This window comes from Bos mutus, chromosome 11 (genome assembly GCF_027580195.1).
Source record: "Bos mutus isolate GX-2022 chromosome 11, NWIPB_WYAK_1.1, whole genome shotgun sequence".
NCBI lineage: Eukaryota > Metazoa > Chordata > Mammalia > Artiodactyla > Bovidae > Bos > Bos mutus.
In genome coordinates, this window is record NC_091627.1 from 96757879 (window position 1) to 97046236 (window position 288358).

Here is a 288358-nt window from a genome sequence, read left to right on the forward strand (position 1 = left end):
TATAATTCATGGGGTCGCAAAGAGTCGGACACGACTGAGTGACTGAACTGAACTGACAGAGTGTCATACTGAGTGAAGTAAGTCAGACAGAGAAGAAGTATCATATGACATCCCTTATATATGGAATCTAAAAATAAATGGTTTCAGTGAGCCTAGACTTTTGCATCTTTCCATACATAGAAAAGTGCTACATTCCTTAACTTGAGAGGTCTGATTTTAAGTAACAGTAATCTTTTGATGTTCCAACTACCTGGTCTTTTTGCAAAAACTCCTATATAGCGAAACAAGGTTAGTCCCTCCATTTAGACCATATTTGGGTACATGGGACTCAAAATTTCTTGCTTAAATGCTCCAGCCTCTTCGAGAGCTGCATAAGCCTCATCCTCCATCTGTCTTGCCTATGGTGAGCTCACCTACATCTTAGGCATAGCCAAAGGCAGAGGGCTTTTGGGTAGGATTTAGACTTGCGGGCTGAGGTGTGCTTCAGTGCCTGCTGGGTGGGCTTGGGAGTGGCAAGAGAAGGTGGGAGTGTGGGCCAGCTGTCTCCATGTTTATACTTTCAAAGTTAGTGGCAGGTGTGGGTCCAGGGTCCCTTTGGGAAAGGAAAAATACTATTCCTTCCTTCCTACGAGTCACCCCTTTCCACCCTTTCTCTTCCTCTAGGGTGGATTAAAAGACTTCTTGCAGAAAAACACATCAACCAACATATGAACAAAAAACAAGACCTCAGATTATACCTACATTGCACATGAGTGCAACCCACGCACCCAGACATTGAGCATTCAGTGGACCACCCACCAACATGCCTTTGAAGGGTCACCGTTAAGAGGTTTGGGGGAGGGTTAGCCTCTGAAGGGGATAAACAGGGACTGATACCTGCCTAAGGCTGGTAGGGAGAGAGGACGTCTCAGAGGGGAAGATCATTGGAAGTCAGCCTTGTTGGCATCTTGGTGCTGGCATTTGGAAGGCTCTCCCTCTAGGAGAAGGGTCTACCACCTACTATTCCCTGTACAACCTCATCTTCAAAAGTAAACTGACTTGGAAACCAAATGTGATAAATAAATGCTGTGGAGCTATTCTGGCTGAAACAGGGTTGGAGAGCAGAGTGACTGTCCTGCTTGGTGACCCTCCCACCTGCTCCTGAGGAACAAGTTGGAAACTTCCAGATCTAGAGAAATACGCTCGATGAGAGAAGCACAGATCAGGCTGCACCAGGCCGTTCTAGGCCCTGAGGGCAGGAGCTCAGGGACAAAGTGGGGGCGAAGCAGACCAGTGCTGGGCCCAGGACAGCCTCCCACTTTCCTCAGGGCCAGAACACATAGGCAGCTTCTCCATGTTACCATCATCTGCCTTTAAATAAGACAATGTAAGAAGGTCTCTGTGATGTGCAAAGAACTAAGTAAACACGGGTGACGTCCACCAGTGAAAGAGAAGATGCGGATACTTGTGGCCTGGGTATTCTATCTTGTCATCTACCCTGATCCTTGTGTTCAGACTCCTGTGCTGGTTACGAAACCAACGTCTCTCAGCTTACACCCACCCATGTATACTCCATTCTGGGGCCCTGGGGCTACGACTCTACAAACTGCAATTCTCTGTGGCCAACTGACTCCAGGTTAGGCTCTGTCAGCAAGGCTGGAGGAAGGAGCAGGGACTCTCTCCTTCCTCACTGAGCATAACTCAGCAATGACAGCTCTTTCGAATAAGCAGTGTCTTCCTGTTTTTTCCTACACTCCCAGCACCAGCCTCAGAGATACAAGGCAGTTGCCTCTCATTGGAGGTCTGGGTTCCAGCTCTGCTGGGCTCCTCTGCCAAGCTTCTGATTAATTAGGATCCCAGTCTCTTCCTTTTGCCCTCTAGTCCCAGCTGCCTGCTGCAGTTACTGCCTCTGTGCTTATCTTGACATTTCTCGTTTGCCTTTTCAGCCTCTAGTACTTGCCTGGGTTAAATTCTTTCTGTCAGAATGACCGGTGTGGTTTCTGTTTTCCTATTGAGATCTGATTGGTAGACACCCCTGGGAAGCATCACTTAGGGAACAGATGAGGGTGTAGCCTTGCCTGGCTGGGCTGCTTTGAGAAGCCCAACTGCAAAAACTCTGCCAGGAGCCCCAACTAGCCAACCTCTCTGGTAAAGAAACTCTCTTATCACCGGAAAACCCCCTAATCTAATGCAACATTTATAAACAAACTCACTCCAGGAGGGAAGGTTTAATTTAAGAAAGCCAGTAGGAACCCTAAGTCTTTTCATTTCAATCAAAACTGCCAGTCAGTTAGCTTCGAAGCTAGTCCGGTGGTCCCAAAGCTGCCATCTGCCCAGCAGCTGTCCTGTCACCAAGGAAACCACAAGTCCGGGTGGGAAGCAATGAACAGGGCCCCCAGGAACCAGCCTGAAACTCGATCATCTGGCAAGTTTGTCATGATCAACTAGGCCAAAGTGCAGCATCTCTTTCAAGAATGATTCCCTGAAATTCTGCCTCAATCCACCTGACTTCTGTTTCCCAAAGTGGGAATATGCCCACCTCTGAGAAAGATGTGCATGAGATAACAAAGGGAGTCACTTGCTTCCTCAATAACAGATGAGGCAGACAGTCTGCTGCATTGACAACAGGGCTAGTGTCTTTGGGACTCCCTCTCTACTTTCCCAGGCCCCAGTGACTTCCACCCCTGAGTGGTGGCCATCAAGTCTCCCCATCCTCCTCATGCAGCAGCACCAGAAGAGCAGCTCTGTAAAGCCCCTTTCCTCTGTCTGAATGGATGTTTGATGTCACCACCCTGCAAATAATTAAATAAGCTTTTATCTTATTAATGACTGGTAACTTCAAATATGACAAGAGGATTCACTCATTTAATTGCTCATTCCAGAAATATTCCCTGAGCACCTCCTGTGTACCAAGCACTAGGTGGGGCATTAATAATAATGATTGATCATGTATTAGTGCTGGATGGAACCAGTAGACACTTAAATAGGACAGTCAGGGAAGGCAGTTCTGAGAAGGGGACATCTCAGCTGTATTCCAGACATCTACTGCTATGCAACAAACCACCCCAAAACTTAGTGGCTTAAAACAATGGTAGCAGTTGTTTTGCTTACAAATCTGTCATTTAGTGGGGGTTGGTAAAGCATGTCTCTGCTCTACCTAGCATCAACTGGAGCAGCTTGGAGGATGGGGACTGGACTTATCTGAAGTCTTCCTTATTTACATGTCTAGTGATTGATGTTGGCTGTTGCCAGGGACTGGAACTGGGGCAGTCAGCAAAAATACCTTCCTGTAGCCTCTCCATGAGGCTTCTTGAATGATGCCTGGATTCCAAGGATAAGCCTCCCAAGAGGGAGAATGAAGTTGGAAGCTTTATCACCTTTTTCAAGCTAGTTGTAGCAAGTTATACAGAGTTACTTCTGCAGCATTTTATTCATTGGAAGCAAGAGGAGGGAAAATGAGATTCCACTTTTTAAGAGATTAAAGGCTAAGAATTTGTAGATGTGTTTAAAACCATCACCTAAAGAAGAAATCAGTAGGAGAGCATTCCTGGAAGAGGTCTTAGTATGTGAAGGCCCTGAGGGTGGGAAAACCTTGGTGTGTTCAAGGAAATGAAAGAATAGCAATGCTGGAGCATGGTGAGCAAGAGGGCATATATGAGATGAGGTCAGAGGTGACCAAGCCATATGAAGCAGTTATATGAGTTTGAAATTTATTCTGGGTACAGGGGAGCCATTGAATGATTTAAGATTCAACTTCACACCTTGGAATAATCCTTCAGTTGCTAAACAGAGCATAGATTGAGCCAATGTTAGAATAGGGAAAACCAGTTAGGACACTATAGGAATGGTCCAGAGGAGAGATGATGATGACTTGGGTAAGAATGTTGTCACTGGAGATGAAAAGAAGTAGAGGCATTTGAAAAAAGGTGAGCAAAATAGAAGGAATTTATTAATAGAGTGGACATGAGGCTGAAGGAAAAGAAGGTAGGTAAGAAAAAGGATTCTTGGGTTTAAGGCTCTGGCATCTGTATGGATAGCAGAACCATTTGCTTGGAATGCTAGGAGCGGGGGACTCACTGATATGTGTGAAAGGTAAAATCTAGAGTCTATTTTTAAGCATTTCAAGTTTGAGACATTTGAGAGATATACTAGTGGCAAGGAACAATGATAGCTGGATACACAATCCTGAAACACAGTGGAGAGTGTGGGGCTGGAATTATAAATTTGGGAATCTTTAGCCTATAGATGGTATTTAAAGCCATGGGCCTGGATGAGCTCATTTAGGGATCTAGAGTGAGAAAAATAGTATGAAGGTTTAGCCCTGGGAAAAGTAACCTACAAAGGAGACTGAGAAAGAGTGACTAGAAAGAGGAGGTGGGAAACTAGGGTATTGGACGTCATAGAAACCAAGAGAGGAGGTTTAGAAAGAGGGAATTCAGAAATAAAGAATTGATCTAAACGACCTTAAAGCTCGCTCATATCTGGATGTCTATGATTTTATGAACATCTCAAATCCCTTCTAGATTGGAGATTCTGTGACTCAACTGCATCTTTGAAAAAACAAACTTCCTGATGAATCATTGTGTATCTCCAAAGACTATAAAAATTAATTCTTGGCAATGAGGAATTTTTTATCTTGTCCTTAAAGTGAACACAGGTAACATCAAGTCTAGAATGAAAATAAGGATCCTTGGAGAGAAGCTTAGGCAACAGTACAAGTGGAAAAAATATAAGTGGGGTTATCTGATCTCTTTCCAGTAGGGCTTATTTAGACACAGTAGACCCAGAGGTTGGGCACAGGTGACAGCCCCGGTCTTTAGACAGGGACATGTGTGAGCCCAATCCTTGTTTTCTGCCCCTAGGGGCACTCTCCCAACCTTTACTCCACGTGTAGGGTGAACCTATTGCCTTGAGGAACCCCAAGATTTGTGCCCACAGGGTCCTCTGAGGGCTGGGCCCTGGTCTGGGAGGGCAGCCTGACAACTGGATTGCTCCTACTGGCTGATGTGATTTTGTGTGAGATTGGGTCACCAGAATGGCACTAACACACTGATTTGGGGTGACTCTCACATCGGACACTGGGCCCTGGGCTACTGATGATGCAGTGCCAACATTTTGACCTGAGCTGCATATGTGTGCACACCTCAGCTCTTAGCCATCTGTGTTCCAAGCATAGTGTCACCTCTGATTTATACTCAAAGGTATGGACAGTGGCAGGCATCCTTTACCCTGCATACCCCCTTGCCACTGGGAGCTTTCATCCCACGCCCTCCTCAGGCTTCACATCACACATGAGTCCTCCAGGGTGACTGTGCATAACTCCTCTGAGGGCTTTTAAGACTATTGTTTTGCAATGACAGCAGGCTCTTCCAACTAATGTCCTCTCTTGCCTCCAGATGATATGGTGATAGTATACTTTCCCAGGTCAGTCTTCAATTATGCCTAAGGAGTGGACATTTCTTGTGTTACTGGGACTATTTTTCTTGCTCCATTCATGTCTCCTTACCTCTCTTCCCTTTTGATGGTTGTGTGTTTGGAAGCAGGACTGCAGACAACACTAAAATGATCATAGTCTAAAAATGCAGTGATTATAGCCTAAAGAATTCAAGAGAAAACGTGATTTGAAGATGTGTTGTTATATGTTAATACTATAAAATTCCAAACAGAAAATTTAATATAATCAGAAATTGGATTATCATTCACACTTTCATGTACATAAGGCTTGGAGAGGCTTGCATTTTTTGGTCATCATCAATGAAGCACAGAGACACTCTCTGAGAGAGTATGCATGGGTGCCACAATCTGTGTTGCAGCGTCATGAGTAATGATGCAACCAGCATTAAATAAATGGTATTAGAGGACTGCAGAGGCACAAACAGCGGACAAAAACCCCAAACCCAAAGCCATATTGTTTCAATACAAACAGGTTTCAGCGAGCTCTGACATTTTGAGCAATTGTTTTTCCTATTGTGTTGCTGCCTTTTTCTCATTGCGAGAGTTATATTAGCCTAGACAGCATAAATAGATGTCTCCTCGCACCTCAACAGGAATAATTGGTGCCTGGACTCTATGAAAAGTCTTCATGTGCATTCTTAATACAAAAACAAATCCTCTATTGATGATCCTAAATCTTCACTTATTTAGAATACTAGAACTTCACAAGGGTCCATAACCTTTGAAAGACATTTTAAGATCAAATTGTTTCGATAGACAAAAGCCCTGAAAAAATATCTTTCCAAGTTCCTGTACTTGGAAAGATACAAGTACTGTACTGTACAAGATACTCCTGTATCTTTCCAAGGCCCTGGTCATTGATGATCTTGAAAATGCAATCTCAGTGGATGGTGGTATTAAATACTTCACTGGAGTAAGTGCAAGAGGGAGCAAAAAAAGAGAAATTGGAGATAATGAATATAGGTAAGTTTGCAAAAGGCTTTTTTTTCCCCCCCCCAAATAAGAGCAAAGAAATGAGGCAGAAGTTGGAGGGGGTGTGTGGGTCAAGAGCAAATTTTTTAGTAAAGATGTACGGTAATAGGAGGGCTTTCTAGGTTGTGCTAGTGGTAAAGAACCTGCCTGCCTGCCTGCCAAAGCAGGAGACATGAGACACGGGTTTGATCCCTGGGTTGGGAAGATCCCCTGGAGTAGGAAATGGCAACCCACCCCAGTATTCTTGTCTGGAGAACCCCATGGACAGAGGAGTCTGTTGGGCTACAGTTTCTAGGGTCGCAAAGAGTTGAACATGACTGAAGCGACTTAGCACACACTTACTAACCGGAATGGTTCAGCAGAAGAAGGAAAAGTAGATGCTGTAGGAGAGGGAAAGAAAGAGAGAGTGAGAGGAAGAGAGAGAAGAGATGCCACAGGGACTTCCTTGAGAAAGCAAGAAGGGTTGGAAATCTGATGGACAAAGGTGGAGGGAATGGCCTTGGAGAGAAGCACTGACATTTCAGTCTAGTAGCAGCTGGGAAGGCAGAGTACCCAGCTGTAGGTACTGTTTGACTTCCCTGGTGGCTCAGATGGGAAACCGTCTGTCTACAATGCGGGAGACCCAGGTTCAATCCCTGGGGTGGGAAGATCCCTTGGAGAAGGAAATGGCAATCCATTCCAGTACTATTGCCTGGAAAATCCCATGGACAGAGGAGCCTGGTAGGCTACAGTCCATGGGGTCACAAAGAGTCGGACACGACTGAGCGACTTCACGTTTGTTCACTGTTTGCTGAGTAGGTGTGGTGATGAGAGTGGGCAGAAGCTCCAACCTCAGTGCTTCTATTTTCTCTGTGAAATAGCAACCGAGGTCATCAGCAGAGAGAGTCAAGGGATTGAGAAGGGGTGATATGTTTGAGGAGTAAAGAGAAGGTGTCAAATACTCATCTGGTGAGTAGGCAAGTGAGCAGAATGTGGTGGGATTGCTGGCTGCTCTGATTTTCACTTAAGACTGACCATAAGACTTGTATGACCAGTCAGTTTTTGTTGTTGATGTTGTTGTTCTCTCAATCTGCGCACAGCTGCATCAGTGTCAGTGCAGAATAGACATAAGATTCTATTTAACTCGGGTTGGTGTGTCATATACAGATGTGGGAACTGGATCATAAATAAGACAGAGCGCCCAAGAATTGATGCTTTTAAACTGTGGTGTTGGAGAAGACTCTTAAGAGTCCCTTGGACTGCAAGGAGATCCAACCAGTCCATTCTGAAGGAAATCAGTCCTGAATATTCATTGGAGGGACTGATGCTGAAAATGAAGCTCCAATACTTTGGCCACCTGATGCAAAGAAGTGACTCATAGGAACAGACCCTGCTGCTGGGAAAGACTGAAGGCAGGAGGAGAAGGGGAGGACAGAGGATCAGATGGTTGGATGGCATCACTGACTCGATGGACATGAATTTGAGCAAGCTCTGGGAGCTGGTGATGGACAGGGAGGCCTGGCATGCTGCAGTACATGGGGTCACCAAGAGTCGGACATGACTGTGTGACTGAACTAGTGTGCCATTATCAACCGATTGCTTCTTAGTACCAGATCCACCTTCATTGCTTGCCAGCGATGTCGGAAGGTTTCTCTTCAGCCACATGATTATGATTTTATGCTATATCAGTAGCGTGCATTGGAGGACAAAAGGGGATATTTCTTGGTCCCAGTGTGCTTTTTTGAGAACAGGTTTTTGTAGTGCACAGTGGCCAGCAATGAGCAGCACCTCTCCTTAGGCATGTTTCCGAAGCACCCCAGAAGGTGAATTGCCCATGAATCCAGTCACGGGGCACTTAAGTGACTTTGTGGCTCAGGGAGTCATGGCTGCGTCCTCCGCAACAAGACCTTGATCGCAGCTCTGGTGGGATGGGGTGCTCTTTCATGTTCATTTCATCCTTGGGTTTTCTACCTCGGCTTGGAAGCATACATGTAATGCCTCTGTTCTTTACAGTTCTCTTTGCACCTTAATAGTCAATCCCCTATTATAGTTACGAATTTTTAAACTTTACTGTTCAAATTCTGTGTGGTTTCTTTCTCCTAATTGGACTCATACAGATGACGTTTTATCACAGAAAGTGGGAAGAATTGTTAAAATACCGTCCATCACTTTTCCCTCCCACATTTTTATTGCTTCTATTTTAGTCTCCTCCAGTAGCATATAAACTTGTTCAAGTTTCTCCTATATATTTTTATTACTGCTGTATTTACTTTTACAATCAAGTTTCTCAGAGGAGGCAAGATGGCGCGTGAGTGTCATCAGACACAGTAAGAGAGAGCCCCAGACCTCAGAAGATGTGACTTGTGCAGTAAGACAGGTGTCTAGAACTCGCTGCAGCGCTCGGCCGCGTGAGGGGCGGAGTCACGCGTCCGTAGAGGGTGTGGCTTCCAGCGCGCGCGGGAAAGGGGCCGGCGCCGCCCGCGCGCACACAGTTGGCGGCCGCGCGCAGGACGCTCCGAGCCGGGATGGCGGCGGCGGCGCCTGGAAGCGGGGCTTCCCGGGAGGAGGAGGGCACCGGTGGGGACGCAGCCACTCCGCAGCCCCCAGCCCCGACGAGTGCGCCCGGAGCTCGTCTCTCGAGGCTGCCTCTGGCGCGAGTCAAGGCCTTGGTGAAGGCGGACCCCGACGTGACTCTCGCGGGACAGGAAGCCATCTTCATTCTGGCACGCGCCGCGGTGCGGCTTGGGCACAATGGGGCGGGGATGGGGTGGGGGGGCCAGCGGTGCGTGGCGGCGGGTGGGGCTCGGGGCTCTTCCGAAGGGCGGGGCTTAGCAATCCTTTGGTCCTGGTTTGGGGAGCACCAGGAGCGTAGGGCGGGGTGTTCTGAGGCCCGGGAGGTGAGAAAGGTGCTAGGGCGGATTCTGAGATGGTGAGTATAGGAAGGGAAGACAGAAAAAGGATCACATACAGATACGGTAGTTGTACTGGTTTGCTACCACACCTACCTCTTCAAGAGGGCCTAACTTGCATCTCTAGTCTAACAGAACTTGTAGGAGTCTCGAGTGAGTGGGGTGGATGCATCTTGAGCAATTGCGGGAGGGGGAAGGGGAGTAGACCTTCATCAAGTCCAGGAAAACCTTCGGCTTCCCTGAGAACCTCCCTTTCACCCCCGCCCCCACCCCCACCAAAGAAGCACGCACACGAATCGTACTGGAACTCATGGATACAGTTCTCTGTTTTCTTTGTTTTGTTTTCAAATTTTCGTTTATTATAACTTTTTCAGTTTTTTTTCCTGCTTATTTTCTTTACAGGAACTGTTTGTGGAAACCATTGCAAAAGATGCCTACTGTTGTGCTCAACAAGGGAAGAGGAAAACTCTTCAGCGGAGAGATTTGGGTAGAGTGTCACTGTTGTATCTTGGATCTGGAGGCAGACAAGGGAGGGCTGGGCTGGGCCCGTCGAGGCTTTCCCTTATGCCAGTCGAGATGGCATCATTATAGGATGAGAGGTGCCCCGAGTCTTTTCCCATGATGTTTTCCGTTGGGCTGCCACAGTGCCAGAAAACCCTCCTTTTTTAATTGGCTGGAGAGGTGCTGGGACAGAGAACCAAAGGAGTCTGCTGCTGCTGCTTCTATGTCGCGTCAGTCGTGTCCGACTCTGTGCGACCCCATAGACTGCAGCCCACCAGGTTCCTCCGTCCCTGGGATTCTCCAGGCAAGAACACTAGAGTGGGTTGCCATTTCCTTCTCCAGTGCATGAAAGTCTTAGCGACCCCATGGACTGCAGCCTACCAGGCTCCTCCGTCCATGGGATTTTCCAGGCAAGAGTACTGGAGTGGGTCGCCAGTGCCTTCTCTGAAGGAGTCTAGGTATTGCCAAAGCTGACTAGATCCCTTTATACCTTCTGCCATGTTGTACCAGGCATGACTTTTTTTTTTCACGTAGATGTTCGATTTTTTACTCTGCCTTGTAGCTAGTAACACTAGAAACGTGTGTAAACTCATATACCATAATCTCACTTGCCCTGCTACATAGCCAAACTCTTCTCTGATAACTTTCAGAGCAAAGATGTTTCCCTCCATGAACAGTATTTACCCAGGCTTTTCTTATTTTCTTACTCTCTTTTTTAAAAAATTTTAGTTCCCTCACTGGGGATCAAACCCTTGCCCCTTGCATTGGGGCCCAGAGTCTTAATTAACCACTGGATGGCCAGGGAAGTCCCTTTTCTTACTCTTGTAGAGAGATAGCTGATGTGTAGGATTTGATGGTGAAGTAGATTCGGATTTCAAGGTAGCAAGGGGCAAATTTTATAAATTCCCTCCTTGCATAAAGCCTCATGCTGGTCTCTGTGTGGGTTGTGCTTTTGTAAGAGATTGATGCCCAAATGACCGAAGTCAGTCAGATGTCCCTTTACTTTGTGTTTCAGATAATGCAATAGAAGCTGTGGATGAATTTGCTTTTCTGGAAGGTGAGTTCTCCATCAGTAGGTAATCATTTCCATCTGTCTTTCCTGTGCTAACGATCTGAGTTCAAAACCTTATAAAACGAATGGCCTGGTTCTTCTTTCTTCATGTAGAAATACTTTTTCTCCCTGTTTCCTATTTAGGATAGGAAAAACAAATTCTAATTCAAATTCCCTTGAATAATTAGAATTTCCTCCTGAAAACTGCTTAACCATAGAAAATGGGAGGGACTGTGAAGAACCCAGTGGAGTTAGGTAGATTCAGAAGTTTGATTCTTACTTTGATTGCCCTCCTTAGATATAAATCTTACCCCTCATCATAATGCTGGAGATCAGAAATGATTGCCAAGATTTAAAGGGTTATTTCTTGTTCTTGTTTCTTCTTCAGCAATCTGTGTAATTATTTTGTTGCTGTGAGATACTGTTCTGGCCTGTGTTATTTTTTCCTTAGGAATTTCAGGTTAACTCCTGTTTTCTGACTAAATCTCACAGAAATAGAAAATATTTGAAATTCCTCATTTTAGCTAACTTTTCTTAGAGCTCTCACTCCTACTTAATTCCTGAATTTGATCAACTCACTATTTCCTGCATGTGTTCTGATTGAAGAGCTTTGTGAAAGCTGTGTACCTTCAGTTCATTCGCACCTTTACCATTCGAGGATGTTCTGTCTACCTCCCTGAAGCCTTATCACTTTCAGAAATCCTTTTTTGAATTATTTCAGTGTTTTTTTTTGTTTTGTTTTTTTACACCCCTTCGTTCTGCAACTGTAATCAGCCTAGTCTCTGGCCCTTTTGGTTGTCGTCATTACTAAGTCACTAAGTCATGTCTACCTCTTTGCGACCCCACGTACTATAGCATGTCAGGCTCCTCTGTCCTCCACTTCTGGAGTTTGCTCAAATTCATGTCCATTGAATTGGTGATGCTATCTAACCATCTCATCCTCTGTCTCCCCCTTCTCATGTTGGCTTCAATCTTTCCAGCCTCAGGATCTTTTCCAGTGAGTTGGCTTTTCGCTTCAGATGGCCAGAGTATCGGAGCTTCAGCATTAGTGCTTCCGATGAGTATTCAGGGTTGATTTTCTTTAAGATTAACTGATTTGATCTCCTTGCTGTCCAAGGGACTCTCAAGAGTCTTCTCCAGCACCACAATTTGAAGGCATCAATTCATCGGTACTCAGCCTTCTTTATGGGCCAACTCTCTCATCTGTACATGACTACTGCAAAAACTGTAGCTTTCAATGTATGGATATATTATTTTAAATGTCTTTTAAGATACATTCCTATGGCTAGCTTTAAGCCTAGATTATTGAGTATTCTCTTAATTTGTAGATCTTTTTTAAGCCTCTTTTCTGGATACTCATCTCAAAAATAACTTGTTGGCTGTCTACCTAAGGTGGGCACCTGCTTGTGATTGACATCCTGTCAGTTCCTCAGTCAAAAATGTTTGGAGCCTAACTAGCTGTTTGTTTTTATTTTTAAATATGGAATGCGTCATGAATTTGTGTGTCGTCCTTGCTCAGGGGCCACGCTAATCTTCCCTGTATTGTTAAATTTTAGTAAATGTGCTGCTGAAGTGAGCACTTCTGTTTAATTACCATCTTTTCAAAGAGATGAGCAATTTATTTAAGTTTTTGCCTTAAAGACATAAGAGTACCAGCCTGTGGTGCCAGGATGATAAATTGGAGGGTACTAGGAGTAGGAATGTAGAAAACTTAGGAAGTTTTCCACTTTAGCCTTTACCGTGGATGATGCTTGGCTTGGATTTTTATTAAATGGCCATTTAATACGTAGTGGATATGTTCATTTTCATCTTTGGATTCAGTAATCTCAGTAATTGAATCCCTTTGGCTGGTCATTTTAGCCCCCTAGGATTTAGTCAGTATTATGTTATTTTGTACTTGGAAAAGTGAGTGTTCTTATGTCCTTAGATGTGTATGTTCTAAGTGGAATTCTTTTTTTAATTGAGTCAGTATATATTCATGATTAAAAGTCAGATAGTTACCTTATGACTTACAATGCAATGTAGCTGCTGCCCCTCATCTTGTCATTATTTCTGTTTTTAGCTTTTCAGATGGTTTCTTATATTTTTGAATAGTATGCTTTGTTGTTGGTTTATCAACTCTAGATGTTGTCTTTTGACTTCCAGCAATGATAAATGAAGTTTTGGTAAACCTATACTACCCCCTCAATCCTTTTGCTCTTTTTTGTTTTTGGCAGTTTTATCATTATTTTTAGTTCCTCTGTTACCTTTACAATTTATGTAACATACTAAAATATGTATTTTTTGTTGACAACTCACTTTGTAAGGTAGGAATGTTAGTGCACTTATACCTTCCTTTCCCATTATTAGCTCACTTCTAGTTATAACTTTGTGTCAAGGCTGAAAACATACTTCCTTATCATAATTAAATCTTCCGTGCTTAATAGGTTGAGTTTAGAAGTTGAAAAATAGTATTATGAACAGTCTTCCTTTAACCTCTCTGTCCTTTAATCTCTTATATAGGTCCCCTCCTTTCAGGCCACTGTTTTTCATCTCTTTTGTAATCTTCTGGGTATTTTATGCAAATATGTTTGTGTGTGTCTGTGTGTATGTATTCTTTTCTAAGAACCTTCCCTTATGAAAGAATATAGCATTGAATATGTATCTTTTTCTTGTGTGGATTCTGTCAAACATCCTGTATACCTGATTCACATTTCTACCAGGAGTGTATGACAGTTCTCGTTGCTCCCCATTCTCACCAATACTTGGTATTATCAGAGTTTTATTTTTGCAAGTTTGGTATGAACAACATTGGTGAGACTTTTTATCATAAAAGAGTGTTGGATTTTGTTAAATGCGTTTCCTGCATCTATTAAAATGATCATGTGGTTTTTAATCTTTTCTTTTGTTAATGTGAATATTGAACTGTCCTTGTATCCTGGAATAAAGTCCACTTGATCATGGCATATGATTCTTTTTAATATATTGTTGGATTTGGTTTTCTAATATTTTTTGAGAATATTTGTGTTGATATTCATCAGTGATATTGGGCTGTAATTTTTTTTTTTTTTTTAGTTTCTCTCATTTTGGTATCAGGGTAATAATGGTGGTCTTACTGTAGAATGAATTTGGGAGTATTTCCTTCTTCAGGTTTTTGGAATAGTTTGAGAAGGATGGGTATTAAGCTCTTGCTGTATGTTTGGTAGAATTTCTCTGAAGCTGTCTGGTCCTGGATTTTGTTTGCTGCATATTTTTTGATTACTGGTTCAGTTTTACTACTGGTGGTCCAGCTATTCAGATTATTTTTTTCTTCCTCATTCAGTCTTGGAATGTTGTCTGTAATGTATCCATGTTAAAATTTTCACGGTTCATCTATTCTTTTCCCTAGTTCAGTTAGCATTCTTATTACTAATGCTTTGAACTCTTTATCTGGTAAATTATTTATTTTTGTTTCATTAGTTGTTCCTTCAGGGTTTTTTTCCTTGTTCTTTCATTTTTAAAGAAATTCCTCTTTTCATTTTGCTTAAGATTTCTCTGTCTCTGTGAAATTAGGTGAAACAGTTACCCATCCTGGTCTTGAAGTGGAGTTCTTATTTGGGGGCATCTCTATAGTCTGTGTGTGCTCAGTGACTTGGATGGGTTGTATTTTAAGTGAACACAAGTCACATGTTACCTCAGTGTCCTGGCAGCTATCACCTTAGTAGAAGGTGGGGCTGGACATGGAGGGGCCAGAGCCAAAGGGAGGTGTGACCTGGGTCTTCTTCACTCATCAGTTGCCAACACTGCCCTGTCATGAGTGATGTCAGGTCCCAAATTGCTGGAGCAGAATCCCTTAGAGGAAGGTCCAGCTTGGTTCTGTTCACATTGAGTGCGTGTTTTCTTCCTCTAGGCATCAGCACTGTTGCTCCAAAGGAGTGCAGTGCTAGAACCAGAAGTGCTAAACTGGGCACCTCGCGGAGGCTGGGGCCTGTGGTTGGGTGGTCCTGGCATCAGTCAGAGCTATAGGCTGCTTGTGAGCTCCTGCTGCTGTGAACGCTACAAATGGGTGCCCTTTCCTTGTTGGGATGCTGTGCTGGGCTTGAGCCTGCCCTGGCCTCTACAGTTGTGCACGTTCCTCAGCAATGGCAGCCTTTGCCCTAGTGGAGAGCTGTCCTGTGGGGCGAGAGGACCAGAATGGGGGCTTGACATGAACTAGGGTGTGTGCACTGGTCCCAGCACCAGTCAGAACTCCAGATCACTCCTGATTTGCCACTCTGTGACCAGCAATTGGCTCCCTTGTTCTCCTCAGATGCCCTGCCAGATCCAAGCTGGCTTTGTCGCTCATGGCCGAGTGTTTTGCTCAGCTGTGGCAGCCTTTGCTCTAGCGTGGAACTGCATTCTGGAGCAAGTTGGGCTGGAGGAGGCACTTGGCGTGGGCTGGGGCCCGCACTGGGTAGTCACGGTTCCAGTCTGCTGCTTCTGCCTTGTTTTAGGAGTAAGCAAGTGTATGTGTACTTCATTGTGAGTGGAGTCTCGGTTTTTTTACAACCACATTGTCAGTCCCCATAGATTTCAAACCAGCTAAGAAGGACTCATCCTCCCTGTGTTAGGCCCCAGAACTGGGGTGCCCTTGTTGTGATTCAAACTGCTGAGTACCCAGGGAGACGCTCCAAACCGTGTGATCTGCCTTATCTTCTGTATCTACTTCTGGGGTACAGGTCCTGACCTGACCTCTTCCCTTCCCTTCCTAACTCTTTGGGGATCTTTCTTACAGCTTTGATTGTATAGGAATTTTTCTGCCAATCTCCAGTTAGTTTTCAGGGAGAATTTCTCTACATGTGGATGTATTTTTGGTGTGTATGATATGAATTGTTTAAAAAATACTCAGGCTTATAGTCTTTGTCTTTGAGTGGAGCATTTAATTTACTGTAATTAATGATATATATGGGTTAAATGTACCATCTTATTTTGTGCTTTCTATTTGTCCTTATTTTATGTTTTTTCTGTTTTTTGCCTTTTAAGTATAATTTATTCAGCATTCTCTCTATTATTTTGGGAGTTATAATCTCTTTTTTGTTATCCTATCAGTTACTACATACATCCTTAATTTATCAGAGCCCCCACTTACAAATAGCTGTGAAAAGAAGAGAAGCAAAAAGCAAAGGAGAAAAGGAAACATATAAACATCTGAATGCAGAGTTCCAAAGAATAGCAAGAAGAGATAAGAAAGCCTTCTTCAGCGATCAATGCAAAGAAATAGAGGAAAACAACAGAATGGGAAAGACTAGAGATCTCTTCAAGAAAATTAAAGATACCAAAGGAACATTTCATGCAAAGATGGGCTCGACTAAGGACAGAAATGGTATGGACCTAACAGAAGCAGAAGATATTAAGAAGAGATGGCAAGAATACACAGAAGAACTGTACAAAAAAGATCTTCATGACCCAGATAATCACGATGGTGTGATCAATAACCTAGAGCCAGACATCCTGGAATGTGGAGTTAAGTGGGCCTTAGAAAGCATCACTACGAACAAAGCTAGTGGAGGTGATGGAATTCCAGTTGAGCTATTCCAAATCCTGAAAGACGATGCTGTGAAAGTGGTGCACTCAATATGCCAGCAAATTTGGAAAACTCAGCAGTGGCCACAGGACTGGAAAAGGTCAGTTTTCATTCCAATCCCAAAGAAAGGCAATGCCAAAGAATGCTCAAACTACTGCACAATTGCACTCATCTCACATGCTAGTAAAATAATGCTCAAAATTCTCCAAGCCAGGCTTCAGCAATATGTGAACCGTGAACTTCCTGATGTTCAAGCTGGTTTTAGAAAAGGCAGAGGAACCAAAGATCAAATTGCCAACATCTGCTGGATCATGGAAAAAGCAAGAGAGTTGCAGAAAAACATCTGCTTTATTGACTATGCCAAAGCCTTTGACTGTGTGGATCACAATAAACTGTGGAAAATTCTGAAAGAGCTGGGAATACCAGACCACCTGATCTGCCTCTTGAGAAATTTGTATGCAGGTCAGGAAGCAACAGTTAGAACTAGACATGGAACAACAGACTGGTTCCAAATAGGAAAAGGAGTACGTCAAGGCTGTATATTGTCACCCTGTTTATTTAACTTCTATGCAGAGTACATCATGAGAAACGCTGGACTGGAAGAAACACAAGCTGGAATCAAGATTGCCGGGAGAAACCTCAGATATGCAGATGATACCACCCTTATGGCAGAAAGTGAAGAGGAACGAAAAAGCCTCTTGATGAAAGTGAAAGTGGAGAGTGAAAAAGTTGGCTTAAAGCTCAACATTCAGAAAACGAAGATCATGGCATCTGGTCCCATCACTTCATGGGAAATAGATGGGGAAACAGTGGAAACAGTGTCAGACTTTATTTTTTGGGGCTCCAAAATCACTGCAGATGGTGACTGCAGCCATGAAATTAAAAGATGCTTACTCCTTGGAAGGAAAGCTATGACCAACCTAGATAGCATATTCAAAAGCAGAGACATTACTTTGCCAACAAAGGTCCGTCTAGTCAAGGCTTTGGTTTTTCCAGTGGTCATGTATGGATGTGAGAGTTGGACTGCGAAGAAGGCTGAGCACCAAAGAATTGATGCTTTTCAACTATGGTGTTGGCAAAGACTCTTGAGAGTCCCTTGGATTGCAAGGAGATCCAACCAGTCCATTCTGAAGGAGATCAGCCCTGGGATTTCTTTGGAAGGAATGATGCTAAAGCTGGAACTCCAGTACTTTGGCTACCTCATGCGAAGAGCTGACTCATTGGAAAAGACTCTGATGCTGGGAGGGATTGGGGGCAGGAGGAGAAGGGGACGACAGGATGAGATGGCTTGATGGCATCACTGACTCGATGGACGTGAGTCTGAGTGAACTCCAGGAGTTGGTGATGGACAGGGAGGCCTGGTGTGCTGTGATTCATGGGGTTGCAAAGAGTCAGACACGACTGAGCAACTGATCTGATCTGAATGTTAATACTTTTCCCTTTATCCTAAAAAAATTAGGATCTTAGAATCCATTAGCTCAGTGTACAAGTCCCACATCCCGCACTCATGCTGTTGTTGTCACCTGTTTTGTCTTTGTCACTTCACATAAGGCATTATAATTGCTATGTTATACCAGCAGTGATACATGAATTTATCCATGTATTTATACTGTCTTTGCTCATTATATTTCTTCTCCATTTGTGATCATTTTCTCTCTGAAGTAAATCATAAAGGGTCTGGTGATAGCAAACTCTGCTTTTGCTTTTTTGTTTTTGTATTTTGGGGGGTCTAAAAGTACCTTTTTAAAAGTTTTTTTTTCATACCTGCCCTGGCTATTGAAAGATATTTTGCTGAATATAGAATTCTAGGTGAAACTTTGTTTTAGCACGCTGACGTGCTCATTCTTGTCTTTTGGGGCTTCTGTTGCTTCTTTTGAAGCTAATTTGCCCTCTTTTTCTGGTTTTGAAGATGTTCTCTGTCTTTGATTTTTCTGTAGTTTCACTCCAATGTATCCAGGAATAATTTCCTAAGTTTGCTTAGGCTTTTTAAATCTATGGATTGAGGTCTTTCATCTCTCCTGGAGAAGTCTCTTCTCTTTCCTTTCTCTTGTTCTTTCTGTTTTCTCTCTGGGATTTGCATTAAGCATATGCTAAAAGTTAACCATAATTTTGCCTCTCCATGATGTATTCTGTGTAATTTTCCTGACTTTACAGTTTATAATTCTCTCTTCAGTGGTCTTGTCTTCTTTAAATTTTTTCCCTTGAGTTATTAGTTTCAGTTCTTGTTTTTGTAGTTTTTAGTTTTTATGAATTCTGTTCCATTGCTTTTCAAATCTCTTTTGTCATTTTTTGTTTGTATTTGCTGCAGGTGTTTTGAAGCTTGTCTTTCATTTCCTTACCCACAGTATGTACACTTGTTTATATCCAAGCTAATATTCAAAGCCCTTTAAGGCTGGTTTGCTTGCTTTTCTGGTTTTATTGTTTCTGTTGCTGCTGTATCATGGTCTTTTTTCCCTATATGCCTAGTTATCTTGGTATATTTGGTCATGATATTTGAAAAAGCTATTTGTTGGATAATCACTTGAGGCCTTTATAATGAAACCTTTCTCCAAAGATTTTTATTTGCTTCTTCTGCAAGGCACCTAGAGGCAGGTATCGGTGCAGGACCTTTTTCTTGAATCCAGGACTTGAGGATTTCTTGATCACTGTGTTGGTATAATCTGTGATGTCAGGTCTGTGATGGGACTGATTTAATTCCAGTTCAGCCTCACTCTGAGGGTGTAACCTTTTGGGAATCCAGCTTTTAAAGAGGGGGCAATTATCAAACCTTTCCACTTGGGCACATTCTCATATTTGACTCTTCATTGCCTCAGTCAAATCACAGCACAGTTTCTCGGCTCTCTTTTGGATTGGCAGATTCCCCTGAGGTAAAAGCAGTTTTGGAGGCCAGGTTTTCTTTGTGTTCTTGCCTTCTCTAGGTTTTGGATTTGCCTTTTCATGAGGCCTGTTTAATGCCTGAAGGATTTTCTTTTTAAAAATGTTTTAAGTCCTCTGTATCAGTTTGATCTCAGCAGGAACTTGCCATTATCAAAAGCAGAGGCTATTAAAAAAATTTGAGGTATTTCTTCTTTGTTTTGTTGTTTCCTTACATGTTCTTTCCCCAAGTTATTCTTTTTACTTTCCTTTTACTAGATAGGCATTCTTCAAATGCCTTGTAATTTTTATTCTATTTTAGAATGTGGGAATAAGAAGGCTCTTTGGAACTTGTGTATGTATCTGTATGGAGGATGGTTTTTGCCTTGCAATTTTATATTAGTGTGGGTAGAGGTGGAGCCAGATGTTATGTTGGGGGCCTCCAGAGGCCAGAATTGCAGAAAGCTTGACTGTGGGAAGCTAGAATTTTTCAGAAGCTACGCTAGTTCCCCAGATAATTCATTTAGTTCTTTAGAAGAGAGCCTGCTGACTTTGTTTATCATCTTTCTCAAAAGATTATAAACTCTACTTAGAGAACTTACTTATTTTGTATCACTCCCCCCTTGTGTAGTCTCCACAGATGCTCGTTAAGTAACACAACTTCTTAGCCCTTTTCCCACCACTAATTTGAATTGTCTAGACTCAACTGCCCACCCTCATAATGACATGTTTTTCCCCAAGGATCTTTTGGATGGGTATTTCTCAAGATTAATATTTTGGTCTTAGAAGAACTGCTAGTACCAAAGCACCTGTCACTTGGCCCGTGTTGCTACATTCATCCAGTTCTCAAGTACCTTGGTTTAAACATTGCTCTTTGTGTTTTTAGGTACTTTGGATTGATTGCTGAGCTGGACAGTTTTGTGAGCCTGTACCTGCATCCTTCAGCTAGACCCTCTGCAGGCCTCAGCTTTGACGAAGAGTCTTTGAAATGTTGAACTTACACATTTTTTCTGTTCTACGTTCACCTAAGCCTGAACAAGCCTGTTAGCTTTAATCTACAAGGTCTTCCACTACTTGGGTCTTCCATTTCTGGCCTGGATGCAGCTGCTGGTGGTAGAAATACAGAAAATGGTTTGTGTAGGTTGGTTAATATATGAGAAGGACCAAATAAAGGTTTCTGATCAACTTTAGCCTTTTGTGTTTTATAATCTTGTCTGTATTCTTGCCTCATGACTGGAGAGCCACCATGCCTAGCCACAGATCTTTCTGATCTTCCCTGGTAGCCATTGTAAACCTCAGTCTTTCATTTATTTGCTCGTTGTTTTGGTTTTTTTTTTAGCACATCAGCAAAACGTGACTCCAGAATTTACAGGATGTCACTTAAGTTCTTCAGAGGTCAAATAAATGTGATCCTAGAAGAAGCACAAGCTGGAATCAAGATTGCCGAGAGAAATATCAATAACCTCAGGTATGCAGATGACACCACTCTTATGGCAGAAAGTGCAGAAGAACTAAAGAGCCTCTTGATGAAAGTGGAAGAAGAGAGTAAAAAAGTTGGCTTAAACTCAACACTCAGAAAACGAAGATCGTGGTGTCTGGTCCCATCACTTCATGGCAAACAGTTGGGGAAACAGTGTCAGACTATTTTTTGGGCCTCCAAAATCACTGCAGATGGTGACTGCAGCCATGAAATTAAAAGATGCTTACTCCTTGGAAAGTTATGACCAACCTAGATAGCATATTCAAAAGCAGAGACATTACTTTGCCAACAAAGGTTCGTCTAGTCAAGGCTATGGTTTTTCCAGTGGTCATGTATGGATGTGAGAGTTGGACTGTGAAGAAAGCTGAGTGATGAAGAATTGATGCTTTTGAACTGTGGTGTTGGAGAAGACTCTTGAGAGTCCCTTGGACTGCAAGGAGATCCAACCAGTCCATCCTAAAAGATCAGTCCTGGGTGTTCTTTGGAAGGAATGATGCTAAAGCTGAAACTCCAGTACTTTGGCCACCTCATGCGAAGAGTTGACTCATTGGAAAAGACTCTGATGCTGGGATGGGTTGGGGGCAGGAGGAGAAGGGGACGACAGAGGATGAGATGGCTGGATGGCATCACTGACTCGATGGACGTGAGTCTGAGTGAACTCTGGGAGTTGGTGATGGACAGGGAGGCCTGGTGTGCTGAAATTCATGGGGTCGCAAAGAGTCGGACATGACTGAGCAACTGAACTGAACTGAGATATAAAATCAGTTAAAATATTTTAATAGCTTTTGTTGTTGTTTAGTTGCTAAGGCATGTACAACTCCAGCCCACCAGTCTCCTCTGTCCGTGGGATTTCTCAGGTAAGAATATTGGAGTGGGTTGCCATTTCCTTCTCCAGGGGCTCTTCCTCACCCAGGGATTGAACTTGTCTCCTGCATTGGCAGGTTCATTCTTTACCATCATTGAGCCACCAGATGCAGGCTATAGTCCCTAGAGTTGCGAAAGAGTCGAACATGACTTAGCGACTAAACAACCACTATACAATTTACCCATTTAAAGTGTACATTTAAGTAGATTTTAGTTTATTCACAGATACATACAACTGTTGCTATAGTCAATTTTAGAACATTGTTAAGGGAATTAGAGGTGGTATTTTATGTCTGGCTTCTTTCACTTAAGATAATCTTTGTAATGTTTTATAGCATGTATCAGTACACATTCCTTTATTTTTAAAAATTGTAAAATATACAGAACATAAAATGTGTCCTTTAGTGATTTTTAAGTATATACTTCTGTGGTATTAAGTATATTCCCATTGTAATCACCATTATCCATCTCTAGAGCATTTTTCATCTTCCCATACTGAAACTGAACCCATTAAAAAATAATCCCCTGTTCTTTGCTTCCCCAGGCCCTGGGTAAATTTTGTGTTTTGATGTAAGGTGTGGGTGTCATAGGAGGAAGGAGGCAGAGTACTTAGAAAGTAGTGGTTAAGAAAAGCAGGAAGCTTTGAACAGTGGAGCTTAAGTATTTTTGGATCATGAATGACAGGTACAAAGTCTAAATCTCCCTAGAAAATGTACAGATGCTTAATCCTGTAATGTTACAGAAAAGCTGCATAGGTAGTAGAGAGTTCTTGTATACTCAGCTAGTTCCCCATTTCTAACATCTTACACTGCCAGGTACATTTGTCAAAACTAAGAAACTGACATATCACTATTAACTGAAGTCCAGACTTTTTGGATTTCTTTAATTTTCCCATTAATATCCTTTTCCTATTCTAATATCCAATCCAGTACATTGCATTTACTTGTCCTGTCCCCCAGTCTCCTGGTCCATGACAGTTTCTCAGTCTGTTCTCTCTTCATGACTGTGATAGCTTTCAGTAGCACTGGGGAGGTATCTTGTAGACTATTCCCATCATGGGTTTGTCTGTTTTTGTTATGATTGGTTCCAGAGCTTTGCATGTAATTTTAGGGGTTGCACAGGCCCCTGAGGCCCTTACATGGGCCTTCTATTTTATTACTATAGATAGGAATTTAAAAGGGAATGCAGGGCCCCTATGTTTGAGGGGGAAGTCCCCGCAGAGTTAGATCATTTTCTTATTTCTCTCGGGACCTGGACTCCGAGCCAGAGTCTATAGGTCGGCCTCGGGCCCCTCCGCCCTTTGGGTCCCACCCCTGGGACCTCCATCCCGGTGGCCTTCGTCCATTGCTGGGCACAGCCCAGCGGTCAGCGAGGCCTAGGCCTCCAAGTCATCCCAGGAGGCCACCTTCCCCTCCCCAACCCGGTTGACGCCACCTCGAGCTCTCCTCCATGCCTTCTCAATCACATTCTGTGCAGCAGAGCCTATGAGTTGAAGATCATTGTAATAAATATTTTCCAAAAACTTGTCACACAGGATGGCTGTGAAAACACCAGGACCACCACTGTGCATGTAACAAGTGGATAAGTACCTGCAGATGAATGTTCAAGTCCTTAGCAGTGGTGCTTAAAAACTTGTCATATACCTCAAATACCTCAAAGGTGTGGTGTATAACGTTTTCCAGGGAAAAATGAAGAGTTGTTCAAGAAGACATGCATTAAAGCAAGTGATATCTCACAAATTATGAAAAAGGGAATGCAGGCCTTTTTTCAACATAAACAGAAGTTGCAGCCCATTAATTGGACATGACATCAATGTAGTATGTTGCCATTGTTATTAAAAACACCAGAGTGTTCACCTGAATGACAGGTTAGTATTTTTGTCTCATTTATATGCATGTACTAGGTCACTGTGTAAAATCTATACGGTGGGCACAGTTTTGGCCCCTGTGGCCTTTGCCCCTGGTGTCATGCTTGTGAGCATGTTACATGGCAAGAAGGATGTCGCAGTTGTAGTTAAGGTTACTAATCAGCAGACTTCCCTGGTGGCTCAGATGGTAAAGCGACTGTCTACAATGTGGGAGACCCAGGTTTGATCCCTGGGTTGGGAAGATCCTCTGGAGAAGGAAATGGGAACCCATTCCAGTACTCTTGCCTGGAAAATCCCATGGATGGAGGAGCATGGTAGGCTACAGTCCATGGGGTCACTAAGACTCAGACACGACTGAGCAACTTCACTTCACTTCACTCATCAGCAGACTTTAAAGTAGATTATCCTGAATTATCTGGCCAGCCAAATGCAATCACAAACTTTTAAAAACAAAGCTTTGTCCTAGGTAAGGGTAAAAGTTAGAGATGTGGCAGGAGAGGGTGTCAGAAAGAGTGAAAGCATGAAAAGTACATGGTCTGTTGCTGCTGGCTTTGAAGGTGGAGAGCGTCATGAGCCAAGGAATGCGGCAGCCTTCAGAAGCCAAGAACGATCTCTGGCTGACAGCAGGGACATGACCTCAGTCCCACAACTGTGTTGAACTGAATTCTGCCAGTAACTTGTCTGGTCTTGGACATGGATAGTCCCTTAGAGCCTCCAGATAAAGCCCAGTCCAGCCTGGTGAGACCCTGAACAGATAATCTGGTCACGGTGTGCTGGACTTCTAAACTGCAGAACTGTGAGATAATAAGTAAATATTGGTTTAAGCTGCCAAATTTGTGGTAATGATGTATTTCTTACTAAGGATTAAAGTAAAACAACATTGGAAAATATTGCTATAGTGGAAAGGATCCTAGACAGGTCAGGAGAGTTTGGTCCTCACCTCACTATTCCTACTACCTTAGATAAAACTGTTAATCACTTCCCCTTCCTGAGTTTTCCCTCTTATCAGTTGAGTGGGCTATTCTAAAGTTTCTTCCATATGACATATTTTTCTTTTATGAACTGCCTTTCTGTTTCTGCAAAATTCACCCCTCTTAGTGTATAGTTTTATGAGTTTTGATAAAGGCATGTAATTACCATCTCAAGGATTAGAAAAGTTACATCACTACAAAAACTCCCTCATGCTGTCTCTTAAGGTCCTCTCCCACCCAAACAGTGCTCCAGCTGCTGGCAACCACGGATCTATTTATTGCCCCTGCAGTTTGCCTTCATAAATGAAATCATACAGTAGGTAGATTCTGAGTCTGGCTTCCTTAATTTGGGCTTCCCTTGTGGCTCAGCTGGTAGAGAATCTGCCTGCAATGGGGGAGACCTGGGTTCAAGCCTGGGGTTGGAAAGATCCCCTGGAGAAGGGAAAGGCTACACTCTAGTATTCTGGCCTGGAGAACTCTGTGGACTGTATAGTCCCTGGGGTCGCAAAGAGTCAGACATGACTGAGTGACACTTTCATAAATTTAGCATAATACACTTGACTTTTGTTTGTTTTGCATTTATCAGTAGTTTTTTTTTTTAAACTGTAACATTCCATTGTATGGGATATATGTACCACGTTTTGTTTACCCTTCCCCTGTTGAAGGATACTTGCCAGTTTTTGGTGATTATGAATAAAGGTTGCTGTAAATATTTGCATGCAGGTTTTTCACGTCTCTCCGGTAAATACATAGGAGTGGGAATGCAGGATCCTCCTGTAAACATATGTTTACTTTCTGAAGAAACTGCTCAACTATTTTCTAAAGTTTGTGTGTATGTGTGTCTGTGTGTGCTCCGTCACTTAGTCACGTCTGACTCTTTGTGGCTCCATGGTTTGTAGCCCACCAGGCTCCACCATCCATGGAATTTTTCAGGCAAGGCTACTGGAGCTTGTTGCTATTTCCTACTCCAGGGAATTTTCCCAGCCCAGGGATCAAATCCGTGTTTCCTGTGTCTATTACATTGGCAGGGAGATTCTTTACCACTAGTACCACTTGGGAAGAAACTGCTCAACTGTTTTCCATGGTACCAGTACCACTGTGCATTTATCCCAACAGTGTTTGAGAATTTCCGTTGTTCTGCATCCTTGTTGGGCTACCCGGGTGGCGCTAGTGGTAAAGAACCTGCCTGCCAATGCAGGAGTCCTAAGAGACAGGGTTTGATCCCTAGGTCGGGAAGATCCCCAGAAGGAAACGGCAACCCACTCCAGTATTTGGACAGAGGAGCCTGTACAGTCCATGGGGTTGCACAGAGTAGGACACGACTGAAGTGACTTACATGCATGCAACCTTGTTAGTGCTTGGGTTGCTATAAACTTCCCTGTTAGAATTGGTTTTGCTGTGTCTCATGGGTTTTGGATAGCTGTGTTTTTCTTTCTGTTCTTCTCTAGGTATTTTCTATTTGCTCTTTGATTTCTTCAGTGACCCACTGGTTGTTTAGTAGCATATTGTTGGCTTCCCAGGTGTGCTAGTGGTCAAGGACCTGTTAGCCAATTCGGGAGACATAAGAAATGCAGGTTTGATCCCTTGGTTGGGAGGATCCCCTGGAGGAGCGCATGGCAACCCATTCCAGTATTCTTACATGCAGAATCCCATGAACAGAGGAGCCTAGCAGGCTATAGTCCACAGGGTTTTAAAGAGTTAGAGGCAACTGAATCGACTTGGCACATCTGGCACACACCGCATACAGTTTTTTTCCTGTTGATTTCTAAACTGATAGTGTTAAGATCAGAAAAGATGCTTGATAGGATTTCAGTTCTCTTAAATTTACTGAGGCTTGATTTGTGACCCAAGATGTGATCTATCCTGGAAAACGTTCTATGTGCATTTGAGAAGAAATGTATTCTGCTGCTTTTGGATTGAATGCTCTATAAATATAGCTTCATCTATTCTAGTGTGTCATTTAAGGGCTTTGTTTCCCTATTAATTTTCTGTTTGGATGCTCTGTTCATTGAAGAAAGTAGATTGTTAAAGCCCCCATTATTATTGTGTTACTGTTGATTTCTCCCTTTATGGCTGTTAGCATTTACATTTTATATTAAGGTGCTCCTATGTTGGGTATATATATATTTGTAATCGTTATATCTTCTTCTTGGATTGAACCCTTAATCATTATGCATGTCCTTCTTTCTCTATTGTAACACTGTTTTAAAATCTATTTTGTATGATATGCTATTTTGTCTGATATTGCTACTCTAGCTTTCTTTTGATTTCCATTTGCATGGAATATCTTTTTCCATTCCATCACAGTCTAGATCTGAAGTGGCTCTCTTGTAGACAGCATATATTCAGGTCTTGTTTTTGTATCCATTCAGCCAATCTGTGTCTTTTGGGTGGAGCATTTAATCCATTTACATTTAAGGTAATTAGCAATGTATTACCAATATGTGTGTTCTTATTACCATTTTGTTAATTGTTTTAAGTTTGTTTTTGTAGGTCTTTTTCCTTCCCTTCCTCTTTTGTTCTCTTTTGTGGTTTGATGACCTTCTTTAGTGTTGTGTTTTGATTCCTTTTTCTTTTTTGTGGGTATATCTATTGTGGATTTTTTATTTGCAGTTTCCATGAGGTTTTGATATAGCAGTCTACATATATACATATATATATATATATATATATATACATACACACACAAAGACTGTTTAAGTTGCTGGTCTCTTATTTCCTATACATTTCCAATACCCTGCATGTGTACTCTCCTCATGATTGGTTTTGATATAGTATTTGTGTGCAGATGATTTTTCTATCTTTACTGTATGTTTGCCTTTACTGATGAGCTTTTCTATTTGTAATTTCCCTGTTTCTAGTTTTGGTCTTTTCTTTTCCATCTAGAAAATTTCCTGTAGAATTTGTTGTAAAGCTGGTTTGGTAGTGCTGAATTCTCTTAGCTTTTCTAGTCTGTAAAGCTTTTGATTTCTCTATCAAATCTGGAGGAGAGCTATGCTGGGTAGAACATTCTTGGTTGTAGGTTTTTCCCTTTCATCACTTTAAATATACCTGCCACTCCTTTCTGGTCTGTAGAATTTCTGCTGAAAAATTAGCTGATAACCTTATGGAGACTCCCTTTGATGTTATGTATTGCTTTCCCTTGTTGCTTTTAATATTTTTCTCTTTGTCTTTAATTTTTGTCAATTTGATTAATATTTGTCTTGGTGTGTTCTTTCTTGGGTGTATCCTATATGGGGCTCTGCACTTCCTAAACTTCAGTGACTGTTTTCTCTCCCCAACTAGGGAAATTTTCAGCTATTATCTCTTCAAATATTTGCTCATTCTCTTTCTCAGACCCCTATAATGCAAATGTTGGTGCATTTGACCTTGTCAAAATGGTGGCCTCATCATTTTAAGTATGTCTTGCCATTCCCTCCTGGCTTGAAGAGTTTCTATTGAAAGATCAGCTGTTATCCTTATGGGAATTCCCTTGTGTGTTATTTGTTGTTTTTCCCTTGCTGCTTTTAATATTTGTTCTTTGTGTTTGATCTTTGTTAATTTGATTAATATGTGTCTTGGGGTGTTTCTCCTTGGGTTTATCCTGTTTGGGACTCTCTGGGTTTCTTGGACTTGGGTGATTATTTCCTTCCTCATTTTAGGGAAGTTTTCCACTATTATCTCCTCAAGTATTTTCTCATGGTCTTTCTTTTTGTCTTCTTCTTCTGGAACCCTATTATTCAATGTTGTAGCGTTTAATATTGTCCTGGAGGTCTCTGAGATTGTCCTCATTTCTTTTAATTACTTTTTCTTTTATCCTCTCTGATTCATTTATTTCTACCATTCTATCTTCTAATTCACTAATCCTATCTTCTGCCTCTGTTTTTCTACTATTTGTTGCCTCCAGAGTGTTTTTAATTTCATTTATTGCATTATTCATTATATATTGACTCTTTTTTATTTCTTCTAGGTCCTTGTTAAACCTTTCTTGCATCTTCTCAATCCGTGTCTCCAGGCTATTTATCTGTGATTCCATTTTAGTTTCAAGATTTTGGATCAATTTCACTATCATTATTCGGAATTCTTTATCAGGTAGATTCCCTATCTCTTCCTCTTTTGTTTGGTTTGGTGGGCATTTATCCTGTTCCTTTATCTGCTGAGTATTCCTCTGTCTCTTCATCTTGTTTAAATTGCTGCGTTTGGGGTGTCCTTTATGTATTCTGGCAGTTTGTGGAGTTCTCTTTATTGTGGCGTTTCCTCGCTGTGTGTGGGTTTGTACAGGGTTTGTCAAGGTTTGTACAGTGGTACATATACACAATGGAGTATTACTCAGCCATTAAAAAGAATACATTTGAATCAGTTCTAATGAGGTGGATGAAACTGGAGCCTATTATACAGAGTGAAGTAAGCCAGAAGGAAAAACAGTATACTAACATATACTAACATATATTTATATATTTATTTATTGTTTTATATATATTTGTTTTTATTTATATTTATATTTATTTATATATATTTATTTATATATTATATATATATATATTTATATATATATATATTTATATATTATATTTATATATATATTTATATATATATATAATATATAAATTTATATATAAATATAACATTTATAACTAAGTATAAATACAGTATACTAACGCATATATATGGGATTTAGAAAGATGGTAACAATAACTCTGCGTTTGAGATAGCAAAAGAGACACTGATGTATAGAACAGTCTTATGGACTCTGTGGGAGAGGGAGAGGGTGGGAAGATTTGGGAGAGTGACATTGAAACATGTAGAATATCATGTAAGAAACGAGTTGCCAGTGCAGGTTCGATGCACGATACTGGATGCTTGGGGCTGGTGCACTGGGACGACCCAGAGGGATGGTGTGGGGAGGGAGGAGGGAGGAGGGTTCAGGATGGGGAACACATGTATGCCTGTGGCAGATTCATTTTGATATTTGGCAAAACTAGTGCAATTATGTAAAGTTTAAAAATAAAATAAAATTAAAAAAAAAAAATGGTGGCCTCCAGGACAGCTTATGCCAATGAGCACTCCCCAGCGCCCCTGCCACCAATGTCCTTGTCTCCACAGTGAGCCATAGCTGCCCCTTGCCCCTGCTTCCCAGGTGACCCTCCAAGACCAGCAACTAGGTTTGGCCCAGGCCCCTGTGAAGTCACAACTTTTCCCCCTGGATCCCAGTGGGCACTGAACCTTATGTGTGCCCTCCAAGAGTGGCATTTATGTTTCCCTCAGTCCAGTGGCATTCTTTTGATAAAGTCCTGCTGGTCGTCAAAGCCAAATGCTCTGGGGGCTCCTCTTCCCAAGGCCAAATCTCAGACTGGGAGCCTAATGTGTGGCTCATAACTCTCACTCCTGTGGGAGAAACTGCAATGTAATTATTTTCCAGTTTGTGGGTCACCCACCTGGGGGGTATAGGATTTATTTGTATCATGATAAAAAACAGAGATGAAAGCTTTAAAAATTTTTCCACCATCTAGAAATAACCATCATTAATATTAGGTAGAGAATCACACCAGTCATATTTCCATGAGAAAGTGGGTAGGATGAAGTCATCTCCCAGACCTTGAGGATTTCTACCCTGGAAACTTTCATTGCCTCCAGAGGAGGTGACTGATACTATGTCTTCAAAACCCACTGTGGAACAGCTGTTCTCAGTTATGATATAGATGTGTTGATAGATCATTCACAAATGACTTGTTTCTAATACCAGTTGACTGTAAAATAAATGTATTAGAGTCAATTTGAGGTTCTTCCTAGGTAAGGCCCTTTTCATGTACACTGTAGTGCATTCTCTCACTTGGAGCTTATGGGTATAGTTAGTGCTGGTGTGAAAAGACTTAAACATAACCACGGCTGTATCCTTAAGTGTGTCACAAGAGTGAACAGCCCCTGCTCTGTACTTCTTGATGGAAATTCAGTTTGGAAATTACTGATCTGAATGTTAGTTCCATAACCTGACTATGTATCAAATTCATCTGTGGCCTTTGTTAAAAGTATTGGTTTCTGGATCATATCACCCCCTGGACCTAATGAATCAGAATCTCAATGTTGGAGCTCCAAGAACCTCTCTTTTTGAAAAACAAATTCCCCAAGTAATTTTTTTCCCTGGCACTGATTCACAGACTTCTGGTCTACAGGAAAATATAAATCCTAAGGGCAGGGCATGGGTCCATCATCATGTCTATTGAACTGATTCATCATTAATAAAGCAGCCATTGTCATGGTAAGTGGTCCTGAAATGCTGGCATAAATCTGGCAGGTGGCCTATGAATTTAGAGGCTCCTACATTCCTGGGCCATAACCAGCAGAGGGAGACTGGCTCCCCAAGCCTTTGGTGAAGGCAACCCCCCTTTATACCATCTCTTGGTGGACACACTTTCTTCTGCCAAGTCAGGTTTAAAGCTGTGACAATTTTAGGAATTTCCCTTGAGTTTTCTCAGAAGTGACAATCATACTTTTTCTATATTCTTGCCCAGAAGCCTTCTGAACTCTTTCCAAGCAATAAATTGAGTACACTATTCAGAGTTCTTACTTCTCTTTCACTGCAGGCTATCTGAACCTCAGAAATGCATTGTTCCTATTATTAAGATGTTATACAGTTGAGAGGAAACAAGTGTGAGGCTCTTATCAGAATCCCATAATCAAAGAAAGCCCTTTGCTTATAATAATATGCTTCAGTATATGAGCTATGGTGTACTTTTCTCAAGAATTTGGAAGTATGGGATAGGAAGATTGCTTTTGAAAAAGCAGAAACTCAAAGTCAAGCTGAATTCAGAGGCTGAGTTTCTCCCAGATTCAACTAGACCTGATCAAATATATCTAGAAGAATGTATCAATTGGTGGGGAGCACTGTTAAGTCATGAGAATGAGGAAGGAGTCCCAGGGACATGTTGGTGGGGCCCATCCTCTACCAGGTAGGGTGGCTTGAGCCAGTGCCTCTGAGTGTGTGGTCCTATTGACCAGACATGATAGCCTTTCCTATTTGGGTGCCTTCAACCACTGGAATTGTATTATGGTCTCCATTTGTTCTGAGCTCACATTCCCCAAGCACTGATTTTTTGCTGACTTGGCTTCCCAGGTAGCTCTGCCCCAGGGAGAAAAGGCGCTAATCATGGGAATTTGGTCTGTTTCCATTCATAAAGTGATTTCTCTTTATGAATGAATAGGGCCATTTCCAGCTATATGAGTTGTCTGTCCGTTGCATCATTATAGGGAAACAAGAGGATGTGGTAGCCTTATGCATAGGGAGTATTTCACTCCTTGAAATACTAGAGAATTCCAGAACAACATCTACTTCTGCTTCACTGACTACACTAAAGCCTGACTATATGCTGCTGCTGCTGCTAAGTCGCTTCAGTCGTGTCCAACTTTCTTCGACCCCATAGATGGCAGCCCACCAGGCTCCCCCGTCCCTGGGATTCTCCAGGCAAGAACACTGGAGTGGCTTGCCATTTCCTTCTCCAATGCATGAAAGTGAAAAGTGAAAGTGAAGTCGCTCAGTCGTATCTGACTCTCAGCGACCCAATGGACTACAGCCCACCAGGCTCCTCCGTCCATGGGATTTTCCAGGCAAGAGTACTGGAGTGGGGTGCCATTGCCTTCTCCACTTTGACTGTATAGATCACAACAAACTGTGAGAGTTGGACAATAAAAAAGGCTGAGCGTTGAAGAACTGATGCCTTTGAATTGTGGTGCTGGAGAAGACTCTTGAGAGTCCCTTGGACAGCAAGGAGATCAAACCAGTCAATTCTAAAGGAAATCAACCCTGAATATTCATTGGAAGGACTGAAACTGAAGCTCCAATATTTTGGCCATCTGATGTGAAGAGTAATCATTGGAAAAGACCCTGATTCTGGGAAAGATTGAAGGCAGGAAGAGGAGGGGATGACAGAGGATGAGATGCTTGGATGGAATCACTGACTCGATGGACACGAGTTTAAGCAAGCTCCCAGAGATGGTGAAGGACAAGGAGGCCTGGCATGCTGCAGTCAATGGGGTCACAAAGAGTCAGACATGACCGAGTGACTGAACAACAACAATACTCCTTGAAAGAGTTATTCCACATTGTAGATTACTGATGTATTCCAAAATTACATACAACCAGAACACATACACACACATTAGAAGTAAATTTCCTATAGGAAATGATACAGGAGAGAACTGAGGAGTTTTGGTCATATTTGGAACAATTCACAGGCTGCATTATGCCCATATTTATAGAGTTCTATTTCTGCTTTATTGACTATGCCAAAGCCTTTGACTGTGTGGATCACAATAAACTGTGGAAAATTCTGAAAGAGATGGGAATACCAGACCACCTGATCTGCCTCTTGAGAAATTTGTATGCAGGTCAGGAAGCAACAGTTAGAACTAGACATGGAACAACAGACTGGTTCCAAATAGGAAAAGGAGTACGTCAAGGCTGTATATTGTCACCCTGCTTATTTAACTTCTATGCAGAGTACATCATGAGAAACGCTGGACTGGAAGAAACACAAGCTGGAATCAAGATTGCCGGGAGAAATATCAATAACCTCAGATATGCAGATGACACCATCCTTATGGCAGAAAGTGAAGAGGAACGAAAAAGCCTCTTGATGAAAGTGAAAGTGGAGAGTGAAAAAGTTGGCTGAAAGCTCAACATTCAGAAAACGAAGATCATGGCATCCGGTCCCATCACTTCATGGGAAATAGATGGGGAATCAGTGGAAACAGTGTCAGACTTTATTTTTTTGAGCTCCAAAATCACCGCAGATGGTGACTGCAGCCATGAAATTAAAAGACGCTTACTCCTTGGAAGGAAAGTTATGACCAACCTAGATAGCATATTCAAAAGCAGAGACATTACTTTGCCAACAAAGGTTCGTCTAGTCAAGGCTATGGTTTTTCCAGTGGTCATGTATGGATGTGAGAGTTGGACTGTGAAGAAGGCTGAGCACCGAAGAATTGATGCTTTTGAACTGTGGTGTTGGAGAAGATTCTTGAGAGTCCCTTGGACTGCAAGGAGATCCAACCAGTCCATTCTAAAGGAGATCAGCCCTGGGTGTTCTTTGAAAGGAATGATGCTAAAGCTGAAACTCCAGTACTTTGGCCACCTCATGCGAAGAGTTGACTCATTGGAAAAGACTCTGATACTCGGAGGGATTGGGGGCAAGAGGAGAAGGGGATGACAGAGGATGAGATGGCTGGATGGTATCACTGACTCAATGGATGTGAGTCTGAGTGAACTCTGGGAGTTGGTGATGGACAGGGAGGCCTGGTGTGCTGCGATTCATGGGGTCACAAAGAGTCGGACACGACTGAGCGACTGATCTGATCTGATGAATATTCAGTATTTCAGTGTATCAGATAGTGACAACATCCAACAGGTGGAGGAAGAGAGAGAGATATTTTAGAAGGAGGAGAAGGTGATTTGCACAGGTGAAGGATGTGGGGCATAATGAACCAGATCTAAAATAATCCAAACACAAATGTCCAGTCTCTAGCAGTGGAAAAGTGAAAAAGTGAAAGTGAAAGTCTCAGTTGTGTCTGACTCTTTGTAACCCCATGAACTATACAGTCCATGGAATTCTCCAGGCTAGGATACTGGAGCGGGCAGCTATTCCCTTCTCCAGGGGATCTTCCCAACCCAGGGATCAAACCCAGGTATCCTGCATTGTGAGCGGATTCTTTACCAGCTGAGCCACAAGGGAAGCCCAAGAATACTGGAGTGGGTAGCCTATCCCTTTCCAGCGGATCTTCCTGACCCAAGAACTGAACAGGGGCCTCCTGCATTGAAGGTGGATTCTTTACCAACTGAGCTATCAGGGAAGCCCCAGGCATTAGAGACCATGGGGCAAGTAAGAAAGACCCGTCACTCACTGGTTGTTGTGCTGAATTGCCTGGCAGTGACACCCTTAGTTTTCTGTATTAGGGGAAAAGCTAATTTGCTATAACAAATATCCTCCCAAATATACTAGCTTAAGTCAAGCAGAAGTTTATTTCTCCTCCAACAATTCAACTGGTGTAGACTAGCATGGAAGCTCTATTCTAAGGGGTCATTTGGAATCCAAGATCCTGCCATCTTATTTCTTTGTGGTCACCAGCTGTATATTACTGTCCAGTAGAACTTTCCATGATGATGGAAATGTGCTACATGTGTGGTGTACAATATGACAGTCAACAGCCACATGTGGCTAGCAGTTGAAATGTGGCTGAGGAACTAAATGTTTAATTTAGTTAATTTAAGTTTAAATAGTCATAGATGTCTAGTGATTACTTTGTTTGACAGAACAACTCTAGATCAAAGCTGGGTGGTCTCCAAGACCAGTTCCTGTTCACAGAAGGGAAAGAGAGTGTTAGTAGGATAAAGGGCTCATCTTTTAAGCTGGAGAGGACTCCGAAGGTGTATATATTACTTCAATTCAAATCTCATTTATCCATTCTTAGTCAACTAGCCACATCTAGGTATAAGGACAGAGAGGAAATTGTTTCTGTCTAGAGGACCGTGTGCAGCTCTATTGTTATGCTCAAGTGATGAACAGACTTTGGTGGATATCTAGAAGTCTCAGCCACAGCATCTCATTTTTGTAATCTTAACTCTAGGACTGTGGGTGCATTAACATTTCTAAGCCTTGGTGATAATGAGCATCATCACCACTCCATAAGGTTATTGTGAGGGTCATGATGAGCTAATGCTATACAGCCTTCACTTTAATGTCATAAAGTACCATGCTGGGTACACAGTATTGAATTAATATTGGGCATTGCTACTATACCTTTTGTCAACTCCAGTCATGTTTACCGAGCACTGAAGCCCTTTCTGTTTTGAACATGGCTCAGCATGCCTGCATCACCTATGATAATAAAGTTCTAAATAAGAAATGAGGGCTCTGCCAAACCACACAAGGGAAGCAGCATAGATGGAGACATGTCTGCACACCAGACACCTGGCTCGGTTAATGAGTTTGCTTCTGAGAAAAATGTTCATTTGATGTGCTGGCGGTCCCAGGTTTCTTAGCCTGCGACGTACTCACTGAAATGATCAATGTTACTGTGAAGGACCTCTTTGGAGATGCTCAAGAGCTTTTACCCAAGAAAGACAGCATGTTTCTTTCACTCCTTACTGCCAAATAGAGTCTAGTACAGTGAACAGAGAAAGATATGCTTTTAAAAAGATGACTATGCCTGTCAGTTCACAGTGTTTTCTTGATGAACTGATAATTAGCACATCTCTATCTTGAAGAAGATAGAGACTGACCATTTACCTGCTGAATGAAGCAACTTGGGTTCCTTCTATATCCTGACAATTGTAAGTAGTGCTGCTAAGAATGTTGGGGCACATGTGTCTTTTTTTACTCAGTGATTATGTTTTTAAGAAGAGTTTAGTGTATATTTTATAGCAGACCTACTTTAAGATATGTACACAGCACTAAAGGGAAAGCCTCAATGTAAACAATCATTTATTATCAATTTCTAGTGAATCTTTGGATGCATGTTGATGTATGGCAAATCCAATACAATATTGTAAAGTAAAAATAATAATAATAATTTTTTAAGTAAAAAAAAAAAAAAAAAAAACAGTATTACAGTCTCAGAAGGGTGGCTTGAGGATCCACTGCTGCAGGCAAGACTGGGTTTTCTTCCTGACCTCACTCTTAGGCATGACCTGAGTCTCTCGCTGTCTTGAGCTCCAAGGAAGAGAGGTTAATGAAGTTCTTTTTGGTTGTAGCATTCTGGGTCAAATCAGGTGATATAAACTATACAGTGAGTTAAATAGAAGTTTAATATAAGAATCACTAGCTATGCTATAAGGAAACTATAGGGTACCTTAAGATCAAGGAGGAGTACACAAAAAAGGCTAAACTTGGAAGGACTTCGGACCTCATTAAAGAGAATGTGATTCAGCCCAAAAGACAGTAGAAAAGTTTGCTGCTTTGTCCGGTCCGAAGCTGGTCTGGAGCTGCTACCCTCTCAAGTGCCGGTGTGGGAGCAGGCAATCAGCAAGTGGTAACACAGGCAAGCAGTGGGATCTGGAGACCAACAGGGGTAGGAAGCTCTCAGAGCGTGTGGACTGCATGGGAATCTGCAGAAGGAGCAGCAGCTCCATGTGGATATAGATGCAGAACTCTTAATTACAATATCAACAAATTTAATTTAGTCAGAAATTCAGAAGCAGCCAAACCAGACGATTTTGGTGTAGGATCTTTCCTGTAGTTGCAGTCGGGATGTTGGCAGAGGTTGCAGTTATCTGAAGTCTTGACTGGAGCTGGACGATCAACCTTCAAGATGGCTCACTCACATGGTTGTGGCAAGAGGCCTCAGTTTCTCACAGGATTGTGGTAGGAAAATTCACTTCTTTGCCACACGAATCTCTCCATAGGCTCTTGAGTGTCCTCTCAGCATGGTGGCTACCTCCCTCCCTAAGAAGAAACCCAAGAGATTGCCCAAGCCACAGTCTCTTTTGTGACCTGATTTTAGAAGTGACACATCACTTTATTTATTCTATTAGTTAGAAGTGAGTCACTAAATCAATTTCATACACAAGGGGAGAAGAATAAGGCTCCATGTTATCTAAGGAGTACCAAAGAGTTTCTGAACATATTTTGAAATCCCCATAGGAAAGATTTGTGAATTTTTCATTGGTCAAGGCCACCTCATGGACATTATCTGGTCTTGCATTATCTAGCAAGTATTGTACCTAAGATACTGCTATTATTATAACAGGTGTTTCAGTAGCAAGATACCAGGGTATCTTGGTGGTGGGAGATATCCTTGGTGGTGGGAGATGAAACAGGAAGGAAGAGTTCAGATCTCCCTCATCAGGGTACCAAGTGGCGATATCCTTCAGGGCTCTCTGGAGAACCTGCACTAACCTCATGTTGACACTGACATTTAAACACCTGCTGCTCTAAAGGCTTCTATGGCCATGGTTAGCCAGAGGAATGATGACAGCCAGCAGATAGAGAACTCCAACCATTGCCAAGATGCAGTTAAGAAATGGGGAGGGGCATGGTTGAAGGAAATAATGGGAAAACAAGTGGTCCCTTAAGAAAATGGTTACAAAATATTGATAGATATGAATACATGCCTATTTATGAATGAATTACAAGCCAAAGGACAAATTAAGAAAGCATTTACAACATATATGTTAGAAAACAAGTTAGTTTTTATAATATCTTAATTTCTTCAGAAGCAAAAGATAATTATCGCCAATAGAAAAGCGGACAAAGGATATGTTTGGGGAAGACTTAGAAGGGGGCACTTAGATGGGATTGGGTCGATTTATAATCACTCAGAATAAGGAGCAGGGATTTTCAGAGATTTCCCTTGGTCAAGATTCAGGACAGTACTTTAGCAGCTGTGCATGCTCAGTTGCTCAGTCATATCCAACTCTTGGTGGCTTTAAGGACTGCAGCCTGTCAGGCTCCTCTGTTCACGGGATTCTCCAAGCGAGAATACTGGAATGGGGTGCCATGGCCTCCTCTAGGGGATCTTCCTCACACAGGGATCAAACCCGCATCTCTTATGTCTCTTGCTTGGCAGGCGGGCTCTTTACCACTAGTGCCACCTGGGAAGCGGCCTGAAGCTTGTAGCACCTGGCAGCTTGTAACACCTTACATCTCCTTATTTATTGAGGAAATACGGTCTGTGGCTTGGGACATTTGTAAGAATAGAATTTTCTTTTATCTTTCCCCTATGAAATATTTGGCACTTATGAAATTGTTCCTTATCTGTGATATTTTATGATAAAAAAGTGATAGTGAAGAATCTTCAACTGTTCATGAATGAGGTACATGTTGCAAGGAGTCAGTAAGACCTGCAGTGGAGAAGATCTGTTCATAAGAGGGTATTCCAAGGATCAACACTTCCAAATGGAACGGGACATGGGAATCCTATTTTTTACATCTTTCCTTTCTGCTCTTCTGACAGTGCTCCTCTTGTTTATTACACAGTTGTTAAGTGATAGAAAGAGGGTAGACTTGGAGGGGGCTGTACTCTGAACAAAGGCACAACCATGTGAATTTAAATAAAAGTAAACGTAACTCTGGGTGCCCATACTGCAGGATGAGAAGGAAATTGAACCTCATCAACATTAGGGCTTTTTCTTCATGCCTTCTCTGCCGTGGAACAACGTAAAGGCTCCAGGGCTTTACGAGAAATCAAATACTTAAGGGGGCCTCCAGGTCTTTGGCTCCTATTGAGTGCTGCCTTCTGCCTCCCTCCCTCCTCTCCTACCTCCTTTCTTCCATCCCGTCTCTCTTTTCCTTTTTATGAAGAAGATAAATGGGTAAGGCAAAACTACTAAGAAACAGTAGAACACTTCATAGTTGTTTTGCTGGTGTCTTTCATAGTCTGCTCTTTGTAGAAAGCAGAGCTCAAGGGTAAAGTTTATGGCCTAATACTTTGTTTCAGAGTGCAGACCAGTGGTATGTTGGAGTCTCACAAGAACTGTTGTTTTTTAGTTGCTCAGTCATGTTTGACTCTTTTGAGACCCCATGGACTGTAGCCCACCAGGTTTCTCTGTCCATGGGATTTTCCAGGCAAGAAAGAATATTGGAGTGGGTTGCCATTTCCTTCTCCAGGGGATCTTCCCAACCCAGGGATCGAACCTGTGGCTCCTGCCACATCTCCTGCATTGCAAGGCAGATTCTTTACCACTGAGCCAATGGGGACTCAGTCTCACAAGAGCTACTTGTTTAATTTTCGGGTATTTTTGTAAAACGCCATAAATTTTGTAAAATGCCATAAATTAAACAAATGAACCAAATTAAACCAATGAAAGAAATTATATGAAAAACAAAGGTAATAAATACCCAAACATTACTTCTTGATTATTTGATTATATTTTCCTACCATCTATGGTCTTGAGGTTATTTGTGTTTTGAATGTGGTAGAAATAACAAATAACAGTTCTTCCCAGACATCTCTTTCCAACTCCACTTGCAGTAACAGTATGTTAGCAGCTTGAAAGCAGCCAGGGTGGGAGTATTTACACCACAGACTTGTTGACTGAACAAGTGAACAATAGGTGTGGGAAGTCGCCTCAGTCATGTCCAACTTTTTGCAACCCTATGGACTGTAGCCCACCAGGCTCCTCTGTCCATGGGATTCTCCAGGCAAGAGTACTGGGGTGGGTTGCCATTTCCTTCTCCAGAGGATCTTCCCTACCCAGGGATGGAACCTGTATCTCTTGTGTCTTCTACATTGACAGGTGAGTTCTTTACCACTGATGCCACCAGGGAAGCCCTAGCAATAGGTAAATGATACAAATGAGGGCTTGACTTGTTATTCTTTGTAGTTTCACTTTCTTTTTATTCATTCTAAATGAAAATGTCAGACAATTTTACATTGGGACTATCCTAGGAGAGCCATTGTTGAACATTGACTAGCACACCACTGGGCAAACCCAGAGAACCAGGAGTGAGGAAAACAGGGAGTGAAGCAGGGAACGAGGCAACTCAGATACAAGGAGGTGTAGGTACAGTCCCCAGATAATTGAAACAGGGTCTTCAACAGCTATTTGCACACCTATGTTCACTGTAGCAGCATTCACAATATCCAAGAGATGGAAGTAACTAATGTCTATTGACATGATGGATAAAGAAACTATGATATATGCATACGATGGGATATTATTCAGCCTTAAAAAGAGGAATTCCCATCCTATGCTGTAGTGTGGATGAACTGTAAGGACATTATGCTGAGTGAAATAAGTCTACCACTGTGAAAGGAAAATAAAAATGGATTCTGTATTGCTAAGAGAGCTCCTTAAAATGGAGTCAAGAGGCCATTGAGGAAGCATGTCTCTGCCTGGATGGAATATGACCTTTTAACCACTTATTGTCTTAATGTAGGCATCCAGAATATCCACCAGAAACTCAAGTTGCCTGCTGGACCCTCACCCTAAAATAAATTGTAATTCCTTAAGGACAAATATTTCCTGACTTGCCTTGGAGTCTATCACAGTTCTCTTCAGAAAACTATTAACTACCTTGTGGCTTTTGTCTCTGTAAGCCCCTGATTCTTTGTCTTCCTCTGAACACATGGTTTTACTGGAATCTGTGTCTCCTTGATTGAAATTCTGTGTGTGAGTGTTACTTGCTCAGTTGTGTCTGACTCTTTGCAACCCCATAGACTGTAGCCCACCAGGCCCCTCCGTCCATGGGATTCTCCAGGCAAGAACACTGAAGTGGGCAATTCTGAGGAATGCCAAATAAAGCTCTTTGTTCTTTGCAGCCTCAATACTGATCATTGTTCAACATTGCACCATTCCGCTTATATGAGGTATCTAAAATTGTCACTCTTAGAAACAGTGGGGGCTTCCCAGGTGGTCCAGATGATAAAGAATCTGCCTGCAGTGTGGGAGACCCAGGTTCAATCCCTGAGTCGGGAAGATGCCTTGGAGAAGGGAATGGCAACCCACTCCAGTATTCTTGCCTGGAGAATTCCGTGGGCAGAGGAGCCTGGCAGTCTACCATTCATGGGGTTGCAAAGAGGTGCACACGATTGAGTGACTAATAAGCACACACAGAAATAGTGGTGGCCAGGGCTAGGGAGGTGGGGAAAGGGGTAGAGTGTGTCAGTTTCCAAGATGAAAAAATTCTAGTGCTCTGTTGTATAACAATGTGTATATAGTTAACACTACTGTACTGCACACTTAAATATAGTGGACATAGTAAATTTTATGTTACACACACACACATATATAAATATAATGGTAAAGAATCCACTAGCAATGCAGGAGACCCAGGTTCAATCCTTGGGTCAGGAAGATCCCCTGGAGGAGGTCATGGCAACCCACTCCAGTATTCTTGCGTGGAGAATCACCGTGGACAGAGGAGCCTGGCGGGCTACAGTCCATGGGGTTGCAAAGAGTCAAACATGACTAAGCAGCTAAGGACACACATATCACATATTAAAAAGAGAGAAAAATGGTTACTTAGCTAGTCTCAGGGTCTAACACGCACATCTAATTGATTGGTTTCATAGGATATCTTCAGGGTTTCCAAATAGTCCATATGTGAGAAAAAGAGGAAAGGAGTTCTCTCCCAGGTCCAGCTATCTCCCAGGTCCAGTGGACTGGCCAGGTCCACTCTGTCTTCCACTGGTCAGTCACCCTTAGGGTGTAACTCCACCGTGCTTTCAGCTCCTGTCACCTGGCCTCTCCAAGTAGTTGTCTGGTTTTCAGGGACAGTGGTCTCTCTTTGTCTACGCTGAGTGGGGGGCTTCTTGATCTGCACCAGTGGTAGCAGCAGCAGTGACTGGCTCCACAATCACAAGCTGTCTCTAGATCCAGGAAGCAAGGTACATGGGCTGATTGGAGTGACACAGAAACTGAGCCTGTACAATGTCCCCGTGCTCTCTAAATTCAAGCTGAAATCAGGAAGGAGTTGTGTGGGAACACAGTCATCAGAAATGATGAGGAAAAGGAAGAACTGCAAATTAGTGTGTAAGGGCTTTAGTTGAGAAAGCCACTCCTCAAAAAAGCAAACAGGTGATGATGACCTAGGTCAAATATTTTCTGCAGAGGAAAAGCATCTTGATAGTACCTACTCAGAGTTTCACAAGCAAAGTATTGATACATAAAGGCCAGTATTATTGGTTACTATTCTACTGTGACTGTAGTAAGTAGCTTATAAAATTCAACTAATGAATGAAAGAGAGCTATATTTATGAAAAGGGCGTTGTATTGATGGAAACATATTGTAGTTTTCAAAATATCACTTTGGAGAGTAAATTCATCAGTGTAAAAGAGATAGTTGGAAGCTAGATTTTATTATTCTCCACTCTTGGGAAATTGGCAAGAAAAATAGGGTCAGATCCCTTTTGCTTATACTGCATTTGCATTGTGCTTTCGAGAATGGATTGCCACATTAATTAAGCTGAGTAAATTCTTCTGAGAACTACTTGCTTTTATTAGCAAATGCTAATCAAAAGGCTTCCCTACATTTAATCAGTTGTTACCACTACTCCCTGGGTGTAGCAGTTTTTGTTTCTTTCCCTACTCAGAGGTGAAATTGACTTAAGACCCTCTAGATTGAACTAGAGCTAGGAGAGGTGATTTTTTTTTTTTTTTTCTTAACGATGGTTTAGGTTCTTTAAATATTGGGAGTCCCTAGAATAGTAAAGTAATTATTAAGACAATAAAATTGTCACGAAGGTGCAAATTAAGTCCTTTGCTTTTTAAACTTCTTTGACAACCTCAGTCCCCTGAAGTTTGAATCACTTTAGCAGTAACTCCACAGACGTCTCTGTGTCCTAACTTTGAAGAGCCATCCTGGCTCCCATGCAGCTTTTCCGCTTCTGGACAGCATCCGTGGGCTCAGTCTTTGTACTTTCTTGGATGCATTTCCAGACAATGCTTCTCTGATATTGAGACTATAGTAGGTCGTAGTCTCACTTGGACTATAAACAAACCCCTTTTAAAGTTTCATGTCTCCCAGAAAACAAATTAGCCCCAAAGTAACTCCAGACACTGATTCTCAAGCCTGAGTGAGAAATTTAGGGTTTGTCGAATGGAAAGAAATCCAATGCCCCTATGACAGCTGTCAGGACAGTCCTTATACCCCCACTCTTTACCCCCGTCACATCCCCTCACCTTTTCATGTAATGCTTGTGGTCTGATTTCTGACTGCCAGCATCCGAATAGCCTTTCCTACGGGCTTTTCTCGGGCAAGCTGCAGGCCAGTAGTGGTCCTTATGTTTAGCAGCCTTCTGCCAACTGATGGAGCTGGTGTGTAGATAACTACATCAGCTCCCTCGCCTCTGGGGTGACAGTCTGACACCCAAGCTGCACACTGACCCCCAAGGTTCTGGAGCAGAATCAAGCTCCAGTGGCCCATAGTAGGAACTTGCACGACAACACTTCCTTTATTATCTTCTTTCCTTCCTTGGCTCACTTCCCCACTCCCCTAGTGCTGTTTCTGGGGATGGCTTCCAAAATAAACCATTTAGTTGAGAATTTTTGCCTCAGGATTGGCTTCTGGAGGAACCCAAATGAAGACAGCCTCTAAAATCATAAGACAAATTTGAGCTGAATATAATGCCACTTTTTATTTCCAAAAGAGCCCTTGAAAATGGTGTATTCATTTTAGCTGAGTTCTTCGCCTGTCAGATAACTTTGATTTGCCCATAGCTGAAAGGATGTTTGAGTTCTTCATACCTCACTATTTTTCAAAGTTGTTTCCAGAAGCCGTCAGTTTTTATTCTTATCTAAAGTAGCTTTTCAGATATAAAGTTTAATTAGTATATTGCAGTCTATGAAAGAAACAATAAGCTTGAAATTTAACCAGTATATCTCCCCCTCCTCTCACTCCTTTATTTCCCCTTCCCTATCCCTCGATTTAACATTTGGTTAATATCCATACATTTTGATAAGTAGTTGAAAATATGAAAATAAATGAACTAAGGACCTGAATCAGAAAAAAATGATGGCAAAGTCATTCAAGGAAAGCAAGAGGAAAATGTGGGAAAAGATAACGGCAGAAATTGATGAATTAAAACCCACAGAGAGATAGAATTAATAAAGCAAACATAAGATTCTTTTTAAAAATAAACCTCTGACAAGTCTATTCAAGAAATAAAGAGAGCATAAATGAGCAGAGTTAACTGTTATGATATAACATTTAATAATTTGAAGATGCTTTTTCAACATTGTTCAGAAATTGTTGTCTAGAATTATCCTAACTTCATTTTTTAAATACAGGTATTACAAGAAGTGGTGACTGTAGAATTTCTAAGTAGGAAAGGTTAGGAGGATACATGCTTGTGGGATGGAGATATTTGAGACTGGGCCTGCCCTCAACACTGAAAGGTAAGTTGTGAGCCTGTAAGGGGAAAATAAAGTACCCAGCATTTTCCAAATTCATGGGTCGCTAGAGTTCTGCAGACCATAGATTGGACAACACTGTTGTAGGGAATTCAATGGACAAGAACTAAAAAGGAAAGTCAAAAGGTAGAGCTATACGTTTATTTGCAAAATAATTATTTTTAGATGACATGAGAGTTTGTTTCTCTAGAAAATTTAAGAAAATCCCAGTTGAAAAACTGTATGACCAGTTACAATGTTAATAACTTCATATTAGCAAAACTAGTTAAAAATGGAATATGAAGTTTATCATATTTAAATACTATAAAAATATAAAATACCTAGGAATGAAATTAATAATATATTGCTTCTATATGAAGAGAATGAGAAAGTGTTCCTGAAGATTTGATGGAGAAATCAAAAGCTTTTCAGACAAGCAAAGGTTAAGAGAATTCAGCACTACTAAACCAGCTTTACAATGAATGCTAAAGGAACTTCTTTAGGCAGGAAACACAAGAGAAGGAAAAGATCTTCCCAAAAAACAAACCCAAAACAATGAACAAAATACTAATAGGATCATACATATCAATAATTACCTCAAATGTAAATAGATTAAAAGCACCAATCAAAAGACATAGACTGGCTGGGTGGATGAAAACCTGTGCATGTACATAATTTTGCTTACCACATCACTCTGCTTGAGCCCTCAAAATTGTATGCAATCATTTTATTTTTTTAATTTATATTTTATTTTTTAAAATAAATTTCTTTTGATTGGAGGATAATTACTTTACAATATTATGATGGTTTAGGTCATACATTAATATGAATTTGCCATAGGTATGCATGTATCCCTCCATCCTGAATCCCCCCACCCTATCCCTCTGGGTTGTCCCAGAGCACCGGCTTTCGGTGCCCTGCTTCATGCATAGAACTTGCACTGGTCATCTATTTTACAAATGTTAGTATATCTGTTTCAATGCTATTCTCTCAAATCATCCCACCTTCGCCTTCTCCCACTGAGTCCAAATGTCTAGTCTTTACATCTGCATCTCCTTTGCTACCCTACGTGTAGGATCTTTGTATATTTTGGAGATTAATTCTTTGTCAGTTGTTTCATTTGCTTTTACTTTGTCCCATTCTGAGAGCTGTCATCTCACCTTGCTTATAGTTTCCTTCATTGTGCAAAAGCTTTTAGGTTTACTTAGGTCCTATTTGTTTATTTTTGTACTTAGGTCCCATTTATTTATTTTTGTCTTTATTTCCATTACTCGGGGAGGTGGATCATGGAGGATCTTGCTGTGATTTATATCAGAGAGTGTTCTTCCGATGTTTTCCTCTAAAAGTTTTATAGTTTCTGGTCCTATGTTTTGATCTTCAATCTATTTTGAGTTTATTTTTGTGTATGTATAAACTAGCAAGTGTTCTAGTTTCAATCTTTTACATGTAGTTGACAATTTTTCCCAGCACCACTGGTTGAAGAGACTGTCTTTTGTCCATTGTGTGTTTTTGCCTCCTTTGTCAAAGATAAGATGTCCATAGGTGTGGGGATTTATCTCTGGGTTTTCTATTTTGTTCCATTGACCTATATTTCTGTCTTTGTGTCAATACCATAGTGTCTTGATGACTATAGCTTTATAGTACAGTCTGAAATCAGGAAAGTTGATTCCTCCAGTTCTATTCTTTCTCAAGATTGCTTTGGTTATTTGGGGTCTTTTGTGTTTCCATACAAATTGCTTAATTGTTTGTTCTGCTGCCGCTGCTAAGTCGCTTCAGTCGTGTCCGACTCTGTGTGACCCCAGAGACGGCAGCGCACCAGGCTCCACCGTCCCTGGGATTCTCCAGGCAAGAACACTGGAGTGGGTTGCCATTTCCTTCTCCAGTGCATGAAAGTGAAAAGTGAAAGTGAAGTCGCTCAGTCGTGTCTGACTCTAGCGACCCCGTGGACTGCAGCCTACCAGGCTCCTCTGTCCATGGGATTTTCCAGGCAAGAGTACTGGAGTGGGGTGCCATTGCCTTCTCCAAATTGTTTGTTCTAGTTCTGTAAAAAATACCTTTGGTAGTTTCATAGGGATTGCATTGAATATATAGACTGCTTTGGGTAGTATAGTTATTTTCACTATATTGATTCTTCCAACCCATGAACATGATATATTTCTCCATCTATTTGTGTCATCTTTGATTTCTTTCCTCAGTGTTTTATAGTTTTCTGTACACAGGTGTTTTATTTTTTTTAGGTAAATTTACTTTTAAGCATTTTATTCTTTTCATTGCAATGGTGAATAGGATTGTTTTTTTAATTTCTCTTTCTGGTTTTACATTATTAGTGTATAGGAATGCAAAGGATTTCTATGTATTAATTTTGTATCCTGTGATTTTAGTATCTTCATTGATTAGCTCCAGTAATTTTCTTTTAAAACCCTGGCATCTTTAGGGTTTTCTATACAGAGTATCATGTCATCTGTAAACAGTGGAGTTTTACTTCTTCTTTTCCAATCTGGATTCCTTTCATTTCTTTTTCTTCTCTGATTGCCATAACTAGGACTTTGAAAACTATGTTGAATAATAGTGGTGAGAGTGGGCACGTTTGTCTTGTTCCTGATTTTAGAGGAAATGCTTTCAATTTTTTGCCATTGAGGAAATGTATGCTGTGGGTTTGTCATATATAGCTTTTATTATGTTTAGGTATGTTCCTTCTATGCCTACTTTCTGGAGAGTTTTTATCATAAATGGGTGTTGAATTTTGCCAAAGGCTTTCTCTGCATCTATTGAAATAATTGTATGTTTTAAATCTTTTGATTTGTTAATATGGTGTATCAGATTGATTGATCTGTGAATACTGAAGAATCCTTGCATCCCTGGAATAAAGCCCACTTGATCATGATGTATGATCTTTTTAATATGTTGTTAGATTATGTTCGCTAGAATTTTGTTGAGGATTTTTGCATCTATGTTCATCAGTGATATTGGTCTGTAGTTTTCCTTTTTTTGTGGCATCTTGGTTTTGCAATCAGGGTGATGGTGGCCTCATGGAATGAGTTTGGGAGTTTTCCTTCCTCTGCAGTTTTCTGGAAGAGTTTGAGTAAGACAGGTGTTAGCTCTTCTCTAAATTTTTGGTAAAATTCACCTGTGAAGGTATGTGGTCCTGGGCTTTTGTTTGTTGGAGGATTTTTGATTACAGTTTTGATTACCATGCTTGTGATTGGTCTGTTTTCTATTTCATATCCAGTGCTCCCACCTCATCTAGTTTATGTTTTCCAGTTTCTCCATCTCTTCTATTTTTGATGTTCTTTCTCAAATCTTTATCAAGTGTAGTAGAAAAGCTTTTGTATACACATATATAAATAGTATGTATAATATACATATTTTAGAAACCATGAATTTTTGCCTAACTGCAAAGTTTATGACATTTTGATTCCACTTGTTTGTCTTAGTATGAATAGAAGACTATATTTCTAATTAAAAATGTGCAGCAAGCAACAAAAGCTTACTGTATATCACAGTGATCTATAGTCAGTACCTTGTAATAACCTATAATGGAAAATAGTCTGAAAGATAATATATGTATATATGCATACCTGAATCACCTTGCAATGCACCTGAATTGTAAGTCAACTCTAATTCAATAAAATAGACAAATTAAGAAAAAATTAAATGAGTAAATAGAAAAAAGAAATATTTAGAAAAGAAGTTATATAAGAAGGACTTATCTTACCAAATGTATAAATAATATATAAAATATATAAATATATAATTTATAATAATAAAGTGTTTACAATTTAATTTCATGGTATTGATTCAAAATATAGACATCCATATTCTAGAACACAAAATAGATTAAAATACAGTAAATGAAGCATCAAAAATCAATAAGAAAGAGATGAATTATTTAATAACTGATGTTGAGACATTGGTTATTTTCAAAAGTAATAATCTTAGAACCTCCTTTTGCAAATAGATGAGGAAAGAAAAGAAGCAAAAGGCAAGGGAGAAAGGGAAAGATATATTCAACTGAATGCAGAGTTCCAGAGAATAGCAAGGAGAGATAAGAAGGCCTTCTTTAATGAACAAAGTAAAGAAATAGAGGAAAACACTAGAATGGGAGAGACTAGCGATCTTTTCAAGAAAATTGGAGATATCAAGGGGACATTTTATGTAAGGGTGGGCAAAATAATGGACAGAAATGGTAAGGACCTAAAAGAAGTAGAAGAGATAAAGAAGAGGTGACAAGAATAGACAGAAGAACTATACAAAAAAGGTCTTAATGATCTGGATAACTATGATGGTGTGGTCACTCACCTAGAATCAGACATCCTGGAGTGTGTATAGTCAAGTGGGCCTTAGGAAGCATTACTATGAAAAAGCTGTGGAGGTGATGGAATTCCACCTGAGCTATTTCAAATCCTAGAAGATGATTCTGTTAAGCTGCTGCAGTTAATATGTTAGCAAATTTGGAAAACTCAACCGTGGTCACAGGACTGGAAAAGTTACATTTTCATTCTAATCCCAAAGTAGACAATACCAAAGAATGTTCAAACTACTGAACAACTGTGCTCTTTTTACATGCTAGCAGGATTATGCTCAAAATCCTTCAAACTAGGCTTCAGCAGTACACGAATCTAGAACTTCCAGATGTACAAGCTGGTTTTCAAAGAGGCAGAGTAACCAGAGATCAAATTGCCAACATTCATTGGATCATGGAGCAAGCAAGGGAGTTCCATAAAAACATCTACTTTTGATTCATTGATTATACTAAAGCCTTTGCCAACAAAGATCTGTATAGTCAAAGCTATGGCTTTTCCAATAGTCATGTACTGATGTGTGAGTTGGATCATAAAGAAGGCTGAGTGCCGAAGAATTGATGCTTTCAAATTGTGTTGCTAGAGAAGACTCTTGAGAGTCCATTAGACTGCAAGTAGATCAAACTAGTCAATCCTAAAGGAAATTAACCCTGAATATTCATTGGAAGGACTGATACTGAAGCTGAAGCTCCAATACTTTGGTCATCTGATGTGAAAAGCTGATTCATTGAAAATGACCCAGATGCTAGAAAAGATTGAAGACAGAATGAGAAGGGGGTGGCAGAGGATTAGGTGATTAGATAGCATCACTGAATCAATGGACATGAGTTTGAGCAAACTCTGCAGGATAGTAGAGGACATTGGAGCCTGATGTACTGCAATCCATGTGGTGGTAGAGAGTTGAACATGACTTAGTGACTGAACAATAATAAAAGTACTGAGAATGTCACTTAAAAGTGCATGTAAATCCTTTCATAAATTTGGTGAAAACAAATGAATATGTATTTAATCCCTGAACAGGTAAGGGATCTCCATGTAGAAAACAATGGAAAGAATTATAAAGGAAGAAACGCAGATTTGAACAGAAGCAAGAAGAACAACATCCCTGAATCCTGTGGAATGGAAACCACACTCATAGAAAGTTAGACAAAACGAAACAGCTGAGTAATATATCCCAGATGAAGGATCAAGATTACACCCAAAAAGAACTACATGGAGTGATTTTAGGCAATTTATTGGAAAAAGAATTTAGAATTATTACAGTGAAGGTGATCTAAGATCTTGGGAAAAAATGGAGGTAAGATTGAGAAAATGCAAAAAATGCTTAACAAAGACTTAGGAGAAATAAGAATAAACAAACAGAGATGAACAATACAGTAAGTAAATGAAAAATGCACTAGAAGGAATCACTAGCAGAATAACTGAGGGAGAAAAACGAATAAGTGGCCCGGGAGACAGAGCAGTAGAAATCACTGCCACAGAACAGAATAAGGAAAAGAGAAATAAGAAATGAAGAAACCTTTAGAGAACTCTTAGATGATATTAAACGCACCAACATTCACAAAATAGGGTTCCCATAAGGAGAAGATAAATAGGATCTCAGAAAATATTTGAAGAGATAATTGCTGAAGACTTCCCTAATATTGGAAAAGAAACATTCATCAAAGTCCAGGAAGCACAGAGAGTACCAGACAGGATAAACCCAAGAAGGAAAGTGCTGAGACACATAGCAATCAAACTGACAAAAATTAAAGACCAAGATAAAATATTAAAAGTAATCAGGAGAAAGTGACAATATACAAGGGAACTCCCATAAAGTTATCAACTGATTTCTCAGCTCAGACTCTGCAGGCCAGTTGGGAGTGGCATGATATATTCAAAGTGATGAAAGGGAAGAACCTACAACCAAGATTACTCTACCCACCAAGGCTCTCATTCAGATTTAATGGAGAAATCAAAAGGTTTACAGACACACAATACCTAAGAGAATTCAGCACCAATAGGCCACTTTGGAACAAATGCTAAATGAACTTCTCTAGAGGGGAAAGAGATCAGCAACTTAAAATAATCTGTACATATATAGACTGCTATAGCAAAACCTTATGAAAATAGCAAATCCCGAAACTACAACACACACACACACACAAGCAGCCCAAACACAACACTAAAGATGGTCATCTCACCTCAAGTGGAGAGAACAAGAGAGGAAGGAGAGAAAAAAGACCTAGGAAAACAAACCCAAAACAGTTAAGAAAATGGCAGTAAGAACATAATCGTTACCTTAAATGCATTAAGAAATGGATTAAATGCTCCAACCGAAAGACAAAGACTGGCTGACTGGATAGAAAACAAGACCCACTTCAGTCCTAGGGACACATACAAACTGAAAGTGAGGGGATGGAAAAAGGTACAGTAAGTCCCCCACATAAGAACCTTCAAGCTGCAAGCTTTCAAAGGTGCACATGTACACTTGCTTGTGCAATCGTGTAAGTTAGTTAGCATGTCTGGTGTACATTGTCATATGCATACGTCCTCTACAAGTGGTTGTGCTTTTGCGTACAGTGCTGGGTAGAGTACAGTAGTACAGTATCTTTATTTCAGGCCCAGGATGTCCAAAAGCAAGTATAAAAAGGTGAGGTGATGTAGCTGGTACTGCTCAGAGATGCCAAGTACCAAGAAAGGATGAAGACAGAGAAAGAAATAACAGAAGCACCAAGGAGATTCATGATGCAGGAAATGGCAAGGAGATTTCTTTATTTGAGGAGGCACCGTTAGTTTGTGAGGCACAGGATCCATTGTAGAATGGTACATGAAAGTTGCTGCAGCTGTTGAGAATGTAATCCAGTGCTACTGTGTCATTTGTGATGAGGAAAAAGGAGCTACTACCTAGACATCACTGGATCATTTTTTCAAGAAAGTGGATAGAACTGACTCCAGCAAGCAACAGGAACCTGTGCCGTCAAGGTCAGGTGTGAGTGAAATTGCAGCTTACTGTCCACGTCCCCCACTCTGCTTATCCCTGGTAGTGGGCATAGCTCTCTATTCCCACTGTGAAAACTCCTAATGGAATATTGGGATCAATGCAGAGATATTGAGGACTTGGCAGAATGCCTGCCATAGTTAGTGATGTGGGATCTTCAAATCAGAGAGGACAGAAGGATAATGATGTGAGGAGTCAATGGGGGAGCCTCATGATTACCTCCCCCAATCAGATCAGGAGTTCTCCTGGTGGGAACAGAAGCAGAAGTGATTGTATGTATGATGAGTACAGTTATATGAGAACTCCCCATTTCCGGATTGGCATTTTCTTCAAATCTATAACCCAAGCAACATCTAGGCCTAGGAAAGTTATGTTCTTGGCACTGGCTCCTGGGATACTTTAAAGTGATGTCCCCACCTGCTGGTAGAGGGCATTTGGCTTTAGTGTTGGATACTGCTTTCATTTGAATCCATAACCTGCATATTTTAATAGAGACCTTCAGAGGGCACCCAAGACCAGTCCTGTGGCCCAAAGATGGAGCCTGGAGAGGGGTGAGAGTAGAGGCAGTGGTGGTCAGATTCTACTGGGACTGTCTTTTGATTTGGGAGGATTTAAATCACTTCATGGGAAATAGATGGGGAAACAGTGGAAACAGTGTCAGACTTTATTTTTGGGGGCTCCAAAATCACTGCAGATTGTGACTGCAGCCATGAAATTAAAAGACACTTACTCCTTGCAAGGAAAGTTATGACCAACCTAGATAGTATATTCAAAAGCAGAGACATTACTTTGCCAACAAAGGTCCGTCTAGTCAAGGCTATGGTTTTTCCAGTGGTCATGTATGGATGTGAGAGTTGGACTGCGAAGAAGGCTGAGTGCCGAAGAATTGATGCTTTTGAACTGTGGTGTTGGAGAAGACTCTTGAGAGTCCCTTGGACTGCAAGGAGATCCAACCAGTCCATTCTGAAGGAGATCAGCCCTGGGATTTCTTTGGAAGGAATGATGCTGATGCTGAAACTCCAGTACTTTGGCCACCTCATGCGAAGAGTTGACTCATTGGAAAAGACTCTGATGCTGGGAGGGATTGGGGGCAGGAGGAGAAGGGGATGACAGAGGATGAGATGGCTGGATGGTATCACTGACTCGATGGACGTGAGTCTGAGTGAACTCCGGGAGTTGGTGATGGACAGGGACGCCTGGCGTGCTGCGATTCATGGGGTCACAAAGAGTCGGACACGACTGAGAGACTGAACTGAACTGAACTGAACTGAAAGTCAACAATAAACCCAATTGAAAAATCAACAACTGAAAGAGGGTTAAAGCAAGTGTGTCCATCTGATACGAGAAAACTTAGAAGTTTGTGGAAATAAATCAATATAAATAAGTATAAATAAATAAAATAAATATAAATATAAATAAATCAATGGGAAAACATTTCTGTGAGTGACTATATGTGCATTGCCATTGAGGAAAACATTGGACTTAAGATTTTGTTATCTTTTTACAACATTTTGTGTGGTGAGACATCAAGAATTCTTTCTAGCATCTCTGTTTTTACATTCCTCCCCCTGGACTATGATGAACATCTGTCTACCCCTCTGGACTGTGAATTTATTGAGGGTGGACACCATGTGCTATTGAAATTTACGTTTCCAACCCTCCTCTCCCTCACAGAGTGCCTGCTATATCATGACAAATCTCCAGTGGATGAAGTTGAATCATCTGCTATCAAATCCTTTTTTTTTTTAAACTTTTTATTTTGTATAGTGGTATAGTTGGTTAACAATGTTGGGATAGTTTCAGGTGAACAGCAAAGGGACTCAGCCATACATGCACATATATCCATTCTCCCCTAAATGCCTCTCCCATGCTGCCACATAACATTTGAGCAAAATTCCATGTTCTAAACAATAGACCTTATTGGCTATTCATTTTAAATATAGCAGTGTGTACATGTCCATCCCAAACTCCTGACTATTCTTTCCTCTCATCCTTCCCCCATCAGCTGTCAAATTCTTGTAGGTATAAAATTAGCAGAAAAGTTCTACCTCTCTTTGTGAGATAGTGTTTGGCTTGTCCCCAAATTCTTGAGGTCAACACAGAATCATGTTCATAATCACCCATAAGAGAATCTTTTTTTTTTTTTTTTTTTGACTGTCTGGACCAGCCCAGGTGGCTGCCATCTTGGAGGAATAGTTGCTGTCCCATAGGACACTTCTGCCAAAACAGGTACTTCTCCAGGTGGGTATGGGTCAGTGAGTCCCTTTTCAATGAGGAAATGGGCAGAGGAGCACGACCAGATCCAGAAAGAGCTTTGTGAGCAGTGAGCACGCACTGCCTTACCTTACTTCCTCCACTCTGTCCCATGGCCTCTTCATGTGCTAACATTGTTCTTTAAATTTATATACTGGCATGGTTAGGAGATGACAGTACTGGATCCTGGAGTCCCTCTGGAGCCTGCTATTCTCTCAGCCCAATCTAGTGTCTGGATTTCTTGCTGCAGCTGTTTCTTTTGCGTTTTCGCACTAACTCAGGAGCCCTGCTCTGAAAGTCCTCTTAGTTTCGGAAAATGGGTGAGTGGGCAGTGAAGTTGGGAAGGGGATTAAAGAAAAGAGTGGATGAGCAGGTACATGAGGGAGCAAGAGTGAACTTGAGATGGGAAAGGAAATTTGTTAGGGATGGTGGGGTTTCACTATTATGCCTCACTCTCTTTATTAAAGGGTGTACTAAGAAGGCATCCAGAGTAGTGGGATTAAAACTTAGAGATTTCAGCAGGGTGTGTGTTAGGAGGAGAGAGTTTCTAGGGATAAAAATAATGTTGGAATAAAGAATGGAGAACAAAAGGAAACTGGACATAAAAAGAAGAGGAAAGAGACAAAGGACACATGCACAGAATGCAGAGGACTTGGCTTAGAATCTGTCAGTGTGAAAATCTCTGAAGCTAGTGGAATAGATGCTGCTAACGTGCCAGCAGAGAAAGGCAGGGTCAGGGCAGCAACCACAGTGGGGCTCATGTCATTGCTATTGCTGATACAGGAGGTCACATTTCTAATTAGCAGCCTTTTTTCCTAACTGCACTGCTTGAGAAAGAACCAAAGATCACAATCACTTTGTATTGATCCCAGGTGGTGCTAGTGGTAAAGAATCCATCTGCCAGTTCAGGAAACGTAAGAGACATGGGTTAGATCCCTGGGTTGGGAAGATCTCCTGGAGGAGGAAATCTTCCTCTTTGAGAGTCACACATGAATGAAGCAACTTAGCACGCACGTACATGGCCTCATTTCTCTTCCTCCCTGTTTTCCTAACTGCTGCTTAATGAGGGCATTTCAGAGCATTGCCTATGGGATTCAGGAAAGCAGTTTCTGCAGTCAGATTCTCCCTTCACTTTTTAACTTATTTTTGTCCCTGCGGGGTCTCTGCTGCTTCTTGGGCTTCTCTCTAGTTCAGGTGCGCAGCTTCTCATTGTGGTGGCTTCTGTTGTTGCAGACTTCAGAAGTTGCAGCATGTGGGATCTTCCCAGACCAGGGATCAAACCTGTGTCTCTTGCATTGGCAGGTGGATTCTTTTCTGTGGAGCCAGCAGGGAAGCCCCTTCCCTTCACCTTTGAAGATGGAGAAGAACATTTTTGATGTGTCTCCACCTTGCCTGCCTCTGTTTGAGGACTTGACTGAAACCCCTTCTTGGGTTTCAGAGCTGGGAAGATCCATTTACTCATGAAAAGGATCTGATGCAGCTATGCAGGGAGAATTACCAAAGCCAGAATGGCTCTTAAGTCACCTTCATGGTGTATGAGGCCACGTGCCTACACAGGACTAAATGAAAATGTCTTTGAATTTCTGCAAGAATGTCCATACTCCACAGCTGATATTATTTCTTGACCTATAATTAAGCTTAGTATTTTCTTCAGCTAACAAATATTCATCTCTCCAATGAAGAGTGAGCCCAGCCCTTAATCCTGAATTGGGTGCTTTTACTGTCACAAACATCTTTAAAGATGTTCTACAACTTTAACTCATCTGGGTGCCTGAAGTGAATTATGGTTTTGTTCCAAAGTTGTTTCAAGTTTCCTGGCAGCCATTCTGGTTCTCCCGGGGCTCCCCTACCTCTCACTGTGTTCTGAAGGCCTCAGGGCTCCTGTTCCCTCTCTTGTAAACAGTTTATTTTCTCTCTTTCTCTGGAGAGAAGAGGGAGAATGATTTCTTCTGAGACGATTCAGGTTTTGCACCCTTTATTATACACACACACACACACACAATGTTTTACATATGATTTGTGGGGAACTTGAAGGGAACTTGTGGATTCCTTGAAGCTTATCCAGGCGCCTCAATTTAAGTCATCTTAGTTTTAACATGAACATCCTTATTATTTATTTGTTTCTGATACTCACCATGTTGCATAGGTGTCTAGATTTTCCTCAAAATTCACTCTCTTAAAGCCTTACAGTCTCTGTCACTGCAAGTCTTCCACCAGCTGCTCATCACTCTTTTGAGGGGGCATGCCTGAGGGATGAGGCAGTACAGGGTGGCCTCTGCTTCCTGGGCTCTCTTCCAGGTTGCCAGGGCTCACAGAGATTAACCACTGATGTTTCTAATACTGCCAAGGGCTTCCTGACATGTTTTCAAACACAGAGGGCTGGACCAAAGCTCTGGTGGTGGCTGTGGGAGTGATGGCACAGATCTCTCTTCAGGAGAGAGCTGGCCGTGGGAGTGTAGTCAGCTGCCTGCCTTTAGCTGCAGTACCTTCAGGACCCGCCATAGTGTTCAAGCCCAGACTACTCTCTCCCCAGATAGCTCCCAGTCAGTGAGAGTCTGTTGGGGGTTCGAGGCCTGGCCATTTCTGCTAGTGTGGGGCACCCTTTGCATGCAAGCTGGTGGGCCAGCTGAGACTTTCCCAGGGCTGTACCTCATATGGAAGCTCCTCCTGCTCAATCTCCCTCCATCTTTTTCCCAGGCATCAGATTTCCACAGAGTCTCAAGGCCCCCCCAACCTGTCCTCCTCACCCCTTATCTTTCCCAAGTGTTCCCTAACAAGTCTCTTGCACTTCCAACTCTGTCCTGGTGTCTGCTTCTGGAAGGACCTGAACTGACACAATTCTACTCATAGGCGACTCTGTTGGTCACTTCACACAATCCCATACTACCTTCCCAGATCCCCACCCAGAAATCGTTCCCACATCTTGCCAACCCATTTTGTCACAAAGGTAGGGTTTGCTGGGCGTTAGGCTCCGTTCTTTTGTCTATGCAATTTGTTAGGGTTCATAGGACCACCCCATTCAGTATCTTATAGGGTGCTTAGTTTTCCTAGAGATGAGACAGAGGCAAGAAGTAGTCAAAAACATACTTTATTTCTGTATGGAGATTTTTCCAGGATCCCAGGTTGGAAAGTATAGAAACCTTAAGAACTACCTGTCTTTGCTTACATGATTCTTCCTGAAAGCCAGGTCAATAAGTTTAGCTCCCAAGTCCCCTTTTCCCAGGGTTCCACCTAGTCTTTCCAAGAAAAAGGAAATTCCACTATGTCTTAGCACTTTAGTGGGAGGTGAGGAAGATATAAACTCCTGTCTTTTAGTTCTTCCCATTTAGTCTTCCTCCCCATCCCTCAGTTGCTATGGTTCTACTGTGTGTCTATGATATACATTAATTTCTGTCTGTGAAAGAACAAGGAGGAATTGGCACAGTATAAATAGCTCACAGACAGCAATTGGATCCCACATTTTGGAAGTAACATAACAAAGATGGCCCAATGATGCCTTCTATTTTATCCCTACTGAACAGAATATCAAGGAAAACCACTTAGGAGATAAACGCAGGGTGACACATTTCTATAAGAGTGAGACCCATGCACAGTACAAATCATGGTGTTCCTCACAGGGGAGAAGACAGCACTTTTATCAGGTAAGTGGGTGTTGGAGGGTGGGTCAGGGGAAGGCTTGATGGGCTCTCTCTCTCAGAGGAAACGTTCTGCCATATTTGACCCTGCCCCCTCCTACAATGTGCAGCGATGATGCTGTCCAACCACATCCCTTCAGTTCCTCTAGATTGGCTGATGCTCTCTTTGGAATTATCTCAAAGAATGTCCATTGCAAAAGGCTATCTTAAGGGCTTTGACTTTGACCCCATTATATATGTTGAGTGTGGGTCTTTAGAATCCTGTGGAGAATCTGCTTCTCAACTGCCTCCATGCCTGCTGGGCAGCCTAGACCAACTAAGACTGGTGAGTTAGCAATGGCCTGTCTGATAGGCTTTCTCAAGAACAGAAGAAGCTGTGTGTCCCCAGCTCAGGGCCAAGTCCAGATCAAGTGTTCAACAGTCCTTGTTAAATTCAACTCTAACCTCTTCCATAGAGAGAAAGTCCCCCTACTCCTTAGCATTTTCTTCTTGGGTACTTCTCATAATCATGCCAGTTCTTTACATCCCTCTGACGTGAATAATCCATAAATGGCCTGATTCTTTATTAGAAGTATGACTAAAATGTTTTGGGCACTGACTTTTGTTGCCCCTAAATTAAGTATTCCATCCACATGTTTACACTGAGCTGGCTTCCTTAGTTTAATCCTTCTTGTTCTGCTTTGGCGAACATGGCTGTCAGGTCCTTCTGGCTTCTACTATTGCTATACAGCTTCTTTCTGGCCTGCCAATGCCCTAGCAAGGGCTAGGGCCAGCACAGCTGGTAAGGGCTGTAAACCTGATGTGCACGACTGTTCTCCTTCAACACGATGGACGCAGGACTTGTGCATGCATTCTTCAAACCATGAGGAAGGCATTTATATGGTTACATGTTGTCTCTGCTTTCAGCCACATCTGGTCAAAGCACAGATCTGGAGACAGAAATTGCATGCTCACCTGCTGTGACCCCAAAACTGTGTTAGGACATGAAGTTCTCCTGATTCATGACTCTTTGTTGACCGACTCTTCTTCTTTAGGGTTTATTGATCATTCTACCTCTTGTAGGCAGGAGGTCAGCAAAGCCAGTGGCAGGAAGGGGAGATTCAGAGTCTAAAGAGAGATATAAGGTGGCCTCTTCCCTCAAATGTGGTTGCAGGGCACAGCCTCCTCAGTCATTGAGCATCTGAGCACATGCCTAATGCTAGTATAAAGAAAAATCTGCATGAGTGCCCCTGCCTTAAGATAACCAAAAGGCCAGGGCAGGGAGCCCACGTGTTTGTCTTTCCCAGTGGTATTCTCTAACTGTGAGACCTAGCCTGCTAAAGCCTGATAGAGAGATGCAAGTCTTGACACAAAGTCCTCTGCTCTGTCAAAGGCAAAAATCTTTCAGGAGAAGGAAAGTACTCACAGTTCCAGGACAAATCAGAGAATGTCATATGTGGATATTAATACATGGTCTTAGCAGTTGCTACATCTCAAAGAGCTGGGCATTAAGTCACTAGACTTACTGCTCCTATTATTCCATTTTGGGTTTAACAAACAAAAAACACATACAATCATTGAACCGATGAATGTTAAAATTTGAAGGGACAACTAGATGATGTCATTCAGCCTCTTAGTTTAACAAATAAGGAAAGAGAGGATCAGATTAAGTGTTGCACAGTTCTCCTGAGTCTTGGTTCATAACAGACATTAACTAGTATCAGTGGACATATTCTATTTGCATTGGTGGCTCAGGAGAGTCAATGGGGACATAATACAGATGAATCTGAAACTCTCAATCCCATGATACATTGATTTACTGAGATGCCAAAAGGGGCTTCAGAAGTATACCTTATTTTCATTGGTGCTTAGAAGAGAAGGTTAAATCTTTCATTCAGATTTTAGCTGGTTTCTCTTTTTGTTTACATTATCAAGCAGAGGCTGATGCAGTGTGAGCCACCAGCTAAAGGAAAATAATCTAAGCAAGACTGAGAACACCTTTACTGAAGTAAGACAGGGTCTTACTTCAGATCAGTTTGATTTGTTTCTGCACTGCAGGAATCACCCTGAAATGAGCACATGCAATTGAAATTAATTCTAGAATCTTGGAATGGATTGTAGAGAAAATCAAGTTTAACCTTCTCATTGTACAGGCTCAGAGAAGTCAATGATTTTTTGGGGTCACGCAGTGTGTGTGTGACAAAGATATAGAGGAATGTAGGTTTTTAACTCCAGAATGGAATGTTTTACTCAAACTATTCTCAGACTTTCACAAGCCCCAAGGGTGTTTCTTATGGATTTTATACTAAAGATTTATCCATGCATGAAGTGAAACAAGACAAAGATAGAGGTGGCCGTGCCTGCTGAAAGCCCTGGGGTCTAGGAGAGCATGTTGGAGTAGAAGCTGAAGCTCTCCATTGTGGTCTTAGAGTCGCTGTGAGAGGGGTCATTGGAGATCTGGTCCAGGCACGAGGGCACGGCCTTGGGGCCTTCCTCCAGGTCTTCATCATGGGCCCCCACCACTGTGGAGACAGTGGTCTCCAGGCGGCTGACTTTATAGATGCTGCCTTGGGTCTGGAGGTACCTAGTGGATTTCATTTCGAACCCTTCATGGTCACCAGTACTGATGAAAGGGCAGCACCGAAAGGCATGCTTGAAGCCCAGACGGAACCTGGAAAGAGAGTGGATGGACAAGTAACGCTTGCGTATGGCCTGCTATCAGGGGTGTTCCCACCATTGCAGAAGCTGTTTAATATGAGGGTATACCCAAATGAGACTCTGTCTTCTTATTTTTTTTAATTAATTGATAACTGGAGATGCTAAGGGCAAAAGATTCAAAGGTCAGTCATCAAGGTCAACTCCAGGATTAGAACCCAAGTTCATGTGAAACGCAAGTCTGTACTGAGGGTGGCAGTTGAAATATGCTGCCTCCACCGGCTCTGGGTCAGCTCGGCATCAGTAAAAACATTCACCGAGCGTTCATCACATGCACAATACAGTGTCAAGACCCAGTCCTTTCCCTCAAGTAGCCCACTGACTTTCTACCAATCGTGTCCCTTCAGTGTGCCTCAGTTTCCCTGTGTTTTGAGCAGGAAGAATCAGCTTTTACTTAAAAGATGTGCTGAGAGATTTAACCTAGAAATGTTTAGGCAGGTTGTGAGGCTCTTAGAAGAAACATACATCTGTGAGTTAAACAAAGACCATTTGGACAAGTCCCAGGGAATATCTGTCTTCAAAGTCCCCTGGGTGTCTCATTCATGGGAGGCTCCTTATCGGCTGATAACTGTTGGCTATAAATGTAACAAATGTTTTATCCCTCCCCCTTCTTCTCCTGTCTCCCTTCTGTGGTGGTGCTCCAGATAACTGAACTGCCAACCACAGCTTCCCACAGCTCTCCCTTTTGGAGACTCTGCACTCTGTGGTGGATTCCTTATTGCTGATCACCATTCCTGAGGGTTCTTTCTTTTCTTACTTGTCTGAAGTTGACTTCCACTTCAGGGGAGGCTCTCCTGGCCCCTGTGGCCAAACAAAGGCAGAATCAGGCCTTTGAGGCTCTGACTTCTTTTTGCTTACCCTGTCCTGCTAGAAGTGCTGGAAGAAACTGGACAAAGCTACCTAAAAAAATTTTTTTAAGATTTTTTTTTTGATGTGGACAATTTTTAAAGTCTATTGAATTTGTTACAATATTGATTTTGTTTTGGTTTTCCGACTGCAAGGCATGTAGGATCTTAGCTCCCCGACCTGGAATTGAATCCACCCCACCCCTGCTGCATTGGAAAGTGAGGTCTTAACCACTGGACTGCCAGGGAAGTCCCTGCCCAGATGGGCTGGGAAGAGGAAAATGAGAGATCAGAGAAGGGAAAAAAATGCCATGTGGTAGATAACATTCAAATGGCATCAATCTCTCTCTCTTGTTCTCTCTCACTTTCTGACTCATTCATTCTCTCTCTTTCTCTCTCTGATTCTTTGTCTCTTTCTGCATGCACAACTCTCTGTGAATGGAATCCTTAGAGCAGATTGAACAAATTTGTGAACTTGATCCAGCTGGCAACCTGATTTATGTATATTAATCACAGAGAGTTTTTATCTGCCCTGCACCCGACCCTCCAATGCTGGGTAACTAGTGCTTAAAAGTCTGAAGATTTCAAATATGGGTATGTGTTTCTGGCTCCCCTTGGAAAGGAAAAAAAAATCTTCTCGTGGCTCCTATTCCTGCATGCTGACAAGACCATTTGTCTTTGTAGTCCCCAAGCAGCCAACCTAATTGAGCAGAGCCAGCTGTGAGAGACGAGTGAGTGGTGCAGACTATAGAAAACTAATCATCACGTGGTTCAGTCAGCAGGGATTCAACAGAGGGATTAGTAGGGTCTTGTCCTGGAGAGAGTATGGGGGATGAGGTCTTACCTGTCATTGAGACAGCAGTAGATGATGGGGTTGTACATGGTAGAGCTCATGGCCAGCCACATGATGGCCAGGTAAACCTGCTGAATAAACTTCTCCAGGTAGAGATCAGGGTTGATGTAAGGCAAGAGGAAGAAGATGTGGAAGGGCAACCAGCAGATGGCAAAGGTGCATACAACAACGATCATCATCTTAACCACCTGGCAAGAGAGTGAGACAGGTAAGACTAGCAGCACATCTTCCCTTTATAATGGTTATTTTCTCTCTTATCCTGCCCACTTACTATGCACAGTGTGCTATGTGATATAAAGTAACTAATGATATAGTAACACCTTTCAAGGTGGAGGAAGGACCACTTATATGTGGCACCAAAGGACTTTGGTTGTATCAGTGATTCCCAAGAGTGTCCCCAGGACAAGGAACATAAATATCACTTGAGAAGTTGTCAGGAATGCAAAAGTCCTTAGACTGCATTCCAGTCTATCTGAATCAGAAACTTTGAATGTGGAACTCAGAATTCAGTGTTCGAGAAGCCCTTCTGATTATTCTCATGTGCGTTCATGTTTGAGAATATCATATCATACTTCTGGGAAATGGCTGGAGAAGCCAAGGGAGACCAGATTAATGAGCAAAGGGTGTTCAGGAGGAAAAGATCCCGGAATGGGGAGAAAGCAGCAGAAGGAAAAGGGCCATGAGTCAGAGTAGGCTGCTAGACTTGAAGACTCTGGGGGAAGGAAAGAGAATGGGTAGGATTTGGATAGCTGCAGCAAGGGACTGTCAGATGTTTAAAGGGAATATTCATAAAATGGCTTTATGAATATAGGGTGATATAATCCATTCCTTTTCATTCCCAAGACATCTTAAGAGAAAGAATGACCTAGAAGATGTGTGGCCAACATAGTAGAATAGGAAGGCAGTGAGTTCATCCCCTCACATGGGCACAGCAGAATTACAACTAGGTACAAAGCGACTACATATGGGAGAAGCTGAAGACTAGCAGGAAAGATTTTCTACAACTAAAGATATACAGAAGGAATCACAATGAGATGGGTAGGAGGAATAGAGATGCAATGTAGTGAAGATCCATACCCTGGGGAAGGTAAACCACAAACGGAAGGATAATCACAATTGCACAGTTCCCCCCGAGGAACAAGAGGCCTGAGCCCCACGCTGGGTTCCTGGTGGGTCCTGGACTGGGAAGACAACACCCAAGACTCTCTGACTTTGAAAGCCACCAGGGCTTATACACAGGAGTGCGAGAAGATCGTAGGAAACAGAGATTGTGTTCCTAAGAGAGCCTGAGTCAGACCTACCTGCTGACCTTGAAGAGTTTCCGGGAGAGGCAGCAGGCAATTGGGACCACCTCTGGGATGAAAATACTGGTCGCAGCCATTTTAGGGAGTTCATTCTACATTGAGGACATTGGTTTTGGCAAATGTCATTTTGGAGTTCTCCTTTTAACTTATCAGATCTGGGAGCTTACCCACACACCAGTGGGCTGATGCCGGCCCCAGAGGCCTCATTGGCCCGTAGCCACATGCCCTAGAACCTATCCCTGTGCACTAGTGGCCAACAGCCACCACACAAGGCAGGTCTGGCAGTGAACTGGGCTGGGAGCCTCACCTACAGGCATGCCCACAGTAGTCAGATCCACCGCAGCAGGAGGGCACACAGAGCACACACAGGGGGCACCCTTAGAGCATAGAGCTGACCAGACAGGAGTGTGCTGCTGGGTCCCGCCAGACAGCTCCAACATAAAGCCACTTCTCCAAGGTCAGAACATGTAATCAGTTTACCTGATATATAGAAATAGGCACAGAGAAATAAACACGCAACATTTAAGCTGGCTTAAAACTCGACATTCAAAAAATGAAGATCATGGCATCTGGTCCCATCACTTCATGGCAAATAGATGGGGAAACAGTGGAAACAGTGGCGGACTTTATTTTTTGGGGGGGCCCCAAAATCACTGCAGATGGTGACTGCAGCCATGAAATTAAAAGATGCTTACTCCTTGGAAGGGAAGTTATGACCAAACTAGATGGCATATTCAAAAACAGACATTACTTTGCCAACAAAGGTCCATCTAGTCAAGGCTATGGTTTTTCCAGTAGTCATGTATGGATATGAGAGTTGGACTATAAGGGAAGCTGAGTGCCAAAGAATTGATGCTTTTGAACTGTGGTGTTGGAGAAGACTCTTGAGAGTCTCTTGGACTGCTAGGAGATCAAACCAATCAATCCTAAAGGAATTGAATATTCATTGGAAGGACTGATGCTGAAGCTGAAACTCCAAGACTTTGGCCACCTGATGTGAAGAGCTGACTCATTTGAAAAGACCCTGATGTTGGGAAAGATTGAAGGCAGGAGGAGAAGGGGATGACAGAGAGTGAGATGGTTGGATGGCATCACTGACTCAATGGACATGAGTTTGGGTAAACTCCAGGAGTTGGTGATGGACAGGGAGGCCTGGCATGCTGCAGTCCATGGGGTCGCAAAGAGTCAGACGTGACTGAGCAACTAAACTGAACTGAACTGAACCGAAGGAATTCCATACCGTTCTCCATAGTGGCTGTACCAATTTACATTCAAAACAACATTGTAGGAGGGTTCCTTTCTCTCCACACTCTTTCCAGCATTTATTGTTTGTGGATTTTTTTTTTGATGATAGCCGTTCTAGTTGGTGTGAAGTGATATCTCATTGTAGTTTTGATTTACAGGAGATCAGCCCTGGGATTTCTTTGGAGGGAATAATGCTGAAGCTGAAACTCCAGTACTTTGGCCACCTCATGTGAAGAGTTGACTCATTGGAAAAGACTCTGATGCTGGGAGGGATTGGGGGCAGGAGGAGAAGGGGACAACAGAGGATGAGATGGCTGGATGGCATCACTGACTCGATGGACGTGAGTCTGAGTGAACTCCCAGAGTTGGTGATGGACAGGGAGGCCTGGAGTGCTGTGATTCACCGGGTTGCAGAGAGTCGGACACGACTGAGTGACTGAACTGAACTGAACTGAATACTTAGCAATGTTGAACATCTTTTCATGTGTCTCTTGGCCATCTATATGTCTTGTTTGGAGAAATGTCTATTCAGGTCTTCTGCCCATTTTTTGATTGGGTTGCTAGTTTTGATGCTGTTAAGCATTATGAGTTGTTTGTAAATATTGAAGACTAATCCCTTGTTGGTCACATCACTGGCAAATATTTTCTCCTAATCTGTGGTTTGTCTTTTTGTTTTGCTTATTGTTTCCTTTGCTGTGCAGAAGCTTTTGAATTTAAGTTAGTCCCATTTGTTTATTTTTGTTTTTGTTTCCATTATTTTGGGAGATGGATTGAAAAAGATATTGCTGTGATTTATATCAGAGAGTGTTCTGCCTGTTTTCCTCTAGGAGTTTTATAGTGCCTAGTCTAACATTTAGGTCTTTTTTTGTGTGTGTGTGGTATTTTTTAAATTTATTTTTTAATTGGAGAATAATTGTTTTACAGAATTGTTGCTTTCTGCCAAATATCAGCATGAATCAGCCATAGTTATCCATAAGTCCCCACTCTCTTGAACCTCCCTCCTGTCTCTCTCCCCATCCCACCCCTCTAGGTTGTTACACAGCCCCTGTTTGAGTTCCCTGAGTCATTCAGCAAATTCCCATTGGCTATCTATTTTGCATATGTTAGCGTATGTCGGAGAAGGCAATGGCACCCCACTCCAGTACTCTTGCTTGGAAAATCCCATGGACGGAGGAGCCTGTTAGGCTGCAGTCCATGGGGTCGCTAAGAGTCGGACACGACTGAGCAAATTCACTTTGACTTTTCACTTTCATGCATTGGAGAAGGAAATGGCAAGCCACTCCAGTGTTCTTGCCTGAAGAATCCCAGGGACGGGGGAGCCTGGTGGGCTGCCGTCTATGGGGTCGCACAGAGTTGGACACAACTGAAGCGACTTAGCAGCAGCAGCAGCAGAATAAAGTTGCTTGAAGTCTGAGTGAGGTCCTGGAGTACATATGCATAGCGTATGTATTTCCATGCTACTCTCTCCATACATCTCACTCTCCCCTTCCACATGCCCCCTACACTGTGTCCATAAGTCTGTTCTCTATGTCTGTCTCTCTACTGCTGCCCTGCATATAAATTCATCAATACCATCTTTTTAGATTCCATATATATGTGTTAGTGTACAATATTTATCTTTCTCTTTCTGACTTAGTTCCCTGTGTATAAATAGGATCTAGTTTCATCTACCTATTAGAACTGACTTAAATGAGTTCTTTTTTATGGCTGAGTAATATTCCATTGTATATGTGTATATATATATATATATATATATATATATATATATAAAAAAAGTTGTGGTACAACTTTATAAAACTTCTTTATCCATTCATCTGTTGATGGACATCTAGGTTGCTTCCATGTTTTAGCTATTGTAAATAGTGCTGCAATGAGCATTGGGGTTTGTGTATCTTTTTTGGTTTTGGTTTCCTCAGGGGTATATGCCTAGGAGTGGGATTGCTGAGTCATAGGTTTTATGTTTTATGTTTTCTAGTTTTTTAAAGAAATCTCCATACTGTTTTCCATAGTGGCTGTATCAGTCTACAGTGCAAGAGGGTTCCCTTCTTTCCACACCTTCTCCAGCATTTATTGTTTGTAGACTTTTTGACGATGGCCATTCTGACTGGAGTGAGGTGATATCTCATTGTAGTTTTGATACGAAGTTCCCTAAGAATGTGTGATGTTGAGCATCTTTTCATGTGTTTGTTAGCCATTTGTATGTCTTCTTTGGAGAAATTTCTGTTTAGGTCTTTCCCCCTTGTTTTGATTGGGTTTTTTGTTTTTCTGGTATTGACTTGTATGAGCTGCTTGTATATTTTGGAGAATAATCCATTGTAAGTTGTTTCATTTGCTATTATTTTCTCCCACTCTGAGGGTTGCCTTTTCACCTTGTTTATAGTTTCCTTTGCTGTGCAAAAGCTTTTAAGCCTAATTAGGTCCCACTTTTTTCTTTTATTTCCATTACCCTAGGAGATGGGTCATAAAGGATCTTGCTTTGATTTATGTCAATGAGTGTTGTGCTATGTTTTGCCTATGAGTGTTCTGCCTATGTTTTCCTCTAAGAGTTTTATAGTTTCTGGTCTTACATTTAGGTCTTTAATCCATTTTGAGTTTATCTTTGTGTATGTTGTTAGGAAGTGTTCTAATTTCATTCTTTTACATGTAGCTATCCAGTTTTCACAGCACCACTTATTGAAGAGGTTATCTTTGCCCCATTGTATATTCTTGCCTCCTTTGTCAGAAATAAGGTACCCATAGGTGCATGGATTTATCTCGGGGCTCTCTGTCTTGTTCCTTTGGTCTATATTTCTGTTTTTGTGCCAGTACCATAGTGTCTTGAGGACTGTAGCTTTGTAGTATAATCTGAAGTTAGGAAAGTTGATTCCTCCAGCTCCATTCTTCTTTCTCAAGACTGCTTTGGCTATTTGGGCTCTTTTGTGTTTCCATACAGATTGCTTAATTATTTGTTGTAGTTCTGTGAAAAATACCCTTGGTAGTTTCATAGGAAGTGTATTGAATATATTCAAATCTTTGTGTAGTGTTCTTTCTTATCTCTTGTAATATTCGTTATTTTAATGTCTATTTTGTCTTATATGATGGTTGTTACTCCAGCTTTCTTTTGATTTCCATTTGCAAGGAATATATTTTTCCATCCTCTCACTTTCAGGCTATATGTATCTTTAGGTCTGAAGTGGGTTGCTTGTAGACAGCATATATGTGGGTCTCTTTTTTGTATCCATTCATCCAGCCTGTGTCATTTGGCTGGAACATTTAATTGATTTACATTTAAAGTAATTATTGATATATATGTTCCTATTGCCATTTTATTAATTGTTTGGGGTTTGTTTTTGTCACTGCAGATGGTGATCACAACCATGAAATTGAAAGACACTTGATCTTTGGAAGAAAAGCTATGACAAACCTAGACAGCATATTAAAAAGCAGAGACGTTACTTTGCCAACAGGTCTGTAAAGTCAAAGCTATGACTTTTTCAGTAGTCATGTATGGATGTGAGAGTTGGACCATAAAGAAGGCTGAGTGCTGAAGAATGGATGCTTTTAACTGTGGTGTTGGAGAAGACTCTTGAGAGTCCCTTGGACTGCAAGGAGATCAAATCAATCAATCCTAAAGGAGATCAATCTTGGATATTCATTGGAAGGACTGATGCTAAAGCTGAAACTGCAATACGTTGGCCACCTGATGTGAAGAGACAACTCATTGGAAAAGACCCTGATGCTGGGAAGAATTGAAGGCAGAAGGAGAAGGAGACAACAGAGAGTGAGATGGTTGGATGGCATCACTGACTCAATGGACACAACTTTCAGCAAGCTCTGGGAAATGATGAAGGACAGGGAAGCCTGGTGTGCTGTAGTCCATGGGATTACAGAGTTGGACATGGCTGAGCAACTGAACAACAAATTGCCATTTTCTTAATTGCTTTTGGTTTGTTTTTGTAGATCTTTTTCTTCTCTTATATTTCCTGACTATATAAGTCCCTTTAACATTTGTTGTAAAGCTGATTTGGTGGTAGTAAATTCTCTTAACTTTTGCTTGTCTGTAAACCTTTTGATTTCTCTATCAATTTTGAATGAGATCCTTGCTTAGAGTAATTTTGGTTGTAGATTTTTCACTTTCAGTATTTAAAATATATCCTGTCATTCCCTTCTGGCCTACAGAGTTTCTTCTGAAAGATTAACTGTTAAATGTATGGAGTTTCCTTTGTATGTTACTTGTTGCTTTTCCCTTGCTGCTTTTAATATTCTTTCTTTGTCTTTAATCTTTGTTAGATTGATTAGTATATGTCTTTGGCATGTTTCTCTTTGGGTTTATCCTGTATGGGACTCTGTGCTTCTGGGACTTGATTGACTATTTCTTTTCCCATGCTGGGGAAATTTTCAATTCTAATCTGTTCAAAAATTTTCTCATACTCTTTCTTTTCTCTTCTTTTTTTTTCGAATATTGGTGCATTTAATATTGTCCCAGAGGTCCCTGAGACTATCCTTAGTTCTTTTCATTCTTTTTCCTTTATTCTGCTCTTTAGCAGTTATTTTACACCATTCTATCTTCCAGCTCACTTATCCGTTCTTCTGTCTCAGATATTCTGCTATTGATTCCTTCTAGAGTATTGTTAATTCCAGTAATTGTGTTATTTGTCTCCGTATGTTTATTCTTTATTTCTTCTATATGTTTGTTAATTGATTCTTGCATCCTCTACATTCTGTTTTTGAAGTTTTGGATCATCTTTCCTATCATTATTCTGAATTCTTTTCTGATAGTTTGCCTATTTCCTCTTCATTTATTTGGACTTGTGTGTTTCTAGGTTGTTCCTTCATTTGTGCAGTATTTCTCTGCCTTTTTTCTTCTTTTTTTTTAACTTGTTGTGTTTGAGGTCTCCTTTTCCCAGGCTTTGAGGCTGAATTCTTCCTTCCTTTGGTTTCTGCCCTTGTAAAGTTGGTCCAGGGGTTTGTGTAAGCTTCATGTAGGGTGTGACTTGTGCTTGCATTCGTTTGGAAGGGGGTGAGTTTTTTTTATCCTTCTGATGGGCAGGGCTGAGTGAGGTGGTAATTCTGTCTGCTGATGATTGGGTTTGTATTTTTGTCTTGTTTGTTGTTTGGATGAGGCATCTTGCCCAGGGTGCTACTGGCAGTTGGGTGATGCTGGGTCCTATATACAAGTGGTTGCTTTTGTGGTAGTTCTCACTATCTGATACTCCCTAGGGTGAGGAGTTCACTGATAGTCTAGTGTCTTGGAGTCAGTGCTCCCACTCCAAAGGCTCAGGGTTTGGAGATTCTCCAGGGAATAGAGATTCCAGAGGTGGTTTGGTATGGTATTAAATGGGATTAAAATGAATATACAGAAATGAGAAACAAAAGATGCACCCCAGACCAATAGCAATTACAAAATAAGGCAAATAATAACTAAAATAATAGAATATACACACATACGTATACACTCACAAACAAATCCAAAACAATAATTAAAAAAATGTACAATAGATAGACCCACTGAACAAAGGAAACCAGAAATGATATCCACCAGTTAAGAACAAAGCTCACTAAAGCACGAACTGGAAAACAGACTAAAACAAGGTGCCAACTGGGAAAAAACAACGAAGACAGAACAAACCAACCATATGGTGAGAAAAAGAAAGAAAAGAACAACAGAATAGAGTGTAAAGTTAAATAGAGGTAGATAAAGAACACACAGATTTGTTGCATTTCTATATACTACTAATGAACTATCAGAGGAGAAATTAAGAAAAGAATCCCATTTACAATTGCATCAAAAAGACTTAAATATTTAAGGATAAACTGAACCAAGGATCTAGAATAATTGTACATGGAAAACTATAAAACACTGATGAAATAAGTTGAAGAAGACACAAACAAAAATCAATATAGACCAATATATAGCATACTTACAGATTGGAAGAATTAATATTGTTAAAATGACCATACTACTCAAGGCAACATACAGACTCAATGTAACTTATCAAAATATCAAAGACAATCTCACAGAACTAGAACTAATAATTCTAAAATTTATATGGGCACACAAAAGACTCCAAATAGATATAACAATCTTAAGAAAGAAGAACAAAGCTAAGGGTATTATGCTCCTAATTTCAAAAAGCTATGCTAAAATCTACAGTGATCAAAACAGTATGGTACTGGCACAAAGCAGACACAGAGCTCAGTAGAATAGAATAGAGATCCCAGAAATAAACCCACACTCATATGGTCAATTAATCTATGACAACAGAGGCGAGAATCTACAACTGGGAAAAGAAAGCCTCTTCAACAAAATATGTTGGGAAAGTTGACTGCTGCATACAAAATAATCAAACTGGATCACATTGTCACATAATGATTGGACATAAAATCAAAGTGGATGGAATAAATAAATTCAAAGTAGACGAAAAACTTAAATGAAAAAGACCCAAAACCATAAAACGTCTAAAAGAAACCATAAGTACCACCCTTTTTGACACTGGTCTTAGCTGGTTTTTTATTTGTCTCCTCAGGCAAGGGAAACAAAAGCAAAAATAAGCAAGTGGGACTACATCAAAGTGAAAAGCTTTTGCACAGTGAGGGAAACCACAAACAAAGCAAAAAGGCAGCCTACTGAATTGAAGAAGATATTTGCAAACAATATATCTGTTAGGAGATTAATATCCAAAATATGCAAAGAACTCATATAACTCAACATCAAGAAAACCGTACAACTGCATTAAAAAATAAGCAGGGACTTGTATAGATTTTTTTCCCCAAGAAGATATACAGGTGGCCAAATGGCACATGTAAAGATTCCCAACATCACTAATCAATAGGGAACTGCAAACCAAACCACAATGAGATATCACTCACATGTATCATAAGGCTATATCACAAAGACAACAACAAGTGCTGGCAAGGAGAAGCTGTTAGTGGAAACAGAAGCTCGTGCAGCCGCGCTGGAAACCAGTATGAAGATTCCTTAACAAATTGAAAATAGAACATAGCATCCAGCGACTCCACTCCTGGGTATTTATCCAAAGGAAACAAAGACACTTTGAAAAGATTCATGCACCCTAATGTTTATAGCAACATTACAATGGCGAAGATATGAAAGCAACCTAAGTGTCCCCTGATAGAGGAATGGGTATAAAATACATACAGAAGTAATGCTCAAAATTCTCCAAGCCAGGCTTCAGCAATACATGAACTGTGAACTTCCAGATGTTCAAGCTGGTTTTAGAAAAGACAGAGGAACCAGAGTTCAAATTGCCAACATCCGCTGGATCATAGAAAAAGCAAGAGAGTTCCAGAAAAACATCTATTTCTGCTTTATTGACTATGCCAAAGCCTTTGACTTTGTGGATCACAATAAACTGTGGAAAATTCTGAAAGAGATGGGAATACCAGACCACCTGACCTGCCTCTTGAGAAACCTATATGCAGGTCAGGAAGCAACAGTTAGAATGGGACATGGAACAACAGACTGGTTCCAAATAGGAAAAGGAGTACGTCAAGGCTGTATATTGTCACCCTGCTTATTTAACTTCTATGCAGAGTACATCATGAGAAACGCTGGACTGGAAGAAGCACAAGCTGGAATCAAGACTGCCGGGAGAAATATCAATAACCTCATATATGCATGTGACACCACCCTTATGGCAGAAAGTGAAGAGGAACGAAAAAGCCTCTTGATGAAAGTGAAAGTGGAGAGTGAAAAAGTTGGCTGAAAGCTCAACATTCAGAAAACGAAGATCATGGCATTCGGTCCCATCACTTCATGGGAAATAGATGGGGAAACAGTGGAAACAGTGTCAGACTTTATTTTTTTGGGCTCCAAAATCACTGCAGATGGTGACTGCAGCCATGAAATTAAAAGACGCTTACTCCTTGGAAGGAAAGTTATGACCAATCTAGATAGCATATTGAAAAGCAGAGACCTTACTTTGCCAACAAAGGTCCGTCTAGTCAAGGCTATGGTTTTTCCAGTGGTCATGTATGGATGTGTGAGTTGGACTGTGAAGAAGGCTGAGCGCCGAAGAATTGATGCTTTTGAACTGTGGTGTTGGAGAAGACTCTTGAGAGTCCCTTGGACTGCAAGGAGGTCCAACCAGTCCATTCTAAAGGAGATCAGCCCTGGGTGTTCTTTGGAAGGAATGCTGCTAAAGCTGAAACTCCAGTACTTTGGCCACCTCATGCGAAGAGTTGACTCATTGGAAAAGACTCTGATGCTGGGAGGGATTGGGGGCAGGAGGAAAAGGGGACGACAGAGGATGATTGGCTGGATGGCATCACTGACTTGATGGACTAAGTTTGAGTGAACTCCGGGAGTTGGTGATGGACAGGCAGGCCTGGCGTGCTGCGATTCAAGGGGTCGAAAAAAGTCGGACACGACTGAGCGACTGAACTGAACTGAACTGAGGGACAGAGGGTTACTGGAATTATTGTGGTGATAATGGATGCAAATGTCCAATCATTATGCAATACACCTGAAACTAAATACTATTGTAAGTCGACTATATTTCAGTAAAACAAAGGTATCTAGCATCTGCACAATGAAACACTATGCAAGGTGGTACTAAAAGAGGGGAAAAAAAGAATGAGAAAGCTGTTTCTATATTGAGTTTTGAAGATTTTGTGGATACTGTTAAGTTTAAGAATGAGGGGAAGAAAAGTGCATATTTACTATTTATGTAAAAAAGAAAAGAACATATGTTTATTTGGCTTATAAATACATTACAATATCTGAAAGGATTAATAACAAATAACGGTGGTTACCATGGTGAGTGTGTGTGTGTGTGTGTGTGTGTGTGTGTGCGTGCACACATGCGCATAAGTGCATAAACATTTGGGAACTCAATAGAGGACCTAGAAAGGAGTGAATCTTTTCATGGTAAGACTCAATATATTTTTTGACTTTTAATTTTCAAGCAATTGAAGACTTGCAGGAAGTTGCAAAAATCGGACAGAGAATTCTCAGATACCCATGACAAAGCTTCTCCCAGTGATACCACCTTACATAGCTATGCCACACCATCAAAATCAAGAAACCGATGCTAGTACAGTACTATTAACTAATCTACAGGCTGTACTTGGAATTTGCCAGCTTTTACATGCACTTTTTTGGTGTATAGTTCTATGAAATTTTATCATATGCAGAGATAAGTAAAAAAATCCACAGTAATCAGGATACAGAACTGCTCCGTTATCGCAAGGAAATTCACTCATGCAATCGCTTTGTAGGCAGATTCTTCCCCCAGTACTGATCCTGGCAATTCCCAGTTTGTTCCCAATCACCATAGTTTTGTTTCTTTTAGTGCTGTTTAACGTTTGAATGAAATGAAAGTATTATTTTGTCAAATCGTAATAACTAAAGAGAGCTGAATAGCTCTTCATGCTTCTGTGGGTAAATCTGTGTGCTTGTGTTTTATGAACTGACAGTTTTCTGTTAGCTTTAGGGTGAGAATGAGGAGGCTTTTGCCTGTATAGGCAGGCCTAGGTTACAACACATTGAAGGAAGATTTCTTCCTCCCCTCCCCTTTCCTCCCCTCCTTTCTACAGTTCTGGGGACCCAGGGACTGCCTCCGGGACTCCTGAGGCTCTGGGGCTCACATGCTTACCAGTCTGTCACCTGTGCCGGGGAGGGGGGGGGTTAAGTGCTGCTAGCCCTTTGCTCACCTTGCGCTTGGCAGAGACTTGCTCGTGGTAGCGGTCAGAGGAGTCCCCAGGGATCTCACTGGCCCACAGTGTGATGCCCACGACAGTGTAAGCATAACCTATCACCAGCAGGGGGAGGAAGTAGATCAGCACAGTCACGCAGATATGGTACCTGCAAGAAGATGAGTGAGAGTAGTCAGTTCAAGAAGTAACAGGGCTGGTCAAGCCTTGACGGTTACCTGTCTCAGACTAGTTACTTGCATGAATAAGTAGGTGATCTATTAGTGGATAAAGTAGAGAAAGCAAATCTTTTTGATATGTTTTTCTTGTGGATTTTTCCATAATGGAGATTCCTGTTCAGAAGGAAAAGAACATAATGAAAGGGAACTGAATTTGTTGAACATGTATGGCAATTTTAGTTCAGTATTGCTTACTGCTCCCTCCAAAGAAAAATACAAACTTGGGCTGAATTAATAGGAGTATATTTTCTAGAATAAAGAAGGTGATTGTACCACTCAATAGTACTTGTCAGATTTAAAAACTTAGGCTTAGTTTTGATGCAGGGACATGGATCAATAGAACAACTAGTACATTCATGTGAGAACAGTTGTGATGGTTAATAAGACTTGTTTAGTTGCTAACTTTTGTCTTAATTTTTTGCAGTTCCATGGAGTGTAGCCAGCCAGGCTCCTCTGTCCATGGGATTTCCTAGGCAAGAATACTGGAGTAGATTGCCATTACTTTTTCCAACTGGATCTTCCTGACCCAAAGATCAAACTCATGTGTCGTGCATTGGCAAGTGAACTCTTTACTACTGAGTTAAGCTATTCTAAATGACAAATGGATTCACAGATGTAAGTATAATTATCTCGGAGAGAGACAAAACTTATCCCAGAATTAGGATCAGTAGGTGAGAGCTACAAAGGTTAAGCTACTTCTAAGCATAGTTCTTAAATACATATCTCTTGATGGAAGCTGTCTGGGTCTCTGAGTTACTGCTTGAAAGACAGTTACCAAAGGATTTGAGTCTGACTGGAACATGAACAAGAAACAAACCTTCGCAGTGTTAGCCCACAGATTCTGAGATTTCCTACAACGGCACAACTTGAGGGTCATTGTAAGTTGGACGTTTAAATGTTATTTGAATTTTGAGAAAGAATATTTTTTCTCAGAGGGTCCTTGGGAGATGTGGCTAGTTATAAGGCTTTCCCTCTGATGTGCGTGTAATGCAAAAGCTCAGAATTTCTAATATAATAACATGAGAACAGCTAATAATTGGGGAGGTTTACTGTAGGTCACTGTATTAATAATTACATTAATGATAGTGTTAATAGCAGAACTGGAAGTTAGATTTTATTTAGAGAAGAACACAATGCCAAGGACTTTACTGGCAGTATTTTCTTTAACCCTCAAAACAAGGGTAGTGAGAAATGGAATATTTCCTGCCATATCAACAAACAAGTATGTCACAGTCATCAGCAATTCCATCCCTCCAAATGTGAATTTCTGAGCCTGCAGGCCACCCAGAAAGAACAATACCTACTATCCAGCAGCCTCAGCCACTCCCCATGGTGAGCACTGAGAGCTGGAGTGTGTGTGTGTGAAAAGCATTAGAAACTGGCCCCAGATAGCTGAGATATATATGAAAGAAATGACTTCAGTGAGCCCAGGCTCTTGTATCTGCTCACATAAAAAAAGGCACTAAATTACTTGAGATATCTGGTTTTCTTTAATTAACAATAGTCTTTTGATGTTCGGACTACTTGCCCCTTGTTGCAAACTTCTATATAACTTGACTCCTCCTCCTGCCTCCTGAGAGCAGTTCTCTCAGGGTTACTTGCGATGCTGTTTCCTGGACTTGAAGTCCTAAAGTAAAAGTGAAGTCGCTCAGTCGTGTCCGACTCTTTGCGACCCCATGGACTGTAGCCCACCAGGCTCCTCCGCCCATGGGATTCTCCAGGCAAGAGTACTGGAGTGGGTTGCCATTTCCTTCTCCAGGGGATCTTCCTGATCCAGGGATCGAACCCAGGTCTCCCGCATTGCAGGCAGATGCTTTAACCTCTGAGCCACCAGGGAAGCCTCAAAGTCCTAAAAATTCCCATCAAATAAAACATAACTTGCAACTTCCAGGTTGTGATTATTTTTTAAATGGACAGTTTTGGCAACCAACAAAGGGATCCAGAATGGATTCCTATCCTTGACCTGAACTCTACGAGAATCTGGAGCCTTGGTACCAGCAGAGGCCTCTTGTGTCCATCTGCCTCCTTGAAATCCAGACAGATTTGAGTGAATCTTCCTGGATCTCAGATGTCCTGTATTGGTTGATGACCTTGAGTTTTATTTGGGGGAAAATGTTATCTTTGAAACTTGGTTTCAAGAAGAGGTACCTGGGTTTCTCAGTTTAGACATTGGGTGGGACACCCTCAAAGTACTGGGAGGACTTTTCTCAATTTAGGTGCTGAGTAGGATATCCTCAGTGTTAAGGCACTGGGAAGATTTTGCTCAAGCAGGAGATCCTCAGTGTTAAAGCCCTGGGAAGACTCATTTTGGATACTGAGTGGTTAGCCTCAGTTTAGAGACTGAGAAGACTGCTCAAACACTGGGCAAGGTGGATTAGCGGGGAAGACTGGCTTGTTGTTTTTCCTTGACTTGGTTACCTTAATAGAGTTTGTCAAAATAAAACGGAAATCTTCTGAGAGCTTCTGAGCTCCAAAAAGGGACTCTCTTCCTGGCTGGCAATGGCCTTCTCAGATGACTGAGAAATTTGCAGGAACAAGATCTCATGCCATGCAGCTTGTTCCTACAGGAAAACCCACTCATGTAATTAACAAACTGCTCAACAGGGGACACACATAAGAACTGGCTATCCCACAATCTGAGCATCCATGGAAGTCTTATACTCCACTGGGAAACCCAAGACACATAAGATGGGGCTTAAACAACTCTGGGGCAAAACCAGAGAACTTAAGCTCCCAAAAAGCACACAGTGGCCCATCACATGCAATTTTATCTCAACAGACTGACTTCAAAATGGAAAATAAAAGTTTCAAAATAAAAATGAATGAGAAATTGCCAATAGCCATACAAAACTTACAGGTATTTACTTGATTGGAAATTGGAGAAAACCTCACCATGGAAATTGAGTGGGCTCTTTCATTGCCTATGCAATTAAGTTTCATTAAGGTGAAAAGCTGGCTTAGTAAAAAAATATATTTTCAGCCTTTAAACAAAGACTTTCTAGAGGGAAACTTGCATTTCTCTGTGTCTTTGAGATGTAAATGTTCTGCCCTATCTTCCCAGGTCGACCTGTACTTGTTTGATTTGTTTGTTTGTGTTTTTGAAAACTTGGTCTTGAGAGTAAAACTCTGTGGGTTTAGATTACATCCTCTTCCATTCTCTTATGGGGAGGCCTTTTGCATCTTAATGGTTTGAATTTCTATTGAGATATATTTTATTGGTGGCCAATTGATGGATCATTTAAAATTGGAAAAACTAACTGGTAAATCTAAAGTATGCTCATCACAGCCAGTGGTCTTGCTGGTACCTATAAACAAAAATCAAACTAAAGGTGAAATTATGTATCTAATAATTAAACTAAGGACTTCCATAGTTTATTTAAAATAAGTTAAAAAAACTGGCTTGAGAAGCTTCATTTGTGGTCTGTGCTTCTTCTCAATGGGTTTTACAATGTCTAAAAAGAGTATTAAAATAATTATAATATAAGCATGAAAAACCTGTAAGGAAAGTCTGACTATAATTCCCAACAAGTTAGAATTTCTTTAAGGTGTTATCTCAAATGAATAAAGAAATATTTGGATGATTACTTAAAATGGGACCAATGAAATGTGGTTAAAACAAGATTTGATATTACTACATTACCTAAAGCTAAATGGTCCAAAACGGACACCTACTGGTTCCCAACATTAAAAGCCAAACAAGCCCATCCTATTTACCTCAGGTTTTATAATATATATTAAAGAGGCTGAATGAATCACAAGGTGGAATCAAGATTGCTGGGAGAAATATCAACAAGCTCAGATATGCAGACGACACCAACCTAATGGTAGAAAGTAAAAGAGGAACTAAAGAGCCTCTTGATGAAGGTGAAAGAGGAGAGTGAAAAAGCTGGCTTAAAACTCAACATTCAAAAAACTAAGATCATGGCGTCTGGTCCCATCACTTCATGGCAAATTGATGGGAAAACAAGATAAAAGAAATTAAAACAAAAATAAACAAATGGAAAAAAATAAAAATAAATAAATAAACAGGATCTAATTAAACTTAAAAGTTTTTGTATTGCACAGGGAACTGTTGGGTAGTTAGAATAGGAAAAAGGAGTCCAGAATGGCGGTGGCTAAAAGACGAGGAAGGGAAAAGCCCACGAAAATAGAATAAAGGAAGATATGAGGACCGGAGTGAGGACCTCAGGTAGAAGAAACAGCATTCCGGCTAGCCCAGTTTACACGGGGCAGGCCCAGGGGGAGGGAAAAACATATAAAAAGAGGAGCCAAAAGGCTGGGGCTCTCTCTCTCTCTCGCGCTCTCTCTCTCTCTCTCTTCTCTTTGCATCTTTTGGGTTGGCATGCCCTCATGCCTCAAGGATGTATTTTCCTTTATTTTCTAAATAAAACTGAGCTGTAACACGGAGCTGTAACACTCTGTACAGATCTGTCTGAGAGCCGTAACACTGATCTGTCCAAGAGCTGTGACACAGTCTGTCCAAGAGCTATGACACACTGAAGGCTTTAACGTCCGTCACTTCAAATTTTTGCTGTGATGGGACAGAACTGAGGAAATGACACACTCCCCTGACAGAACCATGGACAAAATGAAAATACAAACTGCTGAATGGGGGAAAATACTTATAAATGATATAACTGATAATGGTTCAATATTCAAAATATATAAACAGTTCATACAACTCAATATCAAGAAATAACCCAATTAAAAAATATACAGAAGAAGACCTGAATAGACATATTTCAAGGAAGACATAGATAGCTAACAGGCACATGAAAACATGCTTAACATCACTAATTATGAGAAAAACACGTCGAAACCGTAGTGAGATATCATCTCACCACTATCAGAATGGCTATCATCAAAGAGGAACTAAAGAGCATTTTGATAAAGGTGAAAGAGGAGAGTCAAAATGGTAGCTTAAAACTCAACATTTAAAAGAAACTAAGATCATGGCTTCCGGTCTCATCACTTCATGGCAAATAGATGGGGAAACAATGGGAACAGTGAGAGACTTTATTTTCTTGGGTTCCAAAATCACTGCAGATCGTGACTGCAGCCATGAAACTAAAAGACACTTGCTCCTTAGAAGAAAAGCTATGACAAACCTCTACAGTATATTAAAAAGCAGAGACATTACTTTGTCAACAAAGGTCCATCTAGTCAAAGTTATGGTTTTTGCAGCAGTCATGTATGGATGTGAGAGTTGGACCATAAAGAAGGCTGAGCGCCAAAGAATTGATGCTTTTGAACTGTGGTGTTGGAGAAGACTTTTGAGAGTCCCTTGGACTTCTAGGAGATCAAACCAGTCAATTCTAAAGGAAATCAGTCCTGAATATTCAATGGAGTGGCTGTTGCTGAAGCTCCAATACTTTGGCCACCTGATGTGAAGAGCTGACTCATTGGAAAAGACCCTGATGCTGGGAAAGATTGAAGGCAGGAGGAGAAGGGGATGACAGAGGATGAAATGGTTGGATGGTATCACTGACTCAATGGACATGAGTTTGAGCAAATTCCAGGAGATGGTGAAGGACAGGGAAGCCTGGTGTGCTGCAGTCCATGGGGTTGCAAAGAGTCAGACACGACTGAGTAACTAAACAAAAATCATCAAAAAATCTACAGATAACAAATGTTGGTGAGAATGTGGAGAAAAGGGAATGCTCCTACACTGTTGGTAGGAATGTAAATCAGTGAAGCCACTATAGAAAACAGAAAGGAGGTTCCTCAAAAAACTAAAAGTAGAACTATATATGACCTAGCAATTTTCCTCCTGAATGTATGTCAAAAAAAAAAAAAAAACTAATTCAAAAGAATACATGCATCCCAATGTTCATGGCAGCATTATTGACCATAGCCAAGCTATGGAAACCACCTAAGTATTCATCAACAGATGAATGAATAAAGAAAATGTGGTATATAAATATGAAATACTACTTAGCCATAAAAATAATTAAATTTTGCCACTTGCAACAACATGGATGGACTTGGAGGGTACTTAGTGAAATAAGTCAGACAGAAAGAAAAATACTGTATGTTATCCCTTATACGTGGAATCTAAAAAATAAAACAAATTAATGAATGTAACAACAAAGAAAATACTCATAGGTATAGCAACAACCTAGTGCTTACCAGTGGTGAGAGGCAAGGGTGGAGGGGCAAGATAGAAGTATAGGATTCAGTTCAGTTCAATCGCTCAGTCATGTCCGACTCTTTGCGACCCCATGAACCGCAGCACGCTAGGCCTCCCTGTCCATCACCAACTCTCGGAGTTCACCCAGACTCACGTACAGGATTAAGAGGTACAAATTACTATATATAAAATAAATAAGCTACAAGGATATATTGCAAAGTATAGGGGATATAGCCAATATTATATAATAACTATAAATGGAGGATAACTTCTAAAATTGTGAATCACTATGCTGCACTATGGAGAAGGCAATGGCACCCCACTCCAGTACTCTTGCCTGGAAAAATCCCATGGATGGAGGAGCCTGGTAGGGTTGCTAAGAGTTGGACACAACTGAGTGACTTCACTTTCACTTTTCACTTTCATGTGTTGGAGAAGGAAATGGCAACCCACTCCAGTGTTCTTGCCTGGAGAATCCCAGGGATGGGGGAGTCTGGTGGCCTGCCATCTATGGGGTCACACAGAGTCGGACACGACTGAAGCAACTTAGCAGCATCAGCAGCATGCTATACTAAAATATATAATATTATTAATCAACTGTACTACAATCTTTTAAAAAGACCAAATAAAAACACAAAAATTCAATGCATAAATCTCATGTCTCTCATCATGTGGGAACCAAAGCAGTCCCTTCTGTCACAGACTATTGTAGTCACTCTCGATTTATTCTCTGGCTCACTTTGGCGCATCCCTGATCCCTGATCTCTGAGCTCTTCTTCCAAGGCCGATATTAATTCTGAGAGCTGACTATCAGATTTGAGAGCCAAAAAAATCCCCCATGAAGCTGTACAAAAATAACTTTATACTAGGTTCTATTGATCAATTCTCTAAAATAGTGATTTTGGCAAAATATTAAAATGTAAGTTTATCTCCAATGAACTGCAAGAATGTGGTAAAACTTCTCCAAGATGTCAAGATGGAAGAAATGTTTATTTTCATCTTTTCTAATGATTAAATTTCAATCATTTGACCTACATTCATTTAAATTTGGATATTGGATTGAGCATTTGCAGTTTCTATGTGAAAGGGGTTTGTCTGAGCTAGATTTTCTGTCTCTTTGAATTTGTCTATTCTAAGTATTTTAGATAAGTGGAATCATACAATATTTGCCTTTTCTGTCTGGCTTATTCACTTAGCATTATGTTTGCAAGGTTCATCCATGTTATAGCATGTATCAGAACTTCATTCTTTTTTAAGGCTAAATAATATTCCACATATATATTTATAACATTTTGAATATCCGTTCATCTAATGAGAAGCATCTGAGTTGTTTCCACTTTTTGGCTATTGTGAATAAACTTTGTACTCTTTGGTGTACAAGTATTTGTTAGAGGCCCTGCATTCAATTCTGAGTATATATCTAGAAGTGAAATTGCTGGGTCTTATTATTAAGAATAATTTAATAATAATTAAGTTATTAATTATCCACGTTTGAGTATGAACCTGTCTATAATTCTTTTTAGTTGAAATTAAATCTATACTTTTTATTGCTCACAAATGAATAACAAAATAACTTTTCCTTCTTAAAAAAGAGACTGATAAACTAGGGTGACTGATTCAGCTTAGGATTTTCCTAATGGTCTGATCTGTGATTTTCCAAAGAGCACGTTGTTTTAAAATATAGATTTTACTTTTTTAAATTCAGGAGTAGTGAGGCCTATGTTCTGTGACGTTCGGCGTCAGCTATGAGTTCATAGTCTTCAAAGGAAAGAACTCTCTCCAGGACCAAAGGAATACAGTCTCTCATGTGTTTGCAGCAGTGTAACAATTTTATTAAAAGTCAGGAAGTAATAGGGACAGCTTCTGGCACAGATACCAGATGGGTTAGGAAGAGAGCCACATACAGCTTTTAGGATATCTTATTATATATACCTTTTGACCTGTTACTAAAAATAGTTTTGGCATGGTATTAGGTCAGTTTGTTTCCCTTAGATCTTGTAACAAAGGTTGGTCTCCTGACAACGCCAAGGAACCTGTTCCTATGGCTCTGATGTTATCGATTAACCAGCTCCCTAGCTCCCATGTGGGTGAATGGCCATAAATTCCAAATGGCCATAAATTCCAGGACATGGATGACTACATAACTGGGTCCATGGACTCCTTATCCACCTGCCTAAGAAATGCTGTCACTAACAGATCAAGACAAGTTTTCCATTGAAAAGATAGTTTATTAGTCATATTTCCCAAGAGAAAGGAGCATACCGTCTCACAGACGGTTACAGGCAGAGAGCATGGAGAAAATGTAGGAAAGTCTTCTACTATGTTTTTTGAGGGAAAGAATCAGTGAGGCAAGATAAACAGGCCTAGGATGGTCTTGTTTGAATCGTTTCAGTGGGGCCCAGTGTAGGGACTGCCCATAGATGTCAGACGTGGCCCTGGGGTGATTATGGCGGAGGACAGTGTCTTGCAGTATAAGAGCCCCGAAAAAGCAGATAGGTGATAGGTAGGGGCTTTGGGTTGTTTAGTTTGCATATGAAAGCACACTAGCAGGAGTTATCCCTAGGACTTATCTAGCCCTGGACAGGCAGTCCCTCTTAGATCATCAACAAGACCCAAGGTATCAAAGCATCAGATACAGAAACTAGAAAAAATTGTTAATACACACTTTAGTGATGTCATTAAATCTCAAACAACAATGTAGTTCCAGGGACTACCCTGGTGGCTCAGTGGTGAAGAATCCGCCTGCCAGTGCAGGAGACATGGGTTTGATCACCGATCGAGAAAGATCCCACGCACGTGCTGCAGAGCAACTACGCATGTGTGCCGCAACTATTGAGCCTGCGCTCTAGAGCCCAGGAGCCACAACCGCTAAGCTCGTGTGCCACAACTATTAAAGCCTGCATGCCCTAGAGCCAGAAGCCTGAGCACTGCAACTAGGGAGTAGGCCCCACTCACCACAACTAGAGAAAAGCCTGCTGTGCGACAGTGAAGGCCCAGCATGGCCAAAAATACATAAATGAAACCATTACAGACAATAATGTAGTTCCAACAGGCTTGTAGGCCTTGGATCTGAAATGGCAGTTCTCAAGGCTAGCCATATTCCAGAATAGCTTGAAGAATTTTCTAAACTGTGGTTTTGTGCTTCCACACTCACAACCAATTACATGAGTATCTCTGGACACTGATTATTTCAAAATCTCCCCCAATTATTCTCATGTGATTCTGAGCTTGAGAAAGACTTATCTAAGACAGTGTTTTGCAAAGTCTGAAACAGAACCAATAGCAGTTATCACCTTGGAACTTGTTATAAACGCAGATTCTCAGTCTCGCTAAGTTGGAAACTGGGTGGGGCCCAGCCCTCCATATTTGCATAAGCCCTATACATGATTCTGAGGCTGGTTTAAGTTTAAGAACCACTGGTCCAAGGTAAGGAGCATCTGTGGCTTTGGTCAGAGAGCTGACTTTGATGTGAACGCAAGTCACATCTTCCTCAGGGTGTGTGGGCAGCTATCACCTTAAAAGGAAGTGGAGCTGGAGCTTGGGAGACTGGGGCCAGAGTCAAGTGTGAGGCAGGGCTTCCCCTATGCTTAATGGATGTTGATGCCCCTCGGTGCTGGGCCAGACCTCAAGCCACTGGAGCAGAAGTCCTGGACTTTTTGGGTCTGAACTGGCTCTGTTTCCTTTAAGTGTGTGCTCTTCTCCTTCCCAGCTCCTGCACCCAGCTGTGCTGGAGCAAGAAGGGCTCTTGTGGGTAGTTAGCAAGGTTTGGGGCTGGGTTGTGGCCGTTTGGCTACTGTCAGAGATCCAGACTGCCTCTGGTGTGTCGCCTGTACAGTTGCAAATAATAGCTGCCCTTTCCCTGCTGAGACACCACTTGGGGTTTGAGCTACTTCAGATCTCACAGTCCAGCTTTTTGGCTGGTTGTACCAGTCCTTGCTCCAGTGTGGAGCTGTGATGCCAGGCAAGTGGTGTTGGAATGTTCACTCAGTTCAGGCTGGGTGGCAAGCCTAGGAGGTTGCAGGAAACCAGTCAGCCATGGGTGCAGTTTCCATTTGTCCCCTTTGCCCTACTTCAGGGGCAAGCAAATCGTTATGCAGGCCTCATGAGCAGAGTCCTGGCTTTCTTCTGCCCTTCTGGAGCTGCCCACCAGCCCTCCAACCAGCCAACGAGGCTCATCTTCCTGGCGTTGGAACCCAGGGTTGGGGTGGCTAGTATGTGACTCAAACTGCTCACTTCCCAGGAAGGATCCCTGTGTAATTGCTCTTTTTCTCTGATTCTCTTCCCATAGGGACTGACCTGGTTAATTTTCTTCCCTTCCAACTCAATCTTTGTCGATCTTCCTTATAGCTTTGGTTACACATGACTTCTGCCACTTTCCAGTTAGTTTTAAGTGAGGATTGCTCCATATGAAGACATTATTTTTGATCTGTTTGTGGGAGGAACTAAGCTCTGTGTCTCCCTGCTATGCAATCTTGATCTCCCTCCTTATCTGCTTGATTACATGACATGGTTCTTAGAGGCAGAGCCTAGTTGTTGTTCAGTTGCTAAGTAATGTCTGACTCTTTGTGACTCCATCGATTGCAGCCAGATAGGCTCTCTTGTCTTTCACTCTCTCTCAGAGTTTTTTCAAACTCATGTCCATTGAGTCAGTGATGCCATCCAACCATCTTATCCTCTGTCTCCTCCTGCCCCCAATCTTTCCGAGCATCAAGGTCTTTTCCAATGAGTCAACTCTTCCTATGGATGGCCAAAGTATTGGAGCTTCAGCTTCAGCATCAGTCCTTCCAAGGAATATTCAGGGTTGATTTTCCTTAGAATTGACTGGCTTGATCTCCTCGAGTCCAAGGAACTCTCAAGAGTCTTCTCCAGCACCACAATTCAAAGCAGCAACTCATTGGGCTCAGCCTTCTTTATTGTCCAAGTCTCATATCCATACATGACTACTGGAAAAACCATAGCTTTGACTAGACAGACTTTTGTCAGCAAAGTGATATCTCTACTTTTTAGTACACTGTTTTGGTTGGTCATAGTTTTCCTTCCAAGGAGCAAGCGTCTTTTAATTTCATGGCTGCAGTCATCATCTGCAATGATTTTGGGGCCCAAGAAAATAAAGTCTGTCACTGTTTCCATTGTTTCCCCATCTATTGGCCATGAAGTGATGGGACTGGATGCCATGATCTTAGTTTTTTGAATGTTGAGTTTGCTGTAATCGACAGAGTCAAAATCTTTAACACAGTCAATGGAGCAGAAATAGATGTTTCCTGGTATTCCCTTGCTTTGCCTATGATCTAACAGATGTTGGCAGTTTGATCTCTGGTTCCTCCACCTTTTCTAAACCCAGCTTGTATATCTGAAAGTTCTAGGTTCACATACAACTGAAACCCAGTTTGAAGGATTTTGAACATAACTTTACAAGCATGTGAAATAAGCAAAAGTGTACAGTAGTTTGAACATTCTTTGGTATTGCCTTTCTTTGGGATTGGAATGAAAACTGACCTTTTCCAGGCTTGTGGCCACTGATGAGTTTTCCAAATTTGCTAACATATTTAGTGCATCACTTTAACAGCATCATCTTTTATGATTTGAAATAGCTCAATTGGAATTCCAACATCTCCACTAACTTTGTTCATAGTAATGCTTCCTAAGGCCCACTGACTTCACACTTCAGGATGTCTGGCTCTAGGTGAGTGACTATAGCATCTTGGTTTTCTGGGTCATTAAGACTTTTTTTGTATATTTTGTATATATTTTGTGTATTCTTGCCACCTATTCTCAATCTCTTCTGCTTCTATTAGGTCCTTACCATTTCTGTCCCTTAGTGTGCCCATCCTTGCATGAAATGTTCTCTTAATTCTCCAATTTGAAGAGATCTCTAGTCTTTTCCATTCTATTGTTTTCTTCCATTTCTTTGCATTGTTCACTTAAGAAGGGTTTCTATCTCTTCTTGCTATTCTTTGTAATTCTGCATTCAGTTGGGTGTATCTTTCCCTTTCTCCCTTGCCTTTTGCTTCTCACTTCAGTCGTGTGTGACTCTGTGCGACCCCAGAGACGGCAGCCTACCAGGCTCCTCCGTCTCTGGGATTCTCCAGGCAAGAACACTGGAGTGGGTTGCCATTTCCTTCTCCAGAGCATGAAAGTGAAAAGTGAAAGTGAAGTCGCTCAGTCGTGTCCAACTCTTCGTGACCCCATGGACTGCAGCCTGCCAGGCCCCTCCACCCATGGGAGTTTCCAGGCAAGAGTACTGGAGTGGGTTGCCATTGCCTTCTCCGCTTCTTTCCTTAGCTATTTGTAAATTCTCCTCAGACAACCACTTTGTCTTCTTTTGTTTCTTTTTCTTTGGGTTGGTTTTGGTCACTGCCTCCTGTACAATGTTACAAACTTGTGTCCATAGTGTTTTAGGCATTCTATCTCTCAGATCTAATCCCTTCAATCTATTCATCACTTTCACTGTATAATCATAAAGGATTTGATTTAGGTTATACCTGAATGGCCTAGTAATTTTCCTGACTTTCTTCAATTTAAGCCTGAGTTTTGCAATAAGGAGCTCATGATCTGAGCCACAGTCTGCTCCAGGTCTTATTTTTGTTGACTGTATAGTGCTTCTCCTATGCAGCTGTAAAGAGTATAATTAATCTGATTTCAGTATTGACCATCTGGTGATATCCATGTGTAGTAGCGTCATCTCTTGTGTTGTTGGTAGAGGGTGTTTGCTATGACCAGTGAGTTCTCTTTGCAAAACTTTGTTAGCCTTTGCCCTGCTTCATTTTGTACTCCAAGGCTAAACTTGATTGTTATTCCATGTATCTCTTGATCTCTTGCCTTCCTATGTTTGCATTCCAATCCCCTATGATGAAAAGGACTTTTTGTTTTGTTTTGTTTTGTTGGCTTTAGTTCTGAAAGGTCTCATTGGTCTTCATGGGACTGGTCAACTTTAGCTTCTTCAGCATTAGTGCCTGGGGCATAGACTTGGATTAGTATGATATTGAATGGTTTGCCTTGGAAATGAACCAAGATCATTCTGTTGTTTTTGTGATTGTACCCAAGTACTGCATTTCGGACTCTTTTGTTGACTATGAGGGCTACCCCATTTCTTCTAAGGGATTCTTGCCCTCAGTAGTAGATATAGCCATTCCTATCCATTTTAGTTCACTGATTTCAAATTGTTGATGTCTTCTCTTTCCATCTCCTGCTTGACCACATCCAATTTACCTTGATTCATGGACCTAATATCCTAATTCCAATATTGTTCTTTACAGCATTGAACTTTACTTTCACTACCAGACAAGTCAGCAACTGTGTATCGTTTCTGCTTTGGCCCAGCCAAAGCTATTTCTCCACTCTTTCCTAGTAGCATATTGGACAACTTCTGACCCAGGGGGCTTATCTTCTGGTGTCATATCTTTTTTTCAAACTGTTCATGAGGTTCTCAAGGCAAGTACACTGGAGGGATTTGCCATTTTCTCCTCTAGGAGACCACATTTTGTCAGATCTTTCCACTATAACCTGTCCATCTTGGGTTGCCCTTCATGCCATGGCTCATAGCTTCATTGAGTTACACAAGCCCCTTTGCCATGACAAAGCTATGATTCATGAAGCGATTTTCATGAAGGTACATGGTCATTAAATCAGTATTCTAATGTGAACATTTGAGTCATTTATAATGTCTTGATATATACCTGATACTATAATTAACACCTTCAGATAAATGTCTTGCTCTATTTCTTATTTCCCAAGAATTAGTCAGGATTAAGTTACAGTGTTTTTAAGGATTTGGTGTATATTTATACTCTTCAGAAAATATATGCCAATTTATACAACCAGCAACAATTTATGAGATTTCTTTTTCCTCTTCATGCCTGTACTGGGTATTAGTAAGTCTTTTGTCTTTGACAACATAATAGTTTATACACGATTCCTTACTTTACTTACTTTAGTATTCTTGATTCATTGTGAATTGAAATATTATAATTTTTCTATTTATTAATTGTCATTTCTTTTGTGAATTGATTGCCTGCTTAATTTACTCAATTTTACATTGAGGTGTTCATATTATCTTTACTATTTTCTAAGAAGTCTCTATGGATTCTATCATATTATGATTAAAATGTCTCTTCCATATAAACATCATGAAAACACTCACTTATGCTTTCTCCTGGTTTATTTATTTATTTGCATTTAACTGATTAGGCTATCAAGGCTATACTTTGATATTATGAGAAAAGGCTCCAAATTTCTTTCTCCAACAATTGTTTATAGTTTCCCAAGCAGCACTATTGGATATTCCATCCTTTCCCTGATGCTTTAAAATTGCACATATGTCTGTACACTCTTATAGCTCTATTTCCTGGCTTTTGCTCTGTTTCCTGGACCTATCCCTCCTTTATGGTATCAGCTCCACACAATCTAAATTTTTGTGGCTTTGTAGTATATTTTTTTTAATGTCATGGCAGTTCAAATCTCTTATTATTTTACTTAGTTCCAAAAAATAAAGGATGTCTGTTATAATACACATTTCTTAAAAGAGCATCAGGGGATGGTTTCAGTTATTTGTAGCCAGGCCTGCAGCCTCCCAGAAGATATCAGATGGTTGAGTTCCCTGGCCCATCTCAACATTGATTCTCATGATAAAGTTTAGCAGGTGCTGTTGATCTGCTCAGTCTCTTATGTCCTTATTTCAGGTTCTTTTTTTTGGTCAGCTCTTTCAGGCAAAGAGAAAAGATGTGCTGCCAGGAATGGCTCCAGAGTTTGGAAATGTTCTAATAAGAAATACTTAAGCATTAGACTCCAGCAGAAAGAAACTCACTTACTCTACCCTTCCTCTTTCCTGTCTTCTTAGGGTCAGGGCAAGGATTTGGGTGGAGGCAGGTGGCTAATAATCCTACCTGAAAATTTTATTTAGTGTGTGTGTGTGTGTGTGTGTGTGTGTGTGTGTGTGTTACTCACTCAGCTGTGTCTGACTGGGTGCCATTCTATGGACTGAAGCCTTCAAGGCTTCTCTGTCCTTGAAATTCTCCAGGCAAGAATACTGGGGTGGGGTGCCATCCCCTTCTCCAGGGGATCTTCCTGACCCAGGGATTGTACCCAGGCCTCCTGCATGGCAGGCAGATTCTTGACTGTGTGAGACATCAGAGAAGCCCTTTATTTAGTGGATATGTTAAATAAAAAGAAACCATAAGTTACAAATCTTCTATATGCTTCATATATCCGAGAGAGGAGAACAAATTAGATGGTGGTTGGTTTGGCTGGGGATATCAACATGTTTTGTGATAAGAAAAGATAGGTCATGTTGAAATGGGATGAAAACTGCAAATTGGTGTCTGTGTGGTAGAAGAATGTCAAGAATACAGGTAACAAGGAGAGGAAAATGAGAGAGAGAGATTGAAACCCCTTGGTTGGCAGCAGGGACTTACAAAAGGACACAGCTAGCAAGAAATTTACTTTGGCAAGGATTGTGCTATATATTGTAGGAACACTGGTATCTGGGAGTAAATTCAAGAAAGTACAATCCTGTCCTATGCTATAAATCTCTGATTTCTCTAACCACTCCCAAAATCTTCAGTAAAATATACCTCACCCAACAACTCCATGTCAGTGGGACTTTGAGGAAACAAATGAAGAGAATTGGTTTCCAGAGTGAAGCCAAGAGGGCTGGCTAGAGATGGTGTTGTCCACAAAGTTCCCACTACCTTGTTTGGGGTAGAAGATGTGGTGGAGATGAAGTCTCTGCCTCAGGAAGCAGGGAGACAACACAGATTTCCTGAATCTGTACTATGCTCCCTGGTCAAACTTCCCAGTCTGGCAGATGACATTGTTACAGAGAAGAGTCAATTTTGACTCCATATTGGATCCATTTCATTGAGTTTAACCTTTGCTTTTCATCGCTTTTGTTATTATAATTCTACATAATGGCCTGTCTCTGGGAACCCTGCCCCTCTACCTGAATGTTAAACCAAAGTTCAGGACCCTGTCCACCCATGAATGGCTATAGGAAAGAAAAAATTAACACATTCCTTCCCTGAGGCTGGACATTCCAGGAGATAGTTGCAAGACATCTTTCCTCACCTCCTTTCCCTCTCTGTTCTGTAAAAGAATCTGGCATTCAGACCCCAATGAGACAGTTATTTTAAGATATTAGTCTGCCATCTTCTCAATCTGCTGGGTTTCCAAATAAGTTCATATTCCTTGCCTTAACACCTCATCTCTCAGATTACTGGCCTGTCATGTGGTGAGTAGAGTGAACTCTAACTCAGTAACAACATCAGATCACATAGATAGATATCCTTGAATTTCTATGGTAGTTCTAGAAACCCCATTCAGCCACAGTTCAGTTCAGTTCAGTGGCTCAGTCGTGTTTGACTCTTTGCGACCCCATGGACTGCAGCACACCAGGCTTCCCTATCCATTACCAACTCCTGGAGCTTACTCAAACTCATGTCCACCAAGTCAGTGATGCCATCCAGCCATCTCATCCTCTGTCATCCCCTTCTCCTCCCGCCTTCAATCTTTCCCAACATCAGAGTCTTTTCCAATGAGTCAGTTCTTCCCATCAGGTGGCCAAAGTATTGGAGTTTCAGCTTCAACATCAGTCCTTCCAATGAATATTCAGGACTGATTTCCTTTAGGATTTACTGGTTGGATCTCCTTGCAGTCCAAGGGACTCTCAAAAGTCTTCTCCAGTACCACAGTTCAAAAGCATCAATTCTTTGCTGCTCAGCTTTCTTTATAGTCCAACTCTCACATCTGTACATGACTACTGGAAAAATGATAGCTTTGACTAGATGGATCTTTGTTGGAAAAGTAATATCTTTGCTTTTTAATATGCTGTCTAGATTGGTCATAACTTTTCTTCCAAAGAGCAAGTCTTTTAATTTGATGGCTGCCATCACCATCTGCAGTGATTTTGGAGCCCAAAAAAATAAAGTTTGTCACTGTTTCCATTGTTTCCCCAACTATTTGCCATGAAGTGAAAGGACCAGATACTATGATCTTAGTTTTCTGAATGTTGAGCTTTAAGCCGATTTTTTCACTCTCTTCTTTCACTTTCATCAAGAGGCTCTTTAGTTCTTCTTTGCTTTCTGCCATAAGTGTGGTGTCATCTGCATATATGAGGTAATTGATATTTCTCCCAGCAATCTTAATTCCAGCTTGTGCTTCATCCAACCTGGCATTTTGCATGATGTACTCTGCATATAAGTTAAATAAGCAGGGTGACAATATACAGCCTTGATGTACTCCTTTCCCGATTTGGAACCAGTCTGTTGTTCCATGTCCAGTTCTAACTGTTGCTTCTTGACCTGCATACAGAGTCAGGGGTCTGGTATCCCCACCTCTTGAATAATTTTTCACAGTTTGTTGTGATCCACACAGTCAAAGGCTTTGGCATAGTCAATAAAGCAGAAATAGATGTTTTTCTGGAACTCTTTTGCTTTTTCGATGATCCAACAGATGGTGGCAATTTGATCTCTGGTTCCTCTGCCTTTTCTAAATCCACCTTAAACATCTGGAAGTTCACGGTTCATAAACTGTTGAAGTCTGGCTTGGAGAATTTTGAACATTACTTTGCTAGTGTATGAGATGAGTGCAGTTGTGTGGTAGTCTGAGCATTCTTTGGAATTGCCTTTCTTTGGGATTGGAATGAAAACTGACCTTTTCCAGTCCTGTGGCCACTGCTGAGTTTTCCAAATTTGCTGGCATATTGAGTGCAGCACTTTCACAGCATCGTCTTTTAGGATTTGAAATAGCTCAACTAGAATTCTATCACTTCCACTAGCTTTGTTCCTAGTGATGCTTCCCAAGGTTTCCTAAGGCCGACTGACTTCGCATTCCAGGATGTCTGGCTCTAGGTGAGTCATCATGCCATCATGGTTATCTGGGTCATGAAGTTCTTTTTTTGTATAGTTCTTCTGTATTCTTACCACTTCTTCTTAATAGCTTCTGCTTCTGTTAGGTCCATACCATTTCTATCCTTTACTGAGCCCTTCTTTACATGAAATGTTCCCCTGGTATCTCTAATTTTCTTGAAGAGACCTCTAGTCTTTCCCATTCTATTGTTTTCCTCTATTTCTTTGCATTGATCACTGAGGAAGGCTTTCTTATCTCTCCTTGCTATTCTTTGAAACTCTGCATTCAATGGGTATATCTTTCTTTTTCTCCTTTGCCTTTGCCTGCTCTTCTTTTCTCAGCTATTTTTAAGGCCTCAGCCACAGGGCACAGATAATTGACGTCTGAATAGATATTGCCACCAGGTGGCCCCAAACTTCAGCTGGGACCTGGAGCATTCAGTATTTCATTTAGGCAACTGGTATTTCAATAACTCATTAATAAAACAACATGCATTTTTATGTGTTTGAATTAATTGTACACTGCACACCCCACCTCCTAGTTCCTTTCATTTCCGTTTAGTCGCTCAGTCGTGTCCGACTCTTTGTGACCCCATGAATTGCAGCACGCCAGGCCTCCCTGTCCATCACCAACTCCCGGAATTCACTCAGACTCACGTCCATCGAGTCAGTGATGCCATCCAGCCATCTCATCAGTTCCTTACCATGTCATGATGTCATTTTCTGGTGTTTACCTTGGTCCAGTCTTTACCACCATGGCATGGGCTTTGCAAACTTCCTCAGATAATTATAATCCCATCAAGAACAAGATTGCATTTTATCCAAGATTTGCTTTTTTCTGAGTATCAGTGGACATTGATAAATGTTTTGTTTATATAACTTACTTTTGTTTCTATAACTTCAACCTCTCTAGATAGTTCTTAATTCTACATGTTTTGGTCACCTCGAGGTTAGCTTAACTGACTATCACTGCAGTGGAATATTCCTTGCTGTATTAACAATCAGGGACAGATCTGGGCTGAGCTTCTGCCGTGGCTGCTGGAGCTTGTGATGAACACTGAGTCAAGGGGCACTATACATGCAGCAGAAATGAAGCTTGTACTTCTCCATTCTGTTGAGCATTTAAAATGCTGCTATTTTTGGTGGGGCACTGTTTAAAATTACTTTGATTGATGCTTACTGGTATTAGTAAACATTTCTTTATAAAGTAAGTTGCTTATAAATGTGGGTGTTTTTGTACTGTAGCCTCTGGCACCTGAAAAGCACTTAAAATAACCAAAGTAATCCTAATCACAATATTTGGTGACTAATAACCATTCACGTCCTCAAGTTTGGATGAAGTGCCCAGACTCTTGGCCCTCATGCTGAGTGCCCTCTTTCCTGACTGTGCCCTGATAGTATTTTCTCTCTACAAAGAAAATCTTGGCATAGTAACCACTAGCAGATGGCCAGGTAGTGGCCATTTTTCTTTTCTTGTGATAAAGTCTAACGAAATTTAGTTTATCAAGTGTGGAACAACATGAACAGTCATTGGCTTGCAGAAGGTGCATAAATGTCACATTTTCTATGTGCAGTAGTTTCATTGTAAAGGTGTTTCTGAAAAGTGGATTTGACTTCATCTCATTACTTCTAGGGGACTTGAGGTACGGGACAGATATTGCTAACTCCATTTTAAATTGAAAAAATGAAGTACAGGGAAGGTGATTGCTTCGTTAAAGTCACTCAGGGTTGAAATGGGAATGGAAAACAGATCTGTTCTTATTCCAGCCCTTTACATTTCTATCATTTCTGTTTAAATAAGCTCTGAAGAAAAATGGATACTTTTCTCTTACAGCAGGGAAAACACAGTTTTCAAGAGTAAGCTCATATGTTAAGTACAAAAATTTTCACAGCATTTGATAATACAGGTAATTCACTGAAAAGTAGCATAGCTTAAAACATCAGACACATTGTAAAGTAATTAGCCACCAATTAAAATAAATAAATTAAAAAAAAAAAAAACTCAGACACAGAATTTAATTGTGTCTACATCGGTGACTTGGAATGTGGTCATACCTTGTTTTCCAGCTTACATCTGGATTCATTTTTGTATTTCCACAGCTTTTTCCTATCTTGAACCCTGAACCCAAAGACTCTCGGTTGGCTGAAATATTTGGGAAAGACAAATGCTTTACTTTTTGTACCTCAACCAGAATTTCTCAGCATAGAGAATAGACCATTATGACATGACCCACACAGGCTGCTAGTCTATAGTTTTCATTAACAAATTGAGCAATGCAATTTGTGTGTTCACAAGAAATTATCAAGGAGACTACAATACTCAGTTTAAAGCCTATTGTGAGTCATATGTGAGAGGACAGACATTTTTAATGAGGGAGTGTTGAAGATTATCATACCTCCTTAAATTGGCCAAAGAGAATCTAGTTAGTAGCTGCTTCCCCCTTCTGCTGAGGGGAATAGTTGTGACAGAGACCATAGGGACTACAAAGCCTAAAATATTTATTACCTGGCCTCTTAAACTTTGCCTACTCTGCTTTACTGTACTGCATAGAGAAGAGGCTGAGCTACGATTACAGAAGTAAGACTAATACTGTACCTTCACTTATATTATTAATGCTATTGTGATTCTCTCCCTTCTTCTGGCATCAATCCAACACCTACCCTTCTTCAAAGTCCATCTCCTGATACTAGGAGCTTCTCTAGACCATTCTAGTCCTCATAATTCCTCCTCTTCCTTTAATCTCCTTTACCACTTAAGATCTACTTAGTTCAGTTCAGTCATTCAGTCATGTCCAACTCTTTGCCACCCCACAGGCTTCAGCACCCCAGCCTTCCCTGTCCATCACCATCTCCCCAGGCTTGCTCAAACTCATGTCCACTGAGTCGATAATGCCATCCAACCATCTCATCCTCTGTCATCCCCTTTTCCTCCTGCCTTCAATCTTTCCCAGCATCAGGGTCTTTTCAAATGAGTCAGTTCTTCACATCAGGTGGCCAAAGTATTGGAGCTTCAGCTTCAGCATCAGTCCTCTCAATGAATGTTCAAGACTGATTTCCTTTATGATTGACTGGTTTGAACATCTTCTTAGTTTTTGATTACTTGATGCCTCATACAGTTCTTCATTTCAGGCACCTTAGCTTTGTCTTCCAAGTTATCTATAAGCTCCATGAAAGCAGGGACCATGGATATCTTTCTTCTCCCTATATTATCAACCATGGATTAAGTTTTCTGCTACTTAGCTGTGATCTCTGATACAAATGACCTCCCTGTTTAGGCTTCCAATTGCCTACCAGATTAAGCATGGACTTCTTACCACAACATTTAAAACTTTAAACCCCTAATCTTACCACCTAACTAGTCCCCAGATTAGTGCTTAGGAAATAGTGGCTGCTCGGGAAATGGTATTTTCTGTCTTCCTTCACTTTACTTTCTATTATGCTCTTACAACATTGGAAGAGTTCTGGATTTGACGGTGATGAGGTCAGTAATGAGCAATTTCAGTGTCATGTTGGGAACAAAGCCAGAAAGCAAGAACAAAGAAGTATATCAATGAAAAAAATAACTGTAACAAGCATAGTACAGATGTTTGTGGTGAGAAGGAGAAGCTGGGGAGGCAGTCAGAAGGCCAGTTTTTAGTTTGTGGTGAGCACTGCATGATCTGTGGGTGAATGACTGGAGTCAATTTCAGTATGACGAGGAGGTTAGCTAGGAAGAGTTCAGAAGGAGCAGAAACAGGGCTCAATTGCAGAGGCGGAGAGAGAAGAGAAGGAAGTTTCAGCTTTTGTTTTCTTGGTGTGGTTGACATGAGCCATCTACTGAGTCAAGGATGGAGGTGGGGCAGAATTAGAGATCTGAGAAGACTGGCCACAGGAAAGCAGTTGATGACATCAATAAGAGAAGTGCTAAAACAAGCAGCATGGAGAAGGAAATGGCAACCCACTCCAGTATTCTTGCCTGGAGAATCCCAGGGACAGAGGAGGCTAGTGGGCTGCGGTCTATGGGGTCGCACAGAGTCGGACACGACTGAAGTGACTTAGCAGCAGCAGCAAAACAAGCAGCATAAATTAATATGACCACAATTAGCCTGGTTTCCTAGAATTCCTTGAAGAGCTGGGCTTGAGAGGGGAGAAAATATCAGGAGAAAACATAAGGTGGGAGAATTGAGGTTGAAGATGGCCATGGAAACCACGGGAAACCTTGGGAACAAGGGCTGGGTGAATACATTGGTTCGAGCTACCTTGATTTGGCACCAACTGCAATCCAAAAAATTACCATGTGTTACTCTGTTTAAACAATTCTGTTAAGATTGGGCTTTATCACCCCAATTTTGCAATTTAATTTGAGGTTCAAATATGTTCTTTGACTAATGTGGTTTGAGCTAGGGTTTTAATTCAGGTGTTTATTTCTTTTTCCACTCTATCACTGTACTTTCATACTATAGAAATAGTGTCCCAGGAAGCCCCAGGGTACCACAGATTGGAGGGATAAGTGAAACCTTGAAAGGTTAAGATTCTTTAGCATCCTCATTTCTATCGAATCACATATCCTTTGTCATTGTGACACTATTTATCTAACCCCTCCTGGTCCACCCAGTCACATGAGTTGTGCTTGTTTTGTGCTGAATTTGTCTGAAAAGTGGAGCCCTGAGGGTACCAGTGTCCACCTGGGGAAACCATGGGTAGTGCAGGTCACTCCTTACTTTCCCCTCTCCCTAGGACAAGAAAATCAGGAGTGGGAAGGGGACAAGCAAGGGTTCAACCTCGAGACCCCTTTGCTCTTCACTATGACTCCCAAGAAAGACCTCTGTTATGAACTGAATGTTTGTGTTCCCCCAAAGGGCTGTTGAAACTCTAACCCTCAGTGGGCTGGTTTTAGAAGACAGGAGTCTTTGGGAGGTAACTGGATCATGAGGGTGGAGCCCTCATCATGAGAGTAGTGCTCTTAAAACAAGACAGAAATGATCTCTCTCTGCCATGAAGGATGCAGCAAGAAGGTGTCCCTCCACAAACCAGGAGGAAGGTTCTCACAGGAACAGAATGGGCTAGCACCTTGATCTTGGACTTAACCAGCCTTCAAAACTGTGAGAAAGAAATGTTTTTTAAGCCACTTAGCCTATGGTAATTTGTTACAGCAGCCCAAATTAAGGTAACCCCTGTTTATTTCAGACTCTCTCTGAGTACAATTCGCTGGTGAAAACCTGTTTTGGTTGCTGAAAAATTGTTTTGGTACCACCCTGACAATAGCAACAAAAACGTTTCTTAAGATAAGGAGGTGATTTCCTGGGTTAGAAGCAGAAAGACAAGAGATATTCCCATCATATTTAACCCCGTTTCTTCCATCTTCATGGCAAATAGTCTCAGAACGTGTAAAAAAAAAAAAAAATCACTGTGAGTCAGCTTTAAAAATGCTGATTTCTTTGCCCTACCCTAGAAATTCTGAGGGAAAGCCTGGGAACATGAATTTTAGTAAGTCCCTCAGCGATTCTGAGGCGGGTGACTCCTACATGTGAAAAGACGATACTCTGAGAGGGAACCCCAATTCACCAGTTTTAAATAGTTTAAATCCTCAGTGGCATCTAGTTTAGGGCAGTTACCCAAATTCCTCCTTAGAGACAGACTCACTAGTGCACTTTGCTGCATTTTGGAAGAAAATGTGTTTCTGTGGTACACAAATGTGTCTCAGGGGATGGCTGACTGGCCAGGCACCAAGAGACTCCCAAGGGCATTTTCCTTAATAAGTTTGGAAAAGGCCAGTGTAGGGGCTGGCCTCAGTCTCTGAGCCCCAGAACCCTCCTTTTGTCAGCACACATAGCTTCACAGGTATGCACATACTAACCACCCTCTCAGGAATCTGATACATAAACCATTTTAGGGGGAGATACGACCACTAAATAAACTGAGTATTGGGGCTGGTCTAATCAAAAGGCTGCTGCTGCTACTGCTGCTACTGCTGCTAAGTTGCTTCAGTCGTGTCCGACTCTCTGTCACCCCATAGACGGCAGCCCACCAGGCTCCCCCATCCTTGGGATTCTCCAGGCAAGAACACTGGAGTGGGTTGCCATTTCCTTCTCCAATGCATGAAAGTGAAAAGTGAAAGTGAAGTCGCTCAGTTGTGTCCGACCGTAGCGACCCCATGGACTGCAGCCCACCAGGCTCCTCTGTCCATGGGATTTTCCAGGCAAGAGTACTGGAGGCTCAAAAGGCTATAGATCATTAAACAGATTCAGCACCAGGCGGATTCGCTGGCTCAATCCAGGGCCTCCCTGACATCAGACTTTTAGAGCTTAAAAGGCCGGTGCACCCCCTTCCACAGTAGGATCTATTTGTCAGGGGGATGGACACACTTGTTCTTGAGGGGATACCTGCCCTTCACTAGTGCATAGCACACAATTAGTGTCCTAAAGATGGCTTAGCGTGGTGAGGCCAACTTTAGGACTCCTTTGCTTAAAACCTCAAGATCTATAAGACTTCCATATTTCATGTAAAAATTTTAAATAAAATTTGAGAACTGATATAGGTTTTTTTTCAGTGTCTTACAGAGTCAAGTAAGGATATTGAAAATTAACCTAAGCTAAACTAAACTAAACTAAGCTACTGCTGATTGTCATTGTCACTACATCTGGCAAAGTATATGTGTATTTTTTAAATTAACTTATTTTTCATTGAAGGATAATTGCTTTACAGAATTTTGTTGTTTTCTATAAAACCTCAACATGAATCAGCCATAGGTATACATATATCCTCTCCCTTTTGAATTTCCCTCCCATCTCCCTCCCCTTCCCACCCCTCTGGGTTGATACAGAGCCCCTGTTTGAGTTTCCTTAGCCATACAGCATTTTCCCGTTGGCTATCTATTTTACATGTGGTAGTAAAGTAATGCTCAAAATTCTCCAAGCCAGGCTTCAGCAATACTTGAACCGTGAACTTCCAGATGTTCAAGTTGGTTTTAGAAAAGGCAGAGGAACCGGAAATCAAATTACCGACATCCACTGGATCATCAAACAAACAAGAGAGTTCCAGAAAAACATCTGTTTCTGCTTTATTGACTATGCCAAAGCCTTTGACTGTGTGGATCACAATAAACTGTGGAAAATTCTGAAAGAGATGGGAATACCAGACCACCTGACCTGCCTCTTGAGAAACCTATATGCAGGTCAGGAAGCAACAGTTAGAACTGGACATGGAACAACAGACTGGTTCCAAATAGGAAAAGGAGTACGTCAAGGCTGTATATTGTCACCCTGCTTATTTAACTTCTATGCAGAGTACACCATGAGAAATGCTGGTCTGGAAGAAGCACAAGCTGGAATCAAGATTTCCAGGAGAAATATCAATAATCTCAGATATGCAGATGACACCACCCTTATGGCAGAAAGTGAAGAGGAACTCAAAAGCCTCTTGATGAGGGTGAAAGAGGAGAGTGAAAAAGTTGGCTTAAAGCTCAACATTCAGAAAACGAAGATCATGGCATCTGGTCCCATCACTTCATGGGAAATAGATGGGAAACAGTGGAAACAGTGTCAGACTTTATTTTTGGGGGCTCCAAAATCCCTGCAGATGGTGACTGCAGCCATGAAATGAAAAGATGCTTACTCCTTGGAAGAAAAGTTATGATCAACCTAGATAGCATATTGAAAAGCAGAGACCTTACTTTGCCAACAAAGGTCCGTCTAGTCAAGGCTATGGTTTTTCCTGTGGTCATGTATGGATGTGAGAGTTGGACTGTGAAGAAAGCTGAGTGACGAAGAATTGATGCTTTTGAATTGTGGTGTTGGAGAAGACTCTTGAGAGTGCCTTGGACTGCAAGGAGATCCAACCAGTCCATTCTAAGGGAGATCAGCCCTGGATTTCTTTGGAAGGAATGATGCTAAAGCTGAAACTCCAGTACTTTGGCCACCTCATGCAAAGAGTTGACTCATTGGAAAATACTCTGATGCTGGGAGGGATTGGGGGCAGGAGGAGAAGGGGACGACAGAGGATGAGATGGCTGGATGGCATCACTGACTGGATGGACGTGAGTTTGAGTGAACTCCGGGAGTTGGTGATGGACAGGGAGGCCTGGTGTGCTGCAATTCATGGGGTTGCAAAGAGTCGGACACGACTGAGCGACTGAACTGAACTGAACTGAACTGAATGTAAGTTTCCATGTTACTCTTTCCATACATCTCACCCTCTCCTCCCATTTCCCCACATCAACAAGTCTGTTCTCTATGTCTGTTTCTCCACTGCTGCCCCGTAATTAAATTCTTCAGTACCGTTTTTCTAGATTCCGTATATATGCTTTAGAATATGATATTTATCTTTCCTTTCTGACTTACTTCACTCTGTATAATAGGTTCTAGGTTCATCCACCTCATCAGAACTGACTCAAATGCATTCCTTTTTATGGTTGAGTAATACTCCATTGTGTATACGTACCACAACTTTTTTATCCATTCATCTGTCAATGGACATCTGGGTTGCTTCATGTTCTAGCCATTGTAAATAGTGCTGCAATGAGCAATGTAATACATGTGTCTTTTTCAGTTTTGGTTTCCTCAGGATATATGCCTAGGAGTGGAATTGCTGGGTCATATGGTGGCTTTATTCCTAGTGTTTTTTAGAAGAATCTCCCTACCGTTCCATAGTGGCTGTATCAATTTACATTCCCATCAACAGTGCAGAGTGTTCCCTTTTCTCCACACCCTCTCCAGTATTTATTGTTTGTAGACTTTTTGATGATGCCCATTCTGACTGCTGTGAGGTGATATCTTATGGTGGTTTTGATTTGCATTTCTCTAATAATAAGCGATGTTGAACATCTTTTCATGTGTTTGCTAGCCATCTGTATGTCTTCTTTGGAGAAATGTCTGTTTAGGTCTTTTCCCCATTTTTTGATTGGATTGTTTGTTTTTCTGGTGTTGACTTGTATGAGCTGCTTGTATATTTTGGAAATTAATCCTTTGTCACTTGTTTCATTTCTTACTATTTTCTCCCATTCTGAGGGTTGTCTTTTCACCTTGCTTATAGTTTCCTTTGATGTGCAAAAGCTTTTAAGTTTAATCAGGTCCCACTTGTTTACTTTTGCTTTTATTTCCATTACTCTAGGAGGTGGGTCATAGAGGATCTTGCTTTGATTTATGTAACTGAGTGTTCTGCTTATGTTTTCCTCTAAGAGTTTTATAGTTTCTGGTCTTATATTTAGATCTTTAATCTATTTCGAGTTTATCTTTGTGTATGATGTTAGGAAATGTTCTAATTTAATTCTTTCACGTATAGTTGTGAGTTTGAGTGAACTCTGGGAGATGGTGATGGACAGGGAGGCCTGGCGTGCTGCGATTCATGAGGTCACAAAGAGTCGGACATGACTGACTGACTGAACTGAACTGTCCAGTTTTCCCAACACCATTTATTGAAAAGTCTGTTTTTGCCCCACTGTATTTCTTGACTCCTTTGTCAAAAATAAGGTACCCATAGGTGCATGGGTTTACTTCTGGGCTTTCTGTCTTGTTCCATTGGTCTATATTTCCATTTTTGTGCCAGTACCATACTGTCTTGATGACTGCAGCTTTGAAGTATAATCTGAGGTCAGGAAGGTTGATTTCTCCAGCTCCATTCTTCTTTCTCAACACTGCTTTTACTATTTGGTGTCTTTTGTGTCTCCATATGAATTGTGAAATTTTTTATTCTAGTTCTGTGAAAAATGTCACTGGTAATTTGATAGGGATCACATTGAATCTGTAGATTGCATTTAATATTATAGTCATTTTAACAGTATTGATTCTTCCTACCCAGGAACATGGAATATCTCTCCATCTGTTTATGTCATCTTTGATTTCTTTCATTAGTGTCTTATAATTTTCTGTGTACAGTTCTTTTGTCTCCTAAGGTAAGTTCATTTCTAGATATTTAATTCTTTTTGTTGCAATGGTAAATGGGATTGATTCCTTAATTTCTCTTTCTGATTTTTCATTGTTAGTATATAGAAATGCAAGTGATTTCTGTGTATTGATTTTGTATCTTGCAACTTTGCTAAATTCACTGATTAGTTACAGTAATTTTCTGACACAATCTTTAGGGTTTTCTATGTACAGTGTCGTGTCATCTGCAAACAGTGAGAGCTTTACTTCTTTTCTGATCTGGATTCCTTTTATTTCTTTTTTTTCTCTGATACTTGTAGCTAGGACTTCCAGAACTATGTTGAATAATAGCAGGGAAAGTGGACACCCTTGTCTTGTTCCTGATCTTAAGGGGAATGCTTTCAGTTTTTCACCATTGAGAGTAATGTTTGCTGTAAGCTTATCATATATGGTACATTTGTCAAAGAATATTTTACTAATAGAAAAGAAGAGTGGGCATAATTTAAGCATAAAAAGCAAACGTTTAAATGAAGAGTTCCAGAGAATAGCAAGGAGAGATAAGAAGGCCTTCTTCAATGAACAATAAAAAGAAACAGAGGAAAACAATAGAATGGGAAAGACTAAAGATGACTTCAAGAAAATTGGAGATATCAAGGGAACATTTCACACAAAGGCAGGCATGATAAAGGACAGAAACAATAAAGACCTAAACAGAAGCAGAAGAGATTAAGAAGGGGTGGCAAGAATATACAGGAAAAAAAGTCTTAATAACCCAGATAACCACAAGGGTTTGGTCACTTACCTAGAGCTGGACATCCTGGAATGTGAAGTCTAGTGGGCCTTAGGAAGCATTACTACTAGCAAAACTTGTGGAGGTGATGAAATTTTTCTGAGCTGTTTGAAGTCCTGAAAGATGATGCTGTTAAAGTGCTGCACTCATTAATATGTCAGCAAATTTGGAAAACTCAGCAATGGCCACAGGACTGGAAAAGATCAGTTTTTGTTCTAATTCCAAAGAAGGGCATTGCCAAAGAATGTTCAAACTACCATACATTTGTGCTCATTTCACATGCTATTAAAGTGAAAGTGAATTCACTCAGTCGTGTCCGACTCTTTGCAACCCCATAGACTGTAGACTACCAGGATCCTCTGTCCAAGGGATTTTTCCAGGCAAGAGTACTGGAGTGGGTTGCCATTTCCTTCTCCAGGGGATCTTCCCGACCCAGGAATCAAACCTGGATCTCCTGCATTGTAGGCAGACACTTTACCGTCTGAGCCACCATGGAAGTCCCACATGCTATTAAGGTTATACTCAAAATCCTTCAAGCTAGGCTTCAGCAATACATGAATTGAGAACTTCCAGATGTACAAGCTGGGGTTTTAAAGAGGCAGAGGAACCAGAAATCAAATTGCCAATGTCCATTGGATCATAAGCCATGCCATGTGGGGCCACCCAGGACAGATGGGTTATGGTGGAGAGATCTAACAGAATGTGGTCCACTGGAGAAGGGAATGACAAACCACTTCAGTATTCTGGCCTTGAGAACCCCATGAACAGTATGAAAAGTCAAAATGATAGGATACTGAAAGGGGAACTCCACAGGTCAGTAGGTGCTCAATATGCTACCAGAGATCAGTGGAGAAATAATTCCAGAAAGAATGAAGGGATGGAGCCAAAGCAAAAACAATACCCAGTTGTGGATGCGACTGGTGATAGAAGCAAGGTCCAATGCTGTAAAGAGCAATATTGCATAGGAACCTGGAATGTCAGGTCCATGAATCAAGGCAAATTGGAAGTGCTCAAACAGGAGATGGCAAGAGTGAACGTCGACATTCTAGGAATCAGCGAACTGAAATGGACTGGAATGGGTGAATTTAACTCAGATGACCATTATATGTACTACTGTGGGCAGGAATCCCTTGGAAGAAATGGAGTAGCCATCATGGTCAACAAAAGTCTGAAATGCAGTACTTGGATGCAATCTCAAAAATGACAGTATGATCTCTGTTCGTTTCCAAGGCAAACCATTCAATATCATGGTAATCCAAGTCTATGCCCCAACCAGTAACGCTGAAGAAGCTGAAGTTGAATGGTTCTATGAAGACCTATAAGACCTTTTAGAACTAACACCCAAAAAAGATGTCCTTTTTATTATAGGGGACTGGAATGCAAAAGTAGGAATGCAAGAAACACCTGGAGTAACAGGCAAATTTGGCCTTGGAGTACAGAATGAAGCAGGGCAAAGGCTAATAGAGTTTTGCCAAGAGAATGCACTGGTCATAACAAACACCCTCTTCCAACACACAAGAGAAGACTCTACACATGGATATCACCAGATGGTAAACACCAAAATCAGATTGATTATATTCTTTGCAGCCAAAGATGGAGAAGCTCTATACAGTCAGCAAAAACAAGACTGGGAGCTGACTGTGACTCAGATCATGAACTCCTTATTGCCAAATTCAGACGTATATTGAAGAAAGTAAGAAAAACCACTGACCATTCAGGTATGACCCAAATCAAATCCCTTATGATTATACACTGGAAGTGAGAAATAGATTTAAGGGACTAGAGCTGATAGACAGAGTGCCTGATGGACTATGGATGGAGGTTCATGACATTGTACAGGGGGCAGGGATCAAGACCATCCCCATGGAAAAGAAATGCAAAAAAGCAAAATGACTGTCTGAGGAGGCCTTACAAATAGCTGTGAAAAGAAGAGAAGCAAAAAGCAAAGGAGAAAAAGAAAGATATAAGCATCTGAATGCAGAGTTCCAAAGAATAGCAAGGAGAGATAAGAAAGCCTTCCTCAGTGATCAATGCAAAGAAATAGAGGAAAACAACAGAATGGGAAAGACTAGAGATCTCTTCAAGAAAATTAGAGATACCAAGGGAACATTTCATGCAAAGATGGGCTCGATAAAGGACAGAAATGATATGGACCTAACAGAAGCAGAAGATATTAAGAAGAGGTGGCAATAATACACAGAACTGTATAACAAAGAGCTTCGTGACCCAGATAATCACGATGGTGTGATCACTGACCTAGAGCCAGACATCCTGGAAGGTGAAGTCAAGTGGGCCTTAGAAGGCATCACTAGGAAGAAAGCTAGTGGAGGTGATGGAATTCTAGTGGAGCTATTTCAAATCCTGAAAGATGATGCTGTGAAAGTGCTGCACTCAATATGCCAGCAAATTTGGAAGACTCAGCAGTGGCCACAGGACTGGAAAAGGTCAGTTTTCATTCCAATCCCAAAGAAAGGCAATGCCAAAGAATGCTCAAACTATCGCACAATTGCACTCATCTCACACGCTAGTGAAGTAATGCTCAAAATTCTCCAAGCCAGGCTTCAGCAACACGTGAACTGTGAATTTCCAGATGTTCAAGTTGGATTTAGAAAAGGCAGACGAACCAGAGATCAAATTGCCAACATCCGCTGGATCATAGAAAAAGCAAGAGAGTTCCAGAAAAACATCTATTTCTGCTTTATTGACTATGCCACAGCCTTTGACTTTGTGGATCACAACAAAGTGTGGAAAATTCTGAAAGAGATGGGAATACCAGACCACCTGACCTGCCTCTTGAGAAATTTGTATGCAGGTCAGGAAGCAACAGTTAGAACTGGACATGGAACAACAGACTGGTTCCAAATAGGAAAAGGAGTATGTCAAGGCCTGCTTATTTAACTTATATACAAAATACATCATGAGAAACGCTGGGCTGGAAGAAGCACAAGCTGGAATCAAGATTGCCAGAAGAAATATCAATAACCTCAGATATGCAGATGACACAACCTTTATGGCAGAAAGTGAAGAGGAACTAAAAAGCCTCTTGATGAGGGTGAAAGAGGAGGGTGAAAGAGGAGAGTGAAAAAGTTGGCTTAAAGCTCAACATTCAGAAAACGAAGATCACGGCATCTGGTCCCATCACTTCGTGGGAAATAGATGGGAAACAGTGGAAACAGTGTCAGACTTTATTTTTTTGGGGTCCAAAATCACTGCAGATGGTGACTGCAGCCATTAAATTAAAAGATCCTTACTCCTTGGAAGAAAAGTTATGATCAACCTAGATAGCATATTGAAAGCAGAGACCTTACTTTGCCAACAAAGTCTGTCTAGTCAAGGCTATGGTTTTTCCAGTGGTCATGTATGGATGTGAGAGTTGGACTGTGAAGAAAGCTGAGTGCCAAAGAATTGATGCTTTTGAACTGTGGTGTTGGAGAAGACTCTTGAGAGTCCCTTGGATTGCAAGGAGGTCTAACCAGTCCATCCTAAAGGAGATTGGTTCTGGGTGTTTTGGAAGGACTGATGCTGAAGCTGAAACTCCAATACTTTGGCCACTTCATGGGAAGAGTTGACTCATTGGAAAAGACCCTGATGCTGGGAGGGATTGGGGGCAGGAGGAGAAGGGGACAACAGAGGATATGATGGCTTGATGGCATCACTGACTCAATAGACATGAGTTTGAGTAAACTCTAGGAGTTGGTGATAGACAGGGAGGCCTGGCGTGCTGTAATTCTTGGGGTCACAAAGAGTTGGACAAGACTGAGCGACTGAAGTGACTGAACTGATTGGATCATAGAAAAAACAAGAGAATTTCAGAAAAACATCTACTTCTACTTCATTAACTATGCTAAAGCCTTTGTGTGGATCACAACAAACTGTGGAAAATTCTTAAAGAGATGGGAACACCAGACCATCTTACCTGTCTCCTGAGAAACCTGTATGTAGGTCTAGAAGCACTAGTTAGAACCATACATGGAACAATTGACTGGTTCCAAATTGGGAAAGGAGTACAATAAGGCTATAAATTGTCACTGTTATTTATCTTATATGCAGAGTGGGTGTCTATGTACTCAGTCATGTCCCACTCTTTGTGACCCCATGGACTGCAGCCGGCCAGGATCCTCTGTCAATGGAATTTTACTGGTTGGAATACTTTTGAATACAGGAGTCGGTTGCCATTTCCTACTCTAAGGGATTTTCCTGACCAGAAATCAAACCTGCATCTCCTGCACTGGGAGGGGGATTCTTTAACACTGAGTCACCAGGGAAGCCCTTTATGCTGATTACATCATGTGAAATGCCAGGATGGATGAATCACAAGCTGGAATCAAGATTGCCGGGAGAAACATCAACAACCTCAACCTTCATGAAGAAGGCTGATGGCCAAAGAATTGATTCCACCAGGGCTTGGAATCTGCATGTGAAAGTCCTCTTCACATTCTAAGGCAGAATGTGAAGAGGAACTAAAGAGACTCTTGGTGAAGATGCAAGAGGAGAGTGAAAAGTTGGCTTGAAGCTCAACATTAAAACAATTAAGATAATGGCATTTGTTCCCATCACTTCATGGCAAATAGAAGGGGAAAAGGTGGAAGCAGTGGCAGATTTTATTCTCTTGAGCTGCAAAATCATTGTGGACTGTGACTGCAGCCATGAAATTAAAAGACCCTTGCTGCTTGGAATGAACATTATGACAAACCTCGGCAGAGTATTAAAAAGCAGAGACATGCTGATTCATGTTGATATATGGCAAAAACCACCATAATGTTGTAAAGTAATTATCCTCCAATTAAAATAAATAAATGGCATTGAAACATGTATAATATCATATATGAAATGAGTCGCCAGTCCAGGTTCGATGCACGATACTGGATGCTTGGGGCTGGTGCACTGGAATGACCCAGAGGGATGGTATGGGGAGGGAGGAGGGAGGAGGGTTCAGGATGGGGAACACATGTATACCTGTGGTGGATTCATTTCGATATATGGCAAAACAAATACAATATTGTAAAGTTAAAAAATAAAATAAAATTTAAAATAAAATAAAATAAACAAATTAAAAAAAAAAAAGAGACATCATTTTGCTGACAAAGATCCGTATAGTCAAAGTTGTTTTTCCAGTAGTCATGTATGGACGTGAGAGTTGGATCATAAAGGAGGCTGAGTGCCAAAGAATTAATGCTTTTGAAAATGTGGTGGTGCTGGAGAAGACCCTTGACAGTCCCTTAGATTGCAAAGAGATCAAACTAGTTAATCCTAAAGGAAATCAACCTTGAATATTCATTGGAAGGACTGATGCTGAAGCTGAAACTCCAATACTTTGGCCACCTGATGGAAAGAGCTGACTCATTGGAAAAGACCCTGGGAGAGATTCAACACAAAAGAAGGGGGTGGCAGAGGATGAGATGATTAGATAGTATCACTGACTCAGTGGACATGAATTTGAGCAAACTGGGAGATAGTGGAGGACAGCGGAGCCTGGTGTGGTACAGTCCGTGAGGTCCCAAAGAGTCAGACGTGACTTAGCAACTGAATGACAACAACATATGAAAATAAACCTCACTACTCACAAACACAGACCTGGTTTTTTGAAACACCTGGGAATCTGGGCAATCATTCTCTTTCTTTGCCTGCAGTCACACTCCAGACAAGCTACAATCAGAGTGATTTCATTTCCATCTACTCACAATTACAGTCCAGTCCCGCCTCTGTGATCACTCTGATTAAGGTTTTGTGTGTGTTCTCATTTGCTCAGTTGTGTCTGACTCTTTGGACTGCATGGACTGTAGCCTGCCAGGCTCCTTTGTCTATGGAATTTTCCAGGCCAGAATATTGGTGTGAGTTACCATTTCCTACTCCAGGGGAACGTCCCAACCTAGGGATCAAACTGGAGTCTCTTGTGTCTCCGGCATTGGCAGGCAGATTCTTTACCACTAGAACACTTGGGAAGCCCTAGGCATTCTCAGACTGGGTAGTGTCACGTTTACAGACAAGCTCCTGATGTAAAGACAGCTCCAGCATCCTCTTTACTCTTTACTGTGGAAGCTCCCAGTGGAAGTCTCAAAGGGTAACTTTATTTTCAAGAGGAAGAAGGATGATGACTGGCTGGTACTGATCACCAGGACTTGGAATCTGCATCTTTACTCTGTGGAAGGGTGTGTGACGAGGGGGCCACACATGATGTTGGTGTTGGCTAGTAAGGCAGTAACTGTTTTGAGTCCAGTTACTAAGTGTGACTAAGGCAGAAGAAATAAAGAAACTAGAGGATATAAAGGATACAGACATGGTGTTTGCTTACAAGTGACAGTGTGCTATGGGTCTTTCCCTGTCTGGAGTTAGGTGAGCACCCACTGAGGCTGGTCTGGGAGGAGGGAGCAATCTGTGAGTAGACCAGGGTGACATAAGGCTTCTCTATCTGGAGACTAGTCAATGGAGGAAATGGGACAGAGAAAGAAATCCTCTGACATTTTCCTTTAACAGAATTTTTTCACAGCCTTACATGTGAATGACCACCTCTTTCCAAAAGATCTATTTCCAAATAAAGCAAGAGTCCCCAACCCACCTAGAGGACAATTTCTGCTGGGCAGGATGAGGCATTTACAGAATAGGCTTTTCTTTTTTTTTTTCATATAAAATAGGTTTTATTTCTATATGTGGTTTCTAGTAAACTTCTTTTTTAAAAAATATAACTTTATTTATTTTAATTGGAGGTTAATTACTTTACAATATTGTATTGGTTTTGCCATACATCAACATGAATCCACCATGCGTGTACATGTGTTCCCCATCCCGAAACCCCCTCCCACCTCCCTCCCCGTACCATCCCTCTGGGTCGTCCCAGTGCACCAGCCCCGAGCATCCAGTATCATGCATTGAACCTGGACTGGCGACTCGTTTCATATATGATATTCATGTTTCAATGCCATTCTCCCAAATTATCCCACCCTCGGCCTCTCCCACAGAGTCCAAAAGACTGTTCTAGACATCTGTGTCTCTTTTGCTGTCTCGCATACAGGGTTATAATTACCATCTTTCTAAATTCCATATATATGCGTTGCTGCTGCTAAGTCGCTTCAGTCGTGTCTGACTCTGTGCGACCCCCCATAGACGGCAGCCCACCAGGCTCCACCATCCCTGGGATTCTCCAGGCAAGAACACTGGAGTGGGTTGCCATTTCCTTCTCCAATGCGTGAAAGTGAAAAGTGAAAGTGAAGTCGCTCAGTCGTGTCTGACTCTTCGTGACCCCATGGACTGCAGCCTACCAGGCTCCTCCGTCCATGGGATTTTCCAGGCAAGAGAATACTGTATTGGTGTTTCTTTCTGACTTACTTCACTCTGTATAATAGGCTCCAGTTTCATCCACCTCATTAGAACTGATTCAAATGTATTCTGTGTAATGGCTGAGTAATACTCCATTGTGTATATGTACCACAGCTTTCTTATCCATTCGTCTGCTGATGGACATCTAGGTTGCTTCCATGTCCTGGCTATTATAAACAGTGCTGCGATGAACATTGGGGTACACGTGTCTCTTTCAATTCTGGTTTCCTTGATGTGTATGCCCAGCAGTGGGATTGCTGGGTCATAAGGCAGTTCTATTTCCAGTTTTTTAAGGAATCTCCACACTGTTCTCCAGAGTGGCTGTACTAGTTTGCATTCCCACCAACAGTGTAAGAGGGTTCCCTTTTCTCCACACCCTCTCCAGCATTTATTGCTTGTAGACTTTTGGATCACAGCCATTCTGACTGGTGTGAAATGGTACCTCATAGTGGTTTTGATTTGCATTTCTCTGATAATGAATGATGTTGAGCATCTTTTCATGTGTTTGTTAGCCATCTGTATGTCTTCTTTGGAGAAATGTCTATTTAGTTCTTTGTCCCATTTTTTGATTGGGTCGTTTATTTTTCTGGAATTGAGCTGTAGGAGTTGCTTGTATATTTTTGACATTAGTCAACAGTTGCTTCATTTGCTATTATTTTCTCCCATTCTGAAGGCTGTCTTTTCACCTTGCTTATAGTTTCCTTTGTTGTGCAGAAGCTTTTAATTTTAATTAGATCCCATTTGTTTATTTTTGCTTTTATTTCCAATATTCTGGGAGGTGGGTCATAGAGGATCCTGCTGTGATGTATGTTGGAGAGTGTTTTGCTTATGTTCCCCTCTAGGAGTTTTATAGTTTCTGGTCTTATGTTTAGATCTTTAATCCATTTTGAGTTTATCTCAGCTCAGCTTTGAGGCCCTTTCCCACTCAAGGGCTTTGAACCTGAAGGCATTTTCACTCACCCTGAAATAAAGGACACCTTCACTTTTTTTGCCTAAAACAGTTCTTGGAATTATATGGCATGTATAGTGTCTGAGATAAACCACACATTTTAAGTTTATATTATTAAGTAGCTTAAAAAAAAAAAAACAACACCTACTGTGTTTGCACGCATGCATGTTAAGTCTCTTCAGTAATCTCCATCTATTTGTGACCCTATGGACCGTAGCCCACCAGGCTTCTCTGTCCGTGGGATTCTCCAGGCAAGAATACTGGAGTGGGTTGCCATTTCCTCCTCCAGGGGATCTTTCCAACCCAAGAATCGAAACTGCATCTCCTGAGTCTCCTGCATCAGCATGCAGATTCTTTACCACTAAAGAATTCTTACCACGCAGATTCTTTCCCAGGGCCACCTGGGAAGCCCAGGTGTTATACTATCTTCTAAATGAAAGAAAGTGTCAAAATATTTTAACAATCCATGCCGCTATTGCCTGTGTGCTTCTGCTGAATGCCAGTCCAGCTCACAAGGAGCACCCAGCTTACTTGCAAGATGAGAAACCACCAACACAAGTGTTGCCAGGTGCTGTCATAAAGTGTTGTTACTAGGAAAAAACTGACAATGAGGTTCTTTTGTCATTTTTGTTTCCTGAAGCTCCAGGCTCTAGCAAGAACCCTGTTAAGTCTCTTAACTCTTCTCTGCTTTTTAATAAGCTGTCTAGGTTGGCCATAACTTTTCTTCCAAAGAGCAAGTGTCTTTTAATTTCATGGCTGCAGTCACCATCTACGGTGATTTTGGAGCCCAAAAAATAAAGTCTGTCACTGTTTCCACTATTTCCCCATCTATTTGCCATGAAGTGATGGGACCAGATGCCATGATCTTAGTTTTCTGATTGTTGAGTTTTAAGCCGACTTTTTCACTCTCCTCTTTCACTTCCATCAAGAGGCACTTCAGTTCTTCTTCTCTTTCTGCCATAAGGGTGGTGTCATCTGCATATCTTAGGATATTGATATTCCTCCCAGCAATCTTAATTCCAGCTTGTGCTTCATCCAGTCCAGCATTTCTCATGATGTACTCTGCATATAAATTAAATAAGCAGGGTGACAATATACAGCCTTGATGTACTCCTTTCCCAATTTGGAACCAGTCTGTTGTTCCATGTCCAGTTCTAACTGTTGCTTCTTGACCTGCATACAGATTTCTCAGGAGGCGGGTCAGGTGGTCTGGTATCCCCATCTCTTGAAGAATTTTTCAGTTTGTTGTGATCCACACAGTCAAAGGCTTTGGCATAGTCAATAAAGCAGAAATAGATGATTTTCTGGAACTCTCTTGCTTTTTTGATGATGCCAGATGCTGGCAATTTGATCTCTGGTTCCTCTGCCTTTTCTAAATCCACCTTAAACATTTGGAAGTTCAAATTCATGTACTGTTGAAGTCTGGCTCGGAGAATTTTGAACATTACTTTGCTAGTGTGTGAGATGAGTGCAATTGTGTGGTAGTCTGAGCATTCTTTGGAATTGACTTTCTTTGGATTTGGAATGAAAACTGACCTTTTCCAGTCCTGTGGCCACTGCTGATTTTTCCAAATTTGCTGGCATATTGAGTACAGTACTTTCACAGCATCATCCTTTAGGATTTGAAATAGCTCAACTAGAGTTCCATCACCTCCACTAGCTTTGTTCCTAGTGATGCTTCCTAAGGCTTACTAAGGCCCACTTGACTTTGCATTCCAGGATGTCTGGCTCTAGGTGAGTGATCACACCATAGTGATTATCTGCATTGAGAAGATCTTTTTTGTACAGTTCTTCTGTGTATTCTTGCCACCTCTTCTTAATATCTTCTGCTTCTGTTAGGTCCATACCATTTCTGTCCTTTATTGTGCCCATCTTTGCATGAAATATTCCCTTGGTATCTCTAATTTTCTTGAAGAGATCTCTAGTCTTTCCCATTCTATTGTTTTCCTCTATTTCTTTGTATTGATTGCTAAGGAGGGCTTTCTTATCTCTCCTTGCTATTCTTTGGAACTCTGCATTCAGATGCTTATATCTTTCTTTTTCTCCTTTGCCTTTTGCTTCTCTTCTTTTCATAGCTGTTTGTAAGGCCTCCTCAGACAGCCATTTTGCCTTTTTGGATTTCTTTTTCTTGGGGGATGGTCTTGATTCCTGCCTCCTGTACAGTGTCATGAACCTCCATCCATCATTCTTCAGGCACTCTGTCTATCAGATCTAATCCCCTGAATCTATCTGTCACTTCCACTGTATAATCATAAGGGATTTGATTTAGGTCATACCTGAATGGTCTAGTGGTTTTTCCCACTTTCTTCAATTTAAATCTGAATTTGGCAATAAGGAGTACATGATCTGAGCCACAGTCAGCTCCCAGTCTTGTTTTTGCTGACTTTATAGAGCTTCTCCATCTTTGGCTGCAAAGAATATAATCAATCTGATTTTGGTGTTGACCATCTGGTGATGTCCATGTGTAGAGTCTTCTCTTGTGTTGTTGGAAGAGGGTGTTTGCTATGACCAGTTCGTTCTCTTGGCAAAACTCTATTAGCCTTTGCCCTGCTTCATTCTGTACTCCAAGGCCAAATTTGCCCTGCTTCATTCTGTACTCCAAGGCCAAATTTGCCCATTACTCCAGGTATTTCTGACTCCCTGCTTTGGATTCTAGACCCCTATGATGAAAAGCACATCTTTTTGGGGTGTTAGTTCTAGAAGGTCTTGTAGGTCTTCATAGAGCCATTCAACTTCAGCTTCTCCAGCATTATTGGTCAGGGCATAGACTTGGATTACTGTGATATTGAATGGTTTGCCTTGGAAATGAACAGAGATCATTCTGTCATTTTTGAGACTGCATCCAACTACTGCATTTTGGACTCTTTTGTTGACCATGATGGCTATTCCATTTCTTCTAAGGCATTCTTGCCCACAGTAATAGATATAATGGTCATCTGAGTTAAATTCACCCATTCCAGTCCATTTTAGTTCACTGATTCCCAAAATGTCAATGTTCACTCTTGCCATCTCCTCTTTGACCACTTCCAATTTGTCTTGTTTCATGGACCTAACATTCCAGGTTCCTGTGCTATATTGATCTTTACAGCATTGGACTTTACTTCCATCACCAGTCACATCTACAACTGGGTGCTGTTTTTGCTTTGACTCCATCCCTTCATTCTTTTTGGAGTTATTTCTCCACTGATTTCCAGTAGCATATTGGGCACCTATCACCTGGGGTCTTTCAGTGTACTATCTTTTTGCCTGTTCATACTGTTCATGGGGTTCTCAAGGCAAGAATAGTGGAGTGGTTTGCCATTCCCTTCTCCAATGGACCACGTTTTGTCAGAACTCTCCACCATGACCCGTCTGTCTTGGGTAGCCCTACATGGCATGGCTTATAGTTTCATTGGGTTAGAGAAGGCTGTGGTCCATGTGATCAGATTGGTTAGTTTTCTGTGACTATGGTTTTCAATCTGTCTGCCCTCTGATGGAGAAGGATATGAGGCTTATGGAAGCTTCCTGATGGGAGAGACTGACTGAGGGGGAAACGGTCTTGTTCTCATGGGCAGGGCCATAATCAGTAAATCTTTAATCCAATTTTCTTTTGAAGGGCAGGGCTGTGTCCCCTCCCTGTTATTTGACCTGAGGCCAAAGTACAGTGGAGGTAGTGAAGATAATGATGACCTCCTTCAAAAGGTCCCATGCAGGCACTGCTACACTAAGTGTCCCCCACCCTGCAGCAGGCCACCACTGACCCACGCCTCCACCAGAGACACCTGGACACTCCCCGGCAAGTCTGGGTGAGGTTCTTGTGGGGTCACTGCTCCTTTCTCCTGGGTCCCGGTGTGCACAATGTTCTGTTTGTGCCCTCCCAGAGTCTGTTTCCCCAGTCCTGTGTAAAAGTGAAGTAGCTCAGTCATGTCCGACTTTTTGAGACCCCATGGACTGTAACCTACCAGACTCTTCTGTCCATGGGATTTTCCAGGCAAGAGTACTGGAGTAGGTTGCCATTTCCTTCTCCAGGGGATCTTCCTGACCCCGGGATTGAACCTGGGTCTCCCACATCACAGGCAGACACTTTACCATCTGAGCCACCCTTCCATGCTTCTTAACTCTGAAGTCCTGTTAACAGTCCATCAGGATCTCTTAGGAATTCTCTACCTTGTGGGGGAGACTGAACACAAACTCCATGATTCTATAGAATGTAACATAACTCTATAGAATGTAACTTTATAGAAAGTAACATGACTTTGTAGAGTGTGGCTGATTTTTCCCAGGGAGACTGGCCCTGGAACCTGTATCAATTTGAGATGTTTCCCCCCAGTATGGGGAGATAGGAATTTTTTTAAAAATAGCTATTGGGGAATGCACTGATATAAATGCAATATGACCCAGATTTCTCTTTAAATTCCTCCCCCCAGATTTCTGTTTTAAAGTGAGAAATAACATTATTTCATTCACCTTATTCATTAATAACAAACAATATTTTCAGGCAAGATGGTAGCTTCAAATTGTAGTCTCTATGCTGCTGTCCGCCGTACAGAGGCCAGGCTGATTTGGAGTGTGTGTGCAGGATGAGTCTTTCTGCATGGAATAAAATGCTTTAGTACTAATAAGGCTGGAGAGCATCTATGTGTGTACTGTAAGTAGATGACCAACTTGGCTTGGCTTGCCTGGAATTTTCCTGATTTTAAAATAAAAAGTCCTACATTCAGGGAAGCCCCCCCATTTGTTCTAGACAAATGAGTATGGTTGTTCACCCTAGATTTAGGGTTGCTATGAGCTTGTTTCTCTTCCCAGCTGTCCCCTCTTTCATCGGCTATAATAGGGCTGATTGTACATGATTTCAAATCCATTCCTTTGAGTCAAAACTTTGTCCCATATTAAAATGTAAGCATCTTTGAGAAAGGTGACCCATTAAACTACTAAAGCTGGAAGCAGCATTCTACACAGCTAATCACTCCCTCCTCTTGAAACAATTGTCTTCTTCCTCATGGAAATGCAAATTAAGATGATGACAAGATAGCATTTTATGTTTACTAAATGTAAAAAATAAAGAAGGCAAAAAATAAAGAAGTCTGACAATACCAAGTGTTGACAAGGACATGGAACACTAGGAATTTTATTTACTGCTGGTGGGTAAGTAGGTTGGTACACCTACTTTGAAAAATAATTATATAAACATTATCTTATAAAGTTGAACATGTGCAAACTGAAGTTAGTTTCATTTTAAGATGCCCTAGAGAAACTCTTCTATACTTGGGCCTCAGGAATCATTCACAATAATTTCAGAGTAAAAAAATACCGTCTGTGGGAGAGGGAGAGGGTGGGAAGATTTGTGAGAATGACATTGAAACATGTAAAATATCATGTAAGAAACGAGTTGCCAGTCCAGGTTCGATGCACGATACTGGATACTTGGGGCTAGTGCACTGGGATGACCCAGAAGGATGGTATGGGGAGGGAGGAGGGAGGAGGGTTCAGGATGGGGAACACATGTATACCTGTGGCAGATTCATTTTGATATTTGGCAAAACTAATACAATTATGTAAAGTTTAAAAATAAAATAAAATTAAAAAAAATACTGGAAACCACAAGTGATAACAATTAGGAGAAAGGATAAATGAATTAATGGACTGTTAATGGATTATGTTCCTGGAAGCTTTTCCTGAGCTCTCCATATTGTCTCCTGTGTGTGTGCTCAGTGGCTTCAGCTATGTCTGGCTCTTTGCGACCCCATGTAGCCCACCAGGCTCCTCTGTCCATGGGGATTCTCCAGGCAAGAATACTGGAGTGGGTTGCCATGCTCTCCTTCAGGGGCTCTTCCCAACCCAGCAATGGAACCTAGGCCTCCCGCATTGCAGGTGGATTCTTTACCAGCTGAGCTACCCAGGAGACCCTGTCTCCTACCAGGAGCTGACTGTGGCTCAGATCATGAACTCCTTATTGCCAAATTCAGACTTAAATTGAAGAAAGTAGGGAAAACCACTAGACCATTCAGGTATGACCTAAATCAAATCCCTATTATACAGTGGAAGTGGGAAATAGATTTAAGGGACTAGATCTGATAGAATGCCTGATGAACTATGGATGGAGGTTCATGACATTATACAGGAGACAGGGATCAAGACTATCTCCAAGAAAAAGAAATGCAAAAAAGCAAAATGGTCTGAGGTCTGAGGAGGCCTTACAAATAGCTGTGAAAAGAAGAGAAGCAAAAAACAAAGGAGAGGAGACAGGGCTTCCTGGGTAGCTCAGCTGGTAAAGAATCCATCTGCAACGCAGGAGACCTGGGTTCCATTGCTGGGTTGGGAAGAGCCTCTGGAGGAGGGCATGGAAACCCACTCCAGTATTCTTGCCTGGAGAATCCCCATGGACAGAGGAGCCTGGTGGGCTACATGGGGTTGCAAAGAGCCAGACATAGCTGAAGCCACTGAGCACACACACAGGAGACAATATGGAGAGTTCAGGAAAAGCTTCCAGGAACATAATCCATTAACAGTCCATCCTCTTTTCTTTCTCATTATTATGTCCATTTTTTTTTTTTTTTTTGATCTCAGCTCTATGTTCATCTCTCTTTCCTCCAATAATCAAACTCATATCAACCAACTCAGATTGGAAAGCTCATCCACATCTACTGCATTGCCCCTTCTGGAAAGTCTGAATTTTAACCTGGGCCTCCTGATAGCAAGTGAACCACTGCTCTATTGGTGAGACTACTATTATTAGAGCAGGGAAATGTTCCCAACTAGGAGTGAGAAGGGCTCCTTAGATCAGCCAAGGAAGGCCCCTGACCACCACCAAGGAGGAAAGAACCGAGATTATTCGTTTAAAGTGCTTAGCATAATGCCTGGCTCATATAAGAACTCGACAAAAACTTAATGTCATTCAAATTAATATGATTTTCATTTCTCTTAGTTTCCCTTTACCTTCACTTTATTATTTTCCTCTCTATGAAGACTCTTTTTCTAGGCAAAATGTCCAAAGACATCTTGGTTTGCTTTTCTATGTTCTGCTCCAATTGGTTTGCTTTCCCACGTTCTGCTCCAATATGTTCCAATTACACCATCTATGCCACCTCCCAAATCATGGAGGTAGCACAGAGATGCAACCAGCGCCCTAGTCGGGATGTATTCAGGGGAACTGAGGGTCCTCTTTGAGCATCAAAAAAGCAAATAGTCACTCTATATGCTTTTCAAACCATAAATATTCTTTGGCTTCAGTCTGATACTCATATTGTGTGCAAAATGTTTAGCACCATGACTTGTCTCCTATAGCTTCTTAGTGAGAGTTCTTTTTTTCTTTTTTTGTAGTTCTTACACTACCTACCATATTTTTAATCTATTTAGTAACAAATCCTGAAGATTCTCAGGATTATTATGGGGAAAAGAAGGCAAAATAATTCTAATGTTCATGTAAAGTGAACATAAACATTGAATCATACGCCCACGAACTCTCTAACAAATGCATTAAAGCATCAAAATCCTGTCTTTGCTTGAGGCCTTACCAAACAAGATAAAATACTTACAAATCATATACCCATCAAGGGGTTAATATCAAAAATATATAAGGAGCACTCAGTGTAAAAAATGTGATTTAAAAATGGCCAGAGGACCTAAATAGACATTTTTTTCAAGGAAGACATACAGCTGGCCAACAGCCATACGAAACGATGCTCAGCATCAATAATCATCAGGGAAATGCAAGTCAAAACCACAGTGAGATAACACCTAATGCCCATTAGAGTAACTGGCATCAAAAAGGCAGGAAATAGCAAGTGTTGGAGAGGATGTGGAGAAAAACTCCTGTGCACCATTGGTGGGAATGCATATTGGTGCAGCCACTGTGGAAAACAGTATGGAGCTTTCTCAAATGAAATACAAGTAGCAATCCACTTCTGGGTATATATCCAAAGAGTATGAAATTTTTACATTTCCTAAGCAGTTGTGTCACCTCAGGCAGGTTATTACAATACAAAGTGCAGAGCAGGTCGTGAGAAGTTGGTGTCCTTCTCTATTTATCAATCTACTTATTAAAGTAGTGTTGATTTACGATATTATACTAGCTTCAGGGGTAGAGCATAATGATTCAGTAGCTTTAGAATATTTTATACTCCATTATAAATTATTACCATAGATAATGGCCATAGTCCCTGCTCTATACAATAGATCCTTGTTGCTTATCTATTATATATATATATAGTAGTTTGTACATATAGTAATTCATATCTGTTAGCCCCATACTTCTAATTTATCCTTTCCCCCTTCCCTCTCCCCTTTGGTAACCATTAGTTTGTTTTCTATATTTGTGACGGAAGTTGGTTTTGAAGTAGTTAAGCCGATCTGTCCGCAGATCACAGCACTAGAGAAAGTAATTACTCCTCAACCTATTACTCACGTTTCAGGATTGAGACAAAGATAATCCTTACTGAATTTAGAAATCAAAATGGGATTATTTCTTTCTAATAGCATAAATATTTATAGGAGCATAAGGCATATTTCAAATGGCTAAAACACTGAATGTCTTTTTGTATGAGATGAGGAAGAAAAATGCAGTAGTTGGTAACTCTATCTTGAGAAAACAGCTAAATTCCCCAAAGGCACACAGAGCACATGCATAAAAACACACTCATATACACATACACTATCATCTTTTCCTCTGAGCACTCATCATTGATATACTCAGAAATAGCTATTCGCTTGGACTTTCAAAAATTACTCATCCGTTGGGCCAGTTATGACTACACTTTACAATATTTCTAACTCAGAACTTTAGAAATTATTGAATTACCCATCATACAATAGCATTTTTACCTGGCTCAGGAAGATGATGAGCTGTCTAGAGTCATCTCTTGGTTTAGGGAGGAAAACTTTTAACTCTAGAGGACAGAAGACCAGACCTTCAATTTTGGCTCTTCTATTCACTAACCTGGAGAAGGCACTGGCGACCCACTCCAGTGCTCTTGCCTGGAAAATCCAGTGGACGGAGGAGCCTGGTAGGCTGCAGTCCATGGGGTCACTAAGAGTCAGACATGACTGAGCGACTTCACTTTCACTTTTCACTTTCATGGATTGGAGAAGGAAATGGCAATCCACTCCAGTGTTCTTGCCTGGAGAATCCCAGGGACGGGGGAGCTTGGTGGGCTGCTGTCTATGGGGTCGCACAGAGTCGGACACGACTGACACGACTTAGCAGCAGCAGCAGCATTCACTAACCTGTGAGTTTGAATAAGTGTTTCATTGTTTCATACTTCTAGACAAAAATAATAGGAGTATTCGTTACCTCTTAGGATTGTTGTAAGGATATATGGAAGTTACCAATGTCACCAACCAGACCACCTTACTTGCCTCCTTGAAACCTGTATACAGGTCAAGAAGCAACAGTTAGAACCAGACATGGAACAAGGGACTGGTTCCAAATTGGGAAAGGAGTACATCAAGGCTGTATATTGTTACCCTGCTTATTTAACTTATATGCACAGTACATCATTCGAAATGCCAGGCTGGATGAAGCAGAAGCTGAAAGTAAGATTGTTAGGAGAAATAGCAATAACCTTAGATATGCAGATGACACCACCTTAACAGCAGAAAGTGAAGAGGGACTAAAGAACCTCTTGATGAAGGTGAAAGAGAAGAATGAAAAAGCTGGCTTAAAATTCAACGTTCAAAAAATGAAGACATCTGGTCCCATCACTTCATGGTAGATAGATGGGGAAACAATGGAAACAGTGAGAGACTTTATTTTGGGGGGCTCCAAAATCACCACAGATGGTGACTGCAGCCATGAAATTAAAAGATATTTGCTCCTTAGAAGAAAAGCTATGACAAACCTAGACAGCATATTAAAAAGCAGAGATATTATTTTGCTGATAAAAATCCATGTAGTCAAAGCTATGGTTTTTCCAGTAGTCATGTTTGGATGTGAGAATTGGACCATAAAGAAGGATGAGCACCGAAGAATTGATGCTTCTGAACCTTGGTGTTGGACAAGACTCTTGAGAGTCCCTTGGACTGCAAGGAAATCCAACCAGTCCATCCTAAAGGAAATCAGTCCTGAATATTCATTGGAAGGACTGATGCTGAAGCTGAAGCTCCAATACTTTGGGCACCTGATGTGAAGAGCCGACTCATTGGAAAAGACCCTGATGCTTCGAAAGACTGAGGACAGGAGGAGAAGGGGGTGACAGAGGATGAGATGGCTGGATGACATCATTGATTCAATCGACATGAGTTTGAGCAAACTCCAGCAGACAGGGAAGGACAGGGAGGACTGGCGTGCTACAGTCCGTGGAGTCACAAAGAGTTGGACATGACTGAGGGACTGAACAACAACAAAAGTCTAAAATCCGATGATTTTTAAATTTTCTTCATAGAATATCTATTTCTTAATTTTCTGAGTTTTGTCTTTGTTATAAAGAAGAAGTGTTATTCACTTTAATTTTCTCAAAGATTATTGCTGAGATAAGCTATTTTTCTTTAATAAATATTATTTTTGTCATTTATTGAGGCAAATATATAATACTTCCCTTTGACCAATTAATTGATAAAATAAAATAACAATTTCCTGATAACTTACTAACCTTATTTGCTGGAAAAGTCATGCTCAGAAAATAAAACATTGCTATTTTAACACAATTTTGAATTTTTGGTGTGAATCTTATATCTATAGTTTGTAATGAAATTAAGCTGACTGTTTATTTTTGGATCTTACATTTTACATTTAGATCATAGAAATTAACAAGTTGTCCATATGGTTCTGAACTCATTAAGAGCTTACGAGGTATTTAAAAGAAACTGCACAGATTTTGATTCTATTGCCTTTTATCAATGTAACTTTTTAGCAGTATTTTCATTCCTCTTTTCTCAAGCTGCAGCAGTGTGATTATTTACAGGTTTGCAGAAAATAGTGCATTTTATCTTACACTCTAATATGCATTTAGGCCTGGTTTTGCTTTCTCTTTCCCAGTAAGTTCAGCAGCCTCTGAAACTTATTGTGACAGCACCAAAGAATCCCAGACTAGCTGGTCCCATCTTTCTCAGGGGCGCTTTCACCTCCTGATCAGGGATTGCCACATGGATTGCCCCTGACTGTCCGTGGTGGCTGCTGCGTCCTCTTTGTCTCTATCTGTGCACTGTCTACCAATAGTGAAATTTGTGGCAGTTTTATGACAGCCTTTCTAGTTTCTACATTAATGTAGGCTTCTTTTTCTCCTCCTTCTGTAGCTTTTTTTTTCTGGGAGTCAGAGTTAAAGGCTTGTTTTCATGCAACTCTTTCCCCCTAAAATGTCAATGCACTATTCATTATTGAATTAACTGCTTTCCATCAACATTGGTGACAACACCAGGAATGCTGGGCTGTATGGCTGTATAAATGTAGTGGGTGTCAGGGAGGAGATTAATCATAGCAGCTAGAATAAACAATCCTGGAAGCACAAATATGCTGACACCCTTTTGGCTGAGAACTTGAGTAGCTTGGCAAAGAAGCTATTTTTTTTTTTTTTCACATTATTTCACAAGAATGTGGAAAATCAGGGAGTAACACCACAGGTACTTTTTCCAGTATTCTTTCTTTCCTTTTTATTCTCTATCAATTAGTTGATTTTTAATTTTCAATATTGTTAATGAAAGTAAAGAATACGTATAAAAATAAAAATGTCAGGTAAGATGATGAGTCATGACATACAAAAGACCAAATGCTATAAGTGAAGACAGTCTTCTGTTATCATTGGTTCTAACAGAGAATTATATTAGAGTTAATATATCCACATTCATATACATTTCCACAAAATCTTCAGGGAATTAGAGTCATTGAGTGATGCTGTTTTCTGACATAGCTTCCCTTTCCAGAACTATTGATGATATTTGGAATCCGGAATAGCCACATCTTACTTCATGCTAAAGCTTTACCACAAAGTTATGTGTTAAGAAATTTAATTAACAGAAAATGACATATAACCAATATTATAAATGATTCAGGGAAGCTGAAATTCCCCGGGCTATCTAAATCTCATTCTGTGGGGGTATATTTCTCATTTGTCATCCTTATTTCTTGGCTATGTTGCTGACCCTCTGATGAAGAGTCCTCATTCATCTTCCTTGTCCTCAGGAGTATTGCCTGTAACCCTACAGGACCACGGCAACTCGACAGTCTGTATAGCATCCTCAAGAGTGTGCTTGGGTCCAAATAACTTTGAAAATTACTGAATCTGCATTTTGCAAAGCCAAATATCTCATCTTTATACTTTCTTTTCTTTTTAATATGCTTTTTTTCTCCACCAAGAAGAATCACTTTTGGTTACCCATGCAATTCTTCTTCCTCACCAATCACTCCATCATTATAGAAGTTCCTACATAGTATCACAGTTTCACTAGAGGGGCCACAGCTACCAACTTGCTAAAATTATGGCAGGAATCAATTGTAAACTATGACAATATTGCATTAATAATAAGCCCAAGTCTTCACTTTCATGAATGTTAGAATGTTTGAATAGCAGTCTGTAGTTGCAGATTGTAGACATAAACAGTGATGGCAGAGGACATTAAACCTGTCCCTGCAGGTATCTAAGGATATAGCTAGAAGCAGCATACTTATGAAGTTTGATGTTTTATCTTACTAGTCAGCTACGAGAAGCCACTGGAGTAATCAATTTTCATAGCAGTTTAGCTAACAAAACTATTATTTACAAATGCACACACACATATATTCACATCAAATTGTAGAAACATGTTTAATGACACATGAAAATAATAGGAAATTTTTTATGATATGGTAAATGAATTAAGCAGAATATAAGATAAATATAAAAATTATGAAAAAATTCAACCCCACTCCTAATAAGAAACATGCATTTTTAACTTTCAGTTCAGTTCAGTCACTCAGTCATGTCCGACTCTTTGCAACCCCATGAACTGCAGCATGCCAGGCCTCCCTGTCCTTCACCAAGTCAGTGATTCCATCCAACCATCTCATCCTCCTCTGTCATCCCCTTCTCCTCCTGCCTTCAATCTTTCCCAGCATCAAGGTCTTTTCAAATGAGTCAGTTCTTCGCATCAGGTGGCCAAAGTATTGGAGCTTCAGCTTCAGCATCAGTCCTTCCAGTAAATATTCAGGATTGATTTCCTTTAAGATTGACTTTTTTGGTCTCCCTGCTGTCCAAGGGGCTCTCAAGAGTCTTCTCCAACACCACAGTTCAAAAGCATCAATTCTTTGGTGCTCAGCCATCTTTATGGTCCAACTCTCACATTGATATATGACTACTGGAAAAACCACAGCTTTGACAATATGGACCTCTGTCAGCAAAAAAAAAAAAATCTCTGGTTTTTAATACACTGTCTAGGTTTGCCATAGCTTTTCTTCCAAGAAGCAAGCATCTTTTAATTTCATGGCTGTAGGCACTGCCTGCAGTGATTTTGGAGCCCAAGAAAATAAAGTGTATCACTGTTTCCATTGTTTCCCCATCTATTTGCCAGGAAGTGAGGAGACTGGATGCCATGATCTTTGTTTTGTGAATGTTGAGTTTTAAGCCAGCTTTTTCACACTCTTCTTTTACCTTCATAGAGAGGATTTTTAGTTCCAGGAAATAACAACCCACTCCAGTATTCTTGCCTGGAAAATCCCATGGACGGGGGAACCTGGTAGGCTACAGTCCATGGGGTAGCAAAGAGTCAGACACGACTGAGCGACTTCACTTTCACTTTCATTTTTCTCTTTCTGCCATTAAAGAGGTGTCATCTGCATGTCTGAGGTTATTGATATTTTCCCAGCAATCTTGATTCCAGCTTGTGCTCCATCCAGCCCAGAATGTCACATGATGTATTTTGTATATAAGGTAAATAAGCAGGGTGACAATATGCAGCCTTGACATACCCCTTTCCCAATTTGGAACCAGTTCCTGTCATGTTGTAACTATTGCTTCTTGACCTGCATACAGGTTTCTCAGGAAGCAGGTGAGGTAGTCTGAGATTCCCATCTCTTGAAGAATTTTCCACAGTTTGTTGTGATCCACACAGTCAAAGGCTTTAGCATAGTCAATGAAGCAGAAGTAGTTTTTCTGGAACTCTCTTGCTTTTCCTATGATCCTATGGATATTGGCCATTTAGAAGCTCTTTATGAACTCTTATGGAAAGATGTCTAAGATGTATTAAGTTAAATAAAAAGGTACAGAACAATACACATAATAATCTTAATTTGTGTTACAAAAATGGCAACAATCTTTATTTGTGTTGACCGGTATGTACACAAGACACTTCAAAAGAAACTAAGAGCAATAATTCCCTGGATGGAAATTCATCAAAATGTTTGAGCCTTTATAAACGATGGGAATACGGGTGATTAAAGAAATTGTTAGAATTTTCACCATACTCTGTAATTTACTCTTAAAGTTTTAAATGATTTCCAAAGAAGATTAACCAAGTTTATGTGCAACATTTTGTAATCCAGATGTATGTACTTATGAATAATAGCAGCAGGGGATGAGTACTATGGACAGCCTATGGGCTTGTTCTCTTATTAACATTGTCACATCCCTCCGAGCTCAATAATTTGTCTTAAAACCCTTAGACCAATTGGAAAAATTCCAAGTCTCTGCAACATAGGAGTCAGCAAGGCAAAATGCAAGTAAACATGAGAATGAGGTAGGCCCATTGACACTTTGGCTTATCCAGAGATGAGTACCTATGATTATCACTCCCAGGAAAAGCCCCACACCTTAGAAGAAATTTCTTATGGAGGACATTTTGGGATTATCCCCATCGAAGCAGTTTCTTGAGAGTTTGTAAAAGCAACCGCCTTTGAATAGCATTCAATTTTAAGTTAAATAAAAATGAAGCATACTTCCATAGGACTTCCTTTGTGTTCCAATGGCTGAGACTCCTATGATTCCAGTGCAGGGGGCCCAGGTTCAATCCTGGTCAGGGAACTAGATCTCACATGCTGCAACTAAGAGTTTGCATGCTGCAACTAAAGATCCCGCATGCTGCAACTAAAGATCCTGCATGCTGCAACTAAAGATTTATGCTGCCAAATGAATAAATATTTTTAAAAATGAAACATACCTCCAGAAAAAGTGCATAAACCAAACTTCCTGGTATTATGAGTAATTTTAAAGCAAACACTCATGCTACTACCTATCACTGAACTGAAGAAATATGCCATTTCCTCAGAAGCACTTCCATGTGTCCCTTCTTGATCACATTCCTTTCCTTCCCTTGAGAGATAATCATAGTCTTCATTTTCATGGTGACTACTTCTTTGCTTGACGTTGTAGTATTACTACCTATTTATGGAATTAATAGTTTCTTCTTTTCCAAATACCACAAAATGTTTTCCAATGTGGTTTTATCAATGTATGCTTGTGCTGCTCCTGCTGCTAAGTCGCTTCAGTCATATCCGACTCTGTGCAGCCCATCAGGCTCCTCCATCCCTGGAATTCAACAGGCAAGAATACTGGAGTGGGTTGCCATTTCCTTCTCCAATGCATTCATGCACACTCAGTCGCCTCAGTCATGTCCAACTCCGTGCAACCCTATGGACAGCAGCCTACCAGACTCCTCCGTCCACAGGATTCTCTAGGCAAGAATACTGGAGTGGGTTGCCATACGCTTCTAGCAGTCTACAATAGGTTCTTCACCAAAAGTTCTAAATGCTTAGCTTAGTCAGACTTCTGAACATTTGTGAGTCTAATGAGTAGGCAGGAAGGTTTCATTATGGTTTTAATTTGCATTTCACTGGTAACAATTGAAGTTTTGTGCCTCCTTATAAATTAATTGGTCATTTAGATATCTCTTTTTGTGAGGCACATGTTCAACACTTTTGCCTATTCTTTTATTGGGTTATTTTTCTTTAAAAGTGTTTAATGTAATCCATGTATTAATAAGAGTCTAAATGATAAATGATCAGGGTTAGAGGTTAACCATGCAGCCAGAAGGCAAATGTAGCAAACTAAGATTTTCACAAAATCTTTTAGTATAATTATCTGGCAGAAGTTATTCATCAGACAAATGGGCCTAAACATTTGCCCACCACACTGTCTGCTGCCAGTCTGCCCACCATCTGCCAATGACATGTACTCAGATCAATGAGTGATGCTAACTGCAGTAGATAACATTCACTAGACTCTTCGCAATGTGCGTGGCACTAGCTAAGCACGTATCTTAATTAGTTCTGTCAACACCTCTATATGGACTATTCTATTAGTCTTAGAAGCTTGAATAACTTGATCATTATGACTCAGTTTGAGAGTTATGTAGCTGGGAGTTGATCCCTCATTTAACTGGAGCCTATGCTATTACCCTAATTATTACTTTGTCTCAAAGCAAAGTTTCCTTCAGGTTTCAGATTTGGAATTATCATGTATTGTGGAAATTGCAATCATTAGTTTTAACAGAAGAAAAGAATATAACTATGTGCTTAGTTTAGAACTGGTAAAATTTAAGTTGCCTAAAATATATCATAATGCATTATGGCAGATACTGACAAAAACAAAATAGGTTGGCATAAAGCTTACACTTATGTTTGTAAGACAATATGTGCATGGTAAATATGGACTCTTTCAACTTGTTACTGCATCTGTAAACATTTTTATACATCTTGAATAGATAAAATCAGATTCTCTTAATCTAGCCTCATATTTTAGGTTAAAATTATAAAACAAACAATAGCAGCAAACCTAACCATAAGTCCAATAGCAGTTACCCTAAATTCTTGAAAGGTAACTTGAAAAGACAGCCTAAAACGTTGAGTCTCAGAGGGACTTCATATTCATTCAGTTCAGTTCAGTTCAGTCACTCAGTCGTGTCCAACTCTTTGTGACCCCATGAATCGCAGCATTAGTAAGCATAAAACAGCAAAGTGTTTAAAGGTGAAACACTAAACACTACCGTTTCTTGGATGAGGTCATAGACATCTATGAGAAAAGAAACCTTTATTTCTAAGTTAAAATTTGAATTTGTTAGAAGACAGAAGAACTGTGCTTATTTGAAACAAAAAGCTGAAGAAAGGTGTGATCAGACTTTGAAAAGATCACAAGAGCTAAGAACTGAACTCCAGTTCATGAAGTTGATGGCAATTTCTGAAGCAGTTTATATAAAGAGCTTTATTTCAGAGGGCCACCCCACCTTTGAGGGAACCTTCTGGCTTGAACATGTTCATGGGTCCTGAACAGCTTGTAAAGCTATGCTCTTTCTCCTGCTGTGACTCTGCTCAGGCTTGTAGTTTCACTTGAAAGAAAAATGTTCACTACCTCCTAGGCTGAGTGTTAATCCTCCCACCGCTTGATCAGTTAAATCCCACTGTCTGTGTCTGGAAGGCAAAGTCTGAGCCTTACATATTGCTTTCTGGTAAGCCACATTGCAGTGTTCCATGGAACAGGTGCAGCAGTGTGACTCTATGCAACAGGCTTTTGGACCCTCAATATAGGGGGCCAACAGGTACAGTGTTTCATTTTACCACTTAAGAAGTTCAAAGGTCTATAATGATTATACTATCTAATGAATTTGTTTCAATAAAAATATCTTTCATATGGCACTGAATAGCTTACAAAGTGAGAATATATTCTCTTGTTTGCTGTTCAAAATGATTGTTTACTGGAAGGAGTGCCTTATTATGCTCCATTTAACAACCAGGGAAGACTGTGATCTTGCCCAGGGTCACATAGCTAGTTAACTGGCAATCTTGTAATTAAATCCAGATCTTCTGGATCCTAACCAGTGGTCTTTTACAATTCCCTTAATAAACCCAAGGTTGGAAAATTATAGAGGTCTTTCAAAAGGAATCACATTATCAATGTGCTTTGAGTTCAGAAAACTGGTGTAATATAAATGTCATATTGCTGCTCACTTGGAACAAAACAAAGAAAAGACCATTTTAATGTTGCCTCTAAGATAAGAACTCTCAGAAAAATATGCCAGAATAGCTTCAAAAAACCCTAAATGTGGCCAGTCAAGTCCCTGGAAGAGAAGTAGGTCTGCCTGTTGGGGACCTGTAACTCGTATGGTCTCAATGTGCTAGCCTTGCCTTCCATGCATTTCACATGCATGGGTATTTTTTCCAGCTGAAAAATCCTGGAAGGTAGGTGTTTTGGTTTAGTTTTCCCCAGATACAGATCTTGAGATAAATATTCAAGTGCAAATGACTTATTTGGAAGGAGAAACGACAGTAGGGAAATCAAAGGCTGTGTCACTGAGCCAGCTATCACCAGGGTGACTGGAGCTTAATTGTAAGAGGAAACCCTGAACACAGTAAACACACACCCCACAGAGACATCCCACCTGAAGGGTGAGGGAGCTGGCGTGTTCATATGCCAACTCCCGTCAGTCATTTTTTGAGAACTGCTGGGAGTAAGGGTTGGTGTTAATTCCCTCACTCTCTGGCATGCTGTGCAAGAAGGCAAAGTGGCATTCTATAGGTGAAGAAGAGACTTCAAGGTAAAGGAATGCAGACATTGGCAGGGCAAAGTAACTGGTTTTTTAGCATTCATTTGTTTCATTGGCAGGAAGAATATGGAAGTGCACCCAAATGACCCAGGTCTTATACTATAAAACTTTTCATTCAAAGTCCAGAATAGTATTGGGGACATAATAGTTCCCTCATAACTATGGACATACCAACCTGAAATCAGAGTGGTTGTGAGAAATACTTACAGATACAAATTAAATCCTCATCAACAAAAGAACATGGAAAGAAAGAAGGAACAAGAGAAGGCAAAGAAGGCGCTGGGAGTCATCTCTACTCACACTTTCTCATAAATCTTGTTGGGATGCTCTGGCCATTCGATCATGCACACCACTCTGTTGGGCATGGTCTCTGTGGTTGAATAGTAGCCCTGGGGGAAGGCCAGGAGGAGAGCCAGGATCCAGATGACACAGATGACCACCTTGGTGGCTGTGGCCGACAACCTGGGCTGGAGGGGGTGGATGATGGCCATGTACCTGGAATGGAGAAGAAAGGACAAAATTCCAGTTTGGTCACCAAAATCTGCATTAGGGATTATGCATTGTTCCTGCCCAGTGAAAAATTCCTTAGAAACCCTTTGAGTCCTGGTGATTTTTATGACTGTTCTAACCTTAAGCTATGTGATTTTTATGACATGAATGCAAAAACCTGTAAGAAAAATCAGCCAGGTGTTTTAATATTTTAGAACCCATCTGGCACTTTCCAAGGAGAGACATTCTCACCCTTGTAACTCTTATGCTAGGCGCACGATGCCCCAGTATAGGTTGGTGGCTTACAGCAAAATCAGAAAAATAAGAACAATTTGTGAATTTATTCAACACAAAGTCTATATCTTTTTTAGATTAAGGAATAATCGTGATAGAAATAGTAGTTTTTAAAGTCCCCGTATGACGGTTTAAAAGGCTAGCAATCCTGTACAGGTCCATACAATTTGAAGGCAAGTGAATGTGTATGAATGAGAAAGCAGTGACCTAAAGCCAACACAAAGCAATGGTTCCTGGAGAAAACTTCACCAATTCAGTGTGGTTAAAATAAAAAGTATGCTTCATGAAAAGAAAGAGACTCCACCTTCTGAGACAGACACACTTTTGCATATTAAAGGCCAGGGTGGATGAAACCTTTTGCAGGAAGAGTGAAGGAAAATGAAGGATGACTTCAGGCCTGGAGCCATTTCTCCATCTCTTGCTTGGTATTGAACAACAAATGGTGTCATCTGAATGAGTGCCCACATCCAGATTTGTGTGTTGCTTTTCAAATTCAGCAGAGAGTTTAGAAATAACAAATATTCCAATCAGCATTTCATATCAGTTATAATCATATCAATTCTGCCTATTGCATTTAAAAAGTCAAATACCTTTTAAAGAATAGGTTTAGCCCAGTCCCATAAGACTACTACCCTGAGCTACTGAGGTGCACGGTGGGCAGGAACCAAGCAGCCTGGGGTGGAACATAGCCCATGCCCCTTCTGGGGTGCTGCTCCCTTCCCCCAGGTTGTAAGGACTCCTGACTGGAAGTCAGGAAGCTTGTTCTTGAGAGGGTGCTGGACTCAAAGTGGCCACTGTCAAGTACTCCTACCTCACTGGCCTAGATACAGAGTCCTGGCAGGGGGAAAAGGAGCCATGCCTCACATCCTTTCCCATCCCTTTGTTACTATTTTGCACTCTTAATACCTGCCAATAACTACTGTCTACACTGAAAAACAATTTCCTTTCTTGCAAAGTTCATAGATCCATCCCTTTGAATTATGTCTTATACTGCCTTTGGGATTTAGGTATCCAAGAAAATCTCAGAATCATGCATTTAATTCTCTGACATGCAGGTGTTTCTGACTTCCATGGGACTGAAAAGTCAATGGAGACAGAAATGAGCAGACAAATAGAATAGCTGCCAGCTGTCTCCATGTAATTCTCTTTTACAGTGTTCAGAATCTAGCATCTCTAGGCTGATCCAATTCCTCCTTCCCCCCAAATCCCAACCTCTGATAACCATAAATCTGATCATTTTTTTCCATGAGTTTGTTTTTGTTTGTTTTTGAAGTATAATTGGCCTACAACACTATGTTCATTCTTGGTATACAACACTGTGATTGGATATTTGTGTGCAGTTTAAAATGATAACCTTAAGAAATCTAGTTACAACGTGTCACATACAAATATATTACATAATTATTGACTCCCCACACCGTATATTTCATACCCCTGTCTCTACTCTTGTTTAAATATTACAGTCATTGTGCCCCTCCTTTGCCAAACACAGTGTCAGCATGACCCTGAAAACTTTATCACCTATTTGGGAAATAAAATTATGCCTTAACAAAAAGACACTAAAGGGAAGTAGACTTGAAGTCAGGAGAGGGTTGAATCAGAAAGAGACTTGCAAAAGATATTGTGGTGGAGGTGAGTAATAATCTATAAATCTCTTGGTTGAGTTGGCGGCTATAAAGTTTGTCACTCAGCTGCCAACTACAGAGCATCAAAAGGGCAAAAACAACTCTCAACATGCAGTGAATCAAACATTGTCTGGCTACTTCCAAGGGAGGTTCAGTGTACTGCAGACCTGATGACCTTCCATACTTGCGGTGGTATTCTAAAAAGAATCTTGAGAAGTCTTGAATTCTCTCCTGGTTCTGCCTCTTTTTTTGCTGCCTGACAGCAATAAAGTATTGGTTTCCTCTTAGGTCATGGAATGGTTGTGGCAACCCTAGAATCAGAGCCAAAAGAGGTGGATTTGTGCAACTACTATTGTCTTGGTGGCTGCACGGGTGCAGGAGGGCCTAGAGGAGCTATCCCACATTGAAGGTGAGGAAGGGCAGCGGTGAGGAGATACCCCTCATCCAAGGTAAGAGAAACCCAAGCAAGACAGTAGGTGTTGCAAGAGGGCATCAGAGGGCAAACACACTGAAACCATACTCATGGAAAACTAGTCAACCTAATCACACTAGGACCACAGCCTTGTCTAACTCAATGAAACTAAGCCATGCCCGTGGGGCAACCCAAGATGGGCAGGTCATGGTGGAGAGATCTGACAGAATGTGGTCCACTGGAGAAGGGAATGACAAACCACTTCAGTATTCTTGCCTTGAGAATCCCATGAACAGTATGAAAAGGCAAAATGATAGGATACAGAAAGAGGAACTCCCCAGGTCAGTAGGTACCCAATATGCTACTGGAGATCAGTGGAGAAATAACTAGAGAAAGAATGAAGGGATGGAGCCAAAGCAAAAACAATACCCAGCTGTGGATGCAACTGGTGATAGAAGCAAGGTCCGATGCTGTAAAGAGCAATATTGCATAGGAACCTGGAATGTCAGGTCCATGAATCAAGGCAAATTGGAAGTGGTCAAACAAGAGATGGCAAGAGTGAATGTCGACATTCTAGGAATCAGCCAACTGAAATGGACTGGAATGGGTGAATTTAACTCAGATGACCATTATATCTACTACTGTGGGCAGGAATCCCTTAGAAGAAATGGAGTAGCCATCATGGTCAACAAAAGTCTGAAATGCAGTACTTGGATGCAATCTCAAAAATGGCAGAATGATCTCTGTTCGTTTCCAAGGCAAACCATTCAATATCACAGTAATCTAAGTCTATGCCCAACCAGTAACACTGAAGAAGCTGAAGTTGAATGGTTCTATGAAGACCTACAAGACCTTTTAGAACTAACACCCCAAAAAGATGTCCTTTTCATTATAGGGGACTGGAATGCAAAAGTAAAAAGTCAAGAAACACTTGGAGTAACAGGCAAATTTGGCCTTGGAATACAGAATGAAGCAGGGCAAAGACTAATAGAGTTTTGCCAAGAAAATGCACTGGTCATAACAAACACCCTCTTCCAACAACACAAGAGAAGACTCTATACATGACATCACCAGATGGTCAACACCGAAATCAGATTGATTATATTCTTTGCAGCCAAAGATGGAGAAGCTCTATACAGTCAGCAAAAACAAAACCGGGAGCTGACTGTGGCTCAGACCATGAACTCCTTATTGCCAAATTCAGACTTAAATTGAAGAAATTAGGGGAAACCACTAGACCATTCAGGTATGACCTAAATCAAATCCTTTATGATTATACAGTGGAAGTGAGAAATAGATTTAAGGGCCTAGATCTGATAGATAGAGTGCCTGATGAACTATGAAATGAGGTTCGTGACATTGTACAAGAGACGGGGATCAAGACCATCCCCATGGAAAAGAAATGCAAAAAAGCAAAATGGCTGTCTGGGGAGGCCTTACAAATAGCTGTGAAGAGAAGAGAAGTGAAAAGCAAAGGAGAAAAGGAAAGATATAAGCATCTGAATGCAGAGTTCCAAAGAATAGCAAGAAGAGATAAGAAAGCTTTCCTCAGTGATCAATGCAAAGAAATAGAGGAAAACAACAGAATGGGAAAGACTAGAGATCTCTTCAAGAAAATCAGAGATACCAAAGGAACATTTCATGCAAAGATGGGCTCGATAAAGGACAGAAATGGTATGGACCTAACAGAAGCAGAAGATATTAAGAAGAGATGGCAAGAATACACAGAAGAACTGTACAAAAAAGAGCTTCATGACCCAGATAATCACGATGGCGTGATCACTGACCTAGAGCCAGACATCCTGGAAGGTGAAGTCAAGTGGACCTTAGAAAGCATCACTACGAACAAAGCTAGTGGAGGTGATGGAATTCCAGTTGAGCTATTCCAAATCCTGAAAGATGATGCTGTGAAAGTGCTGCACTCAATATGCCAGCAAATTTGGAAAACTCAGCAGTGGCCACAGGACTGGAAAAGGTCAGTTTTCATTCCAATCCCAAAGAAAGGCAATGCCAAAGAATGCTCAAACTACCGCACAATTGCATTCATCTCACACACTAGTAAAGTAATGCTCAAAATTCTCCAAGCCAGGCTTCAGCAATGTGAACCGTGAACTTCCTGATGTTCAAGCTGGTTTTAGAAAAGGCAGAGGAAGCAGAGATCAAATTGCCAACATACACTGGATCATGGAAAAAGCAAGAGAGTTCCAAAAAAACATCTATTTCTGCTTTATTGACTATGCCAAAGCCTTTGACTGTGTGGATCACAACAAAGTGTGGAAAATTCTGAAAGAGATGGGAATACCAGACCACCTGACCTGCCTCTTGAGAAATTTGTATGCAGGTCAGGAAGCAACAGTTAGAACTGGACATGGAACAACAGACTGGTTCCAAATAGGAAAAGGAGTACAGCAAGGCTGTATATTGTCACCCTGCTTATTTAACTTATACACAGAGTACATCAAGAGAAATGCTGGGCTGGAAGAAACACAAGCTGGAATCAAGATTGCCGGGAGAAATATCAATAACCTCAGATATGCAGATGACATCACCTTTATGGCAGAAAGTGAAGAGGAACTAAAAAGCCTCTTGATGAGGGTGAAAGTGGAGAGTGAGAAAGTTGGCTTGAAGCTCAATATTCAGAAAACGAAGATCATGGCATCCGGTCCCATCACTTCATGGGAAATAAATGGGGAAACAGTGGAAATAGTGTCAGACTTTATTTTTTGGGGCTCCAAAATCACTGCAGATGGTGACTGTAGCCATGAAATTAAAAGATGCTTACTCCTTGAAAGGAAAGTTATGACCAACCTAGATAGCATATTCAAAAGCAGAGACATTATTTTGCCAACAAAGGTTCGTCTAGTCAAGGCTATGGTTTTTCCTGTGGTCATGTATGGATGTGAGAGTTGGACTGTGAAGAAGGCTGAGCGCCAAAGAATTGATGCTTTTGAACTGTGGTGTTGGAGAAGACTCTTGAGAGTCCCTTGGACTGCAAGGAGATCCAACCAGTCCATTCTGAAGGAGATCAGACCTGGGATTTCTTTGGAAGGAATGATGCTAAAGCTGAAACTCCAGTACTTTGGCCACCTCATGTGAAGAGTTGACCCTTTAGAAAAGACTCTGATGCTGGGAGGGATTGGGGGCAGGAGGAGAAGGGGACGACAGAGGATGGGATGGCTGGATAGCATCACTGACTCGATGGACGTGAGTCTGGGTGAACTCTGGGAGTTGGTGATGGACAGGGAGGCCTGGTGTGCTGTGATTCATGGGGTCGCAAATAGTCAGACACGACTGCGCGACTGATCTGATCTGATCTTTTGAATTTGGCCAATGACTGAACCTGGATGGTCATGGCTAGTGTCTTTTTGAGTGTTTGCATTACTGTTGCAGACTTGTTTACTGAAGCATTTCCCAGAGAAAAAATCTTTCATCTCCAATGCTGGACCTGCAGCCATGAAGATGCCTGTCTCAGCTTCAGCATCTCCCAGGCTCCTGCTTTCACTGTAGCTGTGCATTCTCAGACTTCACAGGAGCTTAAGGAGAATGCATAAGGGAGAACATAGTAATTACACTGTCCCTTTTGGATGTTATCTCAAATACAAAGTTTTAATTTACTTTTCAGTTCAGTTCAGTCACTCAGTCATGTCCAACTCTTTGCAACCCCATGAATCGCAGCATGCCAGGCCTCCCTGTCCATCACCAACTCCCGGAGTTCACTCAGACTCACGTCCATCCAGTTGGTGATGCCATCCAGCCATCTCATCCTCTGTCATCCCCTTCTCCTCCTGCCCCCAAGCCCTCCCAGCATCAGGGTCTTTTCCAATGAGTCAACTCTTTGCATGAGTTGGCCAAAGTACTGGAGTTTCAGCTTCAGCATGAGTCCATCCAATGAACACCCAAGACTGATCTCCTTTAGAATGGACTGGTTGGATGTCCTTGCAGTCCAGGGGACTCTCAAGAGTCTTCTCCAACACCACAGTTCAAAAGCATCAATTCTTTGGTGCTCAGCTTTCTTCACAGTCCAACTCTCACATCCATACATGACCACTGGAAAAACCATAGCCTTGACAAGATGGACCTTTGTTGGCAAAGTAATGTCTCTGCTTTTGAATATGCTGTCTAGGTTGATCATAACTGTCCTTCCAAGGAGTAAGCGTCTTTTAATTTCATGGCTGCAATCACCATCTGCAGTGATTTTGAAACCCCCCAAAAAATAAAGTCTGACACTGTTTCCACTGTTCCCCATCTATTTCCCATGAAGTGATGGGACCAAAGGCCATGATCTTCATTTTCTGAATGTTGAGCTTTAAGCCAACTTTTTCACTCTCCTTTTTCACTTTCATCAAGAGGCTTTTTAGTTCCTCTTCAGTTTCTGTCATAACTGTGGTGTCATCTGCATATCTGAGTTTGTTGATATTTCTCTTGGCAATCTTGATTCCAGCTTGTGCTTCTTCCAGCCCAGCATTTCTCTTGATGTACTCTGCATATAAGTTAAATAAGCAGGGTGACAATATGCAGCTTTGACATGCTCCTTTTCCTATTTGGAACCAGTTTGTTTTCCATGTCCAGTTCTAACTGCTGTTTCCTGGCCTGCATATAGATTTCTCAAGAGGCAGGTCAGGTGGTCTGGTATTCCCATCTCTTTCAGAATTTTCCACACTTTGTTGTGATCCACACAGTCAAAGGCTTTGACATAGTCAATAAAGCAGAAATAGATGTTTTTCTGAAACTCTCTTGCTTTTTCAATGATCCAGTGTATGTTGGCAATTTGATCTCTGCTTCCTCTGCCTTTTCTAACTCAGAACAAATGTTAAAACATAAGTAAATGTAATCTAATACTCATCCTCATGCCCAACCTGGTGATATACCACTTAGAATGTAATGTGACTGGGGCTTAACAGGGATTGCATCAGCATATTGGTGCTGTAGTTCCAAATAGGTGGCAGAAAGCCATATTTTATTTTTATTGCAAAAACTGCAATTTGGAAGCCCATTTCAGTTAACTCTGCCATTTCTTAAGTGTAGGAGATATTTCAGTGACAGATGAAAGTATTGTACATAGAAAGCCAGAGGAAATAAAAAAGATTAACTTCTAAAGTCAAACATGTATATTTTCATTTGTATGAAATAGAGCTATTTATAAATCTCTCTCCTCTTCTTTCTTTCCCCCTTTCTTCTTTCTCTTTCAATTCTCACTTCTGGGGCTTATGTGACACACTTCTTTCTTAATTACCTCAAGTCTAGTACCACTTGAATGACTTGTCTGTAGATGGGTGCACATTTTCTTTCTAGCAGTCCATTTGTAGTTTGGATTCCATTAACATATACTTATATATTTATTTGTAACCACCCTGAATAATTCTTGCTTATTCAGTTGCAAGTTATCACAGAGTAAGTGCTGCAAGCCCCAGGAAATTACATTCAATAAATATTTATTGACTGCATTGTGCTCATGAGACTACAAGGCAGTCAATGAAATGTCTTTCCAGTTTATGCATTAATCATCAGGCTGTCAGAGACTGTCCAGAGGCTGTGTGGGAGGTGGGGTATGTTCTCCACTTCAGGCTGTTTCAGTCCCATGAGGGCCATCGGCTCTGATTTGAATTGTATGTGGCCTCTCAGATGAAAACTTGAGGTTCTATCTTCCTTTTGCATGATTTTGCTTATAAAAAGAGCTCTCCATCTAGCCCCTTAAATCTGGCAAAATACAAGTTTGCATATCTTAAAAATCACAGAGTGAAACAACCTTATTATGAGAAAGGATTCTTCTGACAAGCTGCAGTATCATCATAACTGTCTCCTATGCTAGCCCTTAGTCATTTGGCAAAGAGAATGTTATTCCTTTGCTAGGAGATCTGTCTTACCAGGTCCTTCTTCTACACTATCACCTCCAATTCTGGTCCTTGCCCTCCTTATTCCCACTCACATCTTCCTGTGATGGTACAAGGTTTGTTTGTTTGTTTTTTTTATGGACTGAATCTCCCTGGGTTCAAATGACCAGGAGGAGTGACAGTTGAGAGCATGGCTACCTGAGGAAGGTAGTTGCATGTTAATATCTTTGGCTTTCTCAGTGCCTAGAATATAGTAAACACTCACTGAACACTTAATTGAATAAATGAATGTGTAAATTTCATGACACATAGCAGGGACTCCATAAAGGTTGTTGAATAATAACACATGCAGCAAGAAAACCACATGGACATTATACCTTTGTTTCTCACAGTATGAACATATGTGAGAATAATGTGTTTCTGTCATACAGACATTTGAGATCATCCTTGCAGGAATGATCTCACTGGATCCAGGTCTTTCAGAATCTCCTAGCTCTTAACATTTAACTCTTAAATTCTCAGTAAGTATTTGTCAAATAATGTTTGCATTGACCACTTTGTTGGAAACTGTACAAAATTCAGTCTTTCTACATGGTATCTCCCCTTGGCTCTTCCTCCCAAAAAGAGGTCACGTCATCCTTTCTCCTAGTCCCCTCCATTCCATTATAAGGACCACCATTCCACTGTAAGGAACACACAGTTTTATACCCAAGGCCACTAAGGCTTTGTCAGTTTGGGTTTTTTCTAGGACATTTCTTTAATTACAAAATTCAGGGACCTCATTTAGCCAGATCACTTGACCAGAAACTTTGTCTATTTAACTAAGACCAAGCTCACAACCTATAAATGAAGAGGTCTTTGAGCAGCCAATAGAGATGACCAGAGTTCACACGCCTACTAAAGCACTGTGGTAATGGCAGAGGCCCTCACATTCTCACTGCCATGCTATGCATAACTCCAAATAGCTTGAGTTTTTTGCCTCCAAGCCCCAGTAGATTTGTAACACTGTTAGTGAACTCATTTCAAAAAGTAGCAAATGACAAGATTGCATAAAATTTCAAGAGGTGTGCAGTATGCATGCTTAATCATGTTCAGCTCTTGAGACCCCATGGACTGTAGCATGTCAGGCTCCTTCGTCCATGGGATTTTCCAGGCAAGAATACTGGAGTGGGTTGCCATTTCCTTCTCCAGGGAATCTTCCCGACTCATGAATTGAACCCAAGTCTCTGGAATTTCTTGCATTGGCAGGTGGATTCTTTAACACTGAGCTACCTGGGAAGCCTGGGAAGATTTCAAAGACAAGATGGCATCAAGAGCCTGTGACAATTTAGAGTGAACTGAAGGAAGGGATGTGGCTGATTCTTGTCCAAGCTCTCCTGTTCAGGTGTGATCAAAGAAGGACCAATGTAGTTCAAAGATGATTCAAATATAAAGTTTTCAACCAGGGCTACCATAAAAGTACACATGACTAAGGCCTGAAATGAACTATGGGTAAAATGCAGTAAATATCTAAACCAAATATAACACCCTGAGTGTTTTCAGGAGCAGCTAAGATGATAGAGTAGGAAGACCCTGAGCTCAACTCCTCCCATGGGCACACAAAAATTAGAACTATTTGTCTGTGATAATGGCATGATTTCCCATAACTAAGTATATAAAGAAGCAGGAGACACCATCTTCTCCTCCTGGTCACCTCTATTTCCCTTCTCCCTTCTTCTCTTCTCTATATAACTCCATGAACCTCTTTGGGTGTTCCAGACTGTGGAGAGCACACAGGGAATTGATTACTGGCTAGCTTGCTCTCTCCTCTTTTGACTCCCCCTCTTCTCCTCCTGGTCACCTCTATCTCTCTCTTCCTTCTTCTCTTCTCCATGTAACTCTGTGAACCTCTCTGGATGTCCCTCACTGTGAATAAGTTTTTCACCATTAACTTAGATGTTTTATCATCTGTGCTGTATGGATGGAGAAGTTTTGAGGCTAATGTAAGAATAAGACTGAAAGCCGTAGGCAGGAGGCTTAAATCCATAACTTGAGAACACCAGAAAACTCTTGATTCCAGAGAACAAGAGCTTATCCAAAAGCCTCCATATCTACACTGAAACCAAGCTCCACCCAAGAGCCTACAAGTTCCAGAGCAAGACATACCACACTAATTCTCCAGCAACACAAGAACACAGCCCCAAGAACTAAAATACAGGCTGCCCAAAGCCATGCCAAACCCACAGACACCGAAAAACTCACTACTGGACACTTCATTGCATTCTAGAGAGAAGAGATCCAGCTCCACCCACCAGAACACAAACGAAAGCTCCCCTAGCCAGGCAACCTTGACAAGCCACTAATCTAACCCCACCCAAAGGGAGCAAGCTCCACAATAAAGTGGAACTACAAACTTCCAGCCTACAGAAAGACCACCCCAAACACAGCAATCTAAACAAAATGAAAAGGCAAATAAATATTCAATATTTATGATAAATGCCCACCATTATGATAAATGATAAATGATAAATGCCCACCAAACCAAACCAAAGAGGAGGAGATTGGGAGTCTACCTGAAAAAGAATTCAGAACAATGATAGTAAAGACGATCCAACATCTTAAAAACAAAATGGACTTACAGATAAATAGACCAGAGACAAGGATTGAGAAGATGCAAGAAATGTTTAACAAGGATCTAGAAGAAATAGAAAAGAGTCGATCAATAATGAATAATACATTTCCCCTAAAGTCAGGAACAAGACAAGGTGCCCACTCTCACCACTACTACTCAATATAGTTTTGGAAGTTTTAGCCACGGCAATCAGAGAAGAAAATGAAATAAAAGGAATCCAGATTAGAAAAGAAGAAGTAAAACTCTCACTGTTTGCAGATGACATGATCCTCTACAAAGAAAACCCTAAAGACTCCACCAGAAAATTACTAGAACTAATCAATGAATATAGTAAAGTTGCAGGATATAAAATTAATACACAGAAATCCCTTGCATTCCTATACACTAATAATGAGAAAATAGAAAGAGAAATTAAGGAAACAATTCCATTCACCATTGCAACCAAAAGAATAAAATACTTAGGAATATATCTACCTAAAGAAACAAAAGACCTATGTATAGAAAACTATAAAACACTGATGAAGGAAATCAAAGTGGACACTAATAGGTGGAGAAATACACCATGTTCATGGATCAGAAGAATCAATATAGTGAAAATGAGTATACTACCCAAAGCAATCTATAGATTCAATGCAATCCCTATCATGCTACCAATGGTATTTTTCAGAGAACTAGAACAAATAATTTCACAATTTGTATGTAAATACCAAAAACCTTGAATAGCCAAAGCAATCTTGAGAAAGGAGAACGGAACTGGAGGAATCAACCTGCCTGACTTCAGGCTCTACTACAAAGCCACAGTCATCAAGACAGTATGGTACTGGCACAAAGACAGAAATATAGATCAATGGAACAAAATAGAAAGCCCAGAGATAAACCCACGCATCTATGGACACCATATCTTTGACAAAGGAGGCAAGAATATACAATGGAGAAAAGACAATCTCTTTAACAAGTGGTGCTGGGAAAACTGATCAACCACCTGTAAAAGAATGAAACTAGAACACTTTCTAACACCATACACAAAAATAAACTCAAAATGGGTTAAAGATCTAAACATAAGACCAGAAACTGTAAAACTCCTAGAGGAAAACATAGGCAAAACACTCTGTGACATAAATCACAGAAGGATCCTCTATGACCCACTTCCCAGAGTAATGGAAGTAAAAACAAAAATAAACAGATGGGACCTGATTAAACTTAGAAGCTTTTGCACAACAAAGGAAACTATAAGCAAGGCGAAAAGACAGCCTTCAGAATGGGAGAAAATAATAGCAAATGGCTATTTACTACTGAAGCAACTGACAAAGAATTAATCTCAAAGATATACAAGCAGCTCATGCAGCTCAAGACCAGAAAAATAAATGACCCAATCAAAAAATGGGCCAGGGAACTAAAGAGACGTTTCTCCAAAGAAGACATACAGATGGCTAACAAACACATGAAAAGATGTTCAACATCACTCATTATCGAGAAATGAAAATCAAAACCACAATGAGGTACCATCTCACACCAGTTAGAATGGCTTCTATCAAAAAGTCTACAAACAATAAATGCTGGAAAAGGTATGGAGAAAAAGGAATCCTCTTATACTGCTAGTGGGAATGCAAACTGGTGCAGCCACTATGGAGAACAGAAATAGAACTGCCTTATGATCCAGCAATCCCACTGCTGGGCATACACACCGAGGAAACCAGAATTGAAAGAGACATATGTACCCCAATGTTCATCGCAGCACTGTTTACAATAGCTAGGACATGGAAGCAACCTAGATGTCCATCACCAGATGAATGGATAAGAAAGCTGTGGTACATATACACAATGGAATATTACTCAGCTATCAAAAAGAACACATTTGAATCAGTTCTAATGAGGTGGGTGAAACTGGAGTCTATTATACAGAGTGAAGTAAGTCAGAAAGAAAAACACCAATACAGTATATTAACACATATATATGGAATTTGGAAAGATGAGAATGATGACTGTATATGAGAGACATCAAAAGAGACACAGATATAAAGAACAGACTTTTGGACTCTGTGGGAGAAGACGAGGGTGGGATGATTTGAAAGAATAGCATATAACATGTTAATATATAACATGTATATTACCATATGTGAAATAGATCACCAGTCCAAGTTTGATGCATGAAACGGGGCACTCAAAGCCAATGCCCTGGGACAACCCTGAGGGATGGGATGGGGAGGGAGGTGGGGGGTGTTCAGGATGGGGGACACATGTTCACCCATGGCTGATTCATGTCAATGTGTGGCCAAAACCACTACAATATTGTAAAGTAATTAGGCTCCAATTAAAATTAATTATTTTTTTTTAAAAAAGAAGAAGACATGTGGCGGGTGGGCAAGACATGATATAGTCAAGACCCACAACACTGGGGAAGTAACCAACAAACAGGAGGATAATCACAATAGTAGAGGTTCTTCCCAAAAAGTGAGGAGTCCAAGTGCCACACAGAGCTCCCAAACTCTATGTGGATTGTGGTCTTTACCAGAAAGGTGAGTCCCCAAACACTGGGCTTTAAAGGCTATCCAAGTTTGCATATGGAAGAGCTAGAGGGCTTGAGGAAACAGACTCTGTCTGGCCTTAAAGGGTGCATGCAAAATTTCACACTCCCAGACCACATACAGAAGCAGTAATTTGAAAGGAACCTGGATCAGATCCAATTTCTGATCTTGGAAAGCCTTTCAGAGAGGCAGAAGGGAATTAGGATTCCTGTTGGAAACACAGACTGTCAAGGCAGCCATTTAAAAAGAAAAATGAACAATGATGTTTATTCCATATTAAAAGCAAACAAATAAAAAGCAACCAAACAAGTTAAAACCACACACCACCTGATGTCAGTAAGGACACTGATATTTTAATCTACCAAGCTGTTTGTAATGAGGGCTTTTAAGCAATCCTACTTTCTATAATGAAAGCTTTAAAAGGGGCCAGGATAGCTGATGTCAGCAGATTTTTAAAAATTTTTAACTGGAGGATAATTGCTTTACAATGTTGATTGCCTGGAGAATCCCAGGGATGGGGGAACCTGGTGGGCTAGGTTCCCCCGTACAGAAAACTGTACGGTTTCTGCTGTACAACAACATGAACCAGCCATTAATATACATATATCCCTGCCTTCTTGAGCCTTTTATTCCACCCATCTAGGTCATTACTGAGCACCAGGCTGAGCTCCCTGTGTTATACAGCAACTTCCAACTAGCTATCTATTTCACACATGGTAATGTTTATATGTCAATGCTACTCTCTCAATTTGTCCCACCCTCTATGGGTGGGACATGACTATAGGTGGTATAATCATTTTGACAATATTGATTCTTCCAGTCAAAGAACATGGCATATCTTTCCATCTGTTTGTGTAACCTCTGATCTCTTTCATGAGCATCTAATAGTTTTCAGAATACAGGTCTTTGGTCTTCTTAGATAGGTATACTTCTCTTTCCGATCTTTTGTTGTTAATGTATAGATATACAACCAATTTATGTGTATTAAATTTGTATCCTGTGACTTTACAAAAATCATTGATGAGCTCTACTAGTTTTCTGGTAGCATCTTTAGGATTTTCTATGTATAGTATCATGGCATCTACAAACTGTGACCACTTAACATCTTCGTTTCCAGTTTGCATTCCTTTTATTTCCTTTTGTTCTCTAATTGCCATGGCTAGGACTTCCAAAACTATGCTGAATAAAACTGTCAAGAGTGGACATCTTTGTCTCGTTTCTTATCTTAGAGGAAATGCTTTCACCTTTTCACCATTATGATGTTGGCTGTAGGTTTGACATGCATGGCCTTTATTGTGTTGAGGTATGTTCCCTCTGTGACCTCTTTCTGAAGAGTTTTTTTTTATCATAAGGGGGTATTGAGTTTTGTCAAAAGATTTTTGCAACTATTAAGATGATCATATGGCTTAAATTCTTCAATTTTTGAGGTAGTATATCACACTGATTGATTTACAGATGTTGAAAAATCCTGTATCCCTGAGATAAATCTCCCTTGATCATGGTGTATGATTCTTTTAATGTATTGTTGGATTTGCATTGCTAGTATTTTGTTGAGGATTTCCTGCGTTTATGTTCATCAGTGATATTGGCCTGTAATTTTTTGTGTGTGTTATCTTTGATTTTGGTATCAGAATAATGGTGGCCTCATAGAATGAGTTTGCAAATATTTCTTCCTTTGCAGTTTTTTGGAACAGTTTCAAAAGAATATATATTAACTCATCTCTAATGCTTGATAAAATTTGCCTGTGAAGCCATTTGGTCCTGTACTTTTGTTTCTTGGGAGTTTTTGCATTACAGTTTCAATTTTAGTACTTGTGATTGACCTGTTCATATTTTCTATTTCTTCCTGGTTCATTCTTGGGAGATTATATCTTTCTAAGAATTTGTCCATTTCTTCCAGGTCATGCATTTTATTGGCGTAGAGTTGTTTCTAATAGCCTCTTACAATCCTTTGTATTTCTGTGATGTCCATTGTAACTTCCTCCTTTTTCATTTTTAATTTCATTGATTTTTCTTGATAAGTCTAGCTAAAAAAAGATTTGTCAGTTTTATTTTTTTTCAAAACACCAGCTTTTGATCTTTTGACCAAAAGTTTAAATTGATCTTTTCTTTTGTTTTCTTCATTTCTATTTATTTCTTATCTTTATAATTGCTTTCCACCTACTAACTTTGGATTTTGTTTGTTCTTCCTCTAGTTGCTTCAGGCGTAAGGTTAGGTTGTTTATTTGTGAGTTTTCTAAGCTTCCTTCCTAGAACTGCTTTTGCCATGTTCCATAGGTTTTGGATTATTGTCTTTTCATCTTCTTTTGTCTCTAGATACTTTTTTATTTCCTTAGTCATCCATTGTTTAGTAGCATAATGTCTGGCTACCATGTGTTTGTGTTGGTTTTTTGTTTGTTTGTTTGCATTTTTTTTTTTGTAGTTGATTTCTAATCTCACAGAGTTGTGGTTGGAAAAAATCAATATGATTTCAATCTTCTTAAATTTACCAAGACTCATTTTGTGGCTCAGCATGTGGTCAATCCTGGAGAATATTCCATGTGCCACTGAGAAGGATATGTATTCTTCTGATTTGGGATCAAAGGCTCCATAATCATGGCTTGCTTGCTGAGTTGCTTCTGTCGTATCCGACTCCTTGTGATCCTCTGGATGTAGCCTGCCGGACTCCTCTATCCATGGGATTCTCCAGGTAAGCATACTGGATGGGTGGCATACATGGGTGGCCATGCCCTTCTCCAGGGGATCTAACCAACCCAGGGATCAAACCTGTACCTCTTATGTCTCCTGCATTGGCAAGCAGCTTCTTCACCACTAGTGCCACCTGGGAGAGTCTATCTAATCTAATGTATCATTTAAGGTCTGTGTTTCCTTATGGATTTTCTGTCTTTATGACTTGTCCATTGATGAAAGTGGGGTGTTAAATTCCCCCGCTGTTATTGTGTTAATGTAAATCTCTCCATTTACAACTGTTTGTGATTGCTTTATATATTGAACTGCTTCTATGTTGGGTGCATATATATTAATATTTACAATTGTTATATCTTCTTCTTAGATGGATCCCATGATCATTATGTAGTATACTTCTTTGTCACTTGTTAGTCTTTATTTGAAAATCTATTTTGTCTGATATGAGTATTGCTACTCCAGCTTTCTTTTAATTTCCATTTGTATGGACTAATTGTTTCCATCCTGCTATTTTCAGTCAGTATGTGTCCATATATCTGAAGTGGGTCTTTTGTGGACTTAAATGGGTCTTCTATGGGTCTTGTTTTTGTATTCATTCAGGTAAACTTTAGGTTGGAACACTTAATCCATTTACATTTAATGTAATTATTGATATTCATGCTCTTATTTCACATTTGCAAAAGCTTGCTTAAAACTCAATATTCAAAAAGCAAAGATCGTGGCATCTGGTCCCATCACTTCATGGCAAATAGATGGAAAAAAATGGATACAGTGACAGACTTTATTTTCTTGGGCTCCAAAAATCACTACAGATGGTGACTACACCCATGAAATTAAAATATGCTTGCTTCTTGGAAGAAAAGCTATGGCAAATCTAGAAAGCATATTAAAAAGCAGAGACGTGACTTTGCCGAAAAAGGTCCATATAGTCAAAGCCATAGTTTTTCCAGTAGTCATGTACCAATGTGAGAGTTGGACCATAAAGAAGGCTGAGAGCCAAAGAATTAATGCTTTTGAACTGTGGTGTTGGAGAAGACTCTTGAGAGCCCCTTGGACTGCAAGGAGATCAAACCAGTCAATCCTAAAGGAAATCAATCCTGAATATTCATTGGAAGGACTGATGCTGAAGCTGAAGCTCCAATACTTTGGCCACCTGATGTGAAGAGCCAGCTCACTGGAAAAGACCATGGTGCTTGGAAATATTGAAGGCAGGAAGAGAAGGGGACAACAGAAGATGAAACGGTTGGATGGCATCACTGACTCAATGGACATAAGTTTGAGCAAGATTTGGGAGATGGTGAAGGACAAGGAAGCCTGGCATGCTGCAGTCCATGGTGTTGCAAAGAGTTGGACATGACTGAGCAACTGGACAATAATCCTCTTATTGCCAAAAAATATTCAAAGTACCATACAATTGCACACTTTTCACATGCTAGCAAAGTCATACTCAAAATCCTTCAAGTTAGGCTCCAGCAATACTTGAACCGAGAACTTTCAGATGTACAAGCTGAGTTTAGGAAAGGCAGAGGAAGCAGAGATCAAATTGCCAACATTCGTTGGATTATGGAGAAAGCAAGGGAATTCAAGAAAAACTGCTTTATTGACTTTGATAAAGCCTTAGACTGTGTGGATCACAATAAACTGGAAAATTCTTCAAGAAGTGGGAGTACCAGACCACTTTACCTGTCTCCTGAGAAGTCTGTATGCAAGTTAAGAAGCAACATTTAGAACCTGACATTAAACAATGAACTGGTTCAAAATTGGGAAAAGAGTATGTCAAGGCTGTGTATTGTCACCCTGCTTATTTAACTTATATGCAGAGTACATCATGTGAAATGCCAGGCTAGATGAATCATAAGCTGGAATCAAGATTGCCAGGAGAAGTATCAACAACCTCAGATATGCAGACGATATCACTCTAATGGCAGAGAGAAGAGGAACTAAAGAGCCTCTTGATGAGGGTGAAAGAGGAGAGTGAAAAAGCTAGCTTGGTCAACTCAGCATTACAAAAACTAAGATCATGGTATCCAGTCCCATCACTTCATGGCAAATAAAAGAGGAAAATGTGGAAGCGGTAGATTTTACTTTCTGGGGCTCCAAAATAACTGTGGATGTTGACTGCAGCCATGAAAATAAAGACACTTGCTCCTTTAAAGGAAAGCTATGACAAACCTAGGCAGTGTGTCAAAAAGCAGAGACATTGCTCTGCTGACAAAGGTTTATATAGTCAAAGCTATGATTTTTCCAGTAGTCATGTATGGATGTGAGACTAGGACCATAAACAAAGCTGAGCACTGAAGAATTGATGCTTTTGAACTGTGATGTTGAAGAAGACTCTTGAGAGTTCCTTGGACTGCAAGGAGATCAAACCAGTCAATCCTAAAGGAAATCAATCCTGAATATTCATTGGAAGGACTGATGCTGAAGCTGAAGCTCCAATACTTTGGCCACCTGATGTGAAGAGCCAGCTCACTGGAAAAGACCATGGTGCTTGGAAATATTGAAGGCAGGAAGAGAAGGGGACAACAGAAGATGAAACGGTTGGATGGCATCACTGACTCAATGGACATAAGTTTGAGCAAGATTTGGGAGATGGTGAAGGACAAGGAAGCCTGGCATGCTGCAGTCCATGGTGTTGCAAAGAGTTGGACATGACTGAGCAACTGGACAATAATCCTCTTATTGCCAAAAAATATTCAAAGTACCATACAATTGCACGCTTTTCACATGCTAGCAAAGTCATACTCAAAATCCTTCAAGTTAGGCTCCAGCAATACTTGAACCGAGAACTTTCAGATGTACAAGCTGAGTTTAGGAAAGGCAGAGGAAGCAGAGATCAAATTGCCAACATTCGTTGGATTATGGAGAAAGCAAGGGAATTCAAGAAAAACTGCTTTATTGACTTTGATAAAGCCTTAGACTGTGTGGATCACAATAAACTGGAAAATTCTTCAAGAAGTGGGAGTACCAGACCACTTTACCTGTCTCATGAGAAGTCTGTATGCAAGTTAAGAAGCAACATTTAGAACCTGACATTAAACAATGAACTGGTTCAAAATTGGGAAAAGAGTATGTCAAGGCTGTGTATTGTCACCCTGCTTATTTAACTTATATGCAGAGTACATCATGTGAAATGCCAGGCTAGATGAATCATAAGCTGGAATCAAGATTGCCAGGAGAAGTATCAACAACCTCAGATATGCAGACGATATCACTCTAATGGCAGAGAGAAGAGGAACTAAAGAGCCTCTTGATGAGGGTGAAAGAGGAGAGTGAAAAAACTAGCTTGGTCAACTCAGCATTACAAAAACTAAGATCATGGTATCCAGTCCCATCACTTCATGGCAAATAAAAGAGGAAAACGTGGAAGCGGTAGATTTTACTTTCTGGGGCTCCAAAATAACTGTGGATGTTGACTGCAACCATGAAAATAAAGACACTTGCTCCTTTAAAGGAAAGCTATGACAAACCTAGGCAGTGTGTCAAAAAGCAGAGACATTGCTCTGCTGACAAAGGTTTATATAGTCAAAGCTATGATTTTTCCAGTAGTCATGTATGGATGTGAGACTAGGACCATAAACAAAGCTGAGCACTGAAGAATTGATGCTTTTGAACTGTGATGTTGAAGAAGACTCTTGAGAGTTCCTTGGACTGCAAGGAGATCAAACCAGTCAATCCTAAAGGAAATCAACTCTGAATGTTCATTTGGAAGAACTGATGCTAAAGCTGAATCTGGCCACTTGGTGCAAAGAGGAGCTCGCAATTTTTCCCAGATGCTGGGAAAAACTGAAGTCAAAAGGAGAAGGGGATAGAGGAGGTTGAGCTGGTTAGATAGCACCACAGACTCAATATACATGAATTTGAACAAATTCTAGGAGATAGTGCAGGACAGAAGAGCCTGGCATGCTGCAGTCATAGGACTACAAAGAGCTGGCCACAACTTACTGACAACAATAACAACAACAATGCTCCTATTGCCATTTTGTTATTTTTTAAAATTTTTTAGATCTTTTTCTTCCTTTCCTCTTTTGTTTCCTTCTCTTGTGATTTGATGACTAACTTTAATGACGTGTTTTGACTCATGTTTCTTTTTTCTGCCTGTTGTAGATTTTCAGTTTGTAGTTCCGTAGAGGATTTGATTTAACAGTCTCTATATAAACAAGATCATTTTCAGTTGCTGGCCTCTTACTTTTGGATGCATTCTGAATATCCTGCATTTGTACTCTTGTCACAATTGCTGGTTTTGATATCCTATTTGTGTGCAGATGATTTCCTACATTTACTTCTTTTGCCTTTACCAGTGAGTTTTCTAATAATAATTTTGTTGTTTTTAGTAGTTGTCTTTTATTTTGCTTAGAGAAGTTCCTTGGAGAAGGCAATGGCAACCCACTCCAGTACTCTTGCCTGGAAAATCCCATGGATAGAGGAGCCTAGTAGGCTGCAGTCCATGGGGTTGCTAAGAGTCGGACATAACTGAGCGACTTCACTTTCACTTTTCACTTTCATACATTGGAGAAGGAAATGGCAACCCACTCCAGGGTTCTTGCCTGGAGAATCCCAGGGATGGGGGAGCCTGGTGGGCTGCCGTCTATGGGGTTGCACAGAGTTGGACACGACTGAAGTGACTTAGCATCAGCAGCATCAGCAGCAGAGAAGTTCCTTTAGCATTTGTTGCAAATCTCATCTGGTGGTGCTGAATTCTCTTAGCTTTTTCTTGTCTGTAAATGTTTTGATTTATCTATCTAATCTAAAAAGAGCTTTCCTGGGTAGAGTATTCTGTTGTAGCTTTTCCCCATTGACCAGTTTAAATATATTATGTCCTTCCTTTCTGATCTGCAGAGTTTCTCCTGATAAAGCAGGGGATAACCTTATGGGATTCCCTTGTATCTTATTTGTTGATAGTCCCTTGTTGCTTTTAAAATTTTTTCTTTGTCTTTAATTTTTGTCAGTTTGATTACTATATGTCTCAGAGTGTTCCTCCTTGGGCATTCTGCCTGGGACTCTGTGCATCCTGGATTTTGATGACTGTTTCATTTCCCATGTTAGGGAAACTATCAGCTATTATCTTCAAATATCTTCTCAGGTCCTTTCTCTCTCTCTTCTCCTTCTGGGAGCCCTATAATGTGAATATTGGTGCATTTAATGTTGTCCCATAAGTCTCTTCCCCAGAGGAGGGCATGGAAACCCACTGTAGCATTGTTGCCTGGAGAATCCTCAAGGACAGAGGAGCCTTGTGGGCTGCAGTCCATGGGGTCACAAAGAGTCAAACATAACTGAACAACTAAGCACAGCACAGCACAGCATAAGTCTCTTAGATTGTTCTCCTTTCATCTTTTTCAAATTTTTTCCCATGATATTGACGTCCACCATTCTATTTTTCAGGTCAGTTATTTGCTCTTCTTCCTCAGTTACTCTGCCATTGATATCTTCTAGTGTATTTTTCATTTTGATTACTGTATTTTTCACTTCTGCTTGCTTGTTCTTTAGTTCTTTCAGGTCTTCATTAACATTTCTTGTATCTCCTCCAACTGTGCCTCCATCTTTTTCTGAGATCTTGGATCATCTTTACTATCATTACTCTGAATTCTTTTTTGAGTAGATTGCCTATCTCCATTTCACTTAGTTGTTGTTCTATGGTTTTATATCATTGTTCACCTGAGACGTATTCCTCTACCATCTCATCTTCTCTATCTTTCTGATTGTTATTTCCTTAACACAGCCTGCAGAGTTGTAGTTTTTCTTGCTTCTGGCATCTGCCGTCTGGTGGATAAAGCTGTCAAAGAGCCTTGTACTGGCTTACTAGTGGGAGGGACTGGTTCCTGCCTGCTGGTGTGTGGAGCTGGATCTTATCCCTCTGGTGGCAGAGCCATGCTTGGGAAGACTTTATGTGGCCTGACTCTGGATGGGTTGGGCTGTCTTCCTGCCCTGTTGGTTGTTTGGCCTGAGGTGTCCCAGCACTGGTGCCTACAGACTATCGGGTAGGGATAGGTCTTGGTGGGAAATGGAAGTCTCTAGGAGGGCTCATGCCAATGACTACTCACCACAGCTGCTGCTGCCACTATTGTTGTCCCTGCAGTGAGCCATAGCCACCTCTTGCCTCTGCAGGAGACCCTCCAGGACTAGCAGGTAGGTCTGGCCCTGTCTCTGATGAGATCACTCTTTTTCTCCTGGTCCTGGTGCACACTAGACCTTGTGTGCACCCTCCAAGAATAGAGTTTCTCTTTCCCTCAATCTTGTGGAATTCTTGCAATCCAACCCCACTGACCTTAAAAGCCAGGTTCTCTGGTAGCTCTTCCTCCCATTGCCAGATCCCTAGGCTGAGAAGCCTAATGTGGGGCTCAGGACTTTCACTCTTCTGGGATAACTTCTGTGGTATAATTACTTTCCAGTTTATAGGTCACCTACCTGGCAGGTATGGGATTTGCTTTTATCACAGTTGTATCCCTCTTACCATCTCTTTGTGACTTTGTCTTTGTCTTTAGATATAAGATATCTTTTTGGTAGGTTCCAGCATTCTTTTTGTTGATGATGGTTGTTTAGCAGTAGCTGTGATTTGGTGTTTTTGTAAAAGGGGTGAGTTGACATCCTTCTACTCCATCTTCTTGCTGGCAAGTCTTCAAAGCAGCTATATTTGAGAGCTCACTCTACCACAAGAACACTGGTGCTGTCTACCACGATTTGGCATCTTCCTTCTAGCCTGTTAACCCTGGGGCAAGGCCCCTTGCACCAGAAGTCCAAGATCATCCCTGAGACTTATGAAGTCAACTATACCAGGATCCAACAGTACCCACCAGTAAGATGGGATCAGCCCAGGGACACCTTGGGCCACATAACCAGCCATTCCTAGGCCCTGCTGCTGCTAAGTCGCTTCAGTCGTGTCCGACTCTGTGCGACCCCATAGACGGCAGCCTACCAGGCTTCCTCGTCCCTGGGATTCTCCATGCAAGAACACTGGAATGGGTTGCCATTTCCTTCTCCAGTGTATGAAAGTGAAAAGTGAAAGTGAAGTCACTCAGTCGTGTCCGACTCTAGCGATGTTATGGACTGCAGCCTACCAGGCTCCTCCATCCATGGGATTTTCTAGGCAAAAGTACTGGAGTGGGGTGCCATTGCCTTCTCCTCCTAGGCCCTGCACCACCCATTTGTATACTAGAAACAGCCCCATGACCTCCTGAGACACACAGCCATTCAGAACTACCCCGCAGGCCTGCACCAGCCCCAGGACAGCCAAGGCCCTAGTCCTATTCAATAGTGGGCCAGCATCAGGACTGGCACAGTCCAGCACAGGTAGGCAGCCATCCTGAGATCAGGAGTCACTCAACATTGACTGGTAGCCTAATCATTAGACAGGATTGGCCGGAAAACAGCCCTGCCAACCAGTGCATTCATAGTGGTTGGTCCCACCACAACAGATAGGCCCATTCAGCCCACATAGAGGACATACCAAGATATTAAAGTTCTGGCACCCAGATGGGAGTATGTTGCTGGGACACACTGAAATCTGCTATAAAAGTTCATTTCTCTAAAATTGGGAAAAGTAACTGACCTTACAAATATATACAAATAAACATAGAGTCTTAGGCAAAGGAAGACAACAAAGAAATATGTTCCAAATGATGGAACAAGTTAAAACTCCAGAAAAAGAAATAGGTGTAGTGGAGAACATCAAAGCACTGAATGCATGGTTCAAATTTTTGATACTAATACAATAATATCAGGGAATTTTAAAACCCCGCTTATATTAATGGACAGATCTTCGAGACAGAAATCAACAAGAAAACACTGACAACAACACATTAGAGAAACAATACATTAGATCAGATGACTCTAATAAATGTATATATATAACATTCCATCCAAAAGCAGAATACAAATTCAAGTATGCATGGAACACTCTCTAAAAATCAATGGCATACTGAGCCACAAATCAAGTCTCAATAAATTTAAAAAGATTGAAATCATACCATGCATCTCTTCTGACCACAGTGGTATGAGAGTAGAAACAAACTACAAGAAAACAATACTGTAAAAACACAAACACATGGAGGCTAAACAATATGCTAGAAAATAACCGATGGGTCCCTGAAGAAATCCAAGAGGAAATAAAAAATATCCGGAGAGGAACTTAAAATGCAAATATGGAGATCCAAAATCCATGAGATACAGCAAAATCATTTATAAGAGGGAAGTATATAGAAAGCTAAGCAGGGAAACAAGAAAAATTTTGAGTTAAAATTCACACTTAAAGGAGCTAGAAAAAGAAAATAAATAAAATCCAAAGTTGGTAAGAGAGAAGAAATAAAAAAAAATATTAAAGCAGAAATAAATGAAATAGAGATTGAAAAACAATGAAACTAAGATCTGGTTCTCTGAAAATTTTAAAACTCCCAGCTAACCAAAGTGCATATCCAGGTGGCTTCATATATGAACTTTACAAAACCTTTAAAGAAGAGTTAATACCTATCCTTTTCAAATTATTCCAAAATATTGAAGAGGAAGAAACAATTCCAAATTCATATATGAGGTTAACATCATCATGATACCAAAGATACCACAGAAAATCATATTTAGGGTCAAAATTACTGATGAACATAGATATAAAATCCCCCAAAATTAGCCAACCTAATAGGACAAAACATTAATAGGATCATTCACTATAGTCTAGTGGAATTTGTCACAGGGATACAAAATGATTCAAGACCAACAAATCAGTCAATGTGACACCTGTGTTAACAAAAGAAGAATAGAAATGATCAGATCATTTCCATAGATGCAGAAAGATCTTTTGCAAAATTAAGCATCTATTTATGATTAAAAAAAAAACAAACCTCCAACAACTGTGTATAGAGGGAATATACTGCAGTACAGTAAAGGCCATATATGACAAGCCCACCATTAACATCATACTTCATGGTAAAATGCTGGAAGCATTCCCTCTGAGATCAGGAATAAGGCAAGGATGTTCACCTTTGCCCTTTATATTCAAAGTAGCATTGTAAGTCCTAGACATAGCAATCAAACAAGAAAAACAAATCAAAGAAATAAAAATTGGAAAGGAACAAATGAAGTTGTCACTGTTTGCTGATGGCATGATACTATATAGAAAATCCTAAAAACACCACCAATAAATATTCAAATTATTAAATAAATTCAGTAGAGGAGAAAGCCCTAAATTAATACAGGTATCTGCTGTGTTTCTATATTATAACAATGAACTATCAGAAAGAGAAATTAAGAAAACAATCTCACTTAAAATAACATCAAAAAGAATAAAATAGCTAAGAATAAACCTCACTAAGGGAGGTTTCAGCTCCAAAAACTACAAAACTCTGATGGAGTAAATTGAAGGTGACACAGATGGAAAAATATACCATGTTCACAAATTGGAAAAGATAATATTGTTAAAATGATCATATTATCCAAGGAAATCTGCAGATTCAATGCAATTTCTTCCAAAACACAAATGGCATTTTTCATAGAACTAGAGCAAGGAATTTTCAAATTTCTGTGGAAACACATCAGATCCCAAGTAACCCAAACAATCTTGAGAAAGAAGAACAAAGTTGAACGTATAATGCTCTCTGATTTCAAGCTATACTAGAAAGATACGGTAAACAAAACTGTATGGCACTGAGGTAAAAGTAAACATTGATCGATAGACCGGAATAGAGAGCCCTAATTTATTTCACAATTATATGATCAATTAATCAGAGAAAAAGAAATGCAAGAAGGTAAAGTGGTTGTCTGAGGAGGCTTTACAAATAGATGAGGAAAGAAGAGAAGTGGAAAGCAAAGGAGAAAGGGAAGATATGTCCAACTGAACGGAGAAGTCCAGAGAATAGCAAGGAGAGATAAGAAGGCCTTCTTAAATGAACAATGCAAAGAAACAGAGGAAAACAATAGAATGGAAAAGACTAAAGATCTCTTCAAGAAAAGTGGAGATACCAAGGAAGCATTTCATGAAAAGATGGGCACAAAAAAAGGACTATTGACTGAGCACCAAGGTTGGGATGAGCAAATTTCCTTGAAGTCCCTGACAGGGTAGACATTTCTAGCTCTTTTAAACACTTGAGAGTGTTTCCCTTTGCTTCCCAACTTTAAGATAAGGTATCCTATTAGACAATCCATCTTGGGCAAGTCCAAGGCTTCCTGTCTTGTCCCCACACCCTGTAAGCCAAACAAGGTCAAATGCCCTGGAGACCAAAGGTAGCTTTGCTGCTCTGTCCAATACTTAGAAATATTGTCTTCATTTAAATTTGACCTGAGTAGTCCTCACTTTCTTAGCAGATAATTATTGCATATAAGAAGATTTTTTTAAATTTTTTTTTAAAAAGAAAACAACCCAGAAATTAACGTAGTATTATAAAACAACCATGTAGTTGTTTAGTCACCACATTGCGTCTGCTTTGCAACCCCATGGACTTTAGCCTGCCAGGCTCCTCTGCATGCCAATAAAAACTAACTTTAAAAAAGGAGAGGGTTTTTTAATGATGGTGGTATCTCCTACAGAATTTTTTGGTTAATTTCAAGAACATAAATCAGAATATCTAGTCTGCCATTTTGCTGGAAACAGAAGTTCTGTTATCTTGGTTTTCTTTTTCTTGTCTAAATATTTGAAGTGAAAATTCAAATACTATAGGAAAACATAAAGAGAAAAGCCTTTTTCTTACTTCCATTTCCTAACACAAATATCTAGCTAACACACTAACATGCTTGGGAACTGATATGATTTATTGTATGTGTTTTCTGTTTATTAACTCATTTTATCTTTTACTATCTCTTTGATAGTCTACTTTTATGACTCCCTTTTTTCATATGAAGAAATCAAGGCTCAGAGAATTTAAATGACTCATCCATCAAGTGATGGGGCTGGGTTTGAATTTGGCAGTGTGGCTTCAGAACCTTTGTCTTCCTTCTCTTCACCGCATTTGCTTTGCTTTTAATCATAGCACTATCCGGGACTCTCACATTCACTGTCAACAATGAGTGAAATCTTTCTTTCTTTGCACATTCAAACCTATATACACATACATTTCCTAATTTAGTTTTTACTCATTTATTCAAGAAGCATTATTTTACCTCTTCTGTGTGTCAGATCAGAGCTCAGTATATTCATTTTTGAAGGATCTTGTGGGAGAGGCACACACTTTTGTGATAGTGAAGATACAACGGTGCTGTGTGCTGCAGTAGAGTTGCAATGCATAGGAGGCATAGAGCAGACAGAAGGCCGTTTCAGTCTGGGCAGGAAAATCACATCTTAATGGAGCTGGTATTCGAATTTGACCTTGAAGGATGAGTCGTTATGTATGTCTCTGGAGAACGCTATGCTTTCTAGGAGGAAGCCTCAGAATATACAAAGCTCTAGGGACCTGAAAAGTAAGGGCTTGTTTATAATAATTTCTAACATGCTATTAAATGCTTATCAGGAATAAACAAGTGCTGTTTCTTTTGTGTTCCCATGACACCTGGCCAGATAAACATGGCCCCATAGTGACTACCATCTAATTAATTTAATGATTTCATCTATTAAACATGCAGATGTTGGCCTCTTCCAGATGTTGATGGGAAAACAAGGATAGAAAGTTGGATGAAGAAGGACATGGTCTTTGAATCTCTGCTGGGGAAAGTGCCTAGGGAGACTGTTACCCTCTAAGGAAACGTATGAAGGATGCTGGGACCAGGCCTGTCAAACACAGAGTAAGAGCTCAAGAGAGGAAAACATGCTTTCCAGAAAGTAAACTCTACGCAGGCTTGTGTTCATAGGTCATCCTGTGGCTGGCCCATCTGCTGGTGATCTACGGCTTCCTTGGTCTGCATTCCTGGGCACTAGAGCCCTTGTTGTCAGAGTAATAGCTTTCCTCCTCCCATGGGGCTCACAGCACAGAACACACCTCTTTCTCTCTCCCTCTCTCACTTTTCATTTTTCCTGCTACCTAATCTCACTTGAAGTGGTTTCTCATGCCACATACTATTCACTGGGTAATGATGGTTGACTGAGATAACATGTGATAAGAGAAAAGGACAGAGCCTGGTGTGCAGTAGGCACATGATACAGGTTCATTTTTTTCCCTAGCATCTTTGTAAGGCTCATGACCAGAGGCAGCATGATACCTTCTCAGAGGCTCAGTGTCTAGCTTAACCCCGGGTACCTAGAGCATGAGACGCTTAAACTATGTAAATCGTATGTGACTGGCTGAATCCGGGACTAGGCACCCAAAGGATGCTCAAATAGCAAAAGGACAGTGAAGCAGTGGCATCAGTTTCATAGCTGCTGTCAAATTTGGAAGTACTCAATTTACAACTTAAATCATATTTCATAGTTAAAAAAAAATTGGAGTAGTATTATTCATCCCCCAGTCCCCACATGTGGATTCCACTGAGACATTCAAGCATGACAGTTGCTGAAACATGCTGTCATAGACTGGTAAAGGGGCACTAAAATGTAGACACCTACACATCATACCTCCTTTAGGGTTTGCTGGAATAAACTGTACTCCTCTCAGGAGGACAACAAGATCAGGTTCCCCTATGAAGGAGGAATCTGATTCACCTTCTCCCTCCTTCCCTGCATAGCCAATCCTCCTCCTTTATTCAGCATCCTGCCTCACGGCCTTCTTGTAGATCTCATTTCTTTGTTAGAGGCTCACGAGAGAGCTATTGTGACACCAGGAACAAATGGAGGCGTTGTCAGAGGGCTAAACACGTAGACTGTGCATGTGCGAGACTGCCCGAGAGAAGAAAAGCACATGGACAGGGAAGAAGACAGTGCACAGGGAGGGCAGGGGTTGGGAGAGGGCCCAGGCATGTCATCGGACAGGGCACAGCTCAGCCTCCTCGCGCTTCTGCAGTCCTCTGTACAGCTATCTCTCTGGCCATTCTTTCTGCCCTGGGCAGAAAGGGCAGTGGGTGCTCCTTTGACAGATAGATCCAAGCTCCAAGAGGCTTGGCACTCACTTCTTCATTCAACAACCCACTGCAGAAGAAATGCGGAATTTGCACTTACCACTGTAGTGTAACAATGCTGCACTACTTCTCTGACAACAAGTCAGAAAGGACTGAATTGTAGTCTTTTCTTTTTCTGCCACTGACTAGTGAGAGCTTCTGGAAAGTCATCTCTTCTTGAGTCTTGGTTCCCTTATTGGTGAACAATTTTTGTAGATGTTCTGTAAAGTCCAAGTACTAGTTTAGCTGTGAGTCTTGGCCCTGGCGGTGGAGCTGGGCTGCTTCTCTTAGCCACTGGGAGGTTTGTTCCTTCCCTCATCTTTGTCACATTTTATAGGACCTCTTAGCCACTGTCTCTCAAAATTTCCTTACTCCAATCAGAAATGGCCAATTCCTAACTAGCAGTTTAATTTTTCCATTTCATGTAAATATTGTGAGGACCAAATAAGACAAAAATTTGGGATTTTTGATTGTCATTTATGCATTGTTAGGGAATACTTACCAAACAGATATTCAGGCCCAGGAAAGACAGGAAGAAGTTTGTCAAGGTGAGCTATGTCACATCCAGAGCTTTAAAAAGATCACAGATATCTGGGATGGATGACAGCAGAGCAGGTCTCAACAGATACGGATGTCCTAACCATTAATTTATAATGACCCCTCAGCCTGGACTTCAAGGAAAAATTGTTAGGTCAACGGTATTTCACTATCCTTGAAATAGATGGACCTTACTGACAAAGATCCATCTAGTCAAAGCTATGGTTTTTCCAGGAGTCATGTATGGATGTGAGAGTTGGACCATAAAGAAGGCTAAGTGCTAAAGAATTGATGCTTTTGAACTGTGGTGTTGGAGAAGACTCTTGAGAGTCCTTTGGACAGCAAAGAGAACAAACCAATCAATCCTAAAGGAAATCAGCCCTGAATGTTCATTGGAAGGACTGATGTAAAGCTGAAGCTCCAATATGTTGACTGCCTGTTGTGAAGAACTACTCATTTAGAAAAAACCCTGGTGCTGGAAAAGACTGAAGGCAGGAGGAGAAGGGGACAAAGGATGAGATGGTTGGATGGCATCACTGACTCGATGGACATGAGTTTGAGCAAGCTCCGGGAGTTGGTGATGGACAGGGAAGACTGGTGTGCTGCAGTCCATGGCGTTACAAAGAGTTGGACATGACTGAACTGAGCGACTGAAAGGAATGACTGAACTGAACTGAGAAGCAGCTTGACCCAGGCATCAGGTTGAGTGTATCTGTGTTCCTTGCATACTGATGACACACAGGACCGCAGTGACTAGGCAGGCTGTTAGGATGAGAAGAAGGATTACAGGTTGTGTAATCCAGTCCCTCCACTAGACACATGAGGACACTGGGGCCCAGAGAGTAGCATTAATAATCAAGGTCCAATTTGAGGTCAAGTTGTACTTAAAGCCAGTGGTGGCTCCAGAATTTTTGTATTGGAAGGGCTAGAGGACAAAATCAGGCTTAGGGAATGGGAGAAGGCTGTCTTGAAGCTGCTTTTGTGTAAGACTTTACATACGATTGAAAAACTGCCAAAGTTTATTATAAAAAAATATAAGGGAAGAGCTCATGAAGATGGGAGAGAACTAAAGCCAATCTTTGGTACCAACACAGCTTGATGCCCAAGAACTCTTTTCTCATGCCCTTCTCCACTATATGTGGCCATATGAACATTTTTAGATGAAGGGAGAAGAAGGCAGATCCACACAGCAATGAGCCCACCCTCTGGAAGAGGCAGGTCAGGACATGTCCTGCCCAGGGTTCGGGGAAGCAATGGTGAGGACCAGAGTTGGTTCCAGCCTTGGCAATAGATGTTCGCTACAGAGACATGCAGGTATCTACATCTTATGCCAAGATTTAGGAGACTGGGGAAGTGATTTCTAGCAATAGACTCATTAGTACCAACCTCTATGACCAAAAATTTGGAAGGCTGAAAGAATTCATTAAAATGGGACTTTACTGATAGTAATAATTATAAACAGAAAAGATTATGATTTATGCCCAGATTTACAATGCCCTTGTGGAGAGAAATGGTGGAAGGATTCTTGCTCCCACTGTTTATTGACCTTTCAGGGCCTTTTCTATTCCTAAGGCAGATGTCATAAGCAAATTAAAGACATTTGTTTGAACATCCTCAATGGCCTTTTTTGTTTCATGGCTACCCAGCCAAATTTGAGGCTTTGCCTCCCAACTTTCTCTTTCTTTTCTTTTTTTGACTATTGATTCTGCCTGATTGCAAGTCTCCTGGGTGACTAGACAACTGTTAAAGACAAGTTTAGTTCAGTCCCTCATTCATGTCTGACTCTTTGCAACCCCACGGACTGCAGCATGCCGGGCTTCCCTGTCCATCATCAAATCCCCGAGCTTGCTCAAACTCATGTCCATCGAGTTGGTGATGCCATCCAACCATGTCATCCTCTGTCATTCCCTTCTCCTCCTGCCTTCAGTCTTTCCCAGCATCAGGGTCTTTTCCAATGAGTAGTTCCTCCCATTAGGTTCAGCTTCAGCATCAGTCCTTCCAATGAATATTCAGGGTTGATTTCCTCTAGGATTGACTGACTGGATATACTTGCAGTCCAAGGGACTCTCAAGGGTCTTCTCCAACAACACAGTTCAAAAGCATCAATTCTTTGGTGCTCAGTTTTCTTTAGGCCCAACTCTCACATCCCTACATGACTCCTGGAAAAACCATAGCTTTGACTAGACAGACCTTTGTTGGCAAAGTAACATCTCTGCTTTTTAATATGCTCTCTAGGTTTGTCATAGCTTTTCTTCCAAGGAGCAAGCATCTTTTAATTTCATGGCTGCCATCACCATCTGCAGTGGTTTTGGAGCCCAAGAAAATAAAGTCTGTCACTCTTTCCATTGTTTCCCCATCTATTTGCCATGAAGTGATGGGACCAGAGGCCTTGATCTTCGTTTTGTGAATGTTGAGTTTTAAGCCAGCTTTTTCACTCTCACTTTCATCAAGAGGCTCTTTAGTTTCTCTTCACTTTCTGCCAGAAGGGTGGTGTCATCTGCATATCTGAGGTTATTGCATATCTGCATATCTGACGTCTTAAATGGAACTGGATGGTTTACAGTACAAGTGGCTCCTGAAATTTCACTGAAGTCCTGTCATCGAGCTTGTACCTCACCTAAATGAAGCAGGACAGTTTGATTCAACAGATTTATATGACTTCTTTAACATGGTGGGGTCACCATGTAGAAATGATTTTCTAATATCAAGTAATGTGCAGAAAATTACTCCTTCATATCCAAGCAAGTCCCTCTCCATTACCCCTACATGTCTCAGGCTTTAAGGGAGGTTTGGTGATGATGTGGGGAGGATAGATGGGATGGGGTCCAGGAAGGGGGTAAAGAAGCCTATTAAAACACCTGGATAAATAATGGCTTGATTTCAAGTAATATCAACATGTCTTTGTTGTCAAGTTTTATCCATTTATAATTGTTTACTCCTAGATATCTAATGGGTAATCCACCACCCACTTCTCCTCTGGGAAAGAGTGCTTCCCTCAGATTCTCTGAGAATGGTGGCTGTTATATCAGATATCTAATTCACCATCCTCTGGGATATAATTAATAGCTAATCACTGTCTGGAGTACAGCCAGCTAGCTGATGACTCGCTCATATCTCTATTCTCCCTTTCTTCTTCAGTTATAAAACTCTAATTTGAGTAAGGCAAGTTCTGACTTTTGTGTTGCTGTTCAGTTACTCAGTTGTATCTGACTCTTTGTGACCCCATGGACTGCGGTACACCAGGCTTCCCTGTCCTTCATTGTCTCCTGGAGCTTGCTCAAACTCAAGTCCATTGAGTCGGTGATGCCATCGAACCGTCTCATCCTCTGTTATTCCCTTCTGCTCCTGCTTTCAATCTTTCCCAGCATCAGAGTCTTTTCCAATTAGTCAGCTCTTTGCATCAGGTGGCCCAAGTATTGGAGTATCAGATTCAGCATCAGTCCTTCCAATGACTATTCAGGACTGATTTCCTTTAGGATTGACTGGTTTGATCTCCTTGCTGTCCAAGGGACTCTTAAGAGTCTTCTCCAATACCACAGTTCAAAAGCATCAATTCATTGGTGCTTAGTCTTCTTTATGGTTCAACTATCAAATCTGTACATGATTACTGGAAAAACCAAAGCTTTGACTATATGGATCTTTGTTGGCAAGTGATGTCTCTGTCTAGGTTTGACATAGCTTTCCTTCCAAGGGGTAAGTGTCTTTTAATTTCACGGCTGCAGTCACTGTTTGCAATGATTTTGGAGCCCAAGAAAACAAAGTCTGTCACTGTTTCAACTGTTTCCTCATCTATTTGCCATGGAGTGATGGGATCGGATGCCATAATCTTAGTTTTTGGAATGTTGAGTTTTAAGCCAACTTTTTCACTCTCCTCTTTCACATTCATCAAGAGGCTCTTTAGTTCCTCTTTTATTTCTGTCATTAGGGTGGTATCATCTGCATATCTGGGGTTATTGATGTTTCTGCTGGCAATCTTGATTCCAGCTTATGATTCATCCAGCCCAGCATTTCTCATGATGTACTCTGCTGCAGGGGTTAATACTCAGCCACCTGTTGCTCTGGCTAAGCCATGAGAAAATCACCATGGGAAAAAAATAAAAGCAAAATATAGCAATACAGCATAGCCCAAATAAATGTACACCAGGTTGATTAGTTGGGGTCAGTGTACCCTGCTAAGCTAAGGAAAAACAGTGTGGACCTTGGAACGCTGGATCAGCACAAGTTCAGAACGCTGCTTGTGCACACACACTAAAACGTTTTCCCAAGGCATATGTGGGTCTGTGACCTCCAGGCAGGTGATAGCCCTTGTACAAGAAAATAATAAAGATAGTTTAAAGTAATCAGTAAAATGGGAGATGTGACTGGGGACACAGGAGGCTAACTTTATTATAGCACAACAGATACTTCCTGCTTGCCAAGATATTAAATAAAAGTGATGTGGCTCCGAGGAACAGGGCTCTTGATCCAAGAGGTCTTGAGTCCCCCCGGTCCCATCTTTAAAACTTTAATTCTGTCTCTAGTTTCTTTTCCCCAAACTGTGTGTTGACCACTTTCGATCCCTACCTACTGTGCTGGCTGCAGCAAGTGGTGCCCATCGTGGGGCTCACAAGTGACGGATCGCTGAGAGCAAAGCTAAAGTTAAAATATCCACGCACAGTCCTGAAGAAGAGTGGGGTGCTGCTGCTGCTGCTAAGTCACTTCAGTCGTGTCTGACTCTGTGAGACCCCACAGACAGCAGCCCACCAGGCTCCCCCATCCGTGGGATTCTCCAGGCAAGAACACTGGAGTGGGTTGCCATTTCCTTCTCCAAGAGTGGGGTGAGGCCTTTAAAAATCCTCCTTTGTGGCAAGTAATACTCTCGCAGACACTGAAACAGGGTTAAGCATGGGAAATTTAGAAAGCTCAGAACAACACCGGCCACATATATGCCTCTTAAGGCAGCTTTTGAAAGCAGGGGGAACAAAAACAAGCGAGGGTTGGCTATTGGAGCTTTCACAAACCACTGAGAAATATTGCTCATGATTCCCTTCTCTTGGTTCTTTAGGTTTAGGAACATGGGAGAAGGTAGGTAGTGAATTAAAGAAACTTCTTTACAAGGAAGTGCCCTTGCCTGTATCTATCTGGTCAATTTGGACACTAACAAAGTCCATTTTGGAACCTCTACAGACCCCTGAAAGCTCAAAAGGGAGTAAACGTCAAATGTAAAACCCCATTAGAGGGAGGACCTGAATATGCAGAGCCCAAGAGGTAAAACAAAAAACTCAGGAGGCTCTTAAAGCTGCAGTTCCCTTTGCGCCTTTGTTTGGGGAAAGAATTTCCCCAAACGAATTTCCTATGCCTCCTCTTCCTCCCTCTCCTGGCTTGACCGCTGCAGAGGCTCGGGCTCTTCCTTCCTTACAGCAGACAGCAGTTCTGTCACCCCTCCAGAAAGGCATTTGTCAGACTCGACAGGAGGGTGACTTGGAAGCTATGACTATGGCATTTCCAGTGACAACAATACGTGGACGGATAGCTCCTGGGACAGATCCTAATAATCCTAATGGGGTATATGAGGCTGTGCCAAACAGATTCCCTTCAAAATACTAAAGGAACTTAAGCAAGCTGTTCAGAATTATGGAGTAAATTCTCCTTTTACCTTGGGACTAGTACAGGGACTAGCTGAGGGTTCCCATTTGATTATGATGGCTCATGACCAAGCCAGGAAGATCCCCATCTCTTTAGATCAATTAATAGACAGTGGAAATTGGGGGAGAACTCAAGATCAAGTGCTTATGGAAGATCAGGCTATAGAACAAGTCAGGTGATACTACATAAGAGCTTGGGAGAAAATAGAGGTTAAAGGACAGGTTTTCTTTACTTTAAGAGAAGTCACGTCCCCAGAGAGACAATCCCTGCCCGGACAACATCTTATCAGTCAGGCTACCTCTGTAAGTGGAGAGTGAAAAAGTTGGCTTAAAGCTCAACATTCAGAAAATGAAGATCATGGCATCTGGTCCCATCACTTCATGGGAAATAGATGGGGAAACAGTGGAAACAGTGTCAGACTTTATTTTTTTGGGCTCCAAAATCACTGCAGATGGTGACTGCAGCCATGAAATTAAAAGACCCTTACTCCTTAGAAGGAAAGTTATGACCAACCTAGATAGCATATTCAAAAGCAGAGACATTACTTTGCCAACAAAGGTACATCTAGTCAAGGCTATGGTTTTTTCCTGTGGTCATGTATGGATGTGAGAGTTGGACTGTGAAGAAAACTGAGCGCTGAAGAATTGATGCTTTTGAACTGTGGTGTTGGAGAAGACTCTTGAGAGTCCCTTGGACTGCAAGGAGATCCAACCAGTCCATTCTGAAGGAGATCAGCCCTGGGGTTTCTTTGGAAGGAATGATGCTAAAGCTGAAACTCCAGTACTTTGGCCACTTCATGTGAAGAGTTGACTCACTGGAAAAGACTCTGATGCTGGGAGGGATTGGGGGCAGGAAGAGAAGGGGATGACAGAGGATGAGATGGCTGGATGGCATCACTGACTCGATGGATGTGAGTCTGACTGAACTCCGGGAGTTGGTGATGGACAGGGAGGCCTGGGGTGCTGCGATTCATGGAGTCGCAAAGAGTCAGACACAACTGAGCGACTGAACTGAACTGAATCCCTGTTATCAGAGCCAATTTGAGCATTATCTGGTTTAATATTTAGTTATAAAACTATGACTACAAAAAAGAGAGATGACATTTTTGACACTGAATGGCCATGATATTCTTTAGACTCAGGAGAAAACTGGTTAAAATCTTTTTTGAAATTGCAAAACCGATTCCTTTTGCATGTGCAATTAAGAAAAGAAAATACTTTTTTGGAGCTCCAATTCTGGCTGAGAAACAAAAAACAGGCCTGGGAAAAAACCTGAAGTTAACTCTTATCATGTCCTTGGGATACATAGCCCACTCTATCTGGGACTCCAGCCATGAACAAATTGGTAGAATTCAAACCAAGAAAAGAAAGAAGGGACAAAGAGACATTTTAAATTTCAAGTGGAAAACTATGAGACCTCTGTCTGTCTAAATTTATCTGTGTCTCAGTGTGTGCCTTTGCTTTTGGATAATATGAGGTTAATTTGTAAATGAGCTCTATTTAAATTCAGGTTCACATGAACTGAAAAATATTCAATATTAAATATCTAACATTAATGTTTGTTTGCTAATCTAATTAAAACATGTCTTAAGTCATCAACATTGTGTAATACTTTTATTGTGCCTAGGTTTAAGGTAAACTAAATTTTTCAACAAAGACAGTGACTTTTTATATATATAAATGAGATGAAAATTTTTAGATAAACTTTATTAAAAATAATTATATTTTAGAAATGTCTATCTAAAATAATCTCTGAGGATTGGGGTAACAAATTTCTAGAACTGTATTAAACTAAATGACAAAGTTGATTAAATAGCCAGGTCATTTCCAAATAAAATAAGATTTTGCAACATTAATTACTGAACACTAACAGAGAAACTAAAGAGATTTTGGACTGTTAATAAATATATTTGGTGCCATCTTGAACTAGTCTCTAAATAGATAAATGAAGTGATGACTACAAAAAATGTAAAAAAAAAGGTTTATGACAAGTGAAAAAAGAGTTTTGTGCATGGTACAAATTTCTTAAGACATTAAACTGCCTTTAAAGTCTTATTGTTACTTTGAGTAAGTAAATAATTATTGTTTCACAGTGAATATAAGCTGGTACCCATCTGGAATTTGGTTTTCTCTTCTTGTTAAAAACAAAGTTTTCTTGAAATACGGCTTTTGGTAACAGACTATGCAAATTTGTCTTTAAGTAATTCATACTTGCTTTTAAAATCTTTTGTTACTTTGATAAAATAAATGAGTGCTATTTCACCATGATCTATGGAAACTATGGCACACATAGACAAAGCTCATTCTGCTTCTACAAAATTAACCCCTCATCAGAAAATTTAAAATGGATACGCAACGGCTATAAACCAAAGAGTCAGGGCTATGGGAAGTCCAAGATGGTCACTTTGCTTTTCCCGGCTCCCTGACGAGCCTCACTTCTATTTGATAAGATAAAGCCTTTCCTGGCTGCAGGGTTAATAGCTCACAATGGAAAAAATGGTTAAAATGCATTTTCTGCAATCTCCAGTGGCCGGGGCACCCACTTTGCTAAATAGGTCGTACAGACACAGACACTGGCAAAAGTCTCTTGAGCTTCTTGGAGACCGTCACTTTCACTGACGTCCTTTGTCATCACACAAGGACCACAGAACAAAGGAACTGGTTACATGAGATTGAACAAACTGCTGAATATGAATACAATTTTCACGACTTTTTGTCTGACACATTACTGGCTTCAGATATTAAAAACTCTTCTCCTCAAGTCACTGATGACTTAAAACAATTTAGTGATTTACGCCTATGGGTAAAATTAAAATATTTTTCTTTTCTCTCTGCCTCGTCCCTCCAGAAATTGGATACATTTGAGTTCTGAACAGCCTCATCAAGGTAAAAAACTGTCTCCAGACATTCACAAAAATCACTGGGGAGCCCAAACTCATATAGATGAAGAGATTAACAACAGGTTGGTGGATTTAGAAAATGCAGTGCTACTCTTAGGAAAAGAAGTACAAAATCTTAAATTACGAATACATTTAAAGTGTGACTGTAACATTACTACTTTCTGTGTAACCCCCCAGAAATTTAGCCAATCTGAACACACCTGGAAAAATGTTAGATGGCACTTGCAGGGCCATATGGCTGACGACCTTACTCTAGATGTTAAAAAGCTACAAACAAGAACCATTGACAAGTGGCATGCTTCTCTTAGACTATTACCAGATACAGATACACTTCAAGGGATAACAGGGGGCCTTAACTCATTGAGTCCTCTCAAGTGGATCAAAGGTATCAGAGGTGGTCTCATTAAAATACTAACTATGCTTTGCTGTTTCACTATAATCTTCTCTTTAGTCCTCAGATGCACACAAAAAGCCCTCTGAAAACTAATAAAGAAAGAAGTTGCGAGATCAACACATCTTCTGCTACAAAAACAAAAAGTGGGTTATTCCAGGGTTAGTAGTCAGCTGCCTGTTGCTCTGGCTAAGCCATGAGAAAATCACCATGGGAAAAGGATAAAAGCAAAATATAGCAATACAGCGTAACCCAAATGAAAGTACACTGGGTTGATTAGTTGTTAGGCTAAGAAAAACATAGTGTGGACCTTGGAACGCCAGGTCAGCGCAAGTTCAGAATGCTACTTGTGCACACACTGAGATGTTTTCCCAAGGCATATGTGGGTCTGTGACCTCCAGGCAGGTGATAGCCCTTGTACAAGAAAATAACAAAGATAGTTTAAAGTAATCAGTAAAATGGGAGATATGATTGGGACACAGGAGGCTGACTTCATCTTAGCACAACAGATACTTCCTGCTTGCCAAGACACTAAGTAAAAGTGATGTGGCTCCGAGGAATAGGGCTCTCGATCCAAGAGGTCTGGAGTCCCCCGGGTCCCATCTTTAAAACTTTAATTCTGTCTCTAGTTTCTTTTTCCCAAACTGTGCGTTGACCACTTTCGATCCCTACCTGCTGCGCTGGCTGCAGTACACTGCACAGAAGTTAATTAAACATGGTGACGATATACAGCCTTGATGCACTCCTTTCCCAATTTGGAACCAGTCTGTTGTTCCATGTCTGGTTTTAACTGTTGCTTCTTGACCTTCATTCAGGCTTCTCAAGAGGCAGGTAAGGTGGTCTGGTATTCCCATCTCTTTATGAATTTCCCACAGTTGTTGTTATCTATGCAGTCAAAGGCTTTAGCATAGTTAATGAAGCAGAAGTAGATTTTTTTTTTTTTTCTGGAATTCTCTTGCTTTTTCTGTGATCCACTGGATGTTGGCAATTTGATCTCTGGTTCCTCTGCCTTTTCTAAATCCAACTTATACATTTGAAAGTTCTCGGTTCACATACTGTTGAAGCCTAGCTTGAAGAATATTGAGCATTACCTTGCTAGTATGTGAAATGAGTGCAGTTGTACAGTAGTTGGAACATTTTTTGGCATTGCCCTTCTTCGGGATTACAATGAAAACTGAACTTTTCCAGTCCTGTGGCCACTGCTGAGTTTTCCAAATTTGCTGGCATATTGAGTGTATCACTTTAACAGCATCATCTTTTAAAGAGACATAAGTGGAAGTTTCTATAAGAATTCCATGAGGAGGCACCTTTCTCCCTTTTTCCTTCATCCCTTTTACTGCTTAGAATGTGGATGCAGTGTCTGAAATATCAGCATTCACTTTTGACCAACAGATGACTTGAGAATGGAAGACACGTGAGAGGGAGCAAAAAGATAGAAGGATCCCAGGTGTCTGATGGTTTCACCAAACCACCATACCTGTCCTACTCTGGCCATGGCTTTAGGTAAGTCTAGCACTGGCAAGTCTCTAGCATCCTTAGAATGTTGACCTGCCTCCTGCTAAGGTTGTTTTAAACCTTTTTGTGTTTAAGACACAGCAGTCAGGTCTCAGTTACTCTCATCTGATTTGAATTCTGACAGCAATCTTTAGCACTTATGAATGGCTACTGTACATACATGTGTGCATGGTCAGTCGCTCTGTAATGTCTGAATCTTTGTGACCACATAGAATGTAGCTCCTCAGTTTCCTTTGTCCATGGGATTTTCCTGGCAATTATACTGGAGTGGGTTGCCATTGCCTCCTTTAGGGGATCTTCCTGATCCAAGAACTGAATCTGCCTCTCTTGCAGCTCCTACATTGGCAGGAAGATTCTTTACCACTGAGCCACCCAGGAAGCCCCTGGATATTGCAAATAATAGAACCTAAAATAAGACAGCTGATTGTTAGAGAAAGGGAAAGCAGATATTAAGGACTCAGTCATTGCAGGTTGAAAACTTGGTGACTCTCATTATGCAGCAGAAACATATTTGGTCAATACATGGCACATTTCTACAACCTGAGGCATTAGGCATTCATGGGTTCTTGCTGTTTTTGTAAAGTCCTATGAGAAAAATGAACTCAGGCAAGAGCCAGAGAAGCTACACACAGAACTAAGATGGAACTCAGCTTTGCTATGAGAGGTTTGTAATTTGAAATATTGCTGGGCTGAAAATCATTGTTCTTGGACTCAAGTTAATTAATTACAAGTGGTGGGTGTACAACTGCATCCTTGGAAAGTGGTAAGATTGTTGTCCTGCCATACTTACGTGGAAAGCCCAAGTCTTAACCTAGATGCCAGTTCCCATGGACCAGCTTGGTGTTTTGAGGAGACAATAGGTGTCCCCAGAATTTTCATCCCTGACATCCTTAGGATGTCAAACAACTCACCCCAGGGCTTTACAGAGCTTAAAAGCAAGGCCAAATTTTCCAGTAGGAAGAACTGCTTATTTTAGTCCATCTCTACACATTATTTAAAATTAGTATCTACAAAACAGTTTCTATAAACAAAATCTTAGCTATGTAGGTAGAGTGGCCACGCATGTTGCTACCTCTAATTCCCTTTCTCCTCTAGGTTTAAAAGGAGAATATTCCTTAGAGATTCAGTTGCTTATGGAAAACTTTGGCTCAAAATATCTTCCAATGATTGATATGTTAGTGTGTCTTTGTCTTTCCTGTACATATCCACTTGCTCCACACTGCTAGATCTTTAATGTGTCTGTTCATAATGGGATCTTTGACATTAAACATTGTAGAGTATTAAATATACAATGCCGAGTTTCACCAGTGCTGCAGGAGATTCACACATCTGAGACAACTTAATAGCTTTGAATAAAGTGGCTCCAAACACCAGTATTGGGAAAGATGGATGTACTTACGATTACACTATCCTTTGACAGTATGTGAGAAAACTGGAGTTCACAGATACACAGAAGTTAAATAGTAAAGATAAGGCCCCTGCCCATTAGTTCTGTCCCATTTCAAAACCTAAGCTTTGTAAGAGAAATGCAGAGTCCTCCCCAGTTCAAAGATCCCGTAAAAAATAAACAGGACTGGAAATGACACAGTCACAAATTTTAGCACTGGCAGATATTTATTTGAGCTACATGCCAGGTACTGTGTGTGCCCTGAGAGAGATCTGCTTTGGGTAGAGCAGTAAGTGAACAAGTTCGCCGCAGACTTTGCTTTTCATCCACAGCTGAAGCTACCTACCTTGAACTTTTGCTTTCTTCCCAAGGAAGGTGATTGCTACTCAAGTAGGAATAGATTTCAGGGCTGAAATGATCTCTCACCCACGAAGGGTTGATCCATTTCACTGACCCAAAACTGAGGGGGGGCAGTGGGTGTTTTAAGACATCCATTGAAGACATCCCATGTAGCCTTGGCCTGTACTGCATGACTACACGCTATGGCAAACAAACTCAGGCAGGACTAGAGTACTGTCAAAGGGTCTCATATCTGCCTCTCCCCACTGGCTACTTTTGAGGTCCTTTCCCATCACTGGTTGGCAGCCTGGATGCTTTTATTCAGGTAATTACTGAATGCTTATTAGAGAGAGGTACTATGGAAGGGGCTAGGGATGTAAAGGCAGAGATCATGACTACCACCCATGATCTCAGGGAGCTCTAGTTGTATGACAGAAATGGATGATAATCAACTAAACCTACAAATAATTGGAGCTGTGTTAAATTCTATGAAGAAGAAAAGTCAGAAGTTCATGTAAGAAAGGGCTTGCACAGCCAGGGAAGTCAGAGAAAGAATCTCTGAGGAAGTGGCATTTGAGCTGAAATCTTTAAGACGAGTTGGCTCTGGTAGGGGAGGAATGACACGCAGGTGGAGTCATTCCAGAGAGGAAGAGGGAACTGTACATTCCAAGCCCCTGTGATAGAGGACAAACTGGAATGTAGGGAGCGAGAGGGAGAATGGTGCAGGGTAACGATTGCAGCTCACACCACTGGGTTCTTACTCTATGAAAATAGAAGTTGCTCAGTCGTGTCTGACTCTTTGCAGCCCCATGGACTAAAGACCATGGAATTCTCCAGGCCAGAATACTGGAGTGGGCACCCTTTCCCTTCTCCAGGGGATCTTCCCAACCCAAGGATCAAACCCAGGTCTCCCACATACCAGGTGTTTTTCGAAAAGTTTTATATATATGAATTCACTTAATCCTTATAAAGACCCAAAGAGATAAATGCTATTATGACCTACATTTCACATATGAGAGAACAGTCACAGAAAGATTAAGTAATGTACCCAAAGTCATACATTTGAATCTTCAGATAGCCTAACTCCTGAGTAGTGAGCAGAATGGAGAGGTATCTATCCAGATGGGAATGGGAAATCATTGTATTTTCTTCCATCAGTGAGGTGGCCAGGTTTGTATCCTGAACAGTCTATTCTGGCTCAATGAACTCTGCTTGGTGAATGACAGCTTTGAGTTCATCTTAGACCCTCTGCCTCTAGTCTACATGCCCTCCCAGGACATGTACACATGAGGTAAGAATTACGCTCTGTTATAAAACTGCAGTCTCCCAAATCCTTTGGACTCAGGGTTCTGGAGTTTAGGGCTTTAACAAGAACTACAGAAGGTACAGATCCTAAGGGTCTGAATGAAGTCTCTGCAGGCATTAAGAAGTCCATTCACCATGTCTTTTCACTATAATGGGAGGGACAAACAGAGGGGACATCTGCATTCTCCACACCTCTGACCACCTCTGACCCAGGGACTCGGTTCCTTGGAGACTGCAATAACTTTGTATTTGCTGACTGGCTTCCCCACCTGGTCAACAATGATACAAAGAACTGTAAACAAAAGATAAACACCATCCTCTCTACTCAGACCTACCATAATTAGAATTTCTGGGAAGAGTTTCAGAAATTGATACTTTTGAAGAGTCTCAAGAATGAAGCAGATTACTTCTAAGATCTTGATTCGAAATTATGATTTTTATCTTTCCTTACATTTATCCATTAAAAGAAATATAAGAAGAACCAGAGTTTTTTCAAAATGCTGAGACACCTTATACATTTTATATTGCTTAATGCCAACTCAGCCCTTTGAAGCTGGTAGTATTATTATCACTTGACAGATAAGAAAACTTTGGCTCAGTAAGATTTCTGCCCCCTTCAATGTGCATGCATGTGTGCTAAGTCGCTTTGGTCGTGTCTGACTCTTTGTGACCCTATGTAATGTAGCCCCTCAGGCACCTCTGTCCATGGGCTTCTCCAGGCAAGAATACTGGAGTGGGTTGCTATGTCCTCCTGCAGGGGATCTTCCCAATCCAGGGATTGGAACCTGGGTCTCCTACGTCTCTTGCATTGGCAGGCAGGTTCTTTACCACTAACACCACCTGGTAAGCCAATACCTCACACTTAATACTGGAGTGAAAACTTGAGTCTGTTTTTCTAAACTCAGTCTCCTTCTGCTAACCCAGATGTGGGCAAAAAGGCTAAACAGTAAATATTTTTGACTTTTGTAGGTCTTAGATCTTTTTTAGTTTCAGACATCCGCTTATCAGTGAAGCTCTCTGCCGTGAAACTTCCTTTGTTTGTAATAACTTTCTTAGTTTCAACAGTTTGGGGGGATTCTGACTTGGCATAAATGTTCCTAACTTTGAGTAGCAGGCCCAGGACTCTATGGGGCCATGACTGGGACAGGAACTACAGTGGGAGCTGATAGAATTCTTCCAGCCTTGAGAGGTATGATAATTGTATGGGCACAGTCTATGGGGCTCCGAGATAACCATGGACTTCACTATGGCCTGGAAGAATTTATTTATCACAACAAGAGGTTCTCTTTTGTGCAGATGTTTCTAGGTGTAACCTTTTCCCAATCTTCACAGACAACTGTAGTCCTACAAAACTAAAGCTGCAGACTTCTCCTTTTCTCTTTTTCTAAACTTAAGATTGGAATAAGTATCCCCATGATTTCTGACAGAAACCATTGTAACTCACAAATATAAAAGGACTTCCTCAGGAAAGCTGGGCAAGCACAGAAAAACCAGATACATGAAATGACTCAAAAGTCTGAATGAAGAAAATACATCTGAACAATCAGAAATGTTCTCTGAAGGAAGTTTACTCCAAAAAGTAAGTTATGATAAGAAACAAAACAAAATTGATTCATATTCTCAATAAACTTGGATTTAAGCACCCACTCCATCTAAAAGCAGTAATCAGAGGTCAGGAAATATTGTTTTTAAACATTTAAAATTTTAAACTAATTTAATTTTTTAATGTACATTTATGTTTCTGAATTCAAGTTTTAAATTTCAAGTTTTATTTGCCAATGACAGTAGTGAGTAACAGATTAGACATTATAGAAAATCACATCAGTGATTCAAAAGTTCAGCTTGAGAAAATTTCCCAAAACCCAGAAGTAAAAGATAAAACAAATATAATACATAAAAATGTAAGAGATACGAGACATGGGTTTAGGAAATAAAACATAGCATAAAAGGAATTCTAGAAGGTTAGTATAATAAGAATTCTAGAAAGGGAAGCAATAATTAGTAAATTTAGAATGTAGTCCCTGAACTAAATAAAATTTTGTTTTTAAATTAAATGGGGACTTTTCTAGAAAAAAATTACTAAAAAGAAAATTCAATATCAGAAATTCTATTAATATCATCTATCATATGACTAAATCAAAGGAGAAAAATATTTTTTATTTGGATAATTAAAAGGCACATATGAAAAATTAACATCACTTACTAATGTAAAATGGGCACAGATTGATATTCTATCAATAAAATATCTACATAGATTTTATTTAGTGGTGAAAAGCTATTAAGTTTTATGACGAGAAACTGAAGTCACCTAATGATGACTATTGGTGGTGGTAATATTGTTCTAGGCCAACCAATGCAATTAAGATGAGAAAAGGAATGAGAGACTTAAGTAGTGTAAGATAAGAGAAAATTGTCATTATTTTAAGGTAACAGTGTATCTACAAAACCAAAAAGAATCAACTGAAAAACAGATAAAACTAATTTGACATTTCAGAAGATGGTTTCAAAACAAATGTGTAAAATCACACATTCACATTTTAGCATAGCCATTTATAAACATATGGAAGTAAAGTCATATCACAATGGCCATGATATATAATACTTAGAAGTAAATTGAGTTATGTAAAATCTATATGAAGACAACTACTTAATATTCCTTTACTCAGTTGTGTCTGACTCTTTGAGATCCCATGGACTGTAGCCTGTCAGGATCCCCTGTCCATGGAATTCTCCAGGCAAGAATACTGGAGTGGGTTGCCATTTCCTTCTCCAGGGCATCTTCCTGACCCAGGGATCGAACTTTGGTCTCCTGCATTGCAGGCAAAATCTATAATGTCATGCCAAATGATTTTCCTATAGACAAGATCATATCACAATGGTCATGAAAGTATATAATACTTCAAAGAAAATTGAGTTATGTAAAATCTATATGAAGAAAACTGCTTAATATTCCTTTACTGAAAGAAATAATAAAAAGTTGAATAAGTGAAGCTCAACAGTCACATCAAATCCTGTTAGGTTAGAACAAGCTAGAGTGCAGGATCTGCACATCTAGGTGGGGAGATGCAGAAATCACGTTGGTTATATAACTTGAATTAAGATAAGAGATCTGGCAACAGAAATTTAGGAATTACCACTGTGAAGTTAATGGTTATAACCATGAACACAAATGAGATCATCTAGGAAAGCGTGGGTTGCAAAGAGAAAAGGGCCAAAGACCAAATCATAGAAAAGAACAACAAATTTGAGATAAGGACTTCCCTGGTAGCTCAGTGGCAAAGAATCCTCCTGTCAAGTGGGAGATGTGGGTTCACTCCCTAAGTCAGGAAGATCCCCTGGAGAAAAAAGTGGCAACCCACTCCAGTATTCTGGCCTGGGAAATCACATGGACAGGGGAGCCTGGCAGGTTAGAGTTCATAGGGTTGCAAAACAGTCAGGCACAACTTGGAGACTAACTAACAAACACAGAAGTCGAGATAAGGATACTGGAATTTTTTGTGATGCTAATAACCGTGGGAAGTGAAGCGAAGTGTTAGTCACTCAGTTGTGTCCGACTCTTTGCGACCCCACGAACTGTAGCCTGCCAGACTTCTCGTCCATGGGTTTCTCCAGGCAAGAATACTGGAGTGGGTTGCTATGTCCACTCCAGGGAGTCTTCCCAACCCTGGAATCAAGCCCGGGTCTCCTGTATAGCAGGCAGATTCTTTACTGTTTGAACTACAGGAAAGTCCCTAGTATACATGGAATCTACCAGTTATTGTGTGAAGTCAATGAATCCTGCTGCTGCTGCTGCTGCTGCTGCTGCTAAGTGGCTTCAGTTGTGTCTGAGTCTGTGAGACCCCATAGACAACAAATCCTAACGAGTCTCAATTTCTTTTTCTATAAAGTGGACTTGCAGTTACCAGGAAAAAAAAAAAAGAAGTGTAATAATGACTGTGAAATTTTTTTTTTAATATAAACTGTAAACCATTATACAACAGATGATGTTATTTTTAGTTGTGGCCAACTTCCAGGCAATGTTTTAATGTGAAATGTGTTACCTGATGGCTCTGAAAAAAATTTCCCATCACTTCCTCTGTAGTTACAGTTTTTCCACCCAAGGCCGGTTCTGCAGGCTTGTTAACACAGACACATGATCTGCTCTGTGCTTCTGCAGTGACGCAAACTAAGCTGCCAGGGAAACCAACTGATCTGAAATGTTTTACAATGCCCTGCATTGTTTCAGTCATCAAATGGAGACCAGAATTCCAGTTCCAGGCAAGTGAAGTAGTGGAGCACTTTCTTTTTGTGTAAACAGATGCCCGCCCTTATATAAATACTGTGTTCCTTCCCAGAACTTAGCTGGAAAGCATCCCCACCAAACACCTCCTAGGATGTTTGGCACATGGCCCAAACCAGATGACATTTCAATTGTCCTTCCCATCTATTGTGATTTCAAATATTCATAACACGGACATTTCTCCAAACCCTTAATTTCAATGACAAGTGTCAAGTAGTAATAACATAATGGGCTTAGTCCCACATCCATCATTCTTTCATCCATTCCTACAAAATGTATTCATTAATCATCTATTAAATACCAGGCACTTTGTAGGAATAAGGTTCACAGAGATGAATGACAACTGAGTTGCTCTTGAAGAGCTTGAAGTCTAGTCAGGAAAAAAAAAGAAAGAAAGAGAGAAACATGGTAGCACTGAATTGCAATACAGTGGGATCAGATCAGATCACATCAGATCAGTCGCTCAGTCATGTCCGACTCTTTGCAACCCCATGAATCTCAGCACACCAGGCCTCCCTGTCCATCACCAACTCCCAGAGTTCACTCAGACTCACATCCATCGAGTCAGTGATGCCATCCAGCCATCTCATCCTCTGTCGTCCCCTTCTCCTCTTGCCCCCAATCCCTCCCAGCATCAGAGTCTTTTCCAATGAGTCAACTCTTCGCGTGAGGTGGCCAAAGTACTGGAGTTTCAGCTTTAGCATCATTCCTTCCAAAGAAATCCCAGGGCTGATCTCCTTCAGAATGGACTGGTTGGATCTCCTTGCAGTCCAAGGGACTCTCAAGAGTCTTCTCCAACACCACAGTTCAAAAGCATCAAATGTATGTTGACTCTTTGTTGTTGTGGTTGTTGTTCAGTCGCTAAGTCCTGTCCAACTCTGCAGTCCATGGGACTGCATCAGGCTCCTCTATCCTACCTACACTATCTCCCAGTTCAGTTCAGTTCAGTCACTCAGTCGTGTCCAACTCTTTGTGACCCCATGGACTGCAGCACACCAGGCTTCTCTGTCCATCACCAACTCCCAGAGCTTACTCAAACTCATGTCCATTGAGTCAATAAGTGATGCCATCCACCCATCTCATCCTCTGTCCTCCCCTTCTCCTCCCACCTTCAATCTTTCCCAGCATCAGGGTCTTTTCAAATGAGTCAGTTTCCAGCATCAGTGGCCAAGGTATTGGAGTTTCAGCTTCAGCATCAGTCCTTCCAATGAATATTCAGGACTGATTTCCTTTAGGCTGGACTGGTTGGATCTCCTTGCTGTCCAAGGGACTCTTAAGAGTCTTCTCCAACATTGCAATTTGAAAGAATTAATTCTTCAGTGCTCAGCGTTCTTTACGGTCCAACTCTCACATGACTACTGGAAAAACTATAGCTTTGACTTATACAGACTCTTGTTGGCAAAATGTGTCTGCTTTTTAATACACTGTCTAGGTTTGTCATAGCTTTCCTTCCAAGGAGCAAGCATCTTTTAATTTCATGGCTGCAGTCACCATCCACAATGACTTTGGAGCCTAAGAAAATAAAACCTGTCACTGCTTCCACTTTTCCCCCTTTATTTGAGTGATTCTTGAGAGTCCCTTGGAATGCAAGGAGATCAAACCAGACAATCCTAAAGGAAATCTGTCCTGGATATTCATTGGAAGGACTGACACTGGAGCTGAAACTTCAATACTTTGGCCACTTGATGCAAAGAACTGACTCATTGGAAAAGACCTTGATGCTAGGAAAGATTGAAGGCAGGAGGAGAAGGGGATGACAAAGGATGAGATTGTTGGATAGCATCACCAGCTCAATGGATATGAGATTGAGTAAGTTCCAGGGGTTGGTGATGGACAGGGAAGCCTGGCGTGCTACAGTCCATAGGGTTGCAAAGAGTTGGACAAGACTGAGCTACTGAACTGAACTGAACCATCATGGTTATGGCTGGGTCATTAAGACCTTTTTTGTGTAGTTCTTCTGTGTATTCTTGCCATCTCTTAATCTCTTCTGCTTCTTTTCCCCTTCTATTTCCCCTTCCCATGGGTGGAGTGATGGGACCAGATGCCATGATCTTAGTTTTTTGAATGCTGTGTCTCAGGCCAACTTTTACACTGTCCTCTTTCACCTGCACCAAAAGGCTCTTTAGTTCCTCTTTGTTTTCTGCCATTAGGCATCTGCATGTCTGAAGTTGTTGATCTCTCTCCCAGCAATCTTGATTCCAGCTTGTGATTCATCCAGCCCAGCATTTTGCACAAGATACTCTGCATATAAGTTAAATAAGCAGTGTGACAATATACATCCTTGTCTCACTCCTTTCCCAATTTAGAACCAGTCAGTTGTTCCATGTCTGGTTGCTTCTAGACCTGCATACAGGTTTCTCAGCAGATAGGTAAGGTGGTCTGGTATCCCCATCTGTTGAAGAATTTTCCACAGTTCATTGTGATCACACAGTCAAAGGCTGTAGTACAGTCAATGAAGCTGAAGTAGATGTTTTTCTGAAATTCTCTTGCTTTCTCCATGATCCAACAAATGTTGGCAATTTGAGGGTTCCTCAAAAAAACCAGAGGGTTCCTCTGCCTTTTATAAACCCAGCTTGTACATCTGGAAGTTCTCAGTTCACATTCTGCTAAAGCCCAGCTTGAAGGATTTTGAGCATAATCTTGCTAGTATGTGAAATGAGCAAAATTGTACAGTAGTTTGAATATTCTTTGGCATTGCCCTTCTTTGAGATTGGAATGAAAACTAACCTACTGCTGAGTTTTCCAAATTTGCTGACATATTAAGTGTAGCACTTTAATAGTATTGTATTTTAGGATTTTAAATAGTTCAGCTGGAATTCTGTCACTTCCACTATCTTTGTTTGTAGTAATGCTTCCTAAGGCCCACTTGACTTCATGCTCCAGAATGTCCAGCTCTAGGTGAGTGACCATACCATTATGGGTATCTGTGTCATTAAGACATTTTTCATATAGTTTTTCTGTGTATTCTTACCATCTCTTCTTAATCTCTTCTGCTTCTGTTAAGTCCTTACCATTTCTGTCCTTTATCATGCCCATCCTTGCATGAAATCTTCCCTTGATATCTCCCAGAGGACTATGGAAACCCTGGAAATGGCCATCCAGACTCTCAGTTCAGCCAAAAGTCCAAGAGTTGAAGTGTCAGAAGTCTGACTCCTTCTGATTCTAAAAATAGAGTATAATTGATAAATACCACTAAACATGACTTTAGATGGCAGCTTTCCTCATCACTGAACTCTTTCTCATTGGTATAATCCATTTCTAAGAGGATAGTGACATCCTCCCTAGGAGAGCAGACTACATAACACACAGTCTGCCATCCTCAAAAGGAGAGAGGAGGCCAAAACCTCTTGAAAGAGTTGTTTTAAGCAGAAGTTCAGTAGGATTGCAGGCTGGGAATGATGCAAATACACAGTCACTTTGACTGAATCTAAGGAGATATTGTCATGTGGCATGAAAGCATAGCGGGCAGGAATCTTCTGACTTCACTTATACCTCAGTGGGACATCATGAAATATTGCCCAAAAGGAAGACAGTCCTGGCATTGAAATGAGGTTACTCCCTTCTGAGAATCACTGATCCTATCTATCACATATGAATGTTGGCTGGATGTGCTCTGGGATCTCTACTAAATCTTTGAACCTAGGATTTATTTTAGAATCAGAACAAAGACTATTACAACAAATCTCTTAATTCTTAGAGTAGGTGTATATAACTGGGGAAGAAGCAGGAGCAAGATTCTTAAAATTCACCTAATGCATCCTTCATTTCCTTTCACGTGGCTGCTAATCCTTTTAACTTATGAGGGCAGAAGATCCAGGCAGGAAAACCTAGGGAGCAAAATAGAGACAGTTTCATCTCCTATATGACTCCTTGCACATTCTTTATCCTACTCGTGCTGATTATAGGTCATCAGTATCATGTAAATACTCTATCCAGGCTCATTAAACTTTCTACTGAAGCTTCTGACTGTGTACAGTACTATTCAGCTTTTTTCAGGGTGTTGTGCAGAGAAAACTAGGGTGGTCCTTGCTATAGAAGGACATCATGAGCCTTGGTAAAGGGCTAGCCTGGCTGGATGATTTCAATAAAGGCTAAGCTTGCTGGTTAACTGAAAGATGGAGATTAAGTGAAGTGTGGAGGTTGGGAGCTGACTGTGCAGAATGCTATTTCTCTTGGGTGCCCCTGCTGCTAAGTCACTTTAGTCGTGTCCGACTCTGTGTGACCCCTATGGGTCGAAGCCCATTAGGCTCCTCTGTCCCTGGGATTCTCCAGGCAAGAATACTGGAGTGGGTTGCCATTTCCTTCTCCAATGCATGCAAGTAAAAAGTGAAAGTGAAGTCGCTCCATTGTGTCTGACTCTTAGCGACCCCATGGACTGCAGCCTACCAGGTTCCTCCGTCCATGGATTTTCCAGGCAAGAGTACTGGAGTGGGGTGCCATTGCCTTCTCCATGGGTGCCCCTAGTAATGTCCAAAACAGTGCTTGGCCCATAGGAATGCTGAGCCTGATACTGCCTTCATCCCAGGCTCCTGGCTTTCCTTAGGATTCCAACAGTCAGGATCACACTATTGCTGCTGAGCTATGAATGTATTTTTCCTGAAAACCCCCAAACAACACCACTTCTGAGGAGCCCACTGGGGAGTAGTTAGACTCTCCAGACTAAGCGTGTCATGAGGGAAGGGCTGCATTGCTGAAGCCAGCTACTCTGGGAGATTTCTAATTGGGAAGTTTGGCCCCATGGAGATAATCAGTCGAGCAAAAACCACTGGGGATTCAGGACGAAAGCCAGAATAGCTGAGTGAAAATGCCAGCCTGTTAGCCACCCAGCCATGCTCCCTCTTTGAGAAGGGTTTCCCATCTTCTCCCTTTCATCACGTGTGAATCAGGCCCTTAAGGTTTCCTGCCTGAACTATAGGGAAGCAAAACTTGCTGCCCCAAATATCTCTGACATGCAGATTATTTCAAACTGAAAACATTCAAATCTCAAAAGAATCAGTAAGAAATTTTGACCTTCCCCCTAACTGCCTAAACAAATGTAGACAGAGGACCTGTTCTAGGAAAAGAGCTAATAGATAATTATATTAACAGAACGAACTAGATGTGTAGACAGGGAGGAAACCAGCAAAGTCCATTTAAGACTCTTCCCTGTGTCCCATTATCTCTGCCTGGCCCAGCAAACATTTTTATTTTATTTTATTTTTTATCAAACATTGTCTTTTACCTCTCCATATGAATGGCCTTCTTCCCCTTTGAAGTCCCAAACCCCTACCCCCAATATCCTTTTTTATCTTTAGCTGAAGATGGTATTTAAGGTAAGAATTGTGGCCATTCTGGGGAGTTACTCAGTTCTCCTGGATCTCTTCCATGTATACCTGTTATTACACTTTTCTTTGATTTTCTCTTGTTAATCTGTCTCATATCAATTTAACTCTTAGACCAGCCGGGAGAAACTAGAAGAGCTGAAGAAAACTTCTTCCTCCCCGCACTCCTAATTGTCGTGTGTTCTCTGATCTGCCTATGTTCTCTGCATCAGACTCTCCTTGTCCATCCACCCTTCATCCTTGCTGTCAGAGAACGCCCTGAACTGTCTGCAAAGCACTGCTCAGCTCCTGTTGTGACCCCACCACCTCTTCTGGCCCACTCTGGCCTGCGGCCTGCAGAGGCCATGTCCGGTCCACTCCCACCTCAGTCACAGTAGCCTAAAGAAGCACCCCTTTCCCCAGAAATCTATGTTCTCCCCAGTCTTTTGCTCATGGAAATTTATACCAAGCACTATCCTCCTGGACCCTACCTCTCCATATCAAAGGAAAGGGCTACTAAATATAATTGACTTTGTTAATTTTGGAGAGGTGCTTTACACCTTGTCTGCTATTTAAAAACTAATGAAAACAAATGTCCAAACAGTCAGGAACAGACCAATGTTCTTGTGCACTCTGCCCTTGGCCTTTAAGGATGTTCTCTTCATTCTTGAGATTTCAGCTCCTAAAATGTCTTAATTCTCTTCAGCGCTAAGATGTTTCTAATTGCCTTCTCTCCTGTGATGATCTAATAAGTTTCAAGCTACCTTAGCATCATTTGAACTTAACTTCCTCTTCTGCCTCTAGCAACCTCGCTTTATCTCTCCCTTTTTTTCCCATCTCCCTTTCCCTGTTTACATGCCGTTCTTTCCCCTTTTCCTCCTCTCTCTGTCTGTCTTTCTCTAATGTCATTAACTCCATTCATCTTCCACCCACCATGGTACATCTGGCCAACTCATTTGAGGAAGGTTCTATTCCTTCCATAGCAGTCACCATATCCTGTTCTTAGGGGTCACAAGCTCAGCTACATATAAACGAGGTCAGGACCATCACCTTCCTGCCTTCAAAAGTCACCGTGTACCCTCCATGATCATATTTCTTGTGAAGCCACTCTTATGCTTCATCATATCCACGTGACTAGAGGAAGGATTTTGAAAAGGAGAGCAACCACAAAGTGTGTCAAAAGACATGGAAACTTTTAGAATAATGAAGATACAGAACAGAGAGTTGGCTTCATTTGAAGGTTAATGGAAGCCTTCAAAAAAGAAATAAAGGTGATTTGAAATATATTCTGTAATTCCAACCCAAGATCAACAAATTACAGACTATGGGCCAAATCTGACCTGCTGCCTGTTTCTGTATGGTCTATGGACAAAAAATAGTTTTTATATTTTTTAATGGCTGATAAACAATAAAAAGAAAAATATTTCATAAAGTGTGAAAATCTGTGGAATTTGAATCTCAGTGTTCATAAATTAAATTTTCCTGGACTATAGCTAAACATTTATTTATAGACTGTTTATGTCGGCCTTTGTGCTGCAATTGCAGAGTCAGGTAGCTGGGACATAAAGTAGTTGTGACATTTGTGTCCCATAAAGCCTAACATACTTACTATCTGTCTGTAACAGGTTGAATGGTAGCCTCTCAAAAGACACGTTCACACTCTGGTATCCAGTCACTGCAAATGTCACCTAATTTCTAAAAAAGTCTTTGCAGATGGAATTAAGGATCTTAAAATGAGAGCATCCTAGATTTATCCAGGTGGGCCTCAAATCCAGTAACAAATTTTCTAATAAGAGATAGGGGTGAGGATGCACATGGCCAGAGAGAAGGCCATATGACAATGGAGGCTGAAACTGAAATTCAGTTCAGTCGCTCAGTCGTGTCCGACTCTTTGCAACCCCATGAATCGCAGCACGCCAGGCCTCCCTTTCCATCACCACCTCCAGGAGTTCACTCAGACTCACGTCCACTGAGTCAGTGACGCCATCCAGCCATCTCATCCTCTGTCGTCCCCTTCTCCTCCTGCCCCCAATCCCTCCCAGCATCAGAGTCTTTTCCAACGAGTCAACTCTTCACATGAGGTGGCCAAAGTACTGGAGTTTCAGCTTTAGCATCATTCCTTCCAAAGAAATCCCAGGGCTGATCTCCTTCAGAATGGACTGGTTGCATCTCCTTGCAGTCCAAGGGACTCTCAAGAGTCTTCTCCAACACTACAGTTCAAAAGAATCAACTCTTCGGCGCTCAGCCTTCTTCACAGTCCAACTCTCACATCCATACATGACCAATGGAAAAACCATAGCCTTGACTAGACGAACCTTTGTTGGCAGAGTAGTGTCTCTGCTTTTGAATATGCTATCTAGGTTGGTCATAACTTTCCTTCCAAGGAGTAAGGGTCTTTTAATTTCATGGCTGCAGTCATCATCTGCAGTGATTTGGGAGCCCAAAAAAATAAAGTCTGATGCTGTTTCCACTGTTTCCCCATCTATTTCCCATGAAGTGATGGGACCAGATGCCATGATCTTCGTTTTCTGAATGTTGAGCTTTAAGCCAACTTTTTCACTCTCCACTTTCACTTTTATCAAGAGGCTTTTTAGTTCCTCTTCACTTTCTGCCATAAGGGTGGTGTCATCTGCATATCTGAGGTTATTGATATTTCTCCCGGCAATCTTGATTCCAGCTTGTGCTTCTTCCAGCCCAGCATTTCTCATGATGTACTCTGCATATAAGTTAAATAAGCAGGGTGACAATATACAGCCTTGATGTACTCCTTTTCCTATTTGGAACCAGTCTGTTGTTCCATGTCCAGTTCTAACTGTTGCTTCCTGACGTGTATACAGATTTCTCAAGAGGCAGGTCAGGTGGTCTGGTATTCCCATCTCTTTCAGAATTTTCCACAGTTTATTGTGATCCACACAGTCAAAGGCTTTGGCATAGTCAATAAAGCAGAAATAGATGTTTTTCTGGAACTCTCTTGCTTTTTCCATGATCCAGCGGATGTTGGCAATTTGATCTCTGGTTCCTCTGCCTTTTCTAAAACCAGCTTGAAGTTCACAGTTCACATTAGGAAGTTCACGGTTCACATATTGCTGAAGCCTGGCTTGGAGAATTTTGAGCATTAATTTACTAGCATGTGAGATGAGTGCAACTGTGCGGTAGTTTGAGCATTCTTTGGCATTGCCTTTCTTTGGGATTGGAATGAAAACTGACCTTTTCCAATCCTGTGGCCACTGCTGTTTTCCAAATTTGCTGGCATATTGAGTGCAGCACTTTCACTGCATCATTTTTCAGGATTTGAAATAGCTCAAGTGGAATACATATCTACAAATCAAGAAATTCCTGGAACCGTCAGAAGCTGGAAGAGGCAGTTAAGGACTTCTCTCCTAGACCTGTGGTGTGCTGGAAATGCACACCTGCTAACACTTTGATTTTATACTTCTGATTCCCAGAACTGTATTGCTGTTGTTCAGTCACACAGTTGTGTCCCACTCTTTGTGACCCCATGGACTGCAGCACACCAGGCTTCCCTGTCCATCACCAACTCCCGGAGCTTGCTCAAACTCATGTGCGTCGAGTCGGTGATGCCGTCCAAATATCTTGTCCTCTGTCATCCCTTTCTCCTCCTGCCTTCAATCTTTCCCAGCATCAGGGTCTTTTCTAATGAGTTGGCTCTTCACATCAGTGGCCAAAGTATCGGAGCTCCAGCTTCAGCATCAGTCCTTCCAATGTATATTCAAGACTGATTTCTTTTAGGATTGACTGGTTTGATCTTGCTATCCAAGGGACTCTTAAGAGTCTTCTCCAGCACCACAGTTCGAAGGCATCAGTTCTTCAGTATTCAGCCTTTTTTATTGTCCAGCTCTCAGAGCCATACATGACTACTGGAAAAGCCAGGCTTTGACTAGATGGACATTTGTAGACAAAGTAATATCTCTGCTTTTTAATATACTATCTAGGTTTGCCATAGCTTTTCTTCCAAGGAGTAAGCATTTTTTAAATTTCATGGCTGTAGTCACAGTCTGCAGTGATTTTGAAGCCCAGGAAAATAAAGTCTGGCACTGTTCCCATTGTTTCCCCATCTATTTGCCATGAAGTGATGGGACCAGATGCCATGATCTTCATTTTTTTGAAAGTTGAATTTTAAGGTAACTTTTTCACTCTCCCCTTTCACCTTCATCAAGAGGCTCTTTAACTCCTCTTCACTTTCTGCCATTAGGATGGTGTCATCTGCATATCTGAGGTTATTGATATTTCTCCTGGAAATCTTGATTTCAGCTTGTGCTTCATCCACCCCGGCATTTCTCATGATGTACTCTGGATATAAGTTGAATAAGCAGCATGACAATATACAGCCTTGATGTAATTCCTTTCCCAATTTGGAACCAGTCCCTTGTTCCATGTCCAGTTCTAACTGTTGTTTATTGACCTGCATATAGGTTTCACAGGAGGTAAGGTGGTCTGATATTCCCATCTCTTAAAGAATTTTCTGCAGTGTGTTGTAATCCACACACTCAAAAGTTTTAACACAGTCATTAAAGCAGAAGTAGATGTTTTTCTGGAATTCTCTTGTTTTTTCTATGATCCAACGGAAGTTGGTAATTTGATGTCTGGTTCCTCTGTCTTTTCTAAATCCAGCTTGTACATCTGTAAATTCTTGGTTCACATACTGTTGAAGTCTAGCTTGAAAGATTTTGACCTTTACTTTGCTAGCTTGTGAAATGACTGCAATTGTGCAGTAGTTTGAACATTCTTTGTCATTGCCTTTCTTTGAGATTGAAATGAAAATTGACCTTTTCCAGTCCTGTGGCCATTGCTGAATTGTCCAAATTTGCTGGCATAATGAGTGCAGCACTTTCACAGCATCATCTTTTAGGATTTGAAATAGCTCAAATGGAATTCTATCACCTCCACTAGCTTTGTTTGTAGTGATGTTTTCTAAGGCCTAGTTGACTTTACAGTCCAGGATGTCTGACTCTAGGTGAGTGATCACATCATCATGGTTATCTGGGTCATGAAGATATTTTTTTGTATAGTTCTTCTGTGTATTCTTGCCATGTCTTCTTAATATCTTCTACTTCTGTTAGGTCCCTACCATTTCTGTCCTTTATTGTGCCCATCTTTGCATGAAATAGTCTCTTGATATCTCTAAACTTCTTGAAGAGATCTCTAGTCTTTCCCATTCTATTGTTTTCCTCTGTATCTTTGCATTGTTCATTTAAAAAGACTTTCTTATCTCTCCTTGCTATTCTTTGGAACTCTGTATTCAGATGGCTATATCTTCCTTTTCTCCTTTACTTTTTACTTCTCTTCTATTTTCAGCTTCTCCCAAACTGTGAGAAACTAGTATCTGTTGTTTTAAGCCACTCAGCTGGTGGTAAAATCTAGGAAACTAATACACTGACCTTTGTCAGAAATATTGCCAACCCTTGCTTCAATTTGTATTTTTATATAGTATTTTGTTATGTTCATTCAAATTTAGTTTTCTCCTAAATGGAGTACAGGTAACACAGTGCAAGGATACATTGCATTTCTATTAATTTGATTAAAAAAATGAGAAACCCTTTGTATGTCCACAGGGTGATGCTGATGCCTTTCTTTCCTTGTTGTGGGAATGGGAGTGGGCGCTGAGGGCTTCATCCATCTCTCCAAAGAACTCATCTCTCCAACGCGTCTCAGCCACTGCCTGGGATCAGTGGTGACTGGAACAGAAGCTGGAAGGGATTTTCTCCCGAGATTTTATTCAGCTTTGCACTAGTGGTAGAATGGGGCTTGGGAAAGTATTGAGGAGGAAAATGAATGAAGAAGGATGCTGACTTGGAAAGACTGGTAGCTGAGACTTGGAGGAAGACTAGACCCCCACTCCACCAAGGCTGAACAAATCATCTTTCCTTCCATTTTCCTTTGTACCATCCGCCCACTGTAGTTTCCTCACCCACTTATGGAAGTCAATGCCACCTGGCTACTTGATTAGGTGCCCACATTTCTCTCCTTTACACTCCCACGAGAGAGTCAGACGGCATAAGGACCTGCAAAGACAAGCGTTTGACTTAGTGGGCTCGGAGAAGGTATGGGTAAGAGCTGAGGAAGAAGCTTACACTCCCCTGGTTCCCCACTTGTTCACGTATGATGTACCATACAAGGGAAGAAGAGTAGACCAGGTAGCTCCCAAATAGCCCTGTGCCAGGACCATGGCAGATGACATCAGTCGGAACCCCAAGGCAGAGGCTAGGCACAGGGAGGCACTGCCTTCACTCCCAGGGGAACTGTCCTTCCAAAACAGAAGGCGAGACAGAAAAATGCACAACTGTGTGTTATTCAGGAAGAGATAAGCAATTTAAGAAGTGAGTAATTTAAATATTTTATTCTGTTCTTTCAGTTCTGGTTACTGACCATCATCAGAAAGATGTGGGAAGGAGACCGAATGAAAATTGTCTTACTATTGAGAGAGAATTCACAACAGTGGAGCAACTTATGGTGTTTCTACCTGGAGACAGGGAAATAGGAGCTTTCTGAGTCCAAGTTCCCATGGAAATACGCTGTAGTTCAAAACTGATTTCTCAGAGAACTTGGACAGACACACAGACATACGTTAGGTCTAAACTTTATTTTATGTATGAGAAAATGGAGGCCTAGCTATGCGAATTTATCTAAGATCACAGAGATAGTTGAGGACAGAGAAAATAAGAGGTTCTATGACCCAAGTTGGTTCTTCAATACTCCTCACTGTTTGGGGATCTAATTCACTTCAGGTTAATGTCTCAGAGATCTTCAAGTAGGTGAAGACCTAGGCATTTGCGGGGAAAACCATTATTCCAGTTAATTACCTATCAGCATAATTTTGATTAGAAATAGTGGACGATGAAAGATTTCCAAGGTTTCCTAACTTTCCTTTATTCTCTGCCTTTTTCCTGGGTAGAGCAGACATATTGTGTATTTTTAAGGTCTGACTTAATAAAAGGGATTACTATAAGGGGCAGCATTAACACAGCTATTATCCAAGATAAAATACATATTTAAATAGATAAATGGAAATGTTCTTAGAGTGGGTCTCTATCCCAAGCTTCAAATAAAGTCCTAACCTTAGAATCTGTTAGTTTTTATCAGCAGGGGTAAAAGTTGTTTCTGTCAGCTTTGGGTGATTGTCATATCTTTTCATCAATTAATTTTTGTTGAAATGCCTGCTGAGTGTGTGCTGTAGCACAGGCAGACAGCTGACTGTTTGCAACATAATCTAATTTGGCAGCTGAGCCCTGAAAGCTGAGTATTCCTTAAATTAACATGCTAGAGGATGGCAGAACTAAAAAAAGGAACCGGTGCTCTGGGAGATGCTTGCTGGCTATTCAGTGAGATTTGAGCCTCTGCTCTGAATTCAGATGGTCCCATGTCCAAGCCCAGGCTCTGCCTCTGACCAGCTTTGTGGCTTGCAGCAAGTTGTCAATCTCTGAGCATCTGTTACTGCATTTGTAGAAGAGAGATAGCACCTCTAAGGGTGTTGTACTAAGTGCTTTAGACATATTTTCTCATACAGGTTTTAAAAGAGCTGATAAAAAGACTTTTTATTGGTACTTTTTTCTTCCCCCTGAGGGATAAGTAAAGCAGCTAATTTGGAGGAAAGGCCAAGGAATAGGAGACATGATTTCTAGTCCAGTTTGGCTATTAACTAATTCTAGCCCTGTAAGGTTTCAGAAAGCAGATCCCAACAATACGCCTTCCCAAGTCACACCACTGAAAGAATTAAGTACTTGGACCAGCTAAGACACAAATCAAAGTAAAGAATTCAAATGGGGAAGTTGTGTTATGAAAGTATAGAAATAATAGAACTCAGTTAAATCTAAATAATTATTAATTTTTGTGTCATCTTTTAAATCTAATAAATTATGGGGTTTTTTCCTCCTCCAACTTCAACTCCAAGAAACTAGTTTTATTAAAGCTGGAAACTATTAATATTCCTTGAGTATATGCCAGGAAACAAAGAATTTCCATTAACCAAAGTTCTGAGAAAACTTACAGGCCTGAAAAAGGAAAATGGTGGCAGGACATTTGTCATACCTACAGATTTGGAATATAGCCACGAAATTAAAAGTTTACAAAATCAGATTTATACAGATCAGAGTCATCCCCAAGTCACGTTTTCATGTCCCAGTCTAACCATATCTTTAAGAAAAATGACAGCATTTTACAAAAATGTGGTAGCGCACGCAGTGCAGCATGCTTTAACTAATTCAGGTCAGCGGCCAGCAGTTCTGGATCTACTAACAATAGCAAAAGACCACGCTCAATACCAAGACCCACCTCGATCAAACCGCCTGGAAACTCCACTGCGAGAACCCGAAGGCCAAACAGCTAGTAAGACAGGACACAGTCCCACTCAACAAAAAACAAAAACCAAAACAAAAAAGAAGAAAAAGAAAGAAAGAAATGATAGCAAATATGTTACAAAGGAGCAATGTAACAACCTACAAGACCAAATAAATGAAGAGGAAATAGGAAACATACCTGAAAAAGAATTTAAAGTAATGATAACAAAGACATTTCAAGATATGAAAAACAGATGGAGAAAATACAAGAAACATTTAACCTAGAAGAAATAAAGAATAAACAAGCAGTGATGAACAGCACAATTACTGAAATTAAAAATACTCTGCTGCTGCTACTGCTAAGTCACTTAAATCGTGTCTGACTCTGTGCGACCCCATAGACGGCAGCCCATCAGGCTCCCCCGTCCCTGGGATTCTCCAGGCAAGAACACTGGAGTGGGTTGCCATTTCCTTCTCCAATGCAAAAATACTCTAGAAGAAATCAATAGCAAAATAACTAAGGCAGAAGAACAGATAAGTGAACTGGAAGATAGAAATAACTGCTGAGGAGCAGAAGAAAGAAAAAAGAATGAAAAAAGTGAAGACAGTCTCAGAGACCTCTTGGACAATATTAAATGCACCAACATTCAAATTATAGGAGTCGCAGAAGAAGAAGAGAAAAAGAAAGCGTGTGAAAAAATACTTGAAGAGATTGCAGTTGAAAAGTTCCTAAACATGGGAAAAGAAGTCTCCACCTATGTTCAGGAAGCCCAGAGAAAAACCCAAAATAAATACATACAGGAAAAACCTAAGCAAACAACAGATAATGGAAGGGGTGTGGAGAAAAGGAGACTGATTCACACTTTTGATGGTAATGTAAACTGATATAGCGACTATGGAGAATAGTATGGACATTGCTTAAAAGACTAGAGCTAAAACTACCATGCTGCTGCTAAGTCGCTTCAGTCATGTCCGACTCTGTGCGACCCCATAGATGGCAGCCCACCAGGCTCCCCCGTCCCTGGGATTCTCCAGGCAAGAACACTGGAGTGGGTTGCCATTTCCTTCTCCAATGCATGAAAGTGAAAAGTGAAAGTGAAGTCGCTCAGTCCTGTCCGACTCTTAGCGACCCCATGGACTGCAGCCTACCAGGTTCCTCCGTCCATGGGATTTTCCAGGCAAGAGTACTGGAGTAGGGTGCCATTGCCTTCTACCACATGACCTAGCAATGAGGAGCTCATTATTTGACCCACAGTCAGTTCCAGGTCTTGTTTTTGCTGACTGATTAGAGCTTCTCCATCTTTGTCTGCAAAGAATATAATTAATCTGATTTCAATATTGACCATCTGAGGATATCCAAGTGTAGAGTAGTCTCTTGGGTTGTTGGAAGAGAGTGTTTGCTATGACCAGTGCGTTCTCTTGGCAAAACTCTGTTAGCCTTTGCCCTACTTCATTTTGTACTCCAGGGCCAAACTTGCCTGTTACTCCAGGTGTATCTTGACTTCCTACTTTTGTGTTTCAGTGCCCCGTGATGAAAAGGACATCTTTTTTTGGTGTTAGTTCTAAAAGGTCTTGTAGGTCTTCATAGAACCACTTAACTTCATCTTCAGGATTAGTGATTGGGGCATAGACTTGGATTACTGTGATATTGAATGGTTTGCCTTGGAAACAAACTGAGATCATTCTGTCGTTTTTGAGATTGCACCCAAGTATTGCATTTTGGACTCTTTTGTGAAATGCAAAACTATGAGGGTTACTTCATTTTTTCAAATGAATTTTTGCCCAGAATAGTAGTAATAATATATAATGATCATCTGAATTAAATTCCTCCATTCCCATCCATTTTAGTTCACTGATTCCTAAAATGTCAATGTTCACTCTTGCCATCTCCTGTTTGACCACATTCAATTTATCTTGATTCATGGACTTAATACATTAGATCAACAAACAAACATTAATATCATATATCAACTTAATATTGAATATTTTTCCAGTTCACATAAACCTAAAAGTCATCTTGACCAGAAGAAGGTATGATAAACGGAATTACATTTTACTGAGCAAAAAGAAGGAATGAACTGGTTAATCTTATTTGGATGGAAAATGAAAGATAGGTTGCATATGGAAAGTAATAAGAGATTGTGGAAAAGGAACCCTAAAGAGTGAGAAATGTAATGCATAGTCAGGATTAACTAAATTTAGATTGAAGTTAATTAAATGGATTGTATTAAATAAGCTAGTGCAAGACTGAAATTTAATTTCTCTTTCTGTTAAAAGTTTTTGATAACAAAACTTCTTTTTGATAACAAATTGTGTGTTTCTGTGGCCTTCAGTTCAGTCAGTTCAGTTGCTCAGTCGTGTCCGGCTCTTTGCGACCCCATAAATTGCAGCACGCCAGGCCTCCCTGTCCATCACCAACTCCCGGAGTTCACTCAGACTCACGTCCATTGACTCAGTGATGCCATCCAGCCATCTCATCCTCTGTCGTCCCCTTCTCCTCCTGCCCCCAATCCCTTCCAGCATCAGAGTCTTTTCCAATGAGTCAACTCTTTGTATGAGGTGGCCAAAGTACTGGAGTTTCAGCTTTAGCATCATTCCTTCCAAAGAAATCCCAGGGTGGATCTCCTTCAGAATGGACTGGTTGGATCTCCTTGCAATCCAAGGGACTCTCAAGAGTCATCTCCAACACCACAGTTCAAAAGCATCAATTCTTCGGCACTCAGCTTTATTCACAGTCCAACTCTCACATCCATACATGACCACTGGAAAAACCATAGCCCTGACTAGACGGACCTTTGTTGGCAAAGTAATGTCTCTGCTTTTCAATATGCCATCTAGGTTGGACATAACTTTCCTTCCAAGGAGTAAGCGTCTTTTAATTTCCTGGCTGCAGTCACCATCTGCAGTGATTTTGGAGCCCCCAAAAATAAAGTCTGACACTGTTTCCACTGTTTCCCCATCTATTTCCCATGAAGTGATGGGACCAGATGCCATGATCTTCATTTTCTGAATGTTGAAGTTTAAGCCAACTTTTTCACTCTCCACTTTCACTTTCATCAAGAGGCTTTTTAGTTCCTCTTCACTTTCTGCCATAAGGGTGATGTCGTCTGCATATCTGAGGTTATTGATATTTCTCCTGGAAATCTTGGTTCCAGCCTGTGTTTCTTCCAGTCCAGCGTTTCTCATGATGTACTCTGCATATAAGTTAAATAAGCAGGGTGACAATATACAGCCTTGACGTACTCCTTTTCCTATTTGGAACCAGTCTGTTGTTCCATGTCCAGTTCTAACTGTTGCTTCCCAACCTGCATATAGGTTTCTCAAGAGGCAGGTCAGGTGGTCTGGTATTCCCATCTCTTTCAGAATTTCCCACAGTTTATTGTGATCCACACAGTCAAAGGCTTTGGCATAGTCAATAAAGCAGAAATAGATGTTTTTCTGGAACTCTCTTGCTTTTTCCATGATCCAGCGGATGTTGGCAATTTGATCTCTGGTTCCTCTGCCTTTTCTAAAACCAGCTTGAACATCAGGAAGTTCACGGTTCACATATTGCTGAAGCCTGGCTTGGAGAATTTTGAACATTACTTTACTAGCATGTGAGATGAGTGCAGTTGTGCTGTAGTTTGAGCATTCTTTGGCATTTCCTTTCTTTGGGATTGGAATGAAAACTGATCTTTTCCAATCCTGTGGCCACTGCTGAGTTTTCCAAATTTGCTGGCATATTGAGTGCGGCACTTTCACAGCATCATCTTGTAGGATTTGCAAGAGCTCAACTGGAATTCCATCACCTCCACTAGCTTTGTTCATAGTGATGCTTTCTAAGGCCCACTTGACTTCACATTCCAGGATGTCTGGCTCTACGTGAGTGATCACACCATCGTGATTATCTGGGTCGTGAAGATTTCTTTTGTACAGTTTTTCTTGTATTCTTGCCACCTCTTCTTAATATCTTCTGCTTCTGTTAGGTCCATACCATTTCTGTCCTTTATCAAGCCCATCTTTGCATGAAATGTTCCCTTGGTATCTCAATTTTCTTGAAGAGATCTCTAGTCTTTCCCATTCTGTTGTTTTCCTCTATTTCTTTGCATTGATCACTGAGGAAAGCTTTCTTATCTCTTCTTGCTATTCTTTGGAACTCTGCATTCAGATGCTTATATCTTTCCTTTTCTCCTTTGCTTTTTGTTTCTCTTCTTTTCACAGCTATTTGTAAGGCCTCCCCAGACAGCCATTTTGCTTTTTTGCATTTCTTTTCCACAGGCATGGTCTTGATCCCTGTCTCCTGTACAATGTCACGAACCTCATTCCATAGTTCATCAGGCACCCTATCTATCAGATCTAGGCCCTTAAATCTATTTCTCACTTCCACTGTATAATCATAAGGGATTTGATTTAGGTCATACCTGAATGGTCTAGTGGTTTTCCCTACTTTCTTCAATTTAAGTCTGAATTTGGCAATAAGGGGTTCATGATCTGAGCCACAGTCAGCTCCTGGTCTTGTTTTTGTTGACTGTATAAAGCTTCTCCATCTTTGGCTGCAAAGAATATCATCAATCTGATTTTGGTGTTGACCATCTGATGAAGTCCATGTGTAGAGTCTTCTCTTGTGTTGTTGGAAGAGAGTGTTTGCTATGACCAGTGCATTTTCTTGGCAAAACTCTATTAGTCTTTGCCCTGCTTCATTCTGTATTCCAAGGCCAAATTTGCCTGTTACTCCAGGTGTTTCTTGACTTCCTACTTTTGCATTCCAGTCCCCTATAATGAAAAGGACATCTTTTTGGGTGTTAGTTTAAAAGGTCTTGTAGGTTTTCATAGAAGCATTCAACTTCAGCTTCTTCAGCATTACTGGTTGGGGCATAGACTTGGATTACTGTGATATTGAATGGTTTGCCTTGGAAACAAACAGAGGTCATTCTGTCGTTTTTGAGATTGCGTCCAAGTACTGCATTTTGGACTCTTTTGTTGACCGTGATGGCTACTTCATTTCTTCTGAGGGATTCCTGCCCACAGTAGTAGATATAATGGTCATCTGAGTTAAATTCACCCATTCCAGTCCATTTCAGTTCGCTGATTCCTAGAATGTCGACATTCACTCTTGCCATCTCTTGTTTGACCACTTACAATTTGCCTTGATTCATGGACCTGACATTCCAGGTTCCTATGCAATATTGCTTTTTACAGCATCGGACCTTGCTTCTATCACCAGTCACATCCACAGCTGGGTATTCTTTTTGCTTTGGCTCCATCCCTTCATTCTTTCTGGAGTTACTTCTCCACTGATCTCCAGTAGCATATTGGGCACCTACTGACCTGGGGAGTTCCTCTTTCAGTATCCTATCATTTTGCCTTTTCATACTGTTCATGGGATTCTCAAGGCAAGGATACTGAAGTGGTTTGCCATTCCCTTCTCCAGTGGACCACATTCTGTCAGATCTCTCCACCATGACCCTCCCATCTTGGGTTGCCCCACGGGCATGGCTTAGTTTCATTGAGTTAGACAAGGCAGTGGTCCTAGTGTGATTAGATTGACTAGTTTTCCATGAGTATGGTTTCAGTGTGTTTGCCCTCTGATGCCCTCTTGCAACACCTACTGTCTTACTTGGGTTTCTCTCACCTTGGGCGGGGTATCTCTTCACGGCTGCTCCAGCAAAGCATAGCCGTTGCTCCTTACCTTGGACGAGGAACTTAAGTGTTCTGTATTTGTTTTCTTTTAATTATTTTGTGACTTTGGTTGAACAAGTATTGTTTCGGTGACCTATGATTCTGTTGTGTTTTCAAACCTTTTTTGATATTTCTAACAAACTTTTAAAATATCAAAATCTAAACTCTTTTAGCCTCCAGATGACTCTGGGACAGATGCTAAGAAGAAACACCCCTGAGACATCTCAGAGAGGAATGTTAAACTAAGTTTTGTTGATATTTTCAATCAGAAATTTTGGCAAATGATTAGAAGTAGACTTTAGGTAGTAATGTATGGATTGATGTCATTAATACTGATATCCCCAAATTTCATAAGGAATCCCTATAATCCAATATGTCCTGATTTAATTTTATAGTGTTATCAGTCATAATTCTAGTGATTATACTAAAATGTTACATGTTACAGAAATATCCAAGTTTTCTAATTGCATTTTACTCAAATCTTTAACCATGCTACTTTAAATTTTGCCCTCTATAGATTATCATAATTTTACAGTGACTTTAAAAAAATTAAAGTTTTCAAGAAAACTCATAAAAAGTACTTTTAAACAGATATGTTTCTGATAGCCTTTTGGTAAAGGCCACTGAGTGAATTGAAGTGAAAGTCACTGAGTTGCGTCTGACACTTTGCGACCCCATGGACTATACAGTCCATGGAACTCTCCAGGCCAGAATACTGGAGTGGGTAGACTTTCCGTTCTCCAGGGGCTCTTCCCAACCCAGAGATAGAACCCAGGTCTCCAACATTGCAGGCAGATTCTTTACCAGCTGAGCCACCAGGGAAGCCCAGAGGCCACTGAACTGGGCAACAAATGACAAGCTGTAATGGAAAACCTGATTACTTCATGTGGATAAACAAGAATCAGTTATATGGGACTGAATGAACTGATAAATACGATTTATAATTTTGACTCTAGAAAACATGCTAGAAACTTGAAACTGTTTCCTGGGTAACAATTTTTTCTCTTATGCTGTGACCTCCAAGTTGATAAAGTATGCCTTTGTAAACAAAGATGAAGCATTTGTCTTTTCTCTCTACTTGATCCTGCCAAAATTTGGCTTCTCCAGCTGGCTCCTCTATGGACTTGATGGTTTACTGCAACTGGATTACAACTAGCTATAATAATAGCTGTTTTAATTTGTTCTTTGTTTCCAAGTTCTTTATGCCTTTGTCTCTCTGCTACAGTATAACTTTGTCATGTAATGTTACTAACTCCATCATTTATATCTATTTAATAAGTTTGTTGGCTCTTAAACAATGTGTAACCAGGCCTCAATAAATGTAATGCTGACTAGGGAACTTAAAGAAATTGATCAGATATATAGTTCTGTATACAACTAATAATTCCAATAGTGTGATTCTAGGTATGAGAAGAAGCAACACAGGAAATACTTCCTGGATCATAATAGGTTAGAAGATAGAGGATCCAGGGAATCTTTTATTATCTGTCAATGGGCCTAATCAAGAAATTAACACCTGGAGTGACATATCAACAAAAATTTTTGCCTGATCAGGAATGAGACTCCCAGCACCAGGGGACAAAAAAATGGTCTTGAAATGTCTCCAAAATATTGTTTGAATTTCTTACCATGCAGAAGGATTGTGAAATGGCATATTTACTGCCATAACAGTAAACAAAGATGTCACAGTCATCAGGGATTCTGGCCCTCCAAATGTAAATTTCTGAGCCCAGGAAGAACAATGCCTGTTATCTTTCACTCACCAAGCTGCTGCCCCAGTCTTCTCCCAGCTGCCACTCTCTACGGTGGGCAAGGAACTAAGTACATGAATAATCAAATTGCAGGATGCTGGCCCCAGATAGCTGAAATGCACATGAAAAAAAAAAAAAAAAAAGTTTCCCTGAGCCTAGACGCTTACATCTTCCCATACATAAAAAAGCACTAAATTCCTTAACTTGAGGTATCTGATTTTCCTTAATTCTTCATAATCTTTTGATGTTTAGACTAACTTCACCTTGTTGCAAGCTTCTATATAACCTGACTCCTTCCCTTGCCTCCTCAGAACAGTTCCCTTAGGGTCACTTGAAATTTTGTTTCCTGGGCTTGAAGTTCTAAAAATTCCCACCAAATAAAACATAAATCTTAACTTCTAGATTGTGACTATTTTTAAAGTCAACAGTAGTATGGATAAAAACAATGTTTTCTGTCATTTCAGTAAACAATAAATGTTGCCCCACCATCAAGGCATCAACCCCCGTAACTCCTCCCAATGTTGCATTTTGTGGGAAATTCAGAATAAAGGAAAACAAGAAACTGGCCCTAGATAGTTACGATGTGTATCAAAGAAATAATTTCATTGCACCCAGACTTTTGCCTCTTCCCGTATAGAGAAACGGAGAAGGCAATGGCACCTCACTCCAATACTCTTGCCTGGAAAATCCCATGGAAGGAGGAGCCTGGTAGGCTGCAGTCCATGGGGTCACTAAGAGTCAGACATGACTGAGCTACTTACTTTCACTTTTCACCTTCCTGCATTGGAGAAGGAAATGGCAACCCACTCCAGTGTTCTTGCCTGGAGAATCCCAGGGATGGGGAAGCCTGGTGGGCTGCCGTCTATGGGGTCGCATAGAGTCGGACACGACTGAAGCGACCTAGCAACAGCAGCAGCAGTATATAGAAAAGCACTAAAATAATTTACTTGAGATGTCTACTTTTTGTGATCATCATTAATCTTTTGATGTTCAGCTATGTGTGTTTCTTTTTAAGTAAAAACTCCTGTGTATTCTGACTCCTCCCTTTTCTCTTTAGAACAGTTCCACAGAGTTATCTGAGAGGCTGTATATTGGACACTAGACCTCAATGAAAGTGAAAGTGAAAGTCACTCAGTCGACCCCATGGACCATATAAACATACTAGAGTGGGTAGACATGCCCTCCTCCAGGGGATCATCCTGACCCAGGAATCAAACCCCTGTCTCAGGCATCTCCTGAATTGGTAGGTGGGGTTTGTTTTGTTTTGTTTTGTTTGTTTGTTTTTTTACCACTAGCACCACCTGGGAAGCCCTTTTGTTTTTTAGCTGTTCATACAAAAAAATAATAATAATTTTGATATGTCAAGAGAAACCCAATTTGGCTATTTTTAAGACAAGATTTCCTTTAATTCCTTATTAAGCAAGTATTTGCAAATGTAAATTCTGTATATAGATAATAAAATTTCTCAATGTCTTTCCAATGAGAATAACCCCAATACCTCTTCTTGAAGCTGTTCAAAGGAAAACTTACTCCTTCAGAGAGAGGAGCTCAACACCACTGAATCAAACTTAGAATCATCTGACAATAGGAGAAGATCCAAGACCCAGGAAAGACTTACACAAATTCATCTAGACTCTCCAAGTAAGCAGACACAAGAGGCCTGTGCTAGTTCCAGGGCCTGGTTCCTCATAGAGTTCAGGTGAAGGAGAAAAGTCTGCTATGGTTTTCGCCATTGATTCCAAAACTATTGACTGAAAAATATTCATAACCTAAAAGCTGAGAATTATGGTTTATTTAGTGACCTATTGAGGTCTGTGACTTCCCTTATAGCTCAGTTGGTAAAGAATCTGCCTGCAATTCAGGAGACCTGGGTTCGATCCCTGGGTTGGGAGGACCTGCTGGAGAAGGGAATGGCTACCCACTCCAGTATCCTGGCCTGGAGAATTCCATGGATAGAGGAGCCTGGTGGTCTACAGTCCATAGGCTCACAAACAGCTGGACAAGATTAAAGTGACTTTGCACACATGCAACTAAAAAACATTGCTTAATAAACTGGGAATTCTGACCTTAAAGGAAAAGAAGCCCTTCTAGGAGGAACTGGTGTTTTCTCCCCCTGTCTTTGAAGTGTAAATGTTCTACTTGAACTTCATAGGCTTTTTCCCCCTTTGTTTTCAGAGCTCAGTTTCTGCCATCCAGAAGGTACATAAACGGTGTACATTTGGCAGCCAATCAAATAGAGTGGAATTCCCAACAATCTTTTGTCGGGTTGAGCCAACTCTTGGGAGCCTTTGTCATCTTAACCTTCATTGTGTCCACCCTGTGCAATGAAGGCCCTTCACTTTCTTAGACTGTTTTTAGGAATAAACTTTCTGAATATTGTGAAGGCTCTATCTTTGCATTCTGTCATGAGGATTCTCTTTGAGTCTTACTGGTTTAAATCGTCGTTAAGCTATATCTCATCTTAACTGAAGGATGAATGTTGAAGGATGAATCTTTTAAATTGGAGAAACTTCTAAGTTGGTAAATTTTTACACAATTTTCATTACAAACAACTTTTATTAGAACCTATGAAAAAAAAACTAGAAGATGGATTGTTGTTGTTTAGTCACGAAGTAGTGTAGGGAAGACCACTAGACCATTCAGGTATGACCTAAATCAAATCCCTTATGACTATACAGTGGAAGTGAGAAATAGATTTAAGGGCCTAGATCTGATAGATAGAGTGCCTGATGAACTATGGAATGAGGTTCGTGACATTGTACAGGAGACAGGGATCAAGACCATCCCGTGGAAAAGAAATGCAAAAAAGCAAAATATCTGTCTGAGGAGGGCTTACAAACAGCTGTGAAAAGAAGAGAAGTGAAAAGCAAAGGAGAAAAGGAAAGATATAAGCATCTGAATGCAGAGTTCCAAAGAATAGCAAGAAGAGATAAGAAAGCCTTCCTCAGCGATCAATGCAAAGAAATAGAGGAAAACAACAGAATGGGAAAAACTAGAGATCTCTTCAAGAAAATTGAGATACCAAGGGAACATTTCATGCAAAGATGGGCTCGATAAAGGACAGAAATGATATGGACCTAACAGAAGCAGAAGATATTAAGAAGAGGAGGCAGGAATACACAGAAGAACTGTACAAAAGAGATCTTCACAACCAAGATAATCACAATGGTGTGATCACTCACCTAGAGCCAGACATCTTGGAATGTGAAGTCAAGTGGGCCTTAGAAAGCATCACTATGAACAAAGCTAGTGGAGGTGATGGAATTCCACTTGAACTACTTCAAATCCTGAAAGATGATGCTGTGAAAGTGCTGCACTCAAAGTGCCAGCAAATTTGGAAAGCTCAGCAGTGGCCACAGGTCTGGAAAAGGTCAGTTTTCATTCCAATCCCAAAGAAAGGCAATGCCAAAGAATGCTCAAACTACCACACAATTGCACTCATCTCACATGCTAGTAAAGTAATGTTCAAAATTCTCCAAGCCAGGCTTCAGCAATATGTGAACCGTGAACTACCAGATGTTCAAGCTGGTTTTAGAAAAGGCAGAGGAACCAGAGATCAAATTGCCAACATCCGCTGGATCATGGAAAAAGCAAGAGAGTTCCAGAAAAACATCTGCTTTATTGACTATGCCAAAGCCTTTGACTGTGTGGATCACAATAAACTGTGGGAAATTCTGAAAGAGATGGGAATACCAGACCACCTGACCTGCCTCTTGAGAAACCTATATGCAGGTTGGGAAGCAACAGTTAGAACTGGACATGGAACAACAGACTGGTTCCAAATAGGAAAAGGAGTACGTCAAGGCTGTATATTGTCACCCTGCTTATTTAACTTATATGCAGAGTACATCATGAGAAACGCTGGGCTGGAAGAAGCACAAGCTGGAATCAAGATTGCTGGGAGAAATATCAATAACCTCAGATATGCAGATGACACCACCCTTATGGCAGAAAGTGAAGAGGAACTAAAAAGCCTCTTGATAAAAGTGAAACAGGAGAGTGAAAAAGTTGGCTTAAAGCTCAACATTCAGAAAACGAAGATCATGGCAACTGGTCCCATCACTTTGTTGGAAATAGATGGGGAAACAGTGGAAACAGTGTCAGACTTTATTTTTTGGGGCTCCAAAATCACTGCAGATGGTGACTGCAGCCAGGAAATTAAAAGAATCTTACTCCTTGGAAGGAAAGTTATGACCAACCTAGATAGCATATTCAAAAGCAGAGACATGACTTTGCCAACAAAGGTTCGTCTAGTCAAGGCTATGGTTTTTCCAGTGGTCATGTATGGATGTGAGAGTTGGACTGTGAAGAAGGCTGTGCGCTGAAGAATTGATGCTTTTGAACTGTGGTGTTGGAGAAGACTCTTGAGAGTCCCTTGGACTGCAAGGAGATCCAACCAGTCCATTCTGAAGGAGATCAGCCCTGGGATTTCTTTGGAGGGAATGATGCTAAAGCTGAAACTCCAGTACTTTGGCCACCTCATCCGAAAAATTGACTCATTGGAAAAGACTCTGATGCTGGGAGGGATTGGAGGCAAGAGGAGAAGGGGACGACAGAGGATGAGATGGCTGGATGGCATCACTGACTTGATGGACGTGAGTCTGGGTGAACTCTAGGAGTTGGTGATGGACAGGGAGGCCTGGCGTGATTCGATTCATGGGGTCACAGAGAATTGGACACGACTGAGCAACTGAACTGAACTGAACTGAGTGTTCAACTGTTTTTGACATCATGGACTATAGCCCATCAGACTCCTCTGTCCATGGGGTTTCCCAGGCAAGAATATTGGAGTGGGTTTCCTTTTCGTTCTCTAGGGGATATTCCTGACCCAGGGATCAAACATACATCTCCTGTGTCTCCTGCACTGGCAGGCAGATTCTTTACCATGAGCCACCTGGGAAGCCCCAGAAGGTGGATAAATATATATGCAATATATATATACAAACACACACATATATACAGATATATAACAGCTAACCTAAAAACTCTTATTTTAAAACAAACAAAATATTATTTAAGAAGCCTTATTTTTGGTCTTCACTTCACCTCAATAAATCTTGCAGGTGCTAGTATAACTTAGGTTGATTAATGTTAATTAGGTTGATTAACAGGTTGATTTTCCTGAGGTGAGATCACCAGGGACCTCCTGCAGTAGGGCTGTGCCCCACCTGCCAACTTGGCTGCAGAACTCGGAGGCTGTGGTGGAAAATGAGGGAAGGCTGTCCAAGAATCTGCCAAGGTTTCTTTTGCCTTGAGTATGCCTTCTCTTCCCTTGTCCATTCTGACCTGGACCTCTACTCTGAAAACACATTAACTCTTTTGGAGGATCAGAACGAGGGCATTTGGTACATTGTGACACACTGGCCACCATTTTGGCAAGTCCCCAAGGTGCACTTGGAGACCTCTTGACATTTCCTGTTTAGGAAACTGCTGCATTCCACTTTGGGAAATCCCTTTTGCAAAGCACCTCTTTGGACGAATGTCACAGGTTTAGTGGGACTTGGGAGTGACCTTTGGGGCCTTCTTGTCATTTGGCTTTTTCTTTTCTGGGTATCTCTTGCCATCCTTTTGAGGTACATTCTGCCCCTTTACTTTTGATTTCTGGGCATCTCTTTGCCATTTGCTTTGTTTTTAGTGACTTCCCAGTGGTGCTGTTTGGTCTAGTTTGTTTACTTTGGTTTGAGTGCACAGAGATCTGGCACTAAATGCTCAAGCTAGAACGGGAAGTGCTTCTTCTAATGTTCCATCTCAGAGTCCCCTAGGACAATTCTGACTGATCGACCTATTTACTTAACTAAAGGAAATCACATCCTAAAAACTGAGGGGGCTCTTTTACTGTGTACACAATTAAGTTAAATTAATGTTAAAAACCTTATTATAGGACACTTACTCCTTGGAAGGAAAGTTATGACCAACCTAGATAGCATATTGAAAAGCAGAGACATTACTTTGCCAACAAAGGTCCGTCTAGTCAAGGCTATGGTTTTTCCAGTGGTCATGTATGGATGTGAGAGTTGGACTGTGAAGAAAGCTGAGCGCCAAAGAATTGATGGTTTTGAACTGTGGTGTTGGAGAAGACTCCCGAGAGTCCCTTGGACTGCAAGGAGATCCAACCAGTCCTTCCTAAATGAGATCAGTCCTGAGTGTTCATTGGAAGGACTGATGTTGAAGCTGAAACTCCAATACTTTGGCCACCTGCTGTGAAGAACTGACTCATTGGAAAAGACCCTGATGTTGGGAAAGATTGAAGGTGGGAGGAGAAGGGGAAGACAGAGGATGAGATGGTTGGATGGCATCATCGACTGAATGGACATGAGTTTGAGTGAACTCCGGGAGTTGGTGATGGATAGGGAGGCTGGCGTGCTGCAGTCCATGGGGTCGCAAAGAGACAGACAAGACTGAGTGACTGAACTGAACTGAACTGAACTGAAGGTTAAAAAGCTGTCTTTATAATAATAATATCTGTTCAGAATTCTGACTTTAAACAAAGGCTTTCTTAGAGAGGGGACTTGCACTTCTCTTCCTGTGTATTTGAGATGTAACTGTTTTACTTGATCCTAGGACATTCTATGGAGAAGGCAATGGCACCCCACTCCAGTACTCTTGCCTGGAAAATCCCATGGACAGAGGAGCCTGGTAGGCTGCAGTCCATGGGGTCGCTAGGAGTCAGACACAACTGAGCGACTTCACTTTTACTTTTCACTTTCATGCATTGGAGAAGGAAATGGCAACCCACTCCAGTGTTCTTGCCTGGAGAATCCCAGGGACGGGGGAGCCTGGTGGGCTGCCGTCTATGGGGTCGCACAGAGTCAGACACGACTGAAGTGACTTAGCAGCAGCAGGACATTCTATGTGTGAATGTGTTTTGAAAACATGACTTTTGCCATAATATTTTGAGAGTAAACTCTCCAGATTTAGGTTATATCATTCACCAGTCTCTTACGGGGAGGCCTCTTAGTGGTTCGGATCACTATCTACCTATCTACATGCTAAGTCACTTCAGTCCTGTCTGACTGTAATCCACCAGGCTCCTCTGTCCATCAGATTCTCCAGGCAAGAATACCAGAGTGGGTTTTCATGCCTTCTCCAGGGATATATATATATATATAAAATATATATGTGTGTGTGTGTATATATATATATATATATGTATCAGATCAGATCAGATCAGTCGCTCAGTCATGTCTGACTCTTTGCAACCCCATGAATCGTAGCACACTGGGCCTCCCTGTCCATCACCAACTCCTGAAGTTCACCCAGACTCACATCCATCGAGTCAGTGATGCCATCCAGCCATCTCATCCTCTGTCATCCCCTTCTCCTCCTACCCCAAACCCTCCCAGCATCAGAGTCTTTTCCAATGAGTCAACTCTTCGCATGAGGTGGCCAAAGTACTGGAGTTTCAGCTTTAGCATCATTCCTTCCAAAGAAATCCCAAGGCTAATCTCCTTCAGAATGGACTGGTTGCATCTCCTTGCAGTCCAAGGGACTCTCAAGAGTCTTCTCCAACACCACAGTTCAAAAGCATCAATTCTTCGGTGCTCAGCTTTATTCACAGTCCAACTTTCACATCCATACATGACCACAGGAAACACCATAGCCTTGACTAGATGAACCTTTGTTGGCAAAGTAATGTCTCTGCTTTTGAATATGCTATCTAGGTTGGTTATAACTTTCCTTCCAAGGAGTAAGTGTCTTTTAATTTCATGGCTGCAGTCACCATCTGTAGTGATTTTGGATATATGTATACACATATAAGTATAGGTATACATATAATTGATTTCAAAATCATGAATACTTTTAAAACTTGAGAAACTAACAATTTAGTGAATCTAGAGGACTCATCATAAACAACTGTTTTATTGACACCTGTAACCAAAAAAAAAAAAAATCAAATTAAAGGTGAGAAAAAAATCTAATCATTAGCCCAAGAAAGTCTATTGTTTAAAACAAGTAAGAATACTACTTTGGGAAGCTTCATTTGTGGTCTTTCTTCCCCTCACAGAGTTTTACAGATGCTAATAAGAGCATTCGAATAATTAATGTTAACTTTTTAAAAAACTTGGAAAGTTTAGCTACTATTTCCAGCAAGGTAAAAAATTTAAAGGAATTAATTCAAATGGATAAAGTAATCTTTGAGTGCTTCCCTGATAGCTCAGTTGGTAAAGAATCTGCCTGCAATGCGGGAGACCCTGGTTCAGTTTGTGGGTTGGGAAGATGCACTGGAGAAGGGATAATCAGCTACCCACTCCAGTATTCTTGGGCTTCCCTTATGGCTCAGCTGATAAAGGAATTATTTCAAATGGATAAGGAAATCTTTAGATATATAATTATTTAGAATGGGATAAATAAAATGGACATTTATGTGATTAAAATAAGATTTGATATTACTATACTACCAGCATGTAGTACACCACATTACTGTCTGAGCTACCAGGGCTTTCCTAGCAGCTCAGATAGTAAAGAATCTGCCTCCAATGCAGGAGACCAGGGTTCGATCCCTGGGATGGGAAGATCCCATGGAGAAGGAAATGGCAACCCAACCCACTCCAGTATTCTTGCCTGGAGAATTCCATGGACAGAGGAGCCTTGCAGGCTACAGTCTACGGGATCGCAAAGAGTCAGACACAACTGAGTAACTAACACACACACACTACCAACAAGGGCTTCCCTGGTGGCTCAGACTGTAAAGAATCCATCTGTAATGCAAGAGACCCAGGTTCAATCCCTGGATTGGGAAGATTCCCTGGAGAAGGACTTGGCTTCCCACTCCAATATTTTTGCCTGGGAAATCCCATGAACAGAGGAGCCTGGCAGTCTACTGTCCATGGGCTCACAACCAGTCAGACACAACTGAGCGACTAAGCACACACACAAACATGACCAATTAACTGGTTCAAAATTGGGAAAGGAGTACATCAAGGCTGTATATTGTCACCCTGCTTATTTAATGTATATGCAGAGTACATCATGTGAAACACTGGACTGGTTGAATCACATGCTGGAATCAAGATTGCCAGGAGAAATATCAATAACCTCAGATACACAGATGACACCACACTAATGAGAGAAAGCAAAGAGGAACTAAAGAGCCTCTTGATGAAGGTGCAAGGGGAGAGTGAAAAAGCTGGCTTAAAACTCCACATTTAAAAAATGAAGATCATGGCATCTGGTCCCATCACTTCATGGCAAATAGATGGGGAAGTAATGGAAACAGTGACAGACTTTATTTTCTTGGGCTCCAAAATCACTGCAGATGGTGAATGCAGCCATGAAATTAAAAGATGCTTGCTCCTTGGAAGGAAAGCTATGACAAACCTAGATAGTATGTTAAAAAACAGAGACATCACTCTGCTGACAAAGGTCCATATAGTCAGAGCTATGGTTTTTCCAGTAATCGTGTGTGGATGTGAGAGTTGCACCATAAATAAGGGTGAGCACCAAAGAACTGATTGATGCTTTCAAACTGTGGTGTTGGAGAAGACTCTTGAGAGTCCCTTGGACTGCAAAAAGACCAAACCAGCCAACCCTAAAGGAAATCAAGCCTGAATATTCATTGGAAGGACTGATGATGAAGTTACAGTTCCAATCCTTTGGCCACCTGCTGGGAAGAGCAGACTCATTGGAAAAGACCATGATGCTGGGAAAGATTGAGGTCAGGAGGAGAAGGGGATGACAGAGGATGAGATGGTTGGATGACATCGTTGACTCAATGGACTTCAGTTTGAGCATACTCTGGGAGATAGTGAAGGACAGGGGAGCCTGGCACACTGTAGTCCATGGGGTCTTGAAGAGTTGGACACAACTGAGCAGCTGAACAACAATATAATCTAAGGTTAAATGGGAAGAAAGGGACCCCTTACTGTTCCCCAGCAATAAAAGCCAAATAAGTCTGTTCTATTTACCCCAGTTTTAAATTTACACTGAAGTATTTGATAAGCAATTATCGGGGCAACAGTTAGGCCAAAGGGCCTGATTTCCTCAGCTCAAGCCACTCTCAATCCCAGAGCCATCTATATACCAATAGATAATATGGACAGGGAACAAAAATTAAAATTTAAAAAAGGCTTCTAAAACTCCTCCTGTAAGACCAAAGCTTGTTGATTAAATCCTGATGAAAACTGATGTTGAAGATAAAAAGTTGACAGATTTGAGTCTGTTATATATAAAATTGGTATATTTAAGTGGGCTTTAAAAGGTAGTTCTATAAAGCTTTCCATAAAGAAAGCTGAGCACCGAAGAATTGATGTTATTGAACTGTGTTATCGGAGAAGACTTTTCAGAGTCCCTTGGACTGCAAGGAGATCCAACCAGTCCTTCCTAAAAGAGATCAGTCCTGAGTGTTCATTGGAAGGATTAATGTTGAAGCTGAAACTCCAATACTTTGGCCATCTGATTCGAAGAACTGACTCATTTGAAAAGACCCTGATACTGGGAAAGATTGAAGGCGGCAGAGGGGAGGACAGAGGATGAGATGGTTGGATGGCATCACTGACTCAATGGACATGAGTTTGGGTAAACTCTGGGAGTTGGTGATGGACAGGGAGGCCTGGTGTGCTGCAATCCATGGGGTCGCAAAGAGTAGGACAAGACTGAGCAACTGAACTTAAAGATAGTTACATCTCTTTTGTTTAACTATATTATGGGATAAACATGTTTCACAGGGGTATTCTTCCCCTGCTTGGTATTATTAAGGGAAACACACTGATTGAAACCTCCCACCCTGGCCAGACACTATAATAACCATTTGCATGAAGTTACTTTATGACAGGAGGTCCTAGTAAAGAACTCGGAACTAATAAGCCACCACCAACCAGAAGAGTTCAGGAAAGGTCGAAAGGAGACACCACGTGTCTGACCACCTCCCAGAATCCTTGCTGGCATCCACCTTGGCTAAGCAATGTGTGCACCACCAGGAATGACTCTCAGTCAGGGCGACAAGCCAAAGACAACCTGGAAACTAATCCCATCACCGTAAAACCCTAGACTGCGAGCCACATGGCAGAGCAGCTCTCCTGGGTTCCCTTACCCTACTGTTCTCTGCCTGGGTGCCCTTTCCAATAAAATCTCTTGCCTTGTCAGCTCATGTCTCCTTGGACAATTCATTTCCAAGTGCTAAACAAGAGCTCGCTCTCAGGCCCTGGAAGGGATTCCCCTTCCAGCAACAAATGGCAATCTTCTTCACTGCAATTGACATCCTGACCACTCAGGGTACTCAGGGGCCAGCTAACCTGCTGATGGACCAGACCCAGTAGCTGCAACAGGGCCCCTTTTTTCCTTGGAATCCTTCTATTGCAAATGACTGACCAGAGTGCCCCAACCGGCTAAAGAAACAAGAGACTTTATTGAACTCTCTCCCCTTCCCTCTCTCTTTCCTCTTACTCCTTCCTAACTTACCCATTTTTCTAGCCACCCCACCCCGCCCCCGCCCCTGGTCCTGGATGCAAGAATCTGGTTGAAGGGCCTCAGCCTGAGCTGAGGATAGGAGGCTGATCATTTCTGCTTGGCAGATCTCGGATTCTAGCTCTGTTCTGGTCTGGTTTTTGGTTTGAATTCTGATTCTGTTCTGGTCTGGCTTCTGGTGGGGCTGAGTTCCAGTCTTCTGTTCCATCGAGGCCTGGGGTACAGTCCTGTAATGCCTGAGTATCTGTAGACAGCAAGAGACTTCTGTAAGGCTACCCCCTTTACCCCACTCTCTGGCCTCCTTCCCCCTCTTCTTTCAACCTGGCTTCCTTTCCTCCCTTTGAAATCTTTGAAGACCTAAGATATTTTTCTCACTCTGTTAGTACTTGGATCTGAAGTTCTGTGTCTCTACAGGAGGCTTACTGAGAGGCCATAATCTTGTATTTAAGGGAGTGCTTGATCAGGACTGCTGGGTCTGTGTGTGTGCTTTATACTCTGTGTTCTGTGTTATGATCTGTGATGGCCACTTTGCTTTATGTGGCTCCCATTTTGTTTAGACTGACACCATTTGTTTATACCTCAGAGAAAGTAAGTTTAAGCAAAAGTCTTCAAAACTGGTTCCAAAACTGTTTTTTTTTTTCTGCATATGCAATTCGTAAAAGCAAGCTTGATGAAACGGCTTTTTAGAATTCTGACCCTGAGGTTGGAAAACCAAGTAGAACTTAATTTTCTCTCCCCTTGCCTTGAGATCAGAAACACTTACTTAGACCATCTGTAACTCCTGACACGGAGGGAAAAATGGGTAGAAGCCTTTAAAAAATTTATGTATTCCAATTGTTATAAAATAGTAAATTTTACATTGTAATATCCGATTCACGACTAAGAAAACGAAGCTAAATCTCTTGTGGCTGTATGGATATGTGTGTATCTCAGTATGTGTCTTTATCTCTAGATAATATTGTTGAGATTAATTTGTAAATGAACTCTATTTAACTGGTCTAAAGAAAAATAAGTGCTTACAACTCAAACAATTCCAAATTAAGCCAAATGAATTTCAGGTTCGTGTGAACTAGGAAATATTATATACGTGTCTTTAAAATCATCTGAAAGTATAATACTTCTGTTGTACCTAGGTTTACAAGAGTTCAAATAAGACTGTATTCTGTTACAAATGTGTCAACAGGAAAAGGAACTCACTGTGGAAAAAAAAAACTTAAGGGAAGTATTTTCAGGAAATGAAGGTGTGAGAAATGAAAAAGTACTAAAATGAGTGAGTTATGCATGATCAGTATTTTCTAAAATTGGATTGCAATTAGTTGGGTAAATGGATTTGGTTAGGAATGACACAGCCATAGGAAAACTGGTTAGAGCCAACTAGATCCAAGATGGTGGAGTCAGCTTTCATTAGACCTTGAGCCTCCGTATATATGCCATTGCGACATATCAGCAAGTTAAGTGATACACTAACCAGCACAGGCTAAATCTGACGGGGTGTTCTAAACCCTTAGATTTTTTGACAAAACTTTCTAAATCAAATTCTATTGAAGTTCTTTAGACCTCTAGCTACCTTTGGGATGCTTCAAAGGGCCCCTGAAACATTCCAAAGACATATTAAATTAACTGAGTTTATTTGGTTGGTTAAATTGCATGGGAATATTATCAAACCAGTAATCCTCTGAGGTTATATTGTATGATAAACATTACTTTTATAGATATCCTAGAAATTATATGGAGTTCCTAAAATTCTGATATGTCCTGGTATTCTAATGGGAAACCTGATGATTTCACAAAGGTTAGCAAAAGGACTGAATGAACTGTCAAATATACTTGAAACTTTTATGGATTCTATCTGAAAAATTATGGGTTTGAATCTGTGTTTCCCATGAGTAAAGAAAACTTCCCCCTCAAACGAATTATGACAGTAATTTGGTAAAATTATACTTTATGAGCAAATTGAAACATTTATCTTTCCTCTCTACCTGACCTCTCCAGAGATTGAAAGTCTTAGGTTTCCAGTAACTGTATCAGATAAGTTAGGAAGGTTATCTCATTAACAGGTACAGAAATCTCAATGAATTTTTTAGAACTTGAGAAGGGAGGAATTCATAGATCTGTTAGATGAAATCTGTGATAAGCCTTTGGTGTGACTTTCCTATCCCTGAAAGGTTTTATTTTAAAAGTTCAATCTGAGACTTTTAAAAGTTTCAGCAAAGCAAAAAAGTCTATGATCAGTTATGGTTATATAAATTATCAAGCCAAATTTACTGAGACCAGACCTATTTTGCAAACAAACTAGTCTTAATTTGGTTATATTTGGTAAAAAAATGAGGGTGATTTTAGGGAGAAAAAGATGTTTCAATGAATGCTAAATTCCAGTTTGTTGTTGGAGGTCTGTCTACTAAGACTCATGTTCTGGATAGTTCTTTGCTATTATGTGATATTAATGTAAAATTTAATTGAACTCTTAAAGAATACCCTAAGTTTGCTTCTGAAGCTTATCTCAGTACTCTGTCTTTGAATGAAGATCAGATGCCTCACAACCTGCAACCAAGACTGGGAAAAGACATAATTTAAGGGCCTGTCTGCAATCTGGATAGACAGACCTTTTTAACAGGTACTCTTACTAGCTCATGCACTGTGAAATTGAAGGGAAATTGACTCTTAGATTAATTCCCACTTCCTGCAGCCATGAAATTAAAAGATGCTTGCTCCTTGGAAGAAAAGCTATGACCAACCTAGACAGCGTATTAAAAAGCAGAGACATTACTTTTCCAACAAATGTCCATCTAGTCAAAGCTATGGTTTTTCCAGTAGTCATGTATGGATGTGAGAGTTGGATTATAAAGAAAGCTGAGCACCAAAGAATTGATGCTTTTGAATTGTGGTGTTGGAGAAGACTCTTAAGAGTCCCTTGGACTGCAAGGAGATCCAGCCAGTCAATCCTAAAGGAGATCAGTCTGAGAGTTCATTGGAAGGACTGATGCTGAAGCTGAAACTCCAATACTTTGACCACCTGATGTGAAGAACTGACTCATTTGCAAAATCCTGATGCTGGGAAAGACTGAAGGCAGGAGGAGAAGGGGATGACAGAGGATGAGATTGTTGGATGGCATCACCAACTCAATGGACATGAGTTTGAGTAAACTCTGGGAGTTGGAGATGGACAGGGAAGCCTGGCATGCTGCAGTCCATGGGGTCGCAAAGAGTCGGATGCGACTGAGTGACTGAACTGAACTCAACAGCCCCTATAGTGGACTAATCTATAGAGAGAACTGCCAACCTGAATTCACCTTAAAACAATGCTCAAATAGAGGAAACTGCATTATACTAGGACAAGAAAATGATATCAGAAGTAAACAGCTTGCCCAAGATCCTTGACATGACTCGTATGACCATTTATAATGTTTTCTTGACTTCTTGGATCATTGCACATGAATAAAATGGTTTTCTATCATAGGCCTGTTCCTATGCTAGTTTTAGAAATCAAACCAATTGTCGGATTTGTGGCCAATTACCTGTGTCTAGTTCTGTGTTATCTTGGTGAATTTCTCTACTCAAAGGCTCTAATTGGCCCTAAGGAAATTTACTTTAAAATGAAAATTATAGTCATGTTCAGGTCACTATTGATATTCCTCTCACCTGGCAAATTCATAATACCTGCTCTGACCCTAGATTTAGTTTTTTTAGTTTTCTCTTAGGGTCATTCAAACTCAGTGACAAGCTAAGTCTCAATCAAAAAACTGTAACCTCTCATCTATTAAAAGGAAAACTGCCACAACTATGGGATGGATTTATGTAGATAACACCAAGCTATGGTAATTTAAGTTTAAAGCCTCCTCTATGTTGGGAACAATTAAATCATACTAAAGATGTCAGTCTAACAACACTAGGAAACTGGGCTATGTGCCTTATAGACAGTGCCAATATAAAATTTCCCTGGAAGATAAGGATTGGTACAGGATAGACTAAGTCAGATGGCTTGGGATATTACTGGACTGCACCTAATGGAAGCTTTTGGCTCAACTTTTACAAGACTTTACTGATACTGCTAGCCTGTGTTATTTGTAGTTCATCGGTTTTACAGATTGCTGTTTCTTACACTGCCAAGTGTGTGACTGAGTCTCCGACAAAATAATACATAGCTCCATATGAGATCGATGATGGTAACAGTGTAACTCTAGATATGGGAAGAAGAGGGAATGCTTTCCTGGACTAAGAGGCTAGAAAGACAGGTGGTCCAAAGAATTTTGGATACTGTTTTATTGCTTAGTCCAGTAACAGCACATTGAGTGGCCTATCAGCAAAATCTTTGCCAGACCTGAGAATGAGCATTCTCAGCTCCATGGGATGAAATAGTCATGAAATGCCACCCTTCCTCCCCCCAAAAAAATTCATGGTCAAGTTTATGACTAAGAAGGGGCTCTGCTGACTGGAAATTGGCACTTGCCACTGACCTCTACCAAGATAAATTCATGGCCACTGCAGCTGCTGACCTTCAGCACACCTGCAAGGAGCTCAGGACAGAAATCAGGAATGAGGCACTCTGTGCTCTGGGAAGCTGGCAGGACAGACCTTCAGATAGGTATTTTGAGGAAAAAATTTTACAAGTCCCAATTCTTGCATCTTTTCATACCTAGAAAAACACTAACATTGTTAACTGTGACATCTGCTTTGGCTATTAAGAAGAATATTACAAATATTACAAATATTAAAAGTCAAAATAGAGTAGCTATGGTTCAGACATCCAAGAAAATAACTAGGTGACACTATAGATGCAATTTCAGACTAGTTCTTGTAGCTTTCTGAGTTATACCAACTTGGATGCTACCAGACATTCTCAAAACAATGTCTGTGCTAGCAGCTAGTAACTACAACCTTACTTTTTATAAAACTAGGCAACTGGTTACCCAGCTACCAACTGCCTGGACCTGAAATGCCAGGTCCAGATTGGATTTCAGGCTTATTCTTCTGAAAAGAAATGAGATATATTTTGTCTATTAAAATTCCAGTTGTCTCTCCTCTCTCTACTTCTCACTGGGTCTCTTAACACCAAAATGGCAGACCAAGAGACTCAGATTTTGATCATACAAGATTCAGATCTAGGACTTGGAACTCACAAATACTTTCGATTCAGTGTCTGTTCTCCAAATTGAGGCATCACTATGTCTCATTTTGAAAGGAAGTTACTGGAGCATAGTTGCCGAGTTCCCTGAATTAAAACTGAGCAGGACTCTGTGGGGCTTTGAAGTACAGATCGTTTCTGTTTCTTGTCCGTAGGATATAAGCTTCATTCAGCCTCCTTGACCTTCCCTGAGTTCCAAAGGGAAAATTCAAACACTTGCTAACCAGGAAAGGGAAGGAATACAGAAACATACAGAAGAAGAGTCAAGTGATGGTACAGCCTTGGGGCAGGGTCTTGGTTTCTTCTCAAGAAATACACATAACAAAATCTTTGAGTTCTTCTGCAGGACTATGGCAACCCACTCCAGTACTCTTGCCTGGAAAATCCCATGGACGGAGGAGCCTGGTAGGCTGCAGCCCATGGGGTCGCTAAGAGTCAGACACAACTGAGCGACTTCACTTTCACTTATCACTTTCATGCATTGGAGAAGGAAATGGCAACCCACTCCAGTGTTCTTCCCTGGAGAATCGCAGGGATGGCGGAGCCTGGTGGGCTGCCATCTATGGGGCTGCACAGAGTCGGACACGACTGAAGTGACTTAGCAGCAGCAGCAGCAGGACTAGGATTCCCACCCAGGTGGAGGATGGTAACTTCAGGCCAAGCACAAGATCCTTGGAGCACCACCCTGTTGCCAATCATAAGAAACTCACACACCTTGCAGCTCTCACCCCAAATTTTGCCTTCCTTTTCTGGGGACCAGTGATGACCATCCTGTTAGGTCTCCTGTTTGGCCCCTGTTAGGGTCCAACAGTTTCAGGCTAAACTGCTGTTACTACAAGGGTGGAAGCTGGTTTTAGATACAGAATACATCAACTTAGATCAAGTAAAGAGAGACTTCTACTCCTCTAGGCAGGACTACGTCCATGCACAGCAGGAAGATGTTACAGAAGAAAGAGACCTCTGCCGCAATTCCCAAGAAGTATCTTGAGTATGAAGTCTCTTGGGAGGAGTTGTTAGGGGAAGCACACTGACTGAAACTGCCCACCCTGGCCAGGCACCATGGTAACCATTTGCATGAGTTGTTTTATGACAGGAGGTCCTGCAACAGTAGTATATGAATAAAACAAGGCATATAAATCTGTGTCTCAGAAAATATTAACCAAACATGCTAAAGGAAATCAATAGTTACCTGAACCATACGAAGAAAGTAAAAACTAGGAACTAACATGCAAAGACTAATAAAAATAAAATAGTGATTGTGCTTTAGGCTTAATTTGTAAACAAAGAAGGTCTTTGCTGAATGCCTTATACAAACCTTTGAAGGCATGACAAATTAAACTCTAAAATTGTAGAACATAGAACTTACAAAATTAATTTCAGTTTAATTAGAAATCTTGTCACTGATAAAATCTTTTAGTATCTTTTGGGTGACAGAGCTGTTCTTCGGGGAACTAAAAGCAACTGACTTTCTCTTGCAAATCTCTACAAACCAGAGTGATAACAGGCCACAAGGACCTGAGATTAAGCCTAATTATCTCAAACAGATAGGACCTAAAAGCAAAGAAAGAAAGTAGCAGTTTAAAATTCAAACTTCTGATATGCTCCCTCAGCCAATCTTTACAGATAGTAAGCCTTAGTCATCTGAGCAAGCAACTTTAATGTATTTCAACTGTTTGTAAACTTCTACTGTATAATTGTAAAATCCCTTACAATTATACAGTAGACATGACAGATTCAAGGGTTTAGATCTGATAGAGTACCTGAAGAACTATGGACAGATGTTTGTAATATTGTACAGGAGATGGTGATTAAAACCATCCCCAAGAAAAAGAAATGCAAAAAGGCAAAATGGTTGTCTGAGGAGGCCTTACAAATAGCTGAGAAAAGAAGAGAAAAGAAAAAGTGAAAGTTGCTCAGTCGTCTCCGACTCTTTGTGACCCCGTGGACTATGCAGTCCATGGAATTCTCCAGGCCAGAGTACCAGAGTGGGTATAGCCTTTCCCTTCTCCAGGGGATCTTCCCAACCCATGGATAGAACCCAGATCTCCCACATTGTAGGTGGATTCTTTACCAGCTGAGTCACAAGGAAACCCAAGAATACTGGAGTGGGTAGCCTGATCCTTCTCCAGGGATCTTCCTGACCCAGAAATTGAACCAGGGTCTTCTGCATTGCAGGTGGATTCTTTACCAACTGAGCTAAGAAAAGAAGAGAAGAAAAAGGCAAAAGAGAAAGGGAAAGATAAACCCATCTGCACACAGAGTTCCAAAGAATAGCAAGGAGAGATAAGAAAGACTTCCTAAGTAAACAATGCAAAGAAATAGAGGAAAACGATAGAATGGGGAAGACTAGAAATCTCTTCAAGTTTATAATACCTAATTCATAACTTTTTTTTTTTAATGAAGTCATGAGATCTCTAGTTTTGCCTGTTTATGTCTGTGTACACATTATACATATGCAATAACTCTACCTTTGAAAAGTATTATCAAAACTGAATTTATAAAATGCTCCATTCAATTAAAAAGTAAATGCTCACAAATTAAATGTAAAGAAACCTGCCTAAAGAAATTTCAGGTTCATATGAACTCAGAAATTCTCAAAATTAACTTGATACCTGGTATTAATGTTTAAGTTTGTGGATCCAATTGATATAGTCATCTTTAAAGTCATCAAAATTAGGTATACTACTTTACTGTACCTAGATTTAATAAATAAGACCTTATTATATCTGTTGTAAGAAAAATAACTTGCTTTGAAAAAACTTCAAATGTAAATGAGATAAGAGATTTGGGGTAAACCATTAAATAATTGTATTTTAGAAATGTCTGTTTAAGATGATCTTTCCAGGTACTTTGTAACCTTAAGTTCTAGAGTTATGTTAATTTAAGTGATGGAAGTTTATTAACTAGCTAGAGGATACTGAAATATCAATTACTAAACAGAGAAATTAACATATTTAGGAATATAAATGAAAATATTTGGTGTTAGCCTGAGTTGTTCTTCTCTATCAGAAAGCAGGTGTTTTAAGAAATTATCACTGATATTTGTGCTTACCAATCTATAGAATGCAAATGTAAAAGAGAGTTCATAATTGCTTACTTCTTAGCTTTCATTAAAAATTAGGGTCTTAAGAGTTGAAGATTCTAATTTAAACATATAATTAAAGCTAGTGGAATAACAGACATTTCAGTGTACAGTAAGAGACTGAAAGTGCTTACTGAAAGTGTATATTTTCAGTAAAGAAGGTATGAGGAATGAAAGGATATTTTAGTGAGAAAAAAGAATGATCTGGTTGACTTTATTTGGATGGAAAATGAGAGACAGGGTGGATACAGAAAATGATGAGGAGGAAGAAGTTTCATACATGGTCAGGATCAACGAAATTTAGATTGGAGTTAACTAAGTTAATGGATTTTGTTAAGTAAGCTATTGCAAGACTGGAATTTGATTTCTCTATGTTAGAAGTGCTCCTCTTTGATAAGATATTGTGTGTATTTCTGTGCCTTTGAATGATTCGCATTTGTTTTCTTTTAAACATTTTGTGGCTTTGGTTAAAAAAGTATTGTTTCAGTGACCTATGACCCTGTTTTGTTTTAAAACTTTTTGATAGTCCTAACAAACTTCCCAAGTGTCAAATCTAACTAAAGCTATTTTAACCTTCAGCTGACTCTGGGATGCTTCAAAGAAACATCTCTGAGACATCTTAGGGAGGAATGTTTAAGTTTATTTGGTATTTTAAATTCATAAGCATTGCCAAATGATTGGAGGTGAACTTTAGGCTACAGTGTATGGATAAATGTCATTAATATAGATATTTCAGAATTTATATATAATATATGTTATCAGTCCTCATTCTAGTTGTTAACATAAAATGTTATTTGTTGCTGTTATTTAGTTGCTAAGTCATGTTCAACTCTTTGCCACCCTCTGAACTGAAGCACACTAGACTCATTTGTCCTCCACTATCTCCTAGAGTTTGCTTGAATTCATGTCCATTGAGTCAGTGATGCTATCTATTCATCTCATCCTCTACCACTCCCTTCTCCTTTTGCCTTCAGTCTTTCCCAACATCAGGATCTTTTCCGGTGAGTTGCCTCTTCCCATCAGGTGGCCAAAGTATTGAAGCTTTACCTTCAACATCAGTGCTTCCAATGAATATTCAGGGTTGATTTCCTTTAGCAGTGACTGGTTTGATCTCCTTGAAGCTTAAGGGACTCTCAAGAGTTTTCTCCAGCACCACAATTTGAAAGCACCAATTCCTCAGTGCTCAGCCTTCTTTATGGTCCAACTCTCATCATCCATACATGACTACTGGAAAAACCATAGCCTTGACTAGACAGACATTTGTCAGCAAAGTGAAGTCCTTGCTTTTTAATACACTTTCTAGATTTGTCATAGCTTTCCTCCCAAGCAGAAAACATCTTTTAATTTCATGGCTGCAGTCACCATCTGCAGTGATTTTGGAACCCAAGAAAATAAATCTGTCACTATTTCCACTTTATTCCCTTTCTATTTGCCATGAAGTGATGGGACTGGATGCCATGATCTTAGTTTTTGGGTTTTTTTAATGTTGAGTTTTAAGCCAGCTTTTTCACTCTTTGCTATATGTTATGGAAATATCCAAATTTCCTGCTCATCAAATAGCCATGCTATTTTAAGTTTTGTCCTTTACAGACAATTAATTTATATTGATGCTGTTACAAAAATGAAGATTTTCAAGAAGACTCATAAAAAGAACTTTCTAAGCAAATGTAAGTTTCTGACAGTCTCTAGAAAATACCACTGAACTGACAAAAATACCACTGACAAAATTCTGATAGAAAACTTGATCACTTCATCTAGATCAACAGGATCAATCTGGAACTGAATGAACTGATGAATATGATTTATAACTTTATGACTTTGGAAAATATACTAGCTTGAATCTTTGTTTTTCAGAAAAACCTTTTCTCTTATGCTGTGGCTTACAACAAATTGATAAAGTATGCCTTTGTAAACAAAGATGAAAAATTTATGTTTTTCTCTCTACCTGTTCCTGCCAGAATTTGGCTTCTCCAACTGGCTTTCCTATGGACTTGATGGTTTACTGCAAACTGGATTATAGTTAGTCATTCTAGTCATTGTTATAACTTGTTCTTTGTTTTCAAACTGTTTATGCTTTTGTCTCCCTGCTACACTATGACTTTGCCAATGTCACTAGCTACATTACTTATATCCTGCCTATTTTATAAAATTATTGTCTCTTACAGTACCCAGTGTGTAAGCAGGATAATAATGATAACTAGGTGACTTGAAGCAGTTGATTAGATATGTAGTTCTGTATGAGATCAATGATTGTAACAGTGTAACTCTAGATATGGGAAGAAGCAACAAAAATGAATATTTTCCTGGACCACAAGGGACTAATAAGCACAGGTAGCCCAGAGAATTTTGAATACTGTTTCATGGACTAAACCAGTAACAGAGCATTGAGTGCCCTGTCAATGAAATCACCAGATTTGGGAATGAGATTCCTAGCACCGTGGGACAAAACTGTCATGAAATGCTCCCCAAACTATGGTCAAATTTATGACCCAGAAGAGGCTCTTCCAACTGGAAATTGGCATTCACCATCTACCTCTACAAAGATTAAATCATGGTCACTACATCTACCGACCATGAATACCCCCTGAAAGGATATCCTGGTGGAGATCAGGAATGAGGCCCTCTGTGCTCTGGAAAAACTGGTAGAATAGGCCTTCAGAAAGATACTTTTAAGAGAAGATTTTATGGGCTCTGGTTCTTACATCTTCTCGTACCTAGAGAAATGCTAACATCAATGACAGTGATGGCTGCTTTGGCCATTAAGGGGAAAATTACTATTAAAAGTCAAAAGAGAGTGTTGTTCAGACATCTAAGGAAATAAATAGGTGACACTATGGTGTGATTTCAGACAAGCCCTTGTATTGTTAAGAAGCTGAGTTTTCTGAGCTGTGTCAGCCTTGGAGTGCCATAAGGCATTCTCAAAGCAATGTCTGCTAGTAGCTGGTGACTACAGTCTTACCTTTGAAAGGTTTCCCCATGTACATCTTCTATGTTTAGATGATGAAGTTGCTTTAGATCACATGTTAGCAAAAAGAAAAAACACATATGTAGTGACCAATAGCCACATTAAAGGTTAAAACCTACTTGGATGAACCGAGACAACTGGCTACATCTCCTCAAAGTGTTAAGTCTAGATTAGGAATCAGGCCTATATTCCTAAAAAGAAATAAGATCTATTTTGTCTATTAATATCTGGTTGTCACTCCTCCATCTACTGATTCCAAATGTCTCCATTTGTTTGTACAGGATAACCCAAGCACTGACTCTATTGTGACAATAATCAAAATTGTTATCAAATGTAACTTGGTTATTACTCCTTCTCTGACCCCTAACTAGTTGCAGTAATTCTTTTACTGATCATTGGCCTCTGTCTTTTTTTAAACCACTTGTTAAGTTTTGTCTCCTCCAGACTACAACAGACTCAATTCAAGGCAACAATGATGCAGACATTACAGCCGCTCCTCAGAACAGATCCTGCAGGAATAACTACAAAACCCACCCTGCAGCCCCTTAATGAACAGGGCAAGAATTCCATGACCCCACCTAGGTGGGGTCTATGAATCATGTGCCAGCCTGAAGAAGCTACAGAAGACAGACTATTATCCCTCATCCTCCTAATAAAGATTTCTTGGGGTTCAAATAGGGAAATTTGAAGTAAGAGATAGATGAGCCCCTGGGTCCAAGAGCTGGTGATCATCAAATTGAGCAAAACTAAGGTTCTGTCCTCAGCCAAGCAAGAATGATACCTATTTCCCCTCCTGCATTGATATGGAGGGAATAAACTAACAGAGGGAATTTGTTGCAGTGAAATAGAAAAAAAGAGGAATGAGCTTTTCTTTTGTTTCTTTCCCTTTCCTGAGAACAAAGAAGATACAGAGAACAGTGAGCAGGCCTGATCACTTGTTTTTACTTTAACTGTTCCTAATCTGTAGTCTGTAACTAAGTTTGCTTTTCTCAAAACCAATCTGCTACTATATAAACTGCTACCAGCACCTATCACCTCCCTAACTCTGCATGAGTTATATCCTGCACCTATTACCCTTTAACTCTATGCTAATTACATCCTGTACCTGGAGCTTACCTTTATGACAGCTTTCCCTTGTAGTTTTCTTTCTTTTTTCATTTCAGAAAGAAAGCCATAGTACAATACACCAGAGGAAGACAAACCCAATTACTGGGTTACCTGATGCCAGCTATGACTTTTGAAACAAAACAAGAAGAAGAACGCAAGACTTTCATTACTTTGATCCTATCATTTACTCTAAGACCATGAGACCCCGGCTACATGCAGTCTCTCAGCTCTCAGAGGAGGCGGGCCACAGTTCCTGAGGCACGAGCCTACTGTGTTCTCTCCCAGTAGGTTGAAGATTTAAGTCATCTTTCTGTTTCTTCCAAATTCTTTCTCTGTAATTTTTATTCAACTTCAGAGGCAGAGGAAGCCAAGGTTTTATGGCAACAGCACTACAGTTGAATGAACCAAAAGGAAACCTCCCATTAGTCCCCAGCATTAAAGGGCACCAGTCAAGTACATCCCATATATATACTTAGATATGTATGTTCCATGGGCTTCCCTGGTGGCTCAGTGGTACAGAATCTGCCTGCCGATGCAGGAGATGCAGGTTCAATCCCCGGGTAGAGAAGATCCCCTGGAGAAGGGAATGTCTATTCACTTCAGTATTCTTGCCTGGAGAATTCCATGAACAGAGGAACCTGGCAGGCTAGAGGCCATGGGATAGCAAAAGAGTCAGACATGACTTAGCAAGTAAACAACAAAATATGTCACATGTATACGTATATACATAAACACATGCATCTTTTAAGACTGGAAAAAAACTTGCTGATGGGATTCTAATGGAAACAAAAGTTGAAGGTATAATAATTGGCACAATGAAAATTTATATAAACTGGTATATTTAAATGGATTTATATAAGATGGTTACATCTCTTGTGCCTAATTATAATGTAGGATAAATATTATGAATCTCATTGGGGAATGCTTCCCCTGCCTGATATTATAAGACAGGGCATATAAATCTGCCCCTTAACAACATTAATTAAACATACCAAAAGAAACTAGCAGTGTTACCTGAACCCTCATAATATGAAATTAAAATTGAAAGCTCATATTCGGGGGGTAATAAAGATAATATTAGTGATTTTAGCTATGGGCTTAAGAGGGTCTTTGTTGAAAGTCTTGTGCTAACTTTTGAAGGCATGATAAATTGAAGCCTAACTTTGTAGCAAATAGAACCCTCGATTTGCAGTTTAGTTGAAAATTTTCTCACGGATATAAAAAAAAATTTTTTTTAAATATTGTTGGGCAAATCATTCTTTTAATATCATTTAGTGGCAGACCAGTTCTTAGGGGGAAATAAAACAACTGTCTCCGTCTTTGTCTTGCAAATCTCTGTAAATCAGAAATGCAAATATTGCGCACAATAACCTGAGGCTGAGTTAAAGGAGCTCAATCAGGTAAAACCTGAGACTGAAGGAAATGAAAGGAGAAAGCCTTTTGAAACTCAAACTACCGGAAAGGTTCCATCACCCCAAAGCTAATTCTCAGCTTCCTTAGGATCTACCAAGGAAAATATATATCTTAAAAGTCTTACTACAAATAGTAAAGCCTTAACTATCTGAGCAAGTGAATTTAACTATTGCAGCTATTGTTTATAAACTTGTAAGTTTATCTCGTAATACCTGATTCAGAACATTTTAATTTTTTATCATGAAACCATAGGATATCTAGTTTTTCTGTTTATATGTCTGTGTACATTAAACATATAATACTTTCTGCTTAATGATATACCCAATTGAAGCAGAATTCCAGAGAATAGCAAGGAGAGATAAGAAAGCTTTCTTAAGTGAATAATGTAGGGAAATAGAGGAAAAAAGTAGAATGGGAAAGACTAGAGATCTCTTTAAGAAAACTGGAGACACCAAGGAAATATTTCATATAAAGATAGACACAAAAAAAGGACAAAAATGACAAGGACCTAACAGAAGCAGAAGAGATTAAGAAGAAATGGCAAGAATACACAGAACATCTGTACGAAAAATCTCTTAATGGCCCAGATAACCATGATGGTGTGGTCACTCACTTAGAGCCAGACATCCTGGAGTGTGAAGTCAAATGGGCTTTAAGAAGCATTACTATGAATAAGTTAGTGAAAGTGATGAAATTCTAGCTGAACTATTTCAAATCCTAAAAGACGATGCTGTTAAAGTGCTGCACTCAATATGCCAGCAAATGTGGAAAACTCAGCAGTGGCCACAGGACTGGGGAAGGTCAGTTTTCATTCCAATCCCAAAGAAGGGCAATGCCAAGGGATGTTCAAATTACCATACAATTGCACTCATTTCACATACTAGCAAGATTATGCTCAAAATCCTTCAAGCTAGGGTTCAGTAGTATGTGAACTGATAACTTCCAGATGTAGAAACTAGAATTGGAAAAGGCAGAGGAACCAGAGATCAAATTGCCAATATCTGCTGGATCATAGAAAAAGCAAGGGAATTCCAAAAAAACATCTACTTCTGCTTCATTGACTACGCTAAAGCCTTTGACTGTGTGAATCACAACAAACTATGGAATATTCTTAAAGGAGGAGGCAGGAATATTCATAATGTGGAGGCAAACCACATTACCTGCCTCCTAAGGAACCTATATGCAGGACCAGAAGCAACAGTTAGAACGGGATGTGGAACAGACTGGTTCCAAATTGGGAAAGGAGTACATCAAGGCTGCATATTGTCACCTTGCTTATTTAACTTATATGCAGAGTACATCATATGAAATGTTGGGCTGGGGGACTCACCAGCTGGAATCAAGATTGCCTGTAGAAATATCAACAACCTCATATATGCAGATGCTACCACTTTAATGGCAGAAAGTGAAGAGGAACTAAGGAGCTTCTTGATGAAGGTGAAAGAAGAGAGTGAAAAAGTTGGCTTAAAACTTAACAGTTAAAAATGAAGACCATGGCATCTGGTCCTACCACTTCATAGCAAATAGATAGGGTAAAAGTGGAAACAGTGTCAGATTTCACATTCTTGGCCTCCAAAATCAATGTGGACGGTGACTGCAGCCACAAAATTAAAAGACGCTGGCTCCTTGGAAGAAAAACTATGACAAAGCTAGACAGCATATTAAAAAGCAGAGATATTACTTTGTCAAAAAAAGTTCCACATAGTCAAAGCTATGGTTTTACCAGTTGTCATGTACAGATATGAAAGGTGGACCAGAAGGAAAGCTGAGTGCTGAAGAATTGATGCTTTCCAACTGTGATACTAGAGAAAACTCTTGAGACTCCCTTGTACAGCAAAGAGATTAAACCAGTCTATCCTAAAGGAAATTATCCCTGAATATTCATTGGAAGAATATTCATTGGAGCTGAAGCTCCAACACTTTGGCCACTTGATGTGAAGAACCGACTCACTGGAAAAGACCCTAATGCTGGGAAAGATTGGGGACAAAAGGAGAAGGGATGACAGAGAACGAGATGGTTGGATGGTGTCACTGATTCAATGGACGTGAGTTTGAGCAAACTCCAGGAGAAAGACCGGGAAGCCTGACTTGCTGCAGTTCATGCGGCCGCAGAGAGTCAAACATGACTTAGCAATAGAAAAATAACACCAAATGGAGCATTGGTCACAGGACAAGAGAAAGTTGATATTTAACACATGCAACCTAGATTTATAAGAAAACTTCGAAGACTGAGAAGTGTTCAAAGGCAAAAGAAACACAACTTAACAAATTGAATATCAGTGAAACACAAGCAGCAAGTTAAAGTTCTTTGGTATGACTAAGTTCTCCCTCAAACATATAACACACAAATGAAGCTTAGTGTGAGGGTGGTGTCTCTGGGACATGTAGGATGCGGGATGTGACATGTAATTTTGGAGATGGTATAAAAGAAAATGATTTGGTTTTTCTGGGCTGTAACATGGTTAACTCTTGGACAACGCAGGGATTAGAGGCACCAAGCCTTGAAAATCCACAGTATTATTTATAGCCTGCCCTCTATTCCTCCATATTTGTGGGTTCAATCAATCACTGACGGTGTAGAACTATATTATTTACTATTGAAAAAATTGAATGGACTCATGCAATTCAAACTCCTGACATTCAAGAGTCAGCTGTATATAATATCCAAATACTTGGCTCTAGTAAAGAGTATGTGCATCTCCACAGATGGGAAGGATGCTGGATGGCATTTGGAAACAGGTTTGCTGACTCAATTAGAAGTATTTTATAGTTTATATTTATGGGGGGAGAGGGGAAAGATATAAATGTTTCATCTTGCTGCTGTTACACCTGATGTAGAAAGCCTCCAAGAGGATGCTGTGACAGAATAATGGTGTGTCGTGGGTTATTAGAGATTGCAGATTAGGAACTTTTCATGCAGTTCCATTCCTTTCCTTTTCCCTCTCTCCTTGCAACAATACTCCACAGGGTAACTTGTATTAATATCCTTTTTATCAGATGGGAAAATTGAGGCCCAGAGAGGTTAAGTATCTTGCCCATATTCACATAGCTAGTAAGTATAGAACCACTGTTGGAATCTTTCCTACACTGAACTCCATTATCAAAAGTCAGATGTAAGGTTATTGAAAGACATTCATATGTGAAAGACATGAAATGCACTCCACGGAGAGTCCCAAATATTAAATGGGCAGTTCACACATTAACACTCACACTGAGGTTTATGTCACATGGCTGTCATTAAAGCCATTAAAGCATCTTTTCATCCCTGGGTTTCCTTATCCGTAGAGCTTCATCAGATCAGATCAGATCAGTTGCTCAGTCATGTCCGACTCTTTGCGACCCCATGAATCGCAGCACACCAGGCCTCCCTGTCCATCACCAACTCCCGGAGTTCACTCAGACTCACGTCCATCGAGTCAGTGATGCCATCCAGCCATCTCATCCTCTGTTGTCCCCTTCTCCTCCTGCCCCCAATCCCTCCCAGCATCAGAGACTTTTCCAATGAGTCAACTCTTTGCATGAAGTGGCCAAAGTACTGGAGTTTCAGCTTTAGCATCATTCCTTCCAAAGAAATCCCAGGGCTGATCTCCTTCAGAATGGACTGGTTGGATCTCTTTGCAGTCCAAGGGACTCTCAAGAGTCTTCTCCAACACCACAGTTCAAAAGCATCAATTCTTTGGCGCTCAGCCTTCTTCACAGTCCAACTCTTACATCCATACATGACGACAGGAAAAACCATAGCCTTGACTAGATGAACCTTTGTTGGCAAAGTAATGTCTCTGCTTTTGAATATGCTATCTAGATTGGTCATAACTTTCCTTCCAAGGAGTATGCATCTTTTAATTTCATGGCTGCAGTCACCATCTGTAGTGATTTTGGAGCCCAGAAAAATAAAATCTGACACTGTTTCCACTGTTTCCCCATCTATTTCCCATGAAGTGGTGGGACCGGATGCCATGATCTTCGTTTTCTGAATGTTGAGCTTTAAGCCAATTTTTTCACTCTCCACTTTCACTTTCATCAAGAGGCTTTTGAGTTCCTCCTCACTTTCAGCCATAAGGGTGGTGTCATCTGCATATGTGAGGTTATTGATATTTCTCCGGGCAATCTTGATTCCGGCTTGTGTTTCTTCCAGTCCAGCATTTCTCATAGTCCTTCCGAAAGTTGGAAACACAGCTTCTAAAGGTGGCAAATCAGTTTCTAAAGTAAGTCAGTTTCCCAGTCTGTCCTCAAGGTCTATGACTTCCTTAGGCCACTCTGCTGAAATGTTCCTGTGTCTGTGATGGTATTTTAATATGGTATAGTCTAGGTGTTCAACAAATACTGTAGATATAGCACTTGGAGGGCTGGATGGAGGACAGATTTTGCTGGTCCTGCCTCAGGAAAGACAAGTAAAGCAGAGACAAGTAAAACACCCTCTTGCTAGCAAGGATGTTGAAGAAAAAGCCAGTGTGATGGCAACAGACCACAAAAGCGTCCATGAAATATCTCAGAGTTTTCAGTATGCCTTGATAGATTGGAGCTAAAGGAGAAAGGATAAACACCAAGGTAGAAAGGATAAACACCTCTCTCAATCAAAGGTATTCTTCTGGGGTATAATACCTGTTGGGGACAGGGTGTGGGTTGGGAATCCAGTGGGGACCAGTCAAGTGAAGTCTGGAAGAGACAGGTGAATTAGAACATGTAGTTATTCTTGAACAGGGGTTTGAAACCAAAAGTTTTCTATTTTGGAGCAAAACATCATGGTAGACAGAAATTTGGTCTGATTTTTCTTTTCTTCAAGGCATAGGATCATAGGTGTGCTTTGAAGTCTGTCTGATGTCTGGTTTTCAGATTTTGGTTGGTGCATGCAGAAGAGAAGTACAGTCATATCAACCACTATATACACACTTTAATAAGTTCCTATTCTGTGCCAGGTAACAGGAAACCAGATAAAGTATTCCTATTTTCATGGTGCTTGCAATTTAGTGGGTGGGAGGGTGTGGGAAAGATCAACAAGTTACAGAGAGTTGCATAAACGATATACAAATATCCTGCATGAATGACAGGAATACACAGGAAGGACACCTCACTAGACCTGCAGATTAAGGTCAGCTTCTTAGTAGAGGCAGTGCCTGAACTAAGTCTAAGAAGACAAAGTCAAGAGGTAGTACACCAGCCCTGTAGCAGGCGGATCTGGACAAGGTAACGGTAATAGGGTAATGCTCAGTTCTGGGCATTATTTAAACTCTCAGTTAAAAGGACCACAGGGCTTCCCTGATGCTTCAACCGGTAAAGAATCAGCCTGCAATGCAGAAGACCTGGGTTTGATCCTTGGGTTGGGAAGATCCCCTGGAGAAGGGAAAGGCTATCCACTCCAGTATTCTGGCCTGGAGAATTCCACGGACTGTATAGTCCATGGGGTCACAAACAGTCGGACACGTCTGAGCGACTTTGACTTGAGCAAATGGGAATAGCAAGTAGAGACAATGAGGATGGAAAGATGAAGGAACTAGGGACAGTTAACCAAAATAGAGAAGCTTCAGGATGGATCTATCAGAGATATGGCCACAGGGAAGAGGCATTATATTAGTAAGGGCAGCCCCAAATCAGGGTCATTATTCTTTCAACAAAAGGAATGATTTTATAAAGCTTCAAAATGGAATGAATTTAACAAATGAGACAACTTGAGTAAAATATTTAAGCAGAATTTGATCTTCTTACAATGATGCTATCTAGAAGGTTGTGGGGTTGAATTATTATTTGAGTGAAAATTTGTTAAAAGGGCTCTAACATCCTCTCTGAAACAGTAGGACCCTTATATCACTTTCCTTAGACTATATGGATTTCAAAAGCCACCTTGAGCAGGAGCGTACAGGCAGATGTCTAACGCACATGAATGCAAGTTGCATGGGTCTCCAAGTTACTAGGGAGTGGCGAGCATGAGGATGATGCTAAAAGAAATTGTTTTTAATAGTCTATCCAAAGTAGAAACAAAATCCCCATTGGTATCGAGGCTTAGATGAGACAGTGTATTGGAGAACATGCCCCATAAGGTACCATTATAAACTGTATTAATATAAAATCCTCTTTCTAGTTTCCAGGTGACAAACATGACTAAATCATTATGATGATCCCCAATCCAATGCTCTTGAAGTTTATTTTAAAAACCCAAACTTCGCATTGTTTTCTCTGTACTTTGCTGTTTATTTCCTCTTCCCCTCCTCTTCCTTTTCTTTATTTTACTCTAAGCCTTTCCCACATTCCCAAGGGTAGACCATTCCTTTGTCTCTGAACGCCCTCTGCGTGGTACTAACTGCATTGGGTTATAACGGTGTTCGTAACTTTGTTGATAGTTGAAGATTGAGAGCAGATGGGCAAAGGCAATATTTTTCTGCATTAGCATCTGGTACATAGTAAGTGCTCAATAAAGCTTTGCTGAATGGACAAATGGATGAATAAGAGGCCATTTCCCTCATTGCATCTAATTTTATCCACCCCCCACCCCCACTTCATCCTGTGCTGACACTGTCTCTAACAGCTCACCAATGTTCTCTAATTGCCAAAACTAATGTCATCATCCTTGGATTCTAATGACACTATAATATAACCCATCATAACTCACTTCTCTTAATTTTTGTCACTCCACGTATTCTGATTATTCCACTACCTCTCTGTTTCTTATTTTTTCCCTTCTAATACCTGGTAGAACATTTCCATGAATCCCTGGCTTCTTTTCCGGAAACATATATAGGTAAAAGAGATATTCTCTACTTTCAAATTTCCAATAAGCCATCTGTTCAGAAAATTCCTAAATATAGATTTTGTTTCCCTAGGATCTTCTCTAGCCCCACCTCTCAAATTGCTTGTTGGGCATTTCAAACTTATCATTATATTTTCACATAAAATCCAACAAAAACTATACTCATTTTCTTCTGACCAACTCCTCCATCCATTTCTTGATTCACTTGTGAATTCACTCAAATTGAGTCAGGCTGTCATTCTCCCCAAATACTTCGCAACTTTTTATTTCCATATTGCTGTTGTATAGTTTGTTTTACCTAAAATATCACCTTTCCTTAACATCTTCTTTAAAAATCTTATACAATCTTCAAGGCTCAAATCAGTTATCACCTTTTGAAGCCTTTCTTGATCATCACTGCTAGATTACCTCCTGCCTCCTCACTCCTATAGAATTTGTACAATACTTATGAAACCTATCATGTAACACCTTATGTTATAGTTACCTTTAAATCATTATGTATCATAAGCCCTTTGAGGGAAAGCATGAGGCCCTGATTCAGGAACCACGTACCTGGTGGCACCATCCCTTGATGGACTGGAGATCTTTTTCCAGTTTAACAGTGAGTGTTTCTCGCTTACAATCTTTATTCTACTATTTTCTAATTGAACAACAGTAATAGTAGTCAAGTGGTCCTATGATGTGCTTTTACATTGAAAATTACTCTTTATTTTCCCCCAGTTGAACCCATATATGTTTCTGACAGCCAACCCCCCACCCCCACCAAAACAAGGGCTTCGACCATTCAGGACCCTGGGGGCTCCTATGATTTGGGAAAGGATGTGGCAGGGGCAGTGGGGCAACTCCAAAGCAGGTGGGCAGCAGACCTCTCCAGGAAAGGTCCTGCAGCCAAATGGTTCATCCAAGATGTAAAAAACTCAAGAAGGTCTGTATCGACCCTTATATTCAAGATTCATGATTTGAAAAGACAGGATCAGTTACCAGGGATGAACTTCTAGTGAATGAATATTCTCAGCAACACCTGGGTGCTTAGTCATGGACTGTAAGATCTATCTAATGCTTGGGGCTGGTGCACTGGGATGACCCAGAGGGATGGTACGGGGAGGGAGGTGGGAGTGGGGTTCAGGATGGGGAACACGTGTATACCCGTGGCAGATTCATGTTGATGTATGGCAAAACCAATACAATATTGTAAAGTAATTAGCCTCCAATTAAAATAAATAAATTTAAATTAAAAAAAAATAAATTAGTGGAAAGACTTGCCTCTGGGTGTGATGGAGAAGGACTGCCCTGAGATATACAATGGGATCCAAGTCTGTCACCAAGGTGAGGTTCAAGGACAGACTGCAGGTCTAGCAGAGCCTTGGGAAGCAGGCTATTTAGACTTGTAGCTGAGTACGACTGGGAGTGGGATCGAGACCAGGGAATCAGTAAGCAGAGTTTTGTTATTTATGCATGTCTTGGTTCCTCTTTTCATCTCTCAGAGAGTTCATTCCCTCTTTTACCTTCAATCGTTACCCCTATATGAGGAAATATTTTTTTGGTCCTGAACAAATTTCATATTGTCCAGAGACCATCATCATTTGGATGTTTTCTTTCACTCAAATACAATATATCTATTTAGACCCAGTCTGAGAAGTAAGCAACATTTACCTTTCATTTGCTGAAATTAAAACAGCCCCTGCCAGGTAAAGAAACAGTGTTATCAGACTAGCACTTTTCTGAGCCTCTGGCTGCTGTGAGCTGGGTTCCAAGTCAGGTTCCCATTCGCTTCTACTGCCCTTCTTGTGGGGCTTAAGGATTGGTTCCCCCTCCTCTCTTCTTGGATGCTGCTTCACAGAACTGGAACCAGTCATCGTCACTGGCTCTGGAGGAGTGAAGGTGCCCCTCTCAGTGTCTTCCAACTTCCAATTTCATGAAACATCACACACATACCTTTTAGTTTTTAAAATACGAATTTTAAAATTTTGTTTTGAGTGGGAGAAATTACAGAGTTTTAAAAAGAAAAATCCTTGGTATTTGTTGGAGTTTAATTAGTAAACCTAATATTATTTAGTATATTTGTCTCTGCAACGTTAAAAAATTCTAGGTAACCATTGCCTTCAGTAAATGGATATTCTTTCTGAAGGGACTCTCATTATCTCTCTCTGTTCCTCTCCCTTCACTCTATGGAAAGTTTACAGGAAAGACTGAAATCAGTTCTACCATCTGCAGCTCAAGTCTTTTTCTCTGCCTACACTTTGTTTCTAGAAGGAAATTGGGCAAAGTTTACCAAGACAGTTTGACCCAGCTATTCAATTTTCAGGAGTTTATTCTATGAAAAGAACAAGGGATGCTCTCAGATTTCTGTCAAGAATATTAATTTCACAGTTACCTGTAATCATTCAAAATGGAAACAATATACATCTAAAAATAGAAGAATGATTAAATAAATGATTATAGCTATGCAATATAATGCATCCTTTAAAAATCTTATTTTGAAAACTATTTCCTGATTTGGAAAATGAAACAAAACAAAACACACACAAAAAAACAACCATTGAAACTGTTTTTATTATGATCCAAAATGTATATTGAATATGAGTGACTCTATGTGGCATAAGTAACACAAAAAAGTAAGTATAGCGTTCCAGACCTATATCTAGTTTTCTGTATTGGAATGGTAGATTGTTTACACTTTTTAAAATGGAGGTCTTGGAAATACAGCCTTGAGGCCTGACTACCTTGAAAATAGTTATAAACCCTGAGGGTGCCATTGATAATGTTCTTCCAAATGTTTTTATAGGAGCATGTATTATTTTATTTGCTCATTCATTTAATCAGTAAGCATATAGTGACTGCTAAGTACCAAGTACTCTTCTTCATTCTGAGGAGATAAAAGTAAACAAAACAGAAAAGACACGCTCCTTGCTCTGCCCAGGGTTTAGAATCCTTTAAAATTAGGAAGAAGCATTCTTTAAAATCTCATTTCATTTGGCCCAGTAATTTTATTTCTGGGAATCTACCCTAAGGAAACAATCAAGAAAACAAAATAAAATTATCATACAGAATTAGCAGATTCTCAACAGTAGGGAGATGGTTAAAGTAGTAATAGCATATTCATGTAATGGAATAATATTAAGAGGAAGCCACTACCATTATGTTACTGAAGAGTGTTAATAACATGAGAAAATATTATTCATGTTTTCCATTAATATCAATGGAAAAAAATAACCTACCAAATTACCTAGAATCTTACTTCAATAATGTAATGAAATAGTCATAAAAAGAGAAATTCAAATGTTAACAGGTGTTACTTTTGCATGGTGGAGTCGTGGGTGATTTGCATTTTTGTGTCTATGTTCTTCATGAACGAGGTTTAATTTTACAACCAGGAAAACCATGTTGCTTTTATTTTTTAAGATAATTCAAAGATGATCTGTTAAAAATTCAAGGAGCATACAAAAAGGTAATTTAACATTTCCTCCAAGTCTGCATCGCCATGGCGGAGTAAAGAAGAGATCATTCATATGGAGGCCTCTTCCTCTCTAAAACACTCTAGGGAAAGAATTGATGACCATGCCTGTAGGGGAGCTAGATTCACTGGAGGGCCTAAGGGGATTAATTCACTCTGCTCACGAGGCTGAGCAAGGAAAGCCAAAAGGAGCATTGGAGAACCTAGAGACACAGCCTTGAGGCAGCATCCCTAACTCTCCTTGAACTCTAACCCTGAGCATGCCGTTGATAACCTGCACATCAGGCACAAGTGGCATTTCTTGTCATTTCCCTCAGCTCTGACACCAGAGACCTTCTGATCTTACTGAGGGTGTCACAGGGAGTCAGGGTCCTGTGTGTAGTTTGCCTAGTGACAAACAGTGGAGTCTGAGATGTCAGAGTCAAGGCAGCCAAAATCAGGCTCCTTTCGCAACCCACTGTGAAGACCTTGACCCTGAATCCTACCCCTCACCTTCTAAGCGCAAAGAGAAAGAGAAGAGCTATGGAGCATGTCATTGCTGTATAAGCCAGAGCAGGAGAGCTGTCTGCTGGGGCTCCATCAGCTACTGAATGCTTGGGCTCACACTGACTGTCGGGTCTCCCTTGAGCTCACAAGTACCCAATGAAGTAAAAATACCAACTTTCCCTCTAAGTTAGGGATAATCAAGATAGTATGTGTAAAGCTGAAATGGCATCAGGCTTCACTGCATCAGTTATGCATCATGCTGTGAGTTTTCTAAGTTTAAGGGGGCTGAGAAGTTAAGGGAGCAGTCACTGCAGAAAGACTTACAGGTGTATCTGACATCCAGCAAAACAAATATCTAAAAACCAGAGTAGCGTAAGAGAGACATTCTCAAAAAAATTCATTTCAGTACCACTTTGAGTAATTGGTTCCTCTCCTACATTTAAAATATAAATTGACTCACCATAATTTATTTTTCACATTACATATTAAGCACATAAGAGTTGCATAAAGGGAATTTAAAAATCAGCATTTGGATATCACTGCAAAAGAAACATAGTTTCCTCTGATTTAAAAAGAGATTTGGCTATAGAATCCGCTCAAATCAATTATAAATTTTATGCAAAAGAGTTCAATAATTTTGGGAAAAAATTTTTGAAGCTTTTCTCATAGCTTCTTCTTTGGGTTTCTCATATTTATTTATCTCAGCAAGGCCATCAGAAGGACCCATTTCAAAATCACAGTGGCAGGTGTTTTAAGCATACCTCCACATCCTAGGTAAACATTTAACACTTGTGAACCTATAGATATACACATTAGAGACCTAGGGTACTCACAAAAAGTCAATACAAATAGAGCTATGCTCTAATAATTACTTTTCCATCATGCCACCTTAGGACCCACTTGAAAATGCCAGCATTTTCACTATTAATCAGCTTCTGGAACCCTAGCCTGTCGAATGCAGGAAAAAGCTCTCAGTTGCCTTTGATTGCCTTTGCCAAGCATGTTTCTCTATGGATACAGACAGTCTAAAAACATTGACCTTACATGGCAAGAGAAATTTTGAAAAACTCCTGGATCCCTATATGTGGAGTTCCTTAAGAACAACATAGCTGCCTCTCATTCCTGAATGAGAACTCCTAACAGCATAGACAGAGCTTAATTAGAATTCTGCATTTTATGATTCTAATGGAATGCTCTTAACATCCAAATAATATTAGAGGGGTAAGACGGGAGCAAAAAGCCCCTGAATCTTCAGGAAAAAGTGAAAATGAGGAATTTTGCCTACATGTACTCAAAATTGGAAAGCATCCAAAGGTTGAACAGCAGAAGAGCAGCCCTGCAAGGATTCACAGTACCCCAGTCAGGGGCCAGACCCTTGGCTATACCCTAGGTATCCCCTTTAGGCTGTAAAGGCAGAAGACAGAAGGAATATATGGAAAGAAGCAAAGCAGGAGTTGAAAGGAAAAATGTCAGGGAGATGAGTGGAGAAGGGGAAAAAAAGAGTTAAATGAAGAAAAAAAGGGGGGAGGGATGTTTCCAGGCGGCTCAGTGGTAAAGAATCTACCTGCCAATGCAGGAGATGCAAGTTCACTCCCTATGTGGGAACAATGCACTGGAGAAGAGAACGGCAACCCACTCCAGTATTCTTGCCTGGAAAATCCCATGGACAGAGGGGCCTGGCGGGCTACAATCCATGGGGTTGCAAAGAGTCGGACACAACTGAGTGATTGTACACACATATGTACATGTAATGGAAAAGAGAAAAATGGAAAGGAGTAGAAAAGGAAAGAGAGATAGAAAAGAAAAGCATCAGATAAGATTAAAATCCCCCATCAACAACTGACTCGGCTAGCTGTCAGTACAAATCCAGTGGTACAAGTGGTCAATCTCCACCTTGAACCATGCACTATTCCACCCTGAAGCTCCATAGCAATGCTATCTTCCTTTAAAGATACTTTTTCCCTTTTTCCACAAAGGTCAAGCTCACCTATCGAAGGCCACAGCCGTCATGGAGTAAATACTGGCAAAGACAGCAGCAATGGGGAAGAAGTTGTGGAATTTGCAGTAGAACAGGCCATAGTACCACTCATTGTGGACTGCGTAGGTGAAGTTCACCACAGTATTGAATGCAGCCATGGAGGCCTCTGCGAAGGCCAGGTTCACCAGGAAGTAGTTAGTAACTGTCCTCATTCTCTTGTGGGCCAAGATGATCCACATAACCACCACATTGCCCACCACGGAGGTCACCACGATGACAGTGTAGGCAGCTGCCCAAAGGACAATTTGCCAGGCTGGCTGCACAAACTGGTTAGGCTCCGAGATGTTGGTGGAGATGTTTGGAAAGAGGTCTGAGTCCACTGGGAGGACGTTATCCATTCTTCTGCTAAGTGATTAAGCCCTTCTCTCTATACACACACAGACCCTTTTGCAGCAGGGTCCTGAGCCAGCGCCTGAGGTCAAAAAGCCCTGTTTAACCCAGACGGGAGGGCTCGTAGGCGCTTTCTGGACAGAACCCCTTCCTTACAAGAAGACTTGACGCTCAAATAAAATCTTCTAGATGTGCTGTATATCCTTGGCTTTGAATTCCTCCACTTTTAAGCTTCAGGAAGCACTTGAGTTCTGTAATCTGCAAACAGCGTCTCTCCCGCGTTGAGCTGGAACAGAGAAAGAAATTCCACGGGTCAGGGTTCCAGGAGGCAGGAGACACCCCCCCCACCTTACTGCACCTGCTGCTGCTTCCAAGTGCTGTTCTTCCTGCCTGTAGCGAGAAAGGCAAAGCCCTATGCTGCGTGAGGACTTGGGGGCGAAGATAAGGCTGGGAGGTATTAGTCACAGCACGACCTGTAAAAGTCAGAGTCTATGGCCGGGATTCTGGGGCCCTGGGTCCAGCTGGAGATTTTTTTCCTCTGCTTTCATTACCGCCGCCGCCGCTGCCGCCGCCGCCGCCTGCAGCTTTGCAGGCGCCTCTTGGCTCAAGTCCTGCTCAGCTTGGGAGTTAGCAGAACCTTGGCAGGCTGCGCCCGAGGTCTTTATAACAGGCTGTAGCGACGTCACCGAGAAGGGGCAGTACCTGGGCTGCGTACTCGCCGGCCCTCTTTCACAGGGCCGCAGCTGCACTATCTGTTGACAACCGGCTCACTGCACCATCACAGCCACCAAGCCTTTTGCTGCTACCTGCTGTGGGAGTCTGCAAACCGTGCGTGCTCCCAACACAATCCTGGAGGGGGCGCTAGCTAGGTCGCCCTGGAGTAACTGCGCCAGATGGGGTCCGCTGCTGCAAGCATAGATGAACCAAAGGGGAAAAGAAGGATTTGGGAAGGAGCTGCAGGGATGGACACCCAACATCCAAAGAGGGCGGGAATGCTGCCGTAACTCTGCAGAGGCCCCTGCCTCTGGCGGTTGGTGCTGGCGATGTGTGGGGATAACGTGCCGACGCTGCGCTCCCCACCTCGCTCCAGCCCGAAACACTCCCCAAATACTTAGTTCCTTTCACTAGTAGACCGAATCCCTGGGAGGAAATGATAGTTTCTAAGCTTTGGAGAACATCTTCCTCAGCTCCCCTGGGAGCTTGGCCCCTTGCTCCGTGAAAAGCCCCAGCTAAGCTCTCCAGATGAGGCCCCTGCGCAGGCAGTGGGGACTGGGCTGAGCTCTCTGCTAACCAGTGTGTTTCCCAGACGCGCAGCTCTGGGCTCTCTGCCAGCACCCCCTGTCTCGAGTTCGCGGTCCAGCAACCTGCAGCCTCTGCCTCTGAGCCTCCCGGGACTGTGGGCCAGAGCCCATCCCCGGTAGCGTCGGGGATTCGTCTTCCTCTCACCAACCCGCTGCCAAGTTTGCATAAGCACTGGAGGAGAGGTCCGCCAGTCTTCGCTCCCCACTCCATACCCAGCCCTGGCGGGCTTTTAAGACCTTGTCTCCTACTCCAAGGCCATTTCAAATGGCCAAGCTGGAACAGGGTCCAGAGAAGCAGTAGGAAGGGCTCCCCAGTAGTTCAGTTCAGTTCACTCGCTCAGTCCTGTCCGACTCTTTGCGACCTCATGACGCCAGGCCTCCCTGTCCATCACCAACTCCCGGAGTTTATCCAAACTCATGTCCACTGAGGCGGTGATGCCATCGAACCATCTCATCCTCTGTCGTCCCCTTCTCCTCCTGCCTTCAATCTTTCCCAACATCAGGGTCTTTTCAAATGAGTCAGCACTTCGCATCAGGTGGCCAAAATATTGGAGTTTCAGCTTCAACATCAGCCCTTCCAATAAACACCCAGGACTGATTTCCTTTAGGATGGACTGGTTTGATCTCCTGCAGTCCAGGGGACTCTCAAAAGTCTTCTCCAACACTACAGTTCAAAAGCATCAATTCTTCGGTGCTCAGCATCCATACGTGACCACAGGAAAAACCATAGCCTTGACTAGACAGACCTTTGTTGACAAAGTAATGTCTCTGCTTTTCAATATCCTCTCTAGGTTGGTCATAACTGTCCTTCCAAGGAATAAGCATCTTTTAATTTCATGGCTGCAATCACCATCTGCAGTTATTTTGGAGCCCAGAAAAATTAAGTCAGCCACTGTTTCCCCATCTATTTGCCATGAAATGATGGGACCAGGTGCCATGATCTTAGTTTTCTGAATGTTGAGCTTTAAGCCAACTTTTTCACTCTCCTCTTTCACTTTCATCAAGAGGCTCTTTAGTTCTTCTTCACTTTCTGCCATAAGGGTGGTATCATCTGCATATCTGAGGTTATTGATATTTCTCCCAGCAATCTTGATTCCAGCTTATGCTTCATCCAGCCTGGCGTTTCTCATGATGTACTCTGCATATAAGTTAAATAAGTAGGGTGACAATATACAGCCTTGACATATTCCTTTGCCTATTTGGAACCAGTCTGTTGTTCCATGTCCAGTTCTAACTGTTGCTTCCTGACCTGCATACAGGTTTCTCAAGAGGCAGGTTAAGTGGTCTGGTATTCCCATCCTTTGAAGAATTTTCCACAGTTATTGTGATTCACACAAAGACTTTGGCATAGTCAATAAAGCAGAAATAGATGTTTTTCTGGAACTCTCTTGCTTTTTCGATGCTCCAGAGGATGTTGGCAATTTGATCTCTGGTTCCTCTGCCTTTTCTAAAGCCAGCTTGAACAACTGGAAGTTCATTGTTCATGTATTGCTGAAGCCTGGCTTGGAGAATTTTGAGCATTACTTTACTAGCGTGTGAGATGAGTGCAATTGTGCGGTAGTTTGAGCATTCTTTGGCATTGCTTTTCTTTGGGATTGGAATGAAAACTGACCTTTTCCAGTCCTGTGGCCACTGCTGAGTTTTCCAAATTTGCTGGCATGCTGGGTGCAGCACTTTCACAGCATCATCTTTCAGGATTTGAAATAGCTCAACTGGAATTCCATCACCTCCACTAGCCTTGTTCATAGTGATACTTCCTAAGGCCCACTTGACTTCACATTCCAGGATGTCTGGCTCTAGGTCAGTGATCGCACCTTCATGGTTATCTGGATCGTGAAGATCTTTTTTGTACAGTTCTATTGTGTATTCTTGACACCTCTTCTTAATATCTTCTGCTTCTGTTAGGTCCCTACAATTTCTGTCCTTTATTGTGCCCATCTTTGCATGAAATGTTCCCTTAGTATCTCTAGTTTTCTTGAAGAGATCTCTAGTCTTTCCTATTCTATTGTTTTCCTCCATTTCTTTGCATTGATTGCTGAGGAAGGCTTTTTTATCTCTCCTTGCTATTCTTTGGAACTCTGCATTGAAATGGGTATATCTTTCCTTTTCTCCTTTGCCTTTCACTTCTCTTCTTTTCACAGCTGTTTGTAAGGCCTCCTCAGACAGATATTTTGCTTTTTTGCATTTCTTTTCCATGGGGATGGTCTTGATCCCTGTCTCCTGTACAATGTCATGAACCTCTGTCCATAGTTTATCAGGCACTCTGTCTATCAGATCTAGTCCCTTAAATCTATTTCTCACTTCCACTGTATAGTCATAAGGGATTTGATTTAGGTCATACCTGTGAATGGTCTAGTGGTTTCCCCCACTTTCCTCAATTTAAATCTGAATTTGGCAACAAGGAGTTCATGATGTGAGCCACAGTCAGCTCCCGGTCTTGTTTTTGCTGACTGTATAGAGCTTCTCTCCATCTTTGGCTGTAAAGTTATAATCAATCTGATTTTGGTGTTGACCATCTGGTGATGTCCATATGTAGAGTCTTCTCTTGTGTTGTTGGAAGAGAGTGTTTGCTATGACCAGTGCATTCTCTAGGCAAAACTCAGTTAGCCTTTGCACTGTTTGTTTCTGTACTCCAAAGTCAAATTTGCCTGTTACTCCAGGTATTTCTTGTCTTCCTACTTTTGCATTCCAGTCCCCTATGATGAAAAGGACATCTTTTTTGGGTGTTAGTTCTAAAAGGTCTTGTAGGTCTTCATAGAACTGTTCAACCGCACCTTCTTTGGCATTACTGGTTGGAGCATAGACTTGAATTATTGTGATATTGAATGGTTTGCCTTGGAAATGAACAGAGATCATTCTGTCGTTTTTGAGATTGCATCTAAGTACTGCATTTTGGACTCTTTTGTTGACCATGATGGCTACTCCATTTCTTCCAAGGGATTCCTGCCCACAGTAGTAGATATAATGGTCATCTGAGTTAAATTCACTCATTCCAGTCCATCTTAGTTCACTGATTCCTAGAATGTTGACGTTCAGTCATGCCATCCACTGTTTGACCACTTCCAGTTTGCCTTGATTCATGGACCTGACATTCCAGGTTCCTATGCAATATTGCTTTTTACAGCATTGGACCTTGCTTCCATCACCAGTCACATCCACAACTGGGTATTGTTTTTGCTTTGGCTCCATCCTTTCCTTCTTTCTGGAGTTATTTCTCCACTGATCTCCAGTAGCATATTGGTCACCTGTCCAATTGGGCATATTGGGCACCAGAAGCATATTGGGCTTCCCTGTCCTTCACTATCTCCCTCAATTTGCTCAAATTCACGTCCACTGAGTTGGTGATGCAATCCAACCATGTCATCGCCTGTCATCCCCTTCTTCTCCTGCCTTCAATCCTTCCCAGGATCAGGGTCTTTTCAAATGAGTCAGTTCTTTTCATCTGATGGCCAAAGTATTGCAGTTCCAGCTTCAGCATCAGTCCTTCCAATGAATATTCAGGGTTGATTTCCTTTAGGATGGACTGGTTTGGTCTCCTTGCAGTCAAAGAAACTCTCAAGAGTCTTCTCCGACACCACAGTTCAAAAGCATCAATTCTTTGCCACTCAGCTTTCTTTATAGTCCAACTTTTACATCCATACATGACTACTGGAAAAACCATAGCTTTGACGAGGTGGACATTTGTTGGCAAAGTAATGCCTTTGCTTTTGAATACACTGTCTAGCTTGGTCATAGCTTCTCTTCCAAGGAGCAAGAGTCTTTCAATTTGATGGCTGCAGTCACCACCTGCAGTGACTGCTTCCATTGTTTCCCCAACTATCTGCCACGATGGACCGAATGCCATCTTAGTTTTTTAAATGTAGACTTTTAAGCCAACTTTCTCACTCTCCTCTTTCACTTTCATCAAGAGGCTCTTTAGTTCCTCTTCGCTTTCTGCCATAAGGGTCATGTCATCTGCATATCTGAGGTTATTGATATTTCTCCCAAAAATTTTGATTCCAGCTTATGCTTCATCCAGCCCGGCATTTCATATAATGTACTCTGCATTTAAGTTGAATAAGCAGGGTGACAATATATGGTTTTGATGTACTCCTTTCCCTACTTGGAACCAGTCTATTGTTCCATGTCTGATTCTAGTTGTGGTTATACAGTTCTTCTTGACCTGCATACAGGTTTTTCAGGAGGCAGGTAAGGTGGTCTGGTACTCCCATCTTTTTAAGAATTTTCCAGTTTCTTGTGATCCACACAGTCGAAGGCTTTGGCATAGTCAATAAAGCAGAAATAGATGTTTTTCTGGAACTCTTTCTTTTTCGATGATCCAGCGGATGTTGGCAATTTGATCTCTAGTTCCTCTGCCTTTTCTAAATCCAGCCTGAACATCTGGGAGTTCACGGTTTACCTACTGCTGAACCTTAGCTTGGAGAATTTTGAGCATTACTTTACTAGTGTGTGAGATGAGTGCAATTGTGTGGTAGTTTGAGCACTCTTTGGCATTGACCTTTTTTGGGATTGAAATGAAAACTGACATTTTCCAGTCCTGTGGCCACTGCTGAGTTTTCCAAATTTGCTGGCATGTTGGGTGCAGCACTTTCACAGCATCGTCTTTTAGGATTTGAAATAGCTCAACTGGAATTCCATCACCTCCACCAGCTTTGTTCATAGTGATGCTTTCTAAGGCTCACTTGACTTCGCATTCCAGGATGTCTCGCTCTAGGTAAGTGATCACACCATTGTGGTTATCTGGATCATGAAGATCTTTTTTGTACAGTTCTTCTGTGTATTCTTGCCACCTCTTCTTAATATCTTTTGCTTCTGTTAGGTCCATACCATGTTCTGTCCTTTATTGTGCCCATATTTGCATGAAAGATTCCTTTGGTATCTCTAATTTTCTTGAGGAGATTACTCTAGTCTTTCCCATTCTATTGCTTTTCTCTATTTCTTTGCATTGATCACTGAGGAAGGCTTTCTTATCTCTCCTTGCTATTCTTTGGAGGAACTTTGCATTCAAATGGGTATATCTTTCCTTTCAGATATATCTCATTTTTTTTTTCAGATATTTCCTTTCAGATTCCTTTGCAGATTCCTTCAGAATTCCTGAAAAATTCCTATTACAGATATTCCCTTTCAGATATATCTCTCTCCTTCCAGCAAGCAAAATATCTCCAGGAAGGGCTTTAGTGTTCAGAAATGTATTATATGGATTTATACTGGGCTAAAATCAGATGATTTTGGGGAATCTGCTAATTAACACTGATTTTGTTGAATTCTCACATTTCAGTGTTTACCATTATTCAGGGAGTAATTTTGCAAAACTGTATCAATAAGATCCTATATATGTTTTTATTCTCCAAGAGTTGATATTTTTTTCTTTTCTACTCACCTCCTCATTGACATACAATACAGACCCATCAGGCTCAAAGAAAATTCTGTTTACAATCTAATATAAATTCTTTCTCATTAGTCCAGGCCCTTTAATACTATATAGACAGACCTGCAAACCACAATATCCATAATATACAAATATAGGATTTTCACTATTGTCTGAATCTTATTTTTCTCACTCAAAACATTGTTTGGATGCTTCAGAGTTATATGAAAATTTACTTTGCTTCCAGTTTTTGCTACTAAAGACAAGGCTACAATAAACATTTTTATGTCTTTGCAGTTCAATACTTTTTTTCAATGGGATAAACTCCAAGTAGAATTGTTAGGTAATGGATTGTATTTATATTTATATGCACATATGCGTATGTGTTGTGTGTTTCTATTTTATGTTGCCAGATTGCATTCTAAAAGGGTGTCATACTATTAATATCACTAATGACTAAATCACTGTTTTCCCACATCACCTACAGTAATATATATTAAGGGTTTTGTCAGTCTAAAATATGCAAAGTATGATAACTTTGTTAATACATGGTATCTATTTTCTGACTACTAGAGAATTTGGACTTTAATATTTTTTGGCTGTGTGGATTTTCCCTTCTCTAAACTGTCTATTCATATTCCTTTGTTCCTTTCTGTGTTGGATTGCTTTGTGGTCATTTTTTTTTTTTCTCAGTGCTCTTTGTATGTTACATGTATGAACACTTTTTATGTCATGAATATTTCAAATATTTTTTCTGGTGACACTTAGGTCTTTAATTCACCTGGAGTTTCTTATTTTATATTATGTAAAATACTTTTTTCATATTGCATGCTCATTTCCACAGCTCCATTTTCCTAGTGAATTAAATAATTATCCTTGTCACAGAATACATTTTTGAATATATGTGATTTAATATTTATATGCTCCAGTCTTTCCCACTGATCTATTTATGTATTCCTACAGCAACATTATACATATAATTCATATACATATAATTTACTTTTCCTAGCCCCCTTGCAATTAGGCAGAGCCTTATGACTAATTCAGGCTTCCCTGGTGGCTCAGCTGGTAAGGAATCCACCTGCAATGCGCGACCTGGGATCCATCCCTGGGTTGGGAAGATCCCCTGGAGAAGCGAATGATAACCCACTCCAATATTCTGGCCTGCAGAATTCCATGGACTGTATAGTCCATGGGGTCACAAAGATTCGGACATGACTGAGCAACTTTCACTTTATCACTTTATTTTATGACTAATTCAGCCAATAGATTGTTAGTGGAAATGATATGTGTCACTTTCAGGCTGAAACATAGACGTGTGTGAGGGCTAAGGGACAGTAAAAGAAAAAGAGAGTAAGAGAGAGAGACATCTTCATATGATGTCACCTGCTAAGTCCCAAATGATGCAGCTACACGAGCGCAAGTCCTGATCACCTGGAGTTCCTGGGCTACTGTGTAACACAGGCCCCTGCCAAATCATTTTGGACATGTAGCATAAACAAGAAGTGAGTTCTTGTTGTGTTAATACACTGTCTATGCGTGCTCAGTTGTGTCCAATTCTATGGAACCCCACAGACTGTAGCCCGCCAGGCTCCCCTGTCCATGGGATTCTCTAGGCAAGAATTCTGGAGTTGGTAACCACTCCCTTCTCCAGGGGATTTTCCTGACCCACGGATCGAGCCCGCGTCTCCTGCATTGGCAGGTAGATTCTTTAACTCTGTGCCACCTGAGAATCCATCAGGGTTTGCAAGTTCATTCTCTACATCTGTGTCTCTATTCCTATCCTGAAACTGGGTTCATCAGTAGCATTTTTCTAGATTCCATATATATGTGCGTTAATACACAATATTTGTTTTTCTCTTTCTGACTTACTTCACTGTGTATGACAGACTCTAGGTTCATCCATATCACTACAAATGGCCCAATTTTGTTCCCTTTTATGGCTAATATCCCACTGTATATATGTACCAACACAACTAACACAACATTGTAAAGCAATTATACTCCAATAAAAAAATAGTTACCAGTAAACCCCACCAGGGTTTGGGATTCATTTGTTACTCATCCTGATATAGTAGCTTAACCTGACTAATACAGAAATAAAATAAGGCAAGTTCACATAAATGCTTACTTCATGCTTTTCTTATCTATTTGGGGGCATCATATTTAAATTTTAGTATTTTTAATCCAATTTAAAAGGTTCCAAACAAAATAAAGTACTTTGGTATTCTAACTGGAACTGCCTTGAATTTACTTTTGACAAAATTGACATTTTTTATTCTAAACTTTTTCTTTGAAGAACACGAGATGCCTTTCTATTTCTATTTCTTCTAGTCTTCCTTTATTCCTTTCAAAAAGGTTTTATAATTTTGGTTAAAATAGATCCAGTCTTTGGATTAAGTGTATTTCCATGTATTTTTTTCCCATGTAAAAAAATATTTCCCTTTTTTACCCTAAAGAAAAGCTACTGACTTCTGCATATATGTACTTGTTTGTATGTGTCTGTGTGTATATGTTAGGCATCTTTCTAAATTTCTCATTCATTCTAGTGTTTTTCACTTAAATTTCTTTAGTTTTCAATCACATCGTTAACTTTTTCTTGTCTTATTGAATTTCCTGTGCTTCCAAGACAAAGTTGAATTCAAAACAGTGATGACAGTTATTTTCATACAGTTTCTGAAGATAATTAGGATGTCTTTGATTTTTTAACATTTAGGATATTTGTTATTAAATTGGCTAGTCTTTTATGTTTAAATAGCTTCATTCTACTTTACTTTGCCTTGAAATTTGCATTAGAATGTCTTGTAATTTCTTTTTTTAAATGCCCTTTTCAGGATTTGTGTAATTTTTTTTTTTTTTTCCTAACTAACTTGGTGCAGTGGATTAACTGGATAGATTTCCAAACACTCACCTACCCTAACCTTTCTGACATGAATTCTGCTTCAGTCGCTCAGTCATGTGTGACTCTTTGGGACCCCATGGACTGTAGCACACCAGACTTCCCTGTCCTTCACCAACTCCCAGAGCTTGCTCAAACACCATCCAACCATCTCATCCTCTGTTGTCCCCTTCTCCTCCCTTCAATCTTTCCCAGCATCAGGGTCTTTTCCAATGAATTATTTCTTCACATCAGGTGGCCAAAGTATTGGAGCTTCAGCTTCAGTATTAGTCTTTCCAATGAATATTCAGGGTTGATTTCCTTTAGGATTGGCTGGTTTGGTCTCCTTGCAGTCCAAGGGACTCTCAAGAGTCTTCTCCAACACCACAGTTCAAAAGCATCAATTCTTCAGTGCTCAGCTTTCTTTATGGTCCAGCTCTCACATCCATACATGACTCCTGGAAAAACCACAACTTTGACTAGACAGACCTTTGTCATCAAAGTAATGTCTCTCTTTTTTAATATGTTGTCTAGGTATTTTCTTCCAAGGAGGAAGCGTCTTTTAATTTCATGGCTGCAATCACCATCTGCAGTGATTTTGGAGCCCCAAAAATAAAGTATTTCACTGCTTCCATTGTTTCTCCATCTATTTGCCATGGAGTGATGGGACCAGATGCCATGATCTTAGTTTTTGAATGTTGAATTTTAAGCCAGCTTTTTCACTCTCCTCTTTCACCTTCATCAAGAGGTTCTTTAGTTCCTCTTCACTTTCTGCCATAAGGGTGGTGTCATCTGCATATCTGAGGTTATTGATATTTCTCCCAGCAATCTTGATTCCAGCATGCGCTTCTTCCATCCCAGTGTTTCTCATGATGTACTCTGCATAGAAGTTAAATAAGCAGGGTGACAATATACAGCCTTGATGTATTCCTTTTCCTGTTTGGAATCTGTCTGTTGTTCCATGTCCAGTTCTAATAGTTGCTTCTTGACTTGCATACAGATTTCTCAGGAGGCTGGTAAGTGGTCTGGTATTACACAGTCAAAGGCTTTGGTATAGTCGATACAGCAGAAGTAGATGTTTTTCTGGAATTCTCTTGCTTTTTCTATGATTCAGTGGATGTTGGCAATTTGATCTCTAGCTCCTTTGTCTTTTCTAAATCCGGCTTGAACATCTGGAAGTTCACAGTTCACATACTGTTGAAGCCTGGCTTGGAGAATTTTGAGCATTACTTTGCTAGCGTGTGAGATGAGTGCAATTGTGTGGTAGTTTGAACATTCTTTGGCATTGCCCTTCTTTGGGATTGGAATGAAAACTGACTTTTTTCAGTCCTGTGGCCACTACTGAGTTTTCCAAACTCAGCTTGGAAATTCTGCTTGGCCAGGGCTATATGGTTCCTTTTGTTAGGTAGTCAAAATAGGATGGCGGTGGCTAACAGAAAAGGAAGAGAAAAGCCCGTGAAAATAGAACAAAGGAAGGTCCAAGGACTGGAGTGAGGACCTCAGGTAAAACAAGCAACATACCTGGCTGACCCAATTTACATAGGACAGGCCCAGGGGGAAAAAACATATAAAAAGAGGAGCCAAAGCTAGCACTCTCTCTCTCTCTCTCCATCTCTTTCTCTCTCTCCCCCGCATGCTGGGGCACTCTTCTCTTCACGTCTTTGGATCGACTTGCCCTCACGCCTCGAGGATGGATTTTCCTGCTATCTTCTAAATAAAATAGAGCTGTAACACTGAGCTGTAACACTGATTTGTCTAAGAGCTGTAACACAGTCCGTTTGAGGCCTGAGAGCTATAACATGGTCTGTCCAAGACCCGAGAGATGTGACACGCCGAGGGCGCTTTCATGTCCGTCACTCCAAGTCTTTGTTGTGATGAGACAAAAGCCGAGGAGCATACACTCGCGTGACGCTTTGATATACTGCTGGAATCAACTTGCTGGTGTTTTATTTAACATTTTTGCATCTATTTGCTAAGTGAGACTGATGTATAGCTTCCCCCTCTCTTTTCCTTTTCTTTTTTTTTGTCATGGTATCAGTTTTGGTATCAGTGTTATACATCAAAAAATGAAACATGAAGCAACTTATCTTTAACTGTGGCCAGAAATATTAGTCATCATACCTGAAACAGAAGCACTGACATCACCCAGAAGCTGCCTGAAAATGTAACTTCTTGGACCAATACAGAACTAAAAATCTAGGTAGACATTTTAATAAGACTGTAGTTGATTCATATGTAGATTAGAGTTTGGAGAACTTAAAATAGGCCAACTGCTGCTAAGTCGCTTCAGTCGTGTCCAACTCTGTGCGACCCCATAGACGGCAGCCCACCAGGCTCCCCCATCCCTGGGATTCTCCAGGCAAGAACACTGGAGTGGGTTGCCATTTCCTTCTCCAAAATAGGCCTAAGTGTTATCCAAATTTCTCAAATGATAAGAATATCTTGAATTGCTTGTTAAATGTACATATTATAATTTTCCCCCTGAAAAATCTAATTGGTAGGTCTGGCTTTGGGCTCAGTGATCTGTATTTTTGTCAAGTATTTTGGGTCAGTCTTCTATTAAGCAAGTTTTGGAACTAAATGAGTCTGTTATTTAAAATCCAGTATGAAACTAGATGAGTCCTTTCTTCATAGTAAGAAAGTTGTCTTCTAATGTTTTTGGAGACTATTACTTCTTCTGCATTAGCTCTTTTTTTCTCCTTTGGGACTCTTATTTTTGGGGTGCTATGTCTCCTGTATTCATTCCACAAATGTTTTAAAAACAATGCCTCACCTCTTGGTGGTAACTAGTATTTAAAAAATGAAATAACAAACTAGAAAATGTCAGAATGCATAACACATAGGATAAGGAAGGGTAAGTATTGTTTTGTGAATTTTTATTTCCATTACAACCCTATGTGGATTGCAGTTTTGGTGTTTTTTTTTTTTTTTAAGTTTGAAAGGAATTCTGAAAGTTTCTTTAAATTTTTCTCATGGTTTCCATCTTTTTATTTATCTGCTTTGTGTTTAGATGTATTTCTTGTACTTGATTTTCTTTCCCTTGTGTCTTTTAATACAGATGCAGAATATCTTAGCCAAAATGTTTTTGCTTAGTTTCTTGAATCTCCTGATGGATACTTACTGTTATTATAGTGTTGGATTCAAGTGTTTATGTAACTCCTTCAGCAGCTGTCTTACCTGAGCTTGTTTTCTGATTGTCTAGCTTTGAATTTTTTTGGCTGCTAGATTCCCTTGCATAGATTGCTCTTTTGTTTCTTGTGTTACCAGGGCTCAGGTTGAAGCATTTAAACCGTGGACATTTACTGGGTACCCAGGTCATCAAAGAAGCTGTGGGATTGTGGTTAGGGTTAGCCCCTCCCTCCCCTCACAACTGGGCTGTCAAAGGTCTGCTGTGATACCACCAGGGAGCCTCCCTGTCTTCCATTCTCCCAGACCATGACTTCCATTTCCTGCCTCAGTGCAGGGAGACCTACTTTATCCTTTCTATTTCCTCTAGGTCTTTTGAGCATCAGGGAGACTCCCTGGCATACCAGCCTAGGGCAGATACTGCCCCTATTTTCAGATCTGAGTACTCAGGTTCTTGTTTCACTTCTTCCTCCAAGTTTTCATGCTGATCTCCCAACAAAGTCTAGTCTGCTAGAGGAAGCTCTGCCCATTTCTACTGTTATCTTAGTTCAACCCCCAACAGAGCCCCAGGATTTACTTTATTCCAAAGAATAGCAAGGAGAGATAAGAAAGCCTTCCTAAGTGAACAATGCAAATAAATGGAGGAAAACAATAGAACAGGAAAGACTAGAGATCTTCTCAAGAAAATTAGAATTACCAAGGGAATATTTCATGCAAAGATGTGCACAATAAAGGACAGAAACAGTAAGGACCTAACAGAAGCAGAAGAGGTTAAGAAGAGATGGCAAGAATACACAGAACTATATAAAAAAGATCATAATGACCCAGATAACCACAACGGTGTGATCACTCACCTAGAGACAAACATCTTGGAGTGAGAAGTCAAATGGGTCTTAGGAAGCATCACGATGAACAAAGCTGGTGGAGGTGATGGAATTCCAGTTGAGCTATTTCAAACCCTAAAAGATAATGCTGTGAAAGTGCTGCACTCAATATGTCAGCAAATTTGGAAAACTCAGCAGTGGCCACAGGACTGGAAAAGGTCAGTTTTCATTCCAATTCCAAAGAATCCCAATTGCAAAGAATGCTCAAACTACTGCACAATTGCACTCATTTCACAAGCTAGCAAAATAATGCTCAAAATTCTCCAACCCAGGCTTCAACAGTACGTGAACCGTGAACTACCAGAAGTTCAAGCTGGATTTAGAAAAGGCAGAGGAACCAGAGATCAAATTGCCAACATCCGCTGGATCATCAAAAAAGCAAGGGGATTCCAGAAAAACATCTAACATCTACTTCTGCTTCATTGACTACACTAAAGCCTTTTACTGTGTGGATCACAAGAAACTGTGGAAAGTTCTTAAAAAGATGGGAATACCAGACCACTTTACCTGCCTCCTGCAAAACCTGAATGCAGGTCAAGTAGCAACAGTTAGAACTGGACATCGAACAATGGACTGGTTCCAAATTGGGAATGGAGTACATCAAGGCTGTATACTGTCACCTTGCTTATTTAACTCATAGCAGAGTGCATCATGTGAAATGCTGGACTGGATAAAGCACAAATTGGAATCAAGATTGTTGGGAGAAATATCAATAACCTCAGATATGCAGATGACAACACCCTTATGGCATAAATTGAAGAGGAACTAAAGAACCTCTTGATGAAGGTGAAAGAGGAGAGTGAAAAAGCTGGCTTAAAATTCAACTTTCAAAAAACTGAGATCATGGCATCTGGTCTCATCACTTCATGGCAAATGGATGGGGAAAAAATTGAAGCAGTGAGATACTTTATTTTGGGGGCTTCAAAATCACTGCAGATGGTGACTGCAACCATGAAATTAAAACACACTTGCTCCTTGGAAGAAAAGCTATGACCAACCTAGACAGCATATTAAAATGCAGAGACATTACTTTGCCGACAAAGGTCTGTCTAGTCAAAGCTATGGTTTTTTCAGTCATCATGTATGGATGTAAGAGTTGGACCATAAGGAAGGCTGAGTGCTGAAGAGTTGATGCTTTTGAACTGTGATGTTAGAGAAGACTCTTGAGAGTCCCTTGGATTGCAAGGAGATCCAACCAGTCAATCCTAAGGGAAATCAACCCTGAATATTCATTGGAAGGACTAATGCTGAATCTGATGCTCCAATACTTTGGCCACCTGATGTGAAGAGCCAACTCATTTGAAAAGACCCTGATGCTGTGAAAAATGGAAGGCAGGAGGAGAAGGGGATGACAGAGGATGAGATGGTTGGATGGAATCGCCAAATCAATGGTTATGAGTTTGAACAAGCTCTGGGAGATGGTGAAGGACAGGGAAGCTTGGCATGCTGCAGTCCATAGGGTTGCACAGAGTCAGACATGACTGAGTGACTGAACAACAGCAGCTGCCCTTAAGTCCTGAAGCCACTTAGATAATGAGAGAGGACACTGGAATTGGCTGAGAAAGGGAGGGCAGTTGCCTGCAGGCCCCCATAAGCACTGATGCCCTGAAACCACTAGGATGGAAGCATCTCCTCCCCTGCTTCAAGTGTCGGTTAGTTACAGTCAGTCACTGGCTCCCTTCTTCAGCCATCGTTTCACAAGACAAACTGGTGTGCATTACACGTCTTTCAAATTAGACTGTTAGCTCTCGGAAGGCAGGAAGAATATTGTTTAACTATGTATTTGTTAGTACTCCCTTCCATACGGTGTTCTGCCCACAGTAGATGGTCTATTGCTGTTGTTCAGTCACTAAGTCAAGCCTGACCTTTGTAACCCCATTGACTGCAGCATGCCAGGCTTCCCTGCCCTTCACTTTTATATATATAGATATATATTTAATTGCATTGAATTATACAAAAATGAATTTATAAATGCAGGGAGGCAACAACAGATCAGAAATCATTAAACTATAAGTCTTCTCACCACAAAATAACAATAAACAATAACAGGAGGCAGGGAGAAAAAGAGGAGGCTCCCTGGCATTCAACCAGTAATTACTATATGCCAGGCCACATCCTATGTGCTGCACATATAGTCACTTTATTTGATCTTGTGTCAGCGCTTCTTACATAACAACAGTAGTACTATGATTAAACTGTCTGTGGATGTTATTCCTCTCCTACTTCTCCAGGCATGAGAAACATTTTTCTCAATCCAACTGTTTTCCACACAGACCCTTGATCCTCTTGGTGTTCTGAGTTATGAGATGCCCCTGAATTGAATTGAAGGTGATGGGAGTGGGCAATGTGGTCTGCTCAGCCATAGCAGGAACAGACTCTGTGGTCTGCAAAGCCTTTGTTTCTTAAAGGGAGGCAGACACAGTTCTGAGCTTAAACCTCATGAGGCATTATGAACTCCTTTTTATGAACTCCTTTTCTCTCTCTCTTTCTCTCTCTCTCACACATATGCATGCACACACACTCTGCTACCCACATTAAAATGAGCCCACACTAGCCAGTTCGTAGATAAAAGGCCATGTACAGGAGATCCCAGTTGTACCAAGACCATCCTGGACCAGATCACAGCCAGTCAATTTCCAGACATAGAAAACAAACTTATGATTACCAAAGGGGAAAGGGAAAAGAAGAAGGATAAATTAGGAACTTGTGATTAACAAATACTGCTATATATAAAATAGATAAGCAGTAAGGCATTATTGTATAGCATAGGGAACTATAATCAATATCTTATAATAATGTATATGGAAAAAATGGAAAAAGAATATGAAATCTGTGAAAAAGAAAAAAAATGTGTGTGTAACTGAATCACTTCACTGTACACCAGAAACTAACACAATATTATAAAGCAACTATACTTCAATAAAAATTTAAATAAAATTATAAAGTTGATAAAGCTGAGTTTATGTGGGAAATAATGGATTATTTTTTCTTTTTACACTTCTTCTGAACTTTTTTGATATTTCCATAAAAAGCACATGCTAATTTTATGACCATAAAAAAATATAAGTATGTGAACAAAGTAAAACTCATAGATGGATATAGTCATGGGTTTATACTATACCCTACTATATATCTGGATCTTATAAACTGGTTCAGGCTAACCTTCACTTTCATATATATTAGCCCTAAAAACAATCGAAAGGCAAATGTCTAAGAGTCAAAAGTTGGATGCGGGTGTCATGAAGGCTGTCTTTTTCACAATCTCTATTTCCCATCCTTATAATTTGTAGGAAAAGCCCTCTCCCTTGGGTCCAGGAGGCCAGATACACATTGAGTGTCTAGCTGGGCAAGAGGCAGATGCAGACAATCCCAGGCCAGGTAAGATGGTTGGCCATCTTCAACCATTAATTCCTTGTTTAGTTGTATGAAAGATAAAACCAAGGGATAGAAAGAAATCTAATGTTCCTTTTCCTACAGAAAGACAGAGCAGGTCCTAAATTCTTCTCCCCTGCCAGCATACAAGAGTTCTTATGACAGGCTGCTTAGAACTTCTCCCTACAACTCTTTGAGCTTTCCAAAGCTAGGGCAAGTGGAGCTCAAGAATCTGCTTCAGAGCCTGATGCCCACAACTCCAAATTCCAAAATCCCTTTGGACCTACTAGAGATAGGTTGAGCAACTGTGCCAGACTGCCGGGACTAAGGCAAATTTTTTTTTCCGGAAAGTGGGATTTTCAGTGCTCAGATGAGGAATGGCTCCAACAAACCAGGATATGTTGGTCACTCTTGCTGAAAGTCACACTTGCTGGAGGTCATTATTAGAGCACAAGAGGAGGGGACTGATAGGCATCTCTGCTAGGCAGGCAAGGGCTGACTTGGGAACACCTTTGATCCCCTTGGCCTTTTCCACAGAGACAGTGACTAGAAGACAGGAACTCCACCGTAAGACTGTGAGATCATATCCCCTTGGATGAGTTGTGAAGAAGTCAGCATATGTGAAAGGCAGCTTTTAAATATTATGTGTAAATCCAAAAACACAAAGGGACTGGTAGGTAAAGCAGTACCTGAGGAATGTAGATGTGGCAGATGGAGAAGCTTCTGTCAGGGACAGCTGGTTCCTTAGCTCCAACTGTGGTTACCAGACAGAGTTAGGGTTCAATGTGGTCAGATATTCCCATTTTCCAGGGAAAACCAGAAACCCAGATTTTTATGTGAAATGACAGTGTTTCAGTGTGATCAGTTAATTCCAGGAACATGGAAACGTCTTTAAAAACTCATGACTGTGTACATGCATGTTCTCTGCAAAAGAACACTTGTCTTTGTGATTCTAATCAAGCATTCACCATGTGGTATAAAAGATGTTTGGGAGGAATCAGAGAACTTTTATAGGATTTACCATTTGGCCTCAACAGCTTTGTAATTCTGGATTGCTCCCCCTTTTTCTTTCTTCAGATTTACAGGTGACCCCATCCTCCACCCAGGTGCCAGACACAGGCACTGGGGCAGCACACCTTGATTTGTCTCTTTGCCCTCTGTTATCTCCCCATTCTCCCAACAAGCTTTGAATGTTGAAATGGTCATTCTTCTGCAAGGGGGAACATGGCTTTATAGCAATTATTAAAGCCCAAATTTATGACTTGGTTATCAGTATCTTGTATTTTAGAAATTTCTTCTGCAACATCAAATTCCCTAGGTTCCTCTTTGGCTTTTAAAACCAATACCCATGCAGACACTCTGGAAAGACAATCTGGCCTGAGCTCACTAATTAGATGAGTAGATCCCTACAGCTGTTGGTGTCTGAAGGCAGGATTATAACACCCTTAATTAGCTTTCAGAGATTAATTTTCTTTTGCAGATTAAGATTACCCTTGTAAATTAACAAATGTAAGTCATCTGAGATACTAGTGAAGGGAAAAAGTCAACCCACACTGAACTACCAGGCTTTGGCACTCCTGAAATCCCCAAATAGTGGGAGAAATTGGTTCCTACGGAGAGTGCTGCTCAAAGTGTCATCTGAAGACCACTTATATCAAAAACTCCTGACTGTGCTCTAAAATACAGATTTCTGGATCCAACTCTCAACATAAAAAATTAGCTTCTATAGTGGGGAGGCCCACAGGCCTGAACTTTAACAAGCTTTCTGGGTGATTCTTACACAGAAAGTTATAACACCCATGCCCACAGGGTCTTCATTCCTGCTTTCTAAGCAGCCACCAAAGTCTCAAATTTCAGGCTGGCAAAGTGGGAAGGTGGTTAGCCTTATCTCACCTTTTGATTAGATAAAAGAGCCTAAAGAATATGAAAGAAGAATACAAGGGAGGAGGAACTACTCATATGTGTCATGTTCTGTACATGGGTTGGAAAATAATTTCCAGACATGAGGCAGAATGAGAAGAGAATAAATCTTATTAGAGTGGGAGATGCTGTTAGAACAGCGGGTTAGAACTGGCTCGAGGGAGAGCTGACATCTTTTGTGAGCTGTTGTTGCTCATTCACTCAGTCATGTCTGACTCTTTGTGACCCCATGGACTGTGACACGCCAGGCTTCCCTGTCCTTCAGCATCTCCCAGAGCTTGCTCAAACCCATGTCCGTTGAGTTGGTTATGCCATCCAACCAGCTCATCCTCTGTCATCCTCTTCTTCTCCTGCCCTCAATCTTTCCCAGCATCTGGGTGTTTTCTAATGAGTCAGCTATTTATATCATGTGGCCAAAGTACTGGAGCTTCAGCTTCAGCATCAGTCCTTCCAATGAATATTCAGGATTGATTTCCTTTAGGATTGACTGGTTTGGTGTCCTTGAAGTCCAAGGGACTCTCAAGAGTCTTCTCCAACACCACACTTCAAAAGCATCAATTCTTCAGCGCTCAGCTTTCTTTATAGTCCAACTCTCACATCCATACATGACTACTGGAAAAACCATAGCTTCGACTAGATGGAAATTTGTTGGCAAAGTAATGTCTGTACTTTTTAATATGCTGTCTAGGTTGGTCACAGCTTTTCTTCCAAGGAGCAAGCATCTTTTAATTTCATGGCTGTAGCACCATCTACAGTGATTCTGGAGCCCAAGAAAATAAAGTCTGTCACTGTTTCCCCATCTATTTGCCATGAAGTGATGAGACCAGATGCCATGATCTTCTTTTTTTGAATGTTGAATTTTAAGCCAGCTTTTTCACTCTCCTCTTTCACTTTCTTCAAGAGGCTCTTTAGTACTTCTTAGCTTTTCTGCCATAAAGGTGGTGTCATCTGCATATCTGAGATTATTGATATTTCTCTGGGCAATCTTGATTCCAGATAGTGCTTCATCCAGCCTGGCATTTCTCATGATGTACTAAGTTAAATTAGCAGGGTGACAATATACAGCCTTGCCTTGATGTATTCCTTTCCCAATTGGAACCAGTTTGTTATTCCATATCCTTTTCTAACTGTTGCTTCTTTACCTACATACAGGATTTGTGGGCTAGTAGCCAATTTTTATTAGCTCAAGAGAGAAAATTCCTACTGGAAGGGTGGCATTAGGTGACTGATTAGAATGCCAGAGGGTGGGTATTTTATCTAAGATGAGGCTAGGGAACTAACTGGCCAGTTTAAATCTGGAGGCTCATGCCAACAGTTGCTATGGGGCTCAGTCAGTTCCAGAGATTTTTGTCCTGTGACGTTGGTACAGAGTTCCACACCTGTGACCTCAGTACAAGGTTCCCCACCTGAGACCTTGGTGTAGGGCTCCAAAATATGAAGATTAGGAAAGTACATTCAAAATGAGGGAGCTTTTCAAAGAGTCTATTACGAAGGGAGACAGCCCACTCTCATAACAGAAAGCACTCTTGAAATGTTTTTGTTTAGTCATTAAGTCATGTCTGACTCTGTAATTTTTCAGTAGCCCACTAGACTTTGTGTAGCCCACCAAGCTCCTTCTGTCCCTGAGATTTCCCAGACAAGAATATGAGTGGGCTACCATTTCCTTCTCCAGCAGATCTTCCTGACTGAGGGATCAAATCTGCTTCAGGGATCAAATCTTCTTCATTGACTGGTGGATTCTTTATCACTGAGCCACCTGGAAAGTCTGTAGGTAGGGTTTGTTTCTAATGCACCTCATACTCAGAAGGTGGCTAGTCACTGTCATTCATTTCTTCAACAACATTTACAATACACATGCACACACATGCACACACACACACACAAATTCAAGCTCAGACATGAAATGGAATACATAAGATCATTTAATAATTGATGACATGTATAGGGCATCAGGGTGTTGCAGTCAATATGTCAGCAAATCTGGAAGACCCAGCGGTGGCCACAGGACTGGTAAAGGCAATCCTCATCCAATTCCCAAGACGGGTAGTACTAAAGCATGTGCTAGCCATCGGACAATTGCACTCACCTCTCATGCTAGTAAGGTCATGCTTAAAATCTTGCATGCTAGTTTTCAGCAATATGCAAACCAAGAACTTCCAGATATCCAAGCTGGGTTTAGAAAAAGTGAGAGGAACCAGAGATCAAAGTTCCAATATTTGTTGGATAATAGAGAAAGCAACAGAGTCGGACACGACTGAAGCGACTTAGCAGCAGCAGCAGCAGAGAAAGCAAGGGAATTGCAGAAAAATATCTACTTCTATTTCATCGACTACACCAAAGCCTTTGACTATGTAGATCATAATAAACTGTGGAAAGCTCTTAAAGAGATGGGAATATTAGGCCATCTTACCTGTCTCCTGAGAAACCTGAATGCCGATCAAGAAGCAACAGTTAGAACCCTGTATGGAACAACTGATTTGTTCAAGATTGAGGAAGGAGTATGACAGGGCTGTCTGCTATCACCCTGTTTGCTTAACCTATATGCTGAGCACATCATGAGAAATGCCAGGCTGGATGAGTTATAAGCTGGAATCAAGATAGGTGGGAGAAATATCAAAACCTAAGATATGCGGATGATACCACTGGGCAGAAAGTAAAGAGGAACTAAAGAGCCTCTTGATGAGGGTGAAGGAGGACAGTGAAAGAGCCAGCTTAAAACTGAATATTAAAAAAGAAAAAACTAAGATCGTGACATTTGGCCTCATTACTTCATGGCAAGTAGAAAGGAAATAGGTGGAAATAGTGACAGATTTCCCCTTCTTGGGCTCTAAAATCACTATGGATGGTGACTGAAGCCATGAAATCAGAAGATTTTTGCTTCTTGGCAGGAAAGCTGTGACAAGCCTAGACAGTGTGTTGGAAAGCAGAGACATTACTCTGCTGACAAAGGTCTATATAGTCAAGGCTATGGTCTTCCCAGTGGTCATGTACGGTTGTGAGAGCTGGACTGTAAAGAAGGCGGAGCACTGAATAATTGATGCCTTCAAATGGTGGTGCTGGAGAAGACTCCTGAAAGCCCCTTGGACAGTAAGATCAAGCCAGTCAGTCTCAAGGGAAATCAACCCTGAATACTTGTTGGAAAGACTGATGCTGAAGCTGAAACTCCAGCATTTTGGTCATCTGAGGCAAACAGTTAGCTCACTCGAAAAGTCCCTGATGCTGGGAAGGATTGAGGGCAGAAGGAGAAGAGGGTGTCAGAGGATGAGATGACTGGATGGCATCACTGAAACCATGGACATGAACTTGGGCAAACTTCAGGTGATGGTGAGGGACAGAGAGGCCAGGAATGCTGCAGTCTATGGGGTCTCAAAGATTCGGACACAATTCAGTGACTAAACAACAACAATAGGTCACATGAAGTTATAAAAATCATTCTGTGCAAATAGTGTACATTGTTAGTAAGATAAATATAAGATGAAAGAAAGTAGCCAGATAGTTTGACATGCCACCAATCCGGTAAACCAATGTTAGACATTTTAATAATGCAACCAATAAATTTAAGTTAATTGAGATGTCTGTTCAGTTCAGTCGCTCAGTTGTGTTCAACTGTTTGGAACTCCATGGACTGCAGCACACCAGGCTTCCCTGTCCATCATCAACTCCCGGAGTTTGCTCAAATTCATGTCCACTGAGTTGATGATGCCATCCAACAATCTCATCCCCTGTTGTCACCTTCTCCTTCCACCTTCAATCTTTCCCAACATCAGGGTCTTTTCAAATGAGTCAGTTCTTCATATCAGGTGACCAAAGTATTGGAGTTCCAGCTTCAGCATCAGTCCTTCCAATGAATATTCAGGACTGATTTTCTTTAGTCTTGACTGGTTGGATCTCTTTGCAGTCCAAGGGACTCTCAAGAGTCTTCTCCAACAACACAGTTCAAAATCATCAGTTCTTTGGCACTCAGCTTTCTTTATAGTCCAACTCTCACATCCATACATGACTCCTGGAAAAACCATAGCCTTGACTAGATGGACTTTTTTTGGCAAAGTAATGTCTCTGTTTTTTAATAAGCTGTCTAGGTTCATCATAGCTTTTCTTCTGAGGAGCAAGCGTCTTTTAATTTCATGGCTGTAGCACCATCTTCAGTGATTTTGGAGCCCCCAAAATAAAGTATCTCACTGTTTCCATTATTTCCCCATCTATTTGCCATGAAGTGATGGGACCAGATGCCATGATCTTAATTTTCTGAATGTTGAGCTTTAAGCCAACTTTTTCACTCTCTTCTTTGACTTTCATCAAGAGGCTCTTTAGTTCCTCTTCACTTTCTGCCATAAGGGTGGTGTCATCTGCATATCTGAGGTTATTGATATTTCTCCCGGCAATCTTGATTCCATAATTGATATGTAGCAAAGGGCATAACCTAAACCAAATAATCAATCCGTGGATGCCCTTAAACATTGATGTGTGCCATAGTCACAATTTTTACAGAGGGTAATTTGGTAATATGTACAAAATTTTTTGAAATATTTATCTTCTTTAATCCTGATATTTTATATCTAGGAATTTATACTGTGGACTAATCTGTACGTACAGAAGTATATGCATATGCAAGAATGGAAGTTAAATAGCTCAGTTTCTTCAGCACATTTTTTTTTAAATCAAGGCCAATGTTATTCATATGGAAATGCAAAGCACAGTTTGTGAAACTTTGGTTGAATCAGAGAGGATGCCTCCCGGAGCATCTGGAGAATCCTCAAAGATTTTTATTTTCAGAGAGGTTTGAAAGGGAGCCCTGAGTCCTAGAGAAGTTCATGGCCAGCAGAGGGCAGAGTGACAACTGTCAAGGGTTTGGTAGGATATATAGGTATCTCATGGAGAAGGAAATGGCAACCCACTCCAGTGTTCCTGCCTGGAGAATCCCAGGAATGGGGGACCCTCGTGGGCTGCCATCTATGGGGTTGCACAGAGTCAGACATGACTGAAGTGACTTAGCAGCATAGGTATCTCAACATTCTCCTGTTAGAAAGTGGACAGGTGTGAGGGTCTGGTGAGATACCCTAGACATCAGGTTTTCAGCTGTAAATCAAGACCATACCTCCCCCTATTTCCTGATGTTATGCAGGTCCATGCTGAAACCAGATACTGGGGCAAAGGAGTGCCAAGGAATATTCACTTTAACTGAATTATTAGAAATAAATAGACCAAAATGCAGAGGAAAAGTTAAGAAATATGTGTCATGAAAATCAGAATAGCTGTGGGGGAGAGGAAAATTTCATCAGGAAGTATACAGGAGTCTTCAAATGTGTTGATAATATTTTACATCTTAAGGCAGATAGATGGTAGGTACTTGGCCATTTGTTATACCTCTCTGTGTGTCAGGTTGACTGGAAAAAAAAAATACATACAGCCTAAAAGTTGAGGGTTAGACTTATTCAGCAGAAATCATGAGGACTTCAAGCCTGGGAGACAGCATCTCAGAGGGCCTCGAGAGAACTGTTTCCAAAATGGCTGGGGGAGGAGTCAGGCTACATAGAACTTTTGCAGTAAGGGGCAGGTAATATGAATATTAAAAGATTATTGCTAATTAAGGAAAACTAGATATCTTGCCTTAAGGGATTTAACACACTTCTATATATGGGAAGATACAAGTGTCTGGGCTTACTGGAATCATTTCTTTCATAGGCATCTCATCTATTTGGGGCCAACTCCTGCTTTTTGATTGTTCATATCCTTAATTCCTTATTCACCATAAGCAGTGGCAGTTGTGGCAGATGGCTGCCCCCTGTGCTTTCCTGCATCCCTACTCCCACCCCCAGCTCCTCACGCTTACTGGGAAGGCAGGTGATGGCTACCTGGTAGCTGGTATCACTTCCTGGCCTCAGTAACTTACACTTGAAAGGCTAGAATCTCTGATGACTATCATGTCCTTGTTTACCGATATGGTAAGAAATGTTTCATTTCACACTGGAATATTTCATAATTTTTGAAAAGACATATTACTCTGCTTATCTGACTTTACTTTCACCAACAGACACATCCACAGTGAACATCATTTCTGCTTTCACCCAGCCTCTACATTCTTTCAGGTATCAGTGAACTAAAATGGATGGCAATGGGAGAATTTAATAGAGATGGCCATTATATCTACCAGTACAGGCAAAAATCCCTTAGAAGAAATGGAGTAGCCCTCATAGTCAACAAAAGAGTCCAAAATGCTCTACTTGGGTGCAATCTCAAAAACGACAGAATAATCTCAGTTTGTTTCTTAGGGAACCATTGAGCATCACAGTAATCCAAGTCTATGATCCAACCAATAATGCCAAAGAAGCTGAAGTTGAACAATTCTATGAAGACCTACAAGACCTTCAAGAACTAACACAAACAAAAGATGCCCTTTTCATCAGAAGGGATTGTAATGCAAAAGTAGGAAGTCAAGGGAAACCTGGAATAACAGGCAAGTTTGGGCTTGGAGTACAATACGAAGCAGGGCAAAGGCTAACAGAGTTTTGCCTAGAGAATGCACTGGTCATAGCAAACACCCTTTTCCAACAGCACAAGAGACATCTCTACACATAGACATCACCAGATGGTCAATACTGAATTCAGATTGATTGATGCAATCAATCTTTGCAGTCAAAGATGGAAAAGCTCTATACAATCAGCAAAAAGAAAACCTGAAGCTGATTGTGACTCAGATCATCAGCTGTTTATTGCAAAATTGAGTCTTACATTGAAGAAAGCAGGGAAAACCACTAGACCATTCAGGTATGACCCAAATGAAATCCCATATGATTACACAGTGGAGGTAACAAACAGATTCCAGGCATTACATCTGGTGGACAGAGTGTCTGAAGAAGTAGGGACAGAGGTTCATAACATTTTGGTCAGGAGGCACTGACCAAAACCACTCCAAAGAAAAAGAAATGCAAGAAGGCAAAGTGATTGTCTGAGACCTTACAAATGGCTGAGAAAAGAAATGAAAGGCAAAGGAGAAAAGAAAAGATATACCCATCTGAATGCAGAGTTCCAGAGAATAGCAAGGAGAGATAAGAAGGCCTTCTTCAATGAACAGTGCAAAGAAATAGAGCAAAACAAGTGAATGGAAAACACTAGAGAGCTCTTCAAGAAAACTGGAGATACCAAGGGAATATTTCATGCGAAGATGGGCTCAATAAAGGACAGAAACAGCAAGGACCTAACAGAAGCAGAAGAGATGAAGAAGTGGTGGCAAGAATACACAGAAGATTTGTACAAAAAAGGTACTAATGACCCAGATAACCACGATGGTGTGATCATTCACCTACAGCTACACATTTTGGATTGTTAAGTCAAATGGGCCTTAGGAAGCATTACACCCCCATAAGTTAGTGGGGGTGATGGAATTCCAGCTAAGGTATTTCAAATCCTAAAAGATGATGCTGATAAAGTAGTGCACTCAATATGCTAGCAAATTTGGAAAACTCAACAATAGCCACAGGACTCAAAAAAATCAGTTTTCATTCCAAAGCAAAGAAAGGCAATTCCAAAGAATGTTCAAAGTACCACCCAGTTACATTCATTTCACATGCTAGCAAGGTAATGCTCAAAATCCTTCAAGCTAGGCTTCAGCACTTTGTGAACCAAGAACTTCCAGATGTACAAGCTGGACTTAGAAAAGGCAGAGGAACCAGAAATAAAATTTCCAACATCCATTGAATCAAAGAAAAAAGCAAGAGAATTCCAGAAAAACATCTATTTCTACTTCATTGACTAGGTTAAAGCCTTTGACTCTGTGGATCACAACAAACTGTGGAAAATTCTTAGAGAGATGGGAATACCAGACTACCCTACCTGCCTCCTGAGAAACATGTATGCATGTTAAGGAGCTACAGAACTAAACATGGAACATTGGACTGGTTCTAAAGTGGGAAAGGAGTACATCGAGGCTGTGTATTGTCACCTTGTTTATTTAATATATATGCAGAGTACATTGTGTGAAATGCCAGGCTGGATGAATCACAACCTGGAATCAAGATTGCTGGGAGAAATATCAATAATCTCCTATATACAGATGATACCACTCTAATGGCAGAAAGTGAAGAGGAAATAAAGAGCCTCTTTATGAAGGTGAGAGAGGAGAGTGAAAAGCTCTGGCTTAAAGCTCAACATTCAAAAAATGAAGATTGTGGCATCTGGTTCCATCACTTCATGGCAAATAGATGGGGAAGATGTGGAACCAGTGGCAGATTTTACTTTCTTGGGCTCCAAAATCACTGTGGATTGTGACTGCAGCAGCAAAATTAAAAGACATTTTCTCCTTGAAAGGAAAGCTATGAAAAACCTAGACAGCATATTAAAAAGCAGAGGCATCACTTTGCTGACAAATGTCTGGATTGTCAAATCTATGGTTTTTTCATTAGTCATGTATGGATGTGAGAACTGAACCATAAAGTAGGCTGAGTGCTGAAAATGGATGCTTTCAAATTGTGGTGCTGGAGAAGACTCTTGAGAAAACCTTGGCCTGAGCAGATCAAACCAGTCAATCCTCATGGAAATCAACTCTGAATATTCTTTGGAAGAATTGATCCTGAAGCTGAAGCTTCAGTCCTTTGGCCACGTGATGCAAAGAGCTGACTCACTGGAAAAGACCCTGATCCTTGGAAAGATTGAAGGCAAGAGGAGAAGGGTATAACAGAGGATGAGATGATGAGATGGCATCACTGACACAATAGACATGAGTTTAAGCAAACTCCAGGAGATAGTGAAGGACAAGGAAGCCTGAAATGCTGCAGCCCATGGGGTCGCAAAGAGTTGGACAAGGATTAGTGAGTGAACAGCAAAGTACTCTTCTAGGCAGAAGCAATAATCTGTGAAAGCAATAATCTGTGACATCTTGGGCTCAAGAGATAGATGTAAGAATTTAGAGATATTTCTTTTTTGTGTTTTCTGGTTTTTTATTTTCCATGTAAAATGAAAACAGTGCTTTAAATTAAAGCCAAGCAAAAGTAAGTTAGTAAGAGAGTAATGGTGAGGTCATACGCAAATATTAGCATATGTTAACTGAAAGCAGGAAATGGACTTTTGAAAAACAACATTTTAAGTACTATGTGATACCACTCATGTGTGGAATCTAAAATATTCAACAAACTAAAAATTAAAAAAGAAAACACACGTAGTCATACAGATATAGAGAACAAGCAGCTGGGTTACCAAAGGGAAGAGGAGATGGAGGAGGAGCAATGTAGCAGTAGGAGATTATGAGGTACAAACTTTTATGTATGAAACAAGCTATAAGAATAAATATATCTTTATAACACAGGAAATATAGCCAATATTTTATAATAACTGTAAATGGAGTATAACCTTTAAAAATTGTGAATCACTATATTGTATACTGGTAACTTATATAATATTGTAAATCAGTTATACCTCAGTAAAAAAAAATTGCGGTTTGTCTGTGCAGAGGTAGCAGCTCCCACTGTCACCCAGTAACTCTGCTCTGGTATATGAGATTTCAAAATTATCTCTTCTCATAGCTTATGGAGCTGTGTGAGTGTGTGTGTATGTGTATATTCAGGAGTAGGTGGTGTGAAATGAAATATTTCTGAGAAATGAAATATTTTCTGCTATCCCAGTAAACAAGCCATGTCACTGCCATCTGGGATTCTAGCCTTTCAAATGTAAATTTCTGAGCCCAGGTTAAAAAAACAAACACCAGCTATTCAGCAGCAACCACTTCCTCCGTGGTAAGCACTGAGGACCTGGGGAGATGTGAGACACACAAGAGTAAGTCATCTGCCACACCTGCCACCCCTTACAGTAGAAAATGAATTAGGATGTGAAGAATCAAAAAGCAGGATTTGGCTTCAGATAGCCCATATGCCTATAAAAGAAATGATTTCAGTAAGCCCAGACATTTGCATCTTCCCATGCATAGAAGAACACTAAATCTCTTAATGCAAGAAATCCAACTGTGCTGTTAGGGAAGACTCTTGAACATCCCTTGGCCTGTGAGCAAATCAAACCAATTAATCCTCAAGGAAATCAACCCTGAATATTCTTTGGAAGAACTAATGCTGAAGCTGAAGCTTCAATCCTTTGATCACCTGATACGAAGAAATGACTCATTGGAAAAGATCCTGATGCTGGGAAAGATTGAGGGTGAGAGGAAAAGGGTATAACAGAGGATGAGATGTTTCCCCAACTAACAGTAATCTTTTAATATTCAGATTACCTGCCCCTTGCTGCAAATTTGTATATAGCCTGGCTCTGACCTTGGCAAGGCAGCAGGGAGTGGTGGCATGAAGCAAGATCTTAATTCCCTGCCCAGGAATTGAACCTGGGTAGCCTGGATGAAAACCAAGAATCCTAGCCTCCAGACCAGCAAGGGCTAGAGGCTAGAAGCTGTTTTTCCCTAGATCTTTGCCCCCAGTGAAAAATGCATTTATCACAGAGACCAAAGCTGTAAATGCAGGTACTAAGTTTATTATTAGAGACAGCACAGCAACACATAGAGAGACAGTTTGTTTAGCCAAGAGAGCGGCCAGGCAGAGATGCACACCCAGAGAGAAAGGGTGTGGGCATCCCCCCTAGTGAGGAGGAGCACAGAAAAGAGGCCGGTAAGTCATTTACATGGGTCAGTTCTTGCAGATGTTTGTCTTCCTTCAGGCCAATTATCTGGTTTCTTTTTCCACACCTGACCCACCCTGGGACCCTTGCCGAGGGTGGGCATGCACCCCTCAGCCAAGATGGATCTTGAAGTAAAGGCTTCTGAGAGGAGCAAGACTCCATATGGCCTGGAGGTATCCCTTGACTTTTGACTTCAAGGAGCCTCTCTGCGCATGCGTCGAGTCTCCCTTCGCCTTCACCCAGGCAGGGCTTTCGCCTCTCTGTGTGCTTGCCATGGTTATACCCTTGAGGTGTTTACAAGAGACAAAGACTGGCTGTTTATCCTGTTTCTGTTGTCACTTCCATTTCTGAGAGCGAACAGGAGACTGGTTGTAAATTCTTCAACTGGAGCCCACCTATGCCTTACCTCAGGAAATGCAAAGTGGAGGCTGCCTGATTGTAAAGGTCCAACCTGGAGTGTGTCTATTTTCGACCTCGCTGGTACAGAGACAGATCCTTTCAGCCTTTCCTTACCTAATAACACCTTGGCTCCATGTCCATGTTCACAGACGAGGGAGAGCAACACCGTAGGAAATATAGCAGCGGCCATGCACCAGCCAGAAGGGAAAAAAGTGGGTAAGAGTCCTGATCCACACGGACGTGGGATTCCCTCCTTCCAAGGGACACTTACACAGGTCTTGAGGAGCACACCACCCTAGTACATTCTCAAGAGTCAGAAGGCCCAGGGAAGAATGGTAGGTTGATCTGGACGATGGAGAAGTGCAGGAGGCAGCAGTGTGCAGCTTCCAGGCACAGTCACAAAGGTTCCGTGCGTGCTGTAGTCAGGAGGAGGGTGTGAAATCCCTTCACGTGAGTATGGCCCTCGTATTGAGTGCCAGGTGGTAGAGGGTGATGGAAACATGGTCATGTCCCAGAGGACGCCGAATGACATTGTTGGGAGACCCCAGGTAATCACATACATTGTTGTAACCTGTGTCCATTTCTCCTCCCACATATCCTACCAACATACTGAGTTTAATTTAGTGTCATAGTGGAAGGAAGTAAAATACTACCTAGATGCAAATAAGGGACTTTTGCTAAAATTATTATGAGATTAAGATTAACATGTTTCTTACTTTTCTGTACTGACTCTAGGAATGAATTAAGAGGAGTTAAATAGTATGCCTGAATGAGACTAAATTAGGAGAAAAGCTAATTTATACCAATTTTAATTACATAATGAAATCTAGACATGTTATTTATGCTCAGTCACAAATAAAACGCTTTCAGTTCCTCTATGATTGAATGATGATGGTTTCTACAAACTCATTTAATCTTGATCTGACATCATTTATTACAATAAACAATTGAAATTTAATTTACAGAATTTAATATCATCATGACCCCACACAATATTTTATAGCCAAGATGCAAGTTTATTGAGGAAAGATTCTCGCAGTGTAAATAACCAATAGGATGAACCTCTCCTATTTTGTCCTCAAGAAATCAGAATTTCAATCATGGATATTAGGACCCTTTTGTGACAGCATTTTTGGTAGCAAAATGAAGTTTTTTAAAAGCTTGTTATTTGGAAAGTAAAGCTTGATTATTTCCAACATCAAAATGTGATTGTAAGTTACACCCCCAAAACTAAGACAAATTGGCCGGAAGTGGAAGAACATATCTACATTCAAGGCTATCTCATGAGGATGAACAATCACAGGGCTATCTATAGAAATTCCATCAGTTGAAAGAAGACGGAGGCTTACCTGAGTGAAGGGCCAAGGTGGAAAGGGTTATATGCCAATGGAAGGGATGAGGCAAAGATGTATCTCCCACAGGTAGGATAATATACACAGTTCTGACAGATAGATGACAGGTTGGGACACTGACATCTCTTCCAGCCTCTTCCTAATGTGCTTTCCTCTTCTCTGCTACAGAAGCTGAGAAGCTGAAAACCACATGTTCCAGATTTCTCTGCACGAAAATGATATGATACATTCATGTGAGACCTGAGTTTAGAATCGAGTTCTGAGGGAAAAATAGGACAGCAGCACGTGAGACATCCACATTACTAATGTTGGTCTAATTGGCATATTAAGTGCCCAGGAACCAACTCCTATGGTAGCAGTTGTTTGATCCTCAGTTAGAGATGGAATGGTGTGTGATTCCAGAGCCAGCAAAGGGTACCATGGCTTCCTGACTTACCAAATTTCTAATTATGGCACAAGTATAGATCTTTTAGTCAGTCTTGTTCCAAAAGTCATTGCTATAGACCTCTCCTAGAACCTGCTTTTTTAAACCACTCCAAAAACATGTATGCACTTAAATCCCTTTCTATTTGAGTCTAACAGGATCCTTACTGATGATATCTGATAGTTTACTTACTGATCAGACCAGATCAGTGGCTCAGTCGTGTCCGACTCTTTGCGACCCCATGAATTGCAGCACGCCAGGCCTCCCTGTCCATCACCAACTCCCGGAGTTCACTCAGACTCACGTCCATCGAGTCAGTGATGCCATCCAGCCATCTCATCCTCTGTTGTCCCCTTCTCCTCTTGCCCCCAATCCCTCCCAGCATCAGAGTCTTTTCCAGTGAGTCAACTCTTCACATGAGGTGGCCAAAGTACTGGAGTTTCAGCTTTAGCATCATTCCTTCCAAAGAAATCCCAGGGCTGATCTCCTTCAGAATGGACTGGTTGCATCTCCTTGCAGTCCAAGGGACTCTCAAGAGTCTTCTCCAACACCACAGTTCAAAAGCAACAATTCTTCGGTGCTCAGCCTTCTTCACAGTCCAACTCTCACATCCATACATGACCACTGGAAAAACCATAGCCCTGACTAGATGAACCTTTGTTGGCAAAGTAATGTCTCTGCTTCTGAATATGCTATCAAGGTTGGTCATAACTTTCCTTCCAATGAGTAAGCGTCTTTTAATTTCCTGGCTGCAGTCACCATCTGCAGTGATTTTGGAGCCCCAAAAAATAAAGTCTGACACTGTTTCCACTGTTTCCCCATCTATTTCCCATGGAGTGATGGGACCGGATGCCATGATCTTCGTTTTCTGAATGTTGAGCTTCAAGCCAACTTTTTCACTCTCCTCTTTCACTTTCATCAAGAGGCTTTTTATTTCCTCTTCACTTTCTGCCATAAGGGTGGTGTCATCTGCATATCTGAGGTCATTGATATTTCTCCCGGCAATCTTGATTCCAGCTTGTGCTTCTTCCAGCCCAGCGTTTCTCATGATGTACTCTGCATATAAGTTAAATAAGCAGGGTGACAATATACAGGCTTGACATACTCCTTTTCCTATTTGGAACCAGTCTGTTGTTCCATGTCCAGTTCTAACTGCTGCTTCCTGACCTGCATACAGATTTCTCAAGGGGCAGATCAGGTGGTCTGGTATTCCCATCTCTTTCAGAATTTTCCACAGTTTATTGTGATCCACACAGTCAAAGGCTTTGGCATAGTCAATAAAGCAGAAATAGATGTTTTTCTGGAACTCTCTTGCTTTTTCCATGATCCAGCGGATGTTGGCAATTTGATTTCTGGTTCCTCTGCCTTTTCTAAAACCAGCTTGAACATCAGGAAGTTCACGGTTCACATATTGCTGAGGCCTGGCTTGGAGAATTTTAAGCATTACTTTACTAGCGTGTGAGATGAGTGCAATTGTGCGGTAGTTTGAGCATTCTTTGGCATTGCCTTTCTGCGGGATTGGAATGAAAACTGACCTGTTCCAGTCCTGTGGCCACTGCTGAGTTTTCCAAATTTGCTGGCATATTGAGTGCAGCACTTTCACAGCATTATCTTTCAGGATTTGGAATAGCTCAACTGGAATTCTATCACCTCCACTAGCTTTGTTCGTAGTGATGCTTTCTAAGGCCCACTTGACTTCACATTCCAGAATGTCTGGCTCTAGGTCAGTGATCACACCATCGTGATTATCTGGATCATGAAGATCTTTTTTGTACAGTTCTTCTGTGTATTCTTGCAATCTCTTCTTAATATCTTCTGCTTCTGTTAGGTCCATACCATTTCTGTCCTTTATCGAGCCCATCTTTGCAAGAAATGTTCCTTTGGTATCTCTGATTTTCTTGAAGAGATCTCTAGTTTTTCCCATTCTGTTGTTTTCCTCTATTTCTTTGCATTGATCGCTGAGGAAGGCTTTCTTATCTCTTCTTGCTATTCTTCGAAACTCTGCATTCAGATGTTTATATCTTTCCTTTTCTCCTTTGCTTTTCACTTCTCTTCTTTTCACAGCTATTTGTAAGGCCTCCCCAGACAGCCATTTTGCTTTTTTGCATTTCTTTTCCATGGGGATGGTCTTGATCCCTGTCTCCTGTACAATGTCACGAACCTCAATCCATAGTTCATCAGGCACTCTATCTATCAGATCTAGGCCCTTAAATCTATTTCTCACTTCCACTGTATAATCATAAGGGATTTGATTTAGGTCATACCTGAATGGCTCCCCCATTGATAATAATTTATCACAACTATTCTAGTTAGTCTTTCTGGTACCTAGAACTATAAATCAGTACTTTCCAGAACAGAAACATATTTTGAGAGGTGGATAGATTGCTTTTCCCTGTCCCATAACTTTAGGCCTCAGAAGTAGCTTTTTTGTGTTTTCTTTCTTTCATTTTTCTTTTCTGAAGAGCATTCTGAGGAAGCAAACACATCGACAATGAAAAGTCATTTTCTTAACTTTTGGGTACTTAAACAGACTTTCAAATCTTTGGTTAAGAGAATAGTCTTGAAAGTCAAAGTACTATTGATTAAAAGAACTAGGTTAATGAGAGAGAATAGGTTTTATTTTGAATTCTTATAAAAGCAGTCTAGTATAGAAGGAATAAGAACTGAGCTTGGAAAAGATGTGGCATTTATACAGCATACAGAGTCAGAAAAAGAAAAGATGTAGTGTTATGTTTTTTTCTTCTTTGAAAAAGGTAAGAGTTCCAGTCAGCAATAAGGGAAAATTAGAAGCAAGTTAATGAGAATTTTGATGTTGCTGGCATATCCAAGAATAGACTCAGGCTCCTCAAATTTCAGGTGCTGTCTATGTGATGGGAACTTAAGATATATTTTAGGGCCAATATGAGAGCAGAGGATATATCCTTGGGATTCGTTTGTCAGAGAATAGCCTGGGAAACTCAAACCTCATCCTGCCTTGCTCTTGAATGGTGGAGTGGCAGTGTCCATGGAAGGCTTTGGGTATAGTCATCTGGCTCAGATGGTAAAGCATCTGTCTACAACGTGGGAGACCTGGGTTTGATCCCTGGGTCGGGAAGATTCCCTGGAGAAGGAAATAGCAACCCACTCCAGTACTCTTGCCTAGAAAATCCCACGGACAGAGGAGCCTGGTGTCCATGGGGTCACAAAGAGTTGTACACGACTAAGCAACTTCACTCGCTTCATATCCTAGTATATAAATAGCTTCCAGGAAGACTCATTACCTTAAACTTTTCCATCCACTCTGCCATCATGAAGGAAAGACAAGGGGTCAAAGAACATTTTATAATATGAATATACCTTAGAGTGCCCAGAACTACTGGAAAATGCAAGTAGTGGAGAAGAAACCATATCTGAAATGTATGGCACCAGAAGCTAATCTGTGGGAAATTCTTCTAAACAGCAGTGTGTAAAACTGTAAACCAAGAGTTTGATTCTCATTGCCGTCTTATTAACATAGACATACCCTCCTCTTGGAAACATACTCAACTTTCTTTTTTAAAGTGAGAACGACACAAAATAGAATTTGCCAGAATTTCTTAGTAAAGGCACAGCTTGTATTAATACTTTCAAGAAAACATGCTTGCATGTGAAGCCACATGTTTTATCAACCATTCTAAAGAAAACACTGTGTTTTCACTTAGGTAATGGAAGAACATGCCAAAAAATGGGACAAAAGTACTACTAAAAAGTACTTACTAAAGTAAGCTAAAGGAGTAAATTAAGTAAAAGTATTTTTCTAGTTTTTACAATGTTTGTGGCAGCTCAACTTTTCAAAATGTGAAAGTTGTTGTAATTTCTTTTCTCATTCTAAGTAAAAATTCACATTTTTCCTGATTTCATATGCTTTTTTTCTTTAAAAAGCCCCCATCCCCAACTTACATAAAGTATAGGCTACATAAAACCAGAATACATCCATAACTTTCAGCCTAGACTTCCTGAGCCATGCAAAGGTATTGCAAGAAGTTCTGAGAGGCAGTGTCCCAAAGAGGTCTGTGCTTGGGCTGAGGAAGGAGAAACATATGTGGTGTTTTGGGCCCTAGGTCAAGGCAGGAGTATGGATCTGACAAGAAAAGCTTACTGGGGCCAACAAGGAGAAAGGTTGGCTCACAGAACAGAAGTTCCCTCCTTAAAGACAAGAAGATAGCTCAGCCTCCCCAACCCCCATTTTGTCCTAAACAGAAGGACAAAAATGAAAGGAGGTATAAAATCTTGAATTGCCATAAAGCCAGACTATCTGTGCTACCTTGAATTGATAAGATTAAGTTTTCAACCATTAGTGGAAATGCAGTCTTAACAGTAAATTAAGTTCAATTATAGGAAAACAAAATATTCATTTGAATTCTGGACTCAATGACTTGAATAATTTGTTAGACTCCGCAAATACTTTGGCTTCATTTCACAACCATCAAGACAAGCTACAGGGATAAAGATTGCACACTACTGTCCCTTTCAGTGAGATATCACCAAGAGCAGGAGGGTTAAAGCAGTCCATATAAAGGAAAACAGTTGGAGAGGGCCAGGTACGGGGTCAACTGTGCCAGGTATTTCAGTAGGCCAGGAACCTGTCCTCTTTATTGCAGGGTTACTCATTCATTCAGCAAACATTTGCTGGGAGCCTCCTATGAGCCAGGGGCTGGAAACATAGCAGTGACACAACCAAGTTTCTGCTCTTGTGAAGCTTTCACTCCAGCATAGGAAAGAGAGACAATAGCCAAATAAACGAAAACCTCACATTTTAGGCAGTGAAACATGCAATGCAGAAAAATAAGGCAGAGATGAAAGAGACAGGACAGGGAAAGGATGTTATTTCACACAGGGGAGTTAGGAAAGTTCTTCCTGAGAAGATGAAAAATGTCGTTATATAAAGCGATGAAAAAGTCAGCCATTCGAGACCTGCTGGAAGAAGTTCCCAAATGGGTAGACAAGCAAGTGCAAAACCCTAAGAGCCTGGCCGACTGTTTGAGGAATGGGAAGGAAACTAGTGAGGGTGGGAAGGAATGGGAATGAATTTGTAGACATGAGCAGAAGCTGGTCTTTGGGGGCCTGGCAAGGACCTTGGATTTTACTCTATGAAATGAGAAGACACTGGAAGGTTTGGAGCAAAGGAGCAACTTAGACTTTGTTTTTAGAATAATTCCTCAAGAAGTTATGTGAAAAGCTGACATGACGGCAAGGGTGAAAGCAAGGAGACCAGTCAAGAGATCACTGCATAATCTAACTAATGACAGTGGCTTGAGCCACCACATAGAGGGAAGGAGAAAGGATCTTATGCTGCAGATATTTTGACTAAAGCACCAACTGAATTTACCAATAGCTTGGATATATGCATGGGAGAAGGAGTTAATGATAACTTCAATTTTTTTTTTTTTTAATCCTGAGCAATTCTTAAAACCCTGTACAGTTATAAACCTCTATTCATAGTCCCTCGGGCATGCTGTCTATCAGATCTAATCCCTTGACTCTATATGTCACTTCCAATGAATAATCATAAGGGATTTGATTTAAGTCATACGTGAATGGCCTAGTGGTTTCCACTACTTTCTTCAACTAAAGGCTGAATTTTGCAATGAGGAGTTCATGATGAGAGCCACAGTCAGCCCCTGGTCTTGTTTTTGCTGACTGTATAGAGCTTCTCCATCTTCGGCGACAAAGAATATAACAAATCTGATTTCAGTATTGACCATCTGGTGAAGTCCACGTGTAGAGTTGTCTCTTGTGTTGTTGGAAGGGGATGTTTGCTATGACCAGTGCATTCTCTTAGCAAAACACTGTTAACTTTTTCCCTGCTTCACTTTGTACTCCAAAGCCAAACTTGCCTGTTACCGCAGGTATCTCTTGATTTCTGACTTTTGAATTCTAGTCCCCTATGAGGAAAAGGACATCTTTTTTTGGTATTTGTTCTAGAAGCTCTTGTAGGTCTCCACAAAACCATTCAGCTTTAGTTTCTTCAACATTAATGATTGAGGCATAGACTTGGATTACTTTGATATGGAATGGTTTGCCTTGGAAATGACCAAGATCATTCTGTCATTTTTGAGATTGCACCCAAGTACTGCATTTTGGACTCTTTTGTTGACTATAAGGGCTACTCCATTTCTTCTAAGGGATTCTTGCCTGCAGTGGTAGGTGGTCATATGAATTAAATTCACCCATTCCCATAGACAAAAAAAGACCTTAATGATCTGGAAAATCAAAATGCTATGATCAGTCATCTAGAGCCAGACATCTTGGAATGTGAAGTCAAGTGGGCCTTAGGAAACATCATTACAAAGTTAGTGGAGGTGATGGAGTTCCAGCTGAGTTATTTCAAAACCTAAAAGATAATTTCAAATCCTGAAAGATGATGCTGTGAAAGTGCTGCACTCAATATGCCAGCAAATTTGGAAAACTCAGCAGTGGCCACAGGACTGGAACAGGTCAGTTTTCATTCCAATCCCAAAGAAAAGCAAGGTCAAAAAATGCTCAAACTACTACACAATTGCACTCATTTCACACGCTAGTAAAGTAATGCTCAAAATTCTCCAAGCCAGGCTTCAGCAATACATGAACCGTGAATTTCCAGATGTACAAGCTGGTTTTAGAAAAGGCAGAGGAACCAGAGATCAAATTGTCAACATCTGCTGGATCATGGAAAAATCAAGAGAGTTCCAGAAAAACATCTATTTCTGCTTTATTGACTATGCCAAAGCCTTTGACTGTGTGGATCACAATAAACTGTGGAAAATTCTGAAAGAGTTGGGAATACCAGACCACCTGACCTGCCCCTTGAGAAATCTGTATGCAGGTCAGGAAGCAACAGTTAGAACTGGACATGGAACAACAGACTAGTTCTAAATAGGAAAAGGAGTACGTCAAGCCTGTATATTGTCACCCTGCTTATTTAACTTCTATGCAGAGTACATCATGAGAAATGCTGGGCTGGATGAAGCACAAGCTGGAATCAAGATTGCTGGGAGAAATATCAATGACCTCAGATATGCAGATGACACCACCCTTATGGCAGAAAGTGAAGAGGAAATAAAAAGCCTCTTGATGAAAGTAAGAGAGGAGAGTGAAAAAGTTGGCTTAAAGCTCAACATTCAGAAAACGAAGATCATGGCATCTGGTCCCATCACTTCATGGGAAATAGATGGGGAAACAGTAGAAACAGTGTCAGACTTTATTTTTGGGGGCTCCAAAATCACTGCAGATGGTGACTGCAGCCAGGAAATTAAAAGATGCTTACTCCTTGTGACTTACTACTTATGACCAACCTAGATAGCATATTCAAAAGCAGAGACATTACTTTGCCAAAAAGGTCCATCTAGTCAAGGCTATGGTTTTTCCAGTGGTCATGTATGGATGTGAGAGTTGGACTGTGAAGAAGGCTGAGCGCCGAAGAATTGATGCTTTTGAACTGTGGTGTTGGAGAAGACTCTTGAGAGTCCCTTGGATTGCAAGGAGATCCAACCAGTCCATTCTAAAGGAGATCAGTCCTGGGTGTTCTTTGGAAGGAATGATGCTAAAGCTGAAACTCCAGTACTTTGGCCACCTGATGCGAAGAGTTGACTCATTGGAAAAGACTCTGATGCTGGGACAGATTGGGGGCAGGAGGAGAAGGGGACGACAGAGGATGAGATGGCTGGATGGCATCACCAACTCGATGGACATGAGTCTGAGTGAACTCCGGGAGTTGGTGATGGACGGGGAGGCCTGGTGTGCTGCAATTCATGGGGTCGCAAAGAGTCAGACCCGACTGAGCGACTGAACTGAACTGAACTGAAAAGATAATGCTGTTAAAATGCTGCACTCGGTATGCTAGCAAATTTGGAAAACTCAGCAGTGACCACAGATCTGGAAAAAGTCAGCTTTCATTCCAATCCCAGAGAAGGGCAATTGCAAAGAATGTTCAAGCTACTGTACAGTTGCACTCATTTCACAAGCTAGCCAAGTCAATGTCAAAATCCTTCAAGCTAGGCCTCAACAGTATGTGAGCTGAGAAGTTCCAGATGTACAAGCTGAATTTAGAAAAGGCAGAGGAACAAATTGCCAACATCCACCGGATCATAGAAAAACCAAGAGAATTCCAGAAAAAACATCTGCTTCATTGACTATGTTAAAGCCTTTGACTGTGTGGATCACAACAAGCTGTGGAAAATTCTTAAAGTGATGTGAATATCAGACCGCCTTACCTGCCTCCTTAGAAACATGTATGCAGGACAAGAAGCAACAATTAGAACCAGACGTGAAACAGCCAACTGGTTCAAAATTGGGAAAGTAGTACGTCAAGGCTGTATATTGTCACCCTGTTTATTTAACTTATATACAGAGTGCATCATGTGAAATGCCAGTCTGGATGAAACACTAGCTAGAATCAAGATTGCTGGGAGAAATATCAATAACCTCAGATATGCAAGTGACACCACTTTTATGGCAGAAAGTGAAGAGGAACTAAAGAACCTCTTGATGAAGGTGAAAAAGGAGAGTGAAAAAGCTGGCTTAAAACTCAACATTCAGAAAACTAAGATCATGGCATCTAGTCCCATCACTTCATAGAAAACAGGGGGGAAACAATGGAAACAGTTGGAGAAGGGAATGGCAACCCACTCCAGTATTCTTGCCTAGAGAATTCCATGGACAGAGGAGCCTGGCAGGCTATAGTCCATGGGGTCATAAAGAGTTGGACATGACTGAGTGAATTTCACTTCACTTCAAAGGAAACAGTTGCAGATTTTATTTTCATGGGCTGCAAAATCACTGCAGATAGTGATTGCAGCCATGAAATTAAAAACACTTGCTCTTTGGAAGAGAAGCTATGACAAACCTAGATAGTGTATTAAAAAGCAAAGACATTACCTTGCCTACAAAATCTGTATAGTCAAAGCTATGATTTTTTCTAGTAGTCATGTATGGATGTGAGGGTTGGACCGTAAAGAAGCCTGAGCACCAAAGAATTGATGCTTTTAAACTGTGGTGTTGGAAAAGACTCTTGAGAGTCCCTTGGACTGCAAGAAAATCAAACCAGTCAATCCTAAAGAAAATCAATCCTGAATATTTATTGGAGGGATTGATACTGAAGCTGAAGCTCCAATACTCTGGCCTCCTGCTTCGAAGAGCTGACTCATTGGAAAAGACCCAAAGGCTGGGAAAGATTGAAGGCAGGAGGAGAAGGGATCAACAGAGGACAAGATGGTTGGATGGCATCACCAACTCAATGCACATGAGTTTGAGCAAGCTCTGGGAGACTGTGAAGGACAGGAAAGCCTGGAGTGCTGCAGTCCCTGGGGTCCCAAAGAGTTGGACAAGACTGAATGACTGAACAAGCGCTTATTTGCCTTTAGCTTCATTTAAATTACTTTTGTTAGATTGTATTGTGACAGCTGCCTTACCAACATGCAATAAAAAACTTATCAAAATTGATGATATTTGTAGCCATTTTAATATTGAAAATGGAAGAAAAAGTAAAATTTTAGGCATATTATGCTTTATTATTTCCATAAAGTTAAAATCACAATTGAAACCAAAAAGAAAAAAAGATTTGTCAGTGCATGGAGATGGTGCTGTGACTGATTGAATGTGTCAAAAGTGGTTTGTAAAGTTTTGTGCTTGGGATTTCTCACTAGATGATGCTCTATGGTTAGGTAGACCAGTTGAAGTTGATAGTGAACAAGTCAAGACATTAATTAAGAACAATTGATGTTATACAATGAGGGAGATAGCCTACATACTCAAAATATTCAAATAAAAGTTTGAAAATTACTTGTACCAGCTTGATTTCCTTAATCACTTTGATGTTTGGGTTCCACATAAGCAAAAAAAAAAAAACCTCTTGAGTATATTTCTGCTTGCAATTCTCTACTTAAATGTAATGAAAACATCCTGAGTAACAAAGAAATCCTATTTTAAAAACAAATTGTGATGAGCAATGAAAAGTGGATATTGTACAGTTCAGTTCTGTTCAGTCACTCAGTCGTGTCTGACTCTTTGTGACCCCATGGACTGCAGCATGCCAGGCCTCCCTGTCCATCACCAACTCCTGGAGTTCACTCAAACTCATGTCCATCAATTCGGTGATGTCATCCAACTATCTCATCCTCTGTCACCCCTTCTCCTGCCTTCAATCTTTCCCAGCATCAGGGTCTTTTCCAATGAGTCAGTTCTTTGCAGCAGGTGGCCAAAGTATTAGAGCCTCAGCCTCAGCATCAGTCCTTCCAATGAACACTCAGGACTGATCTCCTTTAGGATGGACTGGTTGGATCTCTTTGCAGTCCAAGGGACTCTCAAGAGTCTTCTCCAAGACCACAGCTCAAAAGCATCAATTCTTCAGTGCTCAGCTTTCTTTATAGTCCAACCCTCACATCCACACATGACTACTGGAAAAATAATAGCTTTGACTAGATGGACCTTTGTTGGCAAAGTAATGTCTCTGCTTTTTAATATGCTGTCTCCTGCTGCTGCTGCTAAGTCACTTCAGTCGTGTCCAACTCTGTGCGACCCCATAGATGGCAGCCCACCAGGCTCCCCCGTCCCTGGGATTCTCCAGGCAAGAACAATGGAGTGGGTTGCCAATATGCTGTCTAGGTTGATCATAAATTTTCCTCCAAGGAGCAAGCATCTTTTAATTTCATGGCTGCAGTCACCATCTGCAGTGATTTTGGAGCCCCAAAAAATAAAGTCTGTCACTGTTTCCACTGTTTCCCCATCTATTTGCCCTGAAGTGATGGGACCAGATGCCATGATCTTTGTTTTCTGAATGTTGAGTTTTAAGCCAACTTTTTTACTCTCCTCTTTCACTTTCATCAGGAGGCTCTTTAGTTCTTCTTCACTTTCTGCCATAAGGGTGGTGTCATCTGCATATCTGAGGTTATTGATATGTCTCCAAGCAAACTTGATTCCAGCTCGTGCTTCATCCAGCCCAGAAATGGTATGGACCTAACAGAAGCAGAAGATATTAAGGAAAGTTGGCAAGAATACACAGAATAACTATACAAAAAAGATCTTCATGACCAAGATAATCATGATGGTGTGATCACTTACCTGACATCCTGGAATTTGAAGTCAAGTGGGCCTTGGAAAGCATCATGATGAACAAAGCTAGTGGAGGTGATGGAATCCCAGTTGAGCTATTTCAAATCCTAAAAGATGATACTGTGAAAGTGCTGCACTCAATATCCCGGCAAATTTGGAAAACTCATCAGTGGCCACAGGACTGGAAAAGGTCAGTTTTCATTCCAATCCCAAAGAAAGGCAATGCCAAAGAATGCTCAGACTACTGCACAATTGCACTCATCTCACATGCTAGTAAAGTAATGCTCAAAATTCTCCACGCCAGGCTTCAACAGTATGTGAACAGTGAACTTTCAAATGTTCAAGCTGGATTTAGAAAAGGCAGAGGAACCAGAGATCAAATTGCCAACATCTGCTGGATCATCGAAAAAGCAAGAGAGTTCCAGAAGAACATCTACTTCTGTTTTATTGACGATCCCAAAGCTTTGACTGTGTGGACCACAACAAACTGTGGAAATTTCTTAAAGAGATGGGAATACCAGACCACCTGACCTGCCTCTTGAGAAATCTGTATGCAGGTCAGGAAACAACAGTTAAAACTGAACATGGAACAACAGACTGGTTCCAAATAGGAAAAGGAGTACGTCAAGGCTGTATATTGTCACCCTGCTTGTTTAACTTCTATGCAGAGTACATCATGAGAAACACTGGGCTGGATGAAGCAATAGCTGGAATCAAGATTGCCAGGATATTGTACAATAATGTAGAATGGAAGAGAGCATGGGGCAAGCAAAATAAGCTGCCACCAGTCACACCAAAGTCGGGTCTTTAGCCAAAGAAGGTGTTGTTGTGTATATGGTGGGATTAGAAGGGAATCCTCTATTATGAATAGATCCTTCTGCAAAACCAAACAATTAATTCAAACATGTACTGCTCCCAGTTCAGCCAACCGAAGGCAGCACTCCATGAAAAGCATCTGGAATTAGTCAACAGAAAATGCATAATCTCCTATCAGGACAATGCAAGACTGCATGTTTATTTGATGACCAGGCAAAAGCTGTTACAGCTTGGATGGGAAGTTCTGATTTATCCACTGAAATCCCCAGACACTGCACCTTCAGGTAGCCACTTATTTTGGTGTTTATAAAATTCTCTTAATGGAAGAAATTTCAGTTCCCTGGAAGACTGTAAAAGGTACCTGAAACAGTTCTTTGCTCAAAAAGATTAAGTTTTGGGAAGATGGAATTTTTAAATGAAAATGGCATGAAAAATGGCAGAAGGTACTGGGACAAAATTATGAATGCCTGCATGCATGCCAAGTCACTTCAGTCATGTCCAACTCTTTGCGACCCCATGGACTGCAGCCCACCAGTCTCCTCTATCCATGGAATTCTCCAGGCAAGAATACTGGAGTGCGTTGCCATCCCCTCCTTCAGGGGATCTTCCTGACCCAGGGATCAAACTCATGTCTCCTGTAGCTCCTGCATTGCAGGTGGATTCTTTAGTGCTGAGCTACCAGGGAAGCCCAAGCAATGAATACATTGCCCTATAAAGTTCTTGATGAAAAATGTGTATTTAATTTTTACTTAACAGACCAAAGGAACTTTTTGGCCAACCCGATATATGATTTTAGTGAAGAGTGATGCATGCAATCAAGCACAGAGTTTCGCAAAATGTCTCTGCCCGCTCATGAAGGTTAATGCTAGTCTCGAGGAGCAGAAGTCTCCCTTAATGATTTTAGTACTTTTCTATACACAAGAAGATGCAAGAATTTGGGTTTATAAAATATTCTCCTGAAAATATGTAACTGTCTGAAGGTCTGTTCTGCCAGTTTTTTCCAGAGCACAGAGTGCCCTCATTCCTGTTCTCCACCCTAAACTTTCAGGGTATGCTGAAAATCAGCAACTGTTGTGACTAGTGACCTAATCCTTGTAGAGGCAAATGGCAAAGGTCAATTCTTAGTTGGCAATTCTCATCTCCCCTGAGGGAGAGGACACTTTTATAAAGCAGGAAGAGGGGACAAGCAGAGGCAGCCAGGTCAGAATTTGCATCCATCAGTGGGCACATTCTCCCCACTGGTTCTCAGAACTTATACACTGTCTACAGGGGTCCACTTCACACACGAACATTCAAGTTAAGCAGTGCCAGAGAAACCAATATGAGAAGCTATGAGCAAATAAGAAATCATAGAGAATTAACTTTCAATAAAATCAAAGTGTTTTCTTGATGCTGTTGAGCGGAAGTAACTTGCCTCCAAGTTTACAGCAAGTGGATTTCGAGACAGCAGATATCCTTGAAGACAACGTCCTGATTCAGAAGATTACACACACCAAGTTGGACCAAATGGATATTTATTGGAGATGAGTGCCCAGCTCGGAGGGCAAAAGACCATTAATCAGAAGACCAACAAGGCAAGACACAGTGTATATCAATTCTGTTCTAATAAGCTTTATTTTATTTTTTTAATTTATCATTTTAATTGGAGGATAATTACTTTACAATATTGTAATGGTTTTTGCCATACATCAGTATAAATCTGCCATAGATATACATGTGTCCCCTCCATCCTGAATCCCCCTCACACCTCCCTCCCCACCCTATCCCTCTAGATTATCATCCGTTCATCGAACTCCCACTTATTATCTGTTTTACATATGGTAATGTACATGTTTGAAGAAGGCAATGGCAACCCACTCCAGTGTTCTTGCCTGGAGAATCCCAGGAACAGGGAAGCCTGGTGGGCTGCTGTCTATGGGGTTGCACAGAGTCGGACATGACTGAAGCGATTTAGCAGCAGCAGCAGCAGCAATGTACATGTTTCAATACTATTCTGTCAAATCATTCTTCCCTCTCCTTCTCCCATTGGGCCCAAAAGTCTGTTCTTGATGTCTGTGTCTCCTTTCTGCCCTGTACATAGGAACATTGGTACCGTCTTTCTAGATTCCATACATATGGGTTATATACAGTATTTGTCTTTCACTTTCTGACTTACTCAACTTGTATAATAGGCTCTAGGTTCATCTACCTCACTAGAACTGACTCAAACACGTTCCTTTTTATAGCTGAGTAGTATTCCATCGTGTGTATGTACACAACTTCCTTATTCATTCATCTGCCAATGGACATCTAGGTTGCTTCCATGTTCTAGCTATTGTAGATAGCACTGCAATGAACACTGAGGTACATGTGTCTCTTTCAGTTCTGGTTTCCTTGGGGTGTAGGCCCAGCAGTGGGATTGCTGGTTGTATGGCAATTTTCTTCCTGGTTTGTTTAAGGAATCTCCACACTGTTCTCCATAGTGGTTGTATCAGTTTGCATTCTCACCAACAGTGTAAGAGGGTTCCTTTTTCTCCACACCCTCTCCAGCATTTATTGTTTATAGACTTTTGATGATGGCCATTCTGACCAGTGTGAGATGGTACCTCAGTGTGATTCTGATTTGTATTCTCTAATAATGAGTGATGTTGAGCATCTTTTCATGTGTTTGTTAGCCATCTGGATGTCTTCCTTGGAGAAACGTTTGTTTAGGTCTTTTGCCCACTTTTGGGGTTGTTTGTTTTTCTGATATTGAGCTGCATGAGCTGCTTGTATATTTTGGAGATTCTTTGTCAGTTGTTTCACTTGCTATTATTTTCTCCCATTCTGAGGGCTGTCTTTTCAACTTGTTTATCGTTTCCTTCTTTGCACAAAAACTTTTAAGTTTAATTAGGTCCCATTTGTTTATTGTTGTTTTTATTTCCAATTTCTCCCCATGTCTACTTGAGTCAAGTGACCTCACCAGAAGGGATCATTTCTCTGGACCATGAGGACTTTGGTTAGCCAGGCATTGTCTCACTAAATGCTTTGGTGACCACAGAAGCAGAAGCTCTTAACAAAAGAAAAGGTTTGTTAGGCAGATAAAGGCAGCTACTGTAGGCTGTACATTCTACCTCATGGCTGCCCAGGACTTTATTCCCACACCCACAATACAGTGTAACAGCTGTCTCATGTGAAATCACATACATATTCACCTCTACCCTCTGAAAGGGAGATCACCCCAAATCACATACAGATCCCCCTTTTGCTCTAAAACCAAGACCTCTAGGTGATAGTATAGTCTGGTTATGGCTTCTGTCTGCCACTTTATGGCTAACTGATAAATTTAATCACCTCTAACTTGAATAACCAACAGTGGAGGAAAAGCAGGCTAACCCCAACAGGAGCCCCCATCTATGGAGGGGGAAACTGAAAATGCATGACCTGTGCCATATTGGTTCATAATATATCCCCTCTTCCTGTGCCTGGTCCCTGATTCGTATCCTGGTGAAGTTTCCTGTGTATGTTTGACTTTCATGACTGTGACTAAAAAACATGGGGGGAAGATTCCTCTTCAGGGAACTTCTTCAACAATCGCCTCCTTGATGATTTTGGAGCCTGGGAAATGTTTTAGGAATGGAGTATCATAGGCTTTTTGCCTAAGCTGGATTTTCTTTGTCAGTTTAACTATCGTTTTCAGAGATCCTGGATTACTGGTCATAGAGAAAGTTCAGTTGCATTCTAATCTCTTTCTGCTCCTATCAAATATATCAACTTAGACAAGAGTTTTTTCTTGCAAGATCTTCTTGAAGGCCCGAAGTGAAATTCAGTTAGTTTACCAAAACTATTGGTAAAGCATTCTAAGAATTATAGCTTTAATCCTCTTTCTAGTACATTTACTACCCTCCATCCTTCCATGGCCCCTCTCTAGGAGGTCTTAGAGGACATCATGACCAGCGGCTAAAGGTGATGTGTGGCTCTGCAGGGACTCAGCTCCACACCCAGCATCCATTCTGATTGATGAGCCCAGGGATATACCTGTTGTTAACCAAATTCTGAATAGCACCCTTTCTGGAAGTCACAAGAAGTAGCCAATATCCCTTCATAATGCAACATTTTCTGCCAAGTCCCCTGAAGCTCTATGTGAGGTATATGATCTCAATCACAAAAATACCGTTGAATTCCAGTAAACGTATAAGAGTTTAACCATAATCTTTCTGTAGCGCATTACATGAATCTGAGACTTAATATAATGGATCACACTGTGTGCTTTGAGTAATGCAAGTTTTATACTTAAGGCCATATTTTAAGGTCTGTCACTTGAACTCTTCAGTTTCAAAATTGTGTATCAATTAGTGTTTTTAATTTTAAGTAACATAAGGCAACTCTGTTCAGTTTAGGCATAAAGCAATATTTATTGGAATGGTATACTGTCACCCTGCTTATTTAACTTCTATGCAGAGTACATCATGAGAAACGCTGGGCTGGAAGAAGCACAAGCTGGAATCAAGAATGCCGGGAGAAATATCAATAACCTCAGATATGCAGATGACACCACCCTTATGGCAGAAAGTGAAGAGAAACTCAAAAGCCTCTTGATGAAAGTGAAAGAGGAGAGTGAAAAAGTTGGCTTAAAGCTCAACATTCAGAAAACGAAGATCATGGCATCCAGTCCCATCACTTCATGGGAAATAGATGGGGAAAGAGTGGAAACAGTGTCAGACTTTATTTTTGGGGGCTCCAAAATCACTGCAGTTGGTGATTGCAGCCATGGAATTAAAAGACGCTTACTCCTTGGAAGGAAACTTATGACCAACCTAGATAGCATATTCAAAAGCAGAGACATTACTTTGTTAACAAAAGTCCGTCTAGTCAAGGCTATGGGTCCAGTGGTCATGTATGGATGTGAGAGTTGGACTGTGCAGAAGGCTGAGCGCCAAAGAATTGATGCTTTTGAACTGTGGTGTTGGAGAAGACTCTTGAGAGTCCCTTGGACTGCAAGGAGATCCAACCAGTCCATTCTAAAGGAGATCAGCCCTGGGTGTTCTTTGGAAGGACTGATGCTAAAGCTGAAACTCCAGTACTTTGGCCACCTCATGCGAAGAGTTGACTCATTGGAAAAGACTCTGATGCTGGGAGAGATTGGGGGCAGGAGGAGAAGGGTACAACAGAGGATGAGATGGCTGGATGGCATCAACGACTCGATGGACATGAGTTTGAGTGAACTTCGGGAGTTGGTGATCGACAGGGAGGCCTGGCCTGCTGTGGTTCATGGGGTCGCAAAGAGTTGGACATGACTGAGGGATTGAACTGAACTGAAGGATAGTTTTTGAAGCACTGAAAGAATAAGAAAATAATGACATTTTTTACAACATGTCAGAAAATTTGTATTCCAAAGAATGTTGTATTTTAACATGGTTACTTTGAAAGACTTTGTATTTTTTCCAACCATACCATCATTGCTCAGAGTTTATTTTTAAGCTAACTTGGAATTACTTTCAGAATCTGCATTGCATTCCTTTGACTATCTGAGTTATGCCAATCTTTTGCCCTTTGAAAATGGATTTGATTTTCTTAGAAAATCATTTGAAATCGTATCTATTGAGGTGACTCGTCAAAGTCACAAAAGAAACTTCCTTGAAGTTTCTTCTGTGATAGAGACTGGAAAACAAGGGCACATTTTTCTCTCCTTGATATTACCTTAATATTCTTCATCTGGTGAATTGCTATTAGGTTGATGATAATTGGTTACTAATTGTCTGACAATCACCAGCCAATTGTGACTGGCCCTAATTAGTGAATGTGTGCCAAGGAAAAAGTAACTTTCAGAGTATAGGCTCAAATAGGCATAGCAAATTGACCAGCAAGAATTAGAAAAGGGAGCCATTAAGGGAAGTAACTAAGAACTGTAATTCTGCCTAGGAGATCAATTTAACCAGAAGACAGATAAGTGGGATTGTGTTGTTTTGAGAGTGTGTGGCAGAAATGGCTTGTGATTAAAGTAAGCCTGAATTCAAATCCTGATTTCTCCCTGGTTTTCCACAGCTGCATCTGATTTCTGGGGTGGCTGTTGCCTTCTCTCTGCCAGTCCCTGGGTTAGACAGTTGACTCACGGCCACTAGGCAGGTGCTTATTGGTTCCTTATTGTTGTTTGGTCTTTAAGTTGTATCTGACTCTGTGACCCCATGGACTGTAGCACACCAGCTGCTCTGTCCTCCACTATCTCCCAGAGTTTGCTCAAATTCATGTCCATTGAGTCAGTGACTACCTAACCATCTCAATGACTATCTAACCATCTCAACCTCTGCCGCCCCCTTCTCCTTTTGCCTTCAATATCTCCCAGTGTCAGGGTCTTTGCCAATAAGTCATCTCTTCACATCAGGTGGCTCAAGAATTGGAGCTTTGGCAACAGTCCTTCCAATGAATATTCAGGGTCGATTTCTTTCAGGATTAACTGGTTTGATTTCCTTGCAGAGTGTGTTAAATCACAGATGTTGATAATGAGCAAGGTCCTTAGGGTTCCTGTGCACAAAGCCTTCCTGTGTCACCCATTTCTTGATTATAAGCCACAGCTTTCATTCAGCCTGCTTGACCTTCACTGAGTTCCAAAGGGCAGATTCAAGCAGTTGTTAATTAGGGAAGGGAGGGGATGCAGACAAGGGAGAAACATACAGTCAAGAGAAATGATAATGCAGTCTTGGGGCAAGGTTCTGGTTCCCCATCAATGGATATACACAACAATATCTTAGAGGTGTTTTGCAGATATAGAAACCTCCTCTATGTGTGAGAAGTTAATGGTTGATGGTACTATGCTGTCCATAAGCATGCAGAGCCCACACCAGGTGGATGCTGAATGTTGATGATGCTGACTTCTACTTTCCTCACCACCAACCTATCAGAAGAATGCCCACAACCTGGTCACACCCTTTTTGAGCCACTACTATAAAACTTCTCACTATACTCTCCAAGTTGGGACACACAGTTTTGAGAGCATTAGCCTGCTGTGGCCCTCTTTGCCTGGCAAAGAAATAAAGCTATTTTTTTCTACTTTAGCCAAAACTCTGTCTCCAAGATTTAATTCAGTGTTAGAGTACAGAGGCTGGATTTGACTTCAAATTGGAGCCCAATGTGGGGCCAATTTGGGAATGGCCCCAGGAGTTTCCTCTGGCTAGATCAGACACTCCAAGGTGTTCTCCAAGCCAGTATCTCTTGAGAGTAGAGCATAGAAGAATTTCATTGGAGGCCAGATTGCTTGGAACCATTGCCTGGAAAGGCCAAGCCCTGGTCATACCTGGTCCTGGTAGTCGGAACTTCAAGGTGGGAGTGGGCAGTGAAAAAGGACCATACTATCAGCTGCCAAGGCCACTTTTGCCTTGAAGACACTCCCTTATTCCTCCTTCCCCAGCCATTGTGAACTTTCTACTCCAAGGAGTTATTTGGGGGAAGAATAAAAATAGCATCTGAAGTCATGACACCGCTGCCAGAATCTGGATAAGTCCCCTGGAGCACACTCCCAGGCTCCTTCGATCTTGTCCATCCGAAGAACTTTTGGTTCCATCTGAGGAACACTTGTTTCCCACTTCGGGATTCTTCATTTTGGAACTTGCATCTGTAAAGCACCACTTAGATGCAGTTCAGTGGTTTAATGGAACTTGGAAGCAGCTACTCTGACATTTTTGCTGCCTGTTTTGTTTTCTGGTTTTTTTTTTTTAATTTATTTCTTTTCAATTGGAGGATAGTTGCTTTACAGTAAGTGTTGGTTTCTGCATACATCAACGAGTCAGCCATAGGCATACGTATGTCCCCTTCCTCTTTCCTACCCCATCCCTCCTGTCTAGGTGGTCGCAGAATATACTAGGTTGAGCACCTGGCATTATGCAGCAATTTCTCATTAGCTATCTATTTTACATACAATGATATATATATTTCAATACTACTCTCTCAGTTTGTCCCAACCTCTCCTCCCCCACCCCCCATACCCCATGCCCATAAGTCTCTTTTCTATGTCTGTCTCTATTCCTGCCCTGAAAATAGGCTCATCAGTACCATTTTTCTAGTTTTCATAAATATGCATGAATATACCAGTATCAGTGATATTGACCTGTAATTTTCTTTTTCTTGATGTCTTTGTCTGGTTTTGGTATCAGGGTGATGGTGGCCTCATGGAATGAGTGTTGAAGTGCTCTTTCCTCTGTAATTTTTTGAAAGAGAATGAGAAGAATAGGCATTTGTTCTTCCCTATGTGTTTGATATAATTTACCTGTGAAGCCATCTGCTCCGAGTTTTTGTTTTTTGAGAGATTTTTGACCACAGTTTCAATTCCAGTGCTGTGATTGGCTTGTTCATAATTTCTATTTCTCTCTGGTTCAGTCTTCGGAGGTTGAATTTTTCTAAGAATCTGTCCTTTTCCTCCAGGTTGTCCATTTTATTGACATATAGTTGCTCATAATAGTTTCATGATCCTTCATATTTCTGAGATGTCTGTTGTAATCTCTCCTTTTTCTTTCTAATTTTGTTGATTTGAGCCTTCTCCCTTTTTTCCTTGATGAGTCTGGCTAATGATTTATTGATTTTGTTTATCTTCTAAAAGAACCAGCTTTTAGTTTT

At 40.9% G+C, this 288358-nt stretch overlaps 2 protein-coding genes and 1 non-coding gene across 3 annotated transcripts; 1 reads left to right on the forward strand and 2 right to left on the reverse strand.

The window, feature by feature from the left end:
* Window positions 1-8851: 8851 nt before the first annotated feature.
* POLE4 (DNA polymerase epsilon 4, accessory subunit) lies at window positions 8852-20409 on the forward strand. Its single transcript, XM_070379859.1, has 4 exons — window positions 8852-9119; window positions 9696-9780; window positions 10810-10851; window positions 20106-20409. The coding sequence occupies exons 1-4, from the start codon at window positions 8910-8912 to the stop codon at window positions 20117-20119; spliced, it is 351 nt and encodes a 116-aa protein (XP_070235960.1). The 5' UTR covers window positions 8852-8909; the 3' UTR covers window positions 20120-20409.
* Window positions 12320-12425, reverse strand: LOC138990096 (U6 spliceosomal RNA). Its single transcript, XR_011466263.1, has one exon. It is a non-coding gene; the product is annotated as a U6 spliceosomal RNA (small nuclear RNA).
* Window positions 20410-56842: 36433 nt separating the features above from the next.
* On the reverse strand, window positions 56843-236920 carry TACR1 (tachykinin receptor 1). The gene is made up of 6 exons (XM_005906748.2): window positions 236658-236920; window positions 235919-236585; window positions 129764-129958; window positions 73967-74117; window positions 61755-61951; window positions 56843-60021 (listed from the first exon to the last, which is right to left on the reverse strand). Exons 2-6 carry the CDS (start codon window positions 236305-236307, stop codon window positions 59730-59732), a joined length of 1224 nt encoding a protein of 407 aa, XP_005906810.1. The 5' UTR covers window positions 236308-236585; window positions 236658-236920; the 3' UTR covers window positions 56843-59729.
* Window positions 236921-288358: the final 51438 nt, after the last annotated feature.

Excerpts from the sequence above, each read along its gene's own strand:
- POLE4 (XM_070379859.1), top strand. The coding sequence starts at position 8,910 with ATGGCGGCGGCGGCGCCTGGAAGCGGGGCTTCCCGGGAGGAGGAGGGC. Across the intron at positions 9,120-9,695 it reads TCATTCTGGCACGCGCCGCG|GAACTGTTTGTGGAAACCAT; the intron begins GTGCGGCTTGGG and ends TTTTCTTTACAG. Across the intron at positions 9,781-10,809 it reads TCTTCAGCGGAGAGATTTGG|ATAATGCAATAGAAGCTGTG; the intron begins GTAGAGTGTCAC and ends TTTGTGTTTCAG.
- TACR1 (XM_005906748.2), bottom strand. The coding sequence starts at position 236,307 with ATGGATAACGTCCTCCCAGTGGACTCAGACCTCTTTCCAAACATCTCC. Across the intron at positions 129,959-235,918 it reads ACGGCTGTGGCCTTCGATAG|GTACATGGCCATCATCCACC; the intron begins GTGAGCTTGACC and ends TCTCCATTCCAG. Across the intron at positions 61,952-73,966 it reads AAGTCTCTGCCAAGCGCAAG|GTGGTTAAGATGATGATCGT; the intron begins GTGAGCAAAGGG and ends CTCTCTTGCCAG.